General features: G+C 42.1%; 5 protein-coding genes, 1 long non-coding RNA gene, 1 other non-coding gene and 3 pseudogenes across 12 annotated transcripts; 2 read left to right on the plus strand and 8 right to left on the minus strand.

Moving 5' to 3' along the window:
- Window positions 1-23,373: 23,373 nt before the first annotated feature.
- On the minus strand, window positions 23,374-24,825 carry LOC117095790 (annotated as a pseudogene).
- A 3,029-nt stretch (window positions 24,826-27,854) lies between these two features.
- Window positions 27,855-36,384, minus strand: PSMG1 (proteasome assembly chaperone 1). Of its 3 annotated transcripts, none has more exons than XM_033232490.1 (7): window positions 35,913-36,384; window positions 34,452-34,558; window positions 32,649-32,800; window positions 32,293-32,355; window positions 30,822-31,020; window positions 29,813-29,949; window positions 27,855-28,061 (listed from the first exon to the last, which is right to left on the minus strand). In XM_033232490.1, the coding sequence occupies exons 1-7, from the start codon at window positions 36,041-36,043 to the stop codon at window positions 27,987-27,989; spliced, it is 864 nt and encodes a 287-aa protein (XP_033088381.1). In that variant the 5' UTR covers window positions 36,044-36,384; the 3' UTR covers window positions 27,855-27,986. The 3 variants fall into 3 exon arrangements, with proteins under 3 accessions (XP_033088381.1, XP_033088382.1, XP_033088380.1); XM_033232491.1 differs by having other exon boundaries at window positions 35,726-36,174; XM_033232489.1 differs by having other exon boundaries at window positions 35,869-36,139.
- Window positions 36,385-38,121: 1,737 nt separating this feature from the next.
- Window positions 38,122-171,041, minus strand: BRWD1 (bromodomain and WD repeat domain containing 1). 2 transcript variants are annotated; one of them, XM_033232486.1, is made up of 42 exons: window positions 170,063-171,041; window positions 169,862-169,920; window positions 169,693-169,722; window positions 169,487-169,546; window positions 156,551-156,701; window positions 154,400-154,498; window positions 153,878-154,038; window positions 151,941-152,162; window positions 137,400-137,500; window positions 135,988-136,058; window positions 134,474-134,574; window positions 133,386-133,426; window positions 131,601-131,699; window positions 126,791-126,941; window positions 126,418-126,552; window positions 121,155-121,283; window positions 120,762-120,987; window positions 114,439-114,624; window positions 111,055-111,238; window positions 106,558-106,651; window positions 103,707-103,838; window positions 92,447-92,541; window positions 90,567-90,756; window positions 86,374-86,499; window positions 86,178-86,285; window positions 83,357-83,481; window positions 82,557-82,639; window positions 79,220-79,331; window positions 78,542-78,603; window positions 72,004-72,159; window positions 71,654-71,774; window positions 68,905-69,030; window positions 67,184-67,256; window positions 66,301-66,342; window positions 63,349-63,492; window positions 62,564-62,716; window positions 58,704-58,870; window positions 55,180-55,400; window positions 53,139-53,306; window positions 51,682-52,581; window positions 49,395-50,312; window positions 38,122-40,023 (listed from the first exon to the last, which is right to left on the minus strand). In XM_033232486.1, the coding sequence occupies exons 1-42, from the start codon at window positions 170,109-170,111 to the stop codon at window positions 39,632-39,634; spliced, it is 6,963 nt and encodes a 2,320-aa protein (XP_033088377.1). In that variant the 5' UTR covers window positions 170,112-171,041; the 3' UTR covers window positions 38,122-39,631. The 2 variants fall into 2 exon arrangements, with proteins under 2 accessions (XP_033088377.1, XP_033088379.1); XM_033232488.1 differs by lacking the exons at window positions 169,487-169,546; window positions 169,693-169,722; window positions 169,862-169,920; window positions 170,063-171,041 and adding an exon at window positions 167,347-167,790.
- LOC117096725 lies at window positions 89,206-90,190 on the minus strand (annotated as a pseudogene).
- On the minus strand, window positions 109,278-109,422 carry LOC117096801 (annotated as a pseudogene).
- On the minus strand, window positions 170,608-171,608 carry LOC117095791 (putative uncharacterized protein encoded by BRWD1-AS2). The gene is given in 1 exon segment (XM_033232492.1): window positions 170,608-171,608. A coding segment is annotated over 1 exon segment (438 nt). The 5' UTR covers window positions 171,046-171,608.
- Window positions 171,609-222,550: 50,942 nt separating this feature from the next.
- HMGN1 (high mobility group nucleosome binding domain 1) lies at window positions 222,551-230,050 on the minus strand. 3 transcript variants are annotated; one of them, XR_004442183.1, is made up of 7 exons: window positions 229,660-230,049; window positions 229,307-229,339; window positions 229,183-229,212; window positions 229,053-229,100; window positions 228,142-228,248; window positions 225,637-225,765; window positions 222,551-223,398 (listed from the first exon to the last, which is right to left on the minus strand). XR_004442183.1 is itself a non-coding variant. In XM_033232494.1 (6 exons), the coding sequence occupies exons 1-6, from the start codon at window positions 229,672-229,674 to the stop codon at window positions 223,351-223,353; spliced, it is 303 nt and encodes a 100-aa protein (XP_033088385.1). In that variant the 5' UTR covers window positions 229,675-229,815; the 3' UTR covers window positions 222,551-223,350. The 3 variants fall into 3 exon arrangements, 1 of the variants encoding a protein (XP_033088385.1); XM_033232494.1 differs by lacking the exon at window positions 228,142-228,248 and having other exon boundaries at window positions 229,660-229,815; XR_004442184.1 differs by lacking the exons at window positions 222,551-223,398; window positions 228,142-228,248 and having other exon boundaries at window positions 225,676-225,765; window positions 229,053-229,212; window positions 229,660-230,050.
- LOC117096789 lies at window positions 225,843-225,949 on the minus strand. Its single transcript, XR_004442638.1, has one exon. It is a non-coding gene; the product is annotated as a small nucleolar RNA U13 (small nucleolar RNA).
- A 158-nt stretch (window positions 230,051-230,208) lies between the features above and the next one.
- Window positions 230,209-232,673, plus strand: LOC117095794. Its single transcript, XR_004442185.1, has 3 exons — window positions 230,209-230,508; window positions 231,108-231,248; window positions 232,611-232,673. It is a non-coding gene; the product is annotated as an uncharacterized LOC117095794 (long non-coding RNA).
- A 16,835-nt stretch (window positions 232,674-249,508) lies between these two features.
- LOC117095797 (tail-anchored protein insertion receptor WRB-like) lies at window positions 249,509-266,486 on the plus strand. Its single transcript, XM_033232509.1, is given in 6 exon segments — window positions 249,509-249,701; window positions 258,993-259,113; window positions 259,116-259,157; window positions 260,680-260,747; window positions 262,081-262,195; window positions 265,465-266,486. Coding segments are annotated over 6 exon segments (522 nt in total). The 5' UTR covers window positions 249,509-249,599; the 3' UTR covers window positions 265,539-266,486.
- The last annotated feature ends 8,572 nt before the right edge of the window (window positions 266,487-275,058 follow it).

The raw sequence follows: 275,058 nt of genomic DNA on the forward strand, positions 1-275,058 counted from the left end.
CCTCTTCAAATCATTTCTCCAACTCTACTGGGTTATTTTTCTTACTGAATTATAAAAAGCTTAACTTTTTATTGTTTGCTTTTGAAGTCTAATGTATCTATTGTTTTCCTTTAGAATTCATGTTTTAATTATTATTGTCAGTTTTTGAAGAACCAAGCAAGGTGATTACAGTGGTTTTTTTGTTGCATTATTTTACATTATTTTTTATTTTTACTTTAGATCCAGGAGGTACATGAGCAGGTTTGTTACATAGATACATTGCATGCTGCTGAGGTTTGGTCTTCTAATGATACCAGTGCCCAAGCAGTGAACACAGTATCCAACAGGCAGTTTTTCAAAATTTCCCCCGCTCCCTCCCTCTCCTCTTTTGGAATCCCCAGTGTTTATTTTTCCCATCTTTGCATCTGTGTGCCCCCAATATTTGGCTCCCACTAATAAGTGAGAACATACAGTATCTGTTTTTCTGTTTTTCACATGAACTCACTTAGGATAGTGGCCTCTACCTGCATCCATGTTGCTGTAATGGACATTATTTTGTTCTTTTTTATGGCTACATGCTTTTTATATCTTATCCAAAAAAAAAAAAAAAACTCAACTCATCCCCCAAATCATAGATTTCATCGTATATTTTCTTCATAAAGGTTTATGATGTATCTCTTGTGCATAATTTGTTTAGTTTATTTATTTATTTAGAGATGGAGTCTGGCTCTGTCACCCAGGCTGGAATGCAGTGGCACAATCTCAGCTCACTGCAACCTCCACCTCCAGGGTTCAAGTGATTCTCCTGCCTCAGCCCCCAAGTAGCGAGGACTACAGGTGAGCACCACCACAAAAAATAATACAAAAAAATAATTTTTGTATTTTTGATTGAGAGGGGATTTCACCATGTTGGCCAGGCTGGTTTCGAACTCCTGGCCTCAGGTGATCCACCCGCCTCGGCCTCTCAAAGTGCTGGGATTACAGGCATGAGCCACTGTGTCTGGCAATTTGTTTAGTTTCATAATCCATTTTGAATTTATTCTTGTGCATAGCGTGAGATATGGGTAAAGGCTTATTTTTGCCATGCGAATATTTTATTATTCCAGCACAAGAAGATTTATTGAAAAGATTATTTATTTATTGAAAAGATTTATTGAAAGATTTATTTATTGAAAGATTTATTTATTTATTGAAAAGATTATTGAAAAGATTATTTATTGAAAAGATTATTCTTTTTCCCGTTGAATTACCTTGGCACCTTTGTCAAAAGTCAATTGACCACATATGGATCTAGTTTTGGATGTTCTATTCTGTTCCTTTCATCTATACGTTTACCCTTATGACAATCCCATGCTTTCTTATTTACAATAGGTTTAGAGTAAACCTTAAAATCAGATAATTTAAATCCTCTGACTTTGTTTTTCTCTTTTGCAATTGTTTTGGCTATTCTTTGCTTCTCCATATAAATTTTAGAACCAACTTACAATTTCTAAAGAATTCTTGCTGAGATTTGTATTGGGATTGTACTGAATCTACATACAAATTTGAGGATGACTGCCATCTTAATAATACTGAGTATTCCAGTTCATAAATATATCTCCCATTTTATTTAGATCTTTTAAAATTTCTTTCATCACCGTGTTTTAGATTTCAGAACATAGATCTTGAACTTCTTTTTGTTAAATGTATTCCTCAATATTTTTTGTTTGAATGCTATTGCAAATGGAATTATTTTATTGTATTTTAGGAGTGTTTACTATCAATACATAGAGATACAATTAATTTGTGTATAGTGAGCTTGTATCCTATAATCTGGCTAAATTCACTCATTAGTCCTGGTAGCTGTTTGGTAGATACATTAGGAATTTCTACATAGATAATCATGTTATCCACTAATAAGACAATTTTACTTCTTTCTTTCCAATGTGTAAGTTCTTTATTTCTCTTTCCTTATTGCACTGGCTAGGATATCTAGTACAATATTGCACAGACGTGGCAACAGTGGACATCTTTGTCTTGTTACTCATCTTAGGGGGAAAGCATTCAGCCTTTCAGCTTTAAGTTTTGTGTTAGCTGTTTGGACAAACGGAGGCAAGATGGCGCAGTTCCGGGTTCTTCACTGTCAACTTTCCCGCGCCCGGGAGAGACACGGGTCGACTGCGCAGGCGCAACCCGACCTCCGACGGAGAGAAACCGGAACCCGCCTAGCCACGCCTACCGCCCCGCCCCTGACCCGCCTATGTCCCGCCCACTGCCCACCCACTCCTGGGCCCAGGACATAAAAGCCGCTCCCGGCGGGCGCGCGGCGCCAACTTCCTCGGCCCCTCCTCGTCTACGCGGGACCCGGGAACCTCGTCCGAGAACGCCGGAGCGAACTTCCTGGGCCCCTCCTGGTACCAGGGACCCGGGAACCTCCTCCGAGAGCGCCGGAGCGAACTTCGTCGGCCCCTCCTCCTGCGTGGGACCCGGGAACCTCGCCCGAGGGCGCCAGAGCCAGCTTCCTTGGCCTCTGCTCCTGTGAGGACCTGGGAACCTCGCCCGAGAAGTGAACCTCGCCCCTCCCTCACATTTGGTTTGTAAATAAAGGTTTTTTTGTCTTGCCTACTTGCCTTTTCTCTGGCATTTGCTCTGGGGGTCGCATTAAAGCCAATCATTAGCCATAGCTCTTTTGTAGACGCTTTTCATCATCTACAAATCCTCTACTAGGAGGGACTTATCTTCTATTGGTTGTTTGCTGAGGGTTTTTGTCATAAATAGACGTTGAATTTTATCAAATATATTCTCTGCCTCTATTAAGATGATTGCATGTTTTTTCTCCTTTATTTTATTAATACGGTGTATTGCATTAATTTTATTTCTGGGATATACACCACTCGGTGATTGTATATTATACTTTTTATATGTTGCTAGATTCAAGTTGCTAATATTTTGTTAAGAATTTTTTATCATATTTGTCTTAGTCTGTTCAGCTGCTATAACAAAATACCTTAGACTAGGGAATTTATAAACAACAGAAATTTACTGCTTACAGTTCTGGAGGCTGCAAAGTTCAAGACTATGGCACCAGCAGATTCAATGTTTGGAGAGGAGCCATTCCTCACAGATGGCATCTTCTATGTATTCTCATATGGCAGAAGGACAAAAGACTCCCTCAACCCTGTTTGATAAGGACGTTAATCTCAAGACTTAGTCACCTCCCAAAGGCCCCATCTCTTCATACCAACACATTGGGGATTAGATTTCAACACAAATTTTGGAGAGACAAGAACATTCAGACTATAGCAATGTTCAAGAGGGACAATGAGTTGTAGTTTTCTTTTATTGTGATGCCTTTGTCTGACTTTGTTATCAAGATAATACTAACAAAAAATGAGCTGGGAATTTTTCCTTTCCCCTGTTTTTTGAGAGACTCTGGGTGAAATTAGTACTGGTTGTTCCTTACATGTTTGCTATGCTTGACAGGAGTCACCAATAAAGCCATCTGAACCTGAACTTTTCTTTGTGGGAAAGTTTTTAAATATGAATTCAATTTTTTAATGTATAGAGCTATTCATATTTCTATTTCTTCATGAATTCTTTTTTTTTTTTTTTTTTGAGACAGAGTTTTGCTCTGTTGCCCAGGCTGGAGTGCAGTGGCACGATCTCAGCTCACTGCAACCTCCACTTCCCAGGTTCAAACAATTTTCTGCCTCAGCCTCCCGTGTATCTGGGATTACAGGCGCCCACCACCATGCCTGGCTAATTTTTGTATTTTTAGTAGAGACAGGATTTCACCGTGCAGGCCAGGATGGTCTTGAACTGTTGACCTCATGATCCACCCGCCTCAGCCTCCCAAAGTGCTGGGATTACAGGTGTAAGCCACGCCTGGCCAAAAATTCTGTTTTCTACTTGTTGTTTGCCTTGGAGGTTTTGGACTTACTTAGGACTTTGTTATCCCTTTCTTCCTGTTTCTCCCTTTTGGAGTGGGAATGTCTGTCCTATGCCTGCCCCACCACTGTATTTGGGAACACATAACTTGTTGAATTTCATAGGCTCACATGTGCTTCAGGATGAATCACAGTTTGAGTCTCACCCACGTCTGCTTTAGAGGATATTTAGATTAGACTTTGGACTTCGGACTTTTGAATTAAGGCTGGAATTATTTAAGACTTTTGGGGTTACTGGGATGGAATGAATGCATTTTTCCTCTGAGAAAGACATGAATTTTGGGAAGCCTGGAGTTAGTATAGACCCTTTTAGGGCTCTGTCCCACAAGACTGTCCCCATTTCAGATGTCAGTCACAAGTCTGAACTGCCCAAACTTCTGACCAACCAGCTATCAATCGGGGGTTCCCACAACACTTTCCTTGGCTTAATTTGCTAAAACAGTTCACAAAGCTCACAAAAAGGAAACATTTGCCTATATTTACCAGTTTATTATAAAAGGTACAAGTCAGGAACAGCCAGATGGAAGAGATGCCGAAGGCAAAGTGTGGGGGAGCAGTGCAGAGCACCCGTGCCCTCTATGGGTACACCACCCTCCCAGCACCTCCATGTGTTCACCAACTGAGAAGCTCTCCAAATCCCATCTTTTTAGTATTTTTATAGAAGCTTCATCACACAGGCATGAACAATTAACTCAATGTGCAACCTCTCTCTCCTCCCCAAAGGATGGGGATTGAAGCTAAAAGTTCAAAGCTTCTCATCATGGCTCGGTCTTTCTGGTGACCACTCCCGGTCCTAAAGCAATCCAGGAGCCCACCAAGAGTCACCTCATTAGAACAAAAGAGGCTCCTATCACCCAGGCAAATCGAAGGGACTTAGGAGCTCTGTGTCAGGAACTAGGGTCAAAGACGAAATGCTAGGACAGAAGATGCTCCTAGCACGCTTACTATTCAGGAAATCATAAAGGTTTTAGGAAGTCTGTGTCAGGAGCCCAGGGATGAAGACCAAATATATATTTCTTATTATATCCAAAATCACAGAATACCTCCAGGCAGGAAGCCCACAGATCAGCATTCTTAGCAAATGCTGTAGCAGTTTCATGAGTAAACTCTTCTCAAATGTTGCCTTGTCTTTGATCATTTTCCAATGGCCTGAAATGACTGTCTTTAATCATTTTGTCCACTTTTTACTTACTTTCTGCCAAAGGAAACCCCTTGACTTTCTCATACTATCAACACCAGAAGTAGATCCCCTAGGTTTTACTCCATCTAGACCAGGAAGCCACTAAAAGGAGTCAAGCTGCAAAGTACCAGGAACCAGCTTTCTATTCCTGTACGCTCACTGTGCCTGCTGTGGGAGCATCAGTTGGTAGGAAAGAGTTCCAGTTAGGAGGCTTTCAGTGGCAGGTCCCAGGAAGCAATGAAAGAATTATGTTGTCAAGTAACCGAAAAGTCCTGTGCAGCTTAGGTCAGATATTCATGACATTCTTCAGAACAGTAGCTCTGGGGTGCCACTGGATCTGTCTCGCCCTGCTGTCTTAGTCCTCAAGCCCTTGTGGTAGTGAGAGGTCTGTCAGTAGTTTCTAGACTCTAGAGGATTCCTCACTGACATCCAAGGAGAGGGAACTTCTCTTTCCTCGGCCATTGAACAAAAGCCTTGGGCTTCCCTCTGGTTGGACCGATATGCTCACTCCTGAACTCATTACCATGGCCCAAGGAATTCAATGTGCAGACTGGCTTTCACTGCTCAGGATCGAGCCCACTCAAGCCCCATAACTAGGAACATCTGAGTCCTGTTAGGAAGTGGGAGCGGCTGCATGGAGGCTAAGGAGGTGGCCTGGGAAGCCTGCTCCAGGGCACAAGAGTGGAGGAGCCCTGATCTCACTCTTCATTACTAAATGCAGCAGGCAGCTTGGGCTAACCTAACGAAATTCCAAGCACTGGGTGGCTGAAACAACAAAAAATTATTTTCTCATAATTCTGGAGGCTGGAATTCCAGGACTGAGGTGCCAACAGAGCTGGTTTATGGTGAGGCCTCTCTCATCATTGGAGGACAGCACCTTCTCCCTGTGACCTCACATAGCGTTTTCTCTGTGTGCCTGCAGAGAAAGAGCTCTGGTGTCTCTCCATCTTCTGCTAAGGATATCAGTCCTGTTGGATGTGGTTCCCACCCTTATGACCTCATGTAACCTTCGTTACCTCCTTACAGGCCTTTCCTTCAAATACAGTCACAGTGGGTGTGGTGGGGGACATAATTCAGTCCATAACACCAGAAAGGGGACAAGGTTTTGCACCACCGCCTGCCCTCCTCAGCTCTAGCCAGCAGAGCTGAAAAAAGATCAGTGATGAGACTGAACTCCAGCCCAAAGGTTCTGCACTGGCCCTGACAGGAAAGGGAAGAAGGGAGAGTCACACACCCCAGAAGTTCTATGATATATCCCACTCAGCTGAGATGGAAGACTTCGAAAAATAAATGTCTCACTGGTAATGAAAGGATTAGGATAGTGGTTGTCTGCTATGACGTAAGTGCAGTGGCAGCATCCCAAGAACTGTGCTTTTAAGCTCCAAAGCAACCAAAGGCAGGGAAAAATGGTCATTGAAAATGAAAAATAAAGCCATGTCTGAAAAATAACCCAGACCCGGTGCAGTGCCTTACTCCTGTAATCCCAGTACAGAGGCAGGAGGCTCACATGAGGCCAGGGTTTCCAGACCATCCTGAGTAACATAGTAAGACCCCCTCTCTACAAAAAATTTTAAAAATTAACCAGGTGTAGTGATATGTGCCTGTAGTCTCAGCTACTTGGGAGGCTGAGGCAGGATTGCTCTAGCTCAGGAGGTCGAGGCTGCAGTGAGACATGATTGCCCCACTGCACTCCAGCTTGGGTGGCAGAGTGAGACCCTGTCTATAAAAACAAAAAGTAAAGAATAAAGAATAACCCAATATTAAATCCAGGAAAGAGGAACTTATAAATATGATTGGACTTTCCCTCCTGCAATGTGTTGACGTGTTAGCCCCAAGGACTGCTCTCCACACCACGGAAGCATGGATCCTGTACAGCCCCCACCCCCTCTCTCGGCATCTTCCTCCCTATTCTCCGCAAGTGCTGAATGCAGGATGTATCCTTCCCTGACTGCAGAAATCTCTCCACACCTTCGTATGCAGGCTTGCCCTGCAGTACAATGGTTCTTCCTCCTCGACACGTCACCATCCTGCTGTCCACACAACTCCCAGCCTCCCAAAGGCCTCAGAGAACAGAACCGTCACCCTGAGAGATGTCCACCCAGCAGGAGCCTCTGTGGCTGGAGACTTCCAAGCCAGGTAGTGCAGATTCTCACGATTCATAGTAATGACCATGTAGAAGTCACCACGAACTCTGAATTAGGAAACACTGAACCTCTGCTCCACGGGGAAATATTTGCATATATTCAGTATATACATATCTCACATAGAGTCAAGATTAAATCCTAAGACAACTCACCCAAATAGATTCTATTTTATTTTACAAGAGGAAAAAAATGAGGTTCAGAAGAGTTAAGTGACTCAGCGGAAGCTGCCCCACGAACAGGTGCCGGAATTAGGATTCGACACTGTCCACCTGGCCCAGAGCTGGAGCTTCCCTCCCATCTCCCCGGACAGGCCATCTATGTATGAGGCTGAAACGACTGGGCAGAGTATGGCCTGCTTCAACCTCAGGTGGGAACATGCCTATTGGGGACCTCAGAATTTTCACTGTTCTACGTGTGTCTACTCAAATGACCACAAATCATCCCGAAGTACTGATTTGGAGGTTACAAATAAATTTTAGCAAATAGGCAAATTTTCAAATATGGAACGTGCAACTGTACTTTTCTGCCACCATGTCATAGCCTGGACAAAAATCAGCCTTGTCAGGATGGACAGTCTGTAAGGGTGGCTGCCCCGAGTTTGCTCATTCAAAGCTAGGACCTGGGTGTCAGACCCAGGCATCTACCAGGCTGGCTCCTCACTGCTATAGCTTGAATGTTTGTCCCCTCTAAAACCCGTGTTGAAACTTAATCCTCAGCGTAACAGTATTAGGCCTTTAAGAGGTGACTGGGTCATGAGGGCTCTGCCCTCATCAATGGATTCACCCATTTATGGATTGATGGATTTGTGGGTTATCATGGGAGTGGACAGGTGGCTGTATAAAAAGAGGAACAGACCTGAGCAAGCATTCTCAGCCCCCTTTTCATGTGATATTCTGAGCTGCCTTGGCACTCTGCAGAGTCCCCACCAGCAAGAAGGCTCTCACCAGATGCAGCCCCTCGACCTTGGACTTCCCAGCCTCCAGAACTGTAAGAAATAAATTGCTTTTATAAATTATCCAATCTCAGATACTCAGTTGTAGCAACAGAAGATAAACTAAGATACTCACTGACCACAAAATACAAGGACAGAAACTGCATTCATTGTCCATCACTGCCTCCTGAGCAATTGGAAGTAAGCACATGCCAAAGAGTGGACAGAGGAAAATGAAGGATCCAAATCTTTAACTCAGATCTTTAATCTTTGTTATAAAGATTAACAAAAGATTTGATGAGCATACCTGACTGCTCATTCTAAATTGAGATCCAAGGCAGACACATCTAAGAATGAAACACAGTGGGTCTCCTTTTCATAATTCATTCATTTGGAGTCTATATTAGTTCATTCTCACATTGCTATAAAGAACTACCTATGACAGGTTAATTTATGAAGAAAAGAAGTTTAATTGACTCATAGTTCCACAGGCTGTACAGGAGGCATGGCTGGGAGGCCTCAGGAAACTTACAATCATGGCAGAAGGTACAGGGGAAGAAAGCATGTCTTACCATGCTGGAGAAGAAAAGAGAGAGAGGGAGAAGGGGGAAGTGCTACACACTTTCAAACAACCAGATCTCACGAGAACTCACTATCATGAGAACAGCAAGGAGGAAGTCCACCCCCATGATTCAGTCACCCCCCTCCACCAGGTCTCTCCTTCAAACCTAGGGTTTACAATTTGACATGAGATTTGCATGGGGACACAGAGCCAAACCGTATCAGAGTCTTTCCCCCCAAGTATGTAAGTAATCCACTCTCAATACTGAAAACTTTTTTTAAAAAAAGTAACAGCAAAAAACTACCAAAGGTTTTTTTAACTTCTGACTTTTTATATCTTTTGCTTCTGTTTAATGAGCTCTCTATCACCTAAAATTTAAGCAAATATTCTTTCAATGTTTTTTTGCCCACGGCATTTGCAGTGGTGACTGAGGCCTGTTTTCCTCATAAATCTCTGATCCCCATGCCTCCCTCTTGCATTCCCCACCCTATGCCATGTAAACAGATGACACCCCAAAGTCTCGAGAATAGGAGTTAAACTCTGGGCATTTAAAGTCCCAAAATGTGAGGTCTTGGTCTACACAGAAAGATGAGAAATACAAGATCAGTCTGAACCAGTTCTTCCTGTCCCCAGAGACGGGATTAAAGGGCATCTGGACAAAGAATAGGGAGACAAAGGGCACAGGTGTGTTGTTGAGGTCCCTGAGTGTACCCGACTTTGGAAGCCAGGACTAGGCAGAGGGTGAGATCATAGAATCCCATGATCAGAGGGCAGAGCCCAGCGAAGTGTCTGACCTCAGAATTTGCATCAGACATGCTTATAACTGAATTATACAAGAAACAGAATGGGCTCCCTGCAGTGGAAGCAGAAGTATTATCTTCCTGTGGTGTCAAGAGGCTAGGCCTGAAATGGTCCTCACTGTCCCTGGACACCTCAGCAAGCCAAGCACATCTGAATGCATCCCTCTGTGGCAGAAATAGCCCTAAGAGGTCCCTGAGGTCAGCACTTGGGAGAATATGGATCAGTCACCACAGTGGCATGAACGGCCACAAGGCTGTGTCCATAGATGCCACCATGAAAGGTTGAAAACGAGCCTTCCCATTGTGGCTTCCTCAAGGCTATTGCCCTGGGTCAGTCCCTGACATGGGAACACACCCAGGGAAAGGGGCCATTTCTGAAATGGCAGAAATCTATTCCTGTCATGGTGCAACGTGGGCCCAAAAGAGAAGCTACAATCCAGTTATAGGAAAGTAAAGCACATGTATAGGCCCTAGGGTCTGGGGCTGGGATTTGCACCCACTACTCACATATCCAAATACATGACCTTTCTCCTTTTCAAAGATGGTGCCTTCCTTAGACACAGTGTGTTCTGACAGTTCTAATTCCTACTTGCTGATAAATTCCTGAGAATCATGAAGTGCTGGGGCTAAAATTCTGCTTCTAAACTGTGGGAATCCCCTGGGCTTGCTTTCTTTTCTCATGTTCTCCGCATGTGTCAGCGTCTTGTTTTGGGCCCCTGACTCCCAACTGCAGAGAGCCCTCACCTTTGCTTGGAAGCACATGGAAGGCAAAGTTTTCCAAGGCTGGGGGTGTTTTTTGTTTTTTGTTTTTAGAGTCAGGGTCTCGCTCTGTCTCCCAGGCTGGAGTACAGTAGTGTGGTCACAGCTCACTGCTTCAAACTCCTGGGCTCAAGCCATCCTCCTGCCTCGGCCTCCTAAGTAGCTAGGACTACAGGCACACACCACTACATCCAGCTAATTTTTTTTATTTTAAAAGAAAATTTTAGGTGGCTCACATCTGTAATCCCAGCACTTTGGGAGGCCAAGGTGGGTGGATCACTTGAGGTCAGGAGTTTGAGACCAGCCTAGCCAACATGGCGAAACCCCATCTCTACTAAAAATACAAAAATTTGTCCAGGCACAGTGGCTCGTGCCTGTAATCCCAGCACTTTGGGAGGCCGAGGTGGGTGGATCATCTGAGGTCGGGAGTTCAAGACCAGCCTGACCAACATGGAGAAACCCCCATCTTCTACTAAAAATACAAAATTAGCCAGGCATGGTGGTGCATACCTATAATCCCAGCTACTCAGGAAGGCTGAGGCAGGAGAATCGCTTGAACCTGGGAGGTGGAGGTTGCAGTGAGCCGAGATCGTGCCACTGCACAGCCTGTGCAACAAAAGTGAAACCTGGTCTCAAAAATAAAATACAAAAATACAAAAATTACCTGGGTGTGGTGGCACATGCCTGTAATCCCAGCTACTTAGGAGGCTGAGGCAGGAGAATCACTTGAACCCAGGAGGTGGAGGTTGCAGTGAGCCAAGATTGTGCCACTGCACTCCAGCATGGGCGACAGAGTGAGACTCCACCTCAAAAAAAACAAAGTAAAATAAAATTCTCTATGATGGGGCTAAGCTGAGAAGAGGTGATTGGATATTTAGGAGGTACTGGCCTCTGGTGAGTTAGGCCTGCCTCACCCACCCTTACAGAATATTCTTCCAGAAGTGCTGCAGCAGAAGGACAAAAGACAGGACAGCAACTTCAAGGACTAGCAAGGTGGAAAGAAGGCTGGGGGTTTCTAGAACAGGAAAGAAGAAAGAGTATGTTGGCTGATGAAGGACAGAGTTCCATAGAGAGAAACAGAATGAAGATTCAGTCAAAAATCTAAACAGATCATGAATTAAAAAGTAGAAATGCTTTTAGGGTTATAAATAACATCTATGATTGCTGAATAAGGATTTCATATCTCAAAAGTTCAACTCTTTCGGCAAACTTGCAATAACAATTGCACATTTTAATACTTTAAAGCTCGCCATGGCTATGAGCAATCAGATGTAAATGGCTGTATTTCCTTTGGAACAAGTACACTTTGAGTTATTTTGGTATCAGTAACGTTTCATATGGGTTTCACAATGTATAGACATAAATATATGAACAATCTCCCAGTTCCTATTAAGAGATTGAACAGATGGCCAAGTTATTAATACGTGGCTTAAACCCAGCACTCAGATGTCTGAGAACACGTGTTGGATTCCTGAGGCGTCACAGCAATGCTCAGCACGCTGGCTGCCACATGGTGGCCCAAGAAGCAGGTTGCTTGTTATAAACATCAAAGCCCCACATCTAACCCAATGGAGACACCCCTGTTCAGAATACTTGCAAGGCAAGACCAACGTGTGCGAGCTTAGAGTCCAGCAGTGGCCCATGGCCCCTACAAGGCCCTGGAGGTGCCCATGCTCCGCCTGGCCCAAGGACCCCACTGCAGGCCAGCTCTGGCTCAGTCCCCAGGGCTTAAGCCTAACAGACAGGACAGGCCATGCCGTCTGCGCATTCTAGGGCCCCTGTCAGGCCCAGTGGCCCAGTTTCTCCTGAAGTTGGAGGCATTCTGGGGCCAAAGATAGAAGCCCAACCTCTTCTGGGGTGAGTCAAAAAACCAACCTGGACTGCCAAAACTACCAGGCCTGCCTGAAGACAGGGGTTTTTCTTGGGTGCGTGGGCTGGCACAAAGTGTTTGCCATCGGGATTACCAGCCAGGCCTAGCAGGTGCAGTCATCTGGAGTCTAACCTGACACAGCAGGTGGACACTGTGCGCCCTGGGATGGCGCCTTGGCCCTCAACAGCCTCAGTCAAAGGAACTGACACTCCCAGAAGACAGGCTTCCAAGTACCATTTTGCTGTCTAAAGCACAGTTCCGTGGCCAGTTCTCCAACTTTCGGTGTATCTTACTCTTAGCAAAACAACTCCCAAAATCCTTAGTCTGACATGCTCTGAGCCACAGCCCAAATGACCTTGAATTTCCTTTCCAGTACAACTTGAGAGTAGAACTTAGAGCCATGCTCTATGAAGCCTCCCACCCAGTTTTGAAATTGATGCAGCAGGAGACAGGCTCTGGACAAAGGCTTTTGAATTCAGACAAGGGCAATGAGTGTCCAGAGAGCCAGGTACGAAGTTCGCAGAAACTGTGATCAAAACACACCCGCAGGACTTGGAGAGATGACAACTCAACCTTGTCTAATACCAGTCTGGTTGGCCTGGTGCAAACTGGACTGGCCAACGTCTGGTACTTTGTGCTGCGCCCACCCACAGTGAGATGCAGAGATCTGTGATGCCGCTATCTGCTGAGGCAGGGAATCTGGTTCTTTGGGGCCATTTCCCTCCCTGCAAAGTTGCTTCCTCCAGGAGCCCTAGGGTTTCTGTTCTTTTTGGGTTATTCCAGCTTTAGGGCCCCAGAACCATGGCATTCTCTGTGCCATCAGGGCCAAGGGGGACTCCATGTGCCCACAGGTGGTCTTCTATGCCAATGTCTGCTGCCATGATTCCTAGAGGGTCCGACTGGCCTTGGGCAAAGTCAAATCAACCAGCTGGCCCTGCAAGCTTTGAACACAGAGCTGAGTCTGAATCCACTTCTTTCTTAACGTCCATAAGCCTTAGTGCTCTTGTTTGAACAACAGGCCTCATCTCTAGGCCTGTTTCAAGGATGATATCAAAGGATGGCAGGATGCACCATCTCAATATGCCACTTTGGCATAAGGAGCATTCTGACTCAAAGGAACTTAGAAAAACCGCAGGTCCAAGAAGGGCACTCTGACCCCAGCCTCACCCACTTACCACTTTTTTTTTTTTTTTCCTAGAGGCAGGAAATAAAACTCCCATGTGAAAGGCACCCTCCCTTTAGCGGGAGGAAAGGATCATTCTTATCACTAGAGACAGGGAGTCAAAGATCCAGAGAATTCTGTACAAACAGACTTTGTGAAATAACTTTTATTTTCATTTCCTCACATATCTTAGTTACTTTTCACAACTGCCTCTTTGTTCAACCCAGTAGCTAAGCACTTGGGTTTTGCCACTTCTTTGGGTCTTCACTTTCCTGTGGGGACTCTCATGTACATGTAAAAATCTGTGTGCTTTCCTCGTGTTAATCCTTCTTGTGCCAATCTGATTTCAAGGCCTAGCCGGTGACCCTAAGAGGATAGCAGTAAAGTTTTGCTTCCCCTACAATATGAAATGACAAATCCAAAACTGTCCAGACACAATGTCTAGTGCACTGCAGGGAATTGAAAAGCATCAGTTTCCTTCTCTTCTGGTTAATCACAGTAGTTCCTTTTTAGGATGGTGGCATCCACAAATGGCAATGAAGATGCAGGAAGGAGAGGGAGGTTTTGCTCATATTGTTCGTCCTTTTTCCAAATAAGTAAAACTGACATTTCTGGCTTCTAAAGTGATCATTTCCTACAAGTAACTACCCTGAATTGGCTTCACTGAAAATCTTTTACGTGCACTCTCTCTCACAGATTTGTCACAATGAAACCAAAGGCAATACAAATAAATCTGCCGATAACCCTGGATTACTTTTATGGTGTTGACAGTAATCAAAATGATCGCGCTTTCATCTCCCCTCATTTCCTTTTCTAAGGTGTTAATGAGGAGTGACATCACCCTGGAATTTCACTAAAGATAAAATATAATTGACACATTATGCTAAGACAAGGCTTCTATTTGTGGTTAATGGAGTTTATTTAAACAGCGCCAGATTGTTCTTGAGTTAAAGAGGTCACCAAATAGGGGCTGGTGATATTTTTCAAGTTCAAAATGTTGGTGGTAATTGTATATAATGTGATAGGAGTGGACCACAAATTGGATAACCAGTACTGAGGTATTCTAAAGTCAGATTATTAAATCAAGAACCTCCCAGAATTAGATGGCACAGCATGCAAATTGAGTTCCTTCTGCCCCCAAAGGCTCCCAGCCCAGTCTCATCTATCTAAGCTTTTCTTGAAGCTTGATTTATCAAGAGTTCCAATGTTGGACCTATTTCTCTACCCAAAACCCAGAATTCCAGGCAGTCATCAGTGCTCTCCTTCTCTCTCTCTTTTCATCTTTCTCTACATCCTCCTCCTCTCTGACCCTCTCCCAACCCAAATTAAGACTGCAAGACTTGACCAAGCCTGACGGCTCACACCTGTAATCACACTTTGGGAGGCCAAAGTGAGAGGATCACTTGAGGCCAGTTTGAGACCAGCCTGGGCAACATAGTGAGACCCCATCAGCATGGTAGCATACCTGCAGTCCTAGCTACTCAGGAGGCTGAGGTGGGAGGATCACTGGAGTCCAAGAGTTCAAGGCTACAGTGAGCTATGATGGTGCCATGGCACTCCAGCCTTGGCAACAGAGACTCTGTCTTTAATTAATTAATAAAATAAAAATTAAAAGACTGCAGGACTTGAACACAACTCAGTAACGAGTCTCCATTGGCAAAAACAAGAGATAAACTGGAACATTCGTCTCAGCCCATTTTGTGCTTCTATAACAGAATACCTGAGATTGGGTAATTTATCACGAATGGAATTCTGCATAAATGTCCTGGCTCACAGTTCTGGAGGCTGGGAAGTCCAAGATCAAGGTGCCAGCAGGTTTGGTGTCTGGTGAGGGCTTGGTATCCACTTCCAAGGTGGTGAGGGATTAACTCTCTTCCTCAAATGGCAGAAGAGCCAAGAAAGAGCAAGAGCGGGCCAAAACTGCCCTTTCATAACACCACCAATCCCACCCATGACAGGGTAACCCTTGTGGTCTAACCACCTTGTAAAGCTTCCAGCTCTTAGAATCACAATGGCAATTAAGTTTCAACATGAGTTTTGGAGGGGACAGACATTCAAACCACAGTGCCATTTGTGTTCATTCTGCTTTTTACTTTTCTCCAGAAACTACTAGTCTTTAAATTAGTAATTTACTGGCATGAATTACAAATTCTTTGCATCTAAATAATTATTGAGCTGTTACTCATAATTTCAATATAAAGTATGCAATATACAACTCATTTGACCAACCAGTACATGCTAAGTCCAGTGACTGAGCATCAATCCTCATTTTCCTTAGTGTATCAGTTGCACTGTACCCAGGTGAGCCATCCTTCCTGCTTCAACATATTCTTCACCAGGCTTCCAGGAAACCATGGTTTCATCCTACCTCCCATGGGTTCTTCTCTATCTCCTGTCATCTCCCTGACCACGTGACACTGCAGAGTCCCAGGGTTCATCCCTTGGTCCTCCTCTCTCTGTACTCATTGCCTGGTTATCTCAACCAAGCCCACAGCACTATATGCAATCTTTTCAGACAACTCCCATTTTTAGCCGCCCCAGCTGCCTATTCAACAACTCCTACTTGAATGTCTAGTTGACTTCTTAAACTTGATGTATACAAATCAGAATGTCTGGGTTTCTGTCTACAGCATCTCCCCATCTCAGCTAAAATAACTCCATTCCAGTTGCTCAGACTACACATTTGGTATCAACCTGGGTTCCTCCCATTCATACCTACATCTGAGCTGTTAGCAAATCCTATTGGTCAGATTAATCAGAGTGGTTAATGGAATGGTAATGGTATAGATACAAGGGGTGAATACTATCGGAATACAATTCTTCATGGGTCGCTCACATTTCTGCACTTCTTGAAAGCAGAAGTACTCTCTCTTCAAGACTGTTTGTATAGCAAACAGTCTTAGAAGATAGAGATGCTATCTCCTAGATCAAAGGGCAGATTTGCTATGTGGTAAAATAGAGAAAACGGCAGGTTTGCTTGCCCATCATAAAAGATTTGGACTCCCTAAGTTCAAGGTTCCTCAGTTGTGACACACAGCTCCCACCTGGACTCTTCTTCATCATCCCTGTGGGGCTTAGGGGATGAAGGATGCTGGCAAAAACATGAAGCACACACTTCTTGCTATCCTGTAAGAAAATGCTCTGTCTCTAACCTAGAAATGGGTGAAATCTGTCAGTCGGTTTGCAAGTAGGGCAAAACCCCAGACCCTTCAGTTCTTTGACTTTTGGAGCAAAAAGTGGACTATAATTAGATATAAAGAAAGCCCACAATGTTTTTAAGGGTCCTGTATTTCAGACATTCTTCTTTCTATGGATAAGAAAGCTCCTCACGTGCCAAAAGAAGGCCATTTCTTTGGAAGCAGGCACGGCATGTGATGAAAAAAAGACGTCTTAGAAAAGAGCCAAGAGCAAGACTGGAGAGCCACTGCCAGAGAACAGAAACTGGGCTTAATCAAGGAACATCTCTTGCTCCCAGAGTAGGCAACTGGCAATATTTTCTCACTGAAATTTCAGAATTGTTATAGACCACTGACTGCTCTAGGTGTCCTATTTGTTCCCTTTTCAAATGGAAGCATTTATTGCAGATGACCTGCCTCTGTCCCACCATTGTGTATTAGGTTGTAGAGGGTAGACAACTCGACTTTTTAGTTTGTAGATTTCTGTATCAAGAGAAGATGCGTGTGGGCCTAACCTAGATTACACGATCCTGGATTTCAAGTCTGGTACCATGACTGGATGAGACTTTGACTGTCCTAGAATTGGGGTGAACATATTTTGCCAGTGGTAGGGCATGAGTAATTGTGGTCAGAGGGTAGACTGTTCCTCATACCTATTCCTTTTCATGGTGCCTTCCCAAACTGCCTCTGGAGGTGGCCACACAAATGGCTTGGCCACTGTGACCATGGGAAACTTGATGCAGAGGCTGGAAAAAGCACTTGCATGTTTCTGTCCCCTCTCTTGTTCCTCTACAATCAACACAAGAAATGTCTAGGCAGGTCTGAGCAGGCCCATGCTCACCTGCTGCGGAAGAAGAATGGCACATGGAAGAGGGTCACACTATCCCAACCAAGACGATCCTAGGCCAGCCAGGCCCCAGCCACTCAACTAAGACACATGAACACAGTTGCATGAACCAAGATTAGCTGTGTATGGCCCAGACTAGCAGCAGCACCCATCCAACTTACAGACTCATGAGAAATAAATACTAGTTATCTTAAGCTTCCAAGTTTCAGTGTGAGCATTAGGTAGTAACAGTTAATGAAGAAGACAGATAATCATTTTATCTGTCTGGATACTTACACAATGATTTCTATTTATTTTGTATTGATACATAATATTTTACATATTGATGAGGTACATATGACATTTTGTTACATACATAGAATATGTAATGATCCAGTCAGCATATTTGAGGTGTCCATCACTTTGAAAATTTCTCGCTTCTGTGTGTTTGGAACAATTCAAGTCCTCTCTTCTAGTTATTTTAAAACATATAATACATTGTTGTTAACTGTAGTTTTTTTTGTTGAATGACAGGACTAATACCTTTTATCTAACTGTATGTTTGTACCTGTTAAGCTCGTTCTCTTTATCCCTGCCCCCTCCTACCCACTCACTCTTCCCAACCTCTAATAGGTATCATCCTATTCTATACCTGCATAAGATCAACTTCTTTAGCTCCCACACATTACCAAAAACATGTCATGTTTGTCTTTCTGTGTCTGGTTTATTTCACTTATAATGATCTCCAGTTCCATCCATTTTACTGTAAATGACAGGATTTCATTCTTTTTGTGGCCAAATAGTATTTCACTGTGTATATATACAGCATTTTCTTTATCCATTCATCCATTGATGAACACTTAGGTTGATTCCATATCTTTGCTATTGTGAATGGTGCTGCAATAAACATGCAAGTGCAGTTATCCCTCTGATACACTGATTTATTCTCCTTTGGATAAATACCCAGTAGTGAGACTGTTGGATCATACAGTAGTTCTATTATGAGAAATTTTCATACTTTTCCAGTGTTTGTATTAATTTACATTCTCATCAACAACGTATAAGACTTCCCTTTCCTCCACATCCTCACCAGCATCTGCTATTTTTTGTCTTTTTAGTAACAGTCATTCTAACTGAGGTGAGAGGATATCTCTTTGTGGTTTTGATTTGCATTTCCCTGATATTTAATGACGCTGAGCATTTCTTACAACCTGTTGGCCATTTGAGGGTTTTTTTTGTTTGTTTTTGAGAATTGTCTACTCATTTTTGGCTCACTTTTTAAAAGATTTTTTTTATTGAGTTTCGTGCATATTAGTCTCTTACCTGATGAAGAGTTTGCCAATATTTTCTCCCATTCAACACGTTGTCTCTTCATTCTGTCGACTGTTTCCTTTGCTGTGCAGAAGTACTTTAGTTTAATATAGTCCCATTTGTCTATTTTTCAGCAGTCTATGCTTTTGAAGTCTTAGCCACAAAATCTCTGCCTAGACCAGTCCTAAAGTGTTTCCCCTATATTTTCTTCTAGTTTTATTGTTTCAAGTCATATTTAAGTCTATAATCCATTGAGTTGATTTTTTTTTTTTTTTTTTTTTTTTTTGAGACGGAGTCTCACTCTGTCGCCCAGGCTGGAGTGCAGTGGCCGGATCTCAGCTCACTGCAAGCTCCGCCTCCCAGGTTCACGCCATTCTCCTGCCTCAGCCTCCCGAGTAGCTGGGACTACAGGCGCCCGCCACCTCGCCCGGCTAGTTTTTTGTATTTTTTAGTAGAGACGGGGTTTCACCGTGTTAGCCAGGATGGTCTCGATCTCCTGACCTCGTGATCCGCCCGTCTCGGCCTCCCAAAGTGCTGGGATTACAGGCTTGAGCCACCGCGCCCGGCCTGAGTTGATTTTTGTATACAGTGAGAGAGGGGCCTTGTTTCATTCCTCTGCATATAGGTATTTAATTTTCTCAGCACCATTTATTGAAGGTGTCCTTCCCTATTTTATGTTCTTGGTGCCTCTGTCAAAATTCAGTTGGCTGTAAATATGTGAATTTATTTCTGGGTTCTCTATTTGGTTCCATTGGTCTATGTGTCTATTTTTATACCAATATCATGCTGTTTTGATTACCATAGCCTTGTTATATATTTTGAAGTCAGGTAGTGTGATGCCTCCAGCTTTGTTCTTTTTGCTCAGGACTGCTGTGCATACTCTGGCTCTTTTTTGGTTACATACAAATTTTAGGATTTTTTATCTCTGTGAAAAATGGCATTAGTATTTTGATAGGAATTGCACTGGATCTGCATATTGTCCTGGACAACATGGTCATTTTAACAATACTAATTCTTCTTATCTATGAGTATGAGATGTCTTACCACTTGTTTGTGTCCTCTTCGATTTCTTTCATTGGTGTTTCATAATCTCCCTTCTACAGGTCTTTCACCTCCTTGGTTAAATTAATTCCTAGGTATTTTTTTGTAGCTGTTGTCAATGGGATTGCCTTCTTCCTTTCTTTCTCAGCTAGTTCATTTTTGGTGCATAGAAACCCTATTTTGGTATGTTCATTTTGTATCCTGCAACTTTACCAAATTTGCTTATCAGCTTTAACTGTGTATTTTGTTTGTTTGTAGAGTCTTCTGGTTTCTCCAAATGTTAAAACGATGTCATCTGCAAAGGGGGACAATTTGACTTCCTCTTTTAAAAATCTGTATGCCTTTTATTCCTTTCTCTTGCCTGATTGCTCTGGCTCTACTTCCAGTACTATACTGAGTAAGTGGTAAAAGTGAGCATCCTTCCTTGTCTTGCTCTAGTTGTTAGAGGAAATGCTTTCAGATTTTCCCCACTCAGTATGATGTTAGCTGTGGGTTTGTCATATACAGCCTTTATTATGTTATGTTTCTTCTGTACCTAGTCTGTTGAGAGCTTTTTATCATAAAATGTGGAATTTTATCAAATGCTTTTTCTGCATCTATTGAAATGATCATAAGGTTTTTGTCATTCATTTACTGTTGTGATGTATCATGTTTATTGATTTGTGTATGTTAAACCATCCTTGTGTCCTTGGTATAAATTATACCTGGTCATGGTGTATTATCTTTTTGGCATCCTGCTGAATTGTTTGCTAGTTTTTTGTTCTTTTTGAAAATTTTTGTGTCTAGGTTCATCAGAAACACTGGCCTGTAGTTCTCTATTTTCGTGTGTCCTTGTCTAGTTTGGTGTCAGGGAAATGGTGGTCTTGTAGAATGAGTTATTTTTTATTTGATTTTTTGCAAGAGTTTGAGGACAATTGGTATTAATTCTTATGTGGTTGGTCACATTGGTAGTGAATTCATCCAGTCACAGGCTTTTCTTTTTTGGGAGGCTTTTCATGACTGAGTTAATCACACTGCTCATTGCTGATCTGTTCAGCCTCTCTATTTCTTCTGGAATCTTGGTAGTTGTATGTTTCCACCAATTTATTCATTTCCTCTAGGTTTTCCAGTTTGGTAGTATATAGCTATTCGTAATAGTCTCTGATGATCTTTTGTATTTCTGTGATACCAGTTGTAATGTCTTTTTCATTTCCCATTTTATCTGGGTCTTTTCTTGGTTAGTCTAGCAAGGGGTTTATCAATTTTTTCTTTTTGAAAAATCAACTTTTTGTTTCATTGACCCTTTGTATGTTTTTAGTCTCTATTTTATTTAGATTTGCTCTGAACTTTACTATTTCTTTCCTTCTACAATTTTGGGTTTGGTTTGTTCTTTTCTAGTTCCTTGAGGTGCATGATTTAATTGCTTCTTTGAAATCTATCTACTCATTTGATGTAGCTGTTTATTGCTACAAATTCCCCCCTCCTAGGGCTCCTTTTGTTGTGTCCCATAGGTCTTGGTATGTTGTTTCTATTTTCATTTGTTTCAATAATTTAATTTCCATATTAATTTTTATCATTCAGGAGGAGCATGTTATTTAATTCCCATGTATTTGTATAGTTTCCAAAGTTCCTATTATTTCTATTTTTATTCCACTGTGGTCTGAGAAGAAACTTGATATTATTTCAATTTTTAAAAATTTGTCAAGACTTGTTTTGCGTCCTAATACATGGTCTATCCTGGAGAATGTTCCATGTGCTGATGAGAAAAACGTGTATTCAGCAGTTGTTGGGTAAAATGTTCTACAAATGTCTGTTAGATCCGTTTGGTCTAAAGTCTAGTTTAAATCCAATGGATTTTTGTTAATTTTGTCTAGATGATCTAATTCTGAGACTGAGGTGAAGTCCCCAACAATTATTGTGTTGGAGTCTACTTCTATTTTTAAATCTAGAAATATTTGCTTTATAAATCCGGGTGCTCTAGTGTTGGGTGCATACATTTAGTTGTTAATTCCTCGTTAGACTGATCTCTTTACTATTATATAGTAACTGTTTGTTTGCTGCTTCTGGCATAAAGTCTGTTTTATCTAAGTATAGCCATTCCTGCTTGATTTTAGTACCAGGTTGCCAAAGGGATGCATAGAGAGTTGGTAAAGCATGATTTCTAGATGTCTGTGTGAGGGTGTTTCCAGTAGAGTTTAGCATGAGTCTGTGGAGTGGGAAGATTGTCCCTCAATGTGGGCAGGAACCAACCATCCACTGGGTGCCCAGGTAGAAAAAGATGAAGAAATGGTGAATTCTCTCTCTCCTGGAGCTGGGTCACCCTTCTTCTGCCCTTGAACAGGACATCACAACTCCAAGCTCTCCAGCCTTTGGACTCCAAGACTGACACTGGTGTCCCTCCCCAATTTCCCCAGGCCCTCAGGCCTTTGGCCTAGGACTGAGAGTTACACCATCAGCTTCCCTGGTTCTGAGGCTTCTGGACTTGCACTGGGCCATACTACCAGCATCCCAAGGTCTCCAGCTTGCAGACAGCCTGTTGTGGGACTTTCAGGTAAGCCAATTTCCCTGACATGTATATAGACAGATATACAATCATGTTTTGCTTAACATCCTGAAAAATGTGTCGCTAGATGATTCTGTCTTTGTATAAACATTATAGTGTACTTACACAAATCTAGATTCTACAGCCTACTACATACCTAGTCGATAACATGTACAGCATGTTACTGTACTGACTATTGTAGGCAACGCAACACAACGGTGAATATTTGCATATTCAAACATATCTAACATAAAAAAGATACAGTAAACATAAGGTATAAAAGACAAAAACCGGCACATCTATATAGGACACTTACCATAAATGCAGCTTGCAGGACTAGAAGTCGCTCTGGGTGAGTCAGTGAGTGAATGTGAAGGCCTAGGTCATTACTGTCCACTACTGTAGACTTTATCAATACTGTACACAGGTTACACTAAATTTATTTTTTAAAAATTTGTTCTCCAATAATAAAGTAATCTTCACAGCCTTTTTTTGTTATTCACTGTGGCATCCAGTTTCCATTCACAAAGAAAAAGTTCCAATGCACCTTTTAATTTTTTTGAAAAATTCCTATTACAGAACTAAATTGAAATGTATTAACATCCCACTCTTACATTTTCATAATAAACAGAAAAATTCATAAGCCAAAAAACAAAAACAAAAACAGGGAGGGCCAGGCACAGTGGTTCACGCCTATAATACCAGCACTTCGGAAGGCTGAGGTAGGTGGATTGCTTCAGCTCAGGAGTTTAAGACCACCCTGGACAACATAATGAAATCCTGTCTCTCTGAAAAATTCAAAAATTAGCCGGGTGCGGTGGTATACATCTGTGGTCCCAGCTACTTGGGGGTCTGAGGTGAGACGACTGCTTGAGCCTGGGTGGTCGAGGCTGCCGTGAGCCATGTTTGCCCCACTGTTCTCCAGTCTGGGCGACAGAGCAAGACCCTGTCTCAAAAAACAAACAAACAACAACTACAAAAACAGGGAGAAACCTGTATTGCTAAATAAAATCTCAGTATCAACACTGGAACAGAGAAAGGAATTAAAACACCTTAATTTAAAAAAATGGGTGGATGACAGGCTGGCACAGTGGCTCATGCCTATAATCCCAACATTTTGGGAGGCCAAAGTGGGAGGATCATTTGAGCTCAGTTCAAGACCAGCCTGGGCAATGGAGTGAGATTCTATCTCATTTTTTAAAAAATAAAAAATAAAGGAATGGATGACAGTGTGTAAAAACCAAAAATTTACAAACTATTTAAAACCTGGCATGGTAGCCTGTTCAGAAACTAGAGATTGATGGTGGGTGGTGGTGAACAGCATTATAGTACGTGAATCTGCATTGTTCTAGCTGTTCCCCATGCCACTCATCCTAAGGAGAGCCTGACACTGATAAGCCATTGAGCCAGGCTAATGTTGGCAGCAGATCCAGTGATGGTAACCTGCCTATCAGTAGATCCTTCCACTGGGTTCACAATTTTGATCTACACTCCAGACATCTGATAGATCTCATTGATTCTGGTGCCTTGACACCTGATTATGCAGCCAATATCATTTGGAATGGAGAGTTTATGAGAAGTGGTCTGAGCAGATGCATCCAAACCTGCACTGAATCCCAGCGTTGCCATCCACTGTGGAAAAACTAGTTTGTTGCATTGTCAACTGGTACAGCTTGGTCAACTCTAGAAGTGGTCTCTCTAGGTCACAGTTGAGGCACATGGACGAAGTGGTGTGGAGAAAGCTCACACTGTCGCTGCCTGTGCTGTACCTGTCCTGATCACCCGCAAAGATGACCAAAGAACTGGACAGCTTGGGCCAGTATGGGATGGCCATGCGCTTGGGGGAGACTCCAACATGACCACACAGACCTGTCCAACACACTCAGTGATGGACTGTGGAATGCCAGCAATAATGATGGCTCAGTCAGCAGTGTTGGGGAGCATATACCCTGTCACCTGGACCTGAGCCCTGTACTCTCTCGTATTGCCTTGATCTTGCAACCACCTTTTTCCAATGAGCCACAATGACTAGCAGGGATCGACAGCATCAGGGTGAGCAGGGGGTCTACTGGCAGCTGTGCTATTGTTCACACAGCTACTGATATCCTCTTCCAATCTGGCTTTGAAGATGGCACTAGTGGGTCCAGCCAAGGTGATAATTCTCTCAGAACAACTCCCTTCTAAGATGCTGATACATGCGCCACTCTCCTCAGGCATCTTAACTGATTCTCCTTTCTTTCTGATGATACTGCCAACTTCCTTTCCATGCATAAGTAGCCAGGTGGTGAGAACGACATTTAATCCAACTTCACTCATACCAGTATCCATATAAAGCAGGGCTATGGGGAGCTGGACTTGGAGTGGTCAAGTCCTTGGCCAGTGGGGATGAAAACCAAGAACTCCAGGCAGGAGGCGACTGAGGGAAAAAAAGAGAGCAGGTGGGGCGGGGCAGGGGTGGAACAATAGGGGTGGGCAGAAAGGCAAGGAAGAGGAGGAGAAAAGGTGATGGAGGAGGAGAAAGAAGGGAGAGACCCCAGGGCAGGTAGGAGAGGGCGCAGGCTGTAGCTGCTCCAGCTGCTGCCTCTGCTGGTGTCAACCTCAGCTTCCCATAACATTTCTGCTTTCTAAATTTTTATTTTTTTTTACCTTTCTGACTCTTTTCTAGTAACTTAGCTTAAAACACAAATACACTGTACAGCTGTACAGAAATACTTTTCTTTATATCCTTATTCCATAAGCTTTTCTCCAATCAAAAGTTTTGTTTTTTGCTTTTTATTTTTGTTAAAAACTAAGACACAGCACACACATTAGCCTAGGCCTACACAGGGTCAGAATCATCAATATCACTGTCTTCCGCCTCCATATCTTGTCCCACTGGAAGATCTTCATGGACAATAACACACATGTAGCTGCCATCTCCTGTGATGATAATGCCTTCTTCTGGATACCTCCGGGAAGGGCCTGCCTGAGCCTATTTTATAGTTCACTTTTTGTTATCAGTAGAAGGAATACACTCTAAAATAGCAAAAAAATAGGATGTACATAAACCAGTGGCATAGTCATTTATTAAAAGTATCACGTACTGTTCATAATTGTATGTGCTGGATCTTTACATAACTGGCAGCACAGTAGGCATGTTTTCACCAGCAACAGCACAAACACAAATAATACATGAGCTCTGAACTTAGGATGGCTACCACAGACTAGGCGATAGGAATTTTTCAGTTCCATTATGATCTTATGGGACCCCTGTCTACATGCGGTCCGCCACTGATACGTCCTTATGTGGTGCGTGACTGTACACATCCTACTGGTTCTCTGTGGACTGCTCTAATACACTGGACATATACTGTCTTGTCTGCGTCATCTGTTACCTCTCCATTTCTGTCCTGTATCTTAGGACACCATCTCAAGTTAGTCCTCCACATAATGGCTTTGTATTACACACTATTTTATATATACGTAATATATATACAACTTAGATCACATACTATTTGTTCTGTTATTTAATATTATATAATACTTATTTTAATTTTAAAGTTGAAGTTTTGCCTGTTAAAATCTTTTCCATGATATCTTTAAAATTTCCTTTCAGCTAGCTGCTGCTTCTCATACATCTCGTTACTTACTTTTGGAAAAAGCAGGGGTTCCTGACTTTTAAAAACAGCCGTTTCCTACAGTCATATTTTTCAACAGAATGCTCTTCTTCTGCATTTTTAATGCTGTTTCTATCCTTCGTATTGCTTGTTTTCTTCAGGCACTCTCCTTTGAATGGGAAACCTACCCAGGCCTGACGTCTGCTCAGGCTACACTGGAACTCCTGGGCTCAAACGATCCTCCTGCCCCAGCATCCCAGGTAGCTGGGACTATGGGCAAGCACCACGTACCTGGCTTGGTATCTGGCCCTAACGTGGCTCTGCTGCGATGACGGCCAACTCCTGCACCTGCTGCCTGCTTCTTATCACAAGAAGAGGTTTACTGCTGGGCAGTCTGAAGCAATTATGATTCTTTCCTTACCAAAATTATAACTACAATGCCCAGAGTTATCTGCTTCCAGGGTTCTCCCAGGATTACTGCTGATGCAAAACTTGTCCCCCAACTACTTCCACTCTTAGCCGTTTGACACTGCCGAGCTCCACGGTTCTCAAGTTAGCAAGAGGAAGTACAAGAAGGAATGAAGAATGAGAGCTCCGGCTGCCCCCAAAGCAGCTCCCCGCTCCTTTCTTACCACATCACAGTCAGTGTCTGTGAGGTGGGGCACACGAAGGTGTGTCAACATGGAAATACCACCTTACGGTTCTTCAAAAGCATTCTTATATCATTATTCTCACAATTCAGCAAAGCAGGGAATTTCCTTCATTAAGCAGATGAAAACCTGGACCCCAAGGGAAGTAGATAACCACCAGGGAGTACTGTCACCAGTATTATCTGTAGTTTACAACTGAGAAAGCTGTTGCTCAGGAAGCTTCAAGGCATCTGCCCAAAGTCCCCTGGCCTGTAAGGGGTGGCCTGGGATTGAACATAGTCTGCTTTTCCAAGATTACTCTTCCTTACTTACCACACTGATCCTCAGCACAAGAAGAGGATCTAGCTCCAGCTAGGACCAGATTCCAGGTCATATGATGTTACCTCACGGCTCTGCAGACACAGTTCTGAATGAATGCAAACTTTTTTTCAACAAGGGAAATGCCTAGATTTCTGCCTTCAGGATATATTCATATATAGACACCATGCACAAGACTTCCAAAACTTGATTATGTTAAGGAAACCAAGTTTACTCAAGAAGGAGTCAGAACACAGTATCTCCTTACCCTACTTCTAATCATTACCAAAAACAGTAAATGAACTGGAACTAGAAAATATAAATGGGTAAGTACTCTAAATCTGCAAGATGTAAATGATTCAATAACTAAAAAGGTGAAAAAGAAAGCAGAAGAGATAAGAAGCATATAACTCCACCATTTTAAAATTTAATTTCATGAATGCAGTTCAGTTTGTGAAGTCGTGTGGCTACTCCGGGTTCATGATTCCATTCACACTCCTAATGGTAACACATGACTGTAAGAGAACTGCTGATACGCACAGAGCCAGCCTTGAAAGAGAGCCCTAGGAAAGTCTGGGTGAAGAGGCTATCTGTCAGATATTACTAAAAAGTGAGGAATACACATTTGTTTCATTTTTAGTAAATAAATTTTGTTACCTTGTCATCAATTTTTATCCACAAGACAAAAACACTGCAGGACTCCTAAAATATCCAGAAATTTCCACATATTAAGAATTACCAACAGGTCAGTGAATAGTTACACCTAATTAACTACACTTTGCCACATGAATACAATTTGCTGATCTCTATAGCTTTCAAAAATTTAACTAAAGTTGAGCACAGTGGCTCACACCTGTAATCCCAGCACTTTGGGAGGCCAAGGCGGGGGAAATGCTTGAGCCCAGGAGGTCAAGGATTCAGTGAACCATGATAGCACACTGCACTTCAGCCTCGGCAACAGAACAAGATCCAGCCTCAATAAATAAATAAGATAAGATAAAAATTTAACTATAGTACCTCGAAATATTCAAATACAACAATACTCCCACCTAGTGGATAAAAGGAAAATGCCTGGCTTATTTCAGTTGTGAATAATATCATAAATAAGGAATTAAAACTACAATTAATTTTTTACAATTTTATTCCGTTTCATCGTTCTCAAAATATATCCCCCAAAAGTAATCTACAGAAGAGTGCACGTTGCTCCCCTTAAAGGAATGGACAAGTAACATACATTACAAAACAATGTTTAAGATCATGTATAAATGTTACTCTGAATCTCATTTGTTGTCATCAATTTCTTTAGTATCTCAGTGCTTTGGGGAATATTCTGAAAGGAGAGAAAACAATTAATACAGTGAGACCCCTGGGATTCAGGCAGAGGTAACACCCCTCCCCAAACCCTGCAATCTCCACACTCGAGACAACAGCCATGGGACAGGCGCGGCCTTTACTCTCCCCTTCTCTACAAAAAGCAAGCAGGAAAGTCAGTTCAACAGGCCCTTTCCCAGCCACACTTGCCGATGATTTCCTGGCCTCCGATGCTCTCCCGGCCTCCAGAGGAAGTCCATGCTCCAACCCGCCCGACCTTCCCCACAAATGTCTTCCTCCCCTCTCCACCAACACCGTGCTCCTCATGGCTCTCCTCACACTCCCCCACTCTGCTCACACTGCTTCCCTCTGCACACTTCTACCCCCTAAGATTCATCCATCTTTCAAATCCAACTAAACTGCCAAACAGCAAGAATTCAAAATAATTCCACCTTATTGAAAATACCACTTTTAAATGGTCAGAAACAATGAACTGACTCAGGCTGATATATTTGGTCATTAAGAAAACAGCCCCCTGCAGAACCACCATCTTACCCTCCTGCTAATCATTATCTTCAAAGCAAAAATGAAAATGCTGAGTTAAATTTCCACTTGAAAGTATATTCATAAAAGCTGAGCTTCTTTAAACCCCAAATGACAGATGATTTCCAAGTTTCAGAAGAAGTCCAAATGTTTACGACACACCTGTGTACTACACACAGTCCTACAGCAGTAAACAAAACGGCCCAGCCCCGCCCATGGGAACTCATCTCTAAGTTAAGTGAGATGAGGCAATCGGCTATTTAAACAAACAAGACAAACAGCATATACTTTGAAACAGATGCTAAAAATAAATTAACTCATGTGTCAGAAAGATTATCCCTGATTCTAGCTAATTTGAAAGATAAGCTTGCAGTATACTAAATTACAGTTTTACAGCTGTCCTCTTCAACAAATGGTTACTGACGGATTTATTCAACATGCCAAGGATGTGGTAAACTTGGAATACCAAAATTAAAAAACGTGGTCCATTACCACAAGGAGCTGACAATCTAGTAACAAACTAATTTATGAGACCTGGAAAATGAGCTACTTCCAACAACTTATCACAACAGCCTTAACACTAATGGCCATTCCAGAATAAAACCAGGCTGAGGGACAATGTTGTGACAACCTCTTTCCTGTAAAGAAACCGTGCTTAAACCAGAGACTGTGGACTTCCAAAAAGTCTCTTAAAAGAAAGTAATGGAATCCCTCAACTACCTGAGATTACAGGCAAACATTTTTATGTACATGTTCCAATTTTTTTTAGAAAATGAGCCCAAAGGTATAAACCAAGAGTAAGGAAGAGCTTCATCACGTAATTCTCTCATCTTCACATATCCAGTTCTCTGTAAAATTGGGTAAATATTATAATAATTTGATCCACACTATACTCAAAAATAACGTTCTCAAAAATTAAATTAAAAATTTTTTTAAAACCTTCCAAAGTAGTTCTAGAAACTTCTTCAACAGTAAAACCATCTGTCCACATAGACATTTGGGATTTAATCGCATTGCATTACTCTGTCACACAGGAACAAAGCATTTGTCAAGTTACAGACGTATACAGAAGAGATGATGACAAATTCAAACTGCCACACTAGGAAGCTTCACTTTGAGAAGAATGGGTCTCCAAGCATTGCTTAGGTTTAAAATGACACCATACATTTATGTTACTAAGCTCATTATAACAACTCAGCTATTAATTTAAATGAGTTAAAACCTTACCTTAACCAAACCCTTCAAGCTTCTGGTAGAAAGTATAGGCTTAAAAGCTTCCACTGTAATTAGGTCTAATTTCATCACATCAGTATAACACAAGTACAGAATTGCTGGGATTTTCCATACTTGACAGTAACTCAGAACTATGAATATACAAGAAAAAAAAAAAAAAACACGTAAGTCTTCTATTATGTTATTTTTAAACACCTTTAAATAAAAAAGGCTGTTTTTAAAAGTAGTTATTCTCAGCTGCCTCTTTCAGTCAAGGTATTTACTGCAATTTTGAACCAATTATAATGTAGATTTTCTTTCAAAGTCAATTTATTTTCCTAATAATCTCTTCTTTTGCAAATATTAACTTTACATTTCCTGAAAATACAGCTAAGATGATTTTAAGTAGCTGAAAGATTAAAATTCTACTGACCATAATGAAGTATACATAACAAATAAATACAAAACGCACAAAGTAAAATATTTAGCCACTTCTCATTCTAGTAAACACTGAAAGCAAAAAAAAACCCAATCAACCCCATTTTAATACAGTTCATATAATAACAATTATGTAATACATTACCCACTGAAAAGTAAATGGTAGTCTCTTTGTCATATGATGGCAGATGTGACAGTAATGAAAAAAAATTGAAGCAACTATCAAGATTCAATATTCAAAACTTCTATTTTGATAATTAAAACATACTTTATCAACTTTTCAAGCACCAATAATTTATATTTAACACTGGCTTACATTCTGAATAATCAAAGACCGAAAAGAAACACAGCATGTCTGAAGCCTAACAGTTAAGAAACCTGAGCTCCTCAAATAACTGTGTCTGGAAAATCTGAAAACTCAAACTAAATATACTGCACTTGTAACTACAGATGTTGAGGACTAACAGCAATATATTGGTATCAATCATCATTAATAAACTACCTCAAAAAGACCTCTAACGGTGAAAGTAATAAGTATCAATAAAGGAATAAGATACAATGTAAATGTTACAAATTTTAATACCACCTGCTGCAGGAAGGTCGTGTACGATATTCGGTTGTTCTAGCAATGGACAACACGCAGGGTCTTTGAAATTCTGTGTTTTCAGGGCTTTCAGGAAAGGAGAAGGAAGGCTGCCAGTGGATTCTAAGGTTTTATAATCGGTAACGTGTCGACATGTGAGGATAGTTATCTGCATGTTCTTCCTCGGACAAGAGCCAAAAACCTAACATAAAATTGATTTCAAATTTAAAAAAACACATAATTTTGTTACAGAATGGAAACATTCCTCTAGGTATTCACCTAACACCACAGACAATAATAATATGCCTAGCAGGGGTGGGAGTGTGCCCTAGAGAAACAGAACACACCTGCGGTCTCAACCTGGGTTTGATCTTGGTTCTGCTTTCTAGGTGTGCAATTTTTTCCAAGACATTTTCTTCATTAGTGAACTAAGGTGATATAGTTTAGACGTTTGTCCCCTCCAAATCTGAAGTTAAAATGTGATTCCCAGTTTTGGAGGCAGGGCCTGGTGGGAGGTGACTGGATATGGGGGTAGATCCCTCGAGAATGGCCTAGCACCATCCTGCTGGTGATACGTGACTTCTCCCTTTTTACTCACTTCATACTAGAGCTGGTAGTTCAAAATAGGCTGGCTCCTCCTTTCTCTCATGCTCTCACTATGTGATCTGCCTGCTCCCCCTTCACCTTCCACCATGATTGGAGGCTCCTGAGGCCTCAGCTGAAGCCAAGCAGATGCCAGCACCATGCTTCCTGTACAGCCTGCAGAACTGTGAACCAGTTAAACCTCTTTTTTTATAAATTACCCAGCCTCAGGTATTCTTTATAGCAACACAAGAACAGATGAACACATCACGCCAGCACTGCCTACTTAAGGGGCCTGTGATGTGGAGTAAATGAAGTCAGAGTGCCAGAATAGTGACTACAGGCCTGCTGTCCAAAGGAAAAAAGTCACAAGTACACACCTAACATTCATTCCCTCTCCCACCTACCACTGACACCTGAAAAATAACTCTTATGAAATTCATTTTTGGAATTACTACACTTATAGGTAAGTTTCAATCATGGTGGTTCTAACTGTCCTCTTCTATAATAGGAAGAGTCTGGATTTGATAGATTTCTAAGAACACTTTTACCTTTTAATAAGATCTAAAGTGATGTAAACAAAGAAAGATGGGCGGGAGGAATCCAATTGTGTTTTATACTTCTGTGACCTACCGTCCTCAATGCTGAGGACCAACTGTGTTTTATACTTCTGTACCTCAGCATTGAGGATGGTAGGTCACAGAAGTATAAAACACAATCGGTTGGTCATGTTAAATAAGCAAGTTCTTTTACTCTTGATATTCCAAAAGAAATTCCCACAATATTTTAAAGAAATATCTGACTGCATAAGTTTAAGTTAAAAGACACTGAACCCATAAAAAATGTAAACTCCTGTAGACTAACCATTCACAGGTTTTCATTTCTCTCCTACCTTTTCCAGCCACTGATACTGCTGATCTTCTGCAACGTAGCAACTGCACTGACAGAGGAAAACCTGAAAAGTCAAGTTCCACGTTTTTTGTCAAGTAAGTTTTATACACACCCCAAACTATCACCATATGTGTAATATGTGAATGACAACACTTAGGTAATACTTATTTTCCTGGCTCCATTATTGACCTACTCTCTTTAAAATTTAGGAGTCAAACCACTATTGGTGATTAGTATCAGAGAAAGTATACACTGACAGAGCAACTGAAAGACTTGCCATACTAAAGTATACTACCAGTAAATACCATATAAGTGATCCTTAAATGACTACTTTTCAAACACACAAGTTCCACCTACCGAGGGATTGGATTTGAGATGATAAAACCCACAGAAAGCCTCTGTGGAGGACAGATGTGTAGTGTCTGCTGTTCTACACCATTCATTCCAGAGTTTAGCACAACCAGCTTCTTCCCAGACTCCTGAATTCATAACAAATGATGACAGAAATGCTGTAAAAAACAGTTCACGTAAGTTAGTGTTTGGCTCTGCAAGCTGTATTTTCTATTCAATAAAAAGCTCAAGTTACTGTAGAATTTGAGAGCTGTAAGAGCCATTCAAGACCATCTACCTAATACCACCATTACAAAGAAAAAGAAACTGAGGCCCCGAAGAAGTAAAAGGCCACACCCTGATTAAGACAATCCTAGAGCTAGGGACCAAGAAGGCAGGTTTGCTGATAGACTTTCTACCACATGCTCATGGGGTAATACTATTCCGAAAAACTTGAGGCCAGCAGAACTTTATACAAATAACTCCATAGTTACTTGCCACCATGTACTTACTATGTTCTACAAGCACTAGGGGTACCTTACAGAGGAAGGAATCTTAACTGGGTTTCCTGAATGTTCTCATCAGAACCTGTGAACACCCTAAAAATATTAAGGTATATGTGTGTATTTGTAGATGTATATTGTCCTAGCTGCACTCTACACTGTTTTTACGTTAATCCACCAAGAGAATTAATACATGCAAGGACCTTAGAACTTAAGTACTTAAAACATGTTGATAATTATTACTGTCTCTAGAGTTTTCATTGTGTTCTCAAAGGAGTCTATTAACTCAAAAACATTTACATAAACCCGGATACGTCAACACACTAGAAACAGCTCCTTGAGTTTTGAGTTCCTGAGGCTAAAAACATTTTCTTTTTTTTTTTTTTTTTTTTTTTTTTGAGACGGAGTCTTGCTCTGCCACCCAGGCTGGAGTGCAGTGGCCGGATCTCAGCTCACTGCAAGCTCCGCCTCCCGGGTTTACGCCATTCTCCTGCCTCAGCCTCCCGAGTAGCTGGGACTACAGGCGCCCGCCTCGTCGCCCGGCTAGTTTTTTGTATTTTTAAGTAGAGACAGGGTTTCACCGTATTAGCCAGGATGGTCTCGATCTCCTGACCTCGTGATCCGCCCGTCTCGGCCTCCCAAAGTGCTGGGATTACAGGCTTGAGCCACCGCGCCCGGCCAAAAACATTTTCTTTAAAGCTTTTCTCTGAGTTAAGGTCTTGCTTTGTCACCCAAGCTGGAGCACGATCAGTGGGAGGATCATGGCTCACTACAGCCTCGAAATCCTGGGCTCAAACAATCCTCCCACTTCAGGCTCCTCAGTAGCCAGGACTACAGGCAAGCACCACCATGCCTGGCTACATTTTTTCATTTTTTTGTAGAGACAGGGTCTCGCTATGTTGCCCAGGCTGGTCTCAAATCCTGGCCTCGAGAGATCCTCCTGCCTTGGCCTCCCAAAGAGCTGGGGCTACAGATGTGAGCCACTGCACCCAGCCTAAATCTGACCTTTTCAGTTTATTAAAAAGATAATGCAGGCCAGGTGCTGTGGCTCACACCTGTAATCCCAGCTCTTTGGGAAGCTGAGAGCAGGAGGATCACTTGAGGATAGGAGTGCAAGACCAGCCTGGACAACACAGAGAGAAACCATCTCTACCAAAAAAAAAAAAAAGATGCAACATGAACAGGAGAGAGATTTTACTCAGAAATACACTCTGCTGTGGCTTTTTAAAGTACTAAACATTTTAAATCTTTTATGATGGAAGACTATAAGTAACTTTATATTTCATTCTTTCAACAAAATGACTAAGTCTTCTGCATTTTCACTTACCTACTGCATTATTTCCTATAGCAATTATAAACTTGGAGCACGGATATTTTTCTAGCAAAGAAACTTCCAAAGATGTTTTTGTTTGTCTTCGAAGGAGCCGCACCTCCCTAACACAAGAAACAAGATGAAACTAAAGCAACTTCAATACAAACAGTATCATATTATGGCAAAAGGGCACTATATGTATCACAATAAATAAAATGCACGTTAGTTTTATATAGAATGTAACTAATACCCTCAGAAAACGATGGACTCAGGCAATGATAACCAACAGATAAAACTACTGTATACGTGTTTAGGGAGAACTCTAAAATAGTGGTCAGGCTGTCCACCTGACCCAAGGATCAATCTTAGATCCCTAAAAGTGAGACAACTGGGGATAGCCTGCAACAAGAAACAGAAAGCACCACTTAGTAGAAGCATTCTTGCCGACAAAACACTGAATGTGAATCTGACCAAACCTACAAATGAACATTCATTTACAGGACATGCAGGTGAAACACACGTTAAGTGATACCACAAGGAAGCTATCAGACAAATTCAGAGTGTGGGGCACTGGACAGGTCAGCCAGTCCTGTCTCTTAAGAGGGTTAAGAGGAGGCTGCTCTAAATGAAGTGACACGTGTAAATGTAACCTGTAGACAGTTAGGATCCTCATTCACACAAATCACTGTAAAATATCATATTTGAAAAAACTAGGTAAACGTGAGTGAGCATGGGCTATGAAATCATACTGAAAAATTAATATTAGTGTTGTTAGGGGTGATAATAGCGTATGTAAGAAAATCCCTAAAACGTTTGAGATGTATTCTGAAAAATGCAGAATTTGTGAAAGGCCATGATGACTGGAATTCGCTTAGAGTGGCGGGAGAGGAAATAAACGTGGCAAAATCTTCCCGTTGAATTTACCTGGTTGTGTTAGGGGTCAGGGCTCACTTGACTATTTTCTCCCACATTTTTATGTGTTTGGAAACAATTTTTTTAAAGAGTGTTCATCTGCTACTGACATATTATGCTCATTGAAGTGTGGGGTGGAGGTTTAAAAAGTTTCCAGGGAATCGGTGTGTCCGCGAACAATCCATGACAAACGTGGTGGGACCCGCGAGAGCGCTGCGGCCCAACATAATGTGACAAGAAGCGGGAAGATCACGAGTCCTCAAGACACCAAGCCTCCAGGAAGCCTTTAAAGAACGGATATGAACCCAGCCCTCCCACAGCGGCTTCACCCTGGACTCCACGAAACGCCAGCGGATCCACCCGAGCACCGCACCCACCTGGGCCTGGCACCGACGGACGCCGCGGCTTCATGGAGACCCAGGGCCCAAGCAGAGCCACGGAGCAGCGGCAACCGCGGGGTCACTCGGAAGACCGCGGAGCCCCGGCCTTCGGTGCCGTCCCGGCTGCGAGGCCCGCGTACCTTCCAGCAGCGGAGAGCGCGCCTCCCTTATCCGGGTGCCTCACCTCTTCCGCGCCAGCTGTTGACGCACCTCCCTGTCCTCGGGCGTCTCCCTCCGCCCCTCCTCCTCCTCCTCGTCCTCCGTCCCAGCTCGGCATGGCGCCTTCACCACCTCTCCGAAGAACGTGGCCGCCATAGCCGACCCGGGACCGGCTGGACACGACTGCGGCGCCGCGGGACGGCGCACGCCAGCATGCGCGAGACCACGCTCCCTCACCGCGCGGGCAATAAGTCCCGCCCCGCACAGGCCACGCCCTCCGCGCACAGCCCGAGCTCGCGGCCACAACCCCACGGCGCGGGCGCCACGCCCCGCCCTGCACAGGCCACGCCCCCAGGCACACCAAGAGCCTGCGGCCACGCCCCCTACAGCGCCCGCTCGCGCTGCCACGCCTTGGGTCAGGAGTACCCGCAGTTTTTGTTTTTAAATTACAGATTGTGGGGTTGAGGTCTCGCTGTGTTGTCCAGACTGGTCTCAAACTCCTGGGCTCAAGCGATACTCCTGCTTTGACCCTCCAAAGTGCGTGGATACAGGCGTGAGCCATCGCCTGTATCCACGCCTGTATGAATGTGTTCATTCGCAGCTTGAGCCCTGCGGGCGTCGAGAGGTGGGAGGACTGCGGGCTAGAGGGGCAGGGGGGCGAGAGGAGGGCGGGGCCTCCGGTCGCGGCGGTAGCGGAACCAGGGGTGCAGGGGCGGCGCCGGCGCCGCTGGCATTGGCGTCCGGGAGCTGTGAGGCCTTTCTCTTTTCGTCCGTTTCCCTTTCCCTTCTGCGATAGGAGAGACTGGGGGAGCCTTAGTGCACCCGCTCCAAATTTCGACTGCCCAGGTAGGTGGCCGCGCGGTGGCACTGAGGGCCCCCGGAGCCAGGCGCGCCCTCAGACAGCGGGCACGGGCGGACGCAAGGGCAGCAAGAAATACAGCGCTTCGTGGTGGTATAAAAATGAGACCTTTACTCTGGCAATAGGAATTCACATTTCAAAAGCTGATGATGATTGTCAAGCCGATTTAAAAAACATTTTTATGAGAATGTAAAAAATAGTGTATTTTTTAAACTTGGCCATTTCCTAATACAAAATGTTTTTTTAAATAGCCTTTAATTAAGCAAAATGTGTGATTAATTGGTTCTCTTTCAAATGTGCTGGAAGACAAAGCTCGAGGAGCACTGTTTCAAGCAAGAGAAAACGGGGACATAATTTAAATGAAAATGAAAAGATGCAGTAATGCAATGAAAAATAAAAACTGTTTCCTAGATTTAGTTGTACCGAAATACATGACATCGCCTGCATGTTGTGACTTTGTCAGTAGTCACAAAGGTAAGTACTACTTTGGGGTCAGAGAGAGCCTGTTGAGATAAAATCTCAAAGCTGCTAGAAACATTTTAAGATGTGGAAAAATAATGATCAACAAAATCATTTACATAAAATTAGTGTTTAGCAGATCTACACATCTGCAAAAAAAAAAGTGTGAGTTTGGAAGCAAAATTTGAACATTTAGCAATAAAATTAAGACTAAATTGCTAGCCAGTAAGAGCTTAGGAAACTTTGGATATCCTTAGTGAGATGGAATAAACAAGATTACCAAAATGATGTTTTAAAACATTAGGACTCCTGGGTTAATTGGTCTATTATAATGATGGAACTGCAGAATAAAAAGGTTGGGCACCACTTGTCTTAGTCCTTTTGTTAATTTGTCATTTTTACCAGTAAGATCTTCAATTTGATTTCACAGTTCCATTATGAAGAAATATTTTCTGCAAAGCAAATTACTGTAAATAGGGTAATAGTAATACATTTGGCCATGATTTAAATTCTGCACACATTTCAGAGAGAACAATTTTACAATGTTAAGTTTTAAGCAAATGCTTTTTTCATGCAGTTACAATAAGTTAGGCCACTTTTTAAAAAGGCAAATATGTTCGAATACTTAGCCAAAAAAGGATTCCATTATGCAAGACTGGTAATACAATCTCGAATACTGACAGAAATTAACCCTACCACAGCAAATTATAAATTCAAAGCTTAAATTCTTTCATTACACTGAAATTGCCAAAAAAAAAAAACCATTGCATAAAATAGTCTTCACTGAGAGTTAAGTACTTCATTTTATATAGTTATTTGTTGAGGACATAATAGACTCAAGAAATGTAAATTAAGTAAATTTTGAACTGGAAAGTTGTTTAAGCATTTCATTAGAACTCAAAAATCAAACCCCATGCACCTAAAAGTAATAGCAGTTTATTAGGAATTCTTCCCTTCTCACCTGTGCATCAACATACTGGGGATCAGTAGTTTAGATGAAAGTATACTACAAAAGGAGCAAAGGACACAGACTTAGTAGGTTAGAATATTCTGGCTTATGCTAAAAAACAAAAAGCCTTTTTTTAAAACAGACATGCAATCACAAATTTCTGAAGTATTTTGGACACTTGGTTCATCTGTATAACAACAAAAAAAATGCATTTGACTTAAAAAAGAAATAGAAAACCCTAGGTTTCTGTAATTCAGTTTTTCAGATTTACACATGCAGATATTTTTAAGTGGAAAAACAACTTACTTTCAACAACTTAATTTTTCCAATAACACATTACTATGTTAAAAAGATGTGACAGTACATTCATTTAATATGGCAATTTTAATTTCAACAAATACATATTAACAACAAATTAAATCCTATTGTAAATACACTTGTTATACCACGACCAGATTTTCTAATCCTAGCCGAGGCCACACATGCTGCCATTAAAGTTTGTTGGGATGAGACTGTAATAAGTACTCAAAGTATTCAAGTCCTAATTTTTAAGGTGCTGTAGAGAAACATAAAAGATTTCACTGTATCTAAAAATATGACTGTTTTGATCTTAAGCTATATATTTTATTTTTATCTGATTAAACTAAGACCTGCCTCTTAATGAGGCACATTTTTGGCATTTCTGTAAATGCTGCTACATAAAAGTAAAAATAAGGATAAGCCGTGATAGTAACATTCATAGCTTTCATATAAAAATATATATTCCCTGAATTAGTCATATCAAGTGGTCATTCAGTATGAACTGCAATATTATAAACAAAATGACATCAATGGACTTTCTCTAATTGCCTATTTCCAACACTCTACATCAGAACTCAATAATCAACATCTCCAGCTGACATTCCCAGGTCCTCCTAGTTTGTTTTTGACCTTTGGGGATGTGAATTATAGGGACTGGATCTAGGTAGTTTTTGCTTCACTCAGAAGTCAAATAGGCCCATTAGCACTTCCTTTGGAAAAGTGCCTGATTTTTTTCCCTCATGACACCATAGTTGTCATGGTCTGAATTTTACACTCTAATGGAGAACCCTTAAAATTAGCATCAGGTTGAGATTTTGAAATTTGTTCACTCCAAGTTCTTCCTAGCCTGTACACTTCCCATTATATTCTTCCTCTAAGGAATCATGTCTTCAAGGCCTTGCTTTCTGGGAAGGAATAGTAGTCTTATAGCAGGCCATTTGTCTTTTCTTTCCACCTCTCCACCTACAGACTCTGCAATCTATTTCCTCCTCAGAATTCCCTGGAGCACGTGTCTGTACAAGAGCTGACTGGAAGGAACCCACTGGATTATGGCTTTTAGAAAATTCCTCCGAAGATGCCAGTAAGGGAGTAATTTTAGAGCTGGGAGCAGAATGTAACTGCGAGTTTACTTGTGGCCCAACTGTTTTCAGATAGCACTTCTACATTCTCATAGTCACTATTGTGCATTTTCTTTCCAGGATCTGAACCCTCTTAAAAAAAGCACTTTTCTATTAATATCTTCTAGCTCTTTTTCACTTTCAGAATTTATGGTTGTATCATCCTCTTTATAAACATTCAGTAATTTTTTCTTAGCCGCAGCAGAAGCATTTCGATGGGGCAGTTTTCTGCTACTCTTCCTAATCCAGACATTTTCTGGTCCTGAGATCGTTTCTTTTAGATTACTCATTATCTTTATTTTATTTGCAGCAACAGTAGCACATCTGCGGGGAACTTTCTCAGGTACCATTTTTGCTTTCAGAGTTTCACTAGGCATCTGCACTGCATCCTTCTGATTATGCATACATGTTCTCACTTTTGTATTGGGTTTTCTGTCTCTAGGAACAAATTCTGAAAAATGAGTGAAAGTTCATGTAAATGCAAAAATCTTGTAACACAAGATTTTACTACTGCTAACATTCCTCAACAACACTCATTCGGAAACAATAAATTTAAAAGTCATATTACTAAATGATAAATTTTAAAATGTGATACTAAGGGCTCAGCATTGATATAACCTTACATTTGCTTATCTACAACTATAAAGATGTCACTTAAAACAGTAGCAGACTTGTAAGAATGGGGTGAAAAATTCCTTCAGCATTGGCATCATAAAGCTGCTAATCTAAAAACATATATATGAGCATTTTACATAATTTGAATTACTAAAGCTTAATTTCATTGTTCCAGTATTTTCTGACCTAGGTATGTGACACACACGAGATTCAGATTAAAATTCTAAAAGATAACACATATGTAGAGTTGCTTAAAGGAACTAAAAAGTGCAGAGTGCTATGAGAACACAGATTAGAAACCTAACCTAGCCTAAGGGATCAAGGAAGGCTTCCTTTGAGGAAGCATTCAGACGAAAGCTGAAAATTGTGAAGGGATTTGCCAGACAAAAACACTTTGGAGAGTTAAGTCCTTCATGCAGACAAAGGCAGTTTTTAGAGGGGGCTTGAAATCCCACTGGAGCTGTGCACAGCCACATGATGCCAGACCTACTACTCCGTGCTGACCAAACTTAGGAGGGCTCAGATATGTTTATTGTTACCAGTGTCTCAAAGCCAAATTTTCAGATTTCACAAACAAGTCTAATTACTACTCTTCTAGAACAGAAGTGATACTCCTTTTATGTGTCTGAAGTTCACTGGCCTTTGAATTTTAGGTTTTTCTTGCAGCCATGAACAGTCAAACTATCTAAAACTGCCTTCATGGTACACACCAGTCTTGATGGCAGTTTGTTTTGTAGGACCCTGCCTGAAGTTCCCAGACACTTAGCATTCAAACGGTCAGGCTGTAGATGACTGAAATAACTACAGTTGATATCCTATACACACACTAGACTTCTGGAGGACTCTACCACATTCTTTTTACTGCTAAGTACTAGAAATTGAGAGCTCTTTTAGTCAGGTACTTTCAAGTAACACTATTATTCTGTAGCAATGAAACTACCAATGCCAACCTTCTGAACTTCTATGAAGATACTTGCCCTTCTGTCACTAAGCTGACTAAAGGGCAGATGAGTACAGGTAAAAACTGCTTCTGTGGACTGACATGTTCATACAGCCAGATTAATGAGGCAGTCCTCTGCCCTCACAATGCAAGCACTTCAGATTTTTCCATAAGTCTATGAAACTGATTTCACATTTCTCTAAGATAAGTGTTCTCCCCAGAATAGGTTAGGATATACTTTATTCAAAGCAACCCCACCACATACACATCAGTTCCTTTTGCCAACTTATGTGATTCACATGCTTTTCCAGTGAAATTCTATTTCTAAGGGCATTATGTTTTGTTCAGTGTTTGGTCTCCAGGCATTGTAAATGGCATTTTACCAGAGTAAGATGCTCATCATGGCATTACTCCCATGCAGCATGCCCTTACCTCCTTCAGTTGGGCTCTGTGGGAAGAGAAGTGGCTTAAAGTGTAGTGTGTTTACCACTTCAAAGACACTTTTCTTGGGAATTTTAAAATTATGAACTAGTATCTCCAACAAGTCAACCCTATATCCAAAATGTATCTTTAACACATTAAATCAATGTTAGCAAATGCTAAAATATAAATGTGCTACAAAGGGTAAACAAAAATTTCGAAACATGCAAAATTAAGGTGAAATTTGCACTTTTATAGTTGGATGAGAATATATTATCAACTAGCTGCACCATTTGCATTTTGAAAAAAATAAAAATAACTGGTTCATTCCCGACAACCTACTCATCCAAATAGTAGCTAAAATTCTATTTCAACTAAAAATTTATTTGTAACAAAATGCTTTAAGTTGCAGAAATTCCATTTTGATGTGTGATCAAAGTACCTATACTGACAATTTAGGAACCTAGTAAATACTAATTGTAAGACATTTTAATAAATGTTTATTTGTCATCTGGAATAATGGAAAAGTTAAGATTCTGCAGAAAAAAAACTAAAGTCAGGTTTTTTAAAAATACTTTTTAAGGAAATTTGAACTTCAATAACTATGCCCAAAGGAGGGAGAATTTATGAATTACATTGTACACAGCAACTCTAAATTGATAAAGCTGAATCTCTTAAGTCTTAGACAACAAAACAGGAATTTCATAGAATAAGGATAAAAATCTGAGGGAGACCGAAAAGTGTGGAGAATTTTTTTAAATACATACTTTTAAGTCAGTGTTAATTTTATTACTGAAAACTGAGTAAATTATAAAGTGCTTTATTCTCAAGAAAACTACAGTTTTAGAAATATATATAGGATATTTCAGGGTTAGAAGTCAAATTTGTGTGTTAGGGTACGAGCTTAAGAACTCTGGATGCTGCTGCTCTAACAATACATTTGTGATAATGCCATGTAATACTAAAAAATCAGTAGAATCCCACCAGTCCTAATGTCTCAGATGGTCTTGTTTCAGTCACGTGTTCAGAAAGTCATTGAGTGCTTAAGGACTGTTGTTTTCCTGGAAGTGATTCCCTATTTGAGTATGAGAAGAACACATCAGTAGTGTAAAAATTTACATCTGTAGTAGCACTCCATAATCATCTATCTACCTGGATGACCACTTTAAATTATAACTCACAGATATGTGTGTATTCTAAGATGGTGTCTGTGGTAAATAGAAACCTGGATACAAACATAACAGTTCTGACTCAACACAATCTCTAGTTCCTAAATTTTAAGGATTAATCATATTCTAATTAGACTTTTTTTAAATTTTTAAGCTACCTTACAGATTCTGCACAATATTTCATCATACAAAACTGTTTTCCTGAATTCAAAGTAAACTGCACATGATTACTACAAAAGCATTACAGAATTTTCACCTGGCATTTTTTAAATTGGAGCATTTAAAACAGATTTGAGAATGAGAAAAGAGTATCTGACTCAAAATGAAAACATACTAGCCTCTCTCATAAGCTCCTAGAATCTTGACATGATTGGTTGCTGTGGTTGGTGGATAAAGCAAATCCACATAGTGGGTAAACCCTCTAGGTGCAAGTTATAAGCTCCCTCAGGCAAGCCTTTTATCAGAAAGACTTGAGATATTCTCTCCTGTGTCTGCCCTTCATTGATAAGCAATGAAATGACCCCAAAACTCAGAAAGCAAGTAACATTTATCAATGATCTTCATGCCTCCCAAAGCAGAAGTTTCCAAAAACGTCCCATAAGCTGAAGTATCCCAATGGCTGTAGAATAAAATGGTTTCTGTAACTTGCTGTGTTTTTAAACAGTTCCATTTTCTGGGGGGAGCTGGTAACACTGCAGTATGGCAGTATCAGGTCAAGAGACCGACAGAAATAATTCCATAAACTAGTTCACTAGCTTCTTCATTTTTAGGGTTCAGTTTACTCAATGATGGGTACCACACAACCCTGAATTTTTGTTTTTATTCTGGAACTACAACTAATCTACCTCATCACAATACAGTTTTCTCTCACCCCTAGAAAAACTCTACAAAAGAATTGTGATAGCTATTGCAATTTTAAAAAATCTCATAAAAGCCTTATTTTGAAATATGAATTCAGGGACCTTAACTGCTTAATTTGCTTTTTAGAAGCAATACTTTAAGAGCATTTCACACTAAATGTAGGCAGAATCAGAAGTAAATACTTCTTTTCAATCTACCCTATTACTGTAGTACTGGAAAGAAACCAGGCCACAGACAATCCAGTGGCAAACCCCTTTTCCAGCAGGGCTCCTGACTCGCTGGAATTCCGCTATCCAAGCTCATAGGTAACTCGCAGCCCTCGCACCCTATGTTCTGCCTGCATGAAAAGAAATTATCAGTGGAAAAGAGGTTGGGGAACCACTTGGGACAAGTCTGGAATTAACCAGCTAGAATGTATTTGGCTTGGAGTAGTGCTTTTTGTTTTTTAACCCTTTTGCTTAAGATGAAAATGCCAAATTTATTATACTGTGTTTAGGAATTGACAAAAAATCTATTCATCTAAATGAATTGATTAATTTAGAACATTAACGATCTTATGTGGAGTGGAAAACTAAAGATCTGCTTGACAGGCTCCTGTAATTTTATGATTGGGATTTTGTAGGTGAATATATAGTTGCCGTCCACGGACTGATTTCACACTTAGAAAATTAACTTGAATATATTAAAAATTAAAGATCCCTTTAACTTTTAACCACTGATCAAAAAAGGACGGAGTCTCGCTCTGTTGCCCAGGCTGGAGTACGGTGGCACCACCTTGGCTCGCTGCAAGCTCCACCTCCCAGGTTCATACCATTCTTCTGCCTCAGCCTCCCGAGTAGCTGGGACTACAGGCGCCTGCCACCATGCCCGGCTAATTTTTTTTGTATTTTTAGTAGAGACGGGGTTTCACTTTATTTGCCAGGATGGCCTCAATCTCCTGACCTCGTGATCCGCCCGCCTCGGCCTCCCAAAGTGCTGGGATTACAGGTGTGAGCCACCATGTCCGGCCCAAAAAAGGTAATTTTTAAAATGATTTACCTTATAAAACAAAGAGGTAGAGCTGCTGTAGTCCATCTAGGCTCTATATACTGGTCATCTCATTTCAATTAGGTCAATTGGACTGCCTCTTCTCTTTGGCAGTCTAAAATCTCATTTAAGGTCTTTAATAAATGAAAAAACTTACCTTAAAATTGACATAACTAAAATATGACCAGAAAGTATACCATAGCATTGATAATTAAATTCAAACTATTGGTCTTGCCATACTTGAGAAACAGATGTATAGTCTAGTTATTTACCTGTTGCCAAAGATAGAGCCTGCAGATTTGTAGAATCCAAATGATTTGACTCTCCCCCTCCCTCCATCAAATCTAGAAAAGCAATTCTTGAGCAGACATCTATTTAAAATCTTGATATTTTTCTACCAATTTAACAATATATTAGGATCCAGCTCGGCAGATTATGAAAAGGGTAAAAATCTCTTTCTTTTGAGAATCCCCATGTATCCTTAGGCAACATCTCTGTAATAGCCTTTAAAACTTAAAATCATAAGAAAAGACAACACAGCCCTTAGCATTACATAGTTTACTTATCAATCCTTAGTATTCACAATTTGAGCTAGGGATTAACATTTGCTAATCTAGTTGGAATCAATTTTTCCTACAATGCTCTATTTTGTCACCTAGTTTTGACAAATTCATTCCTTCTCTTCCTAAATACTAGGATAATAGACAGTCTCAAACTGTTAAGTTGCAAATTTCTTAGGGTTTCTGCTTTATTATTTCCTTGATATCCATGGCAGAAGTTCAGAGGTATAACTTCAACATTAACAGGTGAAAAGTTCTACAATGACTTGTTGCACTCCATCACATTAGAATAATTGAACTATTATTTCCATACAACATCAGAAAACTACAGTATTTGGTGACAACTGCAAGATACCTGATAAATATATCAACTTACTATTCATGAAAAAGAATGGAGCTGGTTATTTCAGCTATAAAAGGGCAAAGCAAAAAGACCATTTTCTAGCCATTTAAAAGTTACTCAAAAAATTGATACAATGGAGTGGAAAGGAAAACAAAAAAGATTGTAAGCACCTTTAACGATGTTCTTGCCTTCTACTGATATACAAACTTCTGGGGTTTCAGTTGGCACAATCAAGTTCAACTTGTACTGACAGAAAATACTAAAATTCTTCCTATTTAGTTTTTAATATCAAACAGGGAGGTTAGTAAATTGTTTTCTGATTCTTCTACAAAAACAAAAAGTCTAGAAGACAGAAGGAATGTAGTATGCACTTCTTATTATTCTAATAGTTTTTACATACGAGGTCATAATGAGTGCAAAGGGCTTAGTGATGCATCTTATTCTTTACTTTTGGACAGTAACACCCTCAGATGGTATTTTTATTGGTTTATTTTATATCCTCCTTTTCCATTTGCCCTTCTGTTTTGAAGTGCTTTTTCTTAAATCTTAAGTTCTTTGCCTTCATTTTCTTATAAACCCAATTTCCTCTTTAGGTGCAACTCTACTATTTGAAAGGAACCTTTCTGTTGTAATTTACAAGCTGTGAGTAACTGCTATATCACTTTCCAAGGATTAATAAACTGAGAAATGATTTAATCAGATATTTGCCACTTACAAAAAGGGAGGCCGACCTTAGGAATTACTTGAATATGGGATAAACTTTCCCTTTTATTCGTAAGTTACTTCACATTGTAAGTATACCATTTTAAATAAGGAGGACACGAAAAAAGAAAGCTTTGTTAACACTCATCTATCTTGTGAATGTTTGAAATCATTTTTCCTTTATATGCTTGGTAAAGTGAGTCTTTCCAAGAAAGCAAAAATCAAATCTGAGTACCTCAAAGCCTTTAAAACCGTAAATGAATAAAACCATAGGACTTTGGACATACACAACCAAAGTAGTTTTTGTTTTTGTTTTTCACATACACCATTAGTTGAACTTCAAGTGCAGTGGAAAAGTACAGCACTTATTTCTGGATCAGTTCACAGTCGAATTATAACCCTTTATCTTTTTCTCAAGAATACTACAAACTGACCCTAAATAATAAAGTACACCTGTGCGTTAAATCCCTGGGCATTTTGCATAACGTAGAAAAAAAGCCAAACATGTTCTAGTGCTCAATGTAAACATTTTTAACTATTAATGATTTATTTTCCTTAAAGGTACTTAGGAGTGTGTGTGTCACATATTCAAAGTTAACCTTAGGAATAGCACCATAACCAAAAAAACCCATAAAAATTATTTTCTCCATTATCTTTTAGTTTTATTTCATAACTTGAGAAGCTACCATTGTCAGCTATGCTTTTAAAGACATCAGGTTCATTCTTGCTTCTGATGAAACCAAATCTGATTAAAAACCAGAATACCACTTCTGTATGCAAGGGTCTAACTATTTTGGACTGAAATAAAAAATAGTAATTGGATGACCAGTCAATGACCAATAATTAATGCAGTCCAAAGAATGAGAACAGTTCTATTAACGAAGCCTAAACTGTCAAAATATCGTTTTACCAAAAGAATATATGTACTTATTAATGTATTCCATATTTATTTATGGATTTTTTTGGTACCTTTTTGCAAATGATGGTAAACATGGAGTTATAAACCTGAGAACAGATTATAAAACAGAGAAGGTTAAGAAGAGTTTAAATAAATTAATGGATTTGACATCTATCGCCAGCTCTTAAAATTAGGGAAGTAAAAGGCATCCCATTAGTCCTTTCAGTCTTAGTCAAGGACAATTACCATGAGTCAATCTGTTTACTATATACTTAACACAAGCTCTGAGAAGAAAAGCATCATAGTTCTGAAATGGTGATAGTTCTCTAAGCCACAAATGAGAGGTAGGTTTCCCACCTATCTCAGTTGATAATATCCAAATACATCCTTCCCCATGCATCAGAGTAGAAAGAAAGTGTACCTCCTACTATGTTAAGTGGAATAGATAACTACAAGTAGGAACACTTCAGAACATTCTCTAACATTAATACCAGTCTGATGCTTCGTCTTATCTGTCACTTCAAAGATACACAGGAGAAAAGGTTAATTTTGTTTGAAACCAAACACAATTAGGGCTAATAAATAACACTGTCTAACATTGATACCAGTCTGATGCTTCACCTTACCTGCCATTTCAAAGATACACAGGAGAAAAGGGTTAATTTTGTCTGAAACTAAACACAACTAGGGCTAATAAATAACTTACAGGTGGGGTACTGTAACATATCCCTTACCCACTAAATATGTAAACCATTTGAATCAAGTCCATCTTCAGGCACAAACAAGTTAGGAGTGGCCACCTACACTGGAGTAGCATAACCTATCAAGTATTTGGTTAGAAAATAAGTGTACTATTTGTGTGATAAAGTTTCACTTTAAATGGATTATAAAATTATTTTCCCACGAAACATTTCTTACATTTGGACTAGAAGTCACTAATAAAGACATACTTAGTTGCCCCAGCAAAGAATGCTTAGGATTGCACATGGAAGCAGTAAACTAAAACAAAGAGATGCAGAATGACATTTAACTATTTTCCTATATAGGTAAGATTCGCAATTGTACTCTTTAACAAAACTCAACTCTACAATTGCAATACAGATGGGGGAAACCTACATATTAACTTAAATATTCTTTTAGCCCTGTACACTCTATTAAAGAACACACTTCTAAATCTAAGGCACACAAATTCCTCTATTTCACAGAGTAAGATTATGGAAGAGCAAGATTTTGGTTAAATCCCTTACAATGGAAACCAGGAGATCTTGGACAGAAGACAAATTATATAGCATTTTGTTAGTGCACAATTTAAAAGAAAATGCTATGACTATGCTCTGATCTTAGAGGTTTAAAACATGCACTCAAATCATTAAAAATAATTTACTAGCACTTTATAAATTCAAGTTTATAACATGAAAGTGATCACGTTTTCCTTAAAAAGAAAAAACCCAACAGCACTTGGAAAGAAAATTAGAAACCATTTCAATGAAAATGACCAGATCTGGTATAATGCATTCTACTCAAGTAGCCAGGGAAAGAAAAAAAAAGTGGTAGGTACCTTGCCTACTAATCATGGTTACACCTCCCATGATTATAGTGTCAGTATGCATGTATTTATGAAGAATCTGTAAACATATTGTGAAATTTGTTATAACTACTAAGAACAGGGGTTAGAAACTACTGCCTCTTTGACAAATTCAGAAAATAACTGCATGACACTTGCTGCCATGAAAGTAATGCTCATTGGTTTTGATAACCAGGATGTCTAGTGTTTAACATATTTCAAACTCTTGCTATATGTAGTCAAATACTGTCAAAATAGATCTGCCCCCAAAATGAAGCATATTTTGGCACCTGTGCTGAATGCTGCTACAAAGACCAGCAAGTGCAAATAAAAATAACAGTCATGATTTAGTCACATTCATAACTTTTCATAGAAAAATATAAATATATTCCCTGAATTGTAAGACAAAAAAATAATTTTAACAGCCAGCTTTCACCATAAATTCCAGTCCATTTCCTCTTAAATGAACTGGCTTTCCCTCAAGGTCATAAGGTGCAACCATTGAAATCTAACACATTTTCTAAGCTTCTATCATCATCCCCATCATGGTATCTCACAGTCCTTCTACCCTGATTTCTCGTTTTTATTTTTGAACGTCGAAGAACTCTTTTAGATTTTGCATAGTCCAAATCCTCCCAGTCATTATCATCCACACTTAACCTAGGGCGTTTGCTTTGTCTCTGACGTCTCACAGTTTTAGGTATGTTAGCTGTAAAAGTTTTACCTTTTCTAACTACTTTTGCTTTTCCTTTCATTTTCCTCCTTTTGGTTTTTGTATTATCGGTACAGTCAATATCTGATTCAGTTACAGATCCCAAATCTGATGATTTGGAACTAGTATCAGGTCTACACTTTGAATTCCCAATTGTTTCAGAGAGTTTCACATTTTCCAATTGAGGATGCGATCTTTTCCTTTTTACTTCCTTCTCTGCTGCTTCCTGTGAATCATGAATCACTTTTGTCTTACTAAAAGGAGCCTTTCCATAGGTCCTAAGTCTTCTGCCATTCCACCTGCGCAGCCCATAATTCAGTTCCACTTCAAAATTATTCTCTGCAGTAGCTTTTTGTGCCAAAGTTGACTCTGAAGAAAATGTCCTATCAGTCTCACTCCCTGGAATATGACTTTTTGAATCTTCTCCTGAAGATGCTACAGAGGAACTTTTTCTTTTAGAAGGTGCATCTATTTTGTGAATATTGGTATGCCTGTGCTTCTGTTCTGAATTCAATGTATCTTCAGAGTCTGAGTCTCCATTTAGAGCCTGACTAAGCACTTTTGTACTACCTTCGGAGTCAGGATCAGGTGGCTTGCCTTCACAGGCATACTGTTCACTTGGCACTTCATAATGTACACTTCCTTCACAATCACTCAATTTCTTCTTAGCTGTAGTACAAGCAAGATGGACAGGTTTTTTCCTTCCATTTTTGCTTCTAGTGTGCACATTTTCTAAACTGACATCTTCTACATCACTCATGAGCTTAATCTTATTGGCAGCCGTAGCTGCACATCTTCGAGTAATCCTTAGGAGACCTGTTCTGGCTTTTGATGATTTCTTAGCCACCCGTAAACTACTGTCTGAGTCACTGGAACAGACCCTTTTCCTGGACATTTTTCTGCTTTGTCCACTGTCTTGTGATGTAGAATCTAAAAGTTAAAGAGTAGATTTCTATTAATCTTTTGTAAGTAATTAAGTCTAAAGGAATTATACGTTCAATATTAAAAAGAAGTTCAGAATTCATATTAATTTGAAGGGGGTATCGCAGTGAATGGAATGGTACACACTTCTTAGTATAGTTGTATGTTGCTCAACAGCAAGGATACGTTCTGAGAAATGCATTGTTAGGCTATTTCATCTTAAGCAAACATCAGAGTGTGCTTACACAAACCTTATGGTACAGCCTACTACACACCTAGATTATATGGTATAGCCTGTTACTCCTAGGCTATAAACCTGTACGACATGCTACTGTTCTGAATGCTGCAGGCAGTTGTTACACAATGGGAAGTATGTGTGTATGTATCCAAACAGAAAAGGTAATGCACTACACTAGGACTGCACTACACTAGGACTAGAGGACAGCTATGATGCCTTCACTAAGCAACAGAAATTTTTCACCTTCATTATAATCTTATGAGACCACCACTGTTATGCAGCACATGACTGTACTTTAAAGCAGTAACTTTTTCATCATCAGCACCATTCAAATTCAACACATTCTCATCAGTAACATCCCATGATCTTGACACTATAATATTAACATGAATACAACTAAACTGTTTACCATAGCACTAGCATATGCAAACTAATCACTTAACACTTAGCCTCTCTGAAACTCCCTGTAACTCTCCAAGCTCCAATCACACAAATACTTTTCATCTTAGTTTTAGCTGTCCTCTGCTCTGTAGTATTTTTTTTTATCAATCCCCATGTACCAGGAGTACAATCTGAATTCAGCAAGTTATTTCACCACTTTGTGCTCCAGTTACTACCTGTAAAATGAAAGCTAGTACCTACTTCATAAAAGAAATGTAGACTAAACTGCTTATTAATGGAAAGCATTTAGAAAAACTTCCTAATAGAAACAGCTCAGGAACTGTCTTATTTGCTATTACTAACATCCCTTTTAAATAGTCCTACCCTTTTTGTCTACTGCTTAAGCTATCAACACCACAGATTATAAATGTGCCCCTCTCTGCTTTATTCAAGCCCAGCTCTAATATAATGTATCCCCATCATCAATACAAGAAGTGAAACCTTTAACAGACATAGTTCTTAAGGCCAAGATTGCCTGTTAGGTGAATAAAACTATACTCAATAAAAAGTTACGCATGCATATAAGAATATAAAGGATGAACAGAAAAGGCTAACACAGAATGCATGGGAGGGAAAGAAACAGCAAAGAGAAAAAAGTTTCAAGGGAAAATTTTTCAGGGGGAAAAAATATCAGTGTGTAAGAGGAGTAAAAGGATGATGAGAGTAAATCAGTGAACAAAGATACGTGTTTTGAATTACCTTTCATAAAATTGTTTGGTTTTTCTTTTTTGTCATCATCTGAATCTAAATCAGTTTCAGTTCCATGATCTGAGGAACACTGGGACACAGCAATAGGATCACAGTTCACATTTCCTGAAATTGGGTTCATTTCCATTTTATGAAATTTCCCATCTTCTCTATCTTGCTCCTCAGATTCAGAATCTTCTGAATCACTCAAAATCTTTGCTTTTTTAAAGAAACTCGCATTCTTGTGAAATGTATTGTATTTCCTACCACCAGATCTTCCTGGTTCAGAATCTGCTTCCTCTGAGATGCTCTCTGACTTAAGTTTCTGCATAGACGTTGATGGGCCAGCAGTTCTTTTACATGCATGATCTGAATCATGACTTTTAGAGTCTTCCTCAGAAGACTCTATTTTAAGAAATTTCGTTTTTGAAGGTGCTAGAGTATGGGACTTGTAACCATTAGCATGCCAATTTTTCCGGGCTACCCGCAAATCACTTTCTGACTCTGAATCTCTGTTTTCAGATTCATCAACATTACTCTGGACAGTGTGAGAATTGAACACTGGTAATGGTTGATTTTCATCTTTTAGCTCCTCTTCTTCAATTTCGGACTTTAAGCTCTGTTCATCTTCAGAATTATGTAGTAACTTTTTTCTAGCTACAGCAGAAGCATTGCGGTGAGGCAGCTTCCGACCAGAACAGACACTTTCAGAGCTAGAATTCTCTTCTACATCACTCATTAGCTTTATCTTATTGGCAGCCACAGCAGCACACTTCCGTAAGACCTTTCGGTTATTTCCAGCTCTGGCTTTTAGAATTTCACCAGTCTCCAATGAATTGTTATCAGAATCACTTAAATAGACTCTCTTTCGAGTGGCTTTTCTGCCACATCCATTTTCTAATGAAACAGGACCTACAAATAAGGTTAACAATAAGATTAAAAAGATTTTCCTTATTTCAACATTTTTAAATGACTATAATATTTTAATGATTTTCTTCACTTTTGGGGGAGGCAGGGAGGAGACAAAGTTTCGCTTTTGTTGCCCAGGCTGGAGTGCAATGGTGTGATTTTGGCTCACTGCAACCTCTGCCTCCCGGGTGCAAATCCTACCTCAGCCTCCCGAGTAGCTGGGATTACAGGCACCAGTCACCATGCCTGGCTAATTTTTTGTATTTTTACTAGAGACACGGTTTCACCATGGTGGCCAGGCTAGGCTGGTCTCAAACTCCTGACCTCAGGTGATCCGCCCACCTCGGCCTCCCAAAGTGCTGGGATTACAGGCGTTGAGCCACCACACCCAGCCTTTTCTTCACTTTTTAATGCCAAAATTCATTTCCTTCCTAAATCTAAAGAACATAAAGGACATTAACTTAATCTTATGTAGATGCATTAAATCAAGAATCTATTCAATTTATAACTTTTGGATTCTTTTGATATACATCCCACAAAAGTATAACTGAGTCTCTTACCAGTTTTTCTTTGAGCAGCTCTAGTTCTGGTTACCCTGAGATTGCTGCTTCTAGATAGCCCACTACGTGAGGAGGATTCACGAGCTCTTGAACTCTCTTTGCTTTCCTCAGAACTACTGGAAGCTGACGATGACAAAGAGGTAGCTAAAGAATCTTCCATTTCACTTTCTAGGAAAAATGAAGTGTAAATAGTTATATATTCTGCTGTCTTTACACACATAAGCAAGCAATTCATAACATTACTCTGAACATTACATAACATTACTACAAAAGCAGATTCCTAAAATGCTTAGAATGTATTTTTTAAAAACCATTCCCAAAAAAAAGCTGATGAAATTTGGAGTATTAAAAGGTACATAATCAGCATTCCAAATAGTTTTTGCTTCTATTTCTAAAAATAACAGATTAATCCTAGCGTAGATTTACAAAATATAGTTTTATGTATTTTATAAACAGACTTCCAATTAAAAATTTAATTAGCTGCAGGCCAGGCACGGTGACTCACTCCAGTAATCCTAGCATTTTGGGAGGCTGAGGTGGGTGGATCACTTGAGGCCAGGAGTTCGAGACTAGCCTGGCCAAATAGTGAAACCCCATCTCTACTAAAAATACAAAATTAGCCAGGCATGGTGGCAGGAGCCTGAAATCCCAGCTACTTGGGAGGCTGAGGCAGAAGAATCACTTGAACCCGGGAGGTGAAGGTTGCAGTGAGCCAAGATCATGCCACCGCACTCCAGCCTGGGTGACAGAAAGAGACTCTGTCTCAAAAATAAATTAATTGGCTCCGCATGTACTTCCTTCTGTGATATCAGACAGGCATTTCATATAAAAAAGACACCATCATTTCAAGTCCAGCATTTCAGAAGACATAGTTTGCATGTCTCACCATCCTTTTACCCCTTCCTAATAGGATAGTAAGGTCATTTCCGTAAGCTACACGAGAGAGAGAGAGAGTGAGACAGAAGAAAAGAAAAGTGGCTGTGATACAAAAATACCAGACACCAAATTGTGGTTCATCCTTTGAACTTGTTCTGCTGTTTGCCCACCTCAGCTACTCCTGTCAACTCTACCATCTATCACCTTGACTCGCTGTTTTCAGGCTCTTCCCCTCCCCCTGCACATCACTGCCAAACTTAATCTTCCTGAAACAATGTGACTCTCTCACTCAATAAGGAACCCATTCAGTAATCCAAACTCTTCTGCAAGGCTTGAAAGTCAATAACTGTGACTGTACTCTACCTGTTTGATCCTATTGTTTGTAACATTCCCCAAAACGCAGTCTTTTCATATGCACAAAATGCATCCTTCTTTCCTTCAGTGCATTTTCTCATAGTTGCTACTAGGCTGTAATGTGTCTGCTTATCCCTAGTGCCATTTTCGATTACTCCAGCTTACTCTGATTGGACATTCCATGCTATGAATGTATCCCTTAAAACAATGTACAGTTCTAATGTGACACACATGAACTTGCTTGTCTTTCTCCACATTTTATCACAGTCCACTTCCATTCCAAACTTTTATCTGTATATTTTTCAATGCTGCCATTACTATTTATTGAAATACTAGGTAATAGAAGACGTGCATAAATGATTCAATTATAATAGTAAATAATGCTACTGTCATATGTCGGCAAAACCACTCAGAGCAATACAGAAGTAGATACACACCACAGCCTCATTTGTACAATGTTAACAAAGGGTTAGCATCAGCTACAGTTACACTACCGGATGGCAACAACATGAACAGTTTAGAATTTACTAGGTCATCAGCTTTGAACTTACAAGATTATCAGTACTTCTTAATTTTTAAATTAAGAAGATACAAAAACTTCAAATGCTGCACACCAAGTGTGAAGAATCGATGATCACATAATTGAAAATTCAGTATAAATGTACTATTTACAAAGCACTGGCACTTATGGAACATAATCAAATTGTTCCATGTTTATTATGTTTATCTCTTCCATTGAACTATAAGTTCTTTCAGTGTCGAGGCCACTTGGGTGCTCACCAACGAAATAACAAAATATTCCACTTCTCACCAGATAACGTAGAACCATTTGTTATAGGTCTATTTCTTCTCCTTCTTTCTGATGATTCTGCTGAATCTGAAGAGTCACCAGAAGTAACACCTGAAGAAATACCAGCACTTGTCTTGTGGGTTCCAAGATAAGCTGTCCTACTTGAGGTAGACTGGGTAGGAGAACCTACCAACTCAGGAATTATTTTTGTCTGAGATTTTAACCTCTTCTGCTTGAGGTTTCTGGTCAAACATATGAACAAAGGAAACAGTATTTAACAAAATATAAAGATAACTAGTTCACAGAGAATGACTAAATAGAAGTGTATCATATTTCTTAAACTGAGTAATTTTATGATCAAAACATTAAAATATTCACTATTAACATTTTATTCTGGCACTGATTATTAGTAGTATTTCCTAACTCTAAATTTAACACACTGTTATTCAAATTTGGAGTAATGAACAAATGTTCCAAGTAGAGTTACAATTATTTGAATACCTTACGTTCTTTGGATTAAATGCTAAGAGGAACCAACATTTATGTAATATAGGCATTCATTCATACTACCAATTTAAGCCTCGATAGAACCCAACTTTCTCCTCTCTTATTTATATGTCCCTAAAGACAGAATAAGGTTAAGAGGAGAAATCAACACAACCTAAACAGGAAAAGTTAAAAAAAGGAATCCGAACAAAATGATTTTTGTCCCAAGACCAGACTACTTACATCTAACTGCACCCATCCACCATGGTTGGCCCCTAGGCCAGGAATTACGGGAAAAGAGAGTGGAAGTTTAAGGCATGTGAGAAATCTGGGTGAATGAATATTGAGATAATCCTATTTTCCTTTAAAACAATAAGAAATGGCTGAAAACGCCTGTAATCCCAGCACTTTAGGAGGCCAAGGCAGGTGGATCAATTGAAGCCAGAGTTCAAACACTAGCCTGGGCAACATAGCATGACCCCATGCCTACAAAAAATTTAAAAAGTAGCTGGGCGTAGTTGTGTACACCTACGACTATAGCTACTCAGGAGACCTGTATTAGCCCAGGAGCTTGACATTACGACGATCTATGATCACACCATGCACTCCAGCCTGGGCAACAGAGACAGACCCTGCTTCTTAAAACAAAAGCAAAACAGCCTTTTAAGTGGTATCTAAACATTGAAGCTTAAAGTTAATCACAATTCTTTAAAGAAATAATTGTCTGTATAAAAAAACGCAAGCCTTAATATCAAAAATTTTAAGTGCCATTAATCATCAAGGGAGAGAACAAAAGTAAATATAAGGCCGGGCACAGTGGCTTATGCAGGTAATCCCAGCACTTTGGAAGCCTGAGGCGGGTGGGTCATCTGAGGTCAGGAGTTCAAGACAAGCCTGGCCAACATGGTGAAACCCTGTCTCTACTGAAAATACAAAAACTCAGCTGGGCGTGGTGACGGGTGCCTGTAATCCCAGCTACTCTGGAGGCTGAGGCAGGAGAATTGCTTGAACCTGGGAGGTGGAGGTTGCAGTGAACCGAGATCGCACCACTACACTCCAGCCTGGGCAACAAGAGCAAAACTCCATCTCAAAAGAAAAAAAGAAAAAAAAATAGTGTGATCTGATACTACCACTACCTAGGAGAGAGATGGAAGGAAGCTACACTACAGCCAAGTTCCTATATGTATGTAATAAAAGTAGTAGTAATATAAAATCGATTGTTTGCAATAGATTGAGATGCATAGTGTCGTCCCTAGAGCAACCACAAAGAAATCCCATCAAAGGGATATACTGCACATTGAAAATATAAATGGAAACAAACTAAACACTGCACAACTCAATTTTTATACTGCAACAATGTAAAGTACCTATAAATGTGATATTAATCTTAACTACATAGTCAAAGAATAGAGAATGTAAATTAATATACAATTACTGAGAAAGTTAATAAATCCTTCATTTTATATTTCTTTACGAATAATCCTCAGTAATACTGAGGTACATTGTATCAAGGGTACATTTTCCCTTACACAATCAAATGCTCAAAAGACGTACATAAAGATCACCTTATTCTCTACATCAGCACTCCCCAACCTTTCTGGTATCAGGGACTGGTTTTGTGGAAGCCAGTTTTTCCACGGACTGGGACTGGGGCCAGTGAATGGGCAGAGTTCAAGATGAAACTTTTTCACCTCAGATCATCAGGCATTAGATCCTCATAAGGAGCACACAACCTGGATCCCTCACATGCACAGTTACAACAGGGTTCCTGCTCCTCTGAAAATCTAATGCCCCCGCAGATCTGACAGCAGACAGAGCTCAGGTGGTAATGCTTGTTTGCCAGCCAATCACATCCTACTATGTGGCCCAGTCTACACAGGGAGTGGGTGTTGGGGACCCTGGCTCTACATTAAAAAGCCAATTCTTATGCAAAATACAAATGATACTTTAAATAAACCTTAAGATTTGAAAAAATCTATAATTTTACATATTTATAGAATTATAAACCAATACAACAGCTCTATATTCACAGAAATGCTTTCAAGTTTTAAAACTCATGACTAGTCTTTTCAGAATGCACAGTAAAGATTAAATAACACAATCTTAAATTTTTTAAAAAATGCATACAGACTGGGCGCAGTGGCTCACGCCTGTAATCCCAACACATTGGGAGGCCGAAGTGGGAGGATCTTGGTCCCAAGAGTTCAAGACCAGCATGGGCACCATAGCGAGACCCCATCTCTACAAAAAATAATTTTTAAAAATTAGCCAGGCTTGGTGACACACCCTTGTGGTCCCAACTACTCAGGAGGCTGAGGTGAGAGGAACTGCTTGAGACCAGAAAGTTGCAGCTGCAGTGGTCATAATCCTATCACTCGACTCCAGCCTGGGCAACATGGTTAAAACCTATCTCAAAAAATAAATAGGGCCAAGGACGGTGGCTCATGCCTGCAATCCTAACACTTTGGGAGGCCGAGGCAGGCGGACTGCCTGAGCTCAGGAGTTCGAGACCAGCCTGGGCAACAAAGTGAAATCCTGTCTCTACTAAAATACAAAAAATTAGGCATGGCAGCGTGCGCCTGTAGTCCCAGCTACGCAGGAGGCTGAGGCAGGAGAACTGCTTGAACTCGGGAGGCGGAGGTTGCAGTGAGCCAAGATTGCGCCACTGCACTCCAGCCTAGGCAACAGAGAGAGACTCTGTCTCCAAAAATAAATAAAAACTAAAAAAAAAAAAAAAAAGCTGGGTGTGGTGGCTCACATCTGTAATCCCAACATTTTGGGTGCCCAAGGTGGGTGGATCACCTGCGGTCAGGAGTTGGAGACCAGCCTGGCCAACATGGTGAAACCTTGTATCTTCTAAAAATAAAAAAAATTAGGCGTGGTGGTGCACGCCTGTAGTCCCAGCTACTTGGGAGGCTAAGGCAGGAAAATCACTTGAACCTGGGAGGCAGAGGTTGTGGTAAGCCGAGATCATGCCACTGCACTCCAGCCTGGGTGACAGAGTGAGACTCTGTCTCCAAAATTAAATAAATAAAGCAAGCTTGCCATAACCAATTTACCTGATGCTTTTGTTAGGCTGACTGTCACCTTTACAATTTTGCCGTTGTTTGAACCTCTGGCTTCTTCGAAGTTTTTCATTGAATTTTTGACCAATTTTAAAATCTGAAGAGATTTTCTTCATTTTTTCTTCAAATAAGGCAGATAATCTCAAGGTCATACTATAAATCTGCAAGGATATAAAAACAAAGTAGAATTACAAAATAGCCTTAAAAGTATTTGAGAAATCATTGTAATCATTGAGATCACTTGCAATATATTATATCACTGCTTATAGGTAATTAATGGCTGCCACCCATTTTTTTTTCTATTTCCAACCCCCTTCCCTTAGTGACATCTGGAAATAACAAGAAGTATCAAATACATACCTCTCAGATGAAAAGAAAGTAGTTTGAAGTCAAGCATCTACATTCAGGACTTGTGTCTATATGTCAGTGAATCTCAACTGTTTTTGCCTATTCTAACATCTGTATGTACAAACCCAAAAATATACCCTTCTCCCAAAGTTAGATGGGAAGTTGATTGGTTTTAGGGCTGCTATTTAGGCTACAGAAGCACTGTGTCTCTTTGGGGCAAGGGAACAAAAGCACTTTTATATACCAGTCTCTATCTGCAATCTGTTTTTAATGCCACCTAACTCTAAAATGAAACAAAACTTGCATCCAGTAGTAGAAAGTATAACACAGAACGTTAATGCATATGAAAGATTTGTTTTAACAATGTTTATAATTAAATAACATCAAATCTTAAATACTTTTGGATACAGCTATGTATGTACAGAAGTACTCTTATACTCCACAACCTTTCCTGAAAATAATTGCAGAAGTCTGATGCTCAAAAGTTAAATATACGTCTTATGCATGGCAGTGGTGGTGAAGACACTCCAATGCTAGAAAACTTTTTTTAAAAGTATGTGAGATATACAAATTTCTTACATGCTTCTCATATACATATATATATATATATACTCACAAATGAATGTGAAATTTGTTATACTTAATCTGAAATAATCTTTGATAGTTATTTTCAATATTTCATATATATAACTTTTATTCTGCCAGGCACAGTGGCTCACGCCTGTAATCCCAGTACTTTGGGAGGCCGAGGCAGGCAGATCACTTGAGGTCAAGAGTTCAAAACTAGTCTGGCCAACAACGTGAAACCCCATCTCTGCTAAAAATACAATAATTAGCTGGGCATGGTGGTACACACCTGTAGTCCCAGCTACCCGGGAGGCTAAAGCAGGTGAATTGCTTGAAACCAGGAGGTGGCGGTTGCAGTGAGCCAAGATCTCGCCACTGCTCTCCAGCCTGGGCAACAGAGTGAGACAGTCTCAAAAAAAAAAAAAAAAAAAGAAGAAGAAGAAAAACACACACAAAAACAAAACTTCAAAAGTAACAAGCGTTGGCAAGGATGTGAACAAACTGGCCTTTATACATTGCTAGTGGGAATGTAAAATGGTGCAGCCAATATGGAAAACAGTGTAGTGGTTCCTGGAAAAGGTAAACATGAATCATCCAGTGACCCAGCAATTCTACTCTTAGGTCTATACCCAAGGGAATTGAGCAAGGTTTCTGACAGATACGCATATTCCAGAATTTGCTGCAGCATTACTCATAATGGTCAAGAAGTAGAAACGGCCCAGCTAGCCATCAGTAGATGAATGAATAAGATATGGTATAACTACACACTTTAATACTATTCAGCCATAAAATGGAATAAAGTTCTGATACATGCTACAACATGCATAAGCCTTTAAGGCATTACACTAGTGAAATAAATAAGCTGTACACAAAAGGACAAATATGGGAAGATTTCAATTTTTATATGGAATTATCTAGGACAGGCAAATTCAGACACAGAAGTTAGAAGTTTCCAAGGACTGGGGGTAAGGGGAAATTATTGCTTGACGGTTACAGAGCTTCTGTCTGCAATGATGAGAAAGTTTTAGAAAGATTATAAATATAAATGATGTCACTGAATTGTACTCATAAAAATGGCTAAAATGGCAAATGTTATATATAGTTAACCATAGTTTTGAACAACTGACAATGTACTATATCAAAAACCACTGAACTAAAAGCTTTCGGTGGTGAATCGTATGGTGTGCATCCTCAAACATGTATTTGAGGGGTACAGGGAAGACTTGAATGAAATTTATTTTGTCTCTGAAAAAATACAGTCTTACAAATGGTGATTTTGACAAAAACCCAAGCTTGGAAAAATGTTAGCATTGAATGTTAAACTGATCCAGCAAGCAGTATGGATCCTGAATCCAACAAAGAGTTCTCAAATTGAGACTAGAGGCAGTAATGCAGTAGGAGTCTAATATTAAGTAATGACAGGGAAATGCAGTTAAAGCAAAACAGTTAATGTCACTGATTGCAGACACCAAAAAATGTTGTAAGATCAAACAAGTGTTTTACTTTAAATATGACTTTTTACAATTACTCAACACACAAACTACATGGAGTCTTGCTCTGCTGCCCAGGCTAGAGTGCAGTGGCATGATCTCGGCTCACCGCAACCTATGCCTCCCACGTTCAAGCGGCTCTCATGCCTCAGTTCAAGCGGTTCTCATGCCTAATGCCTGTAGTTGGGATTACAGACAAGTGCCAGCACACCCAGCTAATTTTTTTATCTACAGTAGAGAAGAGGGCTCACCATGTTGACCAGGCTAGTCTCAAACTCCTGACCTCAAGTGATCTGCCTACCTTGGCCTCCCAAAGTCCTGGGATTACAGGCCTCATCAAGTTTTGAAAAGTTACCCAATGTGTAACATGTTAACAAAACTTTAGTAACGTTCTACTGAAACTGTGTGCCCCAAAGAGTTAAAGAAACCAGTAACTAACAAAAATTCTTAAGTTTACAAAATGCCCAAAAAAAAAAAATCCAACCTACTAAAACACTGAAACTCCCTCTGCTTACGAAATAAGAACTGGCTGAAACTGGTTAAAACCAGCATGGCCAAGTGGAGTCTGCAAAGATGAGCCTGCTGACATCAGAGCCTGAATTTCTAGCATGTTTCACACTAACTTCCCCTAAATTTGCACACGCAACCCATCAAATAACATAAATAACCACACATGCCCAAAGACTTTCCGGACCTCTCCTTTCCTTCCACTAATCACCTACTAATCTCAGAATCCATACCCTGACCCTTTTCTTTAAAAAAAAAAAAATACTGCTTTAAAGCCAGCACAGGAGTCAGATTTGAAATTCACTCCTGTCTCCTTGGGAGGCAACTTTCAATATAAAGCTTATTCTTAAAAACCCAGTGTCACCACTTCACTTGAGTAGGCTAGAAGAAAAAAAAGAAGAAAAAGAAAAACCCTGTGTCATAATATTAGCTTCTAACACATCAAGCAAAGAGCCTCCATTGGCTCTATAACATTATTTGTGGTCTTAATCAGAGAGCTCATGTGTTGCTTCTTCATATCCAAATGTTCTTATGCTGTCAGTAGTCTCACGATCAGATTTTCCTTTTTACTTTTAATATTCTTACAGTCTTGATCTATGTTTCTAATCCACTTAAGATCCCTAAACATACAAAACACAGAGGCTCTTACTCTGTGTATCAAATTTGTTCACTTTCTATTGATACCTACTCCCATTAATCCCCACTTGCTTATAAAACTTAAGGAGATTATGATAAACATCAACTGATGAAAGGCAAAAACTAAAGAGATTTGGGCCGTAGCAGAAGCTCTTTTCTTTTTAATAGTCTCACTTTATTCATTTATCTTTAATGTTCTAACCTCTACTACACAGTGAAAATTACAGTGGAAAAAACTACTATTACACTGGAAAATTATCTACACAGATCAGGCAGTTTTTTTCAATAAACCACTTAAAAAATTACCTTTGATCTTTTGTTTGGTGTATATGCTTTTGCATTGCTAAATATCAACCGGATGTCTTTGCAAAACTCCAAAGGGCTGTCATAATTTCCCGCATCCAGAGTTTCCCTTACTGTTCCAAAATCCATTGGGGTATCTATAATATCTCTGTAGTCCTAGGTTTTAAAAACAATGATTAATTCATAGATCATTTTTTGCTTTTAGAAATGTAAATGCCATCAGATCTCTAAAAAATTTGAAATGATGGAAGAGAGGAAAAGGTTAGAGGACTCTTAAAATTCATTACTGATGTTTAAAAAGAGGTATAAAAACAAAGACAAGATAGAAATATACCAAAATGTTAATGTCTATTTATTGTTAGTGACACATGGGATGGTTTTATTTCCTGCTGTATATACTCCAAGCGTCCTACAGTCACTCTGTGCTGTTATAATCCAACTTGTTTTTATAAAGTCATTTTTCAATTTCCCTTTTTAAAGAGTGCAAACAGACACTTTTATCCAATTCATAGTTTTCCTAGTGCTGGGCCTACTTAGAAATCTAAGTAGCTCCATCCCATTTTATGTAATACTGGTTTCCTAAGTCTGAATTCTTAAATGAGTTACAAGGGTGTCTATAAATTGAAGAAAACTACGTAAAACACTACTCCTACCACTAACTTAGTGATAAGAGCAAAAAAGTTAATATAAAGCCTAGGTATCTTTCTCTTTAAAGTTTAATAACTCTACCCCAGTTTCCTCACTGCAAAGCAAGAAAAGCCCCAAACATTTAAATAATGGAAACTTACTGGATATTCAACCAAATCAACAGGTTGTCTAAATGGTTCAGAATCTTCACACTGAAAAATTAAGTTCACTAGTTCCTTACACTGTTTCTTCCAGTTGCTTTCAACATAGTTGGTAGCTCTGATGCTTTTTTTCCCATCATGGACCTAAAAATACATTCACAGTCTTAAGAAAAATCACACTATTGGTGTAAGACTGGCAAAAATGTAACTGATCTACTGTCTTCTATAAAAACACAATAATGTCATATATGTTGCTCTCAACACACTCTTCCAGAAATGCAATTTTTAAACTATGCATATAACACATTTTGATATAACTTAACCAATTTCAGAAATATTACAGAGTTAGCTATGAAAAGCATACTCTAACGAGAGCACTTTATCTAGTGAAAGGCTATTCCATGACCTCTCACCTCCCAGGTTTATAATACTTGTTTTCCCAGAATATGAAGCATACCTGATAATGTGACAGGCAGAATAAATGGCCCCACCAAAGATGTTCACATCATAATCCTCACAACCTATGACTATGTTACCTTACATGAGAAAAGGTATTTTGCATTAAGGGTATAGACCTTGAGATGAAAGATTATCTTGAATTGATTGCTTGGACCCAGTGTAGTCACAAAAGTTATTATAAGAGGGAGGCAGAAAGGTCAGAGTCAGAGACAGACTGAAAAATGCTATGTTGTAGGCTTGAAGATGGAACAAGGGGACTTGAAGCGAAGGTGAGGACACCCACTAGAAGCTGGAAAATGCAAATAACTCTCCCCAAGAGCTTCTAGCCACACCAAGACCATGATTCTGACCTAGAGACCCATGAAAACTTCTAATGTACAGAACTATCAGGTAATACGTTTTTATTATTTAAGCAACTAAATTTGTCATTTGCTGCAGCAGACATAGCAAATAAATACAAAAACTAAACACTTGGGTGTTGCAGGAAGTCAGGGACCCCAAACGGAGGGACCGGCTGAAGCCATGGCAGAAGAACATAAATTGTGAAGATTTCACAGACATTTATTAGTTCCCCAAATTAATACTTTTATAATTTCTTATGCCTGTCTTCACTGCTATCTCTGAACAGAAATTGTGAAGACTTATCACTTCCCCAGTCAGTACCCTTGTGATTTCCTATGCCTGTCTTTAATCTCTTAATCCCATCATCTTCGTAAGCTGAGGAGGATGTATGTCACCTCAGGACCCTGTGATGATTGCGTTAACTGCACAAATTGTTTGTAGAGCATGTGTGCTTGAACAATATGAAATCTGGGCACCTTGAAAAAAGAACAGGTTATCAGCAATGTTCAGAGAACAAGAGAGATAACCTTAAACTCTGACTGCCAGTGAGCCTGGCAGAACAGAGCCATATTTCTCTTCTTTCAAAAGCAAATAGGAGAAATATTGCTGCATTCTTTTTCTCAGCAAGGAACATCCCTGAGAAAGAGAATGGCCCCTGAGGGTAGGCCTCTGAAATGGCCACTTTAGGGGTGGCTGTCTTTTACAGTCGAAGCCGAAGGGATGAAATAAGCCCCGGTCTCCTGTAGTGCTCCCAGGCTTATTAGGAAGAGGAAATTCCCGCCTAATAAATTTTGGTCAGACAGGTTGTCTGCTCTCAAACCCTGTCTCCTGATAAGATGTTATCAATGAAAATGCGTGCCCAAAACTTCATTAGCAATTTTAATTTCGCCCCATCCTGTGGTCCTGTGATCTCGCCCTGCCTCCACTTGCTTTGTGATATTTTATTACCCTGTGAAGCATGTGATCTCTGTGATCCACACCCTATTCGTACACTCCCTCCCCCTTTGAAAATCGCTAATAAAAACTTGCTGGTTTTACGGCTCAGGGAGCATCACGGAACCTGCCAACATATGATGTCTCCCCCGGACACCCAGCTTTAAAATTTCTCTCTCGTACTCTTTTCCTTTATTTCTCAGACCAGTCGACACTTAGGGAAATAGGAGAGAACCCATGTTGAATATCGGGGGTGGGGTTCCCCCCGATACTTGGGAGTCTAGAAATAAAAATTATATGAAAATAAGTAATCATATTAGACTATTTCAGGTCTAACTTTTCAGTGTTCTGGAAGGCAAGCACATAGTATATATTAGTATTTCATAAAAAGCTTAAATTTAAGGAGCATTTGGAGGAAACTTAAAATGATCTTAAAATGTTAAGCATTTTCATATTAATAATCTTTCATTTTAATTACTCTATTATATTTGAACTTCAAAGCCTGCTGATGATACCCCATTATGATTACCCAATTTTATAAACTTTGTTCCATAGACCCTTCTCCTTACCCCTGAACCTCATCATCCCAACATATCTCCATTTATAAAAAAAGTTCAGTCACCAAATCCTAGCTAGTTTTCCCTAAAAAGGTCTCATAATTTTCCTTTCCTCTCCATTCCATGCAAATATCCTTGACTAGCTACCCATCCTTCACCCTACATTCTTACAATGAACTCCTAATTCATCTCCTTTAATACACATCTTCTTATCCTTCAAATTGTATTATCTATTTTGGCTGTTCAATTGATTCTCTACTTTAAATGAAATCCTTGGATTTCAATATCACCATAATCTACCCCAATCATAATAGCCAGACACAGCCACTTTGGTCACTTCAACATCCAACCTGTACACCAGTCGGGTGTAGTGCCCTTAACAGTCTAGGGACATGCCATGCCATATTTCTCTACTTTTTTTGTCTTTCCTGTGGTATCCTCTATTTTCTGAATGGCCTCTTCTTACTCCACCTCACTCTGATAATACAGTACAAATTCCAACTCTCCCACTAAACCTTTCTAGTAATTTCTCCCATTTTGCTAATAAAATACTCAGTATCTACATTGATATAACTTTTCAAAGACAAAAAGTAAGATCCTGAATTGATTTTAAAACAAAGAAAAAGCAAACTACAAAAGTCAACCATGCAGAGTAACTTACTCTCCTTCTTCCAGAAGATGTTTTAGGAAGATCACTATCATCCTAGGAATAAAATCAGAGCACCTTAAGTATTTAGAGCCTCATTAGAAAATAATAACCTTAATTATTAAGGTTAATTATTAAGATTAAGAAAATATAATCTTAATAAATAACATATCAAAGACATTTGGTATTACCACAGTTAAAACATGTTATTAACAAAATCTCCAAAGAAAGACTACCAGATGATCTTTGTGGCATCCAGGCTTGAAAAAAAAAAAACAAAAAACAAAAACAAAACAAAAAAAAAAAAGTCATTCCTAATAATCCTTTTTCATTCCCTAAGAGCATGAACTAATTCTAAAATTCGAAATTACAGTTATAAAAGACGCTTCATGCATTTCCTAAACAGAAAACTTGTTTTACCTCTATCCACAAATCCCCAGAAACATACAGATTCCTATAGTTTCTGGATTTTGTGTTCTATAGTACAAGCATGCGCTACCACCCCCAGCTAACTTTTTTATTTATTATAGAGACACGGTCTCAAACTTCTGGCTCAAGCGATCTTCCCATCTCAGCCTGCTAAAGCACTGGAATTACAGGTGTGAGCCACTGTGCCCAGTCTCCAAGGTACTTTATATAATACACCTTTCACTAGCTAAAATATAGTAAGAGAATATATTCCACACCTAAAATTGTTCACTTATATTTTGATATTAGCTAAAACAAATTACCTCATAAATCATCTAGAAAACTCAAAAATATATTTTTATCAAATGCCCTATTTATTCGTTGGACTACTGCAAGAGTTGATACTAGAAAGCCAACATTTTCTTCTTCACTTTTTAAAAATGCCATTTGAAATTAACAAAAACCATTATAAAATCAACAAACTTCATACCAAATCCTCAGCATTTTGCTCATCATTTTCAGATGTGTTAGAAAGTTCTGAGATATTTGTACAGTGTTGATTCCTAAAAAACAAATTTTCACTTTAATAGTATGCAGATGTAGTGACTTGTTGGCAAGGATTCAAACTATACATTACAAACAGTTCGCCAACCTATACATGCCTAATTTCAAACAGAGGAATATCAGGTTTTTCCCCAACCCTTTGTGAACATAACTAGTCATCTTAAATCCTAATTTAGAATCTTGAAGATTTTTCTTGTTTTCCGTTAAGTATGTATCCAGATTAAGCAGGTAATCCAGAAATAATATATGTATGGCCTCAACTGGATGAATATATGGATGAGTTTTTCTAAGTATCATCACTAGCAGTATTCACACAATAAGTGCCAGGAAAACAGTTGATTTAAGGTAAAAAAAAAAAAAATATATATATATATATATATATATGAAAAAGGAATTGAAATTAAAGCAAATAGTATCTTACTGTACACACAGGAGAAAAAGAATGCTAAAATACGGATATCTAAGCATAAAGGAAACAAAAATGGGTATATAATTTTCCTGAAGCAAGAAAAAGATGATGATTCTAGGGAGGAGGTAACTTAAGTATGAGTCCCCCAAGACTAAGGACAGAATCAACCCAAGAAAGCTGACAGGAATCAGTTGCTCCCCAGTTTTCAGCTAGATGCTGAAAACGATGGCACTGTTTCTAAATTAAGAATGCTCACTAGAATAGAGCAGATTAGAACCTGGGTCTCAATTTCCAAGTCAGTTTATAACTCTTTGATTCCTAATTGACTTCTGAATGTAAGAAAATCTATAGAATATTCACATGTATACAAACATTTTCACAGGACATAATTTGAAACATTAAAATTCAACATAATCATGAGAAAATAACCAAACAAACTCCAATTAAGTATACTCTATAAAATAAGTAACATTTTTAAAAATGATGAAGTGATAAAGACAGAGGAAAAAATTGAAGGAGACTAAGAAAACAAAACGCTACATTTGATGGGGATTCTGGATTAGATCTGAAACATGAAAGGGTGTAAAAACTAGTGAAATCCAAATTCTACACTTTTTGTCAATAGCATGGTACCAAGACTTTTTTTTTTTTTTTTTAACATTTCATAAGTATACCGCAGTTATGTAAAAAGTTAACCTAAGAGGAGACTAGATGAAAGGCAAATGGCAACTTTCTGGAGTATAAAATTATTTCAGAATTTTTAAAAGTTGAAAAACTGAATTATTCAGTTTCTCAGACTTTTACTGAAATTATGTATGTAAAGAAATGTCATCTAAAGTAAAGCATTAAAAGAGTCTAGTTCTGAGTAAAAAATAAAACTAGATTTGTTTCTTTTTTTTTCCTTTTTTTCTCTGGAGACAGAGTTTCACTTGTCACTCACGCTACAGTGCAATGGCACGATCTGGGCTCACTGTAACCACCACCTCCTGGATTCAAGCAATTCTGCCTCAGCCACCTGCCACCACGCCCGGCTAATTTTTGTATTTTTTTAGTAGAGACAGAGGTTTCACCATGTTGGCTAGACTGGTCTCAAACACCTGACCTCAAGTGATCTGACCACCTGGGCCTCCCAAAGTGCTGGGATTAACAGGCATGAGCCACCACGCCCGGTAAAACTAGATGATTGTTAATAGCACAATATGTAGTCACTTTTACACAATATCTATGAGATTACTTACTTGATAAATTTTAAAAGTTGGTCAGTTATTTTCTTAGCTGATCTTGCAATTACACTCTCAGGTTCGTTAAATGTTCTGGCATTATGTTCTATATATCTGACTTCCCAAACTAACGCAGACAGCCTCCTTCAAAATAAAGTAGACAATTTATGGCTTAATGAGAAGATAGAAACCAAGTGAAAAAATGCAGCATGTGAATTAAACAACTGTGAAATAATAATGAAACCATAAGTGCAAAGTTATAATGAATAACCTTCTAATGCTCTCAACTTGATCATAGTCATAGGCAATTACACTGGACACCGAAGCAATTATGCTGAACTGAAGAGGACAAACATCTTAACAAATTACTTATCACATACAGAAAACCAACAAAACTACATTCCCTTTTCACACTGCGTATAGGTACCTTTTAAAATTGTTGAATCTCAATAAAGAAAATACATTAAATATCATCAACCCTAAAAGCTGGCACAGCAAGGTGACGCATGCCTATAATCCCAACACTTTGGGAGGCCAGGGCAGGAGGACAGCATGAGCCCAGGGGTTCAAGATCAGCCTGGACAACATGGCAAAACCCCATCTTTACCAAAAATAAAAATGAAAAAATCAGCCAGGTGTACTGGTGCGCACCTGTAGTCCCAGCTATTCAAGAGGCTGAGATGGGAGGATCGCTTGAGCCTGGCAGGTCGAGGATCCAGTGAGCTATCATCATACCACTGTACTCCAGCCTGGGTGACAGAGCAAGACTCTATCTTAAAAATAAAAACACAAACAAAAACTAAGAGCTTTAGTCTCACTGTAAACGATCTAGTGGTTTCTGAGTGGAATGCACATTCCAGTGTTAAATTACAGAGATAAATTACATCAATAATGCGGACTCAAGGTGACTTTTTATAATTTGTTAAACTAGTTGAATTATAATGTAAGTTAAAATGCAATCAACTGCTGTAAAAATCATTAAGAATAGGAAATTTTATACTTACCAGTGTTCTAGAAGCCAAAGAAAAAAAGTCAGTGCCTCTAGGAAATTAATCTTCCAAAGGCGAAAGAGACCAAGTATTAACTATATAAATATTATTTTTAAATGTAGTTAAAAAGAAATTTAAACATACAAAGAAAAAAATACAGTATCTAACAACTTAACAAAATTTCTAAGAAAAACAGATTACTAAAGATTGAGGGTTGAGGCCCTGACTCGTACCTTCCCTTCTCCAGCCAGGCCTGAGCAGCCCCGCAACTCTCAGCCTCCTACTGATGTCGGATGTGAGAGCCTGTGCTTAAATAAGGTATCAGGCCTTACTGGAGACACTCAAGGAAAGATTGAACAACTATTTTTCCAGAGTAGAAAGGAAACTCATGCACCAGAAAGGCTGGAAGTATATGGCTGTGTAAATAACAGAACCTACTCAGAACAGTTTAAGGAATTTCTTGGGACCTACAATAAACTTACAAAAACCTGCTTTTTGGACTGTGTTAAAGACCACAACAAAAGTAAAGTCTGAAGAGACCACCTGTTCAGAACACTGCTTACAGAAATATATTTAACTTTTAAGTTCAGGGGTACACGTACAGGTTACACAGGGAAACTTGTGTCACAGGGGTTGGTTGTACAGATTATTTCATCACCCAAGTATTACGCCTAGTACCCATGAGTTGTTTTGATCCTTTCCTTTCTCTCACCTTCCAAAAGGCCTTAGTGTGTTTTGTTCCCCTCTGTGTGTCCATGTAGTCTTATCATTTAGCTCCCACAAAATTTTTTTTTTTTTTTTTTTAATTGCTTAGACAGGGTCTCACTCCGCCACCCAGGCTGGAGTGCAGTGGCACGATCTCAGCTTACTGCAACCTCCACCTCCCGGGTTCAAGCGATTCTCCTGCCTCAGCCTCCCAAGTACCTGGGCTTACAGACATGTGCCACCATGCCTGGATAATTTTTGTATTTTCAGTAGAGACAGGGTTTTACCATGGTGGCCAGTCTGGTCTCAAACTCCTTGCCTCAGGTGATCCACCTGTCTGGGCCTCACGAAGTGCTGAGATTATAGGCATAAGCCAATGCACCTGGCCTCCTACAAAAATATTTTTAAATGATACAAAGATTATCCAAGAGATTTCAGGAATATCATATTCAACAGAATGAAGCCCTGGCAGCCAAAGCAAAACTACTTGGCCAATCACAATAGGTAACTCCTGATGGACGGACTTTTGATGAAAGACTGCCAACAGCTGCTGCACTGGAAATGAGGATTCATCTGACAGAATTTCCTGGGAGCAGTAGCCACCCTGTTAAACCATCTGTCATGAGTCTGGCAAATGAAAACCACTGGAGAAACAAAACCACTATTTACCAAGAATAATTAAAACAGAAGGTCTTATTGTTCAAATAATAAGACACAACATTTATTGAGGCCTTAAGATTCTGCAGCTCAGTTACATGATTAGAAAAACAACTGTTTCTTCAATTGTGGCTGTTAATTTTAAAACCAATTATGTCTTCAATCATGTATGAGGATAGAAAAGTACCAAAAAGTAAAATTTCAGTGATATGGAAATAATCACTGAAAAAAAAATCGAGGGTGAAATATGGTAGTCAATCTTCTGCCCGGCCCTACCCACACCTACCCATAGACATCTAACACCATCTGACAAAGAGAATAATGAAACAAAAAATGTTGTCTCTTCCTTTGTTTACCCTAGTCAATATTGCCAAATATAGCTTTTTAAACTATTTTGAAAGCAGGTTTCTACTAACCTGTAAAATCGATTAACAAGTCTCATTCGAATTGTGTAAAGATCAGTTGGATAAGCTACTACAGTACAGTACTTCGGGTATGTACACAGATCAACAGGGCCTGCAAAAGCTGCTGCTATATCTGTTAGGGAAGACAGGAGAGTTTTTAATCAATAAATCCATTGCCTTTAGTGGCACTTCTCTAGAAATCATTCATAAGATATGGCTACATTTAACATTACAGAGTAAATTAAAAGATAACCAATACAAAATGTAGAAAAGAACAGAATCCTCAATTATGCCAGTATTTTTAAATACCTTTATGAAAAAAATTGAAAAAAAAATTTTCATCCTAAACAAAAAAAACTTACCAAGATTCAAAAGTTGATCTATACCACTGATAATTCTATCACATTCTTCATCTCTTGATTTCTGACCCCATTCACCAGCTTGTGGTTTATACAGCAATTTCTCTAGCTCATCTGATGTGACAGAAATACTGGCTCCTAATTCTTCAGGTGGATCAACTATATATACCATAAAAAACAAAGAGGGGAAGAAAAAAACCACAAAAAATAAATATATACTGTATTAAAATTCAGTTTTCAAAGCTTATAAAACTAGGTTATCTCCACAGTCAAAAACAGAGTTCAAATGTGCAACTCTTTTAAAATTACTCACTGAGATCAACAGATTGCTTACATTCAGGTAAAAACACAATCTACCTACCCTAACAAATTAAAAATTAAAACTAAGAGTGCCAGTATTGCAGTTTTCAGTCTATTTATTCAAGGAGGCAAACTTAACCCCAAGGCCTCTGAAAACACAAATTGAACCTGACAATATTCAAAATTTTAAACTTACAGTTAAAATTAATTTTTAAAAAGTCAAAATGGATAAAATAATCCCACATGACAAATGGCTAATTTTCTTAAATTTTAAAGCTCAAATGAAACAGACTGATATTTTTTGAAAAAGAAGGAGAAGCGGGTGGGGTGAATGATGCCTGTATTCCCAGAACTTTGGGAGGCCAAGGTGGGTGGACTGCCCGAGGTCAGGAGTTCAAGACCAGCCTGACCAACATGGCAAAACCACGTCTCTACTAAAAATACAAAAATTAGCCAGCTGTGGTGGGGCACACCTGTAATCCCAGCTACTAGGGAGGCTGAGGCAGGAGAATCACTTGAACCCGGAGGCAGAGGTTGCAATGAGTCAAGATTGTGCCATTTCCAGCATGGGCAACAGGGCGAGACTCTGTCTCCAAAAAAATAAAAGAAAGAAAAAGAGAGAGAGAGAAAGAAAGAATCTGAGGAAGCTGAGAATATTTTAGCTTACTGAGTATCAGTTCTAACATAAAAATAAGAAATGTCATCTACTATGTACTGACTACCAGAGCACGTTCACAATGAGGGAACAAGGGCATTGGGAAGTGCCTCATTTTAACAGCTGCTAAATGGTGGAGAGAATGCTCATGGGAGCATTTCCTCTAGAACCATATCCGTTAAGATTCCTGCAAACATACACACAAGTTTTATACAGAGCATTCTTTGGGAATGCTCTTAACTTCAATAAAGTTGACCTATTAGAATTAACTCATATTAATTAACTCAGTCTTTTAGCTGAGAGATAGAAATTTTTTAAACATGGATGATAAATGATTCCTATAAGCTTATAATCCATGTTCTTGCAAAAAGAAAAAGGATTTCCATTTTATTTTCTGCATGAACATAAAAGAGATGTGGGGGAAGAGGGCGGATACATCCCACTGCCCTAATAAGCTAAAATGTGTATTTTTATACTGTAATTCACAGTTATGCTTTCAATATTTTATCTCATCAAAAGGAAGAGGAAAGAGGCTGTATGGGCAGGCAACATAAAGTGCTTTAAAAAACACTGGTTTATCAAAGCCGGGATATGAGTTCAAATCACATCTATACCACCTAAAAACTATGACTTTGGGCAAGGGGTGTGGGTGGGTGTGTTTTGATAGGGAGAAAGTGGTGTGTGTGTGTGTGTGTGTGTGTGTTTTAATGGGGAGAAAAGGGGTCTCACTATGTTGCCTGGGCTGGTCTCCTCAAGTATTCTGGTGAATACTGATCAACCCACATGTGTGAAGAAACGACAGGAAGCCAGGAAAAGAACCAAATAAAAGATCTGTGATAACAAAGGCCTGATGCACAAAAGGGCCAGCAACCATGCCTGTTCCCCCCACCCAGACGGGGAAAAGCTGCATGATTCATACAGCAATGGATAGACTGCATAAAAGGGTCTTGCCTAAGAAGTCGGAAGTAAATCAGTTCTAGGCTGAGCACTGCTCCAAACCCATCTACCATATCTTAAAAAGATAAAATTGCTTCCGACTAGCTTAATTGTGTGACAGAACAAAGTTTAACACTTACAGGAATACAAAAATATACAGCACCCAACAAGGTAAAATTCACAGTGTCTGACATAAAATTTAAAATTATAAGGCAGGTAATATATTAGGAAATACCCATAATGAAGAGATTAATCAACCAACCAGAATTGTCACATATGTTAGAATTAGCAAAGACATGTAGTTATATTACACATGCTCATTAAAAACATATATAGCCGGGCGCGGTGGCTCACGCCTGTAATCCCAGCACTTTGGGAGGCCGAGGCAGGCGGATCACGAGGTCAGGAGATCGAGACCATCCTGGCTAACACAGTGAAACCCCATCTCTACTGAAAATACAAAAAAACTTAGCCGGGCATGGTGGTGGGCGCCTGTAGTCCCAGCTACTCGGAGCCTGAGGCAGGAGAATGGCGTGAACCCAGGAGGCAGAGCTTGCAGCCTGGGCAACAAAGCGAGACTCCGTCTCAAAAAAAAAAAAAAAAACACACACACAAAAAAAACATATATAAATGGAAGACATGAAACACAACCAAATCTGACTTTTAGAGATGAAAACCACAAGCAATAAGGTGAATACTGTAATACATTGGCTGGTGATAAAAGCAAATAAGACATTCCAAAAGAAAATATAAATATATAATATAAAAATATAAAAAGATTCAACACCAGGCATGGTGGCTCATGCCTGTAATCCCAGCACTTTGGGAGGTCAAGGCAGAGGGATCACTTGAGGTCAGGAATTAAAGACCAGCCTGGCCAACATGGCAAAACCCTATCTCTACTAAAAATACAAAAATTAGCCAGGCATGGTGGCACACACCTGTAGTCCCAGCTACTAAAGAGGCTGAGGCAGGAGACTCACTTGATTCTGGGAGGCAGAGGTTACAGTGAGCTGAGATTGCACCTCTGCACTCCAGCCTGGGTGACAAAGCAAAACTATATCTTAAAAAAAGAAAAAAAAAATTTTCAAAAGAGCACAGTATGCGTTATTCATTTCTGAATGTATATTATCATTGAGGGGAAAAAACTAAATCTTTTCTCATAATGGCTATTTCGTGCCTAACTTGATGCCCCCCAAACAGTAGGCATTTAGGAAATGTGTATGAAACAAATATGTGATGTAGTTATATGATTTACTCTGTAAGTGTAGCTAATATTTCATGAAACAAAGCAATAATAATATTTTCAAACATAAAACTAAAAAGATGTATATGGAACAAATTGTACACTAACATAGTGTAGACACAGCAATAAAAATCATCCTAATGAAACAGTAAAAGAAAATAAAACAAAAAAACAAAACAAAACAAAACCAGAAAAGCCCCAAGATACAGAGACTATTTAAGGGAACAGAAGAAATTATGATACCAAAACTAATGGATAACACAGTTAAAAATGAGTATAGAATCTGAATGTTTCTCAGCCAGGCTCGGTGGCTCACCCCTGTAGTTCCACCACTTTGGGAGGCCAACACAGGCAGATCACTTGAGGCCAGGAGTTCAAGTCTATATGGCCACCATGGTGGCCACATGCCTATAATTCCAGCTACTCAGCAGGCTGAAGCACGAGAACCACCTGGGAGGTGGAGGTTGCAGTGAGTCGTGATTGCACCACTACACTTCAACCTGAGCAAAGAGGGAGACTGTCTCAAAAAAAAAAAAGAAAGAAAGAAGAAGAAATTGAACATTTCTACAAAGACATAAAAATGGCCAGTAAGCAAAGGAAAAAATGCTCAGTATCATTAGGCATCAGAGAAAGGCAAATCACAACCACAATAATACTTCCTATAAGTTAAAAAAACAAGTGTCCAGGATGTGAAAAAACTGGAATACACATACACTGCTGCTGGAAATGTAAAATGGTATACCTGCTGCAAAAAACCATCTGTCAGCCCTCAAAAGGTTAAACAGAGTTACCATGTAACCCAGCAAAGCCACTCATACATATGTACCCAAAAGAAAAAAGACTTGCACATGAGGTTCACAGAAACACTATTCATAGCCAATTAATGGAAGCAATCCAAATGCCCATCAACTGATAAATGGATAAATACAATGTGCTATATCCATACAATGGAATATTATTCATCAATAGCAAGAAATATCTTGGTTTCTAAATGCCATTCTCCAATGAAACAGGCCATGGCCACCGAAAAACTGCCTGATTCCACAGCTGAGGTAGGGAAACTGCAAGGTGAGCCTTGAACACTGAATAGTGCCAGAAGCTATGAAAACACTCAAAAGGCGATTTAAGTGAAAATATCAAATGGACATAGGAGTCAACTTGAAGAGGTTCCCAGTGGCCAAATCTGCAATAAGGTAGCAACAAAATAATGATAACAATTGAGCACTGATTTTATTTTACAAAAATCTAAGTACATACTAATATAAATAAATGGGAAAGGAGAAGGTGTATCTTATAGCAGAATTCTAACTAATAAATGTAAGACAATGGAAAAAAATCATTATTTGAGGCAAGAATCATCAACGGATGCTACAATTAGTGAGTGGAAGCAGGATAAGAAACAGGATTATTTGCAACACATAAATATATCCCCATGGGACACTAATTACAATGGAAAAAGTATTTACTTCACACTGGAGAAACCTGACACATACCCCCTAAATCAAATTATTAAAGCTAACACTCAATTAATGGACAAATTGACATCATGTGCCTCCTAAAATAATGCACTGAGAAAGACACATTACTTCTCTGACATTCTTGCCAAAAATGCAAAACCTAAATTTAATCGAGAAAAAAACATCAGACAAACCCAAACTAATGGAAATCATATAAAATAACTGCCCAGTAATCTTCAAAAGCCTTAAAGTCATGAAAGACAGTGAAAAACTGAGGGATACCAGATTAAAGAAGACTAAGATGACATGACAATTAAATCCAAAATGTGAAAGAATATTAGTGAAACAGACAAAATCTGAGTAAAGTCTATAGACAATAGTATCATGTTAATAATAATTTCCTGATTTTGATCACTGCAATGTGCTAGCTGTATAAGAAGGGAAATCTAGGTATTTAGAAAATCCTTGTACTATTTTTGTAACTTTAAGTCTGAAATTATCTCAAAATGAAGTTTTTTAAAGTGCTATAAAAAATGGAGAGTACACAAGCCAGGCACAGTGGCTCACGCCTGTAATCCCAGCACTTTGGGAGGCCGAGGCGGGCGGATCACAAGGTCAGGAAATCGAGACCATCCTGTGAATGGTGAAACCCCGTCTCTACTAAAAAAAAAATACAAAAAATTAGCTGGACGTGGTGGTGGGCACCTGTAGTCCCAGCTACTCGGAGGCAGGAGAATGGCATGAACCCAGGAGGCGGAGCTTGCAGTGAGCCAAGACTGTGCAACTGCACTCCAACCTGGGCGACAGAGCGAGACTCCATCTCAAAAAAAAAAAAAAAAACTGGAGAGTACATATTGAAAAGAAGTTATCAAAACGCAGATATTCCGAAATTTTCTTGAAAATTATAAATAAAAACATCAAAGGATGTTAAAAATCAGTAAAAATACTTACATAAAGAAAGCTTGGTGGTGAACAAAATGGAAGCAGGAGATAATAGAGTACCCTTTCAAAAAGTTCAGCAAAAGAGAAATAATTCAGTAACAAAAATGCTTGATGAAGTCAAATGTAAGGTATAAGAGACATATTCAAACCTGACTGGAGAAAGGTAGGAGGAAATTAAAATTGTTGAAGGGGATGAGCTAAGTGTAGGTACCAGGCCCTTGGAAGGCAACAGCAGTGGGATGGTAGCACTGGAGAACAGGCTGGCTTTAAATAGTTGTCTATGTCTCACAGGAAAAGAATAGAAAATCCATAATAAGACAACTTGAGGTAAGGCAGAAGACAGATGGAAGTCAAGTTTGATCTTTTCCTTGAAGGAAGACCAATGGTAAAAGATTAAGAATGAGGTAGGAAAACTAGACGCTACATGAAGGATTTACGTTTTTTGGATTTTTTTGTTGTTGTTTTTCTGAGATGGAGTCTCGCTGTCGCCTAGGCTGGAGTGCAGTGGCCGCGATCTCAGCTTACTGAAACCTCTGCCTCCCGGGGTCAAGCGACTCTCCTGCCTCAGCCTCCCAAGTAGCTGAGATTACAGGCACACGCCACCATGTCCGGCTAATTTTTTGTATTTTCAGTAGACATGAGGTTTCACCATGTTGTCCAGGCTGGTCTCAAACTCCTGATCTCAAGTGATCCATCTGCTTCGGCCTCCCACAGTGCTGGGATTACAGGCATGAGCCATGGCGCCCAGCCAGGAGTTAAGTTTAATGCAGGGTTACATGAGAAATGACAGCAAACTACTAAGGTACAGCCAAAATCAAGCTGGAATCTAAGGTCAAGAATTAACAAAACAGATAAACACAATGCTGTTGTCTTCTTTCAGTAAAGTTCAGTTACTGTAATGTGAATATACTGATCGTAGAATACAAATGTGTTTGTTCCATGTGCATTGGCAAATGCACATATTATAAAAATAAAATATTTTCATTATTTAACAAATATATATACCATTATCAGGAATTGGTTCCATGTCCCATGGGCTAAGTTTTTCAATTTCAGTATTATCCCACCTGTTAAAAAACAACAAATCTCTGGTTAGCCTTTCATGAAAACAAAATGTGGATAATAGGTGTCCATTATAAAAGTAAAAGATACAAAATATGAAAATTAACCTCACTGCAGCAATACAATTTTAAATATTAACAGTAAATTTTTTTAAGAAGGATATATTATTAAAATAACAGGTTTAAGAACAAAACCAGAAATCCTATGCGGCCCGCACCCAAAGTGAATAACTCAAAGACAAGGCATGAAGCCTTGAATTCCGCCACAGCCACAATCAGTGGTTTTTATTCCATTGCCAATGAAAAAGCATCAAAGGTTTATTTGAAGAAGATTAATGATATAATATCTGCTTCTGAACTAGGACACTGACAATACAAGGCAAAGGAAATGTGGCTACAGAAATAGTTCCAGGGAAGCAAGCAGAACCTGAACCAAGGGGAGTACTAGTGAATAGGAAACAAAGGGTAGGTGCATGTCTGAGAGACATTTCAGGTCAGCCTGACATGACTTAATGACAGATAAAAACCATGTTTTTTTTTAAAAACCAGAAATGTATTATTCATACAACAACCTACCACACTGAATTATTTGTAAATGATTAGTTTTCATCTGTATACAAACCTAACAACATAACACTGGAAATGACTATCAGGATACTGTGGTTGATATGGCTCTTGACTTAACACTGTTCCAAACCACCAAGCATCATCAATAATAGAGCGGAATCTGTCACCTAGGAGAGAAATGATCAAGTCTGAGGCATTTCTCTGCTAATATTCATTAACATTTTTTAATCTACAAAATACCATATGATACAGATAAAAAAGAAGCCAAAAGCGCAATACAAAAACAGGCAAGCAGAGCTCCTAAACAAACCAAGAAAAATATGGAATAAAAAAATTAACATTTAGATTAAATGGATTTCTAGATGTATTCAACAACTCTAAGACTTCAACCAGTGAAATAAACTGCACTAGATCTGTGTTTCGCATTCATTACAATACAAACATGAACTGCTGTAGTAACTGTATCTCTTCCTTCTTACCCTTCCCACCATTTATAAAACAAAACCAATTAAAAGAAAGAACAAAAGTCACCTATCCAGCACTGATGATTCTTCGGTATATAGATCAACAATTCTTTTCTCAAGGGAAGTTTTATAGAAACAAATCAAAGTTAAAGCTACAATTTATCCCCAAGAAAGAATATAATATACCTGGCAAACAGTTACAGTGAATTCTTCAAAGGTTTAAAAAAAATAATGCCACAACTACTAGACCTACATGTTTTACAGTCTTCAGTATATTTTCAAACATATGTAAACATGAGTTTTACATATATTTTACTTCAAAATCACTTGAAACCAGAGCCCCTGAAAGAAATCTAAGGAGACTGTTATAGCTTTAAACTTATAATTTGAGATAAACCACACTATGATTTTGTCCAAATCTCTAATACCCTAATTTAACAAACATTAATTACAACTGAATGTAATAATAAATTATTGTAATAAAAATCAGCTGCCTCAATTTTGAGAGGCCTAATACAAAAACATGTTAGAAGAGAGTGAGTCTTTGATATAAACAATTAAGTGTATATTTTTCTTGCTATTTACCTAATACTAGAAGATAATTTCAGTTTAGATAAAAATATTTCTTCATACAAAAACAACCCTTTAAATAAAAAAGAGCCTTAAAAAATTAAGTTTTCTCATAATATAAGTGTCTTTTCTATGTTTTTGCTAGCTGATCACCCTGGTAATCTTATGTTAAGACTTTTCAAATAAACCTACTTTGGCCTTTCAAGAGAAGGATTAAAATCCACTGCAAAAATGAAAACAAGCACCTTCTTCTTGCCATACTACTCAAATTCCAAGCAAAAAGGTAAGAGCAAAAACGGGGGAGCAAAATGAATTAAAGTGTAGTATTAACACATCTGGTCCAGTCATTTCTCAACCACAAAACTAAAACAAAAACCACTAAATTACAGGAGGCATTTGGGACTCCATCTCTAGTTTAACTGTAGATAATTCAGTTTTTAAAAAATTTAATGGACATGTTGGCAAAAATGAGAGCCTCTTTTTTGCTCTCATGGGGACTGAAAAATCATAATACCTGGGAAACTTTAAAGTTATTTGGAACACAACTATACAACCTGCTAATGTTGCTTCATGTTATTTTTGTGGCTGTATGTTTTTCTTCAAGAAAAATTTTCTCTTCATCTACTCCCAAAATAATCCTGATTACTTGTGTAGCTATTACCAGGACAATAATCTACAAAGAGGAGCCACATGCCCTGACAATCTTTCATGTCAGATGAAATTTATCTAAAATTTGCCGCCTTGTAGTACCCACAGAAAAAGGTAGCAATGGCCAGATGTGGTGGCTCACGTCTGTAATTCCTACACTTTAGGGAGGCTGAGGCAAGAGGATTGCTTGAGCCCAGGAATTCAAAACCAGCCTGGGCAATACGGCAAGACCATGTCTCCACAAAAAAATTAAAAATCAGCTGCACATGGTCGTGCACACCTGTGGTCCCATCTACTCAGGAGGCTGAGGTGACAGGATCACTTGAGCCCAGGAAGCTGAGGCTGCAGTGAGCTCTGACTGCACGACTGCCCTTTAGCCTGGGCAACAGAGCAAGACCCTGTGTTGAAAGAAAAGAAAAGAAAAGAAAGAAGCTGCAGTAACTAGAAAGATCAATGTCTTAACATCATTTATGAATGTGTACACCAGATGATACAGCCTGGGTAAAACTTAATATTTCCAACAAAAATCCAAGAACTGATAAAAGAATGAACCATCCTATTCCTAACTCAGTAAACAGGCTCCCAGGATAGCATTCCATACCGAACATATATTTGTACACCTGTGAAACAGGTACTACAGTTGCTATTACCATCCAGCCTAATGACTTCATTCAATTATCAGTTATATCCTGAGATTAATGATCTACACAACTCTAAATTAGTGAGCCCTCCTTAAATGCTCACCACAAAAATCACATTCGGGTAATTTAGTGCCTACATTGAGGTACCAAAATTACTCCAATGTGTAATTTTACTAGAATGTGTAAAATTACATTGAGGTAATTTTAGTTTTCTAATTTTTCTGTCCACCTATACATATGGTTATAAAGCATAAGTGTATATGCATTTTTTATTTCTTAACGAAACAGTGTCAAGTCTTCTCATTTAAGTCTACACTGTTATGATATCCAAGATGAAATACTTGGGTATACCAGAACATTTTCAGTGTGAAATCTGAAATTATTTTTCAGCCTTCTGATCATTCTAGATCCTGGTATAATTGTGTAAATTATACCAATGTTACATCAAAGATAATTATATACAATATAGTACAAGGAAGTCTGAAAGGAAGTATGTCTACTCTAGCCTATAGTCAAGGAGTGAAAATAATCTTTTCCAAATGTCATGAACCAAAAGAAGAAAAGTTGCTCGTCTAAAAAGTCTACATAATCGGGCCGCACACGGTGGCTCACGCCTGTAATCCCAGAACTTTAGGAGGCAGAGGTGAGTGGATCACGAGGTCAGGAGTTCGAGTCCAGCCTGACCAACATGGTGAAATCCTGTCTCTACTAAAAATACAAAAATTTGCTGGGCATAGTGGCACGCACCTGTAATCCCAGCTACTCAGGAGGCTGAGGCAAGACAAGCACTTGATCCTGGGAGGCGGAGGGTGCAGTGAGCTCAGATCACGCCATTGCACTCCAGCCTGGGAAACATAGGGAGACTCTGCCCGCCCCGCCCCCCGCCAAAAAAGTCTGCATAATCAGTAAGTACCAAGTGTTAAGCAAAATATATTTATAGGTCACTTATATCTCTTCCAGAATTTACATGTTTGTATACACTATAAGAGTCCCACAGCCAAAAAGTTAGACCAATAAAACATGAGATTAATTTTTAAGGGTATATAAAACTTAGTAAGGATAGACTTACAAGACTGCCAATTCCTCTGTCTTGCTTCATCATAAAACTGACGCAATACAAGAAAGTCAATAACATCTGGCATATCATGATATCTAGACAAAAATTTCAAAAATTATTAAACTCTCTACATAGCTGGTTATATAGTCTAAAAGCAACACTGTCCAAAAGAAACATAATGAGATCTACAATTGTAATTCTCAATTTTCAACCAGCTATATTTTAAAAGTGAAATTTTTAAAAACCAGTAAATTTCATACCATATTTTAAATACATCCAAAATATTTAATATGTAATCAAAACATCTTACATATTTTTTCTCCATAACGTCTTCAAAATGCAATGTGTACATTCACAACACATTCGTTTCTTTAAAAAAAAATGTTTATGCCTCATACTCTGCCAAGTCTCATTTAACACATTCAATTCAAATCATCCACATTTCAAGTGAGCAACAGCCACATGTGACTAGTGGTAACCTTATTAGGTGTAGGAAATTATTTATTCCGAATTTTTTCAAAAACAAAGGGCAGAAAAAATTTGGCCTGTATGTCAGAAATCTCCACCTATGTAAGTGGCATGAAACCATATAAAACAGACTGCCCACACTTAACCATAACTGTGACATGCCTGCTATGACTTCAGGGTGGGAGATGGGTTTCCTAGCCATCAGAAACTCGAGCCACATCTTAGGCTATCCACAGTGCTCTACTAGTTACCCTCAAGTTGAATGGGAAGGGCATGCTAATCATTACATCAGCAAAATGGCTAATTTAAATTTAAATAATTCCATTTTTAAAAATAATACATACCTAATAGAGAAAGATTTGTCCGTAAGTTTTCCAGTTGCTGGATCTATAAATGCTAGTTTGAGGCAACAGAGTGTAGGGGGCCCAACTTCATATCGTATTCCAACTATTTTAACCAATTCTTGATCCTTTAACAGACATTTTTTTTAATGGTTAAAATAAAAGCAATTCCTTAATATTGTAATTCTCCACATACTGTTATATTAAGTAAACTCATAATTTAGGCTTCCAAACCAGCAGACAAGTTTAATCAATACCATTAATTACATTCAATTTTGCTAAAGTTAATCTCCACATATTTAATACAGTTTCTAATACAAAGAACATCCTTTAGAAAATACACTATTAAAAGTATAAGACTGAAAACACAAATCTCTGATTAGCGTAATATCTAACAACAACCGCTGTTAAAAATCTAACATATTTCCTTCTGGCTTTGTTTTGGAAACAGGGTCTCGCTGTTTTGCCCAGGCTGGAGGGCAGTAGCACGATCATGGCTCACTGCAATCTCAAACTCCCGAGCTCAATCAATCCTCCCACCTCAGCTTCCCCAGTAGCTGGGACTGACTACAGGTACAACACGCCACCACACCAAGCTACTTTTTTATTATTTGTAGAGACAGGGTCTCCCTATTTTGTCCAGACTAGTCTCGAACTCCTGGGCTCAAAGTGATCCTCCCAAAGCGCTGGGATTATAGGTGTGACCTGCCACACCCAGCCAATGCACATTTCTATTTATATGGTTTTATATTATGCAGTGAAAATGTGTAAGCATTCTACTTATTCCTAAGTGTTCTTCAAAATCCTGATATTAAATTTCTGCCTAATACATTAAGTAATATTTGTTGAGAATCTACCATATACTATGACCTCTTCTAGGCAGTAGGGACAGAACAGTAAACAGGTGAAAGTCCCTACCTGGATGGAGTATCCATCAAATGGATTTGCCATAGTCAACCCTCCCCCCAATGTCTGCTTCTCTGATACTAGGAATACAACAGATCATTCATCCACTTATTCACTGAACAAATGTTATTATTATAATGCACCAAAGTGCTAAGCATAGTTCTCATCATTCACAGTAGTTATGTTCTATAAAGTCACCTAGAACATGAAAATACTAAATCGGTGCTATAGAGGATATATAGGGATAGGATCCTGCAAAATTCTGGTCCCAACACTGTAGTAAACCAGTGTGTACATAACCTGGCTTTATGTGTTTCTGTTTAAAGGTACCTTATTTAATATGTTGTTGATCTGCAAACATTTAACTCATACCTGAATGAAGCTTGTCTAACACACTTTCTCCATAAGGCACATCTCAGCCTTCTAGCACTTAAGAACACTAGACAGCATGTCAGCACTATGCTTAGGGGCCATTTTAAACAGCAAAGTAAGCACAAAAATGGAAAATATGTGGCACTGAACAGACCATGAAAAGGACACTTGTTTGCAGTGCGAGAGCTAAAAAGAGAAGGCAGAGCAACACCTTGTTCAACCTCAACTGGAAACATGCTCGTCAGGCAAGTCAAATTTTTCACCACCCTGAGCATGTACAGAAATGACCAAAAGGCTCCAAGAATACTGTTTTGGGGATTACAAATAAAGCAAGCACGCAGTTCACAAATACAGAATCCAAGAATAATGAGGATGGACTGTACTTAGGTACACAGTCCTAAGTTAAACAGACATAAATAAAACCTCAAATATATATAAAGCCTAACTCACAGAAGCAGTCATTAAGTTGAATATAAATGTTAAAAACAGCTATCTTTGTTAAAAGAATTAGTATTTTCTTCATGTTCTAAGTTTTTAAAAGTATCAAAATGTGTAGAATAAAAATATAAAAAATAAAAACCATGTGTAATACTACCCCACAGATCATCACCATTGACATTTTGATGTTTTTCTTTTGATTGGCTACAAATGTTTTTAAAATTTTGCTACCATAACCAGAAATACAATTTCACGTCTCATTTTTCCTATTAGTAATACACTGTGTAAATGTATCCATCATTCATTCCACAAATATTTTTCAACCTTCAAGTACAAGATGGGCTGTACATAGTAAGTGATTGTGTGAATGCACCATGATTTGGTTAATTCACTATTGTGGAATATTTGAGGTTTTTTTTCCAGCTTTGTTTCTGTAAACAGTGAGTGAACTACAATACTCATGTATTTACAAGCATTTCTGTTTGTTTTCCAAATTACCAGAAGAGTAAAATCACAGAATTAAAAGTTCCAAATATTTTTCAGTTTCAACTCCTATTGCCAAAATATCCCCTAGAAAGCCTAGACCACTTGACACACCCCACCAGCAATCTGAATAACTGTTAACAAACCAACATCTTTGCCACTTGCTAGAATGTGGAATTCTTTCTTGAGCTAAAAACAAACAAAATCACAAAATTGGCTAAGTACTGAAAAGGTAAAATTATTATTTCCTTATTTTAATATCCATGAGGTTAAACCTTTCTTCCAATTTTTATTTCTTCTTTTGAAAACTTGCATTTCTCCCTTTGAAAATCTGTCTTGGGTACATAAACATTTTTAAGATTGATAATATATATATTGCCAAGCTGTCTTTCTGAAACTCTAGGTTGTTGCATGTAACGTTTTACGTACCAATCAGCAACATACAAATTTTGCCCACTGACAAGTCATTCCCACAGGATCTTAAGGTTTGGTTATAGCAGAAATATTATCAAGTAGGAAAGAAAGTAATAAAAAATGTTTCCAACAGGTTTTTAAATAGATTTGTAAATAATTTAACTATATATGTGCTAAAATGTTTAATGATTTAATAATGCCATCGTCCTACCCTAAGATCCATTTTTCTCCATGGCTCCTTATTAGGGTTCAGTTCATAAATATTATTTCTTCTCACAGCCTCAATATAAGCTTCATGACCCTGTCGAAAATATATTACCTACAAAAGGGAAATATGCATTTAAAAATTAAGAGCAATATAAATTTTATGTTCCATATTTGTGTTTTTAAATTTGTGTTACTCTCACCTCATCACCCATTTGAGGAACAAAAGGAGATTTTCTAAGTGTGGTGTCAGTAATCCAAACTGGAGGATGAAATTCATATAAATGCTCCATGTTTCCAAGCTCTCCTGAAGTCATCCTCCGCAAATTCTACCACGGGGAAGAGAACAAAGTTTCTTAGGTTAGAAAGGGGCATGCACTCTTTGAATGAAAAATAAAAGAAACTTCACCATTCAGAATGACTGTTTTTGCCATGTCCATCTAATGATTAGTTTTTACACAGCATATATATTTAGTTTTTACATAGGAATATATCACTTATAAAAAGCACTGTAAATCTACCTAACATTTTCCTAGTATCATCTCCTAAATTTCTCATAGATTCTCTGTGCTATTTTACATCCCATTTTAGGAGGCTAATACCCAACCTAAATCCTCTTTTACGCATAGCCTGTTCTGCCAAGACTCCACTCCGAGTATGACCACAGGCTAATCATCACAGGGAGTCTCCTCTTGACTGTAGGTTGTAAGACTGGTGATTTTAAAATATGCCCACAAATCCCAATAGTTCTCTCCTCTTCAAGAAGTGGAAGTCTCCTCCTCTTAAGTGTGGACTACACTTAATGACTCACTTCTACCAAATATACTAAAGCAGATGAGAATATGTGCAACTTCTAAGACTAGGTCATAAATGGCACTGGGGCTTATCCCTGGCTACTGTTATATCATTCACTCTGAGGAAAATCATAACGACACTCAAGCAGCCAGCTAAGGAGAGACCTGTGTGGCAAGGAACTGAGGCCAACAGCCACAGGAATAAGCTCAGAAAGAATAACGTCCAACACTCATCAAGTCCTCAGATGATTGCAGCCCCAGTCAACATGTTGTAACCTCATGAGCCAAAATCACCCAATTAATCAGCTCCCAATTCCTGATCCACCAATACATGAAATATGCAATGTTTGCCATGTAAACACCTAAATTTTAGAGTGGTTTGTTACACACAGCAATAGATAAACACAACGACTTAACATCTTTAAACAATGACTACCTGCTTGAAATCAGCACAGTGTACACAAATAAATAGGGATGATATGACAATGAAGAGACAAGTACGAAGACAGACATGTAAAATGAAAATGGTAAACGTAGCAATAACACACAAAAAAAAGAAAGCACCTTAAAATTCCTTGAAGTCTACTACTAGTGTTGAAATTGACAGGAGAAAATAAGTGTTGCTGTGAGATTCTGAGCAAAACAGAGCTTTCTCTTTAAGTTTCGGATTTGGAAAGGTTTAACTGTCAAGCCCACTACTCAGAACAGTGGAGGTGGAGAAGTGTTAATAATAAAGTAGCGTGGCCGGGCGCCATGGCTCACACCTGTAATCCCAGCACTCTGGGAGGCTGAGGCGGGTGGATCACTTGAGGTCAGGAGTTCGAGACCACCCTGGTCAACATGGTGAAACCCTGTTTCTATGAAAAATACAACACTTAGCCGAGCATGGTGGTGTGTGCCTGTAGTCCCAGCTACTCGGGAGGCTGAGGCAGGAGAACTGCTTGAACCCAGGAGGTGGAGGTTGCAGTGAGCCGAGATGGCACCACTGTACTCCAGCCTGGGTGACAGAGTGAGACTCCATCTCAAAATAAATAAATAAATACATAAATACATACATACATACACACAAATAATTTTTTAAAAGTTTATGTGTGACTTCATGAAGTGTATCAAAGTCAATCATAAAACAATATAACAATCATTTAAACCAACAATCAAAAGCCTCTGACTGGAATGTATCTTTTTCATTATTTGGTTTTGATATATTAATACTAGATCCTGAGGAAGCAACAATGAGAGATAAAGCAGCATTCCTGGCCCTCAAGAAGCTTACAGTCTACTGGGTAATACAGACACTGAATGAGCAATTAAAAGTACAATACAGAAGGAGCTTATGTTTAGGAAGTTTACCTCTTAATGGAGGGATGAGACTTAGAATCTTTTTTACTGTTATCCTATATATTATTAAGAAGGCATGGAAAGCTTAGGAAGCAATTACATTAAAGCAACATTTGAGACATGGTAACGCTGAGGGGGAAAACCACAGCTTCTGATTTGATAAAGATAACCTATATTCTAGTCCAAGACTTTAGGTACTCTCAGAAAGTAACTAAAACTTTATTTTTACTTATCCCTTTGTTTAGATACTTAAACCTGAAATTAAGCCAAAAAGCATAATATGAGACCCCAGAAAACTCACATCCCACTCAACCAACCCAGAGTATTTACAATTTAAATGGGGCAAAAGATTTCAACAGTACTAACAGCTCAGGGAACATGTTAATCAGAAAACTGGGCTAAACACGATGTATTTCAGAAGGTGTTTAAAATTATTTGTATGATTTAACCTCGCCAAAACAAGCTTGCTAGTTTAAAGACGCCTTTATACCAGTGCTTCACATCATCAGTGAAAACTATTTATCAAGAGGGAGCAATATGGGATACAAAAGCATGAACCAAAATCTCACACTAAATCTTTTAACATTAATGGAATTTCAGAGTGAGTAAATATGACTAAAAATTACGGCAATGGCCAGACACAGTGGGTCTACACCTGTAATCCCAGCACTTTGGGAGGCTAAGGCAGGCAGATCACCTGAGGTCAGGACTTCGAGACCAGCCTGGCCAACATGACAAAGCCATGTCTCTACTAAAAATACAAAACTTAGCCAGGCATGGTTGCGTGGGCCTGTAGTCCCAGCTACTTGGGAAGCTGAGGCAGGAGAATCACCTGAACCCAGGAGGCAGAGGCTGCAGTGAGCCAAGATGGCACCAATGCACTCCAGGCTGGGCGACAGAGACTCCTCTCAAAAAAATCAATCAATCAATCAGTCAATCAATCACACCGTTGGCACAAAGCACTGCTTTGTTTTACAACTGCACATGTGTTTTGTCTCTAAGACCTTGATCGACACCCTCAATGACAGCATTCTTACAAATGATAGCCAACTGCAGGTCCTTGCTGTGGTTTCTCTTCTGTGTAAGTGTGTGTATCTTTCTCAGTATCATAGTGAACCTTACAGTAAACTGCCTCTCCAGCATTACTCAAATTATTCTGTTCATAGTGAATTCAGCAAGCTAAAAGAATCATGGAATGATTGCTACAGAGATGGTCCAGTGTTTGAAGAAGATCTGTGAATGTTTCTTCTAAATATATGATGTCAGCTCCAAGTATCAGGTCAAAATCTCTACGAGAAAAACGCCCCAAATTCCTTCCCCAAGTCAACTCCTTAACAAAAGCTCTGGGTTGGATACAAGGAGGTAAACTGCCTTGACCATTCGATTTACAAAATTCTAATGCTACTTTTCGATCTGTGATAGTCACATGAGCACCCAGCAGGGCAGCCACTATGCCTATCAGCCCTATGCCAGCACCCAGTTTCACTGCAAGGCAGCCCAAGAGCGCCACAGCTCCCATCTCCAGATATGTGGAGAAAACCATGGCCACATCCCAAACCACCGCGGCAATTCCCAGTTGTCGCTGGGACTGTCCTGCTGGATCTGTGTCATATGGTTCACAAAGGTGGCAAGAGGCTTGTGGAATTTCTGCAACCCCAATCCCACGGTCTCCTCATAGGGCACCAGGGCCAATCTGCCTGTACCCAGCCCTCTGATCAGACCTGCGCTTAGACAGGATGTTAAAGGTTTGAGATAATCCTGCTTTTTGACACATCCAGAAACATGCAGTCATGGCAGTTCCATCTCAAGACTGCAAGTGAATGACACTGGTGGATGCCAAGTCTCTCGTGGAGAGACCAGGACCCCAGTCCTGCAAAGGACTCCGCATCTGTGAATCAAAGGCCTCCCCTATAAGTCCCACTAAATCTGCCCCCACCCAACCCTCCAAAGGACTGACAGATGCTCCCTTCCTTCCCACATGCCCCAGAGCTCCTGCTATCCACAGGGGTTGAGAGTAGGAGATAGAGGAGTCCACAGTGCCCTTCAGAATCCCCAATACACACAGGGTGTCTGCTGCACCCTGGGAGTGCAGTGAGATTCCCGAAGGAGGGCTGACAGCTCAACCAGCCCAGCCCCAGAGCACGGCCCAAGACACCCAAGGCACCACCATGCCAGTATCACGATAAATGTTAAAACAGTATCTGAAATAGGGTAAAGCTGGGGTATCACGATACATGCTATTTTTAAAAAAACATTTTTCTTACCTCTTTCTTGGGCTTATTTTCTTTCTTTCTCTTTCGTCTTCTTTTTGGAGGAGATAAATTCTCAGTAGATATTTCATCTTCTGAACTACTACAAAATCGAGTAACTCGTCGACGACATGATGTTCTTAACGGAGGCTGCAAATTGATGCCCGCATCAGCTGTCCAATCGGAATATCTAGATGAAGAGTCACTAGAAAAGGGGAGTGCTTTCAGGTGAATGGAACCAGAATATAAGCACTGATAGCAAGTCAATCATATAAAATTGAGGGAACAGAGAGAGGAGACAAAGGAAAAGGAAGATACCAGAAAGATTTAACTTGAGCATTCTCCCCTCACTACCAACAAGTACTGAAGTGACTGAAAATCATAACAAAGAGAGAGAAAAAGAGAAATCTTCACTAACACTAGAAATGAAGGAAGGATATAAACCTGAAAAAAAATTTTAAGTATACTGTAGATAAAATATGATGCAAGACAACTAACAATTACTCCTTCAAGGAAACAAAACACAGACTTATGGAAACAGTAAGAATCATACAAAACCCCAAAAATAGGCCTCAGCATTACCCCCATGTTGGAGGAAGCGGACATATAGACCAGGAATTCCAACTGGAATCACAAGCCATCAATGAATACACTGAGAAGCTAAAGGGAAGCATAGCTACACCAAACTGAAAGCCCTAAGTAGTCAGTTTCTTCCGAAGAAGAGTCTCCCTGTTACGACAGAAATCTAAGAAAGAGACTAGTCCTAGCTACACCTTAGCGAAATCAGAGTCAAAGAGGAAACTAGTTATAGAAAACCAGTCCCTGGTCCACTACTAGCTGCACCAAACAGAAATAATAATAAAAACAAAGGTCTCTACTTGGGCCAAGATGGCCCAACTTCAGCCAACCACACACCTTTTCATCTGTATCAAATACACACATGAACACATTACAAAAAGGTATTTATTAGAAAAAGAGCTTGTTTATAAAAATTATAAGAGGATCTGTTTTGGATAAATAAAATTCAAGAAAAGTTGAATTAGAAGATAATGAATGAAGACACGGAAGGTAGAACAGTGGTTGCCAGGGACATGAGGAAGGGTAAAGTGAAGAATCGTTCTTTAATTGGTATAGAATTTCTGTTTTGCAAGATAAACAAGGTTCTGGAGACTGGGTGCACAACTATGTCAATGCACGTAACAGTACTGAACTGCATGCTTTAAATGGTTATGATATTTGTTAAATTTTTAAAAAGATAATATATTATGTTCTTAAAAAAAATCATTCTAGCTCCTTATCATAATGAAGTAAAACAAGACAAGAAAGGAAGCAGAGAGTATGTGATAATGGTTTGGACCAATACGGTACCAATAAAAAAAAAAAGAAAGATCTGAGTGATATTCAGGAAGGAGAATTTTCTAGCCATGTTATGGATAGGTGGACAAGAGAGATTAAGGTCCAGTTTTCTGGGTTGAGCACTTGTTGAGATGAATGAAGGTGACACGCACCAAGATAAGAACCAGAAGCTGACATTTTGGTCCCATGAAATTTGCATCTCAAAACTAACAAAAATTCAACACATGCATTAATAATGAATATACTTGTGGTTTTACCACACATACTTCAGATACTAGTCTTTTTAAGTGCAGCCAAGATTGAATTTATATTTTCAGTATGCATGTTCAACAGCGCTGGGTCAACTGCCTAAAGTCAACAAAAAACTCCTGAAATACTTCTACAGGAACAGCTGTTAATCTAGTTTTTGTCTCCTTTTAAGTGTATTAAAAACTGTTCCACAGTTGCAAATTCTTGCCTCTTAAATAAAATTCAAGTATGATTCCATCCAAGGCTATGACTAAAATGCTTAAAAGATCAGAACAATTAAAAACAGATACCTTGAACTTTCGCTGTAACTTTCACTTTTTCTATCACTTCTCCATTCATCCTCTTCCGAAGAACCAGAACCTTCACTTTGATCACAGGAAGTCTCCTAATTTGTGAAGGGGGGAAAAAAATCTTGATCCCTGAAGTTAAATAACACATGTCCAGAAAAAAGCTGTACACAATCCTCCCCAATAAGATTAAATCATCTAAGAAAAATGAACGGTAATCAGTAAAAATATAATTAGATAAACTTAAAAAGCAAACTTCTTCACTACATCCCTTTCTTATCAAAGCATAAGACAAAAAGAGAACATCCATAAGATGTAACACTACCACCATTAGCAAAAAAGTGATACAATAGGCCATTCTGAGTAAAGTTAATAAAAAATCAATGTAAATGTTTTCCGTTTTGGACTTTAGCTATTCTGATAGGTGTATCTGATTGTTTTAGTTTTCAGTTTCCTATGACATATTTTGGTAGCTTTTCTTTTTTTTTTTTTGAGACGGAGTCTCACTCTGTCGCCCAGGCTGGAGTGCAGTGGCCGGATCTCAGCTCACTGCAAGCTCTGCCTCCCGGGTTCCCGCCATTCTCCTGCCTCAACCTCCCGAGTAGCTGGGACTACAGGCGCCCGCCACCTCGCCCGGCTAGTTTTTTATATTTTTTAATAGAGACGGGGTTTCACCGGGTTAGCCAGGATGGTCTCGATCTCCTGACCTTGTGATCTGCCCGTCTCGGCCTCCCAAAGTGCTGGGATTACAGGCTTGAGCCACCGCGCCCGGCCGGTAGCTTTTCATATGGTTATTTGTCATCTGTTTATCTTCTTTGGTGAGGTGTCTGTTAGATCTTCTGCCCATTTTTAAATTAGGCTGCCTTCTTATTGCTTGGTTTTAAGAGTTCTTTGTATATTGTGAATATAAGTCTTTTATCAGATATAAGTTTTATGAATATTTTCTCCTGGTTTGTGGCTTATCTTTTCATTCTTTTAATAGTATCTTTCCCAGAACAGTAGGTTTTCATTTCAGTGTAATCCAAATATTTTATCTTTTTTCTTTCACGATTGTGCTTTTGATACTGTATCTAAAAATGTCAATGCCACACTCATGAACACATAGATTTTGCCCTTTGTTATCTTCTAGAAGTTTTATGGTTTTTTTGTTTTACATTTACATTAAGCTTATGATCCATTTTGAGTTAATTTTTGTGAAAGAACTGGTGAATAAGATTCGTTTATTTTGTATGTGAATGTCCAGTTATTCTACCACTGGCTGAAAATAATAAATTTGTCCACCAAGTTCTCTTTGCTCCTTCACCAAAGATCATTTGAATATATTTGTGTCGGTCTGTTTCTGGCCTCTTTATGTTGTTCCATTGATCTGTTGTTTCACCAGCATCACTGTCTTGAAAATTGCAGATTTACAGTAAGTCTTAATGCCAAGTAGAGTGTCAGTCTTTCAGTTTTATTCTTCTTCAGTGTTGTGCTGGCTATACTGCATCTTCCTCCTCTCTATATAAACTTGAAAAATTAGTTTGTCAGTAAAATTAATTTGCTGGGATTTTGTTTGGGATTGTGTTGAATCTACAGATGATGCTGGAAAGAATTTTTTAACAAGGGTGTGGATCAGCAGGAACTCTCATTCATTAAGGAATGCAAAATGGTACAACCACTTTGGAAGACAGTTTGGCAGTTTCTTATAAAAGTAAACATAGTAAGATCCAGCAATCACACTTGATGTTTACCCAAATGAGGTGAAAAATTATGTTCGCACAAAAACCTACATCCAGGTATTTATACCAACTTTATAATGCCAAAACTTGGAAGCAATCAACACATCCTTCAGTGGGTAAACTGATAAGCTATGATATATCCAGACAATGAAATATTATTCTTTGCTAAAAACAACAACTACTATCAAACCATGAGAAGGCATGTAGTAAATGTAAATGCATATTAATAAATGAAAGAAGCCAATCTGCAAAGGCTACTAGTTATGTGATTCCAATTACATGGCATTTTACAAAGATAAAACTTGGAGACAAAAAATCAGTGATTGCCACGGGCTGCTGGGAAGAGAAAGATGAACAGGTAGAGGATTTTTAGGGCAGTAAAATCATTCTGTATGATATTATAATGGTGGATACATGTCATTATAAATTTGTCCAAACCTACAGAACGTACAACTCCAGAAGGGAACCCTAACAAACTGTGGACCCTTGGTGTGATAATGTGTCAGCCTAGACTCACTGATTGCAAATGTTCCACTCTGCTGCAGGATGTTCAAAGTAGGGGAGACTGAGCATGTGACCAACAGGAAAAAGATAAACGGTTGATGGGAGTTCAGGGATATGGGTGGGGGAACGAGTAAGTGTAGCACAGAGCATTTTCAGGGCAGTGAAACTATTCGGTATAATACTATTATGGTAGATACGTAACACTGTGCATTTGTCAAAACCCACATAACTGTACAACACAAAGGGTGATTCCTCCACCCCATGTAAACTACAGAATTTAGTTATAATGTAATGATATTCATTTCAACAGCTAGAGCTTGAACTAACTCAAAAGGTTAATAGGAGAAACTTTACAGGACAGATAGAGTACACAGGAACTTATTGTGCTCTTAAAAATAAAGTTGCTGTGGGTTTTAAGTCAGTAAAGAGAAAATAGGGAAACAAGACTGCCTGATTCCTACAATCCTAACAGCTGAAGCCTTCTTTAAGTTCTGGTCATGGATTCTAGGCAGATATTTTTAAATTGAGACATCAACTTTTCTTGTAGCATTACCATTTATATTAGGTGTATCTATAATGGATAATGAAAATGCCATTAAGAATCAAAAACTGACCAAGCAAATTTCTTTTTTTTTTTTTTTGAGACGGAGTCTCGCTCTGTCGCCCAGGCTGGAGTGCAGTGGCCGGATCTCAGCTCACTGCAAGCTCCGCCTCCCGGGTTTACACCATTCTCCTGCCTCAGCCTCCCGAGTAGCTGGGACTACAGGCACCCGCCACCTCGCCCAGCTAGTTTTTTTGTATTTTTTTTTTTTGTAGAGACGGGGGTTTCACCAGGTTAGCCAGTATGGTCTAGATCTCCTGACTCGGCCTCCCAAAGTGCTGGGATTACAGGCTTGAGCCACCCCGCCCGGCTCAAATTTCAAGTAAACATCTAACTTTGCTTACTTCATCTGAATAGGCAAACTCAAAGCCAACATATTCTCAAAAACTGTTTCTCAAAATGTGAGTAAATGCTCCTCTAGGAATACAGATCCTAAGGCCTACTGCTCTAGAACTACTGAACAAAACTGCTTTTTATGCTCAAAGTAGACTTTTTTTAATAACAGTAATACAAAGACCCTTTCTTAAAAGCTACTACCTGAAATTAGGCACCCTGTGAAATGTTTTATCTGTATTATCTCAACTAACTCTCAAAACACTTCTTTAAGCACAGAAGTTAACATAAAGCTAATAATCCTAAAGTTTTGGAAGCCCGCAATTTAACTTCTAATTTTAACTAAGCCCTGGTGCCTATTTGTAATTTTATTAAAGAAGGTCCCTAAAATTATATTAGCTTCTAACCTCACAAAACCTAGATCCATCTTGCCTGTGAGTTTTGTGTTATCTCCCAAGTTCTTACCTGCCCACTACTAGCTCTTTATATACACCAAAACCTAAGGCTAAGAAATGTGAAGCAATGTGTCTAAAGTCACAGGAAAGTAAGTATAAGAATTGGAATTAGAAACTAGGGCTAACTCTACAGCCCCTAGTTTTTCTAAACCAAAATTGAATGGAACCAACACATACATACACATTGCCATCTCCACACCTCTGCAAACAACGCAGAATGAATTCATACCACAGGTGGAGAACAATTTACCACAACACAACCAGGATTTATTTTAAAAGGTGAAGTAGATTTAATATTCTACATTATTTATCTTTGTTTTAGTACAGTAGTACTCCTTTATCCACAGGAGATACATTCCAACTGACCCCCAACCCTGCAAACCCTGCAGATAGACGAAATGGTTGACAGTACTCTAACTCTGCATATACTGTTTTTACCTGCACATGCATACCTATGATAAAGTTTAATTTATAAATCAGACACAGTATGGGAACAATGATAAAGCAGAACAAATAACAATACACTGCAAAAAAATTATGTGAATGTAGTTGCTTTCTCTCCCTGTCCAAATACCTTATTCTCAAAGTATCTTATTGTACAGTACTCACCATTTTTCTTGTGATGGCAATCTGATAACTGACTGACAAGTAGGTAACACACAGATATGCTGGACAAAGGGATGATTCCTGTCCTGGGCAGGCCAGAGCAGGACAGTTTAAGATTTCATCATGCTACACAAAACAGTATGTAATTTAAAACTTACAGAATGTTTAATTCTGGAATGCAGCATTTAATACTTTCAGAACACAGCTGACCACAGGTAACTGAAACCTTGGAAAGTGAAACCAGGAATGGGGGGACTACTGTATTTTTAAAGGTCTGCATTAATTGAAATTATACCAAATAGATATAATTAGAAAAATCATAATATTACTAATAATTTTGAAAGAAAATACCATAGGCAGTCATTCCTCATTTTTTTAAAAACAGCACTCAAAATAGGTAATAATGGAAAAAATGGAAAACTGGAAAAAAAAAAAAAACCAGCATTAGCTGAAATCTCCCTATCTCATATATGTATGTATCTCATATACATATATATATGATAAAGACCTAAAATAAAGCATCTTAATGTGGAAATGGGAGAAACAATAATATCATCAACAACAATAAGATGGTCCACTATATCCACCATTATTCACCATCGTAAGTACTAAACAAACAATACAATTAGACAAGAGAAATCAATGAGCTATAAAAATGAGAAGTGTATTAGTAAAACTATGTATTTTTGTAAATGACAGTATACCTTGAAAACCTCAGAGAAATCAATGATAGAATTAACTCAAACATTCAGTAAGGCAGGATACATAAAAAATTAAACGTATTGAAATCAATAGCTTTCACACACACAGATTATAATTATTTAGAGGATACAATGACAGAGAAAAATCTCACTAACTGACAAGATGGAAGAAAACATCTTCAATATATATGAAAGAACTAACACATCTAACACATAAAGAACTCAAAAACTGAGGGGGAAGGGAGAGAACAAAGGCACAAGAGAAATGGCTAAAAGACATAAATAGACTATTCGTAAAGATTTTCTTAAAAACTCTATAAACATATGAAAAGTTGTTCAACTTCATGCATAATCAGAGAAATGCAAAATAAAACTACACTGAAATAAGCCAAAGACAAAAGGACAAATATTGTATAATTTCATTTATATGAATAATCTAGAAATATAAAATGCTATTCCAGTGAACACACAAATGATAAGAAAGCAAAATAGCCATATGGCTAATACGGAGAAAGTTTTGGTGGTCTGGACAGAGGGTCAAACCAGCAATAACATTCCCTTAAGCCAAAGCTTAACCCAGAGCAAGGCCCTAACTCTCTTTAATTCTATGAAGGCTGAGAAGTGACAAAGCTGCAGAAGAAAAGATGGAAACTTGCAGAGGTTGGTTCATGAGGTTTAAGGAAAGAAGAAGGCATGTCCATAACATAAAAGTGTAAGGTGTAAGGTGAAGCAGCAAGTGCTTTAACGGAGAACCTGCAGCACGTGATCCAGAAGATCTAGCTAAGATAATAAATGAAGATGGCTACAATAACAGATTTTAAATGCAAATGAAATAAATAGCCTTCTGTTGGAAGAGGATGACATCTAAGACTTTCACAGCTAGAGGGAAGTTAATGCCTGGCTTCAAAGCTTCTAGGACAGGCTCACTCTCGTTAGGACTAATGCAGCCGGTAACTTTTAACTGAAGTCAGTGTTCATTTTTACCTTTTCAAAAATCCTAGGCCGCTTAAGAATTATGTTAAATCCGCTCTGCCCGTGCGTAAGAAATGGAACAACAAAGCCTAGGTGGCAGCAAATCTATTTACAGCATCATTTACAGCAAGGTTTACTGGATAGTGTAAGCCCACTGTTGAGACCTACTGAGCAGAAAAAAAAAAAAGACTCCTTTCTAAATATTACTGCTCGTGGACAATATACCTAGCCACCCAAGAGCTCTGATAGGGATGCCAAAGGAGACTAATGTTGTTTTCATGCCTGCTAACACATCCATTCTGCAGCCCAGGGATCAAGGAGTAAATCCAACAATCAAGACTGTAATTTTACCACAGAGAAACCAGCAAACACCACCACCTTAGGAAGTGATCAAAGCACGTATCACACAAATCATGTGCTTTCTGATGTGATGCACTGAGAAGAACAGTGTATTTTCTGTAGTATTACTGACAAAAATGCATGACCCTAATCATCAAAATTACTAGTCATAAATTATCAAAAAATATCAACATTAAAACAAAAATTGAGGAACTTGACTAAATTCAGGTTACTAAACAGACACACCAAAATGTAACACATAATCTAGGATTTTCTTTTGCTACGAAAATTATCAGGACCACTGACTGGTAAAATTTGAGTAAGATTTGCAGATCTGATAACAACATTATATTGTTTATTGCCTCATTTTTGTTTTGTTTTTTTGACACAGTGTCTCACTCTGTCACCCAGGCTTGAGTACAGTAGTGCAACCAAGGCTCAATGCAGCCTCAACCTCCTAGGCTCAAGTGATTATCCTGCCTCAGACTCCAGAGAAGCTGGAACTACAGGTGGGTCACCACCCCCAGTTAATTTTTTTTTTCTCATTTTTTTGTGGAGGAGGGGTTGCCCTGTATTGCCCACGCTGGTCTCAAACTCCTGGGCTCGAGCAATCCTCCCACCTTGGTCTCCCAAAGTGCTGAGAATTACAGGCATAAGACACTGCACCCAGCCAGATTTTGATAATTATATCACTTGTTTTTGAAAATACACAAGGAAATATGTAGATATCAAAAGGCATACATACAACTCACTCTCAAAAGGATTAAAATATATTCATACATACTGGAGAGTGCTAATATTTAGGTTAGTAAACACAAAGAAATTTTTTATTATTCTCAGAACTTTTATGTCTGAAATTACATCAAAATAAAAAATTTACACCAGGCAGATAGGAGGCACTCGATAAATGTTTTTTTAAGTTTAATTTTCCCAAATCCTCAAGTGAACTGATGCTTCGGGAAGGCAGGGTTTCTGCTCTGAGACCATGCTGCTAATTTTTTTTTTTTTTTTTTTTTTTGTGAGTGGAGTCTTGCTCTGTCGCCCAGGCTGGAGTGCAGTGGCATGATCTCGGCTCACTGCAAGCTCCGCCTCCTGGGTTCACGCCATTCTCCTGCCTCAGCCTCCCCAATAGCTGGGACTACAGGCACCCACCACAACACCCACCTAATTTTTTGTATTTTTAGTAGAGAGGGGGTTTCACCATGTTAGCCAGGATGGTCTCGATCTCCTGACCTCGTAATCCACCCACCTCGGCCTCCCAAAGTGCTGGGATTATAGGTATGAGCCACCACACCCAGCCTAAATCCAAATTCTTTTACTTTGGCACTTTGCTTAGCTTTTCTATGCTAAGCATACTGTTAGCTATGATTATGATTAAAACCATGCTGCTAACTTTTTATATAAATGTGGGAAAGTTACTGAACCTCCATATCTGTACCTCAGTTTCCTCATTTTTAAAAGAGATTATAAGAGTGCCTTAATTCCTACTTGTTGGAATGATGAAATTAGATAATGCGTAAAACATTTACAATAGTGCCTCCCAGGCATAATAAAATGCATTAATGTTTAGCCCTTTTATAGCACTTTTTACATATTGATTCTAGGATTTTGTATATCCTTGATAATAATTCATGTATTTCCATGTCAATAATGATAACGCCACTACATACCACGCTAGACTTTCTAGAATGACCTTACATGTAACAGTTTTCCCAAAGGAAACCATCCCGTGTCTATTATGTTAGGCAAATTCAAGGTACTTGACGGGGAGAGGTTGGAACACAGCTGCATGGTAAAACAGTTATTTCCAGACTAGGACACTACACCTTCCTCCCAAAAGCAAAGTCTATATATAACCCTTTATTCCAAACCATGATATGACCTGACTATCCAATTGCTTAAGTCATACAATGGAAGTTACATATAGAACCTTTGGAAGAAATACGTATGCAGAAAAAGAAAAAAGAAAAAGGTCAACCAGCATAAAAATGACAGATAATAAAATAACTGTTTCCTATTCATATTTATATCCTGAGGTACAGAGCAAGACCCCATCTCAAAAAAAAAAAAAAAAATGTAAAAACATTCTCATTACATAATATAATAGTTTAGCCAGGCAGGGTGGCTGGTGCCTGTTAATCCCAGCTACTCAGGAGGCTGAAGGAGGAGGATAGCTTGAGCCCAGGAGTTTGAGGCTACAGTGAACCATGACTGCACCATGTACTACAGCCTAGGCAACAGAGCAAGATCCTGTCTCAAAAAAATAAAAATAGTTTAAACAGATGGTTTTAATCATAATCATAGCTAACATTATTGTGTATTGGGTACTATTTTAAACACTTTACATTATTGATTAATTCTCACCACACCTCTGAGGTACATATTGCTGCACCTCTGAAGTACATATCACATAGGCAGAGGCACAGAAAAGCGAAGCAAAGTGCCAAAGTAAAATAATTTGGATTTAGGCCGGGCGTGGTGGCTCATGCCTATAATTCCAGCACTTTGGGAGGCCGAGGCAGGTGGATCATGAGGTCAGGAGACTGAGGCCATCCTGGCTAACATGGTGAAATCCCGTCTCTACTAAAAAAAAAAAATACAAAAAAAAAAAAAATTAGCCGGGCGTGGCGGCAGGCGCCTGCAGTCCCAGCTATTTGGGAGGCTGAGGCAAGAGAATTGCTTGAACCGGGGAGGCAGAGCTTGCAGTGAGCCGAGATCACACCACTGCACTCCAGCCTTGGCAACAGAGCAAGACTCTGTCTCAAAAAAAAAAATTTTTTTTAGATTTAAACTCAAACCCCATGCTTAACTGTTAACCTACTGCATCATAAGACAATTAAATGAACTTTTCAGTCATACATAACACTTTATTCCTTACAATATTACTCAATCAGGAAATTTTAACACTGTAATATTAAATAGTCTTTTTTTTTTTTTTTTGAGACAAGAGTTTCACTCTGTCATTCAGGCTGGAGTGCAGCGGCGCGATCTTGGCTCACTGCAACATCCACCTCCCGGGTTCAAGCGATTCTCCTGCCTCAGCCTCCCAAGTAGCTGCGATCACATGCACCTACCACCACATCCGACTAAATTTTGTATTTTTAGTAGAGACAGGGTTTCACCAGGTTAGCCAGGCTGGTCTTGAACTCCTGACCTCAGGAGTGATCTGCCCACCTTGGCCTCCCAAAGTGCTGGGATTACAGGCAGGAGCCACCGTGCCCAGCCTATTAAATATTATTTACCAAAAAAATTGGTTTCTTCCTCAAACAAATCAAAATGAAGACCAATAGCTTACGTATGATTATTAAAAATCAATCAAAGGTATTAAAGAAAGACTTAGACACAACAGCAAAAGAACAGGCCAGTAAGGAAAAAATAAAATGAATGTCATCAATATTTAAAACTTTCATCCTTCAAAAGACACCACCAAAGAAATGAAAAGACAACCCACAGAATGGAAGAAAATTTCTACAAGTCATATATCTACAAGTCATAAACGACTGTATCCAGAATATATAAAGACTTCTTACAGCAATAAAAAGACCCCCCCAAAAAAAAGTGAAAAATAAGCAAAAGATCTGAATAAGCATCAAACATGTTCAACATTACTGGTCATTAGGGAAATGCAAACTGAAACCAAGAGATGCTACACTTCACGCCATTAAGATAGTATAAATAAAATGGACTAATAACAATCATTGGTGAGGATGTAGATAAACTGGAACTCTCATATTTCTGATGGGAATATAAAATGGTAGAGCCAATCTGAAGGAGTCTGGCAGGTCCTCAAAAAGTTAAAACGTAAGACTTGCCATATGACTCAGCATACCATCTCCCAGCATGACCCAAAAGAAATGAAAACATATCTCTAAACAAAAACCTGTCATGAATGTTGATAAGCAGCACTATTCATAACAGCCAAAAAGTGGAAACAATACAAATGTCCATCAACTGATAAATGGATAAAGAAAATGTGGTACATCCAATGGGAGAATTACTAGGCAATAAAAAATTTAAAAAAGAATGAAGTATTTATACATGCTACACAAATGCTCAACCTACTAATCATTAGAAAAAATACTATGCAGTGTCAAAGAAGCCAGTCACAAAATCGTATTTTAAGAGCCCACCCGGCCAGGCGTGGTGGCTCACATCTGTAATCCCAGCACTCTGGGAGGCCAAGGTGAGCAGATCATGAGGTCAAGAGATCCAGACCATCCTAGCCAACATGGTGAAAACCCCTTCTCTACTAAAAATACAAAAAGTAGCTGGGCCACCACTCACCTGCAGTCCCAGCTACTCGGGAGACTGAGGCAGAAGAATCGCTTGAAGCCGGGAGGTGGAGGTTGCAGTGAGCCAAGATCACGCCACTGCACTCCAGCCTGGCGAGAGAGCGAGACTTCATCTCCAAAAAAAAAAAAAAAAAAAAAGGTCCCATTCATATAAAATGTCCACAACAGGCAAATGCAGAAAAAGAAAATATATCACTGATTGTGAGGGGCTGGGGGAGAGGGAGGGACTGGCAAGTGACTGCAAATGGGAATAGGATTTCTTTTAGGGATGATGAAATATTTTAAAAATTTAATAGGGGTGATGATGGCCCAACTCTGTCAATATACTACAGGTTATATACCCCTTATCCAGAACATTTGGGAATAGAATTGTTTCAGATTTCGTATTTTTTCAGATTTTGGAAAATTTGCATTTGCACTTGCAGGTTGAACATGCCAAATGCAAAAATCCAAAATCTGAAATGCACACTAAAACATCAAGTTTATATAAAGTTTCAGATTTTGGTGCATTTCGAATTTCTGAGTGGGATGCTCAACATGTAAAACCACTGGATTGCACAAGTGTACGGTGTGTGTGACTATCTTAGCCATTAAAAGTTTTTGTTAACATTCAAAATGTGAAATTTCATCTTAATCTCTCCAGAATGCTGTATTTTCATATAAATTTGGGGTCTATTCATTCAAAGTAAAGAACTAAGACAAATTTATTTACGATTATAACATTTTAAAGTTTTCCACTTACATGTCTTACGGAGCTTGAAGACTCATTTCCAGAAGATAACTCACGCCAGCTACGATTTCTTCTACCATAATTTGGATATTTACGCCTACATGTCCTTTGTCTAGACTGTGACGCCAAAACCACTGAATCCGACTGAAACACAGAAAAACATGCGAATGAAAATCAACACCTAAATAAGGACAGTATCAACAAAATGGGAATTCTATCAAGTTTCCAAAAGGATTTAAAGCAAAAAGAAAAAAATAAAAGGCTTAAAAAGAAGGTAGTATTTCTGCCGCACAGTTTTAACTCAAGCTTAGTAATTTTACTTTTAAGGTCCTTAGAAAACATGAGAAAATGCACATTAGATGGGCATTTTCCAAACTATGCTATAAGTTAACTGGTTTACCAAGAATAAGGGAAAATAACAATAATCTGAAAGGATGTCACCTTAAAAGTATACATCTCAGAAATGAAAAATATATATTCATATATTATGATGCAGTAAGCAACTTCTCAAGGAACGTCTCACTATCTATATACATAGGTGTAAAGAAAAAATGCTCAACATTCTAATCATTAGAGAAATGTAAATCAAAACCACAATGAGATACCATCTCACACTAGTCAGAATGGCTATTATTTAAAAGTCAAGGCCAGACGTGGGGGCTCACACCTGTAATCCCAGCACTTTGGGAGGACAAGGCAGGCAGATCGCTTGAGCCCAGAAGTTCGAGACCAACCCAGGCAACGTGGAGAAACCCCTGCCCCTAAAAAACAACAACAAAAACAAAAAACAAAAAATTAGCTGGGCATGGTGGTACACACCTATAGTCCCAGCTACTAGGGAGGCTGAGATGGAAGGATCAGTCAAGCCCAGGAGGTTGAGGCTGCAGTGAGTGAGCCATGATTGCACCACTACACTCCAGCGTGGGCAAGAGTGAGACCCTACCTCCCCGCAAAAAAAAAAAAAAAAAAAAAAACCTGGGGGGTGGAGGGCATCAAAAAATAGCAGATGCTGATGAAGTTGCAGAGAAAAGAGAATGATTATACACTGCTAGTGAGACTATAATTTAATTCAACCACTGTGGAAAGCAGTTTGACGATCTCTCTCAAAGAACTTAGAATTACCATTCAACCAAATAATCCCATTACTGGGTATACACCCAAAGGAATATAACTCATTCTACCATAATGACATATACATATCTATGTTCACTGCAGCACTATTCACAATAGCATAGGACATGGAATCAGCCTAAATGACCTAAATGTTTTAAATATATTTTTATCAAAACAGAATAATCATTCAAAATCAGCCAAATAAAATAACTATACTGGTTTTAGTTTTTTTAAAAGGCATGCCATTCCCCAACCACCAAAGGCAGATGAGATTACCCAATGAGAGCACATATCCCTTAAATTTATGCACAAGTAAGTTTTCACATGAGTGGGCATCTGTCTAATGAGCATTAGTCAGTTTTAGAATTTCAACATTATCACTGGTTGATCTTAAAATGAACTGAATTTGTCAGTACTGATTTTGGCGAAAATTCCTACTAATGAGTTTCATGAGTGATAATAGGTTAACATGTAGGTGGGCCAAACTTTCACTAAGAAAAACTAGAAAATCTGGTAAAACATATTTTTTAACAAATCTGTTTAAAGGCACTATATGCCTTAAAAGGTTATGAAAAATCACAGAACCAAGATCAAAAAAAGAAGACATGTGTGTGTGTATATATACATATTTTTTAACCCTAGAATTTCATTCTGGAAGAGGAAGCTGGAAGGTTTAGCAAGTAAGTAAAAAACACAGACTAACTGATTGAGTTAGGTTAATAAATTTGCAATTCGGCCGGGCGCAGTGGCTCAAGCCTGTAATCCCAGCACTTTGGGAGGCCGAGACGGGCGGATCACGAGGTCAGGAGATCGAGACCATCCTGGCTAACACGGTGAAACCCCGTATCTACTAAAAATACAAAAACTAGCCGGGCGAAGTGGCGGGCGCCTGTAGTCCCAGCTACTCGGGAGGCTGAGGCAGGAGAATGGCGTAAACCCGGGAGGCGGAGCTTGCAGTGAGCTGAGATCTGGCCACTGCACTCCAGTCCGGGCGACAGAGCGAGACTCCGCCTCAAAATAAATAAATAAATAAATAAATTTGCAATTCATAGCCTCCTATATGTAGGGAAATCCCCCAGGCTTTGGCTGTTAGCCCAAGGGCTACAAGCTAGACCTGTAGGTAAACTATAGATAGAACAGTAATCCCAAGGAACTAAAGCCCATTCCTGTTTGGTTAAGGCAATATAGGCTTGAGAGTGGCCCTAGAAGGCTGCCAGAAGCCAACGTAAATCTTCTCTGGGGACAGAGCCATCCTGTGCTTCAAATCTTTTCTAACATTTAACAGGCAAAAAAGAAACAAAAACATGATGATAAAAAAGGAGAAAATCAATAGGCAATAGAAAATGGTCCACAGAGAAGCAAGACATTGGAAAAAATGAAATTAACAGACCTCTGTTTTTAAAATAGCTATGGCTGATTTCCAAGTAATTAAAACAATGAGAATTTTAGTAGAAAACTGAGAGCCCTAAAAAAAAAAGAACCAAACGAAAATTCAGAATCAAACAATTTAGTAACTAAAATCAAGAACTCAATACCATTGTTAGGCACTAGGCATTTTTTCTCAAGTTTTCAAACTACTCCCTTCTAACAGCTGTATAACCTTAAGTCTACTATTTTAAATCCCAAACAGAAAACCTTAAGCAAGAAACACTCCACTTCAGATGAAAGTCACTGAGTTTTAAAAATCAAAAAGAAAACTCTAAATTTCAATTTAATTTCTAATTTGCTAAGAAAACAGAATTTAGGTTACCTTATGTGAGAGCTGAAGAGTCTTTCTTTTTCTTCCTATTATATAAAGATTTCTTTCCTCTTCACCTTTCTCTAATCGGAAGTCTTCCAGCTTCCTACAAATTTAAATACCCAGTTATATTAACTACTGAAATGATGGATAACTAAAGGATATAAAGAACAAAAACCAGTTTGATTCTATAAATCATAAGTTTATATACTTTAAAAATACACAAAATCTCAAGTTAAAACAAAACTTGTTAAAAATTTATATGAATATAAATAAAATCTCAGAGGCCGTTAGAAGGACCTATTTTTCATATTTGAGGCAAAAATAATTCATTCATTTGTTTTCTGACTGGTCCTATTATGACCAATTCAAACAGAATCTCCCATAATAGCTTTTCAAAACGTCTTCATGATTTTCCAAGGTTGCAATTCCTTTCTCTAAAGAGAAAATAAGCACAGAGTCTGCCTTCTCCACATTTATTCAAGCTATGCTTGATAATTTATAGAAAACAAGAATTACAATGTTACTGGTTTTTCTAATCACCTATATTTCACTCACATGATACAACAAAAAGATTATGTTATTGTGACCAATTTCAAAGCAAAGGACCTGCCACCAAGAAGAAGGTACTAAAAATCATTTTTCTTCTCTGGAAAAGACTGACTGTCCCTTTTCTCCAACTGGAACATTATTAAAACACGTGGCTTTTATGTTTTTGTTTACTTGAACAACTCAAAGGAAAAAGGTTTAATACTGAAATCTTGGCCATGCTCCAAGATATAACTAGACACTCGACAGAGTATAAGAGTGAATGCTGTAAGGACAAAAACTGATTTTTAAGAAAATTACATTTTTCTCTAAGTACGCCTGACAGCCCACACTCACACAGCCCACAGCACACACTAAAGCCCACAGACCGGCCTAAAAGAATTTTTATATGGCCAGACGCAGTGGCCCACGCCTGTAATCCTGGCACTTTGGGAAGCCGAGGCACGTGGATCACCTGAGGTCAGAAGTTCACGACCAGCCTGGCCAACATGGTGAGACCCCGTCTCTACCAAAAATACAAAAAATTAGCTGGGCATGCCAGCTACTCCGGAGGCTGAGGCAGGAGAATCACTTGAATCCGGGAGATGGAGGTTGCAGTGAGCCAGGATCGCGGCATTACACTCCAGCCCAGGCAACAAAAGCAGAACTACATCTCAGGGAAAAAAAAAAAAAAAAAAAAAAACCCTACATGCCTGAATCTCAGGCACAAAAAGAATTACTTTTACTGGTAAGCAACATTATATGCTCATAGCTCTGCACAGCTTTTACCTTTATGCTTTTATATCTATTACCTAAATTTTTCACAACAGACACAAACTTTTATAGTCAGAAAACAAATTTTTAAATACTCTTGATCCTTATCAAATGATATCCTAACATAAAGTGATGCAAAATTCACCCTTGTTTCCACTATTGGAACTGTTGCCATGGGCAATGATCACCACATCTCAATCAAGTACCGCCTTTATAAAATCTCACGTGAGCTTTATTTTAGAAGAAAATGCTAGAAAAAGCTATGTTCTTTTTTGTGAAAATTATATTATGGCAGAGAGCTAGCTGCCGTTCTCCTTTTCTTCCTTAGAAACACAATTCCAATTTTTATCCAGGCTCTTTGCTGCTTTAAATAGACACTGTGTTACCTACTGTCCTCCTTAGCTTAGTATGGTCGAGTGACAACATTCTGATCAATGAGTTATAAGCAGAAATGCCACGTGGGTACTTAAAGCAAGTTCCCTTGACTAGAAACGTCCTTTCTGACATATGAACATCTTTCTTCTTTTGTTCTAAATCTCAACCTACATCACAAATACAGATAGGTAATGGCTACAGCTTCAGCAGCTATCTTGGACTATGCGATGACCTTAAGACTAGAAGCCAACGCTGCATGCAGTGGTTAATGCCTGTAATCCCAGAACTTTGGGAGGCCAAGGCAGGTGTATCACCTGAAGTCAGGAGTTTGAGACCAGCCTGGCCAACACGGTGAAACCCCATCTCTACTGAAAATACAAAATTAGCCAGGTGTGGTGACCCATGACTGTAGTTCCAGCTACTCTGGAGGCTGAGGCAAGAGAATCGCTTGCACCCAGGAGGCAGAGGCTGCAGTGAGCCGAGATCATGCCATTGCACTCCAGCCTGGGTGACAAAAGCGAAATTCTGTCTCAAAAAAAGAAAAAAAAAAGACTAGAAGCCAAGCTCCATGATGGAGATAAGAAACACAGGAGTCTAAGTTTCTGATTAACTGTGGAACCACTATTCCAGCCTTAGATTATTTCTAGTCTTCCTTCAGATAAGAAAATAAATGCTTGTGTGTTTAAGAAACCAATTTTTCGGGTTTTTCTCTCGACACCTGTTTGCTTCCCTTGGTTTTGATAAAAAGCGTCCCAAAATGACAGTTTTAGTTCTGATGACCATAAGACTTAGATGCCAATTTAAAACTTTATTATAGCATACTATATACACATTGATTTTCTGTATTTCTTATCATAGTTCCACATTTTGCTTTTCACTGTTTTCTAGTCCTTCCCAAATTCACAGAACAATATATAAGTACTATCTAATACCACTCCAGCATTCACTGAAACTCTTCTGGTTAAACATAAAAAAACACAAAGATAAATTTACAAAATTATCTTCAAGCTATTAAGTTATTATGAGACACAAACATGAGAAAATACTGACACATTTTAGGTATCATTGAAAAAGTATTTGCTGCTTCCATTTCAATAACTCAAATCAGTACATTACAACTCAGCACCAAACTACTGCCCATATTATAATTACAAAATATCATTTCTACACTTGATCTTAGCCAAAAGGCCTAGAAGCAATATAAAATATCATTTCTTAGGCTGGGCGTGGTGGCTCACACCTGTAATCCCAGCACTTTGGGAGGCCAAGGCAGGTGGATCACCTGAGGTCGGGAGTGCGAGACCAGCCTGACCAACATGGAAAAACCCCATCTCTACTAAAAATACAAAATTAGCCAGGCATGGTGGCGCATGCCTGTAGTCCCAGCTACCTGGGAGGCTGAGGCAGGAGAATCACTTGAACCCAGAGGCAGAAGTTGTGGTGAACCGAGATCGTGCCATTGCACTCCAGCCTGGACAACGAAAGCAACTCTGTCTCAAAAAAATATAAAAGAAAATAGGGCTGCTTAAAAGACTAATTTCAGATATAGGTCAAAAAATTTACAAGTTGAACTATAATACCTTCCCCTGTCTCATAGCAAGGATGCTATGGAAAACTACTAGTCATTTTGAAAGGACAGGGAGCCTTGAAAAGAGGCTCCTCATGGCTAGAAAAGAGATGATTTAAATATCAATAAAGAATATCAGAAGTAAGTTAAACCCCAGCTATTTGATTTACACATTAAAACACATACACATACAAACTGGTCATTGCTGAATAATGAAAAGGAATAAATCTTTATTTTAAAGCGAAATAAGCATCTACTCTGCCTTTCCTATACAAGCTTTGCTACTGGATAATTAAGTATACTTGGGTAGATTTCTTTTTTAGAAGTGTGCAAGATAATAAATGAAGAAGTTTTCATAAAGTTAAAAATCATGATTTTATAACAGCTAATAAATTAATGATCTACACATTAAGCATTGATAGCTGCTAACATCACAAAAAGAGGCTATTTATGTGTGCCTTCTAATAGAATTATCATTTATGAAGCAGTCTTGCAAAAAACTGAAAACATTTATGACATCTGAAACAACTGGAACACAGTCTGGATATTTGGTTATACTGAGAAACCAAGGTATGGTTTTTATAAGGTATGGTAACGGCATTATTTTATACATTTTTAAATTTCTTACCTTTTAGAAATACACACTAATATGCTTACGGACAAAAATAATATTATATGTAGGATTTCTTTCAAAATAATACTGAAAGGACAAAAGTGGGTTTGTGTGTGTGTATGGATAAAAAAGGACAAAGCCGGGCGCGGCGGCTCACGCCTATAATCCCAGCACTTTGGGAGACTGAGGCAGGTGGATCACCTGAGGTCAGGAGTTCGAGACCAGCTGGTCAACATAGTGAAACACTGTCTCTACTAAAAATATAAAAAATTAACTGGGCGTGGTGGTGGGAGCCTGTAATCCCAGCTACTCGGGAGGCTGAGGCAGGAGAATCACATGATCCCGGGAAGCAGAGGTTGCAGTGAGCCGAGATCACGCCACTGCACTCCAGCCCGGGCAACAAGAGCGAAACTCTATCTCAAAAAAAAAAAAGAAACGAAATGAGACTAGCTCTGAAAACCTTTAACGTAGTAAAAACATTAGAGAATAATTTTGACATTTTCCTACCACAATTTAATAGTAAGATTCCCACTCATTACTAAAATATGTATACAATTATTTACACAATTAATGGAATATAGAATGTGTAAATAACCATAATGAATATATTTTCACAGACAGAAACATTATAAATAGATATCCTAAAACAAACCTAAATATGCCTAGTGGTACCTCTGGTACAACCACTCTTCGTTTCCAAGCCTGCAGGTCACGTTCTGTAGCAATCTGACTGCGTGGAGCATTTTGATGCATCTGACGAACACCTTCAACTTGTCCACTACGGCGCAGACCAATGTTTGGAGGGGACTGAATGTCTAAGCTCAGTCTTCTAAAACCTAGGAAACAATGATCAGGAAGTGATTCCAATACACTTTTAAACTAATATACATTTAACATGTAACAAGCACACGTTCACCTAAGATGCCCACCAAAAATAAAGAACTAAGACAGTATCTACTGAAAAAACTTTGTGAGAAAAATATTTTTTAAATTAATTTTCTGTACAGACAAGGTCTCACTATGTTGCCCGGGCTAGTCTCAAACTCCTGGCCTCATGCAATCCTCCCACCATGGCTTCCCAAAGCGCTGGGATTATAGGCATGAGTCACCGCACTCAGCCTGACAAAATCTTTACATGACTAAGATCAACATGTAGAATACTGAACAAACATTAACTATTAAATCTAAATTTCCATTTTTACTAGACTTTCAGAAATTATAAAATGTACATTTTACATTATATATGCATTCCTAAAAACTGTGCCGTCTTCAAAATTGCACACTAAAAAAAGGTCTTTGAAAAATTTGCACGGAAGACAGATATCTGAAATCAAGGTGGTCTTACAACAGTAATCATGATTCTCAAGAGATAATCTGAGACACCAAGGCAAGTAGCTGTCAAGATGGTTATTAAAAAGACAAACAAATAAAATGTTGTGGGTTAATGCCAGCCGTGCTTAAACTAGAGCTGGGCAAGTGGGTGATGAGGCAATGAAGACAACAGTGAAGCTCTGAGCCTGAGGGGCTGCTGTTTAGGTGGGTATAGGAGGCTGAGCAACCTCCCATGAGCTGGAAGCCACAGAGACCAGCCTCTGAGGAGGAAGTCCCAGACAAAGTGCTTATTTTCTTATAATTCAAGGTGAAGGGGCTCCTGCTACTAACACAACAGAAAACCTGAGGGTTATATTGATTCTCGTGGGAAGCTATGGAGCTGTACTCCAGCCATGCCAGCTCTTCTTGCGTAGGGAAAAATCCACAAATGAATGCAACTTCTGCACTCTTCTATGTACACACTGTATTTACCAATCACACATGTACCAATGTGCATCAGAGAACACGCTATGCTTCACCAACTTCAAATGGCATTAAATGCCCCGCTAGTAAACCAAGCATTTATATTAAAATACTATACATTGAAGAAACATTTTTGAATTGAGAAATATAAATTCTAAATTTAACTGCCCAAGTCATAGCGTTATTCTCCAACAATTTGAAAACATGCATAAAGTTATTCATCACATCACTTATAATAGCAAAGTATAAGAAACAACCTAAATGCCCATAAAGAGATTACAAAGATTAGTTACTCCACACAGAGGAGGAGTATGAAGCTATAATAAAAAAAAAGATGAAGAATTCTGTGAACTGATATGGGTTTCTAGGCAATACAGTAGGTACAGAAGAATGCGTTTATGTATCTTGTGCCTCTTGCCATAACAGACTGAAGACATAGTATCAACTATTCAGTATTCCTGTCTAAATGTTTAACCTGAATCCAATTATGAGGAAATAATCAGACAAATCCAAATTGAGAGCAATCTTGTGAAAACAACAGGCCCGAATCTTTCCAAAGTACCAGTGCTCTGAGGAAACTTTTCAGGATTAAAAGACATAGGTTGGGCGCGGTGGCTCAAGCCTATAATCCTAGCACTTTGGGAGGCCGAGATCGGCGGATCACGAGGTCAGGAGATCGAGACCATCCTGGCTAACATGGGGAAACCCCGTCTCTACTAAAAAATACAAAAAACTAGCCGGGCGAGGTGGCGGGCACCTGCAGTCCCAGCTACTCGGGAGGCCGAGGCAGGAGAATGGCATAAACCCGGGAGGTGGAGCTTGCAGTGAGCTGAGATCCGGCCACTGCACTTCAGGCTGGGCAACAGAGCGAGACTCCGTCTCAAAAAAAAAAAAAAAAAAAAACTAAAGCAAGTATAGTAATATAAGGAATCTAGGTAAAAAATTAAAATAAAATAAAATATAAAAGACATAATCCTAAAATGTAATGAGCAGGGCTTCATTAAATCCTAAATTTTTCTAAAAACAGGCATGAGGAAGGACAAGTTATTGGGACAACTGGGAAGTGTAAGTAAGGACTCAAAATTAGATAGCAGTGCTGTATCAACAATTATATTCAGCTTATTGAATGTGATCACTGTATTATGGTTATGTAAGAGAATATCTCTAGTTCTTGGATGATACAGGATGAAGCACTAAGGTATAAAGTGTCGCAAGTCTTACTCTCAAACCCTTCAGAAAAACATAGAGGAATGTGTGTGTGCACACATGCACACAAAAACAGCTAAAGCGGCCGGGCGCGGTGGCTCAAGCTTGTAATCTCAGCACTTTGGGAGGCCGAGACGGGCGGATCACAAGGTCAGGAGATCGAGACCATCCTGGCTAACACGGTGAAACTCCATCTCTACTAAAAATATAAAAAACTAGCCGGGCGAGGTGGCAGCGCCTGTAGTCCCAGCTACTCGGGAGGCTGAGGCAGGAGAATGGCATAAACCCGGGAGGCGGAGCTTGTAGTGAGCTGAGATCCGGCCACTGCACTCCAGCCTGGGCCACAGAGCGAGACTCCGTCTCAAAAAAAAAAAAAAAAAAAAGCTAAAGCAAGTATAGCAACATAAGGAATCTAGGTAAAAAATATATGGGTATTCATAGTATCCTTCTTCCAACCTCTCTTTCCAAAATAAAAAAATAAGTCTTATGCTGTAAGTTTAAGAGAAAAAGATACTATTTTAAATGAATAATGAAACTTGTAAATCACATTGGACTAGAAAGAGTAAATAGCGGAAATAATTTAGAGGAGACTGGCGATTGTTATGTATTTACTTCTACACTGCACTATTAAGGACTCAACACTGAAAACTCATTAAGTTTTCAAACTTTCTGATTCAGTAAGAAAAATCATACTCTACCCAATACAGTTTTTCAAAAATTACCAATGTTAAAGCAAAGAAAAGCTAGAACTACGTTTTTATTTTAAAAAGCAATGTTATTCGCTCCTGTTTAATACAATTTTGTAAATACTGTATATTTACAGCACAAAAGGCTTCAGCAGTACTTGAAACTCAAATACCCATTTGTTACTACATCATCTTACACCTCATAAAGCCACCTTCAGACTACTAATTAAATTGTAAAAATACAATGTTTACTTAAGTTTCTCACATTGCATGTACTTGACAAAGACTTCGTTTACTCTTTAATTTCAATGCAGCCATATTCAGGTAAAATATTTATCATTATTTATTACCTCTCCGGGGTGTTTCTTCACCATTTGAAAGTCCTCTTGGAGTAGTATCCTGATCGGCTCCCATTCTCTGATCTTGCTGCTGCTGCAACTGTCTTATCATTCCATCAAGAATACTCGATTCTGGGCTGCGTTCATCATTATCATTGGTTTGCAGGCTTATAATTTGTTCAATTACCTCTCCATCACCTACAAATTCAATTATTTAGTATATAATCATATAAAAGCAGAAAACAAAATTTCGTTAGGGTACAAATTAAAATACATTAACAATGGTCAGAATTCCCATTTTTGAAAAATAACCAGTTTAAAAAGATACTCTACATGGTCACCAAGAAGTCAAGAGAAAAGATTCAAAGCCAACAGAAGTCTTCCTGTAGAGGACTAAATACTACGAAAACCTCAAAGCAGCCTCTGAAATTCCTGCAAGTGGAAACATGGAAACATGTTTCTGTAAAACTTTATTATGCTGTTTCCACACTAATGCCCCTCACTATACTCGATATATTTCACTAAAATCTTATTCCCCAGAGTCTCTAACTGGAACAGAGCAACTATGGGTCATTTCCAATGTCGAGAAAATCCCTGAGATTTAATTTCTTCTCTATGTCTTAAGAAAGGAGAAATAAGGGAGGTAAGACCTTTTTTAAGCCTTCAACATAGCTCTCCCCCTGCCCCAAGAGTCCTCGGAGAACAGTGAAATTGATAGTGGTAATTACATAAGCCTCTCCCACTAATCTCAAATTACTTTCTTAGATATGTTTTTAGCATAGTTAGTACCCATCAATTCTTACTTCAAGTACAGAAATTTTTTGAGATGGAGTTTCACTCTTTTTGCCCAGGCTGGAGTGCAGTGGCGCCATTTTGGCTTACTGCAAGCTCCGCCTCCCAGGTTCAGGCCATTCTCCTGCCTCAGCCTCCCGACTAGCTGGGACTACAGGCGGGTGCCACCATGTCTGGCTGATTTTTTGTTTTTTTGTTTTTTTGTTTTTTTTTTTAGTAGAGATGGGGTTTCACCATGTTAGCCAGGATGGTCTTGATCTCCTGACCTCGTGATCCACCCACCTCAATCTCCCTAAGTGCTGGGATTACAGCCGGAGCGTGGTGGCTCACACCTGTAATCCCAGCACTTTTGGAAGCCAAGGCAGGTGGATCACTTGAGGTCAAGAGTTCAAGATCAGTCTCTACTGAAAATACAAAAAAAATTAGCCAGGCCTGGTGGCGCACACCTGTTAATAACAGCTACTCAGGAGGCTGAGTCTAGAGAACTGCCTGAACCCAGGAGGCAAAGGTTGCAGTGAGCCAAGATCATGCCACTGCACTCCAGCCTGGGTGACAGAGTCAAACTGCGTCTCAAATAAACAGATAGATAGACAGATAGATAGATAAATAAAATAAAAAATAAAGGAGATTAATAAGGTAATAATCAAAAGGAATGCAAAAATATAACTTGCCACCATAAAAACATACAGAGAAACTGCAAAACCTCATATAGTATTATGGGATGGGCAAGGGGGGACACATTTCCATTCTGCTAACTAAGACTCCCTTGCATATTACTGATAATGTCTTTGTTTTATTATGGAAACCCATCAAGAACTTAAAAGAGGCCGGGCGCGGTGGCTCAAGCCTGTAATCCCAGCACTTTGGAAGGCCGAGACGGGCGGATCACGAGGTCAGGAGATCGAGACCATCCTGGCTAATACGGTGAAACCCTGTCTCTACTTAAAAAAATACAAAAAACTAGCCGGGCGAGGTGGCGGGCGCCTGTAGTCCCAGCTACTCAGGAGGCTGAGGCAGGAGAATGGCGTAAACCCGGGAGGCGGAGCTTGCAGTGAGCTGAGATCCGGCCACTGCACTCCAGCCTGGGTGGCAAAGCAAGACTCCGTCTCAAAAAAAAAAAAAAAAAAAGAACTTAAAAGAGCTAAATGTCATATCTCATATTAACTTTGTCTTTAAGAATCAGTAACTTTTTATCACTCTCAAAAAATGAGTTGAAAAGGCAGTACATAGAGCCTTAATCTAAAAAAAGATAAGAAGACTTTAATTAGTATTGCTTATAACACAAAATTTCTAAGATGACAACATGATACTAAAGGGAAAACAGCAAAGAAGATTTCTAATCGCCATAAACCAGAATAACCTAAGTCTATATAGCTTTTCTTTTTTTTTCTTTTTGGTAGAGACAAGGTCTTGCTATATTGCCCAGGCTGGTCTCAAACTCCTGAGCTCAAGCAATCTGCCTGCCTCAGCCTCCCAAAGTGCTAAGATTATAGGCGTGAGCCACTGCACTCAGCTTAACTTTTCTTTCATAGCACAGAACACTTAACTGTTAACTTCTCAAATATCACAATTATAACTGTCTCTATGGAATAATACAATCGATACTGAAATATTGAAAGAGGGTTCTACCCATGAAAGCTTAACTGATAGAGGAAGTGGCCTTCTGCCATAAACAACTACAATGCTGGAAAAAATATACATAAAACAAAAGCTTTCAGACATTGCACAACAGGCAGCACAAGACTGTGATCCCTGAGAGAAGGGGAACAATGGAGACAAACCCTTTGATTGCTCCAGATTACTGTCTGGAGGTAGTCTTCAAGTTACAGAACGAGGAACCCAAACAGCATCCACAGATCTAACTGAGTTGAGGAGACAGAGATGAGAGTTTGCTGGAAGAGGAAAGTTAAAATATGCAGGACTGAATATCAGAGGAGAGTGAATTGCACACAAAGCTCCAGAGATCTGTAGTGAGGTCCCATCAATTATTTGACTAAATACTGATACGTGGCCGGGCATGGTGGCTCATGCCTGTAATCCCTGCACTTTGGGAGGCTGAGGCGGGCGGATTACCTGAGATCAGGAGTTCAAGACCAGACTGGTCAGCATGGTAAAACCTCATCTCTACTAAAAATACAAAAATTAGCCTGGTGTGGTGGCGCACACCTGCAGTCCCAGCTACTTGGGAAGCTGAGGCAGGGAAACTGCTTGGACCCAAGATAAGCCAAGATCACACCAATGAACTTAAGCCTGGGCAACAGAGCAAGACTCTGTCTAAAAAAAAAATTTTTTTTTAATTAAATACTGATATGTGTACGCATGGGGTAGAACTCCACTATTGAGGGGAAAACATAAAAAAGCAGTTGCGCAAAAAATTTGCAGAACTCCCACAGGGCAAAAAATAGTTCAAGTTCCCAGGAGCCAGAATACACAGCAGAAGTGCTTTATGCACACTTCCAGTTTTAATATCTAGAATATTAAAAAGACATGTATTCAAATGCAGAGCAGTAAAGGATATAATAACTCCTACTATTTTGGTGCCACAACCAAGATTTGTGCTACACTGCCAGAAGTTTATTTCTACCCACCCGTGATCCATCAGTACAAATGTCAACACTATAAAAAAAAAAATCTCAGTATTGTTATGAAGATGGCTGCGACCTTGCAGACTCCATAAAAGGTTGCAGATACACCTATGGGTCTGCAAACCACACACTGACAATTTCTGCCCTAAAGCAATCATTACATACAAATTAACAGGTATTGCTAATAAGAAACTAGTGGAGGTCATGTCGAACACAATAAAAAAATCACCAATCCCAAAGAAGAAGAAAAAAAGAAAAAGGAAAAAGGCACAAAGAACGAAAAGAATATAGAGGAAACATATAGCAATATTCTATGTTCGAACCCATACTATATGAACATTTAAGTGTTCACACTCTACACTTAATAGAGTAGTTAATACTTAAATCCCAATTAAAAGACAAGTTATCAAATTTGACATATAAAGACACAGATCAGCTGGAAGAATTGACAAAAGATATACCATGACAATACTGATCCAAAAGGTGAATTGGCTATATTAATATGAAACAAGACTCTTCAAAACAAAAAATATTTTCAGAAATACAGAGAAACATTTCATCAGAAAAGAATTATTTCATCCAGAAGACAAGCAATCCAAAATGTGTATGCACCTAATGAATGAGCTTTAAAATACATAAAGTAAGAACTGAGTAAACTGAAGAGAGAAATGACAAATTCCACGTGACAGTTGGATGCTTCAATCTGGATGATAGCCCCAAACTGGAAACAAACCTTTAACCATCAGTGAATGCAAAAACAAATGACGATATACCCATCTATTTCATGAGGCACTATCTGCCCCAATGAATAAACAGGAACAAACTACTGACACATGCAACAACACTAAGGAATCTCAAAAGCACCATACTAACTCAAAGAAGCCAGACACAAAAGATTACACTTTGTGGCCAAGCGCAGTGGCTCACGCCTGTAATCCTAGCACTTTGGGAGACTGAGGCAGGCAGATCATGAGGTCAAGAAATCAAGACCATCCTGGTCAACATGGTGAAACCCCATCTCTACTAAAAATACAAAGATTAGTTGGGTGTGGTGGCACACGCCTATAGTCCCAGCTACTCAGGAGGCTGAAGCAGGAGAACCACTTGAACTCGGGAGGCGGAGGTTGCAGTGAGCCAAGATCATGCAACTGCACTCCAGCCTGCCAACAGAGCAACACTTTGTCTCCAAAAAAAAAAAAAAAAAGATTACACTTTGTATATAAAACCCTCTTAAAGGACAAAATTAAAGTGACAGAAAATATAACACTGTTTACAAGGGACTGAGAGAAAGGATAGGACTGACTCCAAACAGGTCCTGGGGACTTTTGGGGGCGGTATAAATGTTTTATATCTTGATTGTGGTGGTGGTTACTTGATTATTTAACATCTGTCAAAACATATTTGACAGCCTGGGAAACATGGCAAAACCCCGTCTCTACTAAAAATACAAAAATTAGCCAGATGTGTTGGCACACGCCTACAGTCCCAGCTACTCAGGAGGCTGAGTTAGGAGGATCACTTGACCCTGGGAGGCCGGAGGCTGCAGTCAACCAAGATCGCATCACTGCACTCCAGCCTGGGCAAACGAGTAAGACCCTGCCTCAAAAAATAAACACATACACACACACTTGAATTGTACACTTAAAATTGGTGAATTTTGTATATAAAGTACACTTCAATAAAAGTAATAAAAAATAACATTTGAAATAGCCAGCATATACTAATCTACATTAGGTTTTAACTTTATATATAGCTGATGATTTTCAATAAATCCTCATCCAAAAACACAAATAGCTTTTTTCCTTTAATATCTGTAGAGAAACGCTGCCCTGCTATTAACACAAAAAAGAACTTTGCACTTGGCTATGACAGAGAAAAGTACAAGACAAACCTGGAACACCCTACATCCAGAAAAGGAAAGAAGTGACTGAAAAAGTATAAGGGACTTGGGAAAGGACAGTTTCAAAAGGCTCTGAGAGTCAAACCTAAGGGTTATGTGAATAATATAACCCACTAACCACACCCAGAAGCCCATACTAAAATGTAATGAGCCTCATCAATAAATAAAGGGGTGAGCAATAGACAGTCATATGCAATGATACATATGACGCAATGACAGAACAACGATAAAGTTAGAAAATAACCACTTTGCAGTATTCACAGTAACAACTGATTCAGGCAAAACTCATCAATGGGTCCTAAAACTTGAGGGTAAAGTTTGACAATGAACAGGTTATTGACATACCACCCCGCAAATTACCATTAATTACAAAGAGAAAAATATTAAGTTTATAGTGAAGAAACTTGGCAAATACCACATTAACCAAGGGTTCAAAAACAACATTACCAGTAACTAGACAAACCACAATCATAAGCATCCTGACAGGATGCTCTATTAAGACTAGAACATCATTTATGTTGTATTCTGTCAAAAATGCATAACTGGAACCTAATCAAGAGGAAGTAGACAAACCCAGATTGAGGCCTTCTACAAAATTCCTGACCTATAATCTTCAAATACATCAATATCATGGAAGTCAAAAACTGACAACCTGCTACAGATTAAAGGAAATGAAGGAACTATGACAACTAAATTTCATATTTCATATGTGGTCCCAAATTGGGAGAATTTTAAAAGCTATAAACAGACATTATTAGAATAACTGGAAATTTTTGGTTATACACTATAGATTTGATAATATTATTATTTGAATGTAAAATGTCCTAATTGTCATAAGTGTCTATAGTTATGTAAGAGAATGTCGTTCTTATTTAGAGGTAAATGGTGCATGAGGTCCAGAAGTTAAATGGTTCAAAACAATATACAGATAAAAAAAGATAAAACAAATATTTCAAAATATTAATAACTAGGGAATCTAAAGGGAAGGAAATTCTTTATATTATACTTTAAGATATTCACGTACAACTTTAAAAAAAAAAAAAAAAGACTGCACTTACTTGTTGCCACATAGCCCAGCTGTGGAATCAAATGTTCATCTGCGGAATTTTCTCGGCCTGGTACTAATCTCTGATACTTGGTTGGATGAGGATTTCCATCTACATCTACCAAGAATGGTGGAGGCATAAGATGAGGAGCCTGCTGAGTTTGCTCATCTAAGACATAATTATTAGAATCTCTAATAAGTGGTCGATAGTCAGTATGGAAGAACATCTGATCAGGAATCTAGAAAAATGAAGTTCACAGGATGGCATTTTAAGGTTCATACATATTAAAGGAAATAAGTATTAAACAGTTAATTAAAACTAGAAAAACAAGGAAATCAAATCAGTCAGCTAAACTGTCAGCTCATAACTGCTACTTGCATGCAACAACAAAGTATTAAAAATGACCTTTTCATATGGTTTGCTGCATCCAAAACCAAATATCAGAAGATGCCCATGAGAATCTGTACAGGCAAAATGCTGTCCATCCTGTGAAAACTTACAGTCAAACACAGCTCCATGTCCTTGTCCTTCAATCTAGGAAACACAAAGAGGAAAAAGTTAGGACCAATTCTATGCAAGTGATTTGCTATGTAAACTTGTTTAATGTGGATAACCTGTGACAATATAACCCTTCTGAAAAAAAAATTTAAAAACAAATGTTTCGGCCTGGCATGGTACCTCACACCTGTAATCCCAGCACTTTATGAGGTGGAAGCAGGTAGACTGCCTGAGCACAGGAGTTCGAAACCACGCTGGGCAACATGGTGAAACCCTGTCTCTACTAAAAATACAAAAAATTAGCCAGGCATGGTGGTGTGCGTCTGTAGTCCCAGCTACTCGGGAGACACGAGAATCGTTTGAACCCAGGAGGCAGGGGTTACAGTGAGCCAAGACTGCACCACTGTACTCCACTGCACTCCAGCCTGGGTGACAGAGTGAGACTCTGTAAAACAAAAATAAAAACAAATGTTTCATTAAGCATATACACCAATCGCTAGTCCCAAAAAATAAAATTCATTTTAGATATAACTAGCCTAGAAAAAGGTCTTCAAAGTTCTTCTAAGCATTAGTTCTCCAAGTGCTCAAATGAAAGCTAACAACCCAATCCAAAGTGAAGGCTTCTTTTACTTCTTATAAATAATTTCATAAATTTTTGTCTTCATATATAATAAAAGGATAATAAGCTACAAGATAAATGAATGAAGATTAACAAAATTTGGTATTCATGAACTAAAATGAACACTTTCCTAGATTTTAAGGAGGGCTCTACTTCAACTCACTAAGATGACTAAGCACCATGCAAAATTTGGCAATGCTGCCAGATCTCAAGCATATATATGGAAAAGCTCACAGTCACAATTACCTGAACTTCAAACTACCAGAGATTACAGAAAGGATGCTCTAAATCTATCGTGAGTGTAACCTTAAATAGATTATTTTTATACTGTTTTATTCTTCCTTTCAAACTGTAAAGTCTATTAGTTTAATATCATCAACTTATAGTAGTTAGTTATTTGTTTAACTCTGCAGGGTAGAGCTATACATATTTGTTGTCTGCACCTTTAACTTTCCAGTAACTAAACGTTGTGCGTTCAGTGTTGGAAAAATGAGACATCTACGCAGTAAGTGCCAGAAGAAACTCACGTCCACACCCAAATAAGTCACTGCTTGAATAGTGATACCTCACTATTGCTGCACATGAATGGATGCCAATTATCGAACATGGAAAAAATAAAGTTACTCGGATATTCAGAGGATTGCTGACTAAGATGTGCATATTAATTCATATTCTCTTAACATAAAAAGGAAAAAATTGTTTGTATATATATAAATTTTTTCCTCCAACTGATCATTAAAACATAGGAACACGGATTCATCCACATGGTCCTTCCAGGAGCCACCTGTGCCACAGCACAACCTGCACCTGTGTACCACTTCGCATCCCTGGCCTGGGACCATCAGTCATAGTTAAAGCAGACGCTGGTGGAGAGGGAGTGGCAAAATCTCAAAGCTGGCAAGCTGAAGATGGTGGCAGCAACTCTTCCCGTCGTACACGTGGACTTAACTGCACCAAAAGAATACTTGCCGAGATGAAAGTTTTCTCAAATGGGCAAACCTATCTAAGCAGAGCAAGGAAAATGGAGATTCACTTGTAATTTGAAGTGTCCTACACAATGATTCCTGACAAAATGCAACCTGCAACTGTGTCTGGAGAAAAATGTCACATTAAAGTTTATTATGTATTCATGAAATATTGTTGCTATTAGTAACTGACAACTCTATTTAGTTTATCTAGAATTAGGAATTATGAGCCTCTCAGCTGAGCAGTAAGGAAATGTCAGTAAACAAGGCCAGTTTTCGCTATGCAACTGGAAAGATCATTGTTGCCCACGTGAAATGTTTTCTCAGATTATTCTTTGGCATAGAATTTTTCCGCTAATATTCTGCTTAAAGCCTAAATTAATGTAGTTTTTGTTTTGCGGAGTTAAATTCAGGATATAATATTAGTTCTGAGTTTCAAAGGATAGTTAAGGTAATGGATGTTATCCTATGGATTTTTAAATGACAGAAAAATTGTCCGAGAATGCTTAGTTCTTTTTCCAATAATTTGAACACACAGAAACACAGCTCTCAGAGATGCCTAATCATGTATTTGTACTTTGGTCATACTATTTGAAATGTTTTAGAATGCATTTAATCAAAGGTCTAAGAACCTGAGACTCAAAGGTCTAAGAATTCATCAATAGGATGCTACTACACTGCATCTAAAATACATTACACAGGCCGGGCACAGTGGCTCACGCCTGTCATCCCAGCACTTTGGAAGGCCAAGGCAGGCAATCACAAGATCCGGAGATTGAGACCATCCTGACTAACATGGTGAAATCCCATGTCTACTGAAAATACAAAAACAAAATGAGCCGGGCATGGTGGCAGGCACCCGTAATCCCAGCTACTCGGGAAGCTGAGGCAGGAGAATGGCGTGAACCCGGGAGGCGGAGCCTGCAGTAAGCTGAGATCGTGCCACTGCACTCCAGCCTGGGTGACAGAGCGAGACTCTGTCTCAAAAAAAAAAAAAAGTACACTTTGAATTGTAACTCAGTATAAGCTGAAGAGTAAACTCACAAAATGTCTCACACATATAAAGCCTTAAAAATGCTAAAACCTTTTTTTTTTTTTTTGAGATGGAGTCTCGCTCTGTGGCCCAGGCTGGAGTGCAGTGGCACGATCTCAGCTCACTGCAAGCTCCGCCTCCCGGGTTTATGCCATTCTCCTGCCTCAGCCTCCCGAGTAGCTGGGACTACAGGCACCCGCCACCTCGCCTGGCTAGTTTTTTGTATTTTTTAGTAGAGACGGGGTTTCACCGACTAGGCCAGGATGGTCTCGATCTCCTGACCTCGTGATCCACCCGTCTCAGCCTCCCAAAGTGCTGGGATTACAGGCTTGAGCCACCGTGCCCGGCCCCTAAAACCCTTTTACACAATAATTCCTTCAGAATTTATCTCAGGGAAATAATCATGTACAAGGCTATTCAAAGTGCCATACATATTTTAGAAACCACTTAAGTACTCAACAATAGAAATTGTGTAAAAGTTAACTTTCTTCTGAGACAGGATGAATTTATACTCAAAAATACATCCATAAATTCTTTAAAAATAAAAATTTCAAAAAAAGATTTTTACATGAAATAAGATTACAAAACTATGTGCAAGCACATTTACCCACGTAACCAACCTGCACATCCTGCACATAGCAGGTAGCCCCTGAACTTAAAAGTTGGAGGAGGAAAAAAAAAACTACCACTGTATGCAAAGATGCCAACTAATAAATATGGAAGGAATTATGCCATTGGAAAATCTTCAATGGATCCAATACTTGTGGGTAAAAATTTAATAAGAAACAGGTTATTTAGATTAGTCTCAAAAGAGCTAGTAAAAAAATTAGTTCAATAATTATATTGGGAGGCCGAGGCAGGTGATCACCTGAAGTCAGGAGTTCAAGACCAGCCTGGCCAACACGGTGAAACCCCGTCTCTACTAAAAATACAAAAAATTAGCTGGGTGTGGTGGCAGGTGCCTGTAATCCCAGCTACTCGGGAGGCTGAGGCAGGAGAATCGCTTGAACCCAGGAGGTGGAGGTTGCAGTTAACCCAGATCACACCATTGCACTCCAGCCTGGGCAACAGAGCAGAACTCCATCTCCAAAATAAAACAAAAAATTATCACCATAATAAGGGGACAAATAAATACCATGTGCCTCCTAATATGATTCATGAAGGACACAATATCATTTATGTTTTACTTCATTTAAAAAAACTGTAACAATCTAATCATGAAAAAATATCAGACAAAACTGAGGACACTCTGTAACAATACTTGCTAATATTCAACAAAAGTTAAAGGCCAATAAAGAGGAAAAACAAAAAAGGCTGAGAGGGGCCTGATGATAATTAAAGAAAACTAGAGGCTGGGCACAGTGGCTCACGCTTGTAAACCCAGCACTTTGGAAGGCCGAGGCTGGCAGATCAAGAGGTCAGGAGATCGAGACCATCCTGGCTAACATACTGAAACCCTGTCTCTACTAAAAAATACAAAAAAATTAGCCGGGCGTGGTGGTGGGTGCCTGTAGTTCCAGCTACTTGGGAGGCTAAGGCAGGAGAATGGCATGAACCCAGGAGGCAGAGCTTGCTGTGAGCCAAGATCGTGCCACTGCACTCCAGCCTGGGCGACAGAGCGAGACTCCGTTTCAAAAAGAAAAAAGAAAAGAAAAGAAAAAAAAAGAAAACTAAAAAGATACAACCACTTAAACACAATGCATGAGCTTGAACTGGATTCTGGTCCACAGAGCAAAATGTATCTAAAAAGATATTACTGAGACAACAGAAAAAAATTTGAATATAGACCTAACTAGATAATGCTATTTTATAAATGTTAAATTTGCTGATTAGTAACTATAATTATGATTATGTGAAGAAGTTCTCAAAAGATACAGTAGTATCCTCATTTGGTTCTAGAATACACATATGCAAAATTTTTTTCTATTTTTTTTTTTAAGAATATACCTGTGCAAAAAGAAAAAGGCTAGGAAAATCTAATAATGTTTTATTTCTAGAACAACCATCTTGGGAGCTTTCTTTTTTAAGAGAGTGTCTCACTACATTGCCCAGGCTGGTGTTGAACTCCTGGGCTCAAGCAATCCTCCTGCCTCAGGGTCCCAAAGTTCTGGAAGTTCAGAGTCACCACACCCAGCCCAAGGTTACTAAAACTCCAGTAATCAAATACTGTAATATGTGGTTAATATTGAATATTAATAATGTCATTTTATTATTTTGTTACCATTTTTATATTTCTATTTATCAAATATTTCAATAAATTCAAGTAGTGAAAAAGTTTTTATAATTGCCATAATTTTACCAATTTAAACACATAGGCACACAAAATGCTAAACAGGTAACTTAAAAATGTCTCCCTCATATAAATCAGTCATACAGAAAATTTCACGTAGGTATGTATATACATGTAACTGTCAAATATTTAGTAGGCTTTGAATATGCTGATTTGTAAAAACAAACTGCCAAAACAAGCAGATCAATTTCTGGCTAAGCCTTGTAACCCAAACACTCTAAACAAATTCAAGCATGTATCAAGGTACATATCACTTCACTTACCATATTAAAATAATGTTTCATCTTGGTACCTTTTGTAATATCCCATATAAATATGCTGCCATCGTGTCCTGCAGATAACATAATTCTGGAATCAAAGGGATGCGTCTCCAGAACAAATACTTCATCAGCATGTCCCTTTAACAAAATCATAACATTAAGGAGGGTTTACAAGTTACAAATTAAAAACTTAAAAATACATACTGTTACAGCATATACTTTTAAAAATGTATTAGACAATAATTTATAATTATAAAAATTTCTAATCATTTCATAGTTTACATGAAACTTGTTCAGTATATTACTTTTATAGCTTCAAAATTAAAATCATAGTTCAAAAAATCTCATTTGTTACACTGTACCAGAAACTACCTACCAGTAAGTTATGAAGCAGTTGTCCAGTGTAAGAATTCCACACTTTGAGGACATGATCATTCACAGCTGTGACAACAATGCTATCATTCTGATTCCAAGCTATCATTGTTACTTTAGGTTTCATAAACCTTTCCTCTTCCGAAGATAAATCCCTAACAAAAAAATAACACAACACGTAAACGTATTTAGATAGTCGGCTATAAAATGTATACAATCCTTCATCAATACAAAAATAAAGAAATCCAACCCATGTGCCTATCTCTTCAACCCTACAGTGAGTTCATCACAACTGACCCAGAACAGATTTTCTAGAAACAGTTTAGGGCAAAACCTGAAGAAGGAAGGGATAATTTAGAAACAGTACAGAGACTGAATAAGGGCAGATTTTAGGACACCATTACTGCTTATGAAAGCAATGCTTTTTCTCCCTATTTCTTTCCTATTATTTCCTTCCTCTGAACACAAATCTATTGCTAACACTTACTTTCAACTGTTTCTCTCCATAGAAGACAAAAAAATTTTAGGAACCCAAAAGTAAGTTAACTCATATTCATATTCCCAATGTTTAGAAAAGTAACTGACACACAGACGTTCAATCTGAACTGCAAATGGGACTATTCTCATCTCTTTATACAACTTTCCTACAGTCTACTCCTATAGGCCCCTTGGCAAGAATGGTCTTGGATACACATGCCTGGAATGTTTTTCATCCTTTATAAGTGTTACGGAGGGCCAGGAGCAGTGGCTCACGACTGTAATCCCAGCATCTTGGGAGACCAAGGCAGGCAGATCACGAGGTCAGCAGTTTGAGATCAGCCTGGCCAACATGGTGAAATCCCATCTCTACTAAAAATACAAAAATTAGCCAGGTGCGGTAGCACACACTTGTATTCCCAGTTACTCAGAAGACTGAGGCAGGAGAGGCAGGAGAATCATTTGAACCTGGGAGGCAGAGTCTGCAGTGAGCCAAGACCACACCATTGCACCCAGCCTGGGTGACAGAGGAAGACTACGTCTCAAAAAAAAAAAGCTATATGCAAAGGGTCTCTGTATTATAGCAGTCAACAGTGAGGTAGGGAAGGCCTAATGGTACTGAAATAATAGAATACGTTTTAAGTAATTACAAGCATCAGCCAGGCACGGTGGCTCACACCTGTAATCCCAGCATTTTGAGAGGCCGAAGCAGGCGGGTAATGAGGTCAGGAGATCGAGACCACCCTGGCTGACATGGTGAAACCCTGTCTCTACTAAAAATACAAAAACAAAATTAGCCAGGTGTGGTGGTGGGCGCCTGTAGTCCCAACTACTAGGGAGGCTGAGGCGGGAGGATGGCGTGAACCCAGGAGGCACAGCTTACAGTGAGCCAAGACTGCACCACTGCACTCCAGCCTGGGTGACAGAGCAAGGCTCTGTCTCAAAAAAAAAAAAAAAAAAAAAAAATTACAAGCATCTAACATGTTTTAATTAACAAAGGCCAGGCACAGTGGCTCATGCCTGTAATCCCAGCACTTCTGAGAGGCCAAGGTGGGCAGATCACTTGAGGTCAGGAGTTCCAGACCAACCTGGTCAACAGGGTGAAATCATGCCCCTACAAAAAAATACAAAAATTAGCTGGGCGTAGTGAGGGGTGCCTGTAATCCCAGCTACTCGGGAAGCTGAGGCAGGAGAATCGCTTGATCCCGGGAGGTGGAGCTTACAATGAGCTGAGATCGTGTCACTCCGTCTCAAAAAAAAAACAAAAAAAGAAAAGAATACAGCTATAAAAATATGAGTGCTATAAAACAGCTATCTATGTAACTACAAAAGAAAACACACAGAGAAGAGAGAATAATTATAACTAGATTGATTGGTGTTGAGGGTAGAATATTATTAAGAAGTAAAATGGAGGCTGGGCACAGCGGCTTACGCCTATAATCCCAGCACTTTGGGAGGTCAAGGTGGGTGGATCACGAGGTCAGGAGATTGAGACCATCCTGGCTAACGTAGTGAAATCCCGTCTCTACTAAATACACAAAAAAAATCAGCCCGGCGTGTGGCAGGCGCCTGGAGTCCCAGCTACTCGGAAAGCTGAGGCAGGAGAATGGAGTGAACCCAAGAGGCAGAGCTTGCAGTGAGCCCAGATCGCGCCCCTGCCGACAGAGCGAGACTCTGTCTCCAATAAAAAAAAAAAAAAAGTAAAATGGAATAAAGGCAAAGACTCCATTCTTCACTTTAAGCTAAAAGACTTTCGAATTAATAACTTAGGTTTTTTGGTTTTTTTTTTTTTTTTGAGGCGGAGTCCAGCTCTGTCAACCAGGCTGGGGTGTAGTGGCTCCATCTGGGCTCACTGCAACCTCTGTGTCCTAGATTCAAGTGATTCTCCTGCTTTAGCCTCCTAATCCATGTGGGATTACAGGCACATGCCACCATCTCCAGCTAATTTTTGTTTTTTGTTTGTTTGGTTTTTTTTGAGGCAGAGTCTCACTCTGTTGCCCTGGCTGGAGTGCAGTGGCGCAATCTCGGCTCACTGCCAGCTCTGCATCCTGGATTCATGCTATTCTCCTGCCTCAGCCTCCTGAGTAGCTTGGACTACAATCGCCTGCCACCACGCCCGGTTAATTTTTTGTATTTTTAGTAGAGACGGGGTTTCACCGTGTTAGCCAGGATGGTCTCGATCTCCTGATCCGCCAGCCTCGGCCTCCCAAAGTGCTGGGATTACAGGCATGAGCCACCACGCCCAGCCACAAATTAATAACTTTAAATTTACTAACAGGTATGTTGCATTTCATCAAGTTGATTTGCCAATATTAGAACACTAAAATAAACAGATCAATCAATTCCTACATACAAAAGACTCTTGTTTTTCAAGATTTGAAAGTAAGAAAACTTAAAATGAGAAGATATTTTCTCATGAAGAAAATTACAGAAAAGTCCCCTTCATGGATGGAGTGTATCAGCAAGAAAACTAAACAGTTTTCCGTCTCATTTAAAAATTTTCATTCAAGTTTTGACACTGATGCTTCTATTTTGCTTAATAAAACAATAATAGGTGAAATTGATTTTAAATTATCTTCACCCCCCATTCCCTTTCATTATTTCAACTAATCAAGGATTGACAGTACTCACTTTCATACTGAGATGTAACATTTTTATATATGATTTTTTAATTTGTTTATGAACAAGGGTTATCAAATTTCCAGTATATATACTTTTCATTCTCCATCACAGATAATTCCACAAAAATAAGAAGATCAAATTTATCTTGAAAATGCAATACAATTCTTTGAGCTACAGCAGAGACTATAAATCAATTTGTGTTATTAAAAACAAAGCAATTGGGAAGCAGAGGTGAGAGGATCACTTGAGCCCAGGAGTTTGAGACCAGCCTGAACAACAGTCACTACAAAAATTAAACATAAGGCCGGGCGCGGTGGCTCAAGCCTGTAATCCCAGCACTTTGGGAGGCCGAGACGGGCAGATCACGAGGTCAGGAGTTCGAGACCATCCTGGCTAACACGGTGAAACCCTGTCTCTACTAAAAAAAAAAAAAAAAAAAAAAAAAAAAAAACTAGCCGGACGAGGTGGCGGGCGCCTGTAGTCCCAGCTACTCGGGAGGCTGAGGCAGGAGAATGGCATAAACCCGGGAGGCGGAGCTTGCAGTGAGCTGAGATCCGGCCACTGCACTCCAGCCCGGGTGACAGAGCGAGACTCCGTATCAAAAAAAAAAAAAATTAAACATAAAAATTAGCCAGGCGTGATGGCTCATGCTCATAATCCCAACTACTTGGAAGGCTGAGAAGGGGGTACTGCTTGAGGCCAGGATGTCAAGGCTGAAGGGAGGCACGAGCATACCGCTGCACTCCAGCCTGGGTGACACAGTGAGACCCTATCTCAGGAAAAAAAAAAAAATTTTAACAGAAATAAAGCAGACATGATTTCCAAAAGACAAAATGTGGAAACATTTCTCAGAAAAACTGGTATGAAAAAGTGCAAAGTTAAAATTAGGAAACAAATTCTAAAGTGAAATCCATGACTTTTATTTTTAGACAGAGTCTCACTCTGTCGCCCAGGCTGCAGCTCAATTTTTTTTTTAACCTTAACAATAAAGTATGTTTGCTTACCCTATTTCCCAGCCTTGGCTCTAAGCTGCTTTTAAAATTTTTCAAAAATCCTATCCATAGAAAAGTACAATTTCCACTCTTAATATACTTGAGTTAATTTTATCTTTTTTACTTGTGGAAGCTTTCAAATGCAACACCTAAGAAGGAGGTCAATGCTTTGAGCAATAGAAAAACTACGTTATTCTTTGGTACACAATGTAAGGATAAATTTATCTGGATGTATCTGGTTCACCTAATATGCAGTAGGCAGCTATTCGCTTATACCACAGCTCTTCATAATAGAAGGTAGCTGGCCGGGCGCGGTGGCTCAAGCCTGTAATCCCAGCACTTTGGGAGGCCGAGACGGGCGGATCACGAGGTCAGGAGATCGAGACCATCCTGGCTAATTGGTGAAACCCTGTCTCTACTTAAAAATACAAAAAACTAGCCGGGCGACGAGGCGGGCGCCTGTAGTCCCAGCTACTCGGGAGGCTGAGGCAGGAGAATGGCGTAAACCCGGGAGGCGGAGCTTGCAGTGAGCTGAGATCCGGCCACTGCACTCCAGCCTGGGTGGCAGAGCAAGACTCCGTCTCAAAAAAAAAAAAAAAAAAAAAATAGAAGGTAGCTATAATCTCCTCAACAAAATAACCACTGAGAGACAGAGAGAGAGAGAGAGAGAGAGACATAGATCAAACACCTATGATGCAGCTACTTCTAACAATCTCAACTTACCCTGAGATTCTAGTAGCCATATCCAATAAAATGCTCCTCCATTCTAACTGCTCAAATCTCCAAATTCGTGCTGTTCCATCTCTGCTACCACTTAGGAACCTTAAAACATTCAAAACAGGATCTTACTATATTCACACACTTTCCAACAAGGTCTACAATTAAAATCACATGCAAAAAAAGAATGTAATGTAGCTGTCCTGACAACAGGACAATCCACAGGTGTTAATTCAAAAGACAGGTATTCAGAGCATATCTAGATGGGAAAAAAATTTGGTTTGCTATGATTTGCCTGGCCCCATGAAATTAAAACACACCTCCAACTCAATCAATAGCTTTTCAAACAGATTTAAGTTTTGAGAATACAATGTATAAGAATGCTGAGAAGAGGCCGGGTGCAGTGGCTCACGTCTGTAATCCCAGCACCATGGGAGGCCAAGGTGGGTTGATCACAAGGTCAGGAGTTCGAGACCAGTCTGACCAACATGGTGAAACCCCATCTCTACTAAATATACAAAAATTAGCCAGGCGTGGTGGCATGTGCCTGTAATCCCAGCTACTCAGGAGGCTGAGGCAGGAGAATCGCTTGAACCCAGGAGGCAGATGTTGCAGCACAGTGAGCAGAGGTCATGCCGCTGTACTCCAGCCTAGGCAACAGTTAGGCTCTGTCTCAAAAAAAAAAAAAAAAAAAATGCCAAGAAGAAAAAAAAAAAACAGAAAAAAGTTTTGAAGAATAGGAAAATAAGAGCAATGGCTCCATTTTAAACACCTTATTTATTAATTCATGTTGGACACTGTGTAAAAATAAATCAATCTATTAACAAATTAAGTTCTCAACAATTACAGTTTAGCAAAGGTACCTGAAACACAATGGAGGCAAAGAAGGAGGATACGATTTAAGTAATAATTTCTTTGCAGGATATAATCACAGTGGTTTCTTAGAAAAGTTTTTTTAACTACCCAAACAAGAAATTTCATGATCCTTACATATTATTTTTTCAGTAAATCAGACATCCAGCCAAAGAAAAACTACTTTCGGTCACTAGAAGCTGGCAGAAACTACAATTCTAAAAACTTACATTTCATGTGTTTCTCCCCCAACCCCTACCCTAGACACTTTTCATTCAATTAATATATTTACTAATAAATATCTGCAATATACAAAGTGACAGTGACTCCAGCTAATTATATATCATTTCAAAATTTCTGAGATTTCAGATGTTCTGACTACAGAAAAATGCTAAGTATGTGAAGTGGCAGAGATGTTTATTGGCTTGATTTAATCATCCCACAATGTAAACATGCATTAAAACACCACAGTGTAGTTACTCCATAAACATAGACAATTATTAGTCAACTAAAAATAAAAAATAATGGCTGAGCGTGGTGGCTCACACCTGTAATCCCAGCACTTTGGAAGGCCGAGGCGGGCGGATCACCTGAAGTCGGGAGTTCGAGACCAGCCTGACCAACACGGAGAAACCCCGTCTCTACTAAAAATACAAAGTTAGCCAGGCATGGTGGCGGGCACCTGTAATCCCAGCTACTCAGGAGGCTGAAGCAGAAGAATAACTTGAACCCGGGCGGCAGAAGTTGCGGTGAGCTGAGATCATGCCATTGCACTCCAGCCCGGGCAACGAGAGTGAAACTCCGTCTCGAAAAAGCAAAATAAAAAATCATAATATAAAGGGAAAAAATATATACAAAATGACAGGTTAGCTACACTAATACGTAGCACATTGTAATTTGCCTAATAACACACACACACATACACAAACACACACTTACCGATCACCATTGTTACAAAATTGGATACTATCTACTTTATCCTAAAGGAGGGAAAAGGACAAATACAAAAATGATCATCTACATGGTTTGCAAATTTGAAAAAATGAAGTTTTATGCTAGAAGCCTATTTGCTTTAACAAGCAAAATATGTACCTGTGTTGCTTAGCCCCATCATTCAACATGTTTTATAATTTTAAGTGAAGACTAACTACAAACCTAACAAGACTACTAAAATACAGCTTTCATTTCAAAGAAAGGCACATCTAACAGGAAAAAAAGCCTTGCTTCTAAACTTACAGCATTATTTATAATTACAACTGTTTAAAATTACTTATATGGAAGTGAAATGTGTGTAAAGTGCTCAAAATATTGGCTTTAAAGTAGCTAAAAACAAGGCATTTTCAATTGTACACAAAAATTGTTGCTTTAAGTTATTTAAATCTATATTTATCAAATAACCTCTGGATGTGGACTGGCTTTCTCCCAAAAGCTTCAAACAAAAGATGACCTTACCCTGACCAGTACTTCAGAACACTGACAGTTTTCTATCTTACTATACATTGATAAAACCACATTCTTATTTCATGGGCTTGGTTAGATAAATAGGCCCACTTAAAACTAACCCACCCAGATCAACTGTCATAATCAAGATTTTGAACATAAAGCTAAAATAACCACTGTAAAATATCAGGCCTCTCAAGAGCTAATCTGAGTTGCCAATGACACACCTCCCTTTCAATATAATTCCTTGTATGCTTAAATTAAAATTAGAATAGAATTAACAAAAACTACATTGTACCTAGACATTTTCATTTTTATAAATATACAAACATCTCTTTAACAATATTTTAACTGTCAAATATAATTCAAAAATTTAAAAGATAACATTCATAAGCAATGACTTATCTCAGAAATGCAACTATGATTTAATATTTTAAAACTTAATACCATAAAAAAGTTATAAATGATAGTTCATTTGTTCAACAGAAGAAAAAATTAAAAATAAAAGTAGAGCCAATAGCAATGCCCCTTAGCAATCAGAGGAATAGTATTAACAATCTAAAGGATTTTAAAACATGGATGCTTACAGTGTGGCTTTCAAGTTCTGCGATTTTTTCAGGTGCTTCAAAACCCAAAAAATACATTCTGATTACATGATCAGTACTACCTGTGGCTAAAAACATACCACCTGAAATAAAAATGGTAAAGTTTAAACATCCATTTTATAACAAATACCTGAACAAATCAAATTTCTATATTAAAATATAAAAAAAAATCATTTACTCTAAAACTAAGTGTATCTCAACAGTTGCATTTTCTAACTCACAATACAGAGCTTATAAAACTGTATTTGTAGCTTTAAAAAACAAAATTAATTCAATCAATCTGGAAACATTCACAATCTCCTCTTGCTTTTTTTTTTTTTTGAGACAGAGTCTTGCTCTGTCGCCCAGGCTGGAGCTCAACGGTGTGATCTCAGCTCACTGCAACAAACCTCCACCTCCCGGGTTCAAGTAATTCTACTACCTCAGCCTGCTAAGCAGCTGGGACTACAGGTGCACGCCAACACGCCCAGTTAATTTTTTACATTTTTAGTAGAGATGGGGTCTCACCATGTCGGTCAGGATGGTCTCAAACTCCTGACCTCAGGTGATCCACCCGCCTCAGCCTCCCAAAGTGTTGGGATTACAGGTGTGAGCCAGCTGGTGGGGCAGGGAACACGGTCTCAGTCTGTCGCCCAGGCTAGAGTGCAGTAGTGCAATGATGGCTCACTGCAGCCTCAACCTCCTGGAACCAAGCAATACTCCCACCTAGTCTCCTGAGTAGCTGGGACTACAGGTGTCTGCACCATGCCCAGGTCATTTTGTTTTTTTTTTTTTTGGAGATGGGTTCTCACTGTGTTGCCAGGGCTGGGTTCAAATTCCTGGGCTGAAGCAATCCTCCCATCTCAGCCTCCCAAAGGACTGGGATTACAGGCATTGAGTCACTGTGTCCGGCCTCCCCATCTGTATTATTAAGGGTGGCAATATAATGCCAATTAAGCACCAGTGCTCTAAAAATATTTTTAAGAAAAGAAGTTCTGCTTTCTAAACAATTTTACATACCTAACCCTAGCTTGTTCAAGTTTTCAGATTTTATGAGGGAAAAGTCTTTGACCTATCCTAAAAAAGAAAAAAGTTACCACACAAGTTCACTGTACAAAAAATGAAAAATAATAATTTCACCAAGATATGTGTGGGAAATAAATTTAAACTATCAAACATACACAGTTTAGCCTATTCAAAGAAAATCACAAGTTTAGATTATCATACACATAGGACAGGCATATGAATCACTTGTGTGGACACCTCAAGCCTCTCTTTTACCAGACATCTCTTATATCACTGATTACTACCAGAAATCAGACAAAGGCAGAATAGAGGACTGGAAGAACAAGGCTAACAAAATGAACATCATAAATTGAACCTAACAAAATAAACATCAGAAGTCATTTACCACGTATCTAATAAAAGTTCTTAGCAATAAAGTCGTCATTTAATAAATGCTAAAAAAAAAAAAAAAAAAAAAAAAAACCTAAGAAAAAATGTGAAGAAGTTCTTACCAACACTAAAAGAAGAACAAAGCATTTGAACGCCTGGCCTAGGCTTTTCAGTGAACTTCAGGGGACGTGGGCTTTAAAAGAAGAAGATGCTGCTTTAAGATAGATTATTTTACCACATTAACACAGTTTAAAATATTGGTCTTAATCTAGCATATTTAAATATTATAATTTTTTAAGAGACAGGGTCTCGCCATGTTGCCCAGACTAGACACAAACTCTTGGGCTCAAGGGACCCTCCGGCCTCAGCCTCCCTAGTGGCTGGGAACCACAGACGCACAACACCCAGCTACAATCTTATTTCTACAATACCTTATTGTATACCAAATATTTCCACATATTTCCATTATTTTTACAAAATATAAAAAGATCAAATTAATCATATTTCCTTTAACCTAATACACCCAAAATATCAACATATAATCCAAATTAATAAAATTACAAGACACTTTCATATTCTTTCGTATTAACTCTTAGAAATTTTCCAGTGTGTATTTGAGACTCAAAATACATCTCAATTTGACAACTCATTTTTTAACAAAAATATTTTATCTATATTTGGATTTCCCAAACTTTGTTGAAAATTTCACATATTCAAGTTATTCAAGACACGCTTAATAATTTTCTAATAGACCAGGCGTGATGGTTCACGCCTGTGATCGCAGTACTTTGGGAGCCCAAGGCGGGTGGATCACCTGAGGTCAGGAGTTTGAGACTAGCCTGGCCAGCCTGGTGAAACTCTGTCTCTACTAAAAATACAAAAAAATTAGCTGGGCCTGCTGGCGGGCGCCTGTAATCCCAGCTACTTGGGAGGCCGAGACAGGAGAATCACTCGAACCCAGGAGGCAGAGGTTGCAGTGAGCCAAGATCGCACCATCGCACTCCAGCCTGGGTGACAGAGCTGGGAGACTCCGTCTCAAAAAACAAAAAAAAAAAAAAGAAGAAAAAAAAGGAAAAAGAAAAATTTCTAACACATTAATCAATTATAAGTTTTAAATTTAAATTATCAATTCAGTTCCTCAATTGCACTAACCACATTTAAAGTGCTCAGTGATCATATGTGGCTAGTGACTACTGTATTAGACAGCAGAGGTATACAACACAGGTCTTATGACTCTCAAATGTTCCTGCCTGAATTTCCAATTATACACCTATTTTTTTAAATGCCTTACTTTGTCTTTACAAAAATGTGCTAAGATAGAAAAGCTATGCTTCTTTTACAAATCCAGTTATCTAAATAATTACAAACAGGAAAGAGTCAATATGGCACATATGCTATATATAATAAAAATGAAGTTCAAAGGTAAAAAAAGCAACCATAATACATAATCTCTTAATAATCAAACTTCATTTCATTAGACTAAACTGTAACTACATTAAAGAAGAAAACTTGTTACATAATTAAAACCACTTACCTAAATTTCAAGGATTCTAAATCCCATTGCCAAAAGCAAACTGTCCCATCAGCACCAGTGGAAACCATGTATCTTTGAGAGCCTTTGGCCATTGGGCTAAACTAAAAAGTAAAACATACAATTCAGTTTCCAGAACTTCTACTTAAGTTACAGTTTAATACTCTTGCAAAGTTAACTTCAATTGACACTTTAAGGAAATAAAACACAAATCCAAAATATAGGTAATACTACTGTAGTGAAAAAAATCATAACCTCTCCACATTCATTTATATGTAATACGATCTCAATAAGCCTATTTTCAGAATAAACAAGATTAGCCAGAAAAACTTTAACAAGGTGAAGATCTAGTCCTATCAGATATTAAAGCATATCACAGAGCCTCAATAATTAAAACGATCAGACATAACGGTGTACACTGACAGAATGACCAACGGAAAAAATAAAGTCCAAAACTAGACCCTATTCAACCAGGAAAGCTGACTGAAAAACTGGAAGGAAAAATGGGGGGAAAAATGGACCCTAATGTAAAACTTAAGTAGAATTAAGGTATTATCTCAAATCTGTTGAGCAAACAATGGATCACTGCATAAATGGTGTTACAACTGTGCAGCAATCTGGAAAAAAACTAAATCCATTATTCAGACTGTACATGAGGATACATTCCAAATGGATCAATGATTTAAATATTTTAAAAACAAAACCATAAAATATGAAAACACAAGAACTATACTGCAGTGCCACTTCAGAATAAGGCTAACATCTGTACTTAATAAAATACCAAAAGTGCTAAACAAGCAAGCTAGAGAAAGGAAGATCAACTAGCCAGAGACGTCTACGAAGGATTAAATAGCAGGAAAATGCAAGGAAAACAAACACACACTAAGCAAAGGAATAATATCAGCACAGGTTCAAAGGTGAGGAGGAATATGGTATATGATAGAAACAAAGATCTATATGAACAAAGTGTTCATTTCTCAAAGTCATGGGACAATGGGGTAAATGGGTAAAGAGTCTGGATGTAATCAAAGCAGTTTAAAGGGTAACTGTTCTTTTCAAGTAAAAACACCAAAAGCAGCCAAAAGATTTGTCTTACAACAATATATAATATTGACTGAAAGAGAAGAGGTAAGATGTAATAAAAAGCCAAGAGGGAACCCAGTTAATCTAAGAAGCAAGACACTTAACTGGAATACAGCTCCACCCTTCTCCCCCTAGAATGGACAGGAAAGGCAAAAAGAGAGGAGCATCAAAACTTGCTGAGTCGCCCGGGTGCCATGGCTCACGCCTGTAATTCCAACACTTTGAAGGGGCGGAGGAGTGAGAATTGCTTAAGTCCAAGAGTTTAAGACCAGCCTAGGTGACATGGCGAATCCCTGTCTCTACAAAAAAAATACAAAATTGTCCAGGCATGGTGACTTACAGCTGTGATCCCAGTGCTATGGGAAGCCAAGGCAGGCAGATCACTTCAGGTCAGGAGTTTGAGGCCAGCCTGGCCAACATGGTGAAACACTATCTCTACTAAAAATAGAAAAATTAGCTAGGTGTGGTGGTGGATGCCCATAACACAAAAAGTAGGTGGGCGTGATGGCAGCACCTGTAATCCCAACTACTCAGGAGGTTGAGGCAGGAGAATCACTTGAACCCAGGCGGTGAATGTTACAGCAAGTTGAGATGGCGCCACTGTACTCCAACCTGGACAACATAGCAAGACCCCCTCCACCTACCAAAAAAATGTGTGTATATATTATGTATACGTGTGTGTATATATATAAGCACACACATATACATATGTATACACGTGTATATATGTAGACACATACGCATACACATATATATACATATACATATATACAGTCTACATATACGTGTATACGTATACACACACGTATATACACGTGTGTATATGTATTATGTACATATACGTATCAAAAAAAAAGGAATTCTAAACCTAACTGTCCATGGAAGAGTTTTTTTTTTTTTTTTCCTGAGACACAGTCTCACTCTGTCGCCCAGGCTGCAGTGCAGTGGCGCAATCTCGGCTCACTGCAAACCTGCAATCTCCACCTCCCAGGTTCACGCCATTCTCCTGCCTCAGCCTCCCGAGTAGCTGGGACTACAGGCGCCCACCACCACGTTCAGCTAAATTTTTTGTATTTTTAGTAGAGACAGGGTTTCACCGTGTTAGCCAGGATGGTCTCGATCACCTGACCTCATGATCTGCCCGCCTCAGCCTCCCAAAGTGCTGGGATTACAGGCGTGAGCCACTGCACCCGGCCAGGAAGAGTATTTTTAAGTCACCTGTATATACACGTATGTATACGTACACGTATACACATATGTAGACAGATATACACATATATGTGTATAAACATATATACGTCTACATATATGTATGTACATGTGTATATATACACGTATACACATACTTAAGCATAGATATATATAAAATAAAATAAAAAATTAGCCAGGCATGGCGACACATGCTTGTAGTCCCAGGAGGCTGAGGTTGCAGAGTCGAGATCACACCACTGCACTTCAACCTGGGCAACAGAGTGAGACTCTGTCTCAAAAGGCAAACAAACTTGCTGACTCACGAAACATTCAAGACAAAGAAAGAGCTTAGAAAACAAAGACTAATGGCCGGGCGCGGTGGCTCAAGCCTGTAATCCCAGCACTTTGGGAGGCCGAGACGGGCGGATCACGAGGTCAGGAGATCGAGACCATCCTGGCTAACACGGTGAAACCCCGTCTCTACTAAAATATACAAAAAAAAAAAAAAATTAGCCGGGCGAGATGGCGGGCGCCTGTAGTCCCAGCTACTCGGGAGGCTGAGGCGAGAGAATGGCGTAAACCCGGGAGGCGGAGCTTGCAGTGAGCTGAGATCCGGCCACTGCACTCCAGCCTGGGCGACAGAGCGAGACTCCGTCTCAAAAAAAAAAAAAAAAAAAAAGAAAACAAAGACTAATAGTGCCATTAACAGAAAGCAAAGTAAGAAGAAATGATATTTTTTTTTAAATGTTCAAAGTGATTGTTTATATCTAAGTAGATATGTTCCAGAATGTGGCCTAACATTGAGCTTTGCAGGCTATCTCATTAAAAGTAATGAGAAAAAGTAATATAATTCAAGTTATATTAGTAGTTGGATATTTTTGTTAATTAAAATAGAAGATTCTTTTATTCCTTTGCTTTCTTAATAAACTTGCTTTCACCTTAAAAAAATTAAAACACCTTCCACACTGAATTGCTAATTGAACAAAAAAATATTTTTTTAAGTAAACCATCAGAGTAAAACTCGCAACCCTGCACAGAGTACTTTAAGAATTCTAGAGGCTAGGCATGGCGGCTTGTGGCTCACGCCTGTAATCTCAGCACTTTGGAAGGCCAAAGCAGGTGGATCACCTGAGGTCAGGAGTTCAAGACCAGCCTGGCCAAAATGATGAAACCCTGCCTCTACTAAAAATACAAAAAATTAGCCAGGCGTGGTGGTGGGCACTTGTAATCCCAGTTACTCGGGAGGCTAAAGCAGGAGAATTGCTTGAACCCAGAAGGCGGAGATTACAGTGAGCTGAGATCGCACCACTGTACTCCAGCCTGGGCAACAAGAGCGAAACTCTGTCTCAAAAAAAAAAAAGGAATTCTAAACCTAACTGTCCATGGAAGAATATTTTTAAGTCACCTGTTCTAAATCAAATTCCCAGACATACAAGCAATTTGTGGCTATTTCTGTCCCACTTATATCTTTGTTTATATACTGTTTATATCTTTATATACTGTACTGTTTATATCTTTATATACTGTACTGTTTTCTTTATCACACCTCTAAAACATTTTTATATCTCCAGCATGGCTAAACAATTCTTTGCTCTTCTTTTGCTGTCCGTGCTTATTCTTCTCTTCTAAGTGAGCCTGATTGGCTGGCTTAGTTCCATAAAAACAAAATCATTGGAATTTCAAATGTAAATATGTTGATTTTGTAGCATAATCAGGAAAGATCTGACATCTTTACAATACTGAATCTTCTGATTCACGAACATGGTAGAGGCATTTTCACTTATTTAGACTGTTTCCTTGCCCACCATGATTCCAGTATTTTTAAGATCTTTCTTCATAAACACATTTCACATTTCCTGTTAAATTTATTCCTATGTGTTTGAGGGGTTTTGTTGCTATTATGAATTAATTCTTCTTCCATTGTATTTATTACTTGTTTATTAATAGTGTACAATAAAGTTCTGGTTTTAAGACATGGGTCCTATATATATCTAACCATCACACTAAGCTCTCAGCAGTTCTAACAAGTTTTAACAGAATTCACTAATGAAGCCTCCAAGCTTGAAGTTTTAAGAGTTGTGATTTTTTTTGTTTTGTTTTGTTTTTCTTTAGTATCCAACAGGTATTTTTAACCTCGGGAGCCTTCCTTTTACTGTTTCTAAATAGCAGCATTTCATCAACTGCAGTATTACTGACATACAACCATGTTTTATTATGACACCCCTCAAGGCCAGTTGTCAATGACTATAATATGTATTTCTGGATATTAAAAATAGTCTCTTTTTTTCTAAGATGCATTAGCTAAATCCTGCATAAAGGAAACAGTACGAACTATGATTTCTCAAAGTCTTCTTTGGCCTTAGGATTTTAGGATTTTTAGTAGACCTCATGTGTCTACTTCCAAAGTCCAAATTATGCTTGAAATCTACACATTTGGAGTGACTACCTAGTCTGTACCTCATGCTCATGAGCTTAAGAACGTCTACTTTGACAACTTGTTAGGCAATAAAATAAGGACTCTTTAATATATGCTGATCCTTTTTTTTTTTTTTTGAGACGGAGTCTCGCTCTCTCACCCAGGTTGGAGTGCAGTGGCGTGATATCCGCTCACTGCTAACTCCACCTCCCGGGTTCACGCCATTCTCCTGCCTCAGCCTCCCCAGTAGCTGGGACTACAGGCGCCCACCCCCCCACGCCCAGCTAATTTTTGTATTTTTTAGTAGATACGGGGTTTCACCGTGTTAGCCAGGACGGTCTCGATCTCCTGACCTCATGATCCGCCCGCCTCGGCCTCCCAAAGTGCTGGGATTACAGGCATGAGCTACCGTGCCTGGCTGATCCTCTCTTTTGCTGTGAAACAACGTATTATTTATTTTCTTTGGATATACAGCCAATCATTTTTTTGTGAAGAACCTCCGGCCGGGCATGGTGGCTCACGCCTATAAACCCCAGTGCTTTGGGAGGCCAATACAGGAGGATTGCTTGAGGCCAGAAGTTCAAGACCAGCTTGTGAAACATAGCAAGACACTGTCTCTACAAAAAATTAAGAACTAACTAGGTGAGGTGGCACATACCTATAGTCTCAGCTACTCAGAAGGCTGAGGCAGGGGGATGACTTGAGCCCACAAGTTTGAGGCCAAGCGAGCTATGATTACACCACTGCACTCCAGCCTGGGCAAGAGAGAGAACCTGCCTCTGGGGAAGGTGGGAGAACCTCCATACTGCTTCCCATAATAGCTGTACTAATTTACATTCTCACCAAAAGTGCATAAGAGTTCCCATTTCTCCACATCCTTCCCAACATTTGTTATCCTTTGTCTTTTTGAGAACAGCCATTCTGGGGTGAGGTAGGATCTCACTGGGGTTTTGATTTGCATTTTCCTGATAATTAGTGATGTTAATTTAAGCATATTTTCATATATCTGTTGGCCATTTGTATGTTTTCTTTTTAGAAATATCTATTCAGGTCTTTTGCCCATTTTTTAATTGAATTTTTTTCTATTGAGTTGAGTTCCTTCTATGTTCTGGATATTAACCCTTTGTCAGATGCACAGATTTTAAAAGTACTTTCTCCCATTCTTCAGGTTGTCTCTTTGATCTATACTGATTGTTTCCTTTGCTGTACAGCAGCTTTGTAGTTTGATATAATTCCATTTGTCTGTTTTTGCTTTTGTTGCCTATGCTTTTGGGTATATATCCGAAGGGAAATGAAATCACTCAACTGAAGAGATACCTGCACTCCCATGTTTACTGCAGTGCCATTCACAATAGTCAAGATAGGAATCAACCTAAACACCCATCTACAGATGAATGGACAAAGAAAATGCAGTGTGTCTGTGTATACACACACAAACAATGGAACATCAGAAACAGAACACTCCTCTGTCATTTGTGGTAATATGGATGAACCTAAAGGCCATTATGTTAAGTGAAACAGCAGGGCACAGAAAGGCAAACACTGTGTAATCTCACTATTGAATTTTAGAAGTTGATTTCACAGAAGCAGAGAACGGAACAGTGTTACCTATGGCTGGGGAGTATGGGGGAAGAGGGGGACCATGAGAAGTTGTTTCAATGGGTATTAAGTTACAATCAGACAGGAAGGATAAGTTCTGGTGTTCTATTACACAGCAAGGTGAGTACAGCAAATAACAATGTGACAGACATTTCAAGATAGCTAGAAGACTTTGAATATTACCACAACAAATAAATGATAAATACTTCAAGTGATGGATATAATTACCCTCATTTGATCCTTATACAATGCATATATGCACTGAAACATCACACTGTAATGTCTTTCTATAATTATTACAGGTCAACTAAAAACAAAAAATTTAAAAAGAATGTAGGCTGGGTGTGGTGGCTCACACCTATAATCCTAGCACTTTGGGAGGCCAAGGTGGGAGGACTGCTTGAGCTCAGGAGTTCGACCAGTTTGGGCAACATGGCAAAACCCCATCTCCACCCAAAAAACATACACAAAAAAACTTAGCCAGGAGTGGTGGCACGCACCTGTAGTCCCAGCTACTCCCAGCTACTCAGGAGGGTTAGGGGGAAGCATCACTTGAGCCCAGTCGACAGAGGTTGCAGTAAGCCAAGATCGCACCACTGCACTCCAGCCTGAGTGACAGAGTAAGACTCTGTCTTTAAAAAAAAAAAAAAAAAAATGTATTCGTCAAAGGTAGTTAGCTGTCCTGTTAACTGTTAAAATGAAAATATTTTCCTGTATGCTCACTCATGCATCCTGGGGGGGGGGGTAAAATTCACGTAACATAAAACACACCATATGAACCATTTTAAAGTCAACAATTCAGTGGCATTTAGTGCATGCACAATGCTGTGCGGCCATCATAACTACCTAAGTTCAATAGCTATTACTTCACAAGATACACTGCAACCTGTCAAGGCATTTTTCAATTCTCTAGGATTTTAAGTAGGCAACCAAACTATTGGAAAATAAAAATTTTTTATTTCCAGTATTTGTGCATTTTTGTTCTTTTTTTTTTTTTTTGAGATGAAGTCTCGCACTGTCGCCTGGTGGGGAGTGCGGTGGCACGATCTCGGCTCACTGCAACCTCCGCCTTCCAGCTTCAAGCACTTCTCCTGCCTCAGCCTCCCAAGTAGCTGGGATTACAGGTGTCCGCCACCATGCCCAGCTAATTTTTTGTATTTTTAGTACACATGGGGTTTCACTATGTTGGTCAGGCTGGTCTCAAACTCCTGACCTCATGATCCGCCCACCTCAGCCTCCCAAAGTGCTGGGATTACAGGCGTGAGCCACTGCGCCCAGCCCATTTTTGTTCTTTCTTGCCTAGCAATACTAAAAAAAATGAACAGTTGTAGTAATAGCATGGTGTTCATTTTCTGCAAATATTTAATTTTGTAATATTTTTAATCTCGATAAAAGTCGTAATAGTACGACGAGCACCCATACACTGGTCATCAAGATTCACCAACCGCTAACAGTTTGCAACACTTGCTTCTTGAAGTAGATATCATACTGACATGAACCATCCAAATCTACCTTGCAGACATTACTTCAGCCCTAAAATCCTTAGTGTGTATCGCCTAACAATGATGTTCTCCTACATAACTATAACATGGTTATCAATACTTTAAAAACTTAATACTGATAAAACATTATATAATCCATATTCAAATTTCCCAAATTTCTCAAGCATCCTTTACAGCTTTTTTCTCTCCTAAATCCAGAACCCAAATCAAGGCTCACATATTAACATTTGTCCCCTTTCCTGAGGTTCCTTATAAAAAAGTTCTCCATCTTTCTGCCTTTCTTGAAACCAAACGTTTGAGGAATAAGAGATTTGTTTCACAGTTTCTCAATTTGGATTTGTCTGATTGCTTCCTCAGGAGATTAGGGCCAAACATTTTTTACCTAAATAGTAAGTAGGTAGAGAAAATGTTTAACTACAGATACAATGCATTTCATAGCTACAAGTCAATTCAGATTTTCTTTTTATGTCTTGGTGTTTTCTCTGTATTTACCTCCAATTTTCCTTTATAAAGCTGTTTAAAATATCCTCTTTTTATTATCTGAAGGATATTAGTGATACCCCTTTTTCAAATCTGATAATGGTTATTTGTCAAGTTTTTTTTTTGTTCCCTGAACAACCTGTCTTTTACCAGTATTTTTAGCCTTTCAAAGAACTTCTGGCTTTGCTGATCCTTGCTACTATTATGCACATTTTTTCTATCCTTAATTTCTGTACTTATCTTCAAAATTTCTTTCTTCTTGTTTGTTGTTCTAACTTCTTGAGAAATACAGTTGATCATTGAATTTCAGCTTCTCTTTAATACATCAATTGGGTGTAAATTTCCCCTTCAGCACAACTTCGGCAGAGAATGATATACTGTTATGAAACAACTTAACCCAAAATTTTTAGCTGCACTGGACAACAATAAATATTCATTATCCCATAGTCTCTATGGGCCAAGAATTCAACAGCAGCTTAGCTAGATAGGTCTGGCTCAGTGTCCCGAGGCTGCAAGATGCAGTCAAGATGTCGACCTGAGCCACAGTCACATAAAGGCTTAACTGGGAATACGGGGATCTGCTTCCAAAATGGCTTACTCACATGACTACAGCAGAAGACATCAGTTACTACTATGAAGACCTTTCCATAGGGCAGTTTGAGTATGCAATCTACCTAACAATTGGCTTCCCTCAAGAGCAGTGATTAAAGAGAACAAGACAAAAACTATCTTATTATGGTGTAGTGTAACTTCAGAAACACTGAAAGTCACACTATGCCATTTTCTCATTATCTTTCAAGTTCACCGGTCAACCCTATTCAGCAAGGAGACTACAGTGGCCTGAGTGCCAGGAGGCAAGAATCACTGGGCGCCACCTTCAAGGCTGACTCCCAAAGAGTACCTCCCTCAAGTTTTCGTATGTAATGTTTTCATTTGTAAGGTTTTCATTATTAATCGGTTCGAAATATTCTTAAATGTCTATTGTGATTTTTTTTCCTTTGACGTATGGATTATTTAAAAGTATAGTTGACCCTTGAACAACGCAGGGGTTAGGGTATCAACCCCCTCCCAGGCAGCTGAAAATCCACATGTAACTTTTGACTCCCAAAAAACTTAACTACTAATAAAGTCTTACCAGTTGCATGAACAGTCAATTAACACATATTTTTGTATGTTTTATGTAACGTATTCTAATAAAGTAAGCTAGAAAAAAGAAAATGTTATCAAGAAAATCATAAGGAAGAGAAAATATATTTACTATTAAGTAGAAGTGATCATCTTAAAGGTCTTCATCCTCATTGTCTTCATGTGGAATAGGCTGAAGAGGAGGAGGAGGAATAAGAGGAGTTGGTCTTGCCATCTCAGGGGTGACAGAGGTGGAAGAAAATCTATATATGTCGACCCATGCAATTCAAACCCATATTGTTCGAGGGTCAACTATACATAAAGTTTACAAAAAGTGAGGAGTATCTGCTATTAATTCTGGCTGTTAGTAATTTCTTGTTTAATTACATTGTTGTCAGAGAATACACTTAAAATTATTTCAGTTGAGACCTGCTTTAGCCCATTTAATGTATTTCAAGTAATATAATTATGTTTATATTGACATTTACTATCCCAGTATCATCTTAGTACTGTTTTTTTTCTCCTTTCTTGTTTCACTTTTTTTATTAGTACATATCTCCCCACCTCTATTAAGTCTAGTAATTATACGATCTCTTGCCATACTTTTGGCTGTTATTCTAGAGATTTCAAAATGCATCTTCATCTAAAGTCTAATGTAAATTTGAATTTTTTTATTTTCCACTTCTTGAACAATGCAAAGATCTTAGAATATTGAAGTTACCTCCTCCTGATATACACACTATACATTCTTTAATTCCATACGTATTTTGAAGCCCAGAATTCACTTATCGTATACAGCCAATGTTTATTTCCATTTACCCACACATTCACTTTTTTTTTTTCTTAACTCTTCATTGCTTCTTGCATCTCCAAGTTTCCACTTGGGATCACATCCTCGCCTAAAGAATATTATTTAGGGCTGGCGCGGTGGCTTATGCCTGTAATCCCAGCACTCTGGGAGGCCAAGGCAGGTGGATCACAAGATCAGGAAATACAGACCATCCTGGCTGACACAATGAAACCCTGTCTCTACTAAAAAATACAAAAAATTAGCCAGGCGTAGTGGCAGGTGCCTGTAGTCCCAGCTACTTTGGAGGCTAAGGCAGGAGAATGGCATGAACCTGGGAGGCAGAGCTTGCAGTGAGCCGAGATCACGCCACTGCACTCCAGCCTGGGCAACAGAGCAAGACTCCATCTCAAAAAAGAGAAAAAGAGTATTATTTAGAATTCCCTTTAATGCTGTTCCATTGCTAAGAAATTCTCAGCTTGTCTAAACATGTACTTAATATACTTTCATTCCTCAATGATGTATTTTAATAGGCTCAGAATTATTGACTGGCATTTTCTATTAGCAATTTAAAAATATTACTTGTCTATCAACTTCCCTTATTTCTATTGAGAAGCTAGCAATCAGTCTTCTTACTACTCCTCTAATTTTCCCTAAGGCTGCAATGATTACTCATTGTATTTGGTTCTATTTATTTTCTTCTGACCTCAATTCCACTTCACTAATTCTTCAGTTTCATCAGTTGTGTTCAGATGCTGTTAAAATCACCCACCGAGGTTGGGTGTTGTAGCTCACGCCTGTAATCCCAGCACTTTGGGAGATCAAGGCAGGTGGATCACGAGGTCAGGAGATTGAGACCATCCTGGCTAACACGGTGAAACCTCGTCTCTACTAAAAATACAAAAAAATTAACCAGGCATGGTGGCACGTGCCTGTAGTCCCAGCTACTCAGGAGGCTGAGGCAGAAGAAACACCTGAACCCATGAGACAGAGGTTGCAGTGAGCTGAGATCGTGCCACTGCACTCCAGCCTGGGCAACAGAGTGAGACTTCATCTCAAAAAAAAAAAAAAGTACTACTAACGAAGTAGACTGTTCAGATATATTCAGTAGGCAATAAATGCATGTGAGCCCCCACTACAAGAAGCATCATTTCAGGGAAGACTAGAATTCCACTTTCAAAGAATTTCAAGATGATTTTAAGACAGGCACCCTCTCAAAGTATAAATGTTCTTATTTGCTGCTATATTGTCAGTACATTCATATCAAACTATAAAATGTTAACTGTGAAACCTAGCAAGAATTTCATTTTCAAACTATAAAATCTTCCAGAAAACAATATACTTCTTAACTACATGTAGACAAACCAAAAGTCTTGCTTAAACTTCCAAAATAAAACACTATCTCAGCAAGGCACGGTGGCTCAGGCTTGTAATTCCAGCATTTGGGGAGGTGGAGGAAAAACGACTGCTTGATCCTAGGAATTCAAGAACAGCCTGGACACCATGGCTAGATTCCATCCCTATAAAAAATGTAAACAGCTGGGGTTGGTGGCACACACCTGTGGTCCTAGCTACTTGTGAGGTTGAGATGGGCAGACCTTGACCCCAGGCTGAGGTTACAATGAGCCAAGATCACACCACGGCACTCTGCCTGGGCCAAAAAACCACGAAAAACAAAAACCACTATCTCAATTATAACTATCTTCATCCCATAATAGCTACTCACTCTCTTTTCTTTGAGAATATTCACTAGAAGAGAACAAAAGTCACCTTTTATCACAAAAGTTCACACCAAATCCATTTAAGTGACCACTAATATATAGCCTAGGTGAATGTGCATAAAAAAATTGAACCACCACCAGTTTTAACCAAATTCTAATGAGAGACACCAATGTGCCTTTAAAAGTCTTATAAATCAAAACAAAATAAAAGCCTTACAAATCATCTAACAATTTACTTCAGCCTAACCAAACATAAGTTTCAAAAAATGATAGAAAAGCACTGAAACAGTGTAGTAGGGACAGGACTTGGCCCACCCCCACTAACATGTTTCTCCATACGTGACCACTGACCACCAGACATTTTAGCACCATCCCCACTGGCCCACACTCACTGACCAGACCTTGTAAGCTGTCTAAAAAAACTAAAACAAGCAGCATTCCTCCATGAACCCTACTCGGGAGAGTTAACTCTATTGCCCATATGTGCACAAGGCCAGGAGAAGGACCAATCCTAACCCTGAGCCTCACTGTAATACTAAAACCTTCACCCAGAGGGGCTTATCTCCCCCCTCATTATGCGACATATGTGTTAGCATGATTCTTTAGTGCATCTGCACACCCTGCGCTCCACCCCACACGTGTAATAACGTTCACCTACCTCATGAGTTTTGCACATCACCCTCCTTAAGACACGGCAAGGCATTCCCCTGGGGAGCCAGCCAGAGGACCCTTCTTCCTTCACTGTCTCACCTATTCCCAATGTTTCAGGCATAAGTCTCTTTTTTTTTTTTTTGAGACAGTCTCACTTTGTCACCCAGGCTGGAATGCACTGGTGCGATCATAGCTCACTGCAGCCTCAACCTCCTGGCTCAAGCAATCCTCCCTCAACCTCAGGTACTGAGACTACAGGCGTGTGCCCCCTTGCCAAACTATTTCTGGGGTTGGGGGTGGTGTCTCGCTATGCTGCCCAGGCCAGGTCTCAAACCTGTGAGCTCAAGTGATCCTCCCACCTCAGCCTCCCTAAAGTGCTGGGATTACAGGCATGTGCCACTGCTAGGCAGAAGTCTTAATAAACCTCGGCATAAGTCTTAATAAATCTTGTCTGGGAAGTCTGCCCAGCCTCCTATTAATTTCTGTTACACTGAGAGCCAAGAACCTTGCACTACTAAGAGCAACATATTCTGTCCCTAACAACTAATGGATGCAAGGCAACGATCATCAGTGAGGAATACAGAAAAACACTAGACATTTTGTGCCTTCTGATGGAAGAACTTACACCTCAATGTGATCAATTTTCTATCAGTGATGAAATTCTCATACCCCCACCCCACACGTTTTGAATCAGAAACTTTGGGGGTAGTGCCTAACAATGCTTTAATCAAGCCCTCCAGGTGATTCTCATGCACATTAAAGAGAACCACTGCTCTAGATCCAATAACCAACTTAATAGAAATACAGAGGAACATATTAAACTACTCCAATAGGATACAATTGGCAACATCCAAACTGTGGGGAAACTACAGATAACCCAGGTCCTTCAACAAAGAAACTGCAAGATCATTTTTTTTAACTGCATAGGTAGGTGAAATTTATATTTTAAGTTTCTTTTAGTCTATAGCAACCAATTGTAACATGCAGGCTTTGCTTTGCTCCTGATTCAAACAACCTAAACAAAACACCACTTACGAGACAACTGGAAACTTGAACATCAATAAACAGTGTGATAATAGTGTTGTAGTTGTTTTAAAAAGGAATCTTTTCCTCCCATAACAGTTGCTATGAAAAAAGGGGGGGAGGGGAATCCTTATCTTTTAGAAACACAGAATGAAATATTTGCAGAAGAAATGATATAAAATCTAGGATTTGCTTTAGGTACAAGATGAAGCAGTTAGGAAAGAACTGGCCATGGGTTGACAGATACATAGGAGTTTATACTATTCTGTCTATTCTGTATAGGTTCAAAATTATCCTCTGCTTATCGTGGAAAAAAAAACTTTAAATATTTAGGCATATTAAATCAACCAAGCGGCTGGGCACAGTGGCTCCCGCCTGTCATCCCAGTATTTAGAGAGGCCGAGCCAGGCAGGTCACTTGAGGTCAGGAGTTTGAGACCAGCCTGCCCAACATGGTGAAACCCCATCTCTACTAAAAATACAAAAATTAGCCAGGCATGGTGGTAGACACCTGTAATCCCAGCTACTCGAGAGGCTGAGGCACAAGAATCGCTTGAACCCGGGAGGCAGAGGTTGCAGCGAGCTGAGGTTGCAGCGAGCTGAGATCGCGCCACTGCACTCTAGCCTGGGCAACAGAGCAAGACTCGGTCAAAAAAAAAAAAAAAAAAAAACCACCTTAGCAAAATCCACAAGTTTTAAAGTTGAAAAACAATCTATCACCAGTTTGCAACTGACAGTCATCCAGTTCAACCATAAACCCCAAAATATCAATAAGCTTTCATGTAAATATGCATTAGATCTTCATTTCATCAGCCTTCCATGATTTGTGGAAGTATGAATTATCATTTCTTACTTAAAATATATAGTTACTAATACACATCTTACTGCTTCCCAATTCTAAAGAAACTGTTTTAAAGAAAAAGGTGAAAATATATATAGGAATGTGCCCACTAAGCTAAAAGTTTACCTGTAAAGATGTAATTGATCCTGTATGTCCTTGGAGCACAGCAACCGGGGCACAAGTTCTCAAGCACCACACTCTAATAATTTTATCACAGCTCCCCGCGGCAATCATTGTATTCTCGTAGTTTACTGCCATATCTGAAATTTCTGCAGAATGACCTCTTAATGTAGATAACAAGCGGCCATTATGTGTTGACCAAATCTTTACCAAACAATCATCTGAACCCTAAGAAAAAAGATATCCAAAAATTAATGTTAGTACAGCAAATCTTTTAAATGATATTAAAAGAATACTTTTTATATGCCATCCAAATTAACTATCTTTAACTTCTCTCTTTCCAACTATAGAATACTTTGTTATTTATGTAATAAATTATGACTTACGGTCGGAACACTTACGGAATAACAGTATTTTTCTTTAAGGCAAAGAAAGTATACACAAAAATACTGCCAAGTTATCATTTCTATGGGTCAGACTCCATGATCAATACTATTTTCCCCCAAGTTCTCTGCAAAGTAAGAAGTCCAACTCAAAGTTCATGGCTCTCTTATATCAACTAACAATGGTTAAATGTTAGTCTAGGCCGGGCGCAGTGGCTCACGCCTGTAATCTCAATCCTTTGGGAGGCCGAGGCAGGCAGATGACAAGGTCAGGAGATCAAGACCATCCTGGCTAATGCAGTGAAACTTCACCTCTACTAAAAAATACAAAAATTAGCCGGGCGTGATGGCTGGCGCCTATAGTCCCAGCTACTCGGGAGGCTGAGGCAGGAGAATGGCATGAACCCAGGAGGCAGAGCTTGCAGTGAACCGAGACTGCGCCACTGCACTCCAGCCTGGGTGACAGAGCGAAACTCCGTCTCAAAAAAAGAAAAGTCGCCGGGCGCGGTGGCTCAAGCCTGTAATCCCAGCACTTTGGGAGGCCGAGACGCGTGGATCACGAGGTCAGGAGATCGAGACCATCCTGGCTAACACGGTGAAACCCCGTCTCTACTAAAAATACAAAAAAAACTAGCCGGGCGAGGTGGCGGGCGCCTGTAGTCCCAGCTACTCGGGAGGCTGAGGCAGGAGAATGGCGTAAATCCGGGAGGCGGAGCTTGCAGTGAGCTGAGATCCGGCCACTGCACTCCAGTCCGGGAGACAGAGCGAGACTCCGCCTCAAAAAAAAAAAAAAAAAAAAAAAAGTCTATTCACACCAAGCTAAATAATGTGATGAATGTTGGAACAGATCTATACTTCATAGTGAGAAACATGACTAAGTGGCAATCCCAAAAACAAACAAAAATGGTGGGAACAGCCTCCTCACAAACAACACAGTCTCAAGTTTACAGTACTAGCCAGCACCCATTCATTCAAGAAACTCTTGATTATCTACTCTTGAATTGTACACCTGCAAAATCAAAGTTAAACTTCTCACCTATCCTAATTTACCCTTAAAACATTAAAATGATAAATTCCAAATTTTTTCAGATAGGTTTTTAATACTTACTTGAACACTAATGGGTTATTTTATAATCAACCCATTTTCCTGAACCAGTGATTAATGTGAACACGAATCACTTGTAGAGGTCTGAGGAGCTTTTTATTTTGGGGGTTTACAGTTAATACATGTATTTAATTACAATGTAATCTAATTCAGTAAGTCTAGAATGTGCTAGAGGGAAAGTATTAGGTATGTCTATTTTTAAGCATCCTTAAATATCACATTTAAGAACCACTACTCTAAATCATTGTATCTCAAAACAGCACAGAGTCCTGACTATCTTCAGCTGACGCACTTATTAAAAATACGAATTCATGAGACCCACACCATACCTACTGAGTCAAAATCTCTGAGGATGGGAAACAGAAACTACATATTTTGTAAGATTTCCCAGATGATTCTGAAGCACATTGAAGTACTCTAGATGACACCAAATCAAGTTTAAAACGTTAACTCACTGTAAAGATTCTATGTCCTGTCCTATCAAATGCTACACAGTAAACAGCAGACAGATGTCCGAGAATCCTTCTGTGCATTTTTATATGCTGATACATAGTTCCTGGAAATGCTGTACTAAAAGTGGAACACCCTGTGAGTTGTTTTCCTCGATGTATCTCCACTAGGAAATAAAAACAATGAAAATGGTTAAGGGAGAGCCAATATGGAAAAATCTAAGAAAAACTCGAGTAACAATTGCTAGAGGGTCACAAAAATCTATGTTCAAGAAACCCTAAGGACACAATTTCTTCCCAATTCTATTCTTCTATATTCACTAATACAGACTTCTTACTACAGTAAGATTCTTTTTTATTAACTTTATTTTTAGTAATTATTTTAACAATAATTTGATATTTGATAGTTATTACTATCAAAACATTTCAACCAGTATTTCCTTTTAAATTTTAATACAGCATTTATAAAGGTTGTTGAGAAATGTAAAAAGAATTATTTCAGGCATCTCAAAGGCCAACCTTACTTACCAAGATTTGGTGGGGAACCATAATTCACTGGCATTTCAGGAGGTCTTCCTCTATGAAGAGCAGCAAAGGCAGAGCCCTTCCAAACTGTGTGCCTGCAGTCTTTAAAATGAATTTTAGATACACATAAAATCTTGAAAGTTAACCCCAGGAAAGATTTTATAGAATACTTACGTATATTGTAATAAACTGTTTATTCAACATTTTACCAACTAATATACTTTAACAGAAAAGCCCTGGAGGTTTATTAGACTATTTCTGAAGAAAAAGAAAATTAAGACATCTCAGATACAGCAGCAACAACAACTAACATTTGTGTAGCACTTTACAATTCACAAAGTGCTTTCAACATACATTAGCTCATTGAATCCTCACAACAACCCTGTGAGGTAGGTATTTTTGCCAATTTACAAGTGAGGTAACTGAGGCTCAAAGGTTCTAGGGCCTTTAAAGAGATCCACAGCAATGGTTGGTAAAGATGGACCAGAAAACCAGATCTTGACTCCAAGTCCCATTTCATGCCAAGTGTTTATTTTTCAATATAGAATTATATCATACAATACTAAAGATAAAAGGTCTTACAACTGATCCAACTTTTCAAAAATGGAAGCTTTTATAAGGAAAAAGTTCTTTGATTTATATGAAAATTCATGACTTGTTCAGTTTTAAAATTAATTTGGCCAATACTGCCATGACTTTAGTCTCTCTCTTTAGGAAATACTGATAAATTACATAGCTTTCCCTTCATTTTAGGATCACAGAAAATCCTCTACTGAAGAGCACATATGTAGGATCTGTGACTCTGAACACTAATTCAAAGTCCATCCCTCCTTGACCTACCAGCAAATGCACTAAGAAAAAAAAGTCTGCTCTCCTCTATAGGAGATAGCAGAACATAGGGTTTTAAGCAATCACACTGTGCCAGAAATTAGTTTCTTCATAACTCAGAGAAGAAAGGGAAGGCATCGTACTAAACCTCTACTGAGCCTCGGGTGCCCCAAACTAACAGGCATATTGCATTTTACATGAATGGATTCATTTCCACTATCATGACCAAAGAGCAGTTACAAGGCATCCTCTTGGAGTACCAGTACAAAACAAATAGAGAATATGCCCCTACCCTAGGGCAGCTTACTGAAGACTCTTCTAAGGTCTGGCCAGTTCTAAATCACTGCTCATCACAAAACAATGACATGGAGCTTGACACAAGTAAAGAAAACAAAGGAAAACAGGCTACTAATTAACTACCATATAACCAGCTAATTACAAAGTGAATAGGGACACAGAAGAGGAAGAATATAAACAGTTTCCTGATTAGTGCCACAGGGTGATGGCTAAGAGCACTAAGAAACAACTAAACCTAACAAACCAGTCTGGCACGGAACTAAGAGAGAAGGGTGTTCTTTCTCAGTTAAGCTTTATACTGGTGGTGCATCTAAGAGATAGCATCACATCAGCAATAGCTCGTAATAAAAAATAATCATGGGATGAATTTGATGTATACTCAGGATCAGAAGAACCAACATTCTTTGCCCATTAGCAGTTTAGCCACATGTACACATAGATTATATCACATACATATACTTAGTCTGAGTCATATATACCAAGCTAACAGAAAAAGAATAGCAATTTCAAACATTTTGCTAGCACATAACTTTGCAAAAAAATTAAATTAGTAAAAAAAGAACCATGCAATTTTACATTTTTGGTGCTTGTTTTCAAGCTGCTACCAAATTTAGAAAATCACTTCCCTTCATAACAAAGGGCTTTCAGAAGCTAAATATCAAATGAAATACTTCTAGCATTTAAAGAGTTTATTAGACACATACAGTTACATTCAATGAAGTTATGAGTGAGCTACAAAATGGAAAATTAAGAACTCACACTGATAAAACCTCAAACAACATCTCAGAATAAATTCAAGCTTTTTAGCTTAACATCTGTATCTTTATCAACTTTTTAATGCAGAAGGACCCATTAAACACTTATGTAATAAAATTCAATGTTCTATGCTAAACGCAGAGAATTTTATAGTCCACAGCATGATTTATAGTTACATTATCACCTTTCTTCCACAATGCTTACATTACTTCACAATTATAATCATTATTAGGCTATTAATACAAAGCAGAACACTTCTTCAAATTAAGGTACCTTTTGCTGTACGTAGCAAAGACTGCCTTCCTGCACCAAGTAAAGAAGTGACTCTTGAAATACTGGGCGGAATTTCTTTATCCAACATAGGACCGATGCGTTGGCAGATTTGCAACAGATGATCAGGAGCCACATGCTTATTGGACAAGACCTAGATGGAGAGCAAGTTTTAATGACAACAATTTAATAATATCAAAAACTATTAAATACTTAGGGATAAGTCTGGCAAAACGTGAAAAGCATACACTGAAAACTGTAAAACATGCTGAGAGAAATTAAAGATGACTTGAACAAGCAGTAAGCTGATCTACAGATTTGATCTACAGATTCAAACCTATAACACTCAAAACTTCAGTTTTTTTTTGTAGAAATTGACAATTTTGTTCTAAAATTTATATGCAAATGACCTGGCAAAGCACCTTTGAAAAAGAACAAAGGTTGCAGAGCTAACAAAACCTAATTTGAAGACTTGAAATCAAGACTTTACTCAAAATTGCACTAACGAGGCCGGGCACGGTGACTCACACCTGTAATCTCAGCACTTCGGAAGGCCAAGGCAGGTGGATCACTTGAGGTCAGGAGTTCGAGACCAGCCTGACCAACATGGTGAAACCCCATCTCTACTAAAAATACAAAATTAGCCAGGCATGGTGGTGCACGCCTGTATTCCCAGCTACTTGGGAGGCTGAGGCAGGAGAATCACTTGAACCCAGGAGGTGGAGGGTGCAGTGAGCCAGGATCATGCCATTGCACTCTAGCCTGGGCAACAACAATGAAACTCCGTCTCAAAAAAAAAAAAAAAAAAACATCAATTAGTATCTAAATCATGGATAAGTGGTCCTCAACAATACACTAGGCAGTAAAAAACATTAATTCTTTCAGTAAGTATTGACAGCCAACTACGTGCCAGGAACCAAAAGTAGATATACCTATGGATAACTATAGACAATTATATGTCTCTCATAATTTTAAATGAAAAATAATCATTTATTTACTCCAATGTAAAAGATAAAAGATATCGCTCTCATCTCTACAATGAGAACAAGCTGGATAAACTTTTAAAAATGTACAAACCCATCACAGCTGAAAAAACAAAGGAAAGTCTATATTAACTAATCCCAGAAAGTACAAGCTTTTCTGGGAACAGAAAAGGGACTCAGGACAGGCGCAGTGGCTCACGCTTGTAATCCCAACACTTTGGGAGGCCGAGGCAGGTGGATCACTGGAGGTCAAGAGTTCAAGACCAGCCTGGCAGAAATGGTGAAACTCCATCCCTACTAAAAAGAAAAAATACAAAAAGTATTTTTTCTGGGTGTGGTGGTGGGCGCCTGTAATCCCAGCTACTTAGCAGGCTGAAGTATGAAATCACTTGAACCTGAGAGGCAGAGGTTGCAGTGAGCCAAGATCATGCCATAGCACTCACAGCCTGGGCAACAAGAGTGAAACTCCATCTCAAAAATACATAAAGTTAAAGAAAAGGGACTCATAGCTGCTTTCATCCCTAGTAGAGAGGCAGGAAGAACTGACCTCAGACAAGAATAAGAAAAAACCACTCAAACTTCTAACAAACTTAATGACCACTTGTGGCCAGCATGACTGATCAGAATCCTAAGGAGCGTCAGCTACAGCGAGCCTGCACACCTACCACAATTTTTTCCCATAGGCCTTCACTAACTGCATAGGGCCCAAACACTAAAGCCAGGGCAGCCCCGGAAGAAACCTTACATTCCAAATGCACTGCAGAGGCCCTCCTAAGGCTAGAGATAGAACAACAGGGTGGAGAATGATGTCTTCTGACACGGAAAGCCTTGAGCAGGACCACAAAGCAGAGCGAACTCTGTGGCAACCTAAAAAGTTGGCAGTCAGGTACAAAGTAGAACAAGACCTCACAAAGTTTGGAAAGGTGGCAATTCCGATATAAAAAATAAGACACCTCAGGAATTTCACGAGGGCCAAATGTCAAACTCTGCTGGAAGGGAAAGTCTTGATGCCACCCTCAAAGCACGCAAAGCCAGTGATTAACTGAATTTAACAAAACTCAGAGATGATCAATTACAAATTAGACTGACCCTGTCTCAAACACTAACTGCTTGAGAAAAGAGCACATCTTTACCAGGGGTAAATACATTACTGCAGCCTCTACTCTTTTCACACAAAAAGTTACAGCATACCTCAAAAAATGATGAGATACACAACAAAGCTAGATATGTGTGTGATCCATGCTCAAGAGGGGAAATGGTCAATAGAAGCAGACCTAAAGATGGCCCAGATATTCAAAAATGCTTAGTTGTTATTTCTTCAAACTACTTCTCCCTTCTGTCCTTTCCACTTGGGACTTTAATTACACATTAAACTATTTGATATCATACCACTTATTCAAAAAGCTCAGAGAACCTAAGCAAAATAAATGCAAAGAAAACCACCTAGGTGCACATGTGAAAGGCAGCTTCTGACATGCCCTCTAATAGTGCCCAAAACTCTTGGTAGTCACAGACTTCTGAAATACCCTCCCCTCAGTTACTTCCAAATACAGTAACATCGAGAGGATACTACTTCTATGATTAGGTTACAACTGTGACTTCCCTCTTGCTAAGACTCTACTGCCTTGTCAGCTTTCATCTTTTGACAACTCAAGCTATCACAATGGAAAGACCAAAAGGGCGAGAAACTGAGGGTGGCCAATAGTCAGGTAGAAACTGAGGCCCTCAGTCAAACAACCCTCCAGGAACTGAATCCTGCCAAAACTACATGAGCTTGGAAGCCTATTCCTCCCACGTCAAGCCTTCAGCTAAAACCCCAGCTCTGCCAACAGTGACTGCACCTTCAGAGAAAAGGAGACAGGGAACCCACCTGAGCTGTGTCTGGACCGCTGACTTACAGAAACTGGCAGATAATAACAAATCAGTGTAGTTTTAAGCAGCTAAATGTTGGGGTAATCTGTTGTATAGCAATAGATCATGACTACAGGACAACATAGTAAAACTGCTGAAAATCAAAGACAAAAATCTCAAAAGCAACCAGACCAAAAAAACATTATTTTCAAAGGAGCAATAACAAGACTGCTAAATTTTCAACATTAAGGAAGGAATAAGGCAGTGAGACATCTTTAATGTGCTAAAAAAAAAAAAAAAGACTACGAGACGGGTGGATCACGAGGTCAGGAGATAGAGACCACCCTGGCTAACACGGTAAAACCCCGTCTCTACTAAAAAAAAAAAAAAAAAAAATACAAAAAAAACTAGCCGGGTGAGGTGGCGGGCGCCTGTAGTCCCAGTTACTCGGGAGGCTGAGGCAGGAGAATGGCGTAAACCCGGGAGGCGGAGTTTGCAGTGAGCTGAGATCTGGCCACTGCACTCCAGCCTGGGCGACAGAGCGAGACTCTGTCTCAAAAAAAAAAAAAAAAAACAAAAAAAAAACAAAGACTACGAACCAGAATTCCATAGCTACTGAAGTCAGTGTCAACAAACCTTGTGTTTTTTTTTTTTTTTTTTTTTAAGACAGTCTTGCTCCGTCGCCCAGGCTGGAGTGCAGTGGCCCCAATCCTGGATCACTGCAACTTCCACCTCCCAGGTTGAAGCACCTCCTGCCTCAGCCTCCCAAGTAGCTGGGATTACAAGCACACGCCACCACACCCAGCTAACTTTTGTATTTTTGTAGAGAAGTGGTTTCACCATGTTGGTTAGGCTGGTCTTGAACTCCTGACTCAGGTGATCCACCCACCTCGGCCTCCCAAAGTGCTGGGATTACAGGCGTGATCCACCAAGCCCAGCCAAACCTTCATTAAAAGAAATAACAGGCCGGGCGCGGTGGCTCAAGCCTGTAATCCCAGCACTTTGGGAGGCCGAGACGGGCGGATCACAAGGTCAGGAGATCGAGACCATCCTGGCTAATACGGTGAAACCCCGTCTCTACTAAAAAAATACAAAAAACTAGCCGGGCGACGAGGTGGGCGCCTGTAGTCCCAGCTACTCGGGAGGCTGAGACAGGAGAATGGCGTGAACCCGGGAGGCGGAGCTTGCAGTGAGCTGAGAGCTGGCCACTGCACTCCAGCCTGGGCGGCAGAGCCAGACTCCGTCTCAAAAAAAATAAAATAAAATAAAATAAATAACAAAATAAGTCCTGCAGACAGAATAAAAATTACCATAAATAGGTCCCACAGAACTGGAGGAAGAAATTAAAAATACCAGAAAAGATGTATAGGTAGGTAAGCAAGTGAATATTGACTTTAAAACAACACTAATAACATCCTGAAATTTTTATAATATATGAAGTAAGGCCAGGCTGAGAGCAGTGGCTCAGACTTGTAATTCCAGCTTTGGAAAGCCGAGGTGGGCGGATCACCTGAGGTCAGGAGTTCAAGACCAGCTCGCTACCATCATGAAACCCCCCCCCCCACCCACTAAAAATACAAAAATTAGCCAGGCATGGTGGCACATGCCTGTAATCCCAGCTACTTGGGAGGCTGAGGCACAAGAATCACTTGAATCTGGGAGGTGAAAGTTGCAGTGATCGGAGGTCACACCACTGCATTCGTGCCTAGGCGACAGAGTGAGATCCCTTCTTTAAAAAAAAAAAAAAAAATTAGTAAGGCCAGGCATGGCGGCTCATGCCTGTAATCCCAGCACTTTGGGAGGCCCAGACAGGCAGATCACTCGAGGCCAGGAGTTCAACATCAGCCTGGGCAACATGGCAAAACCTTATCTCTACTAAAAATACAGAAAATAGCTGGGTGTGGTGGCATGCTCCTGCAATTCCAGCTACTTGGGAGGCTGAGGCAGGAGAATCACTTGAATCCAGAAGACAAAGGTTGCAGTGAGCCGAGATCACACCACCACACTCCACCCTAAACAACAGAGTGAGACTCTGTCTCAAAAAAAATGATTACTAGGCCGGGCGCGGTGGCTCAAGCCTGTAATCCCAGCACTTTGGGAGGCCGAGACGGGCGGATCACAAGGTCAGGAGATCGAGACCATCCTGGCTAACACTGTGAAACCCCGTCTCTACTAAAAAATACAAAAAACTAGCCGGGCGAGGTGGCGGGCGCCTGTAGTCCCAGCTACTCGGGAGGCTGAGGCAGGAGAATGGCGGGAACCTGGGAGGCGGAGCTTGCAGTGAGCTGAGATCCGGCCACTGCACTTCAGCCTGGGTGACAGAGCGAGACTCCGTCTCAAAAAAAAAAAAACAAAAAATGATTACTAGCTCAAAAATGATTATAAGATGGTGACAACTAACAGTTATAACTTCATTTATTTGGGAAGTGGTAAAGGAACTAATTTAATGTATATTGGTAATGTATATTGAAACCTCTGGGGAAACCACCAAAAGAATAATAAAAGGACATATAACTAAAAAGAAATAAAGAGGGCTGGGCACGGTGGCTCACGCCTCTAATCCCAGCACTTTGGGAGGCCGAGGCGAGTGGATCATGAGGCAGGAGAATCACTTGAGCGCGGGAGGCAGAGGTTGCAGTAAGCCAAAATCACGCCACTGCACCCCAACCTGGGCAACAGAGCAAGACTCCATCTCAAAAAAAAAAAAAAAAAAAGTTATTTAAAGAAAGAAAGAGGCCTGGCGCGGTGGCTCAAGCCTGTAATCCCAGCACTTTGGGAGGCCGAGATGGGCGGATCACGAGGTCAGGAGATCGAGACCATCCTGGCTAACACAGTGAAAACCCGTCTCTACTAAAAATACAAAAAAACTAGCCGGGCGAGGTGGCGGGCGCCTGTAGTCCCAGCTACTCCGGAGGCTGAGGCGGGAGAATGGCATAAACCCGGGAGGCGGAGCTTGCAGTGAGCTGAGATCCGGCCACTGCACTCCAGCCCGGGCGACAGAGCAAGACTCCGTCTCAAAAAAAAATAAAGAAAGAAAGAAAGAAAGAAAGGAAGAGTTAGTCCAGGCAAGGTCCACTTTGGGAGGCTGAGGAGGGCAGATCACTTGCTCAGGAGTTCCAGACCAGCCTGGGCAACATGACAAAACCCTACCTCTACAAAAAAAATAGCCAGGTATGGAGGTGTGTGCCTGTGGTTCAAGCTACTCAGGAGACTAAGGTTGGAAGACGGCTTGACCCCAAGAGGCTGAGGCTGCAGTGAGTCGTGATCATGTCAGTGTATTTCAGTCTGGGTAACAGAGTGAGACCCTGTCTCAAAAATAAATAAATAAATAAATAAATAGAATACTTTTTACCTTTTCGAAATCTTGCTGTCATCTTAAAATAATGCTTGATTAATCAAAAAAAAAGTGAGAGAAGGAATAAAGAAATGAGATAACGAACAGGTAGACTTCAACTCAATTATGTTTAAGTAATTACGTTAAATACAAATGAGCAAGGTACAGTGGCTCACACCTATAATCCCTGCACTTTGGGAGGCCAAGGTGGGAGGACTGCCTGAGTCCAAGAGTTCAAGATGAGCCTAGGCCACATTCTCTCAGGAAGCTGAACCCAGGAAGTCAGAGCTGCAGTGTGCCATGATCATGCCACTACACTCCACCCTGGGCAACAAAGTGAGAACCTGTCTGGAAAACAAAACAAAAATACAAACGACCAAAACATCACTGCAAGAACGCACATAAAACTACAAGCTGGTTAGAGGAGACAAACTTTAAATGTGTGAACACAGAAAGGCTGAAAGGAAAAGGACAGAAAAAGATACACTGTGCCATCACTAATCCAAAGAAAGTAGGCGTGGCCATCTTAATGTAAGGCAAAGTAGATAGGAAGGCAAGAAGATTATGATGAATAAAGTATTTTCTAATATTTAATGTCAATTCAATAGGAAAACAAAAATCCTAAATTTGAATGTACCTAATAGCAGTTTCAAAAAGGACAAAAAGAGCGATAAATCCAGAATCATATTTGGAGTTCTTGTTTTTGTTTTTTTGTTTTGAGTTATTTTGCTCTGTCACCCAGGCTGGAGGACAGTGGTGCAATCTCCGCCCACTGTAACCTCCGCCTCCCAGGTTCGAGCAATTCTTCTGCCTCAGCCTCCCAAGTAGCTGGGACTACAGGCATGTACCACCATGCCTGGTTAATTTTTGTATTTTTAGTAGAGACGTGGTTTCACCAGGTTGGTCAGGCTGGTCTTGAACTCCTGACCTCAAGTGATCTGCCTGCCTTGGCCTCCCAAAGTGCTGGGATTAAAGGCGTGAGCCACCACATCCTGCTATAGTTGGAGATTTTAACAAATCTTTCTCGGGAATCAATACAGTAAGCTAGCAAAAATTCGTAAGGAGACACGTGATCCAAAAATACACGAATCACTCAACTTTTATCCCTCAGATACAAATAACTTGTTGTTGGGTGAGCCTATGGAAACTAGTAACTACTGTCTTTTAAGGCAGCACATTCAGCCAGGCACAGTAGTTCACACCTATAATCCCAGCACTTTGGGAGGCCAAGGTGGGTGGATCACCTGAGGTGAGGAGTTTGAGACACCAGCCTGACCAATATGGTGAAACCCAATCTCTACTAAAAATACAAAAATTAGGCCTGGTGCGGTGGCTCACGCCTGTCATCCCAGGACTTTGCGAGGCTGAGGTGGGTGGATCACAAGGTCAAGAGATCACGACCACACTGGCCAACATGGTGAAATCCCGTATCTACTAAAAATACAAAAATTAGCTGGGCGTGGTGGCATGCGCCTGTAGTCCCAGCTACTCAGGAGGCTGAGGCAGGAGAATCGCTTGAACCCAGGAGGCGGAGGCTGCAGTGAGCCAAGATTGTGCCACTGCACTACAGCCTGGCGACAGAGCAAGACTCCGTCTAAAAAAATAAAAAATAATTTTTTTTTAATACAAAAATTAGCTGGGCATAATCACATGCACCTGTAGGCCCAGCTACTCAGGAGGCTGAGACAGGAGAACTGCCCCAGGAGGCAGGGGTTGCAGTGAGCCCGGTGGCACCACTTCACTCCAGCCTGGGCGACAGCGCAAGACTCTGTCTAGAAAAGAAAAAAAAAAAAAAAAAAACCTTAATCTGGGTGTGGCTATGCACTCCTGTAGTCCCAGCTACTTGTGACACTGAGGCAGGAGGATCACCTGTGCCTCAGGAGTTTGAGGTTGCAGTGAGCCATTTGTTACTGTGCCACTGCAGTCCAGCCTGGGCAACAAGAGACCAGAACTCAAAAAAAAAAAAAAAAAAAGAATTGAGACTAGTTACCTTTAAATATCTTTTTTTTTTTTCTTTTGAGACGGAGTCTCATTCTGTCTCCAGGCTGGAGTGCAGTGGCACAATCTTGGCTCACTGCAGCCTCCACCTCCTGGGTTCAAGTGATTCTCCTGCCTAATCCCATTATTATTTAGTTTTCACAGTGGAACTCTAAAGACCCTTCATCCTAAGGGTAGCTAATTTCTTTCCTCTACGGACTCTGTATTGTGATTGACTACAGAGATCTATGTTTCTATAGGTATTTCATTTGTAACTTGGGGACACTTGATGATGGCAGTGTGACTGATCAGATACAGTCTAGCAATAAAGCAGTGCAGGCAGAGACTAGAAACTTGGGAGCTGGAGAAAGAGGCTCACACCTGTAAACCAAGGTTTTATAAAATTTTTTTCCACAGATGAGGTATTGCTTATGTTGCCCAGGCTGCTCTCAAACCCCTGGCACCAAGTGATCCTCCCACCTCAGACCCTCAAGTCTCTGTATAGACTTAGTCACCCCACTTGGCTTCAATTCTTATATGAAGCAAAAGTAGGCCTGGCAAGGTGACTCATGCTTGTAATCCCAGCACTTTGGGAGGTCAAGGCAGGTGATCACTGAAAGTCAGGAGTTCAAGACTAGCTGGGCCAACATGGTGAAACCCCGTCTCTACTAAAAATACAGAAAGTAGCCAGGCATAGAGGTACATGTCTGTAATCCCAGCTACTCAGGAGGCTGAGGCAGGAGAACTGCATGAACCTGGGAGGTAGAGGTTGCAGTGAGCCAAGATCATACCACTGCACTCCAGCTTGGGCAACAGAGTGACACCCTGTCTCAAGAAAAAAAAAAAAAAGAAGCAAAAGTACCAAAAATACTCTTGCCCCCAAATACAGGTTGGAATAACAGCATGGTCACAAGTTTAAGATAAACTGTGGCTTTATAAACACTAGTACTAGAATCATCTAAAAAGCTTTTAAAAATACTATGTCCAGTCCCACCACAAAAATTCTGATTTAACTGGTTTGGGGCATACTCTGGGCAACCAGATTTTATAAAGCTCCCCAGATGATTCTAATCCGAAGATGAAAACCACTGAGAAAAAGGAACAAGTTAACATCATGAGGAACAATGAGACAAATACAGAAAATACAGAATGTAAAACATTCTACAGGATAAATGATTCGGTCTCCAGTAAATCAATGACACAGAAACAAGACTATTAAAGATAAGAAGAGATTGAAGATAATCAGGGCAGGGGCCGGGTGCAGTGAATCACGCCTATAATCCCAGCACTTTGGGAGGCTGAGGTGGGCAGGTCACAAGGTCAGGAGATCGAGACCATCCTGGCCCACACGGTGAAACCCCCCGTCTCTACTAAAAATACAAAACTTAGCTGGGTGTGGTGGTGCGTGCCTATAGTCCCAGCTACTTGGGAGGCTGAGGCAGGAGAATCGTTTGAATCCGGGAGGCGGAGGTTGCAGTGAGTTAAGATCACACCACTGCACGCCAGCCTGGCAATAAAGTGAGACTCCATCTCAAAAAACAAAACAAAAATCAGGGCAGGTGTGGTGGCTCACACCTGTAATTCCAACTTTGGCAGGAGCATTTGAGACCAGCCTGGACAACATAGTGAGTCCTCTTCTCTAGGAAAAAATTAAAAAAAAAAAAAAACTTAGCCAGGTGTGGTGGCACATGCCTGTGGTCCCAGCTACTCAGGAGGCAGTGGGCTGAGGTGGGAAGATTGCTTGAGCCTGGGAATGGAGGTTTCAGTGAGCTGTGATCATACCACTGCACCCCAACCCAGGTAACAGACTGAGACCCAGTGTGGGGCGGGGAGAGAAATCAATCAATGCATGTATGGACCTTGTCTGAAGACCAAATCAAACTAATTGTAAAAAGACACCTAGGGAACAAAAAGAAAATCTGGATATGGACTCTGTGATATTGGCACTTGATGGTATAATAAGGAGTCCTTATTTTTTAGAGATGAACTCCCACAAATTTAGAGATGAAATGTAATGTCTGGAATTTGCCTTAAAGCATTTCAACACATTAACCAATGAAATGAACGGCTTTCTGGAATTTGCTTAAAAACAAGGGAGCAGGCAATATGCAACATTCTCTCATAATCACTGAAGTCGGAAAACAGGCACCTAATGGGTGGGTCATTATTCTATTGCTTTTGTTTGAAGATTTCCATTGATAGTTTATTAAAACATATGTATACCTCAAACAGAAACCAAAGTAAATATAGCAAGTTAGTAATGTTCAAAATTCAAATTTGTTGGCCAGGCGCAGTGGCTCACGCCTGTAATGCCAGCACTTTGGGACGCAGAGGCTGGCAAACCACCTGAAATCAGGAGTTCAAGACCAGCCTGGCGACATGGTGAAACCCCTTCTCTACTAAAAATACAAAAATTAGCCAGGTGCCTGTAATCCCAGCTACTCAGGAGGCTGAGGCAGAAGGATCACTTGAACCCAGAAGGCAGAGGTTACAGTGAGCCAAGGTTGCTCCTCAAACCAGACTGTCTCAAAAAAAATAATAATAATTCAAATTTGTTGCTGATATAGAGGGGTGCATTATATTATTCTCATTTGTGTACATTTGAAATAACTTTTTTTGTTGTTGCTTTTGTTTTCAGACAGGGTCTGGCTCACCTAGGCTCGAGCACAGTGGCTTGAACAGAGCTCACTGCATCCTTGACCTCACTTCAGGCAGGTCTGGAACTCCTGGCCTCAAGCGTCCCACCAAAGTGCTGGAATTACAGGTGCAAGCACCACAGCTGGCCTGGAATACTTCTTAATAAGATATTTCTAAAAGACTTTGCAAGTTTAGAAGGTATACACATACCATTAACAAAAGAATAATTCTCTACACAGGAGGTTCATCATCATTCGGTCCTGGGGGACTGGAGGGCAGAGAGGAAGGTAAAAAGAAAGGATACCCACCAGACAGACCAAATCAGGGAGGCAGTAAGAGATGCCATATGTCACAGCCAAATCACAGCCATATGATCACAGAATTTAAATGACTTTAAACAATAGTAAGTAGGGTTTTAAGCAATTCTAGCATCAAAAGCCAAAAATCTTCTATAAATTTTTTAGGGTTTTTTTTTTTTTTGGCTTTTTTTAAGAAACTAGGCCTTGCTCCATCTCCCAGGCTGGAGTGCAGTGGCAGGAGGAGTTCAATGCAGCCTCAAACTCGCGGAGTCAAGCGATCCTTCCGCCTCAGCCTCCGAAATAGCTGGGACGCACTGGCACGCACCACCACATCCGCCTAATTTTTGTTACTTATTTTTTGTGGAGACAGAGTTGGTCTGGAACTCCTGGCCTCAAGTGCTCCTCCCACCTCAGCCTCCTAATGTGCTGGGATTGCAGCTATGAGCCACTGCACCCGGCCCCTATAAATGTATTTTAAAAGTAACTTTTCAGTAGTTACAGCACTACATTTGTTTCAAGTTATTTTCTCTCAGGTAGCACGACTACAGCATCATAACCAACAGCCCTTTTCCGCTTCACCGATAAGGCTATATTATCCGTGGAGAAAACTAAAAGAGGGCGTCCTTCAAATGTTTCCTCAACGTTTACAAAAAAATGATCTCAAAATGTCTAACTCAAGAAAACAAATTGCCATCATCAGAATTTTTATAACTCATTCTCTTGAAAACATCCACTTTTAAGTGTTGACTTCAAAATCTAAGAAGGCAAATATTAAAATTACTGGCTACTTGCACCAGGCTTCAAGTTTTAACTGCTCACGGAAATAACATATCCTCTGGTTTCTTTTATTGTCTCTAATTCAAAACCGGTAATCTTCTAAAACTGTTTCTTCTTCTTTTCACTTGCTACCATACTCTACCGCTTAAGGGTTACAGGTCTTCAAACTGTGGTAAAAGATCACTCAGAAGCTCTTTTCCCTCTCACTTGTTTTCCTTATACAAGATGCTGAACATGGCCTGGCAATCAACGAATTTCCTTTGTCCTAATAACGAAATGGCAAAAATACATTCCTGAAAAATGCCTCCAGTAAAAACAAACGAATCCCTGCAACTGCTGTTAACTACAGATAAAAGCAAGTTATATACAGAAATTAACCAGGTTCACAAAAGAAATGAGACTGTAATGCACGATTAACCGAGCTCAAAAAAAATGTGTCTATTTAAAGCACTTTATTATCTACAGCAAGATCAATGTGAAACTCATCAGTCAACTTTCTACGGCGTTCAACAAATGTTGTACAGGAGAAAAGAGCACAAGTATTACAGTAGCATATTCACACAGCTGCAAGATTTTTATGACGCTGCTGCGGCCAAAACAAAAAATAAAAAGCTGAACACAAGAACATTTCTCCACCTTCAGAGACCAGTGATTCTATTCCTAAGGAACAAGTGGGGGACAGACCCGGGCGGGGCAAGACAGGAGAGGCCAATCACAGCGCGAGTTACAAGCGCGGTGGAGGTGGGGGGAGCGGATGAAACCGCTCCGTTGAATGGCTGGCTGCGCACGCCACACCCCGCAGAGGCGGCCGCACCTGGAGCCCCACCCCTGCCGCAGGACCTCCGCGAGTCGCCCCCACCGCTCCGCCCCGCGCCGCCCCCCATGACTGTTTCCTGCCAAAACAAACCTGGCCGCCTCAAAAACAAAACAAAATATTCAGCGGGGAAGGCAGCTGTCCTGGGGCCGCCCTCCAGTGCGGTTCACACTTTGCACCCCACAGGCCGGGGTCCCCGCGAGGGGAAGGGGCAGGGGCGGGGGCGGTGCACGGAGAACCCGGGGAGCAAACGTGCCCAATGCTCACCAACTCCTCGTAGCTCCTGTTGTGCTCGTTGCCCTCCCAGTCCAACCTCTTCGGCAACAACTGGAAAGACACGAAATGCACACGAGTGACCACCGCTCCGGCGCGGGGCGGGCGGGGGGCGCGGGCGAGCATCCCTCAGGGCAAGGTCGGGAGGAGGGACGCGAGGGAGCGCGGGGACGGGCGCGCGGGGACGGGCGGGCACAGACCTGGTACTGCTCCAGCTCCTGCACCAGCACCTGCGGCCGAGAGACGCGCGGTCAGGGGTGGGGCCGGGCCCGGGGCGCGTCCCCTTCACCCCCGCCCTCCACCCGCGACCCCCGGCGGCGGGGACACCGGGGACGCCAAGTCCGCAGCCGCCCGCGGGCCCGCACTCACCTGGGCCGCTCTCCGACATGGGCCCGCCGATAAGTACCGGGCGATGAGGAAGTACAGCTCTGCGGGAAGACAGGGAGTTGGGTCAAGCCGGGCAGGGAGGGGACGGGGACCAGGACAGGGACGGGACCGGGGCCGGGGGAGCCAGGGAAGCCGAAGCAGCTGGGAGCGCCAGGACGGGGGTGGCACGGCCTCGCGTCTTACCCGACTCGATAAGAGGCACCGGGCGTCGGGCGGACGAGGGCTCCGCCATGGCCGGACACGGGGCAGGAGGCGGGAGCGAGCGAGCGAGCGGAGCGTGTAGGCCGCGCCGAGGCCTGACCGGGCTGGCGTCCCCTCTCCTCAGGCGCGCGCCGCCGCCGCTGCTGCCGCCGCCATGCCGTGCGCGCCGCCTGGTCCGACGCCTCCGCGGGGGAGGAAGTAGTACCTCACAGGAGACGGAAAGTAGTCCCTCCGTGGGGGGCGGGGGCCTCGGCGCCAAGGGAGGACTGGAGCTCGCGTCCCGCCCGGGAAGGCAAGCCTCGTTCCGCTGTCTGTCTCGGGGGACTCGATGAGGAGAAAGTGACGCGGGGGCAAAGACCTGGGCGCCCAGGGTAGCGGCCGCGAGTGGGGGAGGGGAGGGCGCGTGGCCCGGATCCCTGCGCGTGATGAGGCGGCCCCCTAGGCTTTGTGAGGCGGCCGCGCGACGCCGGGCGGTCCAGCAGCGTGCGGGTGCCGGGGGCGGAAGCGCGGCCGCAGGAGGGGGCGAGTCACCGCCGCCCCCCGCGGGACCTGGGTCCTCTATGCGGGACCGCAAGGGCCGGGAGCCGCGGGTTCGGCAGGGTCGCCCGCTCCGGGTCGCTCGGAAGGGTGATTTCACGAACCAGTCGTCTGGGGCCAGCGCGTTTTGCCCCCCACGATAGACCCCTCGCTTCGAGGACGCGAAAGCTTTGAAAGTGAGGATTGGCTCGCCGCGCCTCTCGCAGAGGGGAACGCCGCCCGGACCCGCGCTCCTGGGGCGGGGGCGTCGGCTACCGGCGTTGCCGGAGCGTCTGCGGCGCTGAAGGCCGCCGAGACCCAGCCGCAGCCCCCAGAAGCCAGCAGCCCGGTAGAAAATGACATAAAATGCAGCGCTTCGCCGAGGCGGTGCGAGTCGGGGGAGCAGCGCGCAGCTGCGGCTGACAGCTTGGCCGGATCCGTCCAAGCATGGACAGGAAAACGGGATTGCGGGGAGAAGGCGGTGCAGACGGGCCGCAGACCCTCCCTGAGAAGAGAAGCCGGAAACTCGGGAGCCATGTGTAGTTAGAATCCTCTTGGAAGACTAGTAGGATGTGAGGTTGGAGAGGTGGACGAGGACCAGAGAATTCCCTTGTCTTGCCAGGCTTCTGACCTAACTGTATGAGTTTCCTTAGTGCATCCAGCCTGCCCTGCTCTGACCCCTAAAGTACAGCGGTAACCCTAAATGGTGTCCCTGCCTTCCTGGAGTGCGCCTTAACGTTCTGATTCTTACTCATGGCAATAACCCACACACCACATAGAGATTAGATGTGGTTCAGGTCAGACTCTAGGGCAGGACTCACTGCCTGCACCTTGTCTTGGCTCCACCAGCTTGACCTCGAGCAAGTCACAACCTGTGGGTCTCAGTTTTCCTTACCAGTAAACCGTAGATAATTCCTCACTAGTAAACAGACAATATTTGTGCCTGCCTCACAAAGTTGTGAGGATTTAATGAATTAATGTGTTTCTGGCATACAGTAAGCACCGTGTACAAGTTGGCTTTTATTTTTTTATTTTCTTGAGACAGGGTCTTGCTCTGTCGCCCAGGCTGGAGTGCAGTGACACGATCTCACCTCACTGCAACCTCTGCCTCCCGGGTTCTAGCGATGCTCATGCCTCGGCTTCCCGAGTAGCTGGAATTGCAGGCACGTGCCACCACGTCCGGCTAATTTTTATGTTTTTAGTAGAGATGGGGGGGGTTTCACCGTGTTGGCCAGCCTGGTCTTGAACTCCTGGCCTCAGGTTATCCACCCGCCTTGGCCTGCCGAAGTGCTGGGGATTACAGGCGTGAGCCAACGCGCCTGGCCAAAAGCTTTTATGTGTATTTATAAATAGATACAGATATCTGTGAGGCTGTCCAGGCATGGTGGCACACGCCTGTAATCCCAGCACTTTGGGAGGCCAAGGCGGGCGGATCATGAGGTCAGGAAATCAAGACCATCCTGGCCAACATGGTGAAACCCCGTCTCTACTAAAAATACAAAAAGTTAGCTAGGTGCAGCAGTGCGCACCTGTAGTCCAAGCTGCTTGAGAGGCTGACGCAGAAGAATTACTTGAACCCCGGAGGCGGAGGCTGCAGTGAGCCCAGATCGTGCCACTGCACTCCAGCCTGGGCAACAGAGCGAGACTCTGTCTCCAAAAAAAATATATCAGTGAGGTAACAATCTAAACATGTTTGAGCTAGTGCGTCAGTAAGTTAACTCCTTACATCTGTTAATTCAGCAAGCACTAACAAGTGATGGTGATTTAAAAAAAATCGGGGGAGTGAGCCACAGCTTTGCCATCAAAGACTTCAGCGTCTCTTAGGGGAAACAGATGTAAGCAAATAATGACACGATTTAGGGCAGAAATAGGAGGATCAACTTGCCTCTGCGTGGCGGAAATGTTAGGGAAGTTCGGGTTATCCAGGCTACGATGTGTGTAAAAGGATTTCAGACATAGAAACAACAGAAGGCCAAGACGTGAATGTAATTTCTAGTTTAAGGAATCCGAAGTTTAGTGTGACTACTTGGGGTGACTTTGGAGAGGATGGGACCATGATGTCAGAAGCTGAAATTGGTAGCAGTTGAAGGATTCTAAGCCAGGAAGGAATCATTTTCTATTTTAGGATGGATTTGAGAAAGTTAAGACCAAGAGGCACTTAACAGACCCCTGAAATAGAAAAGATATATGAGGGCATTGGTTATAAGGATAGTGAAGAGACAAGTTCAGAAATATGTAGGACATTAAGTCTGCAAGATGAAGTTGGGATGAAATAAAAAAGAATCACAAAAATCTCATTTGGGGCTTGCCAAGGTTGTGCCAACAAGGTAGGGCATACAGGCTGGTAGCTAGATTGTTAACTTGAGGAACTGCTTGCAACAACTTGATTATTCGAAGTTACAGTGCATAGATGACTATGGTACAGTGTGATCTGATGCTGCAAGATTACCAATGTTACCAAATGACAAAGACATCAGGGGAGAATGTAAACTTTGAATGATTGACCAAGGAGTTGTGCATTTCATTTGTAACAAGGGCATAAGATAAAAACCCCCAAAACATATCAACAAGAATTGATATTCCAAGCTCTGGTCATTGTCTGAAATTATAGTTCTGGTGGCTGGCAGCATGGTAACCATTACAGGAGATCAGAAATGATGACACGAGCCCAGACACAGTGGCTCACACCTGCAATCCCAGCGCTTTGGGAGGCCAAGGCCAGAGGATTGCTTAAGCCCAGGAGTTCGAGACCAGCCTGAGCAACATAGGGAGACCCCATCTCTACAAAAAATAAAAAAATAAAAAATAGCCAGGCATGGTAGGTGTGTAGCTGTAGCCCCAGCTACTTAGGAGGCTGAGGCAAGAGAATGGCTAGAGCCTGGGAGATCGAGGCTGCAGTGACCCATGACCACAGCACTGTTCTCCAGCCTAGGCAGCAGAGCAAGACCCTGTCTCGAAAAAAAAAAAAAAAACATGATGACATGAGTTTTCCTTTGCAAGCGCCCTGGGAGTCCTTTTACGACTTACTGTCACGTTCATGACAAATATTCTTTCTAGATTTTGAATAGGAAAAAAGATTTCTAACGAGAGGGAGCATATCTTCCCCATTCAACTCCCAGATGTCAAAAGACTCAGATATAACTCACATGTGCCTACCAGGAGGAGGAAAAGGAAATACGCTGTCCAGTAGCAACTCCTTAGTGGGTACCCGCCAGAAGTGGTCTCCAAACAAGGCAAGAATCAGTGTATTCCTCACACAATTCAATCCAAGCCATTCCTTACGTACACACTGAGGTTTGCTTTTGGGTAAATGGAAATAACTTGAGTTTCACCACAAGAAAGCTATATGGTAAGTAAATGTTGGAAAATCTTAACGGCAGGTGACATTAAGCTATAGGGTTGCATTTTCAAGGGAACCAATGTCTTAGCCAGTGACAAGCAACTCCTGGCTGGATAAACAGCTCTCAGATGTTGTTGATAGGCTCACTGCACATGGAGAAAGCTGAGGCGTGGAGGGATTTGAATATGGCCCAAGAGCATATATCTGGTAAGTAGTGGCTGGACTGCAATCCCAAGTAGACAGTATTACCTTAGACTGAAACACAAACACTGCAAAGTCCTTTCTCCCTTGGCCACGTTTCACGAAAGAGGAAAATGGGACCTGAAAAGTAGGAGACTTACACAAGATTGCACAGCTAGTGCATCAGAGAGCTGACATTTGAAAACCCACATATGTGTAATCTCATTTACCACAGGCAACTCTTAGATTGTGTTATCCCCATTTTAAGAATGAGGAAACTAGGCCGGTTGTAGTGGCTCTCATCTGTACTATCGGCACTTTGGAAGACCAAGACAGGAGGATCGCTTGAGCCCAGGAGTTCAAGGCTGGTCTTGAACGTAGTGAGACCCTCTCTCCACAAAAAATGAAAAAATTACCCCATGCATGGTGTTGGGTGCCTGCAGTTAGAGCTATTGGGGTGACTGAGGCAGGAGATCACTTGGGCCCAGGAGTTCGAGGCTGTCACGAGCTATGGTGGTAGCACTGCACTCCAGCCTGGCGACAGAGCAAGACCCTGTCTCAAAAAGGAATGAGGAACTAAGGCTAATAAAGTTTTAAGAATTTGCTTAAGCATGGAAAGCTTTTTTTTTTTTTAATCTGCGAATGAGAGGAAAATAAAATTCAGTAAGACCTTCCAAGTCACCACTTAGGAAGCCCAACAGCGCTAAATGTGAATGCATATCTAGAAAATGGTGACCAAACAAGTCTGATTCCAACAATTCGCATAAGAGAGTGGTCAAAATGGAATGAATTAGTAGATTAGAGTTCATTTCAAAAGACTCTGAAAAATGATATAAGGAAATCTGTGGGCAATGGAAATCAGGCAAAACAACTCAGATACATAATCCAAAGACTAATACTAGTTTTAATGCAAATTTATGTTAACTGAATTTAGGTTCATTCAGGAGGCTATCCTGATGTTGATGTACACACAACATAAGCATATCTCTGAGGGGCAGGAAGTAGATGATGTTGGACCTCCAGAACACTATACCACAAACTGGATCAGCACCTGGAGGTGAAATTAAATGCACACAAAAGCCTGGATCACTTCGTTCATTCAACAAAATATGTGTTGAAAGTCTTCCCTGGCTCCTGGGCTTTTTTTCAGTTTTTTCCTCTTCAGAGATAGTATGTCATTCTGTCACACAGGCAGGAGTGCAGTGGTGCAGTCATAGCTCACTGCAGCCTCAAAGTCCTGAGCTCAAGCAATCCTCCTGCTGAGTGCTTGAAACTACAGATGTGTACCACCATGCCTGGCTAATTTTTTTTTTTAATTTTTTGTAGAGATGAGGGTCTTGCTCTGTTGCCCAGGCTAGTCTCAAACTCCTGGCCTCAAGTGATCCTCCCGCGTTGATCTTCCTGGGCTTCTGTTAGATAAATTCCCTAGGAAGAGGAGAGTTAGATTGATTGATTGATTGATTGATTTTTTTAAAGACAGGGTCTCACTGCATTGCCTGGCCTCAAATGACCCTCCTGTCTTGGCCTCCCAAAGTGCTGGGATTACAGGCGTGAGCCACCACACCCAGACTTTGATCAATTTTGTGAGGACTTTCAAAGTAAAAATGAAGAAGGTATCTGATCTTTTGATAAGCCCTTAGTCACTAGTAGATATTATATTGCATTTAATTCCTGAGGCCCTTCCTTCACCTACTAGTGGTGTCATCTTTCCCACAGGACCTTTTCTTCCCTTTAAATCTAACCCAACCAGCTGTCCCCTTAATGCTACTTGTCCCTGCCTTCCTCAGCAAATTGTTTCCACATTTATCTCTTCCCTCTCCAACTTTGGCCTCTCCCTTGCCATTGGCTTCTGTCCTATTTGTTCCCAGCTTGCAGGCGCTGGCCCATGTCTGTCTCCAAGTCTTACTTGTTCTTTCTTTGAAACGTTTCTCACAGCACTAAAGAAAACACGGTGTGGTTGGACAAGACCTTGGGAACATGGGAGCTGGGATCAGAATGTGTCTGTGTTTGGATGTCAGAGTTGGGCAACCTCTTGGCTCAGATATTTTTCTGTTTGTTTTCTTTAATAATCTTTAAAATGAGCATGACAACTAATAACATTTATTATGTTTGTATGCTGGACTCTGTCCTGAACCATTTCCATGCATTATTTAAGGATCATGAGACAGCTAGATGTGTTCGTGAGCATTTCCAGAGAACATGCCTGTGAAGCTCCCTGAACAATGCCCCGCTCTCAGCATGACCCTGTTATATAAGAATGATTCTTTTTCTCTCCGTTGTCACTTAGTTCGGGCCCTTAATCATCAAAGAGTATCCTCCTCAAAGTTCTCCCTGACTCCCCACTTAATTAATCCTGTCATTACTTTTAAGTTTTTTTTTCATTTATTTATTTTTATTTTCTTTGCCACTATTATATCTTCTTTGGAGATAATCCTGTCACTACTTTTAAAATCCCTAAGTACAACTTAACATAGTGCTTCTCTGTTCACATCTTTCTCATTCACTGTCACCTCAAATCCAAACTCCTTGGCTTGCCTTTAACACCGTGGAGGACATTCTACTCTCCTCCCTCCCTGCTCCACACCCAGGAAAGATGACTGTGCAGTAAAGCCCCGGCTCCCTTGCCGTTGAGTTTCCAATGGGATTCATCCAGTAAGAGGCCTCAGCCAGAGATGGAAGGGTGGGAGGAGAGTGAGGTTGGAGTTTCCATTTTCCCAGCTCTCTTCCTGCCAAGCCACAGGTTGATAGTAGCTGCTGTTTGTGTGAGACAACTCTCTTTGCACATAGAGACCCCCTCTGGGCTTTTTTTTTTTTTTTTTTTTTTTGAGGCGGAGTCTCGCTCTGTCGCCCAGGCTGGAGTGCAGTGGCGCAATCTCGGCTCACTGCAAGCTCCGCCTCCCGGGTTCACGCCATTCTCCTGCCTCAGCCTCCCAAGTAGCTGGGACTACAGGCGCCCGCCACCTCGCCCGGCTAGTTTTTTGTATTTTTAGTAGAGACGGGGTTTCACCATGTTAGCCAGGATGGTCTCGATCTCCTGACCTCGTGATCCGCCCGTCTCGGCCTCCCAAAGTGCTGGGATTACAGGCTTGAGCCACCGCGCCCGGCCCCCTCTGGGCTTTAATACCACTGCCTCCCCTGCCCCTTAAGGAGTTGGGCTTCTCTCTTTTTTCTTGTTGAAACAGGGTCTCACTGTGTCATCCAGATTGGAGTGCAGTAGTGCAATCACATCTCACCGCAGCCTCGATCTTTCAGGCACAATTGATCCTCCCACCTCTGCCTCCCACCACCACAACTGGCTAGGTTTTGCATTTTTTTCTACAGACAGGGTTTTACCATGTTGCCCAGGTTGGTCTTGAACCCCTGGGCTCAAGCAATCCTCCTTCTCAGCTTCCCAAAGTGCTAGGATTATAGGTGTGACTACCACACCCAAGCCATTAACCTCTTTTCAAAAATCTTTGAGTCGGATCTTTTTTTGGGGGGGAGGGGGTGGGGGACAGGATCTTGTTCTGTTGCCCAGGCTGGAGTACGATGGCTCCATCTCGGCTCACTGCAACCTCTGCCTCCCGGGTTCAAGCAATTATCTGCCTCAGCCTCTCCAGTAGCTGGGACTATACAGGTCCCAGGCAGGCTGAAGCTGAGGCAGGAGAATCGCCTGAACCCGAGAGGCGGAGGTTGCAGTGAGCCGAGATCAAGCCATTGTACTCCAGCCTGGGCAACAAGAGTGAAACTCATCTCAAAAAAAAAAAAAAAAACTGAAAACAGACTTGTCCTTCCTCTGTCAAAATCCTCCAGAGGCTCCCATCAGACCCAGAGGAAAAGTCCAAGTCCACACGATCTAGCCTCTCTCTGGCTTGTCTGACCTCTCACCTGACTGCTCCCCTTCTCATACTGCTCCAGCCTCGCTGCGGCCTGACGTCCCCAACACAGGCCTGGCCCATGGCTGCCTCAGGGCATTTGTACTTGCTGTTTGTTGTGCAAGAATGCTCTTCCCTAGAAAAACTGCATGGTTGACTCCCTCCCCTCCTTCAAGTCTTGGCTTAAATGTCATGTTTTCAATGAGACCTGCCCTAACCACCCTAAGTACAATTTAAACGTATCCTCACTCTGAGCCCATTTCTCTTTTACTCTTCCTGTGTTCTTTTCCTCCATAGCACTGTTGATTTTCTAATCTACTGTAACGTGTCCTCGTCTATTTTGTTTATTGTCTATCTCCTGCCATTCTATGAAGGCAGGCAGAGATTTGTGTCTGTTTTGCTCTCTGATACATGTGCAGGGCTATGATGAGTCCTGACATACATATGGTAGGCATGCAATAAATATTTGTTGGTTGTTTAATGAAAAATTGCTCAACTAGGCCGGGCACGGTGGCTCAAGCCTGTAATCCCAGCACTTTGGGAGGCCGAGACGGGCGGATCACGAGGTCAGGAGATCGAGACCATCCTGGCTAACACGGTGAAACCCCGTCTCTACTAAAAAATACAAAAAACTAGCCGGGCGAGGTGGTGGGCGCCTGTAGTCCCAGCTACTCGGGAGGCTGAGGCAGGAGAATGGCGTAAACCCGGGAGGTGGAGCTTGCAGTGAGCTGCGATTCGGCCACTGCACTCCAGCCTGGGTGACAGAGTGAGACTCCGTCTCAACAACAACAACAAAAAAAAATTGCTCAACTAGACAGTCCCTCAAATTAGAGATAGTTATGCTTTCAACATTTGCTCAAATCTTTCAGCCACTGTGGTGATTAGATCTGAAGACAAGGCTGGGTGTGGTGGCTCACACCTGTAATCCCAGCACTTTGAGAGACCAAGGCAGGCAGATCACTTGAGGTCAGAGTTCGAGACCAGCCTGACCACACGGTGAAACTCCCGCCTCCACTAAAAATACAAAAAAATTAGCCGGGCGTGGTGGCGGGCACCTGTAATCCTAGCTACTCAGGAGGCTGAGGCAGAAGAATCGCTTGAACTTGGGAGGCAGAGGTTGCAGTGAGCCAAAATCGCACTACTGCACTCCAGCCTGGGTGACAGAGCGAGACTGTCTCAAAAAAAGATCTGAAGACAATCTGCAGAAACTTATTGGCCCATAACATACCTGGAGATACGGCCTTCTTGGTTCAAGGCTCCCCACAAAGGCAGCAGGATAGTCAAAGTGTCTGGAGCGGAAGAGTGAGTGGAAGGAAACACTTTCAGGTGGTGTGATGGAGGCTGCTTTAGGAGAGGGTCCCCATGCTACAGGAACAGGGCATCCTGTCCGTATATTTCCCAGGTGCCCCATGCCCTCCGTGGCCAGCCTGCTTCAACCCACTGCCAGCAGCCTGTTTCATAGGCCTTCATCTCCCTGAGTCCCCGCAGAACACAGCACTCACCCCTGGCTTCCCCCAGCCTCTCTCTCAAACTGGCTCAGTATCCTCTAGTTTCCTCGGGGTCTCACAGATCCCAAAGATGAAGAGACAAAACCGGCCTTGCTTGCCTCCAAGGTGAGACTTTGGAGCTGTGGTGAGGGAGGGAAAGATCCCAGCAGACCCAAGAGGAAGACTACAGAGGAAAGGACAGAAGCATGGAGAGAAATTCTAAGTGGGAGGCTGGGGAAGAAAGGAGAGCTTCAAGTCACTGGGTCACCCCACCGGGAGATAGTCCCCTTGTGGCCTTGAGACTTATGCAATGGGCAAATGCAATCTGAGTACCTAAGGCAAGGACTGCCCTTATTCTGGTGATGACATTGAACACCTAATTGCAGTAATAACCCCTCTTTGCCACCGAGAGAAAGCTTCCTGGCCCTTCTTTTTCACTTGCGGGCAAGTCTGACCAAGAGCAGGGTAAAGAAACCCGTAGTCAAACACAAAATCATCTTTTTTGTTTTTATTTTTTTGACTGTAGAGACAAGGTCTCACTATGTTGCCTATACTGGTCTCAAACGCCTGGCCTCAAGCAGTCCTCCCACTTCGGCCTCCCAAAGTGCTGTGATTACAGCACGAAACCACCTTATCATTAAAAAATTAGGGCCAGGAGGCCGGGCACAGTGGCTCACACTTGTAATCCCAGTACTTTGGGAGGCCGAGGCGGGCAGATCACGAGGTCAGGAGATCAAGACCATCCTGGCTAACATTGTGAAACCCTGTCTCTACTGAAAATACAAAAAATTAGTCAGGCGCGGTGGCAGGCATAGTCCCAGCTACTTGGGAGGCTGAGGTAGGAGAATGGCGTGAACCTGGGAGGCAGAGCTTGCAGTGAGCCGAGATCGCGCCACTGCACTGCAGCCTGGGCGACAGAGCAAGATTCCATCTCAAAAAAAATAAAAGGGCCAGGAACAGTGGCTCACACTTGTAATCCCAACACTCTGGGAAGCCAGGGTGGGAGGATCACTTGAGTCTAGAAGTTCGAGACCAGCCTGGGAAACATACCAAAACCCCACCTCTACAAAAAATACAAAAATTAGCCAGGCATGGTGGTGTGTGCCTGTAGTCCCACCCACTCAGGAGGCTGAGGTGGGGAGGACAGCTTGAGCCCAGGAGGTGGAAGTTGAAGTGAACCGAGATTGTGCCGTTGCACTCCAGCCTGGGCGACAGAGAGAGACCCTGTCTCAAAAAATAAAAATTAAAAAGCTTTTAAAAAGTTAAAAAATTGAAGCCACCAAAGGTTAAGATATGAATATTAGTAATTAGATGAGATTAAGATGATTTTTGGCTTGAGAATCCAGATTCGCAAATCTTTTTTTAATTTTTATTTTAGGTTCAGGAGTACATGTGCAGGTTTGTTACCTGAGTATATTGCCCAGGTACTGAGCATAGTACCCAACAGTCAGTTTTTATTTTCTTTCTTTCTTTCTTTTTTTTGTTTTTTTGAGATGGAGTTTCGCTTTTGTTGCCCAGGCTGGAGTACAATGGCGCAATCTCAGCTCACTGCAACCTCTGCCTCCCAGGTTCAAGCGATTCTCCTGACTCAGCCTCCCGAATAGCTGGGATTACAGGCATGCACCACCATGCCTGGCTAATTTTTGTATTTTTAGTAGAGACGGGGTTTCTCCATGTTGGTCAGGCTGGTCTCGAACTCCTGACCTCAGGTGATCTGCCTGCCTCAGCCTCCCAAAGTGCTGGGATTACAGGCATGAGCCACCACGCCCGGCCAACAATTAGTTTTTCAACCCTTGCCCACCCCCGACCCCAGCTCTAGGATTCCCCAGTGTGCACTATTACCATCCTTATGTCCATGAGTACCTGATGTGTGCCTTCCACTTACAAATGAGAACATGTGGTATTTTATTTTCTGTTTTCTGTTCCTGCATTAATTCCCTTAGGATCAAATCTTATTCTTAACCACCCACTTCCTTCAAGGAAAGTACCTTCGTGGAAGACTCTGGCTGCAAGAGGTACTTTGTTAGCCCTGAGCCTATCCGCTGGCGATCTAGGCTTAATGGCATGGAGAATTATTTGTTCAGGCCAGGCAGTCTCCAGAGGCTAACAATAAAAAATCCAGAAGTGGCAAAGCAGGGCAGGGGTGCAGGGTCCCAGCAGCTAGAGTGGGCACCCGAGGCTGGGAGAGGCCCATCTCTGCCAAGGCTGGGTCTTCTGGAGCCAGGGCGCCTGTGCCCGGCAGATTTTTCCAGCCTACGTGAGAGCAAATGACTTGATGGGCACCTCTCCCTGTAGGACCCAGCCTAGCTTCTGAAAGAACGAGGCTTTGCATGGGGTTAGACATGGGTTGGTTTGCTTCCAACAGGCCTTTAACACAGCAGAGACCAGCATCTTTTTTTTTTTTTTTTTTGAGACAGAGTCTTTCTGTCGCCCAGGCTGGAATGCAGTGGCCCGATCTCGGCTCACTGCAACCTCCACCTCCTGGGTTCAAGCAATTCTCGTGCCTCAGCCTGCGTAGTAGCAGGGATGACAGGCACATGCCACCACACTCAGCTAATTTTTGTATTTTTAGTAGAGACAGGGTTTGCCATGTTGGCCAGGCTGATCTCGAATTCCTGAGCTCAAGTGATCTGCCTGCCTTGGGATTACAGGCGTGAGCCACTGCACGCGACCTAGACCAGCATTTTGACCAATCAGTGTATTCATGTTACTTAAACAGAGGAGACAAAACAAAATTCATGTAATCACAGGAAGCAAGGATTATCACAAAATGGGTGTGTTCGTTATAATTTTTTAGTAGATTAATTTTCCATAACAACAACTAAAAGATATAATTTCCTATAACAAACCTACGAAAAACCAGCCTTGCCAAATTCTAACCTTGCAAAGGTTACACATTCCACAGAATTTAAGTATAAAGCCTTTTCAGACAGCAAAATATAAGAGAACAGCTTGTCAGTCACAGTAAATAATTAAGTGAAAGTGTTACAAAGAAAAAAAATTAAAAATAAATAAATAATTCAGAAATGCAATTTTACCCTGAAAAGATATATAACATATACAGAGTTACCTTGAACCAGATAGTGGTCCCATGTGGCTAATGCTTTCTAATTAGTAACTTTGGAATTACTAAGGTGTAAGTTCACCAGCTTTCTCTTTTGGCATCAGAACAAAGAGTAATAGGCCGGGCATGGTGGCTCAAGCCTGTAATCCCAGCACTTTGGAAAGCCAAGGTGGGCTGATCACAAGGTCAGGAGTTCAAGACCAGCCTGGCCAACACAGTGAAACCCCGTCTCTACTAAAAATACAAAAATTAGCCAGTGTGGTGGCAGGCACCTGTAATCCCAGTTACTCAGGAGGCTGAGGCAGGAGAATCACTTGAACCCAGGAGGCAGAGGTTGTAGTGAGCCAAGATTACGCCACTGCACTCCAGCCTGGGTAACAGAGCTATTTCCATCTCAAAAAAAAAAAAAAAGAACAAAGTGTAATGACCAGCCTACTACTTTGAATTATCTATACTCTTAAAAATCTGCATTGTTTTCTCAAAAAGATGGAGTTGGGTTGACATGTAAGCATTCAGTCCTTCAATTACAAAGAACACAGATGTAAAATTTGACAGTTACATAAAGCAGGAGATACAAAATCCATATCTACAATCCATAAGCTACCCACTGACCCCCAAACAGCTTTCCAGAGCCTCCTAAATTCCCCACGAGAAGCTGAGGCTGTGGAATATCCCGCTCACACCCAGCATGGATTCCATTAGGTGGGAGAAGCTCTTTTTTTTTTTTTTTTTTTTTTGAGATGGAGTCTCGCTCTGTCGCCCAGGCTGGAGTGCAGTGATGTGATCTCGGCCCACTGCAACCTCCGCTTCCCGAGTTCAAGCGATTCTTCTGCCTCAGCCTCCCAAGTAGCTGGGAGTACAGGCATGTAGCACCACGCCTGGCTAATTTTTGTATTTTTAGTAGAGACGGGGTTTCACCATGTTGGCCAGGCTGGTCTTGAACTTCTGACCTCAGGTGATCCACCTGCCTTGGCCTCCCAAAGTGCAGGGATTACAGGTGTGAGCCACCGCACCCAGCCCTTGCAGCTTTGAATTCCTGGTATCAAGCATTCTCCTGCCTCAGCCTCCCAAGTAATTGGGACTTCAGGTGTGCACCACTTTGCCCAACTCCTGGAGATTTTTAGCCTTCCAGACCCTCTTTCCCACCTGACACTGCTAGAGGCTGTATCATCCTGTTATCAAGTACAAGACACTCTGTTTCTCTGAGTACTTCCGGCAATGAAACCACTTTGGTGTAGCCACTTTAACATGCTGTTTTGACCCAACGGGTGTCATGTCACGGCCTAAAACAAAGTAGATCTGAAGTAGATATGTTCATCCATCCCTAAGCCTCATCCTACTACTGAAGTTCACCCACTGCCAATTCCTAGGGCATGGGGCAGGCAGGGAGTGGGAGGCAATGGTGTAACAAGGAGGCTGGGGACAGGGACAGGGCAGGCTCAGGAATGGGAGAGATGAGGATGGAGCAGGATGTGGTTACCCTTGGGATGGGGAGGAGACTGGAATGGGGCTTCTGAAGCTCCGGTTATGTTCCGTTTCTTAATCTGAGATGTATTCACATGGCATACAAGACTCGCATAACAGGACACACATTTGTCGATTTGTACAGAAATGATATACATCATTCTAAGCAAAGTGACTGCTCTTTTTCTCAAAAACCCTTTGCCCTTTGAATGGTCTGTGTCACAAAGTCTCTGCTTTGTCTCTTAAACTTATAACCATTGTACTGCTTTTTTAAACTTTTAATTTTTATTTTTATTTTTATTTTATTTTATTTTATTTTATTTTATTTTTTTTTTTTTTTGAGACGGAGTCTTGCTCTGCCGCCCAGGCTGGAGTGCAATGGCCGGCTCTCAGCTCACTGCAAGCTCCGCCTCCCGGGTTCACGCCATTCTCCTGTCTCAGCCTCCCGAGTAGCTGGGACTACAGGCGCCCGCCTCGTCGCCCGGCTAGTTTTTTGTATTTTTTTAGTAGAGACGGGGTTTCACCATATTAGCCAGGATGGTCTCGATCTCCTGACCTCGTGATCCGCCCGTCTCGGCCTCCCAAAGTGCTGGGATTACAGGCTTGAGCCACCGTGCCCGGCCTTAAACTTTTAATTTTTAAACAGTCTAGGCACAGTGGCTCACACCTGTAATCCCAGCTCTTTGGGAGGCCTAGGTGGGCAGATCACAAAGTAAGAAGTACAAGACCCGCCTGACCAACATGGTGAAACCCCATCTCTACTGAAAATACAAAATTAGGTGGGCATGGTGGCGCATGCCCGTAATCCCAGCTACTTGGGAGACTGAGGCAGGAGAATTGTTTGAACCTGGGAGGCGGAGGTTGCGTTGAGCCGAGATCGTACCATCTTGTTGCCTGGGCAACAAGAGTGAAAATCCATCTCAAAAAAAAAAAAAAATCAAGACTAGCAGAACAAACCCTCCTGTTCCCTTTAACCCAGGTCCCCACCTGTCAGACATTCTACCACATGTGTGTGTTGGGGTGTGTGCATGTGTACACACTCATGTCATTTCTTCCGTGAGGAAGAGCTTTACTTCTCCCGACCTTGATTTGCTTGCTTATGTGGGTGCAGATCCATGGGTTCCTGTTTTTTCGTGGGATCATAATCCATGACAGACACTCTGTAAAGCTGTCAGTCTGCACTAAAGTTGAGCATATGCACACTCTGTGGCCCAGCAACCTGCTTCTCGGATATAAACAAAACAGAGCCTGTATATGTGCTCCCTGAAAGATACGTGCAAGTGTGTTTCTACAAGAGCTACTTATTTTGAGGTCTTCTGTGGTTCCGTGTTAATTTTAGGATTGTTTTTCTATTTCTGTGGGGGAAGAAAAGCTTTTGGAATTTCTATATATGAGTTTTGTGGTCTTTTCTATATATATATATATATGAGGGTTTTCTATAAATGAGATGATGTCATCTGCATCCGCAGACAATTTGACTTCTTCCTTTCTGATTTGGGTGACTTTTATTTCTCTTTCTTACCTAATTGCAGAGCTACTTATAATAGCTCCAAACTGGAAACAACCAAATGCCCGCCAACCATAGAATGGAGAAATAAGTTGGAGTTCATTCATAATAATGATAAACTATAAGGAAGTGGGAGTGAATGTGCCACATAAGCACCTCTTACAAATAGAAGAAATGAGCCACAGAAGCCAGACACCAAAGATGGCACACCATGTGATTTCACTTGTCTCTAGTTCAAAAACCAGGCAAACTTAGTCTATGGTATTAGAAGTCAGGATAATGGGGCTGGGTGCAGTAGCTCATGCCTATAAGCACTTTGGGAGGCCAAGGTGGGCAGATTGCTTGAGTCCAGGAATTTCAGACCGGCCTGGGCAACATGGCAAAACTCCATCTATACAAAAAAAAATTTTTTTTTCTTTACGATGGCATCTCCCTCTGTCACCCAGTGCAATGGTGCCATCTTGGCTCACTACAACCTCCACCTCCCAGGTTCAAGCGATTCTCCTGCCTCAGCCTCCCTAGCAGCTGGGACTAGAGGCATGCATCACCATGCCCAGCTACTTTTTTTTTTTTGTATTTTTAGTAGAGTTGGGGTTTTGCCATGTTGGCCAGGCTGGTCTTGAACTCTTGACCTCTGGTGATCTGCCCACCTCAGCCTCCCAAAGTGCTGGGATTACAGGCATGAGTCACCGTGCCCGGCCTATACAAAATATTAACCAGGTGTGGTGGTGTGCACCCGTAGTCCCAGCTACTCCACAGGCTGAAGTGGGAGGATCACCTGAGCCCAGGAGTTTGAGGCTGCATTGAGCCGTGATTGCATCACTACACTTCAGCCTGGGTGACACAGTGAGACCCTCTTTGAAAAGAAAAAAGTTGCCGGGCGCGGTGGCTCAAGCCTGTAATCCCAGCACTTTGGGAGGCCGAGACGGGCGGATCACGAGGTCAGGAGATCGAGACCATCCTGGCTAACACGGTGAAACCCCGCCTCTACTAAAAATACAAAAACTAGCCGGGCGAGGTGGCGGCGCCTGTAGTCCCAGCTACTCGGGAGGCTGAGGCAGGAGAATGGCGTAAACCTGGGAGATGGAGCTTGCAGTGAGCTGAGATCCGGCCACTGCACTCCAGTCCAGGCGACAGAGCGAGACTCCGCCTCAAAAAAAAAAAAAAAAAAAAATGAAAAGAAAAAAGTCAGGATAGTGGTTATCTCTGGAATGTGGATGATGATCAGAAGCTTCTGGTTATATTCAGTTTCTTTTTTTAATTTTATTTTTTGAGACCGAGTCTCTCTCTGTCACCCAGGCTGGAGTGCAGTGGTGCGATCTCAGCTCACTGCAACCTCCGCCTCCTGGCTTCAAGCAATTCTCCTGCCTCAGTCTTTTGCATAACTGGGATTACAGGCACCCACCACCATGCCTGGCTAGTTTTTGTATTGTTAGTAGAGACAGGGTTTTACCATGTTGGCCAGGCTGGTCTCGAACTCCTGACCTCAAGTGATCCGCCCGCTTCAGCCTCCCAAAGTGCTGGGATTACAGGCCTGAGCCACCGTGCCCAGCCATATTCGGTTTCTTAATCTGAGATGTATTCACTTGGTGAATAAGTCAGTGAGCCACATGCATATGATTTATGTGTGTACAGGTGTGTGTGTTGTTGAAACGTGTTATACTTCAATAAAAGGTTTATGTTAAAAAAGGCAAAAGGAAAAATTCCATCATGTCTGCAATAGTCAGAATAATGATTCTCCCAAGATATTCATACCTTATTTCCTGGAATTTGCAAATATATTATGTTACGTAGCAAACGAGACTTCTCAGCTGTGGTTTATTTATTTTCAATCTTTTCCTGGTCACTGGGACTACCATGGAGCCTGTATGATTTAGTTGAGGATCTCAAGGTGGAGGGACTGATCTGAATTAGCTGGGCGGCTCCGCTCCAATGCAATCGCTAGGATCCTTCTAAGAGGGAGGCTAAAAAGTCAGAGTCAAGGCCGGGCACAGTGGCTCACACTTGTAATCCCAGCACTTTGGGAGGCCGGATGTGGTGGTGCGTGCCTTTAATCCCAGCTACTGGGGAGGCTGAGGTTGGAGAATTGCTTGAACCCGGGAGGTGGAGGTTACAGTGAGCTGAGATTGTGCCACTGCACTCCAGCCTGGGAGACAGAGTGAGACTCCATCTCTAGAAAAGAGAAGAGAAGAGAAAAGTCAGAGTCAGAGAGGAGATATGACAATGGGAGCAGAGGTCAGAGTGATGTCCTTTGAAGTTGGCAGAAGAAGCCATGAGCCAACAAATGCAGGCATCCCCTGGAAGCTGGAAAAGACAAGGAAACAGAGTCTTCTCTGAAGTCCAGAGGAAGCACAGCCCTGCCAGTGCCTTGATTTTGGCTCCCTGAAACTCAGTTTGGACTTCTGACATTCACAACAATAAAATAAACTCATATTGTCTTAATGCCTTTGCGTTTGCGGCAACTTGTAACAGGAACAATAGGAAACTAATGCATTGTCTGAAGCAACTGTGAAGGGCATAATAATCTACTCCAGGAGTTTAATTAATAATTTTCCAAGTTATATGAAACGATTTAATTCATAGCTCAAGAATTCCAGACTCTGGCTGGGCACAGTGGCTCACACCTGTAATCCCAGCACTTTAGGAGGCCCCGGCGAGTGGATCACTTGAGGTCAGGAGTTCAAGACCAGCCTGGCCAACATGGTGAAACTCTGTCTCTCTACAAAAAATTAGCCTAGCGTGCTGGTGCATGCCTGTAATCCTAGCTACTCAGGAGGCTGAGGTAGGAGAATCGCAGGAACCCAGGAGGTGGAGGTTGTAGTGAGCCAAGATCATGCCACAGCCACTGCCACTGCACTCCAGCCTGGAGACAGAGTAAGACTCCATTAAAAAATAAATAAAAAACTCCAGACTCTGGCAATACGACAAAACAGGATTTCATAACACTCCCAAAAGATGATGTTAGCTCTCCAGCAATGTATCCAAACCAAGATGAAATCTTTGAAATACCAGATAATGCAAAAGACTGATTATTAAATTACTCAAAGCAATACAAGAGAAAGGTAAAAACCAACATAAAGAAATCAACAATTCAGGATATGAATGAAAAATTTTCTAAAGAGATAGATATTTTAAAGAAAAACCAATCAGAACTTCTGGAAACAAAAGATACATTTAGGGAATTACAAAATGCAGTGGAAAGTTCTAATAATAGAATAAACCATGAAGAAGAAAGAATTTCAGAGCTTGCAGAAAAGCTTAACCCAATCAAATTAACCCAATTAGACAAAAAAAAAAAAAAAGAAAATTAAAAAAAAAAAATGAACACATGCCAGGAGTGATAGCTCATGCCTGCAATCCCAGCACTTTGGAAGGCCAGTGTGGGCAGATTGCTTGAGCCCAGGAATTCAAGACCAGCCTGGGCAACATCTCTACAAAAAATGCAAAAAATAAGCTGGGCATGATGGCAACACCTGTCAACACTTGTAATCCCAGCAACCCAGGAGGCTGAGGTGGGAGGATCACCTGAGGCCAGGAGGTCAAAGCTGCAGTGAGCTATGATCGTGCCACTGCACTCCAGCTAGGGCAACAGAGTGAGACCCTGTCTCAAAGAAAGAGAAAGAATAAAGAAATGAACACAGTCTCCAAGAAATATGGGACTATGTAAAATGGCCAAACCTAACAATTATTGCTCTTCCTGAGAGAGAAGAGAAAGGAAAAAGTTTGGAAAACTTATTTGAGGGAATAATTTAGGAAAACTTCACTTGACTTGCTGGAGTTTTAGACATACAAATACAAAAAGCTCAGAGAATGGGAGGTTCATTGGAAAAAAGATATCTCCAAGGCATATAGATATTACGCTATCTAAACTCAATGAGGGTCAAGCACGGTGGCTCATGTTTATAATTCCAGCACCTTGGTAAGCCAAGCCATGTGGAACACCTGAGGTCAGGAGTTTGAGACCAGCCTGGTCAACATGGCGAAACCCCGTCTCTATTAAAAACAAAAAATCAGCCAGGTGCAGTGGCTCATGCCTGTAATCCCAGCACTTTGGGAGGCCAAGGCAGGTGGATCACGAGGTCAGGAGTTCAAGACCAGCCTGGCCAACCTGGTGAAACCCCGTCTCTACTAAAAATACAAAAAAAAATCAGCTGGGCCTGATGGCAGATGCCTGTAATCCCAGCTACTCGGGAGGCTGAGAAAGGGAATTGCTTGAACCCAGGAGGCAGAGGTTGCAGTGAGCTGAGATCGCGCCACTGCACTCCAGCCTGGGTGACAGAGCGAGACTCTATCTCAAAACAAAAAACAAACACACATACACGCACACACACACACACACACACACACAAAATTAGCCGGGCATGGTGGCAGACACTTGTTGTAGTCCCAGCTATTCAGGAGGCTGAGGCAGGATAATCACTTGAACCCAGGAGGCAGAGGCTGCAGTGAGCCGAGATAAAGCCACTACACTCCAGCCTAGGCAGTTAGAGTAAAACTCCTTTTAAAATAATAATAATAATATAAAATAGGCCAGGCGCAGTGGCTCATGCCTATAATCCCAGCACTTTGGGAGGCTAAGGTGGGTGAATCACCTGAGGTCAGGAGTTCTTCAAGACCAGCCTAGCCAACATGGCAAAACCTCATCTCTACTGAAAACACACAAAAAAAATTGCCAGGCATGGTGGCGGGTGCCTATAATCCCAGCTATTCAGGAGGCTGATGCAGAAGAATTGCTCGAACGCCCGAGGCGCAGGTTGCAGTGAGCTGAGATCATGCCATTGCACTCCAGCCTAGGCGACAAGAGCGAAACTCTGTCTCAAAAATAAATACATAAATAAAAATAAAATAAAAATAAAGTCAATGTGAAGGAAATAATTCTAAGAGCAGTGAGACAAAAGCATCAGGTAACCTATAAAGGAAAACCTATCAGACTAACAGCAGACTTCCCATTAGAAACCTTATAACCTAGAAGGAATTGGGGGTCTTCTCTGTAGCCCCTTAAACAGAATAACTATCAGCCAAGAATCTTGTATGCAGAAAAACTAAGTTTCATAAATGAAGGAGAAATAAAATCTTTTTCAGACAAGCAAATGCTGAGGTAATTTGTCACTGCCAGACCAGTCCTATAAGGAATGCTAGAAGGAGTTCTAAATCTCAAAAACAAAAGGTCAGTATGCACCAGAATAGAACCTCTTGAAAGCACACAACTTGCAGGGAGGCTGGGCATGGTGGTTCATGCCTGTAATCCCAGCACTTTGGGAGGCCAAGGCGGGCAGATCATGAGGTCAGCAGATCAAGACCATCCTGGCTAACACAGTGAAACCCCATCTCTACTAAAAATACAAAAAATTAGCCGTGACTGGTGGCATGTGCCTGTAGTCCCAGCTACTCGGGAGGCTGAGGCAGGAGAATCACTTGAACCGGGGAGACAGAGGTTGCAGTGAGCCAAGGTCGCAACACTGCACTCCAGCCTGGGTGACAGAGTGAGGCTCCATCTTAAAAAAAAAAAAAAAAACTTGCAGGGACTATAAAACAACAACACAATGAAGAAAACAAAGTAGTTAACAACTGATATGATGACTGGAACAGTACCTCATATCTCAATATTAACATTGAATGTAAATAATCTAAATGCTCAGGCTGGGCGCGGTGGCTCACGCCTGTAATCCCAGCATTTTGGGAAGCCAAGGCAGGCGGATCACGAGGTCAGGAGATCGAGACCATCCTGGCTAACACAGTGAAACCCCATCTCTACTAAAAATATAAAAAATTAGCCAGGCGTGGTGGCGGGTGCCTGTAGTCCCAGCTACTCTGGAGGCTGAGGCAGGAGAATGGCGCGAACCCAGGAGGCAGAGCTTGCAGTGAGTTGAGATGGTGCCACTGCATTCCAGCCTGGGCAACAGAACTAGACTCCATCTCACAAAATAATCATCATCATCATCATATCATCATCGTCATCTAAATGCTCCACTCAAAAGATACATGTTGGCAGAGTGGATTAAAAAATCACGAACTAGCCAGGTGCAGTGGCTCATGCCTGTAATTCCAACACTTTGGGAGACTAAGATCAGCAGATTGCTTGAGCTCAGAAGTTCAAAACCAGCCTGGGTAACATGGTGAAACCTCCTCTCTACAAAAAATACAAAAATTAGCCAGGCACAGTGGTGTGCACCTGTAGTGCCAGCTACTCAAGAGGCTGATGTGAGAGGATTGCTTGAGGTCAAGGCTGCAATGAGCCAAGATTGTGCCACTATACTCCAGCCTGGGCGACAGAAAAGAAAAGAAAATCACAAACCAAATATCTGCTGTCTTTAAGAGATTCACTTAACACATAAGGATTCTTACAGACTCAAGGTAAAGGGGTGGAAAATGGTATTCCACACAAATGAAAAACAAAAGTGAGCAGTAACAGATATTCTTATATCACATAAAACAAACTTTAAAGCAAAAATATTTAAAGAGAGAGAGACAGAGAGAGAGACAAAGAAGGTCATTATATGATGATAAAAGAATCAAACCAACAAGAATGTATTACAGTCCTAAATATATATGCACCTAACTCTGGAACTCCCAGATTCATAAAACATTTACGAATAAACCTAAGAAAAGAGATAGACCACAACACAATAACAGCAGGGAACTTCAACAGTCTACTGACAGCACTAGAGAGATTATCAAGACAGAAAGTCAACAAAGAAACACTGGAGGGCCGGGCGCGGTGGCTCAAGCCTGTAATCCCAGCACTTTGGGAGGCCGAGACGGGCGGATCACGAGGTCAGGAGTTCGAGACCATTCTGGCTAATACAGTGAAACCCCGTCTCTACTAAAAATACAAAAACTAGCCGGGCGACGAGGCGGGCGCCTGTAGTCCCAGCTACTCGGGAGGCGGAGGCAGGAGAATGGCGTGAACCCGGGAGGCGGAGCTTGCAGTGAGCTGAGATCTGGCCACTGCACTCCAGCCTGGGCGACAGAGCGAGACTCCGTCTCAAAAAAAAAAAAAAAAAAAAAGAAACACTGGAGTTAAACTGCATATTGTAGAACTAATGGATACACAGATATTTACAGAACATTCTACCCAAGAACCGCAGTATATACATTCTTCTCATTAGCACATGCAGCATTCTCCAAAACAGACCATATGATAGGCCACAAAACAAGTCTCAATAAATTTTTAAAAATCAAAATCAGCCAGGCGCAGTGGCTTACGCCTGTAATCCCAGCACTCTGGGAGGCCGAGGCAGGTGGATCACCTGAGGTCAGGGATCCTGGTCAATGTGATGAAACCCCATCTCTACTAAAAATACAAAAATTAGCAGGGCGTGGTGGCGGATGCCTGTAATCCCAGCTACTCAGGAGGCTGAGGCAGGAGAATCGCTTGAACGTGGGAGGTGGAGGTTGCAGTGAGCCGAGATCACACCATTGCACTCCAGCCTGGGTGGCAAGAGCTAAACTCCATCTCAAAATAAATAAATAAATAATCAAAATTATGGCCAGGCACGGTGGTTCACACCTGTAATCCCAGCACTTTGGGAGGCTGAGGCGAGCAGATCATGAGGTCAAGAGATCAAGACTATCCTGGCCAACATGGTGAAACCCCATCTCTACTAAAAAAAAATACAAAAATTAGCTGGGTATGATGGTGCACGCCTGTAATCCCAGCTACTCAGGAGGCTGAGGCAGGAGAATCGCTTGAACCCAAACCCAGGAGGCGGAGCTTGCAGTGAGCCGAGATCACACCACTGCACTCCAGCCTGGCAACAGAGGGAGACACTGTCTCAAAAAAAAAAAAAAAAAAAAATCAAAATCATATCAAGTATCTTCTCAGACCACAGTGGAATTAAACTAGGAATCAACTCCAGAAGAAACCCTCAAAACTATACAAAAAACATGGAAATGAAACGATATGCTCCTGATTTTTGCTTAACAATGAAATCAAGATGGAAAAGTCTTCAAAATGAATGCTAATAGTGACACAAGTTATCAAACCTCTGGGATACAGAAAAAGCACATGTCACAAAATGCCTACATCAAAAAGTCTGAAAGATCACAAATTGATAACCTAATGTCACACTTCAAGGAACTAGAGAAACAACAACAAACCAAACCCAAAGTTAGCAGAAGAAAATAAGTAACAAAGATAAAAGCAAAACTAAATGAAATTGAAACAAAAAAATACAGAAGATCAATGAAAGAAAAAGTTATTTTTTTTTTTTTGAGTCAGAATCTTGCTCTGTCACCAGGCTGGAGTGCACTGGTGCAATCTTGGCTCACTGCAACCTCCGCCCCCCGTGTTCAAGTGATTCTTCTGCCTCAGCCTCCCGAGTAGCTGGGACTACAGGCATCCGCCACCACACCCAGCTAATTTTTGTATTTTTAGTAGAGACGAGGTTTCACCATGTTGGCCAGGATGGTCTCGATCTCTTGACCTCCTGATCCACCCGCCGCAGCCTCCCAAAGTGCTGGAATTACAGGTGTGAGCCATCACACCCGGCCTGAAAAAGTGATTTATTTGAAAAGATAAACAAAATTGATAGACTATTAGCTAGATTAATCAATAAAAGAAGGGAGAAGTTTCAAATAAACTCAATTGGAAGTGAAAATGGAGACATTACAACCAACAGCACAGAAATATAAAAGATCATTCAAGACTAGTATGAACCCTTCTATGCAGACAAACTAGAAAACCTAGAGGAAATGGACACATTTCTGGAAACATACCACCCTCCTAGCTTGAATCAGGAAGAAATAGAAATCCTGAACAGATGAATAACAAACAGTGAGATTGAATCAGTAATTTTAAAACTTCCAAAAAAAACAAGCCCAGGGCCAATGGATTCACAGCCAAATTCTACCAGACCTTCACAGAAGAATCGGGACCCATCCTACTGAAACTATTCGAAAAGACTAAGAAAGAGTGAATCTTCCCTAACTCATTTTCTGAAGCCAGTATCATCCTGATACTAAAGCCAGGACAGGGCATTTAAAAAAAAATAAAACTGCAGACCAATATCCTTGATGACCATAGATGAAAAATCCTCAACAAAATACTAGCAAACTGAATCCAACAGCACATCAAAAAGATAATTCACTATGATCAAGTCAGTTTCATTCCAGGGATGGTTCAACATACACAAGTCAACAAATGTGATTCATGACATAAGCAGAATTAAAAACAAAAACCGTATGATTACCTCAATAGATACAGAAAAAGCATTCTATAAAATCCAGCATCCCTTTATGATAAAAACCCTCGCTAAACTAGGCATAGGAAGGAACATACCTCAGAATAATAAAAGCTGTATGTAACAAACCCATAGTCAACATCATACTGAATGGGGAAAAGTCAAAAAGCATTCCCCTTAAGAATTGGAACAAGACAAGGATGCTCACTTTCACCACTTCTATTCAACACAGTACTGGAAGTCCCAGCCAGAGCAATCAGGCAAGAGAAAGAAATAAAGAGCATCCAAATTGGAAAACAGAAGTCAAACTGTCTGTTTGCCAATGATATAATCATATATCTAGAAAACCCTAAAAATTCCTCCAAAAGACTTTTATATTTGATAAATGAATTCAGTAATGTCTTAGCTTACAAAATCAATGTACTCTGCTGCGTGCAGTGGCTCATGCCTGTAATCCCAGGACTTTCAGAGTCCAGGGTGAGTGGATCACTTGAGCCCAGGAATTTGAGACCAGCCTGGGCAACATAGTGAGAACTTGTCTCCATAAAAATATTTTTAAACTGGCTGGGCGGCCGGGCGCGGTGGCTCAAGCCTGTAATCCCAGCACTTTGGGAGGCCGAGACGGGCGGATCACGAGGTCAGGAGATTGAGACCATCCTGGCAAACACGGTGAAACCCCGTCTCTACTAAAAAATACAAAAAAATTAGCCAGGTGAGGTGGCGGGTGCCTGTAGTCCCAGCTACCTGGGAGGCTGAGGCAGGAGAATGGCGTGAACCCGGGAGGCGGAGCTTGCAGTGAGCTGAGATCTGGCCACAGCACTCCAGCCTGGGCGGCAGAGCGAGACTCCGTCTCAAAAAAAAAAAAAAAACTGGCTGGGCACAGTGGCTTACACCTGTAATCCCAGTACTTTGGGAGGCTGAGGTGGGTGCATCGCCTGTGGTCAAAAGTTTGAGACCAGCCTGGCCAACATGGTGAAACCCCATCTCTGCTAAAAATATAAAATTAGCCAGGTATGGTGACACATGTCAGTAATCCCAGCTATTTGGGAGGCTGAGGCAGGAGAATCACTTGAACCTGGGGGGCAGAGGATGAAGTGAGCAGACATTGTGCCACTGCACTCCAGCCTGGTCAACAAGAGTGAAACTCCATCTAAAAAAAAAAAAAAAAAATTAAATTAACCATATGTGGACCAGATGCGTTGGCTCATGCCTGTAATCTCAGCACTTTAGGAGTTCAAGGTGGGCAGATCACCTGAGGTTAGGAGTTCCAGACCAGCCTGGCCAACATGGTGAAACCCTGTCTCTACTAAAAATGCAAAAATTAGCTGGGCATGGTGGCAGGTGCCTGTAAACCCAGCTACTCAGGAAGCTGAGGCAGGAGAATCTATTGAACCCAGGAGGTGGAGGTTGCAGTGAGCTGAGATTGCGCCACTACACTCCAGCCTGGGGGACAAGAGTGAGACTTCATCTCAAAAAAAAAAAAAAAATTAGCCACATGTGGTGGCATGTGCCTATATTCCCAGCTACTTGGGAGGCTGAGGTGGGAGAACTGCTTGAACCCAGGAGGCAGAGGTTGCAGTGAGCCAAGATCACACCACTGCACTCCAACCTGGGTGACAGAGTGAGACTCTATGCAACATAGGGAGACCCTGTTTCTACAAAAAAAAAAAAAAAAAAAGCCAGGCATAGTGATGTGCAACTGTAGTCCCAGCTACTTGGGAAGCTGATGCAGGAGGATCACTCGAGCCTGGGAGGGCAAGACTACAATGAACCATGATCATGCCACTGCACTCCAGCCTGGGCTACAGAGCAAGGCCCTGTCTCACAAAAAAAAAAAAAAAAAAAAAAGAAAAAAAAAAGGGAGAGAGAGAGAGAATTATTTCATGCAAATTTAAGTAAGATTAATGATTGTCTTAGTCAGTTTTATGCTGCTATAACAGAATACTTGAGACTGAGTAATTTATAATGAACAGAAATTTATTTCTCACAGTTCTGAAGGATGGAAAGTCTGAGACTGAGGGACCAGTATCTGGTGAGCGCCTTCTTGCTGCATCATCTCATGGTAGAAGACTGAGAACAAGAGAAAGAGCAAGAGGGGGAAGAACTCTTCTTTTTGTAAAGTACCCACTCCTGAGATAATGGCATTAATCCATCCATACAGGTGGGGCCCTCATGACCTAATCATCTCTTAGAGGTCCCACCTCCCATTGTAACCTACTATTACAATGGCAATTAAATTTCAGCATGAGGCTGCACGTGGTGGCTCATGCCTATAATCCCAGCATTTTGGGAGGCCAAGGTGGGCAGATCACTTGAGGTCAGGAGTTCAAGACCAGCCTGAAAAACATGGTGAAACCTTGTCTCTACTAAGAAATACAACAATTAGCCAGGTATTGTGGTGGGTGCCTGTAATCCCAGCTACTCAGGAGGCTGAGAAAGGAAAATCACTTGAACCCGGGAGGTGGAGGTTGCGATGAGTCAGGATTGCGCCACTGCACTCCAACCTGGACGACAGAGCGAGACTTCACTACAAAAAAAAAAAAAAAAAAAAAAATTCAGCATGAGTTTGGGAGGAGACAAACCTTAAAACCATAGTAGTGATAAAATCATAAATCTTTTATCTATTTCTGTAGGAAAAAAGCTTGACACCTTAAAGACAAATACTCAAATTTTATCTCGTATACTGACTTTTTTTTTTTTTTTAAAGCAGCTTACAGAACAGAATTCCATGTATGGCTCCATTTTTGTAAAAAGGAATGTTTTATACAAAATTGCTCTATGGTCAGATGCATGGGTTTGACTCTGAGCTCCACCTCATACTTGTCGTATGGGCAAGTTACATTCACACCATGACACCATGACTCTGTTGTTAGTAAAAGAGGAGAGCAGTGGTTCTTACCTCACAGAACTGTTGTATCAACTGAGAAAATTTGGGGAACTGCTTAAAACAGTACCTACCACGTAGTGAGTATATGATGAACATTTGCTCATTATCATGATCATCACTATATTAATACTCTTGTAGAAAACATCCTGGAAGAGGCAGGTGCAATGGCTCACACCTGTAATCCCAGCACTTTGAGAGGCCAAGATGGGAGGATCACCTGAGGTCAGGAGTTCGAGACCAGCCTGGCCAACAGAGATGAGTGAAACCTCATCTCTACTCAAAATACAAAAATTAGCTGGGTGTGGTAGTGAGTGCCTGTAGTTCCAGCTACTTGGGAGGTTGAGGCAAGAGAATCGTTTGAACCTGGGAGGCAGAGGTTGCAGTGAGCTGAGATTACACCATTGCACTCCAGCCTGGGTGACAAGAGCAAGACTCCATCTCAAAACAAACAAACAAAAAATCCTGGAAGCATGGATAGACAATAGGAGGTTGAGTGGTTTTGTTTTTCCTTTGTGCCTTTTTCTGTCCTCCCTTCCCTTCCCTTCCTTTCCTTCCTTTCTTTCATTTGAGACAGGGTCTCGCTCTGTTGCCCAGGCAGGAGTGCAGGGGCAGTTTTGATGTCAAAAATAATGTGTAAGCTGGTCTGGCATAGTGGCTCGTGCCTGTAATCTCAGCACTTTGGAAAGCCCAAGTAGGTGGATCACTTGAGGCCAGGAGTTCGAGACCAGCCATACCAGCGAGACCAGCCTGACCAACATAGAAACTCTGTCTCTACTAAAAATACAAAAATTAACTGAGCTTGGTGGTGTGTACCTGTAGTCCCAGAAATTATGACGACTCACTGCAGCCCAGGCTCAAGCAATCCTCTCACTTCAGCCTCCTGAGTAGCTAAAATAAATAAATAAATAAATAAATAGATACGTACCACTATGCCCAGCTGATTCTTATTTTTGTATTTTTTGTAATGATGAGGTCTCTCTATGTTGCCCAGCCTGGTCTTCAACTCCCGGGCTTAAGTGATCCTCCCACTTCAGCCTCCCAAAGTGCTGGGATTACAAGCATGAGCCACCATGCTTGGCCTCTTCTTTATTCTTTTCTATGTCCTTGAAAACATCTACAATAAACTTATACATTTTTTTGAGACAGAGTCTCACTTTGTCACCCGGGCTGGAGTGTAGTGACACGATCTCAACTCACTGCAACCTGCTTCTCCTAGATTCCAGCGATTCTCCTGTAATAGCTGGGACTACAGGTACACACCACCAAGCCCAGTTCACTTTTGTATTTTTAGTAGAGACAGGGTTTCTATGTTGGTCAGGCTGGTCTCGCTGGTCTGGCTGGTCTCGAACTCCTGGCCTCAAGTGATCCACCCACTTGGGCTTTCCAAAGTGCTGAGATTATAGGCACGAGCCACTATGCCAGATCGGCTTACACATTATTTTTGAAACAATTTCCCATTCCAATAAAACCCTTCGTCTTTTTCACAAGCCCTTTCTTTTGACTCCATTCATACGGTCCCTCTCCAACCTACTGCTCCTCCACATGTAAATAAATATTTAAGAATTACATCCTTTCTGTGTTGCCAAAACTAAACAAGCACCTCATCCTCTCTATATAGTTTTCTTCGTTATCCAATATTTTTGGCCTCTTCTTGCTCCTTCCTTCCAGAACAGTAGCGTCCGTCCTAACTCATAACTGGTAGGCAAACAGCAAATGCATCTTCTGAATAGTCGTTCTGTAAAAGCCAATTTTTTTTTTTTTTTTTTTTTTTTTTTTTTGAGACGGAGTCTCGCTCTGTCGCCCAGGCTGGAGTGCAGTGGCCGGATCTCAGCTCACTGCAAGCTCTGCCTCCCGGGTTTACGCCATTCTCTCGCCTCAGCCTCCCGAGTAGCTGGGACTACAGGCGCCCGCCATCTCGCCCGGCTAATTTTTTGTATATTTTAGTAGAGACGGGGTTTCATCGTGTTAGCCAGGATGGTCTCGATCTCCTGACCTCGTGATCCGCCCGTCTCGGCCTCCCAAAGTGCTGGGATTACAGGCTTGAGCCACCGTGCCCGGCCGTAAAAGCCAAATTTGATTAGCATAGGGAGAACATTTTCTGCTAGCCAGTAGATAAGGTATGCCCTGCCAAAACAAACTCTACCTTTTCGATGTCTGATTCAAGAAGCAAATGTGGCCGGGCGCGGTGGCTCAAGCCTGTAATCCCAGCACTTTGGGAGGCCGAGACGGGCGGATCACGAGGTCAGGAGATCGAGACCATCCTGGCTAACACGGTGAAACCCCGTCTCTACTAAAAATACAAAAAACTAGCCGGGCGAGGTGGCGGGCGCCTGTAGTCCCAGCTACTTGGGAGGCTGAGGCAGGAGAATGGCGTAAACCCGGGAGGCGGAGCTTGCAGTGAGCTGAGATCCGGCCACTGCACTCCAGCCCGGACGAAAGAGCAAGACTCCGTCTCAAAAAAAAAAAAAAAAAAAAAAAAGAAGCAAATGTGTCTCCATGGCAACCTTGTAATCTAAATTTAGATACCTCAGCAAAAGCATCAACTTTTTAAAGATATTTATTTCAAGATTTCAAATAAATGCAATGCTGAGTTTAGCAATATCAAAGCACAAGCATAGCAGGTTTTATCATCATGGTGTTTTTATTTTTATTTTATTTTATTTTATTTTTATTTTATTTTATTTTATTTTTGAGACAGAGTCTCACTCTGTCACCTAGGCTGGAGTGCAGTGGCGCAACCTCTGCTTCCAGGGTTCAAGTGATTCTCCTGCCTTAGCCTCCAGAGTAGCTGGGATTACAGGTGTGTACCACCATGCTCAGCTATTTTTTTTGTATTTTTAGTTGAGATGGGGTTTCACCATGTTGGCCAGGCTGGTCTCAAACTCCTGACCTCAAGTGATCTGCCCACCTCGGCCTCCCAAAGTGCTGGGATTACAGGCGTGAGCCACTGCACCCGAGCAACAGTGTTTTGATTAACCAAGTGATCTTTTTTATTTTTTTTGTTGTTGTTTTGCCTTTTTCCCCCCTTAACTTTTCATTTTGAACGTTTTCAAATCTATAGAAACGTTAAAAGAATGTACAAAGAAATATTATGTAACCTTTATGTAGTCCACAGACTGTTAGCTTTTTGCCACATTTGCTTATGTATATGTGTATACATACACACATGCACACACGCACACACGCACAGAGAGCTGACCCCTAATCAACACAAGTTTGAACTGTGTGGGTCCATTAGACGTGGCTTTTCTTCTGCCTCTGTCATCCCTAAGACAGCAAGACCAACCCCTCCTGTCCCTCCTCCTCCTCAGTGAAGACACGAAGATGACAAGGATGAAGACCTTTATGATGATTCCACTTCCACTTCATAAATAATAAGTATATTTTCTCTTAGCCTGGACAACATGGCAAAACCCAAAAAATTAGCCAGGCATCATGGCAGACACCTATAGTACCAGCTACTCAGGAGGCGGAGGTGGGAGGATTGCTTGAGTCCGAGAAGGTTGAGGCTGCAATGAGCTGTGATCGTGCCACTGTACTCCAGCCTACGCAGCAGAGTAAGACTAAAATACACATACATATTTTTTCTCTCTCTCTCTCTCTTCCTTATGATTTTCTGTTTTTTTTTTTTTTTTTTTTTTTTTTTGGTGGGGGGGAGACGGAGTCTTGCCCTATCACCCAGGCTGGAGTGTGCAGTGGTGCCATCTCCGTTCACTGCAACCTCTACCTCCTGGGTTCAAGCAATTCTCCTGCCTCAGCCTCCCAAGTAGCTGAGACTACAGGTGTACGCCACCACACCCGCTAGTTTTTTTTGTATTTTAGTAGAGACAGGGTTTCACTGTATTGTCCAGGCTGGTCTCAAACTCCTGAGTTCAGGCAATCTGCCTGCCTCAGCCTCCCAAAGTGCTAGGATTATAGGCGTGAGCCACCACACCTAGCCCCTTATGATTTTCTTAATAAAACTTTTTATCTGTGTTTCTTTATTGTAAGAATACAGTGTATAATATATATAATATGCAAAATATGTTAATTGACTGTTTACATTATCAATAAGGCTTTGGGTCCATAGTGGGCTATTTGTATTAGTTAAGTTTTGAGGAAGTCAACAGTTGTACATGGATTTTTTTCAACTATTTAGGGGGTCAGCACCCACAATCTTCATATAATTCAAGGGTTAACTGTACATATATAATATTTTTTATTTTATTGAACCACTTGAAATTAAGTTGTACATATCATGACATTTCACTTCAAATACTTTTCTATGTATCTGCTAAGAATATAGACATTGTGGGCCGGGCGCGGTGGCTCAAGCCTGTAATCCCAGCACTTTAGGAGGCCGAGACGGGCGGATCACGAGGTCAGGAGATCGAGACCATCCTGGCTAACACAGTGAAACCCCGTCTCTACTAAAAAATACAAAAAACTAGCCGGGCGAGGTGGCGGGCGCCTGTAGTCCCAGCTACTCCGGCGGCTGAGGCAGGAGAATGGCCTGAACCCGGGAGGCGGAGCTTGCAGTGAGCCGAGATCCGGCCACTGCACTCCAGCCCCGGGCGACAGAGCGAGACTCCGTCTCAAAAAAAAAAAAAAAAAAAAAAAAATACAAAAAAATACAAAAAACTAGCCGGACGAGGTGGCGGGCGCCTGTAGTCCCAGCTACTCTGGAGGCTGAGGCAGGAGAATGGCGTGAACCTAGGAGGCGGAGTTTGCAGTGAGCCGAGATCCGGCCACCGCACTCCAGCCTGGGCGACGGAGCGAGACTCTGCCTCAAAAAAAAAAAAAAAAAGAATATAGACATTGTGGTATATGAGTACATTACATACCACACCCAAGAAAATGAACAATAGGCCTGGCAGGATGACTCATGCCTGTAATCCCGGTGCTTTGGAAGCTGAGGCAAGTGGATCACTTGAGCCCAGAAGTTCAGGATTAGCCTGGGCAATAGTGAGAACTCACTGCTACAAAAAAAAAATTTTTTTTTAATTAGCAGGGACCAGGCTTGTAATCCCAGCACTTTGGGAGGCCGAGGTGGGTTTATCACTTGAGGTCAGAAGTTTGAGACCAGCCTGGCCAACATGGTGAAACCTCACCTCTACTAAAAATACAAAAAAATACAAAAAACTAGCCGGACGAGGTGGCGGGCGCCTGTAGTCCCAGCTACTCTGGAGGCTGAGGCAGGAGAATGGCGTGAACCTAGGAGGCGGAGTTTGCAGTGAGCCGAGATCCGGCCACCGCACTCCAGCCTGGGCGACGGAGCGAGACTCTGCCTCAAAAAAAAAAAAAAAAGAATATAGACATTGTGGTATATGAGTACATTACATACCACACCCAAGAAAATGAACAATAGGCCTGGCAGGATGACTCATGCCTGTAATCCCGGTGCTTTGGGAAGCTGAGGCAAGTGGATCACTTGAGCCCAGAAGTTCAGGATTAGCCTGGGCAATAGTGAGAACTCACTGCTACAAAAAAAAAATTTTTTTTTAATTAGCAGGGACCAGGCTTGTAATCCCAGCACTTTGGGAGGCCGAGGTGGGTTTATCACTTGAGGTCAGAAGTTTGAGACCAGCCTGGCCAACATGGTGAAACCTCACCTCTACTAAAAATACAAAAAAAATAGCAGGGTGTGGTGGTACACACCTGTAAGCCCAACTACTCGGGAGGCTGAGGCAGGAGAATCACTTGAACCCTGGAGGCAGAGGTTGCAGTGAGCCAAGATTGCACCAGTGCACTCCCACCTGGGCGACAGAGCAAGACTCCATTCCCACCCCCACAAAATTAGCAGGGCATGGTGGCACATGCCTGTAGTCCCAGCTACTCAGGAGACTGAAGTGGGAGGATTGCTTGAACCTGGGAAGTGAAGGTTGCAGTTAGCCAGGATTGCAACACTGAACTCCTTCCTGGGCACCAGAGAAAGACCTGGTTTTAACATTAAAATAAAATAAAATAAACAAACACAAACACAGTTATTATCTCACAGTATCTGTGGATCAGAAGTCCAGATATGGCTCAACTGAGTCCTCTGCCTCAGAATCTCTCTCAAGCCTGCTCAAAGTGTGGGCCAGGACTAGAGTTTTATCCGAATGCACAACTGAGGAAGAATCCAGGCCAGGCTCATGTGGTCTTCAGCAGAATTCCGTTCCTGAAGGCTTTTGGCCTGAGGGCCTCTGTTCCTGGCTGGCTGTTGGCTAGAGGCTGTTCTCTGTGTCTTTTTTATTTTATTTATTTATTTATTTTCAGACAAAGTCTTGCTCTGTCGCCCAGCCTGGAGTGCAACAGCGTGATCTCGCCTCACTGCAACCTCCTTCAAGTGATTCTTCCCGCCTCAGCCTCCCAATCAGCTGAGATTATAGGCACCGGCCATCACACCCGGCTAATTTTTGTATTTTTAGTGGAGACTGTTGGCCAGGCTGGCCTCGAACTCCTGACCTCAGGTGATCCGCCCACCTCAGCCTCCCAAAGTGCTGGGATTACAGGCATGAGCCACCACACTCAGCTGGCTGTTCTCAGTTTCGAAACATTTTTCCTCTCACACTGCCACATGTTTTATCAAACTACGCAAGCCAAAAAGAGGATAAAGTCTCCTAACAAGACAGTTACAATCATATGTAACATACTCACAGAGTGACATCCCCATCACCTTTGCTGTATTCTGATGGTTAGAAGCAAGTCACACCCCTGCCCACTCTCAAGGAGAGGGAATTACACAAGCGCGGGAATGCCGGGATCCTGGGATCACTGGAGGCTGTCTTAAAGTCTGTCTGCCTCCAACTTCAAAGTGAAAAGGTGAAGCTCTTTGTTTTTTTTTTTTTTTTTTTTTTTGAGACGGAGTCTCGCTCTGTCGCCCAGGCTGGAGTGCAGTGGCCGGATCTCAGCTCTCACTGCAAGCTCCGCCTCCCGGGTTTACACCATTCTCCTGCCTCAGCCTCCCAAGTAGCTGGGACTACAGGCGCCCGCCACCTCGCCCGGCTAGTTTTTTGTATTTTTTAGTAGAGACGGGGTTTCACCGTGTTAGTCAGGATGGTCTCGATCTCCTGACCTCGTGATCCGCCCGTCTCGGCCTCCCAAAGTGCTGGGATTACAGGCTTGAGCCACCGCGCCCGGCCAGGTGAAGCTTTTGAAAGACAGTTATGCAAATGAAAAGACAAACCTTGGACTGAGAAATATTTATGAAACACATGTCTTGGCCGGCGCGGTGGTTCACGCCTGTAATCCCAGCACTTTGGGAGGCTGAGGTGGGCGGATCACCTGAGGTCAGGAGTTCGAGACCAGCCTGGCCAATATGGTGAAACCTCATCTCTACTAAAAATACAAAAATTAGCCGGGCATGGTGGCACGTACCTGTAATCCCAACTACTGGGGAGACTAAGGCAGGGGAATCACTTGAACCCGGGGTACAGAGGTTGCAGTGAGCCAAGACTGTGCCACTGCACTCCAGCCTGGGTGACAGAGTGAGACTCCATCTCAAAAAAAAATAAAAAAGAAACACATGTCTCATCAGGACTTGTGTCTCAAACACATGAAGAATGGTAAGTAAACAACCAATTTTTTAGATGATCAAAAGAGTGAATAGATACTTCACTCTATTTTTTTTTTCCTTCAGAGGTAAAATTTGCATCTGATAAAATGTACAAATCTCAAGCTTCCTGTTTGATAAGATGCACCTGTGGCCGGGTGTGGTCGCTCATGCCTGTAATCCTAGCACTTTGGGAGGCCAAGTTGAGCAGATTACTTGAGGTCAGCAGTTCCAGACCAGCCTGGTCAACATGGTGAAACCCCATCTCTATTAAAAATACAAAAATTAGCCTGGGATGTGGAGGCTGCAGAGAGCTATGATGGTGCCACTGCACTGGGGATCATTCATATGTAGATTGTGTCAGAAAACAAAAGTTCATTCTTATGCTTCAAAGGAAGAGATTGTGTTGAAGAAACTACAAGTTGTGGCCAAAGTTAAGGAAACCAACCAGGCATAATTGAAGCTCCCAGGGATGAGCAGCTGTGGAAAGCCATGACCACCCTAGGCCTGATGGAGCCAGAGAGCGCACCTGTGCCTTGAGAGCTGGGTCACTATGTCACTGGCTGAGGAGGTCCACTGGGAGCCGCAGCTGTGCAGCCACTGCCGGTGCAGCTCTAGCAGGGGAGAGATACTCCAGGGTCTCTTTGGCCCTGCTGGTGTCTCCTGTTGGGAGAATCTGGCTGGAGCTCAGCTGCAGGAAGCCCCCAGTGCAGCAGTCTGTTGGATTCAGCCTGTGGGACACAGCATGGAGCAAAGGACAGAGCGTGATCGGGGAAGGGTTGAAAGCATCTTTTCTCAAAATTTTCTCACTCAATACAGAATTGTTTCAAAGGTTCATTCTTGTTGGGCGTGGCTGTGATTCATTCATTTTGAAGTAGTTTAATATGCCATTGGTTACATAGACCACAATGTATTAATCCATTCTCTTGTGGTTGGATGTCTGAGTTCTTTCTAGCTCTTTGGTTTTTGGTGTGTTTTGTTTTGTTTTGTTTTTTACAGTTTTTACAATTATGAACAACGAATACTGTATGAAGGCTTCTGAGATAACAGAGAGAGGGCTTTGCCCACAACCAAGAGTGCCATGAAAGGTGGGAGGGAGGGATGGGCATATGGTACATGCCTGCAACCGCAGCATTTTGGGAGGCTGAGGCAGCAGCATCATTTGAGGTCAAGAGTTTGAGGTCAGTCTAGGTAGCCTACCAAAACTGTTTCTACAAAAACATTTTAGGCCGGGGGCGGTGGCTCAAGCCTGTAATCCCAGCACTTTGGGAGGCCGAGGCGGGTGGATCACGAGGTCAGGAGATCGAGACCCTCCTGGCTAACACGGTGAAACCCCATCTCTACTAAAAATACAAAAAACTAGCCGGGCGCGGTGGCGGGCGCCTGTAGTCCCAGCTACTCGGAGGCTGAGGCGGGAGAATGGCGGAAACCCGGGAGGCGGAGCTTGCAGTGAGCCGAGATCGCGCCACTGCACTCCAGCCTGGGCGACAGAGCGAGACTCCGTCTCAAAAAAAAAAAAAAAAAATTTAAAAATTAGCCAGGCATGGTAACATGTGCCTCTAATCCCAGTCTCCTTAGGAGGCTGAGGCGGAAGGGTGACTTGAGGCCAGGAGTTCAAGGCTGCAGTGAACTATGATTGCGCCACTGCACTCCAGCCTGTGCTACAGAGCAAGTGCCTGTCTCTTAAAAAATAAATACATACATAAAATAAAATAACATAAAATAAAGTGGGAGATATCTCATGCTTTTCCTCAGGCAGAGATGACCTAGCCACCTCACCTTGCTCTAGGTGGGATTAATTGACAAGACATCGGATCCTGTTTTTTATTATGGTTAAGTATACATAACATAGACATTTACCATTTTAACAATTTCTAGTGTATGATTCAGTTGCATTAAGTATGTTCCCAGGACAGCTGTTTTTCTAGTAGTGAAATTGAACCAGTAGCAAGTTGGCATGGTTTTTTTTTTTTTTTTTTTTTGAGACAGAGTCTTGCCTTGTTGCCCAGGCTGGAATGCAATGGCTCAATCTCAGCTCACTGCAACCTCTGCCTCCCAGGTTCAAGTGATTCTCCTGCCTCAGCCTCCCAAGTACCTGGGATTACAGGCATGCGCCACCACACCTGGTTAATTTTTGTACTTTTAGTAGAGATGGGGTTTTGCCATGTTGGCCAGGCTGATCTCGAACTCCCGACCTCAGATGATCTGCCCACCTCGGTCTCCCAGAGTGCTGGGATTATAGGCGTGAGCCACCATGCCCAGCCGCTGGCATGATTTTTAAGCCAAGATCGCTCCCTGGAATTTTACATATATAATATGCTCCATTTGTCACAACATTTTATTTATAAGAAAAGCATTCACAGTTCTTGTAGAATTTACTTGAGAATGAGAGTACAAGTTTTTATTTTCATGTTTTTTTCCCCAAGGGGTCCCCAAAGCATTAAAGATATAGTGAATGGAAAGAGCCTAGGAAGCAGAAGTTGTTGATGCCAATTGAGAGACATTTGACTATTTTCAATTTCCATCATTACAAACAATTCTGCCATTAACATCTTTGTCTCTGTCTCCTTGTACTCTTGTACTTCTTTAGGGTAAACACTGAAGAATGGCATTGCCAGGACATAGGAAATACCACATTTAATTTAATAAGTACTGCCAAATTTCCCTGTCGATTCTGAAAACTGGAATGCTTAGATCAAGATCCCAATGTCTCAGTCATTGTCTAGGGCCCAGAAGACCTAAAAACATGTTTGGGCTGGTGTTCCTCAAATACGTCATTTAGGTTATGTGTCTCCCAGGCCTGCTGGAGTAACTGGTACACAGATCTTTAATTCACTCAAGTGGTTATTGAATGTCTATGATGTGCTAATGCTGTTCCAAGCTCTGAGGATGAAGAAGTGAGAAGAGGAGACAAGTCCCTCCAATCTAGTCAGGAAGGTATATTCTCACACTGTTTAAACTCAGGCTGTTCTCAAGTGTGTCTGATCCATAATAGGAACACAGTGTTCATGCATTCATGATGGTCTCGCTTGGAAAAAGATCATCTTTCTTGGTTTTTGTTGGCTATAGCAAAGAGTTTTTATTAATAGTAGCCAAATTTTTAACTTTCTATCGAAATATGCCATGTCCAATTTTGTCCATAATTATGGAAACTCGGGAGCTCAAAATTGTACCATATTTATCCAAGATAAATAAAAACATATTCATGAAAAAACCCTCTTTGTACCAGAATGTAATGTTCATTGCAGCTTTATTTCTAATAGCCAAAAAAAAACAAAAGAAAACAAGAAACAAACAAACAAAAAAAACAGCCCAACCCAGATATCCATCAATAGGAGAACAGATAAACAAGTTGTAGCCTATTCACCAATGAAAAGGAATGAGCCACCGATGCAAGCAAATGGCATAAGTGAGTCTCAGAAACGTTCTTCCGAGAGAAAGAAGAGCACACACTGCATGATTCCATCTATATGCAGGCACAACTAGAACAGGCACAACTAACCTATGCTGGAAAAAGTGAAGACACAAGGGTTGGGGGCAAGAATCGAGTGGGCAGGGGCATGAGAGACTTTCTGATGGTGATGGCAATTTATCTTGATGAGGTGTTGGGTACACAGGTGCATCTTTTTTTTTTTGAGACAGAGTCTCCCTCCTGCTCAGGCTGGAGTGCAGTGACACAATCACAGCTCACTGCAACCTCCGCCTCCTGCAGAGGTTCAAGGGATTCTCCTGCCTCAGCCTCCCGAGTAACTGGTATTACAGGTGTGCCCCACCACACCTGGCTAATTTTTGTATTTTTAATAGAGATGGGGTTTCACCATGTTGACCAGGCTGGTCTGGAACTGCTGACCTCAAGTAATCTGCTCAACTTGGCCTCCCAAAGCGCTAGGATTACAGGCATGAGTGGCCACACCCGGCTACAGGTGCATCTTATCAAACAGGAAGCTTGAGATTTGTACATTTTATCAGATGCAAATTTTACCTCTGAAGGAAAAAAAAATAGAACCATAAACAAATATCAAACTTTAAATAACAATGTGTCCGCTGAATTATTAGGGGGAAGTGTACGAGTGCCTGCGATTTACTTTAAAAATAAATCAAAAACAGGCCAGGCACAGTGGCTCACACTTGTAATCCCAGCACTTTGGGATGCTGAGGCAGGTAGATCATCTGAGGTCAGGAGTTCGAGACCAGCCTGACCAATATGGTGAACTCTCGTCTCTACCAAAAATACAAAAATTAGCTGGACATGGTGGTGGGTGCCTGTAATCCCAGCTACTTGGGAGGCTGAGGCAGGAGGATTACTAGAACCTGGGAGGTGGAGGTTGCAGTGAGCTAAAATCTCACAATTGCACTCCAGCCTGGGCGACAGAGGGAGACTCCATCTCAGAAATAAATAAATAAATAAATGAAAAATAAGGTGGGTCAGGTGCGGTGGCTCACTCCTGTAATCCCAGCACTTTGGGAGGCCAAGGCAGGTGGATCATGAGGTCAAGAGTTCAAGACCAGCCTGGCCAAGATTTTGGGGTTTCACCAAACCCCGTCTCTACTAAAAATACGAAAATTAGCTAGATGTGGTGGTCGGTGCCTGTAATCCCAGCTACTCGGGAGGCTGAGGCAGAGAATCACTTGAACCCGGGAGGCGGAGTTTGCAGTGAGCCGAGATTGCGCCACTGCACTCCAGCTTGGGCAACAGAGCGAGACTCCTTCTCAAAATAATAATAATAATAATAATAATAATGATAAAGTGAATTGATGAGGAATGGGTAGATGGATAGAAATATATGGAACAAAGCCACTATAGCAAAAACATAAATTGTAGAATCTAACTGGCGTCTCTATTTAAGAAAGGATCTTTGAGACAGGCACAGTGGCTCGCACCTGTAATCCCCGCACTTTGGGAGGCCGAAGTGGATGAATCACTTAAATTCAGGAGTTTGAGACAGCCTGGCCAACATGGTGAAACCCCATCTCTATTAAAAACACACACAAAATTAGCCAGGTGTGGTGGCAGATGCCTGTAATCCCAGCTACTCCAGAGGCTGAGGCAGGAGAATCACTGAAACTTGGGAGACCAAGGTTGCAGTGAGCTGAGATTGCACCACTGTACTCCAACCTGGGTGACAAGAGCAAGACTCCATCTCAAAAAAAAAAAAAAGAAAGAAAAAAGAGAGAATCTTTGGAGATCAAAAGCCTCACGTCACGTCATCCTCAGCCATATGAAGTCAGTTCAGAGCTTTTTTTTTTTTTTTTGGAGTGGAGACAGAGTCTAGCTCTGTCGCCCAGGCTGGAATGCAGTGGCACGATCTTGGCCCACTGCAACCTTTGCCTCCCGGGTTCAGGGAATTCTCCTGCCTCAGCCTCCCGAGTAGCTGGGATTACAGGCATCCACCACCACACCCAGCTAATTTTTGTATTTTTGGTAGAGACGGGGTTTCACTGTGTTGGCCAGGCTGGTCTCGAACACCTGACCTCGTGGTCGGCCCACCTCGGCCTCCCAAAGTGCTGGGATTACAGGCGTGAGCCACCGCGCCCGGCTCAGAGCTTTTTGTTGGTGAAAAAAAAGGGAATTTCTTGGAGGGATTTAGGAAAGAGTAAAGGAGAGAGAGTGAGCACAGGACATCAAGGGATTGCAACAGATTCTTCTCTAGTGGCCTCCATCTCCTTGAATGCTTCCCAGTTCATCCTTTAGAACATTTTTCTGGCAACTTGAAGATCTTTTCCTAGAACCTTTAATCCAAAAGGAGCTACGACTCAGCCGACACTGAGATGTCCATATTCAAACGCAGAGGCCACACTGTGGTTTAATTACAAACTTTTTTTGTGACATACTGTTCCTCTTGCCTGCAAAGGCATGGATCGTCAAGAGTTGACTGAGAAATGTTTTTTAGAAACCTTGCCAATTATCGGCCGGGCGCGGTGGCTCAAGCCTGTAATCCCAGCACTTTGGGAGGCCGAGATGGGCGGATCACGAGGTCAAGAGATCGAGACCATCCTGGCTAACACAGTGAAACCCCGTCTCTACTAAAAATACAAAAACTAGCCGGGCGAGGTGGCGGGCGCCTGTAGTCCCAGCTACTCGGGAGGCTGAGGCAGGAGAATGGCGTAAACCCGGGAGGCGGAGCTTGCAGTGAGCTGAGATCCGGCCACTGCACTCCAGTCCGGCTGACAGAGCGAGACTCTGCCTCAAAAAAAAAAAAAAAAAAAAAAGAAACCTTGCCAATTATCAACAGATTAGCGATGTAACAGTGTACCCCCATTTTTCTGATAAAGAAAATGAGTTATTTTTAAAATGTTATTTTCTTCTCTCTTTCCTCCTTTTCCCCTGTTCTCCACTTCCTACGTATATCTTTAGGAATGCAGTTATAACCTTGACCTTCCCTTCACCAGACACTCCCTACAGGGCGAGCTTATCCAACTGTGTGCTTACTTAGAGGCTCCAGAGCTGGAACTTTCTCCCGCTGGGAGATGGCCTTGAGAGACAACAGTCAATTTGCAACGTAAAATGTGCCTGCAACAGAACTCTCTCCCACCTTCAGAGCCTCTCGAGACAATGGCTACTTTACAACCTAGCTCTGCCCACAATGGCACCAGCTAGACCACCATGAGCCACTGCACCCGGTGCCAAGTCCCTTTTTAAAAGCCTCTACTAGCTGGGCGCAGTGCCTCACACCTGTAATCCTAAAACTTTGGGAGGCTGAGGCAGGTGGATCACCTGAGGTCAGGAGTTCGAGACCAGCCTGGCCAATATGGTGAAACCCTGTCTCTACTAAAAATACAAAAATTAGCCAGGCGTGGTGGCATGCACCTGTAGTTCCAGCTACTCAGGAGGCTGAGACAGGAGAATTGCTTGAACCTGGGAAGCAGAGGTTGCAGTGAGCCAAGATCACATCACTGCACTCCAGCCTGGGTGGCACAGCGAGACTCCGTCTCAAAAACGAAACAAAATAAACAACAACAAACAACAACAACAAGAACAAAACCCAAAAAAGCCTCTGCTGGTCTTTATACCAGACCTCACTCTGGTTCATTGAACTCTGCCAGCAGCAAGTGACTGAACCTGCATTTTGTTCACAGTGACGCTGCTAAAATAAGCAGCTTCACGTCCCCTACAACTCAATTCAGCGTTCTGAGTTGGGCTCCCGCTCTTTACAGTGTCTTATACTCTGATTCATGGCCAGCTAAGGGGTTGAAATGATTCCAGAGAAGGTCCAAACTTGTTTTGTTCAGGACCACCACACCCACTGAGAAATGTGCCCAAATGACCTTCAGAGGGAAACCTCATTCTCTTGACAATTTTTTTTGTTTGTTTTGGAAGCTCTCTAGCTCAGTTCTGAACTGAAACACACACACACACACACACACACACACACACACAACTCCCAATCTGAACTATTCTCCCCTTGGTTTCCAAAAAAAAATTTTTTTTTTCAACACAGAGCACAGAGTCTCACACTATCGCCTGGGCTGGAGTGCAGTGGCACAATTTTGACTCACGACAACCTCTACCTCCCAGGTTCAAGCGATTCTCCTGCCTCAGCTTCCCAAGTAGCTGGGATTACAGGTGCCTGCCACCACGCCAGGCTAATTTTTTGTATTTTTAGTAGAGACGAGGTTTCACCATGTTGGCCAGGCTGGTCTTGAACTCCTGACGTTGTGATTCACCCACCTTGGCCTCCCAAAGTACTGGGATTACAGGCATCAGTCACCTCTCCTGGCTTGTTTCAAAAATTTTAACAAAGTTATTATGTGTTTATTTTATTGATTGATTGAGCGATTGATTTTGAGACGGAATTTTGCTCTGGCTGCCCAGGCTAGAGTGCAGTGGTGCAATCTTGGCTCACCGCAACCTCTGCCTCCCAGATTCAAACATTTCTCCTGCATCAGCCTCCTGAGTAGCTGGGATTACAGGCACCCACCACCGCGCCTGGCTAATTTTTTGTATTTTTAGTAGAAACGGGGTTTCACCATGTTGGCCAGGCTGGTCTCGAGCTCCTGACCTCAGGTGATCCACCCACCTCAGCCTCCCAAAGTGCTAGGACTACAGGAGTGAGCCCCCACACCCGGCCATTATGTGTTTAATGAATTCAAATAATATAGACATAAATCAGTTTCATCAGATATCAAAGGTGGGAGATTAAAAAGAAAACATGTTTACATTCCCTTGCTCCTCCTCAGCAAATCTCACTCCCTGGGAATAGTCATGGTTAACAGTTCAGCAGTGGCCTTATAGAGCCTCTCCTATACTACGTACGCACAAAAATAGCCTGATGCTTATACAAACATATTTATGACAATGGAATTTATTGTGCATGTTGCTTTACACCTGGCATTTCTTTTCTTTCTTTTTTCTTTTCTTTTTTTTTTTTTTTTGAGACGGAGTCTCGCTCTGTCGCCCAGGCTGGGGTACAGTGGCCGCATCTCCGCTCACTGCAAGCTCCGCCTCCCGGGTTCACGCCATTCTCCTGCCTCAGCCTCCCGAGTAGCTGGGACTACAGGCGCCCGCCACCTCGCCCGGCTAGTTTTTTTTGTATTTTTTAGTAGAGACGGGGTTTCACCGGTTAGCCAGGATGGTCTCGATCTGCTGACCTTGTGATCCGCCCGTCTCGGCCTCCCAAAGTGCTGGGATTACAGGCTTGAGCCACCGCGCCCGGACAACTTTTTTATTTTTGAAACAGAGTCTCATTCTGTCGCCTAGGCTTGAGTGCAGACATATGATCTCGGCTCACTGCAACCTCCACCTCTTGGGTTCAAGCAATTCTGTGTGAAGAGTAGCTGGGATTACAGGCGCCCACCACCACACCCAGCTAATTGTTGTATTTTTAGTAGAGATGGGGTTTTGCCATGTTACCCAGGGTGCTCTCAAACTCCTGGTCTTGTGTGATCCTCCCACCTCAGCCTCCCAAAGTGCTGGGATTATAGGTGTAAGCCACCATGCTCAGCCAAAATGGTACAATTTATTTTACGTATATTTTACCACAATAGAAGAATATTTATTTTATTTAAATTTTTTCAAAATATAGAGATGGGGGGTCTCACTATGTTGTCCAGGCTGTTCTCAAACTCTTGGACTCAAGCAATCCTCTCATCTTGGCCTCCAAAAAAATTGGAATTTATATTTATATTTCTTTTGTGAATTATCTTTTCATATTATTTGCTAATATTTCTACTGGACTTTTTTCATATTGATGGTCATATTTCTATTGGATTTTTCTTTTTCATATTGACAATAGGAATTCCTTTTTTTTTTTTTTGAGACATAGTTTTGCTCTTGTTGCCTAGGCTGAAGGGCAATGCCATGATCTCTGCTCACTGCAATATCCACCTCCTGGGTTCAAGCGATTCTCCTGCCTCAGCCTCCTGAGTAGCTGGGATTACAGGCGCCTGCCACCACGCCCAGCTAATTTTTATATTTTTAGTAGAGATGGGGTTTCTCCATGTTGGTCAGACTGGTCTTGAACTCCCAACCTCAGGTGATCCACCCGCCTCGGCCTCCCAAAGTGTTGGGATTACAGGCGTGAGTGAGCCACAGCACCCAGCTGATGGTAGGAATTATTTCTATAGTTTGACATCTAGCCCTTTCTTATATGTGTCACAAACATTTTCTCCCAGTCTAACATTTCTCAGGTATTTGTTTACATAAAATCATATCAAGCCAGGTGAGCAGCATTAGTCTTAGCTACTGGGGATGAAAGAGGCTGAGGCAGAACGATCCCTTGAGCCCAGGGGTTGGAGACTGTATTGAGCTATATGGTTGCCCCACTGTACTCAGGTCTGGGTGACAGAGTGAGACCCCATTCTCTAAAAAACAAACCAACCATATAAAAGTTTAAATTGTTATGAGGTCAAATACTCCTACCTTTTCTTTATGGCTTCTGAATTTATTATCTGGCAGAGGAAGGAAGGCCTTCTTCACTTCATAAGCATAAAACTATTATCCTATACTTTCCTCTGGTGCTTTTAGAGTTTTTCTACATTTGGATTGTTACATCTGTCTGGAATTTATTCCTGTGTGTGGTGTGAAGTAGAGAACTAATTTATATATCCAATTGAACTGAAACATTTAATTTTATTTTATTTTCCAAACAGAGTTTCACTCTTGTTTCCCAGGCTGGAGTGCAATGGCATGATCTCAGGTCACTACAACCTCTGCCTTCCAGATTCAAGCGATTCTCCTGCCTCAGACTCCCCTGTAGGTGGGATTACAGGCGCACACCACCAGGACCGGCTAATTTTTGTATTTTTAGTAGAGATAGGGTTTCACCATGTTGATCAGGCTGGTCTCGAACTCCTGACCTCAGGTGATCTGCTGCCTCAACCTCCCAAAGTGCTGGAATTACAGGCCACCACTCCCGACCTGAAACTTTTTTGAGTGGTCTCTTCCTCAACAATTTGAAACGCTACCTTTACGAGACCGGAAAACGTGCGAGAGCAGCGCACTCCTCTACTGAAGCACATAGGCTCTGCCCATCCTGGTATCTAGGAGACTGCTTTATTCACATTAGCTCAGTTAAGTTTGTTGAATTTAATATTTCATTCATGTTGTCTTTAAAGATAGATGAGGCCGGGCGCGGTGGCTCAAGCCTGTAATCCCAGCACTTTGGGAGGCCGAGACGGGCGGATCACGAGGTCAGGAGATCGAGACCATCCTGGCTAACACGGTGAAACCCCGTCTCTACTAAAAAATACAAAAAACTAGCCGGGCGAGGTGGCGGGCGCCTGTAGTCCCAGCTACTCGGGAGGCTGAGGCAGGAGAATGGCGTAAACCCAGGAGGCGGAGCTTGCAGTGAGCTGAGATCTGGCCACTGCACTCCAGCCCGGGTGAGAGCGAGACTCCGTCTCAAAAATAAATAAATAAATAAATAAATAAAAATTAAAAAAAATAAAGATAGATGAAATAAGGAGAACTGAAGCAGAAAGTGAGAAATCACGTGATGACCGTTAAGGCTGTCCTAAATATTTTTCTTTTGAAAATCTAAATGGGCACGGGTAGAAATGGCGACCTTGCACGTTTTAATATGCAACCACATCCTTACATAGAAACAGCCAACCATGCAAGACTGTCGATCTTTCTTCTCTATGAATCATGCGTAACAGATTAGTGTATTTTAAAATTCTCATACATAACTTCAATGTATTATTAGTATTCATACATTTTTAAATCAGAATTTTCTAAGGAGTAACCACATTAAGTGCTCTTCAGAGATAAAATCTCTATACAATTATATATAAATTTTTCACATAATTTGCAGTTATGGATTAAAACTAAAACACAAAAGTAATCTTTACAGTTAAGGATGTAAGGAAACACTGCAGGACTTAACAAAAGCCACTCTCTAACAAGATAGCACAGCCAGACTTTATGAGTACGAGTTACCCATTATAATGCACTGTTTAAGGTTAAATTAGGTGTAGTTTCAAAGGCTTTCCTCAACACTATATATTGCTGTCAGGTGGGTGGGGGGCGGGCAGGAATCTAATAATCACAGGTTCTGAAAATCACTCAGGAAGGGATGCAAACGTTTATGGTGCACTAACTGCCAGGCCCCGCATCTGATCTGCTCTGACCCTCTGGGTAAGGTATTATCATCTCTTCAGCTAAGCCCGTTACCTATATCCTTAGCTTCTTCTGTTGTGAGGTCACGTTCATTTGCAACCGAGAGGTGGTGGAATGGAGCTACAGATGATGTCCCTTGCCCTGATGCCCATCCGTGTTCACCCCAGCGAGTGTCTGGTATCTGCGTGCCGTTTCCCCTCAATTCCATCACTAACCATGGCACTATATTTCCATGCCCTCAAAAAAATCTCAAACATCTACTTAACTTCTTTCCACTGGAAAATATTTTTGTGGAATCAGCATCTGGAAGCTAATATGTAATTCATTTTTCTTTTCTTTTTTTTTTTTCTGTTTTGTTTTGAAACAGAGTCATGCTCTGTCGCCCAGGCTGGAGTGCAGTGGCCGGATCTCCGCTCACTGCAAGCTCCACCTCCCGGGTTCACACCATTCTCCTGCCTCAGCCTCCTGAGTAGCTGGGACTACAGGCGCCTGCCACCATGCCCGGCTAATTTTTTTGTATTTTTAGTAGAGACGGGGTTTCACCATGTTAGCCAGGGTGGTCTCAATCTCCTGACCTCGTGATCCACCCGCCTCGGCCTCCCAAAGTGCTGGGATTACAGGCGTGAGCCATGCTAATGTGTAATTCTAAAGTGGAAGTAGCCATGCTGGATTTTTTTTTTTTTTTTTTTTTTCAAGACGGAGTCTAACTCTGTTGCCCATACTGCAGTGCAGTGGCACGGTTCAATGCAACCTCCGCCTCCCAAGTTCAAGCGATTCTCCTGCCTCAGCCTCCAGAGTCACTGGGATTACAGGCACCCGCCACCATGCCTGGCTAATTTTTTTGTATTTTTAGTAGAGACAGGGTTTCACCATGTTGGCCAGGCTAGTTTCGAACTCCTGACCCCAAGTGATCCGCCTGCCTTGGCCTCCCAAAGTGCTACGATTACAGGCATGAGCCATTGTGCCCTGCTGATTTTTTTTTTTCTTAATAGTAGCTTCTTTTAAAATTGAATTTGTATCCAATCCTGAGAAAATGTCCAATACTCCAAAGGTAAATGAGCTTTTACTCCTAAATATTTGTTCTTAATGCATTTTGTTCCCTTTCGGTTTTGTATTTGTAGATATTATTTTAAAAATATCCATTCTTATTTGCTTCCAAAAACGTTGATGGCCACTGAGACGGGTTGCCTGGTACAAGGGCTTCAGTATACTGTATTGTTGGCATGAGCAGTAGTATCCCTAACAGAGCAATTATAAAAAAGTGTAATGGCCAAATTATGGTTTTGCCACACAATGAACTATTAAGTATTAAAAAAAATTTTACAGTTAAGGAAAAACCCAAATGTATGAAGAAAATTCACCCTGTCTAAAATAATTGCTTTTAGCTTCTGGGATTAAACGGTTTTTTTGTTTGTTTTTTGAGGCAAAGTCTTGCCCTTTCACCCAGGCTGGAGTGCAGTGGCAGATCTCGGCTCACTGCAACCTCTGCCTCCTGGGTTCAAGTGATTCTCCAGTCTCAGCCTCCCCAGTAGCTGAGACTACAGGCGCCCACCACAGGCGAATTTTTGTATTTTAGTAGAGATGGGGTTTACGCTTGTTGGCTCGGCTGGTCTCAAACTCCTGACCTCAAGCTCAAGTAATCTGCCCACCTTGGCCTCCCAAAATGCTGCGATTTCAGGCGTGAGGCACCATGTAGGGCCCCTAAATGATTTCTTACTTTATACTTTTTGAAGTTTTAAAAAATGTAATCCTGGTCGGGTGCAGTGGCTCACGCCTCGAATCCCAGCACTCTGGGAGGCCGAGGCAGGTGGATCACCTGAGGTCAGGAATTCGAGACCAGCGTGGCCAACATGGTGAAACCCCGTCTCTATTAAAAGTACAAAAAGCTAGCCAGGTGTGGTGGCAGGCGCCTGTAATCCCAGCTACTTAGGGGCAGAAGCAGGAGAATCGCTTGAACCCAGGAGGCAGAGACTGCAGTGAGCAGAGATCGCACCATCACATTCCAGCCTGGGGGACAAGAGCAAGACTTCATCTCAAAAAAAAAATGTAATCCTAGCTTTCACAATCTTGAAATAAAAACAGTTGTTACCCATTGATGAGCTGCTTCCCATCATCTATTTAAGCCTAATGTTTAGAAATTCTCAATTCTAATTCTCAAAATTACTTGATGTTTCAACCAAGTATTTCTGTGGCAAACTCCTGGAACAAATGGGGATTGCGATAAGCAGACACATCTTTAGGTCTATCTGTGTAGATTAGCAGAGATTAGTTTTTAGTTTGACAATGCTTGTTTTAACGCGAAAAAGTCTAAATGTCTGACAAATCATATATTCTTGAAATAAAATACTGCACAGTGCTTACAAACGCTATGTAAGTGTATTCATTAACATGGAAGAAAGGTCACAGTATGATAAAGACTATAAAATAGGATGTACAATACCACTTTGCATAATCATGTAAGCATAGAATAGGATCTGAGAAAAATGCATCTTTAAATAGCTACTTAAATAGTTGTTTAAGTAAGCGAATTATGGGTGATTTTAGCTTGTCTGCAGTTCCTGAGGTTTTTTTCCAATGAGTATTAGTTGCTTCCCTATGATGACACACATTTATTTGTCATCCCTGCCTCTGTCCATCCCCCTAAACTCATCCCTAACCCCACAAGACTTTTATACACATTTCCCAAACTGCTACAACAGAACAGAACTTCCCCCGAGGCCTCCATGATTACCAAGAATCCAAGTACTAAGTACCAAGATCTGTGCCTTAAATCCTGATTAACCCACATTTGGCGCACGTCAAGCTCAATCTCTGAGAAGCCAAGAGAATGCAGGGTTCTCGTTCACTAGTTTTTCTAATCAACCAATTGCTGTCTGATAAGTTCTCTTCCTTATACTTTTAGATGTCTGATACAGGTACAGCCAGTCAACCATTCTCATCACTCAAAAGTACTGTCGACTCTGTTTAAAGGGCAAGAAACTAACTTTCTGTACTGATCCCAGAAAATATGCCTCAAGTGGCTTTTGAGACAAGATCTTTGTACTCCAGGTTGGAGTGCCGTGGCACAATGATAGCTCACCGCAGCCTCGAAATCCTGGGCTTGTGATCGTCCTTCGTCAGCCTCCTGAGTAGCTGGGACTACAGACATGTAGCACCAAGCTCGGCTGATTTTTAAAATTTTTTATAGAGACTGGGTCTTGCTGTTGCTCAGGCTGATTCTGAACTCAGGCTCAAGCAATCCTCCTACCTTGGCCTCCCAAAGCACTGGTGTGACTGCCACACCCAGCCCCCAGGGTGGCTTAGTTAAAAAACTTTTTTTCCTTTGACAGTTGAAGTTGGTTTATTGTAAACATATGTGTCCTGGCCAGGTGCAGTGGCTCATGCCGGTAATCCCAGCACTTTGGGAGGCCCAGGTGGGCGGATCATGAGGTCAGGAGTTTGAGACCCGCCCGACCAACATGGTGAAACCCAGTCTCTAATAAAATGCAAAAAAATTAGCCGGGTGTGGTGGTGCACGCCTGTAATCTTAGCTACTCAGGAGGCTGAGGCAAGAGAGTTGCTTGAACCTACGAGGCAAAGGTTGCAGTGAGCTGAAATCACACCACTGCACTCCAGCCTGGGCAACACAGAGACTCCATCTCAGAAAAAACAACAAAAGGTGTTCCTTCCTGTGGGTAGGATGAAAAAAAAAAAGGAAAATGTGCAGCCTTAGGGCTAGCAAACACCCAAGTAATTGGTCAGATTTAACAAGGCAAGGCTTGCTCCAACAAAACGTAGAAAAGCCTAACGGAGTAGTTCAAGGTAGGATCTTAAAGTACTTCCATTATGCTTTTCTACAATGTTTTTGGTATTAATCTATAAGCCAAAACCCTGTACCTGTTTTATTTTGTAAGAAAAACTAGTGATTTCTTTCAATGTGTCATTACGACGAGTATAGAACGATTGAAAAAATCTGTGATTCGAAAACATCTATTACCTCTCAGGGGTGGGAAGTTTGGGGATTGCAACTAACTAAACACTGGTAGATGGGTTCTAGGGTTAAAAGGCTTAACAGAAACTCATCTATTCTACCTATACTTCAGAACTAAAGGCAAATCTGTTCATCACCCTTTCAGGCCTCCATCGTGTAATGACCAACAGTGCTCAGGTGGCTCCTAGTCCTTCCCCATCCCCCAGGGGTTATCAAAGCTTCTTTGCTGTCAGTTCATCCCACGTCACCAACCTTTGCATTTGCTTTTACTGTAGCCTCAATATTCCCTATAGACTCTGCTCTGGCAGTGCGTGCAGAGATCTATGATCCCACAGGGCTTGTTTTTAAAGGATTCTTGCCGACTAACCAGCCCATAAGCAAAACAACACACCAAGTGTACAGAGGTTTGAATTCTGTTCCAAGGACCCCTCTTTAGTGATAACCTCAGCAAGGTCTGTTCTCTGGCCGTTTTCTTTTTTTTTTTTTTTTTTTTTTGAGGCGGAGTCTCGCTCTGTCGCCGGGCTGGAGTGCAGTGACCGGATCTCAGCTCACTGCAAGCTCCGCCTCCCGGGTTCACGCCATTCTCCTGCCTCAGCCTCCCAAGTAGCTGGGACTACAGGCGCCCGCCATCTCGCCCGGCTAGTTTTTTGTATTTTTAGTAGAGACGGGGTTTCACTGTGTTAGCCAGGATGGTCTCGATCTCCTGACCTCGTGATCCGCCCGTCTCGGCCTCCCAAAGTGCTGGGATTACAGGCTTGAGCCACCGCGCCCGGCCTCTCTGGCCGTTTTCACTGTTGCCAAGTCAACAGTTGTCCTACACGCCTTCTAAAGACTATAGAGGGCAAAATAAGAATACAATGTGTATGAAAGCAAATCTGGAAAATACATACCATATGAGATTTAGTTGTAGCTTTTTTTTTGAGACCAAGTTTCACTCGTCACCCAGGCTGGAATGCAACGGTGTGAACTCTGCTTACTGCAACCTCTACCTCCTGGGTTGAAGTAATTCTGCCTGCCTCAGCCTCCTGAGTAGCTGGGATTACAGGTGCTCACCACTAAGCCGAGCTAATTTTTAAATTTTTATTAGAGATGGGGTCTCACCTTGGCCAGGCTGGTCTCAAACTCCTGACCCCACGTGATCTACCCACCTCAGCCTCCCAAAGTGCTGGGATTACAGGTGTGAGCCACCATGCCCGGCCTACTCTGTACTTTTAACCTCATACGAAGAGCTAAGAATTACGCATTTGCTTTGATTCAAAGGATATTAGATTGTTTTTCCCTTAAACCAAGTCAAGCAACTTCAAAGGACATAGCAGGTATTAAAGCAGTTATGTCTCATGTATCAGCCAACAATGAACCACATCATGGTCCCGTATTACATAATACTGTACCTTCTCTTTAGATACACAAGTACTTTCCATTCTATTACAACTCCTTATTCACATAACAATATGCTGTACAGGTCTGTTGCCTAGCAGCAACAGGTTAAACCATACAGCCTACACATGTAATCGGCTATGCCACTGAGGTTTGCGTAAGCACGCTTTATAATGTTCACAAAAACTGCCTAACCATGTGTTTCTTAAGAGTGTATCCAGTCAGTGGTGACCCAAGACTGTATTAAACAAAAATTAAAAATTTCACTTAAAAAAAAAACCAAAAGATCAAATATGGAATTTTTTTTTTTTTTTGAGATAGGGTCTCACTCTGTTGGCCAGGCTGGAGTGCAATGGTGCAATCTGGACGTGCTGCAACCTCCACCTCACAGATTCAAGCAGTTCTCCTGGCTCAGCCTCCCGAGTAGCTGGGATTACAGGCACTGGCCACCACACCCAGCTAATTTTTTTGTATTTTTAGTAGGGACAGGGTTTCACTATGTTGGCCAGGCTCAAATGTAGAAATTCCGTAAATAAAATGTAAACTAGAATTTAATCAATGTGCTCCAAAGCATTTTCATAATTGAGATTTTATTGGTTGAGGATCAGTACAGACATTTCAATTTGTACACAATTCTTAACATATGTAATGAAATTCTAAAAAGCCATGTATTGTAATTCTTTTTTAAAGTTATTCCAGTGACTTTCCAGCTTAAAATTTGGAAGCAAATTTTCCTTTAGAGGCTATCAAGTACCAGTTTCTTCACATGTTGGTCAGCTGTTACATAGGGCCCACCAGTTCACAACTGAATAGCATGTACGCTACATATTCAAATCAGTAATCTTTCACAGCACAGTAACAAAGTTATTAGGAAGACAGGACTACCACAACCAAAGATGCTACAGAGCGCACACAATTCCGACAGGGAGCGCCGTGATCAAGGAGTGGTTTTCTTTCGGAAACAATTCTACTAAAAAACATGAGAATAGAAGTAAAATAAAATATTCAAGACATTAAATGCAGGACTGACTCCATATTGCCATTTAATATGCTTTGTATTATAGGATATAAAAACTAACCCCCATCTATGGAATGTTAAGCTGGCACCCGAGACAGTCAAAGCCTCCCGTAAAATTCAATATCCCACACTATTTTCTGGTTGTACCAAAAAATAAACAACCAGCAAATGATTTCACCTCTTAAAAAAAAAGCATTTACACTTAAAAAATGGGATGAGGTGGGATTCCCTCCTTCTTAAAAATGTTTCTAGAGCTACTAAAAAACTTGCATTTACAAAATAGTTGATAAAAATATTCCTCTGGATTGTACAAGAAGGGAGACAGGGACCACTGGTAAGACATGGTATATGGTATTAATCAGACTTGGCTTCTTTCTCTCCTGCTTCATCAGAGGCTGGACTCTGCAAAAGAAAGGAAATTGAGATCTTCAGCACTTAGCACGTTGTCATTTTATTTATATGCAACTATCAGGTCTTTAAAAAAGTCAATAATCTTTATTTGTAAAGTCACCTACTCTTGTTAAAAAACTTTTGTAACCGCGCCCCCCCCCCCAATCAATACTTGTGGCACTTCCATGGTCATGTGCATATACAGAGCAGCAAAAAAATGTGAGTTGCACCACATGTACATTCCAAGCTGAGGTCACTCTGTCTTCTTGTTTCAGCTCTGATGCCACAAACAACTGTTTTTCTGGTCTATTTAGTGCCACATATTTTACATCTTTGTGCTTTTTACTGATGATTTTGCTGTTTAAAATGGCCCCCAAGCATCCTGTCCAAGTGCTATCTAATGTTGCTAAATTCAAGGCTGTGATGTGCCACACAGAGAACGTATGTGTTGGACAGCTTTGTTCAGGTACGAATTACAGTGCTACTGGTAGTGAGATCGATGTGACTTTAACACACATTAATTAAGGCATATCTGAACAGAAATACACATGTAACAAAGTCACGTATTTATCAGTTGATGAAAACATTGTGATCAGAGGTTTGTAGGAACCCAATCCTGTATTTCCCCTATGTGAAACGGTTTCATACTTGTGGCAGCCTTATATTAATAGAACACAGCTATAAACAAGAGAGAACCAACTGTAATTTGATAATATGTACTGGAAGGTCAAGTTCTTCCTTTAAAATCAGAACTAGATTAGCAATGTGATCTTATTATCACACAATATTTGATGGATGGTTAGAATTAAGAAGTACAGGTCAGGAGCGGTGGCTCACGCCTGTAACGGCAGCACCTTGGGAGGCCGAGGTGGGCGGATCACCTGAGGTCAGGAGTTTGAAACCAGCCTGGCTAACATGGTGAAACCCCGTTTCTACTAAAAATACAAAAAATTAGTTGGGCGTGGGGGTGCATGCCTGTAATCCCAGCTACTCGGGAGGCTGAGGCAGGAGAATCACTTGAACCCGGGAGGCAGAGGTTGCAATGAGCCGTCCCAGCACTGCACTCCAGCTTGGGCAACAAGAGCGAAACTCCATCTCAAAAAAGAAAAAAAAAAAGGGAATTAAGAAATACAAGTTAAAAAAATAAAACTGTGATTGTAAATTTCTTAATTTAGGAATATTGATAAATATCAAAATTTAATATCAAATTTAAATATGGTAAAAAATTTAAATATCAAAATTTAAAAATCAATATACTAAATTACTTATCTTTTCTAGCTTAGTTAATATAACAAACATAAAATACAGAGGCCTGGCTTAACTGAACCTTGCAGTTATTTTTTAAGAAACAGCTTCCAGGCTAAAGGAGTACAGTGGTGTTCACAACAAATCAATCAAAACCTGTTACAGATTTCTTTGTTCGTTCTCTACTCCCATTGCTTGGTTAGTAAGAAAAAACATCTTTTCCTCATAGCTTAAAACAATAAAGATTCAGCCTGGGTAACAGACACTGTCTCTAAAAATAAAGATTAATGACACTAGTCTTTTTACTTGCTTTATGTATGTTATTATTTAGACCCTTAAGAAAAATACAAACAAAAACATTTTCATTAGAAATGAAAGTGGGGGCCGGGCGCCGTGGCTCAAGCCTGTAATCCCAGCACTTTGGGAGGTCGAGGCGGGCGGATCGTGAGGTCAGGAGATCGAGACCATCCTGGCTAACACAGTGAAACCCCGTCTCTACTAAAAAAATACAAAAAAAACTAGCCGGGCGAGGTGGCGGGCGCCTGTAGTCCCAGCTACTCGGGAGGCTCAGGCAGGAGAACGGCGTGAACCCGGGAGGCGGAGCTTGCAGTGAGCTGAGATCCGGCCACTGCACTCCAGCCTGGGTGGCAGAGCGAGACTCCGTCTCAAAAAAAAAAAAAAAAAGAAAGAAATGAAAGTGGGAAAAATATGCCAGGAAAAATGCAAATAAGGATAATAAACTTTCGAAAATATATTTAAAAGCAACATCCAGAATATAAAAACAAAACAAAGATTAAACTATATCTGAAATTGAGCATATTAAAATTTCTTGCTCTTAAACCATTTACATATTTACTTTCCAGTAAATCATAAGCCATTTGTCCGTTCATTTTGGGATACTGTACAAAACTCTGTTCAGTATTATCATGAATACTGTTATCTGCTACAAAAAACGTACAATTTAGTATCTACTGTTCAGAGTCAAAACACACACACACTTCTGACCTCCTCAGTTTTCGTTTCCCCGTTTTCTGCGGGTAAATCTTCTTTCGTTTCTTGGTTAGCCACTTCGGCCTGTTTTCCCTTTGCTCCCCTTTTCCCTTTTGTTTGCACTTTTTTGTCTGAAGATTTATCCTATGATAGAATAAGAATATATTTTAAGTACAAACTTTACCCCTTATTTACATTTTGTTTTTACTTTTCCCCCTTCATGTCAGACAAGTAATGTAAACAATGGTGCTGACTTCATAGCAAGGTTTGAGAGAGGGACATCTCACACACAAGCGTGAAAACCCAATTTTCAAGCTTATGAAAGGATCTCATTTTGTATAGACTGTACCATAATAGCTGTCACATTAATGTCTATCACACATCAGCTGATATACCTATTACATGAGACAACTTAGGGTTCACCCCAGTAATCAGGAAAACAGCGTATGCTAAGGAGATTTTAATAGTACTTGCATGTCAAGCCTCATTAGACATATGACAAATCCTAAAGCCCAAGCTATACTTCAGCACTGTCGCCATCATCTACTATTCTCTGCAGTTCCACATGACAGGATAAACGAAGTAGAATACCGGAGGAGTCTCATCAACTGTATTCCCACCCATCCCCAAATTTGTTGTGAACTTGAACAATACTGTCCTCACCAGACCTTAACCCTCACATCAAGACCATTCACCTGAAAAAAAGCACCATGCCATACGGTCAGGCTGACTATCCTGCTACAGTTACTCCCTTGATATCATATAATGAGGAACTAAAAGGATCAATTTTGAATTTATCACTTTCATACAGGTGTTTGAAGAATCTGAAAAGTACAGGTATTAAAATGACCATACTAACTTGACACATTAAGGTCAAAATTTAAGCCATGTTAAACATAAAAATACTTTTGGATACCATCCACCAATACTGAGAAGAAAGCTTAACATTTATTTCTTGTTAGTAAGTATGCAACAGCAGCTAAATTAGCTTAGCCCCCAGTGGGTGGTATAAAAGACCCATAAGGATATTGACCAGTTACTTGAGTTAAAGGGCCATAAAGACAAGCAAGTAGAGCTCACAACTTCAATGCTAACGTGGGTGGAAAAATCACTGCACGGTGTTCTGTACTAACAGCAGGATTCCACAGACAAAAATCACTGCAGGGTGTTCTGTACTAACAGTAGGATTCCACAGACAGCATAATGACTTTTAATACTTCAACATCCTTCGAATAACAAGTGTATCTGAGACAAAACTGCTACTACACACATTGCTATCACGAAGTTTCACAATCACTTCTGTACTGATTTCTAAAGATTTCTCATTAATTTCATAATCATTCCAATACAAAAAATACAAAACTGGGAAACAGTTAAAATAGAATACACAGTAATACCCTGAATTTGAAATATACCACGTGTAACCATTATCAGCTGATAAGCTAAATAAAACAAAATCAATCAAGTTTCCCGAATGTTTGGACCTTCAAAACATTTAGTTCTAGGGAAATGATACACTGTGACAGATACGCCTTGAAAACACGTCTACTATGTAGTACGAAAATCAATACACCAAGTGCTTACCTTCTGTTTAGACTTTAAAGTCTGATCAACTATGAAGTCAAAGGTGTATTACAGAAATTAGATGTAAAAATGAACAAACCCCTTCTGCCCTTTTTCCTTTGGGAAAGCTGACCTGATAGGCTCGTTCCTCAACAAACACTGACATGAAGACTTACTGTGAGCCTCTCAATCACATCTGATGTCCCACACCCACTGAGAGTACAACTTGGAACTGTTTTCATTAAAAAATTTACACGGCCGGGCGCGGTGGCTCAAGCCTGTAATCTCAGCACTTTGGGAGGCCGAGACGGGTGGATCACAAGGTCAGGAGATCGAGACCATCCTGGCCTACACGGTGAAACCCCGTCTCTACTAAAAATACAAAAGAACTAGCCGGGCGTAGTGGCGGGCGCCTGTAGTCCCAGCTGCTCGGGAGGCTGAGGCAGGAGAATGGCGTGAAACCGGGAGGCGGAGCTTGCAGTGAGCTGAGATCCGGCCACTGCACTCCAGCCTGAGCGACAGGGCGAGACTTGTCTCAAAAAAAAAAAAAAAAAAAATTACAGATCTCAGGGTGGACAAAGATAAACAAGAAATAAGAAAAATGTAAAGAGGGAAACAGGCAGATTATTTCAGCCAATTAGTTTAAAAAAAAAAAACAACAACCCAGAATCAAAAAGTAATAACACTGCTCATACCAACATTTTAAACAAGGTCAGCTAATTTTTTAGGCCTTCATCAAGTTTCTGTGCTGTTCTAACTGCATACAGAGAATTACCACATTGTCTTCTGGTAATGAGATTGCAACCTGAAAAACACTATTCTCATACCTTCCTTGAAGCTTTATTTTTAAAAGGATCACAAAAACAGAACTTTGTAAAGAAAACATAGTCAAGATTTTTTACACTCAGCTGTGTACAAAATTTAAAATAAAAAAGAAAAAACATCTTTGTTTTATACCTTTATTTAACAAGGACAAATTTAGTAATTATCCAAGAACTCCTCAATGTCAAGGAAATTAATCTTGCCTCTTCTGATGATTGTGCAGTGCTACACTTCTACCTACACTTTTAGGAAAGAGGTGAAGGCATTAACAAAAAAATTTTTTGAGACTTTAAATAGCAAACTTTCACCTAAGTTTAGGATAGAAATTAATCACCCCGTGAAGAACATGCAAAGCTTTACAGATGTTGGTTTCAACGCTAGATCCAAACACAAAGTTTATACACGTTTTACACATGTTCTGCTTTTCCACTCTGAAAGTTATCAAACACACGTATACCCAAAGCCAACTTCATTCTGCAGACCCGCAATTCGAATCATGCAATCACGAATTTATTAGGGAGCAGCCAGAATCACGGTTTTGTATAACTAATAAAACACTTTGAGTAGTGGCAGTTATTTTCTCAGAGATCACAACTTTTGACCTCCCCACTCCCACCCCGTAAAAAGGTTAAGGTTTCCTCAAGTTGGCTTGGAAACTGTATATATAAAAACTTACACGTTCCCTGCCTCAGTCCGAACTTGGCTCTTTTATCATCAAAAGAGAAAGCACAAGCACGCAATTAAAGGCCAACCACCAGCCACAATGTACGCAACGCAAAGAATAAATTTCCTTTGTAGACTTGCTAATATTTAATATTTTTTGTCGTACTAAGTCTCCTAACATCTGCAGCAGCATTAATGTGATAGTCCTATAAACCAGGATGAATATATCCATTACATTTTACTCCGACCAGAAAAAAAGTTATTTACCGTAGTTATTAAAATATAAAGAAAGCTCAAATAACTAATCAAAATGAAAAGTCCCGCATTAAAGAGCAGTGTAGCCTAAGGCCCCGCTGCACCCCAATGCGCGTTTCGAAGCCTACCTTCGCTGCTGCCTTTTTCGGCTTCGCTTCCACTTTGGCAGGAGGTTTCTGAAAGGCAAAAGTAGCACTGAACGTCCTCACCCGGGACGACCCGCGAAAAACAAACGGTTACGGGGCTCGCTTTACTTACAGCTGACAACCGCGCCGATCTCCTCTTGGGCTTGGAGAAAGAAAAAGGAGAGTCAGCGAGAAAGGCAGGCAGGCCAGCGGCTCACGGGAAACCCACCACCCCCCGCAGAAGGCCCCGAACTCACCTCTTCCTTGGCGGCCCCTTCGGCGGAGCTGACCTGCGGGGACAAGGAGACGGGCGAATGGAGGCGGACCGCAGTCCCAGGACCCGCGCGCCCGCACGGCCCCGAGAACAATGCCCGGCCGTGTGACGTCACGGCTTCCCGCCGCCCCGTTCGAATCGCCCCCTCGACTCCCCCAGCCACCGAACGTTCCAGAACACCCGCCCCCGCGGCCGCCGAGCGCCCGCCTGCCCGCCCGCCGGTCTCCAAGCGCCTCCCGGGCCCGTCGCCACCGTGGGTGCAGCGGGGCCTGAGCCTCGCGGGGCCCGGCAGACGGCGGCTCCAGGGGGCGTGTGCGGGCCGCGGCCACCGCTCACCTTCCTCTTGGGCATCCTGGCGGCGGGGAAGGCGCGTGCCGGGTGCCTGCGGGCCGCGGCGCGCCGAGAGCCTTCGCGAAACTAGGCTGCCTGGCCGCTGCCACTCCTCCCGCCGCCCGAGCTGCTGAGACCCACAGCGGGGGCGGTGGGAGAACCGGATGGAACCGGATTGGGAGCCCGCCTCCTCCTCCCCCTGCGTCCCCTGCCGCGGGCTCCCCCCTCCCCGCCGGCCGGGCCGCCCCCCGCCCCCCTCCCCCGCCCATTGGCTGTGGGGCTCAGCCCGCGCCCGGAATAGGTGAGACAGGCCGTCACTCGACCTTGCGCCCCGCCCCCTCCCGGGCGCCCCCCCCACCCCTTCCCGCCGTCTCGCGGGGCCCCAGGCCCAGGCGAAGGGGGCGGGGCCCCAGTGGCGCTCCGACCTCACGGTAGTTTGTTTGAAGCCGAGCTGCGAAGTGCGGTCTGCCCGCTGATTGGCGGCAGCATGACACGTGACCGCGGGTCCCCACCCACAATCCTTCTGGATACCTGGGCGCCTTCAGGCCACTGGCGTCTGGCCCCTCCCCTGTGGGCTGAATTGGGTTCGAACATTTATAGTTCGTATCTTAGACTGGGAAGGGAGAGGGACAAAGGATACAGGAACTAGCAAATTCCTCTCGCCTCAGTCGGCAAGAAAGGCTATCCAGGGGCTCCAGCTTCGCAGGCCTGCGTGAAACGCGCCCTGGTGCGCAGGCGTTGGAGGAGGGCGTGGGAAGGAAAGCCGACGAGAGCTCGGCGTGGGCCAGTGCGCAGGCGCGGGACGCTTGCTGCGCTTTCACTAGCCCAGGTCCACACCTGGGGCTCCAATGCGAGGTTAGGGCAGGCGGCCTTTCTGTGTAACTTCCTTTCTTCCTTCCTTCCTTTTATTTAAGACAGGGTCTCGTTGTGTCGTCCAGGTCGGAGTGCGGTGGTGCAATCACGGTTAACTGCAGCCTCGACCTCTTGGGCGCCAGCGATCCTCCCACCCCAGCCTGCCGAGTAGCTGGGACTACAGTGCACCACTATGCCCGGCTAACTTTTGTGTTTTTTGTAGAGGCGGGGTTTCACTGTGTTGCTCAGCCTGGTCTCCAACTCCTGGGCTCAAGCAACCCTCCCGCCTTGGCCTCCCAAAGTGCTGGGAATCCAAGCTGTGGAACTTTCGTCAGATTTCCCTGAGGACTGCAGGTGCACGACGGTCGGTTCTGGGCTCAGAGTAGGGCAGCTCTCAGATTGCAGCTCCTGCGAACCGTTCGCGACTGTCTCCACCACTCGCGGACCCCCAGAGGAATGTTTTATTTTCTCCATAGCATTGATTGAATATATATCCTTATACATTCCATGTATAGTATATCTCAGCAAGGAAGTAGTACCAGCGGTTGCCTCTGGGGAGAACTGGGGAGATTGAGGGTAAAATTTCCCTTTCTCGTGTGTAGTGTTTTTTTCAGTTTCCTACCTGCATGAATTACCTTAAAAAAATTCAACATCAGGGAGTACCCAAGTTTGTGGCGCAAGCATGTACTGAGCACTTGCCTTGTGGCAGGCACCGTGAAGTCTCTGGAATAGAGAGAATCCAGGTTTGTATCCCAAGCACTGGGTCTAGTAATTTAGCGGGGAGAGAAAGTACTCAATTGGCCTAGTAAAGAAAGGGGAAGCCATCGGCATGGGTTGGTCAGCATATTTCAAGGCATGCTGACTTACTAGAGTGTGGCAGCCCACCAAGACCTTTAAAGTGGCAGGGATGGAGATAATGAAAAATGGACGTAAAAGTCAGGAGAAAGAGGTAGAAAAAAAAAGAAGAGCAGCCTGTCGTGAAGTTCGATCACTATCCAAAGATCGAGGGATACTGCAAGGTCTTAAGCAAGGGAACGCTATGCGTTTGGCCTTACCTTATCAAGATCTGTCTCCCGTAAGAACCGAAGATGCGCTAGGTCAGAGGTGACAACTAGATGGTCCACAGGTGTTTTCTTTGGCCTAGTTTTTTTAAGTTGCCAACACAAACAAATGGAGCAGCCAGAACTCAAATGAAAAACTATTTGGCAGTATCCTTTTTTTTTTTTTTTTTTTTTTAAAGAACAAGGTTTCACTCTGTTGCCCAGGCTGGAGTGCAGTGTTATTCACAGGTGTGATTCCACTACTCATCAGCGTGGGAGTTTTGACCTGCTCCGTTTCTGACCTGGGCCGGTTCACCCCTTCATAGGTAAACTTGCGGGTCTTTTGCTCCCTGGAAGGTCACCATCGTGGTGCTAATCATAGTGTAAACACCTGATCAGCACAACCCACTGTAGCCCAGAACTGGATTCAAGCAATCCTCCTGCCTCAGGTTCCCAAGTAGTTGGGACTACAGGCATGTGCCACCATCTCCAGCTGGCGGTATGTTTTAAACCTAAACAGACACTTATTTTCAGGACTCAGTCATTCCACTGTTGGAAAGGTACACAACAAAAATGCTTATATATTTTCCCCAGAAGACATGAAATAGAATATTTATAGCAGAACAGTTTGTTATAAGTCCAAACAGAGCAATCTAAATGCCAATCAACAACAGAATAGATGAGTAAATGGAAGACCGCCAGCAATGAAAATGACCCATATGCTACTACATACAACAATGTGGATTAATTTCACTAGTATAATGTTGAGAGAAAGATACCAAATCCAAAAGTGGGTACACTGTGTGATTTTATTCATATAATGTACAAAAGCGGGCAAAACGAATCCAGTCTGTTGGAAGACAGGATAGTGCTTCCTGGTTGGGGTTGAGGTGGGGAACTAGCGACTGAAGGAGAGAGCAAATTTGAGGGGCTGGCTATTCATGCTCGATTTCTTGGTCCGGATGTTGGTTGTACTGTGTTTACTTCATGAATACTAATTGAGCTGTTCACCTATGTTTACGTTTCTGGGTATATATAAGTTTTTTTTTTTTTTTTTTTTGACAGAGTTTCGCTGCTTTACCCAGGCTGGAATGCAGTGGCAAGATCTCAGCTCACTGCAAGCTCCGCCTCCCGGGTTCACACCATTCTCCTACCTCAGCCTTCGGAGTAGCTGGGGCTACAGGCGCCCGCCACCTCACCTGGCTAATTTTTTGTATTTTTAGTAGAGACGGGGTTTCACCGTCTTAGCCAGAATGGTCTTGATCTCCTGACCTCGTGATCCACCCACCTTGGCCTCCCAAAGTGATGCGATTACAGGGAAGCCATCGCGTCCAGCCTATAATAAAGTATTTTTTCAACATGTCAGAGTCAGAAATTTTCACTTACAAATTTAGCTCTTGCACTTCTCTTGTCATCCTTTGTGCATACGTTCCACAGACTGCACTTGACCTTGTATCTTGTAAGGAGGTGTTCTCAAGCCATCGTCCTGCCTCAGCCTCTCGTGGACAAATGATTTTTTTTTTAATGGAGGGATTTTCACTCAATCGGCCAGACTGGAGTGCCGTGACGTGAGCTCTGTTCACTGCAACGTCTGCCTCCTGGGTTCAAGCAATTCTCCTGCCTCAGCCTCCCAAGTAGCTGGGATTACAGATGCACACCACCAGGCCGGCTAATTTTTGTATTTTTAGTAGAGACGGGGTTTCATCATATTGGTCAGACTGGTCTCAAACTCCCGATCTCAGGTGATCCACCCACCTTGGCCTCCCCCAAAATCTCGGACTACAGGCGCGAGCCACTGGGCCCAGCTGACAACTAATTTTTGACAAGAACACCATGAGTATGCAATAGAGAAAGGCTGAAGCGGGGAGGATTACTTGAGTTCAAGACTTTGAGAAAACCAGCCTGGGCCACATAATGAGACCCCTATCTCTTTTAAAAAAAGTATTGTATACTAAAAGTTTACTAAGAGAGTGGATCTTGATATGTTAAGTGTTTTGTCACAAAAATAGCAGCAATCATCATAAAGGAGGTGCAGTGAAACTGTGAGGGGATGAGTATGTTTATGGCCTTGATGGTGGTAATGGTTTCACAAGTGTGTACTTATCCCTAATCTCATCCAGATGTTTACGTTCAATATGTACAGTTTTGATATGTTAATCATACCTGAATAAAGTGGTTTAAAAAAAGAGTTGGCAGGGTGCAGTGGCTCCTCCCTGTAATCCTAGCATTTGGGAGGCCAAGGCAGGAGGATTGCTTGAGCCCAGGAGTTCAAGACCAAGCTGAGCAACATAGGGAGACCCCTGTCTCTACAAAAAGTAGTAGAAAAAAATTAGCTGGGCATAGTGGTGCATGCTTGTAATTACAGCTACTCAGGTGACTGAGGCTGGAGAATCAACCTGAAAGGCAGAGGTTGCAGTGAGCTGAGATTGTGCCACTGCACTCCAGCCTGGGCGACAGAGAGCGATCCTGTCCCTCCCAAAAAAGAGCCAAGCTGCCTGTCCTCATAGGACTTGTGCTCTAGCATGAAAAGACAGACAATAAACCAGTAAACAGGATACTTTGACATAGTTGTAAGCGCCTTGAAGGAAGAAAACGCAGAGTTTAGCCTGAGAGGTTGAGATGTAGGATCGGGTTATCTTGGGACGGGGGAGACCCGGGGTACATATTAAAGTCATTTAGGCAATGAATGACTAGGATCTTGGCTGTAGGGATGGGGATCAGTGGTGGTGGTGGTGAAGTGGGGATATATATTGGTGGGGACTGGCAGGACTCTTCAGTGAATCTGATGTGAGACAGAGCACGGAAACTTTTGGCCATGAGCAATAGAAACCCAAATTAGCATCAACCATGAGAAAGGAGATCATCTCCAACAATAGAAGATGGATGTGGGATTCATAATAGGCTTGCCCTGGGTCATGGACTCAGCAGCTTAATGGGTTATCACAGTCCCAAGTTCTTTTTTTTTTCTTTTTTGAGACGGAGCTTTACTTTTGTCGCCCAGGCTGGATGGAGTGCAGTGGCACGATCTTGGCTCACTGCAACCTCTGCCTCCTGGATTCAAGTGGCTCTTCTGCCTCAGCCTCCCAAGTAGCTGGGATTACAGGTGGCTGCCACCACACCCGGCTAATTTTTGTATTTTTAGTAGAGACGAGGTTTCACCATGTTGGCCAGGCTGGTCTCAAACTCCTGACCTCAGGTGATCCACCCGCCTCAGCCTCCCAAAGTGCCGGGATTACAGGTATGGGCCACTGCGTCCGGCCTGTTTCTTTTTTTACTCTTTTGTTGTGCCTCTTTCTGAGTTGGCTTCTTTCTCTGTCTGAAATTGAAATTCTAGGTGTCATATCCAGATTACAGCATCCAGACAAATACTGTTTTCTCAGAGTGTCTGTCAATGGACTTTTCTTAGAATTTGGAATTTAGTCACAGTGAGGGGATTTGGATACCCTTTTGACCAAATCAGGCCTACCCCTGGAGTTGGGCTGGGAGTGGAGACAGTAGACACCTGAACAAAATGAGGGCTCTGTCAGGAAGGACAATGAGAAGAGTTGACGTGGCCTGGTATTCAGCAGTATCCGCCAGGCTGTGTGGATGGGGAGCCGTGTGCCCTGCCAGGGACGCAGAGAGTTTGAGAGGAAGCTGGTAGGTCTGGTGTTGATGATTTACGTTTTGGGAAACATCCGGGTACAGCAGGCAGTTGCAGCTACAGGCCTGGAGCTTAGGAGGAAGGAAATATTTGAAAGAAAAGAGATGTTGGAGTGAGAGCTGAAACCTCAGGCATGCGGAGGGGTCAAATGGGGAACGTAAAATGCCTACAGCTGGCAACTAGAGATGTTACCCGTTGTCCTGATGAAGCAGTTTCAGTGAGTGGCAGGGCAGAAAAAAAGCCAACGGTAGAGAGTGGAAGGGAAGGGAAGAAATGGGAAGAGCTCTGGATCCTACGCTGCTGTGCTGGACCACACTGTTTCCCTGGAAGCTCAGGGTCTGAGCTGGTTTGTCCACATGATGAAGACAGAAGATAAATAGGGGTAGATGTGACTCAAGCCTGTGAACCAAGGAGAAGGTAGGAAGGGAGGTGATGTGAACATCACTCAGAACATGTGAGTGCTCAGCACTCATCACTCTATTGGATATCCAGGCTGCTGCAGAAGGATGAGAAGCAAAAGACGCAAATGAGAGCAAAAACACAGGGCTTGACACAGGTTGTCTATCATCACTATGATGGATGAGCTGGCCAGAGACACCCAAACACAAATGTAGACATACAGCTCACCATGCAGCATATGTTTCTAGCCTGTTTCCAAACGTTATGGATACATGACTGTGTAATTAATTGTCATTAGATACGATGATTGGATTTCTGTTATTGCATGTATCCCTCTAGTAGTCCACAGTACTGATTGTTATTTTAAAAAGAACACTAAGCCAGCCATAAATTGGTCACATTATTCTCTCCTGCTCACAAATGAAGCCTGATTTTCCAAATATGGAAAGGAAGGGCCCCTTGCTTCTCTCCTATATAGCTCAGCTTTTGTGGCTTCAGAGGATAATCACTCCCTCTAAGGGGCAGCCATTTAATATTCAAGACCTGAGTGAACCCCCGCCCCCCCGCAAAACCTACTCAAATCTTAAGGGGCACTTGTTCTGCCTCTTTTTTTTTTTTTTTGAGACGGAGTCTTGCTCTTTCACCCAGGCTAGAGTGCTGTGGCGCGATCTTGGCTCACTGCAAGCTCCGCCTCTCCAGTTTACACCATTCTCTTGCCTCAGCCTCCTGAGTAGCTGGGACTACAGGTGCCCGTCACCACACCCGGCTAATTTTTTGTATTTTTAGTAGAGACGGGGTTTCACCGTGTTAGCCAGGATGGTCTCGATCTCCCGACCTCGTGATCTACCCGCCTCGGCCTCCCAAAGTGCTGGAATTACAGGCGTGAGCCACCGTGCCCGGCCTCTGCCTGACTCTTGAAATCACATGAACAAGCTAAGGTTTCCCTGTCTCTTGTGAGCTATAAAAGCAGAGGCAGTGGTACAGACATGTTTATCTGACATGGCCTGAGGGGCGCTCCATTCTTAAGCCTACAGGAGGAAGCTGCCTTAAGTTTGATTAGATGTTGCCCTACGTCTGTGGTTTGGAGTGTTGGCCAGGATAATAACTAAAAGCAGAAAAAAATGTCATCTAAATGCTACTTTTACATTTTTCTTTTTTTGTTTTTGAGACTTAACTCTGTCACTCAGGCTGAAATGCAGTGGTATGATCATAGCTCACTGTAATTTCAGACTCCTGGGCTCAAGAGATCCTCCTGCCTTGGCCTCCCAAAGCCCTGGGATTACAGGCATGAGCTCCCGGGCTCAGCCAAGGTCTTTATTATCACATGATTTTGCATCTTCCTCTTGTTGCTTGTATTGATCATATTTGCATGCTGCAAAATATGATTTTTCCGTGGCACTCTGCCATGTATGTGGTCATCTCAACACCCTGAACTATGTGTGAAGTACCATCAATTTAGGTTTGATCCAAAAAGGACTTTCTCATTATCAAAATGTTCCTGTTATGTTGCCTGGGCCAGTGAAGTTATTCTTTCCATTAATAGCTCTAAATGGAATGAGAAATCTTAGACTCGTAGGTTAGTCTATTTTACTTGTATGTTTATTTTGAATACTTTCAAAATGTTTGGTGAAACTTAATTTGGAACATTCCAGGGCGCTCTCTCATCTCTGAACCGACCTGTAAAGAAAAGAGGGGAATTATCTCTTCAGTGTGTCACTCGTGGGGCTGTGGGGGAGGCACGGAGATCACAGATTGCATTTTTCACTGGAAATTTTCTACTACAGACCTATTTTTTTTTTTTTTTTTTTTGAGACGGAGTCTTGCTCTGCCACCCAGGCTGGAGTGCAGTGGCCGGATCTCAGCTCACTGCAAGCTCCGCCTCCCGGGTTTACGCCATTCTCCTGCCTCAGCCTCCCGAGTAGCTGGGACTACAGGCACCCGCCTCGTCGCCCGCTAGTTTTTTGTATTTTTAAGTAGAGACAGGGTTTCACCGTATTAGCCAGGATGGTCTCGATCTCCTGACCTCGTGATCCGCCCGTCTCGGCCTCCCAAAGTGCTGGGATTACAGGCTTGAGCCACCGCGCCCGGCCTACCACAGACCTATTAATCAGTCTAGCCTATTTTTCCATGGGAGGGAGATGAAAATAATGAAGAATATGAAATCCCTTATTAACCCTTGCGTGCTCAATCCCCACATTAGATCAGGGCCTTCTGTATTTAATAGCATTCCATACTACTTTTTTGTTTTGTGTTTGAGATGGAGTCTTGCCCTGCCACCTAGGCTGGAGTGCAGTAGTGCGATCTCAGCTCACTGCAACCCCTGTCTCCTGGGTTCAAGCGATTCTCCTGGCTCAGCCTCCCGAGCAGCTGGGATTATAGGCACATGCCACCATGCCCGACTAATTTTTGTATTTTTAGTAGAGACAGGGTTTCACCATGTTGGTCAAGCTGGTCTTGAACTCTTGACCTCAGGTGATCTGCCCACCTCAGCCTCCCAAAGTGCTGGGATTACAGGCGTGAGCCACCACTCCTGGCCTACTTTTTTGAAAAAGTCTTAAATAATGCACACACTCCATTTTTATTTTATGCATATCCTTCCTTTATTTTATATTATTTACAAACAATATAATGTGCATCTGCAAACCTATCATCCAACTTGGAGCTAGGATGTGGACAGTTACCAAGATAAACTTATGTGTCCCTTCAAAATGCTTTGCATGCTTATAATTATTTATAGTACTTACAGTTGTTTGTTTAGTTAAGCCATAAGAGAACAAGGTCTGGGCGTATTTGGTTCATCATCATATTTTACCCTGCAGTGAGTGAAGTATCTGATACCTAAAAGGCTTTAATATCTTTTTTAAAATATCTTTTTTTAAAGAAAAATGTAATTCTTGTAAAAACACATATCATAACATTTACCATCGTAACGATTTTCTTTTTTTTTTTTTTTTTTTTTTTTTTGAGACGGAGTCTCGCTCTGTCGCCCAGGCTGGAGTGCAGTGGCCGGATCTCAGCTCACTGCAAGCTCTGCCTCCCGGGTTTATGCCATTCTCCTGCCTCAGCCTCCCGAGTAGCTGGGACTACAGGCGCCCGCCACCTCGCCCGGCTAGTTTTTGTATTTTTTAGTAGAAATGGGGTTTCACCGTGTTAGCCAGGATGGTCTGGATCTCCTGACCTCGTGATCCGCCCGTCTCGGCCTCCCAAAGTGCTGGGATGACAGGCTTGAGCCACCGCGCCCGGCCATCGTAACGATTTTCAAGTGTGCAGTTCAGTAGTGTTAAGTACTATGGTGCAACAGATCTCCAAAACTCTGCCCATTAAACAGCTTCCAATGTCCACATCCCCCCAGTCTCTGGTAACCACTATTCTACTTTCTGTTTCTCAGTTTGACTACTTTAGATGCCTCATACAAGAGGAATCGTACAATAATTTTTTTTTTTGTGACTGGTTTATTTCACTTAGCATAATGTTGCCAGGGTTCATCCATGTTGTAGCATGTCAGAATCTTTTTTTTTTTGAGACGGGGTCTCACTCTGTTGCCCTGGCTCACTGCAACCTCTGCCTTCCGAGTTCAGTGGCGTGATCATCACTCACTGCAGGCTCCATCTCTGGGGCTCAAGTAATCCGCCCACTTCACCCTTCAGAGTAGCTGGGACTACAGGTGCGCACCACCATGCCCCCTAATTAATTTTTCTTTTTTTGTAGAGATGAGGTCTCGCTATGTTCCCAGGCTGATCTCAAACCCCGGGCTTAAGCAATCCTCTCATCTTGGCCTCCCAAACTGCTGGGATTACAGATATGAGCCTCTAAACTTGGCCACTGAGCTTATTTATTTATTTATTATTATTTTTTGAGACAGAGTCGCACTCTGTGCCCCAGGCTGGAGTGCAGTGGCACGATCTCTGCTCACTGTAACCTCCTCCTCCCGGGTTTAAGTGATTCTCCCGCCTCACCCTCCCAAGTAGCTGGGTTTACAGGTGCCTGCTACCACGCCCAGATACTTTTTGTATTTTTAGTAGAGACAGGGTTTCACCATGTTGGCCAGGCTGGTCTTGAACTCCTGACCTCAGATGATCCACCCGCCTTGACCTCCCAAAGTGCTGGAATTACAGGCATGAGCCACCATGCCCTGCCAACCCTAGATCTTATACTGGGGGAGAAAGGAAATTATGCAGTCAATTGACAAAATTGGAACACAAATAGCAGATTAAAGTATTTTTTTTTTTGAGACGGAGTCTCGCTCTGTCGCCCAGGCTGGAGTGCAGTGGCTCTATCTCGGCTCACTGCAAGCTCCGCCTTCCCGGGTTCACGCCATTCTCCTGCCTCAGCCTCCCGAGTAGCTGGGACCACAGGCGCCCGCCACCTCGCCCGGCTAGTTTTTTTTTTTTTTTGTATTTTCTAGTAGAGACGGGGTTTCACCGTGTTAGCCAGGATGGTCTCGATCTCCTGACCTTGTGATCCGCCCGTCTCGGCCTCCCAAAGTGCTGGGATTACAGGCTTGAGCCACCGCGCCCGGCCTAAAGTATTGTATTAATGTTAACATTATGGAAGTTGATAAATTATGTAAGAGGCCAGGCGAAGTGGCTCACACCTGTAAGTAATCCCAGCACTTTGGGAGGCTGAGGTGGGTGGATCACCTGAGGTCAGGAGTTTGAGACCAGCCTTACCAAGATGGTGTAACCCCGTCTCTACTAGCAGGAGTGGTGGTGCATGCCTGTAACCCCAGCTACTTGGAGGCTGAGGCAGGAGAATCGCTTGAACCTGGGAGATGGAGGTTGTAGTAAGCCAAGATTGCACCACTGTACTCCAGCCTGGGTGACAGAGCAAGACCCTGTCTCCAAAAAAAAATGTCAGTTCAGGCCGGGTGCGGTGGCTCAAGCCTGTAATCCCAGTACTTTGGGAGGCCGAGACGGGCGGATCACGAGGTCAGGAGATCGAGACCATCCTGGCTAATATGGTGAAACCCCGTCTCTACTAAAAAATACAAAAAACTAGCCGGGTGAGGTGACGGGCGCCTGTAGTCCCAGCTACTCGGGAGGCTGAGGCAGGAGAATGGCGTAAACCCGGGATGCGGAGCTTGCAGTGAGCTGAGATCTGGCCACAGCACTCCAGCCTGGGCGACAGAGCCAGACTCCGTCTCAAAAAAAAAAAAAAAAAAAGTCAGTTCAGATTCTTAGTGACACACACAACACACAACACACACACAAACACAGAGGGAGAGAAAGAAAGAATGAGAGAGAGCGAGAAAAGAGAGAGAAAAGAATGAGAGAGGGAGACAGAGACAGAGAACAAGTCCCCAAAGAACCTTGGTCAGGCCGGGCGCGGTGGCTCAAGCCTGTAATCCCAGCACTTTGGGAGGCCGAGACGGGCGGATCACGAGGTCAGGAGATCGAGACCATCCTGGCTAACATGGTGAAACCCCGTCTCTACTAAAAACTACAAAAAAAGTAGCCGGGCGAGGTGGCAGGCGCCTGTAGTCCCAGCTACTCGGGAGGCTGAGGCAGGAGAATGGCGTAAACCCGGGAGGCAGAGCTTGCAGTGAGCTGAGATCCGGCCACTGCACTCCAGCCTGGGGACAGAGCGAGACTCCGTCTCAAAAAAAAAAAAAAAAAAAAAAAAAAGAACCTTGGTCAACCCAGCTCTCCCCTTCTTGCTTGCAATTCGCCAGGCAGAATGTACCAAGATTGCAACATCCTGAGATAAGGAGGAACAAGCCAGGCTCTCTCTGCGTTCCTCCTAGAACGGATGTCCTGCAACACTTGGATCAGTTAAGTCAAGTCCTGGCCAGAGTATAAAACCCAGGGTGGAGCAGTGGAGTGCTATCTGAGTCCCTCAGCTGCAGTGTGAAGTGGAGCTCATGCAGATGAGACTTCCTCTGTCTTATGCACCTTTCCTGAGGCTTGGGGACCAGCTGACCATGGATCCTAGGCTTCTGTTGGCTTTTGCTGCCTTTCCGGGTGTAATAAAGTTGCTTTGCCTGACTTGTGCAAGTGTTCTATCTCCCTGGACTTATGCTCAGTCGGGCAGCTAGGTTTGTGCAAAATCTCCTAGCAAATGCAGGAATCTTAGCAGAAATTAACGAGGTGTTTAGGGTCCTCTCTTGGGATTGGTCATCAGTGTATGATGTTTCTTTCTCAGTGATTGACACTGGTGTGTGGTATTCTGCTTAACAGAGGGAGAGAAAGAACATGAAGACGCAAATGAAGTAAAATGAACTAGGTAAATCTAAGTTAAGGATAAGGAATTTTTTTTTTTTTTTTGAGACAAGGTCTCGCTATGTTGCCTAGGTTGGTCTTGAACTCCTGGCCTCAAGCGATCCTCTCACCTTAGCTTCCCAAAGTGCTGGGATTATAGGTGTGAACCACCAGCTCTGCTTACATTGAATGTTCTTGATACCATTTTTATTTTTTGCAACTTTTCCTTCTTTCTTTACATTTTGGGACCGAGTCTTGCTCTGTCACCCAGGCTGGAGTTCAGTGGTGCAATCACAACTCACTGCAGCCTTGAGCTCCGCCTCCCAAGTTGCTGGGACTACATGCGTGCACCACCATGCCTGGCTAATTAAAAAAAAAGAATATTTTTTAGAGACAGGGTCTCTGTCTGTATGTTGCTCAGCCTGATCTCGAACTCCAACGCTCAAGTGATTCTCCTGGCTTTCCCTCCAAGGTGCTGGGATTACAGGGTGGAGCCACTGTGCCTGGCCACAACTTTTCTACAAGTTTGAAACTATTTTAAAATAAAAACTTTTAATATTTTAATTATTTTTTAAAACAGAGGTGACGTGGCATAAAATAAAAACAAATTTAAAACGCAAATGAAAGTTTATTTAGAGATAAATTTCTGGGCATAGTACTAAGCCTGTGAAAATTTATGGCCTAAATAAAGGCTGTACTAATAACAATAAGAAGACTACTTTTTAACTTATTGAACTTTACCTATGAGAAGGGCTTGGTGTAAAATAAGGACTAAAATAAAAACATTTTAAAGGTTATCTGGGGCCAGGTGTGGTGGCTCATGCGTGTAATCCCAACAGTTTGGGAGGCTGGGGTGGGTGGATGACTTGAGGTAAGGAGTTCGAGACCAGCCTGGCCAACATGGTGAAACCCCATCTCTACTAAAAATACGAAAATTAACGGGTATGGTGGTGCATGCCTGTAATCCCAGCTACTCGGGAGGCTGGAGCAGGGGAATCACTTGAACCTGGGAGGTGGAGGTTACAGTGAGCTGAGATTAGGCCACTGCATTCCAGCCTATACAGAGTGAGATTCCATTAAAAAAAAAAAAAGCCCATAAAAAAATATAAGGTTATCTGGGTTGGGGGCAGTGGCTCATCCCTGTAATCCCAGCACTTTGGGAGGCTGAGACAGGCAGATCACCTGAGATCAGGAGTTTGAGAACAGCCTGACCAACACAGTGAAACCCGTCTTTACTAAACATACAAAAATTAGCCAGGCGTGGTGGTGCATGCCTGTAATCCCAGCTACTTGGGAGGTTGAGGCCGGAGAATTACTTGAACCTGGGAGGCGAAAGTTGCAGTGAGCCAAGGTTGTGCCATTGCACTCCAGCTTGGGCAACAGAGCAAGATTCCATCTCAAAAAATAAAAAATAAATAAAGGTTATCTGGTTTTAGCAATATTTTTCAAATTGAGGTGAAATTCATAGAAGATACAATTAGTCATTTGAAAGCATACAATTCAATGTTGCACAACACCATCTAGCAATATAAATAGTGCTGCCATTTAGGATAATTTAATATTTGTATTTTAAAATGTTGCATAAATGCTTGTTTTTAAACTTCCTTTTTTTTTTTTGAGACAGAGTTTCATTCTTGTTGACCAGGCTGGAGTGCAGTGGCACCATCTTGGCTCACTGCAACCTCTGCCTTCTGGTTTCAAGCGATTCTTCTGTCTCAGCCTCCCAAGCAACTGGGATTACAGGCACCCACCACCACGCCTGGCTAAGTTTTGTATTTTTAGTAGAGATGGGGTTTCACCATGTTGGCCAGTCTGGTCTCGAACTCTTGACCTCGTGATCCGCCTGCCTTGGCCTCCCAAAGTGCTGGGATTACAGGCATGAGCCACCGCGCCTAGCCTATGCTTCCATTTTTTAGCATTTTACTTTTTTTAAAGATGTAAATTATTGTTCTTTCAGGGAACCCTTCCCCATAATATAATTTAACTTATTTCTTGGACTCTTTTTATTTTATTCTTTTATACTGTAGAGATGGGGGTCTTGCTATGTTGCCCAGGGTGGTCTCCAGCTTCTGGCCTCAAGCAGTTCTCCTGCCTTGGTCTCCTAAAGTGCTTGGGTTGCAGGCCTGAGCCACCCCACCTGGCCTGGAATCTTTTTTATTGATACATAATAGATGTACACATTTTGGGGATCCATTTGATCATTTGATAGATTCATATAATGTTAAAGATTAAAGCTTGGTTTTTGAGATATCCATCACCTTAAATATTATCTTTTATGAACACTTTTTAAAAAACTCATTAAAATTAGCCAGGTGTGGTGCTGCACACCTGTAGTCCTAGCTACTTGGGAGGCTGAGGTGGGAGGATTGCATGAATCTAGGTGTTTGAGGCTGCTGAGCTACAGTCATGCTACATCACTACAGCCTGAGTGACAAATCGAGACCCTGTCTTTAGCAAACAGCAACAACCAAAAACTAGTTAAACACAGCAAGATAGTTCCTATTACATTCTATTTTTCTTGAGATTAGCTATATACACACACAAAGGCTTAACAATTCAGGTATACTCAAATGCAATATTCCAACAGACACCAATTCTTCATTCATTGTTAGCACATATTTTGCCCTAAAAGCTTGTATAAAAAGAATACCTTCTGGCCCGGCATGGTGGCATACACCTGCAGTCCCATCACTTTGGGAGGCTGAGGAGGGAGGACTGCTTGAGGCCAGAAGTTAGAGACTGGCCTGGATGACATAGTGAGAATCCAACTCTACAAAAAGTAAAAATAAAAATAAATTATCCAGGCGTGATAGTGTGCACCTGTAATCCCTGCTACTTGTGGGGATGAGGCAGGAGGACTGCTTGAGCTCAGGAGTTCGAGACCAGCCTGCGCAACATAGTGAGACCCCATCTACACACACATATTGATAGGGTTTGGCTCTGTGTGCCCATCCAAATATCATCTCGAATTGTGATCCCCACTTATTGAGGGAGGGATCTGGTGGGAGGTGATTGGATCATGAGGGCGGTTTCTTCCATGCTGTTCTCACGATAGCAAGGGAGTTCTCATGAGATCTGAGAGAGATCTTGTGAGATCTTTTGTGACAGTGGTGGTACCTGCCCCCACCTCGCCACCTCGTGAAGATGTTTGCTTCTCCTTGGCCTTCTGCCATGATTGTAAGTTTCCTGAGACCTCCCCAGCCATGTGGAACTGTGAGTCAATTAAACCTCTTTCCATTATAAATTACCCAGTCTCGGGTAGTTCTTTAGAGCAGTGTAAAAATTGATTAATGCACACACACACACACACCCCTTAGCTGGGCATGGTGGCTTGCACTTGTAGTCCCAGCTACTTGGGAGGCTAAGGCAGGAGGATCACTTGAGCCCAGGAGTTGGAGGCTGCAGTGAGCTATGATCATGCCACTGCATTCCAGTCTGGGTGACAGAGTGACAGAGTGAGATTCAGTCTCTAAACAAAACAAAACACAACACACAAAACAACACAATATATTCTGAAGTGCAGGTTCAGAAACCTACTGTGGCTGCCTGAGGTATGAGCTACTTCTGTTTGTTTCTCTATTAAATATTTATTTTTGAGAAACTTAGTTTTGTCAACTTCTTTCTTCAGCCTCTTAGCTCCTTTGGCCTTTGGGGCTAGGTTTGCATACACCTGCTCTATGCAGCTCACAGTGGAACAACACCTATTTTTAGTTATTATTATTCTTCTTTTCTTTTTTTGAGATGGAGTCTCACTCTGTCACCAGGCTGGAGTGCAATGGTGCCACCTCAGCTCCCTGCAACCTCCACCTCCCGGGTTCAAGCGATTCTCCTGCCTCAGCCTCCCAAGTAGCTGGGATTACAGGTGCGCACCACCACGCCTGGCTAATTTTTGTATTTTTAGTAGAGACGGGGTTTTGCCATGTCGGCCAGGCTGGTCTCGAACCACCAACCTCAGGTGATTCACCCACCTCGGCCTCCCAAAGTGCTGGGATAATAGGTGTGAGCCACCGCCCCCGGCTGGCACCCATTTCTAGGTCATCATTTCTGTTGGGGTTTAAGAGTTGAATACGCATATCACATTGACCAGGAATTGATTGACTGATTGACTGTAGAGACGAAGTCTTGCTATGTTGCTCAGTGTGGTTTGGAACTCCTGTGTTCAAAACTCTCTCAAACTATTGAGATTACAGGCATGAGCTACCATGTCCAGCCTTGAACAGGAATTTAAAATCCACTTATTTTCATGATTTATACTGATTTCTGGCTGAAACCAACACTATTCACTGGATTTATTCAATTCACAGATTTCAATGTTTGGTTCCCATCTTGTCCACTTTAAGGTAGATTTTATGTGCAATAAAAGGTGTTCAGACATTTTAAAAAGAAACTCTATTTGAAAATTTTTTAGGGACTCCTGAGCCTCTGACATATGTCCCAATGACCCTATTCTCAGGTCAGGCTGAGGTGGGGCATGTGCCTGGATTCATCTAACACTGATTGATTGGAAGCAACTGATGTTATTTCTCCAGCGGTGCTTGGAAGCTTATGGTTTTCCTCTGGCAACCAACACCATGTTCATTAATAAACGAACAATAGGCTTCTCTGTGGAGTTTCTCTTGCTGCCATCTTGGTTCATTTTCACAAATGATTATGGTATTTACAGTAGGCAGAATAATGTCCCCTCACCATGGCCATGACCTAATCCCCAGCACATATGAACATGTTACTTTTTGTGGCAAATGGACTTTGCAGATGTAATTAAGTTAACAATTTTAAATGGAGAGATTATTTTGGTGTAGCCACATGGATCCAATGTAATCACAAAGATTCTTCTCGGGTGAAAGAGGGAAACAGGAGAGCCAGGGAAGATGTGATCATGGAAGCAGGAGTCAGAGAACTGTGCCTGCTGGATTTGACAAGGAAGAGGGACGCAGAACCAGGAATGCAGGCAGCCTCTAGAAGCTGGGAAAAGCAAAGAAATGAATCCTCCCGTGGAGCTACCAGAAGGAATACAGCTTTGCTTTTATTTTTAGCCCAGTAAGACCCATTTCAGGAATCTTTCTCTCAGAACTGTGAGATCATAAAGTTGGGTTATCTTAAGTTACCAAGCTCATGGTAATATGTTACAGCAACATTAAAAAATGAACAGTCTTCTTGTTAGGAGCTTTGTTTATTATCTTAACCTGTACTAGATGTAGATTGACTCATGCTGAAACACCCTGGCTCTCACATTGCTTTCCATGTGTTGGAAGAAGGTCTCAGCCTTCCATTGTTGGTGCTTTTGTGAGGAGCTTCTCACAGGAAGCAAACAGGAGAGGGTTGAGTTCTTCAGACTGGGTTGCCTGTGAAGCCCGGGTGCTGCTGCTCCTCCCCCACCACTGCTGCAAAGTTGAGGACATGCTCCAGGGTTTTTGTTTTTTTGGTTAGGCGTTCTCGACTGTCCAGGAATTAGGTAATCCTTTTCCTGAAGATATGTGACAGTGGGGTGTAGTGGTGAGCCTCTCTTTAGCCAGAGGCAGAGACTGGGGGCGGATGAAAGGGGTCTAGTGGGGTTGGGGCTGGCGTCACTTTTGTTTTTCTTGTTTGTTTTTGAGATGGAGTCTCTCTGTTGCCCAGGCTGGAGTGCAATGGCGTGACGTGGGCTCACTGCAACCTCCGCCTCCCGGGTTCAAGTGATTCTCCTGCCTCAGCCTCTTGAGTAGCTAGGATTACAGGCATGTGCCATGCGCCACCACTCCCAACTAATTTTTGTACTTTTAGGAGAGGTGGGTTTTCACCATGTTGGTCAGGCTGGTTTCGAACTCTTGACCTCAGGTTATCTACCCACCTTGGCCTCCCAAAATGCTGGGATTACAGACATGAACCACTGTGCTTGGCCTGTCATCACTTTTCAAGAGGCAGTTTCTCCTTCTAAATCCATCTCAATCTCCAGTGAGAGAGGAGCTAGGAGCCCAGCTGCCACACTGCGTGGTCCATCCAGGTGGAAGGGAAGGCTATGGAGGAGAGCCAGGCTCCTGCTCTTTGTTTTGGTCAGTTCAGAAGTCTCTTATTAACCAAGAAGTCCTTTCAGGGAAAGGATTCACTCTATCCCTACAGAATAGCTTTGTTTCACATGTTTTCTTGAAACAGAAATTTGTAGAACCACAGCCTCTTGCATAATTTTTTTTTTTTTTAAGACAGAGTTTTACTCTTGTCGCCCAGGTTGGAGTGCAGTGGCATGATCTCAGCCAACCTCCGCCTCCCAGGTTAAAGCGATTCTCCTGCCTTGGCCTCCTGAGTAGCTGGGACTACAGGTGCCCGCCACCACACCCAGCTAATTTTTGTATTTTTAGTAGAGACAGGGTTTTGCCATATTGGTCAGGCTGGTGTCGAACTCCTGATCTTAGGTGATCCACCTGCCTCGGCCTCCCAAAGTGCTGGGATTACAGGCTTGAGTCACTGCACCCAGCCGCATAATTATTTTAATTGGTTCATAATAATGAGCCAGAGTTGTACTCTGTCGCCCACGCTGGAGCACTGTGGTGTGATCACAGTTCACTGCGGCCTCGACCTCCTGGGCTCAGGCGATCCTCTCATCTCAGCCTCCCTAGTAGCTGGGGCCACAGGCACGTGCCACAATGCCCGGCTAATTTTTATATTTTACTGTAAAGATGGGGTCGCACTGTTACCTAGACTGGTTTCGAACTCCTGGGCCTGTGATCCACCTTGCTTGGATCTCCCAAAGTGCTGGGATTACAGGCATGAGCCAGTGTACCCGCAATCTTGCATCATTTTGATTAGGAATTAGTCCTCAGAAACCAGCCATGGCAGCATGGCAGAAGAGACAGCTGAACATGTCTTGCTTTATCCACTATGGATACTTTTTTTTTTTTTTTTTTTGAGACGGAGTCCCGCTCTGTCGCCAGAGCTGGAGTGCAGTGGCGCGATCTTGCCTCACTGCAACCTCCGCCTCCCGGGTTCAAGCGATTCTCCTGCCTCAGCCTTCCGAGTAGCTGGGACTACAGGCGCGCGCCACCACGCCCAGCTAATTTTTGTATCGTAGAGACGGGGTTTCACCATGTTGGCCAGGCTGGTTTCCATCTCTTGACCTCGTGACCCGCCCGCCTCGGCCTCCCAAAATGCTGGGATCACTGGCGTGAGCCACCGCGCCCTGCCCACTATGCATACATTAGATTTGGGATTCTTTTGCGGCAAAACCTGATCTTCACCTAGATTCAGGTTACTTTATTAACTATTACTAATGATTGTGAACAGTGCATTCTAATAAACTTATTTTTTTCCGGTATGCAATTGTGTAAATTGGTTAGACTTACTACAGTGTTTAGTTCTGGAACGAAAACGTAAGGCATTTTCCACATAACTGCTTGGAACACGACAGCTACCTGCTACTATAATTACAGTAGTTTTTTATTTATGGAAGAGTTTACCTTAAACTTACCTAGAATTAAAAGTTAAAGAAAGTACTAATTATGACAAAAGCAGGGAGTCGTTAGCACTTGAAACCAGAGTTTGGTACTATGAGAAGGTTTTCAATTTTGAAAAGAAGGAAAAAAAGAAACACGCATGTCAGAAAAACTGGTTCAGTAGGGGTTGGGGCGGGTGCGAGAAGGCTACGGAATCCCCGAAGGCCCAGGAAGAACCTGGAACATGTTAACCGCTCCAACTGGAGCAGGTGGTGAAAACGGCCCCGCCTCCCGCGAGGGCGACGCAGTGCGCAGGCGTGCAGGGCTTCACCCGCGCAGGCGCAGTCGCCTCCGCTGGCATGGTCCCCATGGAGCTGCAGTAGCGGACCCAGCACAGCCAGGAGTATCCGGGATGAGCTCAGCCGCGGCCGACCACTGGGCGTGGTTGCTGGTGCTCAGCTTTGTGTTTGGGTGCAATGTTCTTAGGATCCTCCTGCCGTCCTTCTCATCCTTCGTAAGTGGCTGCCTGGCCTCCCAAGGGCCGGTGGGGATGCCGCCCCAGTCCCCCGCCGGGTCTGGGCGTAGGTACAGGGATCTCAACTGGGCGACTGAAGGCCAGATTCAGCCTGTAGTAGCGTCTTGGTTGGTCTGTAAGCTTTTTTGAGATAGTTGGTAGCGTCTAAAAGGTGCGACGCTTTACCCCAGAGTCAGACTTTCTGGGTTCTAGGGGGGTGGGGGGAGACATCCGGTAACCCTGGGCCACGCTTTCACGGGGCAGGAATCTTCTCGCTGTGGGTGGCGGCGGCGAACCTCACATTGGGAGTTCCTGGTGCCCCGCTGCCAACCTCACCCGTGTCCGTTAATCCTGGTCCCTAGAGGCGTTCGAGCAGCTCTCACCCAGGGTTTTCCCAGAGGCCTGGCGGGCGAAGTCAGCTGTTCCAGGTCCCAGAGAGATGGATCTTAGCGTCCAGGAGCCCACATTCTTGGGGTGGGTAGGGTGGGAGACAGGTGCAGAGAGAATCTCAGTACAGCGTGATGCCTTCAATGTCCAAGGGAGCAACCAGCTTGGGGAGCACTCTTTCTGCCAGGTAGTGAGTACATTACCTCCGTGTCACGGCTGCTGGGAGAGGGGAATATTATCCCATCCTCCTTTACAAACACCCGGAGGAGTCTGGCTCAGAGAATGTAGTAGTGGCGCTAAGTCATCCACCTAGTGACTGGAGGTGGAGATTTGATTGCCTGTTGGAGCAGGGATAGGGATAGGGATTTGGTGGCAAATTGAACAGGGCGTGGTGGGGTGTGGTCATGGGAGGTGGGGGTACCTTGGGAACTGTCCCCGGGAATGAGGGCCCTCTGTATGCCCACAGCAGGAATGAGGAGGTGTTGGGCACAGACGGAGACCTCAAAGATTGGGCGCATGCGTTGTAGCATTGTTTTGGAAAACAGTTCTTGCTTTTCTCTCCTAAGATAAATTGGTAATAGTGGAGTATATTTTATTCCACCAGTATTCATTGAGTGCCTGTTTTGTGCAAACTCTATTCTTACTCTCTCCATTGTCCTACTGTCTGCATTGTCCTGGAGATATAGGGAATTCTCTTTTAACCCCTGAGTCTCCTTCAGAATCTTTCCTGATGCTGTCCAGTCTTTTTAAGATGATGTCTCAGGTCCTTAGCATTGCATAAAAGACTCCTGATGAGCTGGCCCATGCTCATCTTCTTATTTTTAATTGTAAAATCTACATACTATGAAATTTATCATCTTTATCATTTTTAGGTGTACAGTTCAGTGGCATTAAGTACATTCACATTTTTGTGCAACCGTTATCCCAGAGCTTTATTATTTTTTTTAAGACAGGGTCTGGCTCTGTGCAGTGGCACAATCTCAGCTCATTGCAACCTCTGCCTCTCAGGTTCAACGGATCCTCCCACCTCAGCCTCCCAAGTAGCTGGGACCACAGGCATGCACCACCATGCCCAGCTATTTTTGTGTATTTTTTGTAGAGACAGAGCTTTGCCATGTTGGCCAGGCTGGTCTCAAACTCCAGACCTCAAGCCATCCGCCCACCTTTGCCTCCCAGAGTGCTGGGATTACAGGTGTGAACCACTGCACCTGGCCCCGCTCCCAGAACTTTTTCTTTTTTCTTTTTTGGAACAGAGTCTCAGTCTGTTGCCTATGCTGGAGTGCAGTGGCCTGATCTTGGCTCACTGCAGCCTCCGCCTTCCAGGTTCAAGCGATTCTCCTGCCTCAGCCTCCCAAGTAGCTGTGATTACAGGCACCTGCCACCATGCCTGGCTAATTTTTGTATTTTTAGTAGAGATAGGGTCTCACTATGTTGCCCAGGCTAGTCTCAAACTCCTGACCTCAAGTCATCTGCCCTCCTTGGCCTCCCAAAGTTCTAGTATTACAGGCATGTGCCACCATGCCCGGCCCTATATCACAACCTTTTTATCTCCTCTGACTGAAACTCTCTCACCCATTAAACAACTCTCCATTCCTGCCTCTCCCTGGCAATCTCCATTGTACTTTCTGTCTCTGTGAATTTGACTACTCTTGGGACCTATGTCATATAAGTGGAATCAGACAATATTTTTCCTTTTGTGACTGGCTTCTTTTCACTCAGCATAATATCCTTAAGGTTCATCCATGTTGTAGCATGAGTCGGGATTTCCTTCCCTTTTAAGGCTGAATAGTATCCCACTGTATGTATAGGCCACATTTTGTTTATTCATCCATCTGTCTATGGACACTTGGGTTGTTTCTACCTTTTGACTATTGTAGATAATGCTAAAATGTTTACAGATACCTCTTTGAGTCTCTGCTTTCAGTTTTTCTGGACATATACCCAGAAGTGGAATTCCTGGATCTATGGTAATTCTATGTTGAATGTTTTTGAGAAACCACCATGCTGTTTTCCGTAGCAGCCACACCATTCGACATTCCCACAAGCGATGCAGAAGGGTTCCAGTTGCTCCACATCCTTCAACACGTGTTTTGTTTTCTTATTTATTATTTTTATTTTTATTTTATTTATTTTTTTGAGACAGAGTCTTGCTCTTGTCACCCAGGCTGGAGTGCAATGGTGCAATCTCGGCTCAGTGCAACCTCTGCCCTTCAGGTTCAAGAGATTCTCCTGCCTCAGCTTCCCAAGTAGCTGGGATTACAGGTGCCCACCACCACGCCTGGCTCATTTTTGTATTTTTAGTAGAGATGAGGTTTCACCATGTTGGCCAGGCTGGTCTTGAACTCCTGACCTCCAGTGATCCGCCCGCCTTGGCCTCCCAAAGTGCTGGGATTACAGGCCTGAGCCACTGCACCCAGCTTACTTTTATTTTTTTGAGAGGGAGTCTCTCTCTGTCATCCAGGCTGGAGTGCAGTGGCTCAATCTTGGCTCACTGCAACCTCCACCTCCTGGGTTCAAGCAATTCTTCTGTCTCAGCCTTCCAAGTAGCTGAGATTACAGGTGTGTGCCACCATGCCCGGCTAAGTTTTGTATTTGTAGTAGAGACGGGGTTTTGCCATGTTGGCCAGGCCAGTCTCGAACTCCTGACCTCAGGTGATCCACCCACCTCGGTCGGCCTCCCAAAGTGCTGGTATTACAGGCCTGAGCCACCACACCTGGCCTTTTTTAAAAAAAAATACTAATTATCCTAATGGACAGAAGGTGGTATCTCATTTAGTTTTGATTTGCATTTCCCTAATAATTAGTGATGTTGAGTATCTTTTCAGATGCTTTTGGCCGTCTGTTCAATCTTTGGAGACATGTCTAGTCAAATCTTTTGCCCCCTTTTAAAATCCAGTTGTTTTTTGTTGTTGAGTTAGTTTCTTTTGTTGTTATTAGACAACATTTTTTTTTTTTTTGAGACAAGAGTTTCGCTCTGTTGCCCAAGCCGGAGTGCAATGGCGCTATCTCAGCTCACTGCAACCTCTGCCTCCTGGATTCAAGCGATTCTCCTGCCTTAGCCTCCCAAGTAGCTGGGATTACATGCATGTGCCACCACGCCCAGCTAATTTTTGTGTTTTTTTTTTTTTTTTTTTTTTTTTTTTAGCAGAGAGGGGGTTTCACTATGTTGACCAGGCTGGTCTTGAACTCCTGACCTCAGGTGATCCACCTGCCTCAGCCTCCCAAAGTGCTGGGATTACAGCTGTGAGCCACCACACCTGGCCGACAGTTTTTTTTTTTTTTTTTTTAACTTTTAAGTTCAGGGATACGTGTGCAGTTTTGTTATATAGGTAAACTTGTGTCATGGGAGTTTGTTGTAGAGATTATTTCGTCACCCAGTTATTAAGCCTAGTACTCATTCATTAATTTTCCTGATCGTCTCCCTCCCACCCCCCACCCTCCGAAATAAAAAAATTTGTTTTTAGAGGCCGGTCCTTGCTCTGTGACTCAGGACCTGTGTCCGCATCTTGCACTGCCTCCTACAACAACCTTATGGCCTCTCTAACCTCAACCCAGTTAGCTTTCTTAAACCCATTTCCATTTGATTGTAACACTTGTTGTTAGCCAGGTTCAGAAGGATAACATAATTATTATCCCAGCAGAGTACACCCACCCTGTAACTGGTAATGGAGATGTGTGGCCTGGTCACTGGGTTTGTGGTGACGGTCTGTGAGAAGCTGTAAGGAACGTGCTGGTCTTGAGTAGGGTCAAATGCTGCTCCTTCATCATCAGAGGCTACTTCATCACAGTCTCTAATTTGAGGATTCAAGTGGGAAAGACTCATAACAAGCAGCAGAAAGTCGAATTGGGAAAACAGTGCCCTCTGGGATGGGGCCACGGTCAGGTACTTAAATTATAACCTCCCTTGGGATGTTTCTGAAGCAGAAGTTGGGGAGGCAGCGCCCTGATCTCATCACTCAGTCTAGGCCACACTGGTCCAACCCCCCCCCCCCCCCGCCCCCCGCCCCCGGCTCCCTGCCCCACGTGAGGCCTTAGGAGGTCTGACGTATCAGAAGTCCTTGGGCCAGTTAAGACTAGTAAGGTCCTGGGAGGCCATCTCAGCTGCCCGCTGCTGTGGGGGTGGGATGCCTGGTAAGGACACCAAGTCTCTGGCGTTGGCGTGGTTGGAATTTTCCCGGGGATCTCTACCTCCTCTTCAAGCTGGTCACGGACGCATAGTTCATTCAGTAGGTGGTCCGGGACTTTATTCAGCTACAGGAGGGCAACAAAGACGCCTTTGATGAGCGCCGGCTCTGCAGCTCTGCAGGTGCAGGGGAGGTGCACTGCGTAGGTATCCCAGGACTGGCGGGGGCTGTGGGTCTATGCGAACGACACGACTGTGCAGGCGTCCCAGGACTGGCGCAGGGTCAGAGTCCATGCAAGCCGCACGCACTGCGCAGGTGCCCCAGTACTGGCACGTGCTCAAGAGTCCATGCAAACCGCACGCACTGCGCAGGTGCTCCAGGAGTGGCGCGGGCTCAGTCTATGCAAACCGCATGCACTGCGCAGGCGCCGCAGGACTGGCACTGGCTCAGGGTCCTTGCGAGCGGCACGCACTGCGCAGGCGCCCCAGGACTGGTGTGGGCTGAGGGGCCACAGGAGCCACACGCACTGCGCAGGCGCCAGGAGGCCCTTCCTTGCAACCCTAGCTTTGCAGATAAAGGACGCTACGCGGGTTGCCTTCTGGGCTTACCGGTCGATTGCCCTTTCAGATTCAGCATTTTCTAAATTATCCTTCAGTTTCTGCTGTAAAGAGTGGCCACCTCCTTTTCCCTCTAGGGGACTGAAGCCAGAGGAGAATGTTGCAGGGTTTGTCTCTGTGGTCATCTTCTTAGAGCACCGCCCCCCCTCGCGCCCCCACACCCTTTTCCTCAGTCGCTGCTTAGTGAGTCCCTGCCGTGGACCAGGCTTGGAGATGGTCCTCAAGTATTAGTTGAGGGGGACGACGCTCTGCTTCACAGGACCTGCCTCAGAGCCCTACGACGCAGAAGCGCGCTGGTGAAGTGCGCATGTGCGGGCAGGGTCTCCAGTGGGACTCTCGTGGGGGCCGCAGCCAAGGACTGGGGCTGGCGGCCTGGAGAGCTGCTGGCTTCTCGGCCCTGGCCGGCGGGTCCTGGCCGAGAGTGGCATCTGGGGCTGTTCAGGGTCTGGAGCTTCCTGAGTTGGAGGACTCTGTCCTCTGTGTTCAGGGACTCAGGGTGACCTGAGTTGGTGGTTCCTGGGTTTGCCTGCTCTACTGCTGGCAGGGGCGAGCACGGGCTGTGCACGTTGTCATGCCATCAGCTATTTAATTTTGTTCAAAAAATTAATATTTGCATTATTACATTTAGAGTCATATCTTATTAAATCTTATACTGCATAATTCTAGAACATTTTAACACTTATATGTGGGTCTTGGATTAACATTGATGCATATTTGCAAATTTATGCTTTAAAACATTTTTTTTTTAGAGACAGGGTCTCACTCTGTTGCCCAGGCTGTAGTGTGGTGGTGCCATCATAACTCACAGCAGCCTCAACCTTTCGGGCTCAAGCGATCCCTCCCTCCCCGCCTCAGCCTCCCAAGTAGCTGGGGGCACAGGGACCGACAGCTGTGCCACCACGCCTGGCTAATTTTTAATTTTTTTTTGTAGAGATTGGGTCTTGCCATGTTGCCTCGCCTGGTCTCGAACTCCTGGGCTCAAACGATCTTCCTGCCTCAGTCTCCCAAGGTGCTGGGATTACAGGGTTAACCACCGCGCCTGGCTCAGACAATTTTTATTGTGCTTATACATGTAATAGATGTAATTATTTTTTCAAGCATCAGTTGTTTTTGTTAACTTTACAAAGCTGCCTTCAGTTTTCCTCAAGTTCACTCTTGTGCCTTCACTCACCTCCCATTCCTGAGTTAATTGTTTTGTGTACTCCCTCTCAGGTGACTGGCCGGACTCAGCTTCCCAGCTCTAACTGGAGAGTTGTCCCTACAGTGCGGCAGGCAGAGGAGACCTGTGAGCTGGGAGGGGGAGAGGCGGATCTCATTTATTGTGTGCTTAGTGTGTGTCAGGCACACTTTAGATACACTATAACATTTCATCTTTATTAATCTATTTTAAAAATTTCAAAACAAACACAAATGTGCAGAAAAGTTATGCCTACAGTCAACACTGATAGCTGATTTTGTTTCCTGAACCATTTGGAAGTTGTCAGTCCAAACCCCCTCATTCCCAGGTACTTTGGTATTCAATAGATTCTTGGGGGCCGGGCGCAGTGGCTCACGCCCTTAATCCCAGCACTTTGGGAGGCCGAGGCGGGCGGATTGCTTGAACTCAGGAATTCACTGGTAACATAGTGAAACCGTGTGTCTACTAAAAGTAAAAATAAATTAGCCGAGCGCGGTGGTGCACGACTGTGGTCGCAGATACTCAGGAGGCTCAGGTGGGAGTATGGCCTGAGCCCAGGAAGTCGAGGTTGTAGTGAGCCGAGATCTAACTCAGGCATGAAATACTTTACTACGATCTGGTCCTCAGGCCCCATTCAGGTTCCCCACGTGTTGCAGTAACGTCCTTAACAGGGAAAGGACCCAGTTCGGAATCGTGCCTTGTATTTCCCGGCCTCTAGCCTCCTTCTGTCTGTAGGAGTTTCCCGATTTTCCCTTGACTTTCATGGCTGTCATTTGTGAGTATCAGAGGCCAGTTGATTTCACAGAATGGACGTCCACTGGCATGTCTGATACTTGGCAGGGATATCTGAGAGGCAGTGCTGTGTTCTCATTGTATCTCATCCGCTGGTGTGGGACTGGGATTTGGGGATGTTCGCTGATCCCTTGGGGCAGGTGGCCGAGGCGCCTCTAAGGAATCTGGTCTTGGGGCGCCTGCGCAGTCCCCGGACTAGGCCTTCCTGGCAGATCTGCGGGCGCCACCTGGCGGCCACTGCCGACTCCTCCCTTGCGCTCCAGCCACCCCTCCCGTCCCGGTGCCGTGGCCCGGGGCCGTTCCCTGGAGAGTGGACTACTGGGGCTGGTGCCGGGAACCGGGGCCTGCAGGGGGCGGTGCAGGCGGGCCCCCAGGTCATGCGGGGCCCCTCTGCTCACAGAGACCAGCCAGGTCAACCTGGGGAGGGTGCCTCTTTGTTTATGTCTATTTCTCTGCCTGTCTGTGGAAACCACAGATCTCCAATTCTAAGCCAACACAAGATTCATTCCGCTTCTCTCCGAGACGCCTGCCTTCCTTGCTTCCTTCCTCCCTTCCTCCCTTCCTCCCTCCCTCCCTCCCTCCCTCCCTCGCTCCCTCCCTCCGTCCCTTCCTCCCTCCCTCCCTACCTTCCTTCACCAGGTTATGAAACTGGCTAATTTTTCATATTTTTTGTAGAGACAGAGTTTCACCGTGTTGCCAAGACTGGTCTCAAACTCCTGGGCTCAAGCGACTCACCTGCCTTGGCCTCCCAAACTACTGGGATTATAGGCATGAGCCACTGCACCCGGCCTTTTTTCTTTTCTCTCTCTCTTTTTTTTTTTTTTGAGACAAGGTCTCACTCTGTTGCTCAGGCTGGAGTCCAATGGCATGATCTCAGCTCACTGCAGCCTTGAACACCTGTACACAAGAGATCCTTCCACCCCATCCTCCAGAGTGTTAGGGTTGCAGGCCAAGCCACCACGCCAGGCTGAGGCATTTTTCTAAGTGTCTTTGCTGAAAGTGAGAAGACTGACTTGCGTTATCCTCAGTATGTTTATTTCTGTGATCACCCTTTTGTAATTGATCTCTGGTGTCCACCACCAACTGTTACCCATGTGAATGCATGCCTCGCCCCACCTGGGCTCTGACACTGGCAGGTTTCCTTCTTGTCTTGTATGTCCGTCCCCCTCACCCTATGGACCCTGACTCCCGTGTCAGGCTGCCCTTTCTTGGGGACCCCTGTATCACCATGCCTGGCCCTGATGCCTCTTGCCAGGGTACCATTCTGTGGGAAGGCCCTCTGCACTGAGCTTGGGCGCTGACACTCTGCCCTGGCCCCTGCACCTTGCTCTGCCCCGTCTAATCTAGGACTGAATTCTTCAGGCAGGGGAGAGGACCCACGTTCCCTGTCACTGGAATAACAGCTCTGGTGATGAAATTGGTTTTCATTTCATAATTGCAATTTTAGTTATAGTGAAAGAGACAAAAATTTGTATTGGAACAATTCATGGGCGTCTCAGCAAAAGGAAAAATATAGTTTGAATAGCAATTTGAATATGAGGGTTTTTTTTTTTTTTTTTTTGGTGGTGGTTAAAGATCGCTGAAAAAGGCAGCAGAGGCTGGCTGTGTAGGTAGTAGGCAGCTTGCCCAGTTGGCAGAGGCAGGAGTAGGATGTTGGAGGAGGGTGTACTGGTTCCGCCTGGCCAAACCCATGCTGGAGTTGCCTCAAAGGCAGTGGCAGGGGAGTTCCCTCAAGGGGCTGCTCCAGACTGCCTGGAGATGGGGCCGGCTTGGATTCCAAAGAAAGAAGCACTAAACGCCAGGGTGATGAGTCCACAGCATTCACGAAGGGAACTTACAAGAGCTGCGGCCGTCCTGGGACAGCCAGTGAGAGAAAGGGACATTTGCCTAGGGCTGTCTGCCACCAGGGGGCTGGGGTTTGGAGTGTATGTGGGAGTTTGAAGACTTGGTCATGGTGGGGCTAGTTCGTAGATGTTTCTCAGCAGGATGAATCTGCCAGTGTTCTCCAGCAACAGCCTTCACTCTATCAGTCCTGAGAACGTTCACGGCCCCAGTTTGGGTTCAAGCCTGCAGGGAAACACACAACTGGCTGGGTCACAGAGTGGTCAGGCATAGACAGAAAGTAGGGGGGGATTGGGAGACCCTCCTGTGGCCCGTGTTGGAAGATGCTGATCCCCGCTGTCCGCCCTGCCAGATGTCCAGGGTGCTGCAGAAGGACGCGGAGCAGGAGTCACAGATGAGAGCGGAGATCCAGGACATGAAGCAGGAGCTCTCCACGGTCAACATGATGGACGAGTTTGCCAGATACGCCAGGCTGGAAGAAAGATCAACAAGATGACGGATAAGCTCAAAACCCACGGTACTGCGTCCTTTGCAGCCTGAAGGCTTCGTGAGAGCTGATTAATAGAGAAGTCTGTATGTAAAGATGAGTAGAATACACGCTTTGCTTCTCGGATGTTTTGAATATTGATGGAAACTTTTAAGTTATCTGGAGGAAACTCAGTTATAATTATCACTTTCTTCTTATTTGTTGGTGAACCTTTGCTTTCTAATCACAGAAACATCTAAGAATCCTCTCAGATTTTCCTCAGAGCCAACTCTTTATTGTAGGTTTTCATTTTTAAATTCATCACTTTTCTGAGAGAAGCCCAGAAAAAAAGTCTCACAGTGGATTGTCAGAGGCTTTTGTTCCACTCTCTAGAAAAATGCCTGGCAGTGTCCTCTTCCGAGTGTCACCTCCCGGGTACAGTCTCCTGTGATGAAGAGTGCTTTCTTAGGGCAGCCCGTGTGCTGGGGAACCCTGTGCACCGTGTGTGCACAGTCAGAGAGCTGTCTCTGTGGCTAGGAAAACAGACAAAGGGGGTTTGTCCAGGCCCAGGACAAGCTAGATTCCCACCAGGGATTCGTGTACTGTGCAGACTGGGAAATAGGGAGGAAAATTGAGTCCTGTTGGTAAGTGGTAATTCTATTATACAAAGAATCTTTGATTTCATGAGTCATTTTAAGAGTTTTCAAAGGCCGGGCGCAGTGGCTCAAGCCTGTAATCCCAGCACTTTGGGAGGCCAAGACTGGTGGATCGTGAGGTCAGGAGATGAGACCATCCTGGCTAACACCATGAAACCCCGTCTCTACTAAAAAATACAAAAAACTAGCCGGGCGAGGTGGCGGGCGCCTGTAGTCCCAGCTACTTGGGAGGCTAAGGCAGGAGAATGGCGTAAACCCGGGAGGCGGAGCTTGCAGTGAGCTGAGATCCGGCCACTGCACTCCAGCCTGGGCGACAGAGCGAGACTCCGTCTCAAAAAAAAAAAAAAAAGGCCGGGCGCGGTGGCTCAAGCCTGTAATCCCAGCACTTTGGGAGGCTGAGACGGGCGAATCACGAGGTCAGGAGATCGAGACCATCCTGGCTAATATGGTGAAACCCCGTCTCTACTAAAAATACAAAAACTAGCCGGGCGAGGTGGCGGGCGCCTGTAGTCCCAGCTACTCGGGAGGCTGAGGCAGGAGAATGGCGGAAACCCGGGAGGCGGAGCTTGCAGTGAGCTGAGATCTGGCCACTGCACTCCAGTCCGGGCGACAGAGCGAGACTCCGCCTCAAAAAAAAAAAAAAAAAAAAAAAAAAAAAAAAAAAAGTTTTCAAAAAAAGAGTTTTCAAAATTAAAGCTATTCAAATCTCAATCTGAGTAGGATTCTATTTTAAATAATGGCATAATGAGATGGTAGGTGACTTAAAAATTCTATTTTACATTTTTAAAATATGTTGAGTGATTGTTCCATTTATAATCAGAAAGTGTATTATACGGGAAAATAACATTTCTGTGTATTTGAATATGTTGTTAATTTTTTAGGACTGACGTAATTGATTATCCTGTTTTTCCTTTCAGTGAAAGCTCGGACAGCTCAATTAGCCAAGATAAAATGGGTGATAAGTGTCGCTTTCTACGTATTGCAGGTAAGTGTGCTAGAGCGCCAGCCAGGTCATTGGAGTTGGTGGCCTTGGCTTCCAGAGTGTTGCCTGCAGATCCAGGGCTGGGAGTTGGGGCTGTTCCACCTTCAGTTGTTGTGTGGTGTGGCCCTGCCCACACGGAGCTCTAAACACTCTCGGTCTGTAAGTCAGACTAAAAGGAAGCCTTTCTCTTGAGGAGAGTTGTTACAGTTTGGGACTTTTTGGCAGATGAACTGTGAAGTAAGTTCTCGGAGAGCTTCCGCCACGCCTTCATCCCCGTGTGGTTTGAACGGCCAGGTGGGATGAAGTGAGAGGCTTATAGATGATGTCGGTTTTTTCTGAGATCTTCAGTAATTTGGCTCTTACTTGTTACCTGGTATACTTCATGGGCACTCTCCACCCTCCAGGTAGAGAACCAGCTTTTCTCACTGAAATTGGCTTCTAGCCTTCCTGCCTGGGGCTTAACCCACGGAGCCTCTCCTGGAGCTGTTGCTGGGCTCTGCTCTGCCCCGAGAGTGCAGTTGTGCTGCCCAGACACCTTTAGCAGCTGCCATAAATATCCGAGTTGCAGTACTCTGTGATCTAGTACCAAGGCAAACATTTAAGCTCACCCTGCAAAAAGCCTAGTTTGGGGGGGTATATTTAAGGAAATTGATCCTGAGGCACTGTCATTTGCTAAGAGGTAAGTTTCCTGCAGATAAAGGAGTTAGGCCAGCAACCCTCTTTCATGTCTCCTCTTCTGAGTGGCCTCTTCAAGCCAGGAAGGGGACAGATGACAATCGAAGGAATGCTGCAGGGGGATGGAGGGAAATAAAACATCCCCCACCATTGAAACTTACCCAGGGCTCACCTCTGCGTGCCTTGCTAACACTGGTGTACTTGGGAGAATTCCCTGTTTTTTCAAGGATGGCTTTCATCACTGATAAGGTGTGTTTAGCGTACAGTCTGGCTACCCAAAGGAGATACTCAGTGAGAAAAGCACGCCCGTGTTATGGGAGACTTTGGTTAGTTTATCAGCTAATTCAAATTATGTGTAGATTGTATTCATCCTAAAACAGGGACATGCCAGTTCATGGAGGAAGGCTCGCCTACTTGTTGGCAGTGTTCCGGACATGCTGCTGAGCTCGTCTTTAATTCGACTTTCTAATTCAAGGTTTCACCAGGGCACATTAGTGGCCGTGTGTGCTCATCTGTTGTCTGTGGGGACTGGGTTTCTAGGCTTGAGGTGCTCAGTCTGGAGAGTTTTCCTGGTTTTATTTTCGCATTTCCCTGTCCTCGCTCCTGTGCGGTGGGTCGTGTGACCGGTAGGCTGCTTCACTCACCAGAGCTGTCTTTCCAGGCTGCGCTGATGATCTCACTCATTTGGAAGTATTATTCTGTCCCTGTGGCTGTTGTGCCGAGTAAATGGATAACCCCTCTAGATCGCCTGGTAGCCTTTCCTACTAGAGTAGCAGGTAAGAATTTTCTGGAAGATCCAGTGGAAGAGTGTGGATAGGCTTATGTAGAGGTGTGTGGTAGAAGATTAAGTTAGCCTGACATCCTCCTCACTGTCCATTTAGTGAGCAGGTTTTGTGAGGCTTGCCATGAAGAAACTGAGGTCTAGAAAAGTTACTTCACTTGTCTAGTGTCACCAGAATGTTAAGGAGCAAAGCTAGAATTCAGTCCTAGGCATGTTTCCAGGACCCATGCCCAGTGCGTCAACTCTGATACCCCATTGAAACACTAGCTGTAGGTCTACAGTTCTGTCTCTTTTCAGTCCCCGTTGTGGTTGGCCTCTCTGTAGCACTTGATGCTCTTGGCTATTCTTTTATTTTTTATTTTTTGATAAAGAGTCTTACTCTGTCACCGAGGCTGGAGTGCAGTGGTGCGATCTTGGCTCACTGCTATCTCTGCCTCCCAGGTTCAGGCAATTCTTATGCCTCAGCCTCCCAACTAGCTGCAATTACAGGCATGCACCACCATGCCCAGCTAATTTTCGTATTTTTAGTAGAGACAAGGTTTCACCATGTTGGCCAGGCTGGTCTCAAACTCCTGACCTTAAGTGATCCTCACGCTTCAGCCTCCCAAAGTACTGAGATTACAGGCATGAACCACTGTGCCCGGCCACATTCTTTTATTTTTGAAGATAATTTTTTTGGATATGAAAAGTAGTACATGTCACTGTAGAATGACTAGAAATATAGTGATTAATTACAAACCCCAGCCGGGTGCACTAGCTTACACCTGTAATCCTAGCACTTTGGGAGGCCAAGGTGGGTGGATTGCCTAAGCCAGGAGTTTGAGACCAGCCTGGGCAACATGGTGAAACCCTGTCTCTACTAAAATACAAAAAATTAGCTGGGTGTGGTGGTGCGTGCCTATAATCCCAGCTACTTGGGAGGCTGAGGTGTGTGAATCACTTGAACCTGAGAAGGGGAGGTTGCAGTGAGCTGAGATCATGCCACTGTACCTGAGCCTGGGTGACAGAGTGAGACTCTGTCTCAAAATAAAATAAAATAAAATAAATAAAAAATAAGATTCCTATTAGCTTTTAATGCTGTGATTTTTTCTTTGTCTTTTTTTTCCCATTTATTTTGATATAGTTAAGGTCACCTGGCACATAACATTTTGTACCTCCTTTTTACTTTATAGTGTAAGACTGTTCCCACATGTCTTAGTTTTTTAGGGCTAAGTGAAATGATGCTCATAAACAACAGAAATGTATTTCTCACTGTCCCGGAGGCTGGGGAGTCCAAGATGAGGTGCTGGCAGATTTGATGTCTGATGATGGCCCATTTTCCTGTTCATGGATAATGTCTTCTCACTGTGGCCTTGCATGGTGGAAGGACGAGCTCCTGTAGGCCTCTTTTGTGAATGCACTAATCCCATTCACAAGGACTCTGCCTTTGTGACTTAATCACCTCCCAGAAGGCCCCAACTCTTAATGCCATCACTGTGGGGGGTAGCATGTTAACAGATGAATTTCAGGGGGATACAAACATTCAGACCATAGCAGCATATCAGTAAATTTCTTTTCTTTTCTTTTCTTTTTTTTTTGAAGCAGGGTCTTGCTGTGTTGCCCAGGCTGGCAGTGGCACTCTCCTAGCTCACTACAGCCTCGAACTCCTTGGCTCAAGTGATCCTCCCACCTTAGTCTCCTGAGTAGTTAGGGTCACAGTTGCACACCACCATGCCCAGCTAATTTAAAAAAAAAGTTTTTTATAGAGATGGGGTCTTGCTTTGTTGCTTAGGTTGATCCCAAACTCCTGGCATCAAGCAATCCTCTCTCCTCAGCTTCTCAGAGTGCTGGGATTATAGGCGTGAGTCACCTTGCCCGGCAAATTTCTTCATTAAGGAATTTGCAGTAGCTGTTCTTCATTTAGATCTCTCATCTGCAAATTTTCCTGAGGAAGGGTATTTATTTGGGTCCTGATTTTTTGCTGTTAAAGATAATGCTGCAGCACACATCCTTGCTGGTTTTTGGTTGTGATTTGTGATTATGATAGAGGTGAATACTGTATCAAAAGGAATGACTATTTCTTTTTTTTTTTTTTTTTAAGACAGAGTCTCACTCTGTTGCCCAGGCTGGAGTGCAGTGGCGTGATCTCAGCTCACTGCAACCTCCGCCTCCCTGATTTCAAGTGGTTCTCCTGCCTCAGCCTCCCTGGTAGCTGGGATTACAGGTGCCCACCACGACGCCTGACTAATTTTTGTAGTTTTAGTAGAGACAAGGTTTCACCATGTTGGCCAGGCTGATCTTGAACTCCTGACCTCAGGTGATTCACCCGCCTTATCCTCCCAAAGTGCTGGGATTACAGGCGTGAGCCACTGTGCCTGGCTGGGAATGGCTGTTTCAAAGACTCCCACTTTAGCTACCACTCCTGTCCCGTTCTCCACCCTTTCCTTCCCCTCTCCTTGGTTTGACACAGCCGGGCCTAGGCCAGGAGCTCTGCGCTGCGGGCCAGAGAAGCATCCAGCCACCCTTCCGTGCCTCCAGCCGGGCCATGGGCTACTCTTGCAGCCTGGCTTCCTGGACAGGGGGATGTGTGTGCCTCTCCATTATTGGTGGGGCAAGAAAGGCATAGGTAGACATTGCTTTGTTTATGATGCTTTCAGAGAAAGGAAAAGTTAAAATCTTACAGGTTTGGTTTTGGAATCTAGTAATACCATGAATAGTAACGCACATTTCTCTGGCAGGAAAGGGAAATTCAGCCCAGGGTCCACTGTTCACTGCAATTCCTGCTTAGTAAAGAATGCAGCCCTGTGACTCTATAGAAAGTGACAAATTCGGGCCGGGCACGGTGGCTCATGCCTGTAATCCCAGCACTTTGGGAGGCGGGCGGATCATCTGAGGTCAGGAGTTCGAGACCAGCCTGACCCACATGGTGAAACCCTGTCTCTACTAAAAATACAAAATTAACCGAGTGTGGTGGTGCACACCTGTAATCCCAGCTACTCGGGAGGCTGAGGCAGGAGAATAACTTGAGCCCGGGAGACAGAGGTGCAGTGAGCTGAGATCGCACCATTGCACTCCAGTCTAAGGGAGAGAGCGAGACTGTCTCAAAAATAAATAAATAAATAAATAAAGTGACAAATTTGAACCTCTGAAACATAAACTTCGCCTCAGCCTAGCACTGCTCAAAAAGAGTGGAAATACTCTCTTTGCTGTGAGTTAAGGACAGCAGAGACAGATGTGGGCAGCACTGCTGGGGCGCTCTCTCATGGTGAATTTCTTTATTTTCAGGTGGTGTTGGAATTACCTGTTGGATTTTAGTCTGTAACAAAGTTGTGGCTCTTGTGCTTCATCCATTCAGCTGAATAGGAAGATGGATACAGCTATGAAACTTTTAAAAATGGATTTTCTCTTATTAGGTTAAAAATCTGATTTACACTGTTTTGTTTTTTTAAGAAACAAATGTGCACAGTTTCGATTTTTTTTTGTTGAATATGTTTGTTCTTGGACTTTATGAGAGATTCTTATAAGAATCATGATTTTCTACACCTGTCATTGAGCCAAGAAAGTCCAGTTTATGACACGTGTGTACCAGTGAACACCGTCCTAGATCTGTACGAAATGTGAAATGTTTAGGGACATCTCCGTGCCATCACTTGTGATTTGCCCTCTTGTGTATTTTGGTCATATTGCCAGCTGGAAAGTCAAAATTTTCCAGCAACTTTAAGTTCTTTGAAGACTTAGTGCTGTTTTTAATCCAATTTAGAAAGTAACTTAATTTTAATACCACTACTAAGAATTCAAAAAGTTCTTCTTTAATCACATTCAGTACAACTAAAAGAACAACACTAATTGGCATTACTGGGGCTTTTTCTTCCTTGGTTTAAAACGTCATCTGTTGAGGCAGCATTGTGTAGTAGTATCTACTTACTTGAGGCTGTTAATTTTTCATTACAGTGTTTTGTAAATGTATCCACAAGACCATAATGCATTGTTTTGTGCTCAAATTGTGTTTTGTGTTTAAAGCCTTTTGAATGAAGTGTGTTTTATAAGCATTTAATATTTATGCTCTTTAGAATGGAACACAGAAACCTTATACGGCCTGATTAAATTAATCTGAACCAATAACCTGCGTGGCCCACAAAATCTAATTCTGCTAAATTTTTCTTCAAACACTTTTTCTAATTAAAATCTTTGCAAGTGCTTGTGTAACTTCCTGCCTTACAGCTACTTGTTTGCTGTGAGCCACCCGCAACTGACAAGCAGCTGTTAAGTGAGTAACCGTATCACAGTAAAGCTGAATTCTCTCACTAGTTTCTGCAAGTTCATATTTGTATTCTTTTGTTTCCTAATGATCTAATAAGTAGCTTGTCGTTCTTTTAGCTGATTGGACTATGAAAAGACAAAGTGCTGTGTTCCTTTCGTTTATTGTCATGCTGAAGACCACCAGAGCGGCTTTTGGGTTCCACTTACTCAAACACACGTACACTGCAGGCTTACCCAGCACCAAGTTTACTTGGCTTTAAGAAAGGACAGAGAGCAGGGAACACAGCCACAGCGTCGAGGAGGACCTGGACACCAGCTTCCAGTGTCCATCACCACACGGGATACATTTTTCCCACAAAGAATGAGAAGCCAACTGAGGAGGAGATGAGAGCAGCACACGGAAGCTGCAGGGACTAGTCCCTCACACCAAATGTAGCACCAAGGGAGCACGTGCCTCACTCGCGGTTTAGTGAGCTGCAGGCAGAAATGATGGCGAACAGTCAACAGTGCCCCGGCCACGTAGAGCGTGCCCAGGGAACTGTTGGGATCACTCGTTCGCATACAGTGCCCCGATGAGACCCTTATCTCTTAAGGACATTCTCTTTCAGTTGTTAGAAGAATTTTGACAAATCTCACTGAGGCTAGAGGTAAAAATTTCTAGTTCACAGCTCTTAACTTTCCCCATACTTGAATAGTTTGTGATGATGAAATAGGGAGGTAAATGTCCTTTATGTTTCACTTTATTGTGTCTTTTTAGAAATTACACACTTTTTTTTTGTCTCCCAGGCTGGAGTGCAGTGGTGTGATCTCAGCTCACCCTGCCTGCCTCCTGGGTTCAAGTGATTCCCTGCCTCAGCCTCCCGAGTAGCTGGGATTACAAGGGCCCACCATCATGCCCAGCTAATTTTTGTATTTTTAGTAGAGACAGGATTTCACCATGTTGGCCAGGCTGGTCTCGAACTCCTGAGTGATCCGCCCGCCTCAGCCTCCCAAGGTGCTGGGATGACAGGTGTGAGCCACCACATCCTGCTTACAGTTTGTTTCAACAGATGGTGAACATGGTGCTGAATTCAGAAGACAGAGAAAGGGCTACAGTAAATGTGCATCTTATGACTCTTGTCACCCAATTTCCCAAAGTTTTCCTCCGTTACCAGTTTCTTACGACACTGCCAGTGATATTCCATGCATTTATGAATATTAATATGTGTGCTTTTAAGATAAATGTTTTAAAGTTATAAAAGTAATACCCAAAACGACAAAAGTAGTACCTATTTACTGCTTTTTTATTTATTTATTTAATTAATTTATTTATTTATTTTGAGACGGAGTCTTGCTCTGTCGCCCAGGCTGGAGTGCAGTGGTGCGATCTCCACTCACTGCAAGCTCCGCCTCCCAGGTTCACACCGTTCTCCTGCCTCAGCCTCCCATGTAGCTGGGACTACAGGCGCCCGCCTCCGCGCCTGGCTAATTTTTGTATTTTTAGTAGAGACAGGGTTTCACCGTGTTAGTCAGGATGGTCTCGATCTCCTGACCTCGTGATCCGCCCGTCTCGGCCTCCCAAAGTGCTAGGATTACAGGCGTGAGCCACCGCACCCGGCCTACTGCTTTTTTAAAAAAAAATCTAACTTGGGAAGTACAGAAAAGCAGCAAGGAAGAAAAACCTGTGACTCCATAGAACTAGGGTGCCTGGTGTTAGCATCTGTGCTTTTGCTTTTTTCTAGATATGTGTGTATAATGTTGAAAGCTAATGATAGGTTTTATTTTGTTTTAAATTTATTTTTATTTATTTTTTGAGATGGGGTTTTGCTCTGTTGCCCAGGCCAGAATGCAGTGGTGTGATCTTGGCTCACTGCAGCCTCCGCCTCCTGGGTTCAAGCGATTCTTCTGCCTCAGCCTCCTGAGTAGCTGGGACTATAGGTTTGCACCATGACACCTGACTATTTTTTGTATGTTTAATAGAGACAGGGTTTCACCATGTTGGCCAGGCTGGTCTCTAACTCCTGACCTCAGGTGATTTACCTGCCTCAACCCCCCTCAAGTTGGGATTACAGGCCTGAGCCACGGTGCCCAGCAGGTTTTTGTTTTTATTTTAAAAATACTGGATCTATTTTATAGTTTTATGTGAAAGCAGGTATCTCTTTGATTTAAAATATGTCTAAAGCACTGGGCGCGGTGCCTCACGCCTGTAATCCCAGCACTTTGGGAGGCTGAGGCGGGCGGATCATGAGGTCAGGAGTTCAAGACCAGCCTGACCAATATGGTGAAACCCCGTCTCTACTAAAAATACAAAAATTAGCCAGGCATGGTGGCACACACCTGTAATCCCAGCTACTCAGGAGGCTGAGGCAGGAGAATCGCTTGAACCCAGGAGGTGGAGGTTACATTGAGCCAAGATCACACCACTGCACTCCAGCCTGGCAGAGCAAGACTCCGTCTCAAAAAAAAGAAAAAACAAAAAATCTAAAGCTCTCTTCATAACAATGTTTTTTTGTCGTAAGTTTTTGGTAAATCAGGGGAATTTTTAAATATATAAATCCATAATATTTTTTTTTTTTTTAATAGAGACAGGGTCTCATTATGTTCCCCATGCTGGTCTCAAACTCTTGGGCTCAAGTGCTGGGATTACAGACATTAGCCACCACGTCCAGCCCATAATCATTTTTTACAGGTTTTATGTGCTCCTGTTGCCGCCATAGGGGCTGGAATGCTAGGCAAACTGGTTTACTTTCCCCGACCTTCTATAGTTTTTCTTACACAGTGCTTTGTGGGAGAGTGTGTGTGTGTGTGTGTGTGTGTGTGTGTGCGCGTGTGTACGTACGTGCTGACTGGCCCCCGGAACCAGAGCTTTAGACTTACTAAAGCTTTCTCTGACCCGCTTATGGTACTGATTTTCCTATCCATCATGTGAGCATTTCAAGTAGTAGCTGTATGACTGATTGGTGGCGTCTGCTGTTGTGGCTTTGTTTCTAATGTCGTAGATCCTTTTTCGTGTGTGTGATAAAAGGTTATTTCAGTGACGCCGCAAGTGCCTTTAGGGCCTGGGATTATCCCTGAGCTTTTCTGTACTCCTCCAGCATGCCTTCAGTCAGTACCCAGGAGGATTTCACGTAGAATCACATAATGGTTTTCCACTAGAGCCAGGTATGGAGTCTGTTTTGTTCGCAGTTGAAATGTTAGCAATTAACAACTGTCAGGAGAATTTTCTAAGTGCTGCTGTCTTGTGAGGCCTGCAGTATAGAGCACTTTGCTGATGTCACAGATTCAAAGCCACATGGGATTGGTTTGAACACCACTGGAATCCCAGGCCAGGCAGCTCATTCTGTCTCTGGGCCCAGGGTTCTTGTGTGGGTTGGCTTTCCTGCATGCGTCTTTGGGATCTAATGTGTATAAATCTGTTGACACTCAGAGTGCTGACTCTTCCCAGTGAATTCAATCTTTTTTTTTTTTTTTTTTGAGACGGAGTCTTGCTCTGTCGCCCAGGCTGGAGTGCAGTGGCCGGATCTCAGCTCACTGCAAGCTCCGCCTCCTGGGTTCAGGCCATTCTCCTGTCTCAGCCTCCCGAGTAGCTGGGACTACAGGCGCCCGCCACCTCGCCCGGCTAGTTTTTTGTATTTTTTAGTAGAGACGGGGTTTCACCGTATTAGCCAGGATGGTCTCGATCTCCTGACCTCATGATCCGCCCGTCTCGGCCTCCCAAAGTGCTGGGATTACAGGCTTGAGCCACCGCGCCCGGCCGAATTCAATCTTAAATTGCATGAATATTGTGTAGTTTTGGCCAATATTGTGGGTAAGGATATTGGACTCTAAAGGGTAGGCAGTCATTCCTTTATGTTGGCCAAATTCTTTTCCTGTATTTTTTTTTTTTTAAGAGACAAAGTCTCATTCTGTCACCCAGGCTGGAGTGCAGTGGCACGATCATAGCTCACTACAACCTTGTGCTTCTGGGCTCAAGCGATCCTCCAGCCTTGGCCTCTTGAATAGCTGGGATTACAGGCATGCGTCACCATGCCTGGCTGTCTCTCATTTTTTATTTTTATAGAGAGCAGGGTCTGACTGTGTTACCTAGGCTGGTCTTGAACTCCTGGACTCAAGTGATCCTCCTGCCTCAGCCTGCTGTGTAGCTGGGACAACAGGTGTGTACCACAACTGTGGGCTCATTTTTAAATTTTTGTAGAGATGGGGTCTTGCTCTGTTGTCCAGGCTGGTTTCAAACTCCTGGCCTCAAGTGATCTTCTGCCTCAGCTTCCCAGAGTGCTGCGATTATAGGTGTGAGCCACTGTGCCCAGCCATTGTTCCTGAATCTTTTTAAAAAAGTTTTTATTAAATATTGAGAGGTATAAAATATTTATGTAAATTTTAAAGAATGAAAATACAAATCTTTGTATCTTTCACCCAAGTTTTAAAAGAACCTTTGTGATCCCCACTGAGCAAAGGTAACACCACTGCTCTGAGTTTTACCATTTCCTATTCGTCATGGTCGTATCACATATTTGAATCGGTAAAAATACATTGTTTGGTTTCGTATGCTTTTCAGCACACAGACATGGCTGTTGTTTTGTGCTTCGCTTTACTGTGCTCCGTAGAGACTATCTTTTTTACGAATTGAGGGTTTGTGGCCACCCTGCATCAAGCAAGTCTGTCAGCGCCGTTTATCCACAGCGTGTGCCCACTTTATGTCTCTGTGTCACGTTTTGGGGGTTCTCACGACATTTCATATTTTTTCATTATTATATGTTAGGTGGTCTGTGACCAGTGAGCTTTGATGTTACTGTAGTAATTGTTTTGGGGCATCAAGAATTACACCCGTATGAGGCAGCAGATTTAATGTATAAATGTGTGGGTTCTGACTGCTCCACTGACTTGGCCATTCCCGTCTCTCCCCGCTCCCCAGGGCTCCCTATTCCTTAAGACACAAAAATGTTGAAATTAGGGCAACATTGGCCCCTAATTTCAATAATAATGGTGGCTTCTAAATGTTCAAGTTAAAGAAGAGTTGCGTGTCTTTCGTGCTAGTTTTTATTTTATTTAATTAATTTGAGATGGAATCTTGCTCTGTCGCCCAGGCTGGAGCGCAGTGGCGTGATCTAGGCTCACAGCAACCCCCGCCTCCTGGGTTTAAGCGATTTTCCTGCCTCAGCCTCCTGAGTAGCTGGGATTACAGGCATGCAGCACCACGCCTGGCTCATACTTGTATTTTTAGTAAGAGACGGGGTTTCACTGTGTTGGCTAGGTTGGTCTCGAACTCCTGGCCTCAAGTGATCTGCCTGCCTCGGCCTCCCAAAGTGTTGGGATTACAGGCTTGAGCCACCTGTAAAGAATCTGAGTTCTTTACTTACAAATTTTTAGTTCACTGAGCTGGAGACCCCAGGGAGGTCCCAGCATTGTATGGAAAAGGGACCCCCTAACTTGGGCTGCCTGGGTTTTGTCCTCAGGAGGAGTCTGTGATGCTCAGTTCTCTAATTTCGGCAAATGCCCTTTAGGCAGAAGCTTACTTTAGTGCTTTGCTTACTTATCTCCTTGGGTGCCTAATTTCGTTTAGTGTTTACCAGCTGACCAGCTGATTTAGAAACGTTTTCTATATTAGTACAGCATTTTTAGCTTTTGTGCCGGCAAGAGTGTCGCAGTACCTTCTCTCTCAGAGCTCAGGAAATGGATTTGTTTTTAAAAATCTTTTTTTCCATGATCGTAAAGTTATGTTCATTATAGCAAACATGCAAAAGAAAGCCAAAGTAGAACACACTAAAAATAAATTAAAAATTGGCCCCAATCTCATACCTCAGAGATAAAAAGTTAGCATGTTAATCTGTTACCCTCTAACTTTTTTATGCATACAATTAAGATGACTAGACAACAACAGGCTTAGATTCTGTTTTTATTAAATTCTCTACACTTCTAAATATAGCTATGATTTAATATTATGATTTGTGCTTTTATTGTGGGTGGGCATACGAAAAGATCCCTTGGAAAATCCTCTATCTGCTATGAAGCTGGAGTAGACATTGTCATGTTACTCAGCATACCATTTCCAGGAGTCCTTTTAATACATTCCTCCAGAATTTAGGCCACTGTCATCTCACTGCATTTGCATATTTCCCCTTATGAGCCTGTGAGAGCTCTCCCTCCCTCCCTCCCCTTACCCCTTCTGTCCTCTTTTCTATCTTATTGCACCTTGCTTTTTATAAAAGATCAAAGCATATGCCAATTGTAGTGATCTAGGCTCACTTCAAGCTCTGCCTCCTGGGTTCACACCATTCTCCTGCCTCAACCTCCCAAGTAGCTGGGACTACAGGTGCCTGCCACCACGCCCAGCTAATTTTTTGTTATTTTTTAGTAGAGACAGGTTTCACTGTGTTCGCCAGGATGGTCTTGATCTCCTGACCTCGTGATTCACCCGCCTCGGCCTCCCGAAGTGCTGGGATTACAGGCGTGAGCCACCATGCCTGGTCTACTATTTTTATTCTTATTTTTATTATTATTAGTTTTTGAGATGGAGTCTTACTCTGTTGCCCAGGCTGGAGTGCAGTGGTGCAATCTCGGCTCACTGCAACCTTCACCTCCCAGGTTCAAGCAATTCTCCTGCCTCAGTCTCCCGTGTAGCTGGGACTACAGGTGCTGGCCACTATGCATGGCTAATTTTTGTATTTTTAGTAGAGACAGGGTTTCACCATGTTGGTCAGGCTGGTCTTGAACTCCCAACCTCAGGTGATCTGCCTGCCTCAGCCTCCCAAAGTGCTGGGATTACAGGCGTGAGCTACCGTGCCCGGCTATATATTTATTTTTATATCTTTTGAGACACGGTCTTGCTCTGTCACCCAGGCTGGAGTGCAGTGGCATGATCCTGGCTCACTGCAACCTCCACCTCCCAGGTTCAAGTGATTCTCCTGCCTCAACCTCTTAGGTAGCTGCCATTGCAGTTAATATTACACACCAACCCATAAACATCATTGGAAAGGAAATAGTATGGTCTAGATTATAAACAAGTCCCCCTTATAACTAAATGAAGGTAAGCTAAATAAAGTGGGGCTGGGAGTAGAGCCTCCTTTTTATAGTCCTAATTTAAAATATCCTAAGTTTAATAAATATATTAGTTAGGACTGAGCAGCTATCTTGAATAAACACCAGCAGGGCCATGGCACTCTTACGGTTTTTAGAAAAAGATTAACAGAAAAATGGTCAACTAGAGGTATGCAACAAATCTCAATAAATGATACTGGATCTCAGGTGTACACAAGGAAAGCATCACCCACAAAGGCAGGACGTTGGATACCCAGGTTAGCTGAATAAGAGAAACTAAAAAATGATTGTCATGGCTGGGCACAGTGGCTCACACCTGTCATTCCCAGCACTTTGGGAGGCTGAGGTAGGTGGATCACCTGAGGTCAGGAGTTCAAGACCAGCCTGGCTAACATGGCAAAACCATTTTTAGTCTCTAATAAAAATACAAAAATTTGCTGGGTGTGGTGGTGCACACCTGTAATCCCAGCCACTCAAGAGGCTGAGACATGAGAATCGCTTGAACCCCGGGGGGTGGAGGTTGCAGTGAGCCAAGATTGTTATCACTGCACTCCAGCCTGGGTGACACAGCAAGACTCTGTCTCAAAAAAAAAAAAAAAAAATTCATAAAACTAGCTTGGTAATCACTATATATACACACACACACACACATATACACACACATATATATACATATACATCATACACACAGATACATATCTGTATTTTTTTTTTTTTTCTTTGAGGTAGAGTCTTGCTCTGTCACCCAGGCTAGGGTGCAGTGGTGGGTGTTATTTGGCTCACTACAGCCTCTGCCTCTCGGGTTCCAGTGATTCTCCTGCCTTAGCCTCCTGGGAAGCTGCCATTACAGGCATGTGCTACCACACCTGGCTAATTTTTTGTATTTTTAGTAGAGACAGGGTTTCACCGTGTTGGCCAGGCTGGTCTCAAACTCCTGACCTCAGGTGATCCACCGACCTTGGCCTCCCAAAGTATTGGGATTACTGGTGTGAGCCACGGCACCCAGCCAATTTTTTTTTTTTTTGTTTTAGTAAAAAGAGTCTTTTGATCATATTGTTCCCTTTCAAAGCTGCTGTTACATTTTGTTTTTATTTTTTGAGACACGGCCTCACTCTGATTGCCCAAGCTGGAGTGCAGTGGCATGATCATATCTCACTGAAGCCTTGACCTGGGCTCAAGTGATTCTTTTTTTTTTTTTTTTTGAGACGGAGTCTCGCTCTGTCGCCCAGGCTGGAGTGCGGTGGCCGGATCTCAGCTCACTGCAAGCTCCGCCTCCCGGGTTCACGCCATTCTCCTGCCTCAGCCTCCCGAGTAGCTGGGACTACAGGCGCCCGCCACCTCGCCCGGCTAGTTTTTTTTTTTTTGTATTTTTTAGTAGAGACGGGGTTTCACCGTGTTAGCCAGGATGGTCTCGATCTCCTGACCTCGTGATCCTCCCGTCTCGGCCTCCCAAAGTGCTGGGATTACAGGCTTGAGCCACCGCGCCCAGCCTCAAGTGATTCTTTGACCTCAGCCTCCCAAGTACCTGGGACTACAGGCACACACCACCACACCTGGCTAATTCTTGTGATTTTTGTAGAGACGGGGTTGTGCCATGTTGCCCAG

Source organism: Trachypithecus francoisi, unplaced genomic scaffold, assembly GCF_009764315.1.
Source record: "Trachypithecus francoisi isolate TF-2019V2 unplaced genomic scaffold, Tfra_2.0 Lachesis_group14, whole genome shotgun sequence".
Classification (NCBI taxonomy): domain Eukaryota; kingdom Metazoa; phylum Chordata; class Mammalia; order Primates; family Cercopithecidae; genus Trachypithecus; species Trachypithecus francoisi.

What these genes read in the sequence shown, in the direction of transcription:
- PSMG1 (XM_033232489.1), bottom strand. Translation starts at nt 36,005, where the DNA reads ATGCCGAGCTGGGACGGAGGACGAGGAGGAGGAGGAGGGGCGGAGGGA. An exon ending in TATAGGAAATAATGCAGTAG is followed by an intron (nt 32,801 to 34,451) that starts GTAAGTGAAAAT and finishes TGTTTTTTACAG; the next exon opens with CATTTCTGTCATCATTTGTT. An exon ending in ATCTCAAATCCAATCCCTCG is followed by an intron (nt 32,356 to 32,648) that starts GTAGGTGGAACT and finishes TTGACTTTTCAG; the next exon opens with GTTTTCCTCTGTCAGTGCAG.
- BRWD1 (XM_033232486.1), bottom strand. Translation starts at nt 170,111, where the DNA reads ATGGCGGAGCCCTCGTCCGCCCGACGCCCGGTGCCTCTTATCGAGTCG. An exon ending in TTTTGTAACAATGGTGATCG is followed by an intron (nt 131,700 to 133,385) that starts GTAAGTGTGTGT and finishes GAATGTTTTAAG; the next exon opens with GTTCCTAAGTGGTAGCAGAG. An exon ending in GGAGAAAAATGGATCTTAGG is followed by an intron (nt 83,482 to 86,177) that starts GTAGGACGATGG and finishes TGTCTGTTAAAG; the next exon opens with GATCAAGAATTGGTTAAAAT.
- HMGN1 (XM_033232494.1), bottom strand. An exon ending in GATCGGCGCGGTTGTCAGCT is followed by an intron (nt 229,101 to 229,182) that starts GTAAGTAAAGCG and finishes TTTGCCTTTCAG; the next exon opens with AAACCTCCTGCCAAAGTGGA. An exon ending in GGGAAACGAAAACTGAGGAG is followed by an intron (nt 223,399 to 225,636) that starts GTCAGAAGTGTG and finishes TTTCTTTTGCAG; the next exon opens with AGTCCAGCCTCTGATGAAGC.